The following is a 288,358-nucleotide window of genomic DNA, read 5'->3' as shown; positions in this document are numbered from 1 at the left end:
GGCTTTGGTGCGACCTCCGGACTCTTAGGAACCATGCATCATTTAAATAGCTTACCTCCAAAGAGACCCGAAGCAGCTTTATTATGGCAGTCTGTAACAGGCCGTAGTCTGCCGTTTTGGACTGCTGTCATTACATTGATGGATACAGCACCGTAAAAAAATAACACAGCCATTCTTGCTGCACAGTCTGACTCTTTTTACTCTCCTTGTGGAAAAGTCCAGCGATAGATCTTAAACAAGTGCATCCTCCAGGAGTCAAACGGAGTCGACATCTTAGCGAAAGGATTGCCCTCAGCCCCCCCAAAAAAGATAACCATGTTATCGAATCGGACTGGATGGCTTCTTCGTCGGTTGCATTTCCAACACACAAAGCGAGGGAGGGACGCACGTCTCAGTTGTCAGACGGAGAGAATTTAGGAGAATTTCCCCAAACGGTCCGCGCGTCCCAATTTTTCCTGGGAAAGAGGCAAGGGTCAAAGGTGACATAAAATGTCACTGAACCATTGTTCGCCAACGCTGAAGTCCTCACTGGACAGTTCCATTAATCAGAGGGCTATCAAGCCTACCGCTGGCTTTCTGCCTCCATTGTCCCTTTGCCGCCTATCATAGAAGAGATAAGATTATCAGCGACAAGCCAGGGCGCCCATTGAGTAGCGCGGAAGTCTAAGAATGGGATTTCGAGGGGGTTTCTTCTCTTTCTTTTTTTAAAATATATATTATTAGTGTATTTATCCTCCTGCCTCGGAGGATGAGCGGCTTCTTGTCTCGTCAAAAACCCGTCTCCTTTTCTTTCAAGGATCGGCTTTAGGAATCCAATTTGTCAAGCCGGACAATCATTTTAAGAATCCATTAAAAATATATATATATATTTTAAAAGAACCCAAGCCTCGGTATCTTTATTTTTTAAAATAGAATAAAATAAAAACCAGCGGGTTTTCAAATGGAGGCTCAGAAGGGATTTGGAAATAGGGCGAGGAGCCTACATCAATTAATCTTCAGAGAGCCGGGGCTTTGTGGAGATGAAGTGTCAAAAGGCTAGTTGCTGGGTTTTAGGAGATGGAGAATATCGATGTTTTTTTCCCCTCAATTTCTCCCTCTTTTTTTTGTTGTTCTCTCACCCTCCAATGGAGCAAAAACCGTAAAGGGATAGTCGCCTCAGCTGATGTGTCACCAAGATAAACGGAGGCTAATAATGGGCGCCCGTGACTTTGGGCGGGGATCTAACTGGCGGTGGCAAAGAGTCTGAGGTGAGTTTCTTCCCTGCGCCAGAAGAGAGAACAGAAGACAAGTAAAGAGTTATTTGGCATTGTGACCGCAATGCTGCTCTGCAGACTGTGAAGTGGGCAGGTTGTGCTTTCGGCTTTCCTCTAAGATCAACTCACAATTACGACGCTGAATTTGTGCTTCGCCTTTTCGTTAAAGCCATTGATCGGGATTAACTATCGCTTATACCGATTCATTATAGTTCTCCCGGATGCAACTCTGAGCCTGGATGCCCAGGTTTCAGCAGTGGCCAGGAGTGCGTTTGCACAGTTAGAACTAGTGCGCCAGTTTCTTGGGACGTCAGATCTGACTACGGGGATATATGCCTTAGAATCATAGAGTTGGACGATACCACAAAGGTCATCCAGTCCACCCCCATTCTGCCATGCAGGAACTCACAATCAAAGCACTCCCAATGGATGGCCTCCCAGCCTCTGCCTAAAGACCTCCAAAGGAGAAGATTCCACTGCTCTCCAAGGGAGTGTGTTCCACTGTCAGTTCTTACTGTCAAGACGCTCCTCCTAATGTTTAAGTGGAATTTCTTTTCCTGTAGTTTGAATCCACTGCTCCATTTCCTATTCCCTGGAGCAGCAGAAAAGAAGCTTGCTCCATCCTCAACATGACATTCTTTCAAATACCTAAATAGGGCTATCATATCACCTCTTAAACGTCTCTTCTCCAGGCTAAACATCCCCAGCTACCTAAGTTTCTCCTCATAAGGCATGGTTTCCAGACCCTTCACCATTTTGGTCACTCTCCTCTGGACATGCCTTGATTTGGTTTGGACTTATTCTACCTGGGCCTGCCTTCGGCCTGATACAGACAGGCCAAAATAAAGCTGCTTCAAGTCACTTTGGAGGTATGGTGTTTCAATGATGCATGCGTCCTAAGAGTTCAGAAGCTGCACCAAAGCCACGTCCCAGTCCTAAAGACCTTTTCCTCCCTTGTTTCCCTACTGCATTTCATAAGGTGCCAAAGTGCATGAATCTCAGCTGCAGAAAAATTGCACAGTGCGCTTCCATTCCACATACACACACACACCTAACTAACCCCCCCACCAACACCACCTGGCCTCCCTCTTGCCAATTGCTCATGTTGCAACCACTTAACCAGAATATCCTTGAGATATCTTGTTAGCTCAGTTACGGGAGGAAGAAAGAACCTGCCGAAGAAAAGCTCGCTTTGCAGATTCCCAGGCTACTTTATGAAACCTGACAATCCAACTATCTCTATTACATAGCTTTTTGTTTAGCCGCTGTATACACAGAATAGGCTGGAGGCACATAGGAAGAGCAGGTGGGAGAGAGACAAAAAAGATGCTTTGTCAGAATGTCAGGCCTGAGAAGAGGATGGGAACGAAGCCTTTGGCGGTGGGAAGAGCTGGCCTTTGAGCTCACCTTACAAAATGAAGACTTAGGTACATGGCATGTTTATGACTGAGTGCATTGGCAAAAGTCTTGCTGGCTCATGGGTGGTAGACAATAAATTGTTCTTGTTCTTGTTGTTTCTCACATGGTGGCCCAAAGAGGGACTTAGGATGTATTGCAGGGTTCACCAGAGGAGAGTTGCCTTTGCTTTCTTCTTTTATGATCACAACGGCCAGTTACAGACTGCCCAAATAAAGCTGCTTTGGGTCTGTTTGGAGGTATGCTGTTTAAATGATACATGCATTCTAAGAATCTGGAAGCCGCACCAAAGCTGCACTCCGGTGCTTAGGAATGGAGTGTGGCTTTGGTGCGACCTCCGGACTCTTAGGACCCATGCATCATTTAAATAGCATACCTCCAAAGAGACCCGAAGCAGCTTTGGCGCGACCTCCGGACTCTTAGGACCCATGCATCATTTAAAGAGCATACCTCCAAAGAGACCCCAAGCAGCTTTATTTTGGCAGTCTGTAACAGGCTTTAGTGACTGAACCATTTGAGTGCTAAACTACTGGGTTTGATTCCCAGTTTCAGCCATGAAACATACTGGGTGACCATTGGGCAAGTCACACATTTTCAGCCTTAGGGAAAGTCAATGGCAAACCTCCCCTGAACAAATCTTGCCAAGAAAAATCCCATGATAGGTTGCCTTGTTGTTGTTGTTCTTGTTATCCACCCTTGAGTCGATCTTGACCCATGGCGACCCTGTAGATGAGACATCTCCAAGACTCCCTATCTATCCTCTGCTATTGCACATTCATACCTGTAACCTTCTTAACTATTTCCATCCATCTAGCATTAGGCCTTCCTCTCTTTCTGCTTCCCTCTACTTTTTCTAGCATTATTGTTTTTCCAGTGACTCGTGCCTCCTCATGATGTGTCCAAAGTATGGTAGCCTCAGTCTTGTTATCTTGGCTTCTAGAGAGATTTCAAGTTTGATCTGCTCTAGGACTCTTTTGTTTGACTTCTTGGCTGTCCATGATAACCTCAGCACCACATCTAAAAGAAATTAAATTCTCTTCCTATCCTCTTTCTTAACTATCCAGCTCTCGCATCCATACATGATAATAGGGAATACAGTGACTTGTATGAGTCTAACTTTCGTGCTCAGTTGTATGTCTTTACATTTTAGGATACTGACTAAGGTCATTTACAGACAGCCAAAATAAAGCTGCTTCGAGTCACAGTGGAGATATGGTGGTTCAATGATGCAGAGTCCAGAAGCCACACCAAAGCCACACACCAGTCCTTAGAGCTGGAGCGTGGCTTTGGTGCGACTTCTGGACTCTTAGGACGCATGCATCATTGAAACACCATACCTCCACTGTGACTCGAAGCAGCTTTATTTTGGCTGTCTGTAACAGGCCATAGTTGGAAATGATTTGAAGGCACATAACAGACACACACATAATAGTTTGGCATCAATCAGAACCCTGTGCGCAGGAAAGTTTTTGCAAAATCCATTAGGCCCCTAAAGCTTTAATGTAAGAGCATGTTTTTACTAAGAGCCTACAGAGCAGCACTATTGGTGCCAATTGGGTCTCTTAGGGGAGAGTGTCCTATAACAAAGCAGAGAGGCACCAGAACTAGAGTTGCCAGTTAAGGATCACCCAAGGCCCTAAGTTTCTGGGCTGCAACCCAAGATATTTTTATTCCATTTTATTCATTTATATGCTAAAGTAAGATGAGTACAGAAGGTGAAAGTGGGAGGAGGAGAAAAAAAAAACTGACATTTTAAAAGCAGTTGAAAAAGTGGGACAGAAGAGGATCAGTCAGGACTGTAACTGACAAATGGGGGACGTGAAGTCGAAGGCTTTCATGGACGGCATCCGTCGTTTTTTTGTGGGTTTTTCAGGCTATGGGGCCATAGAATCATAGAATCATAGAATCATAGAATCGTAGAGTTGGAAGAGACCACTAGGGCCATCCAGTCCAACCCCCTGCCATGCAGGAAATCCAATTCAAAGCATCCCTGACAGATGGCCATCCAGCCTCTGTTTAAAGACCTCTAAGGAAGGAGACTCTATCACCTTCCGAGGAAGTGCATTCCACTGTCGAACAGCCCTTACTGTCAGGAAGTTCCTCCTAATGTTGAGGTGGAATCTCTTTTCCTGGAGGTTGCATCCATTGTTCCGGGTCCTGTTCTCTGGAGCAGCAGAAAACAAGCTTGCTCCCTCTTCAATATGACATCCTTTCAAATATTTAAACAGGGCTATCATATCACCTCTTAACCTTCTTTTCTCCAGGCTAAACATCCCCATGTTCTAGAAGAGTTTATTCTTGACGTTTCTCCAGCATCTGTGGCTGGCATCTTCACACCTGAAAAACCCACAAGGGATGGGTTTGGAAAGTATGAGCCTGTGATTATCTAGGTGAATTTTCCAGAAGATAAAGCCACGGTTCAAACCGGACAGCAACCGAAAAGAAAGAAAGAAAGAGGCAAGATGTAGAAAAGTCCTGATGGAATGTGACTGGCCGGGAGTCCTGGGATTGGAAAGCAGAGAAATGGGAAGCGACCGGCGATGCAACCGGACAATGAGAAAAGCGTTTGTGATTTTTTGCCATGAAAACGAGCAGTTAAAGATCATTGGAATGGACAAGGCAATCTTCCAACAGGGCAGAGCGGTGTGATTGCCTCCAATGTGATGGAAGCAAGCAGAAAAACAAGGGGGCGTCTAATAGCATCCAATTTCCAATAACTAGCTTAGACGCCAAGCTTGCTGGGGGGCAAGGATTCCTCCCTCCTTCCCTCTGGGTTTAGTCAGCTGTGCCAGAAATACAAAAGGCTTCTTGATTTAAATTGAATTAACTCGGCTCAGGACAGGCAACAGATTATTGTTCAGTGCGCCTAACAAACTTGGGGAATTCACTCCCATCAGATTCAGTGTTGGACACTGCAGTGGAAGCCCTTGGTTAAAAAGGTCATAGAATCATAGAATCATAGAATCGTAGAGTTGGAAGAGACCACTAGGGCCATCCAGTCCAACCCCATTCTGCCATGCAGGAAATCCAATTCAAAGCATCCCTGACAGATGGCCATCCAGCCTCTGTTTAAAGACCTCCAAGGAAGGAGACTCTATCACCCTCCGAGGGAGTGCATTCCACTGTCGAACAGCCCTTACTGTCAGGAAGTTCCTCCTAATGTTGAGGTGGAATCTCTTTTCCTGTAGCTTGCATCCATTGTTTGGTGTCTTTTTCTCTGGAGCAGCAGAAAACAAGCTTGCTCCCTCTTCAATATGACATCCTTTCAAATATTTAAACAGGGCTATCATATCACCTCTTAACCTTCTTTTCTCCAGGCTAAACATCCCCAGCTCCCTAAGTCGTTCCTCATAGGGCATGGTTTCCAGACCCTTCACCATTTTTGTCGCCCTCCTTTGGACACATGGCTCCAGTTTCTCAATGTCCTTTCTGAATTGTGGTGCCCAGAACTGGACACAATATTCTAGGTGGGGCCTGACCAGAGCAGAATACAGTCATGAAGGATAGGACCATCAACCATGTATTAGCATCCAGGATGACTTAGTGGAACCTCCATGGACAGGAGCAGAGTTGAGAAAGAAGGGTGGTTGTTCCTTTCTTATATGCATCCAGGCTAGAGGTATGTGGCTGGCCACCTTGAAATAGAAATAGAAGGACGAACGTCCAATCCAGCCAGGAAACTCTGCTGTTCCTAAGAATCTGTAGCAATCTCAGACCTTGAAAGACTTTCTTTTGGGGGGGCTACGATTCCCAGTGGCAATGCTGGCTGTGCATTTTGGAAGTTTTAGCCCTCCCCAGCCCCTGGTACACTTCTAGGCTGCATCTGCACTTCAGAAATTATCCAGGATGGTACCACTTCAACTGTCCTGGCTCCATCTTATGGAATCCTGGGGTTTGTAGTTTGTTGTGGCACCACAGCTCTCTGACAGAGAAGGCGAAATGATTCACAAAACCACAGTTCCTCAAATTAAGTAGCACTGGGCCATGGCAGTTAAAGTGGTGTCAAGATGGATTATTTCTGCAGGGAGGATGCAGCTCTAAGCTCTGGGCTATGTTGGCTGTAAGCCTCCACAAATGAGACTCGCAACAAAGTGTGAAGAGTAAAATCTGGAGAGAGCTCCCATACCTTGGTTGTACAACACTATAAGCTGCAAGAGGCTCAGATAGGCCGGTTCTCTCCCTCTTTCGAAGCAAACACTCAGGTACACACTTTTGTAGCTTCTGACTGAAACTCAACATTCATGGCTCCAGGAGCAGGCTCAGTCTTCTATGAGGTGTAACATTTAAAAAATATCTTTCTATTTTATCAGTGGTTCTGTTTAGCTTCCTGACAACACTCATTCGCTTGCGGTTGCAATACACAACAATGATGTTCCCCTCTGTGCAACCTGAACATACCAGGGACATACCCTTCAACATTACACAGATGAAAACCAGGGCATGTGTGGCCAAGCAAGCATATGGTCAAGATGGTAAAAGTTATTAATGAGGAAGAACACACAAGCTAGGAGAGGCTGGAGCAGTTTGCATTTGCCTGAGCCTACTGGGAAGGGCAAGAGTCTGCCTCCTCTTTTCCACTCCTCCTTCTGAGTTAATTGAATACAAACTCCTTTTGCACTTTGAAGTCCAGAGTATCCCAGCACCTCAGTCAATGATGTAAGAATTTTACCTTTGGCTACAGGTTCATAGCCAGATGCTTCTCTGGTCCATGCTCTCACCAGGAACGAATGTGCAGGGAGGGTTACAGCAACTCTACAACAGGAATCGGGGAATGTCCTACTGTGATGTATTTCTTCTTGGACCATACGGGATTGCAGCCACCGAGTGGGCATCGCTTCTTTGAGGAAGTTCCCCCATCCTATTAAAAGGACATAGAAATATTTATGAAAACATTTACCGCCTGTGATAATCAGAATCCAGCTAGACTGAAAATCTTTGTTGATCAGCAGGATGTGCCTCTGTGCACGCACAGCGCAACCTGGCTGCCTTTCTTTCCAACTGTCTTCAGATCTCTGATCAAAATCTCGCCCAGCTCCTGCCTTAAGGGCTGCTTCATATACGAAGGAAATGAACAGGTGGATGCTGCATGGGTCTACTATCTTCTTCAGAACGTAAAAACAAAATACTTGACTTTTTAGCCCCCCCCCCTTCTCTCTCTTTTCTAACATGAGAAGGTAAAGAAGAAATCTAAGAGACAATTTACGAATCTAGATGCATGATCCATGCCCTATGAGGAACGACTTAAGGAGCTGGGGATGTTTAGTCTGGAGAAGAGAAGGTTAAGAGGTGATATGATAGCCCTGTTTAAATATTTGAAAGGATGTCATATTGAGGAGGGAGCAAGCTTGTTTTCTGCTGCTCCAGAGAACAGGACCCGGAACAATGGATGCAAGCTACAGGAAAAGAGATTCCACCTGAACATTAGGAGGAACTTCCTGACAGTAAGGGCTGTTCGGCAGTGGAATGCACTCCCTCGGAGGGTGATAGAGTCCCCTTCCTTGGAGGTCTTTAAACAGAGGCTGGATGGCCATCTGTCAGGGATGCTTTGATTTGGATTTCCTGCATGGCAGAATGGGGTTGGACTGGATGGCCCTAGTGGTCTCTTCCAACTCTACGATTCTATGATTCTATGATTCTATGCAGTAAAAACAGAATTAAAAATGGTAAATACACCTCTTGCTGTATTAGAACCAGAGGATGGCATATATTACATTAGTCTGAGGATGAACAAGCCAAAGTACCATATCTACTCAGGGGAATGTCATCACGGGACATAATCACATCACCCACAATATCAGAGGTACCTTCACTTGCTTATCACTAATGTTTTATCTAGTATCTCCATGTTCTGGAATGCCTTTTCCATATCTGAGATGCTTGGTGGAGAGCCACTGCTAAAGAGAAGGGGAAATACCACATGAGATGGACAAATAGCCTACCCTGGTATTAGGAAGTGCCATAAATGGACTCCTAAAAGCTTTCCCAGCTCTCTTGTCTGGTCCTTTTGTCCTCTTCCATGCCTTTCCCTCCCAGCACCACCCTTTTAAAATCCGGATGGAACCTCCAGTGGTGAAAAGGGATGCTTTAAAAGCAAATGGGTATAAAGAAAGGAGGATGTGTTTGGCCTGTTACAGACAGCCAAAATAAAGCTGCTTCGAGTCACAGTGGAGGTATGGTGTTTCAATGATGCATGCGTCCTAAGAGTCCAGAAGTCGCACCAAAGCCACACTCCAGCTCTAAGGACTGGAGCGTGGTTTTGGTGTGGCTTCTGGACTCTTAAGGACGCATGCATCATTGAAACACACTACCTCCACTGTGACTCAAAGCAGCTTTATTTTGGCTGTCTGTAACAGGCCAAGGAGTCCCCATCTGAAGTATACTTGCAGCAAGTATATTGTGCATTTCGGCTGGCCAATAAAGGTATCACTGTTTGGTGGGTTTTTGTTTGAATCTCCATCCGATGGTTTGCAAACCGTCATCACAACCAGCAGAGAGTGAAATTCAGCAGACTTCACCAGTGACAGAGGGCTTTCAGGAATATATCCTGCCTTGTCTATCCTTCTTAAGAGTTTGTGTGTCGAATTTATACAAAGGAGTGGTTTGTGCATCATGTACATACATGTCCAGCACACTGTCAATGGCTGCTAACTAACCCTTCAAATCTCTTAAGACAGGAGATTCACTGACCTCAGTCTTGTGTCATCTGTTTCTTATTATTTATTATTTCCATCACATTAGAAATATTATAGTCAGCCAGTGTGTTAAATCTGCAAAGCAAAAGGGCACCCTTGTATCTCCCCCCAGTTAAAGTACTAGTAATCTGTGAATCCCAAACCTGAATTCTTATTTAAGAATGGGCAAAATAACATAAGTCCTGATCTGGCAAGGTATGCTTTCTGTTCTTAAGCCTAGATGGGAAAGCACCTGGAGATGTTGGTTTTTGGTGTTAAATTCCAAGAAGCCATGGGTGATTCTGACGTTGTAGCCCAACAAAGCAACTTGTCTAGCCTCTGATCCAGACCAGAGATTGACAGCAGCCATTTAGAAGCCTTTAGGAAGCCAGTCCACCAGCACTGGCCTGCAAGACATAGAATCATAGGATCTTGGAGTTGGAAGGGACCAGAAAGGCCATCTATTCCAAGTCAGGCATGCATGTATACACAACGGAAGAACTCCTTGAAAGACGCCCATCCAATCTCTGTTTAAAGATCTCCAAAAATGGAGAATCCATCACTCCCCAAGGCAATCTGTTCAACAGTACTTATAGTCACCAACCTCCAAGTTCACTATTTCACTGGGGGAAGAATTCTTCAGCAACTGGGATTCAGGCAGCAGGGTGTAAACACATAGTGTGTCAGTCACTCATTGTCTGTGTCAATCTCCTTGCCATCCCGCATCACCCTGTGCCACCAGTCAGGGCACCTCTACAAAAGAGGGTAGGAAGGAGCAATGTAAATTTCTCTACTAAGTCAGATCTCTGACACCAAGAGGAGGAGGATGTCACTGCTGCAGATCATTCCTTCACCCTACTGCCTGGCTTTTCCGGGTCTGGCTGGACAGATGGGGGTACAAGGAACTGGTAGGGCAGGGCACTCCACTGCTTCACCCAACCATTTGCCTGGGTCTTCCCAGGTGTGGCCTTGGCACAGCAGGAGATAGTGAAAGTTGGAGCAGTCCATTGCCACTGCTGCCATCCTGCACCTAGTGGCATCAACCCTAGTAGCGCCACTATCCAGGGAAGCACTGTCTCTTCTCTTGGAGGTTTCATTCTGAACAATTGTAGTTTATGGCTTTTGGAAGACTGATATGCCACCATCAGTTTAGGCCTCCTTCTGAGAAATAATCTGTGGATGGAGGTAACGCTAATGGTGGGAAGAGCCAGAATCAAAAAGGGGAAGGAGTATTTCATGGAAGTATTTAACAGAATCATAGAATTGGAAGAGATCACAAGGGCCATCCAGTCCAACCCTCTGCCATGCAGGAAATCACAATCAAAGCACCCCTGACAGAGAGCACCCCCAGCCTCTGTTTAAAGGACAACCCTTTCTTTCTTTCTCTTTCTCTCTCCCTCCTTCCCTCTAAGAAAAGCTCAGCTTGCTTTTGCCAGAAGTCTGAACTAGCTCAAGTGCCACCTAAAATTAAGGCAAGGGCCACATGCAGCCCTGGAGATGCTGTTCCCCATCTCTTCAGACAGAAGCTGCATCAGATCCAGCATCCTCCTTTCCATCCAGATGCCACTAGATGCCCTCCAGCAGCAGGCAGTGATGAGGTGGACTCCCATCACTAGTCCCAGTTTCTGCCAACCTAGCAGTTTGAAAGCATGCAAATGCAAGTAGATAAATAGGTACCACTTTGGTGGGAAGATAACAATGTTCTGTGCAGGCATGCTGGCCATATGACCTACAGAATGTCTCTGACAATGCTGGCTCTTCAGCTTAGTAACACAGATGAGCTCCATCCCCTACAGCCGGACACGGCAACAGGGAATACCTTTACCTTTCGCAGGTAAAAGCAATCGTTTGGCCTCTCCTAGAGCATGGAAAACCTGCTCCTTTTTGAATGACAACTCATCACAGTCCCACCAAAAACAATTAATCCAAACTCTGTACTCCTCCCAAACAACTTGTACTGTGGCATACTTTTGGTTTCCAAATCTCAGGGCCTAAACCCTGTTCTAAAGGCATGGGGGAATCTCAGGGCAAGAGCACTGCCTTGGAAAGTGTGTGTGTGTGTGTGTGTTTTCCTCAATTTCTACACTTGGCCTTTTCTTTGACTAGCATACTCTGTACAAGTGTAATGACTAATGCATCACGCTTCCTGACATCAACAAGGGTTGCTTCTTATAACATCCTCAGGATGTCACAAGGGTTTGTCCTTACGTCTCAGGTTCGGGCACTGAAATCTTAGGACCCATGATAATCCTGACTGGGCAACTAGCCTTTCTTACCAACCTTTCCTTGGAATTCTACCAGCCTTTCCTTGGAAGGCAATCTTAGGCCCTATACAGACAGCCAAAATAAAGCTGCCTCAAGTCACTTTGGAGGTATGGTGTTTCAATGATGCATGCGTCCTAAGAGTCTGGAAGTTGAACCAAAGCTGCACTCCAGTCCTTACGACTGGATCGTGGTTTTGGTGCAGCTTCTGGACTCTTAGGACGCATGTATCATTGAAACACCATACCTCCAAAGTGACCCGAAGCAGCTTTATTTTGGCTGTCTGTATCAGGCCATAGTTCCATGAGAGCAGAAAGGATTTTGACTTGTTTTGATCCAGTAAATATACTGTCCCTTTGGGAACCTCGTTGAGGATTCTCAAAAGCTTCGTGTGACACCATGTCGCGTTGTGCTGTGGGCAACAGTGGGTTGTGTGGCGAGGAAGTGAAGGAAAAACAAAAGGTTAGCATTCAAGTTTTGGAAGGCATGCACAAAGTAGGCCATGGAGACCAACCAACCTGATTTAAACTGCAATGTTAATATATCCAGGAGCATCATTGCCATCATTCCTGTTGTGGCCGGTGGAGGATGCGCAACAGCGGCTGTGGAGCAATAACAGGCCAAGATGAAAATCTTTTCTTAATCATCATGGAAATTTCAGGGACCCTGTCATTCCACTTCATAGCGTGTCTCGCCTCTCTTCCCATTCTTCATCCATTCTATTACCTTTATAATATTCTGTCTGGCTAGGTTGATGGATTGATAAAGGATCAGCTAGTCAAGGAAATCTGGGCTCGCCACTGTGCCCAACTTCTCTATCTTTTTAAATATTTCAGTCGCTGGGAGATCTTTATTTCCCATTTCGATTTCCTGTAGTACACTAAATTTATCTTAGTCACTCCGTCAAGTTCTCCTCCCGCTCTTCTCCTCCTCCTTTATCTCCTCTTTCCCCCCGCCTCCTGTACAACCAAAAAACACCTACATTATCTCTGCTGTCGATAAACCCAACTGGTGGTAATCCAGAGATTATTCTGATAGGAAAGCATTCAAGGCAAAGGAAAAACTTTGAAGCGGAGGACTTGTCATGGTCTCTGAGCACAGCGCCTAAGGCCTAGCAGCACCTGCTCACTTCAAAGAGGGTTGTTAAAAAATTGGCCACCAATTGACAAACATAGAATTCCATGCTGGCTGAGAGATTCGGGTGTTTGGGTCCAAATAATAATAATAACAACAATAATGATAATTAGGGCCTGTTACAGACAGCCAAAATAAAGCTGCTTCGAGTCACTTTGGAGGTATGGTATTTCAATGATGCATGAGTTCTAAGAGTCTGGAAGCTTCACCAAAGCTGCACTCCAGTTCTTAGGACTGGAGCATGGCTTTGGTGCAGCCTTTGGACTCTTAGGATGCATGTATCATTGAAATACCATACCTCCAAAGTGACTCGAAGCAGCTTTATTTTGGCTGTCTGTAACAGGCCAATATGTCCAGGCTCTGGATTTGACAGGATTTCATTTGCACTGCAGAACTGGTGCAATTTGACACTGCTTTAACCGCCATGGCTCAATGCTCAATGCTATTGAATCCTGGGATCTGTCATTTTACAGGGCATGCTTATCAAATTTGCAGATGACACCAAATTTGGAGGAGTAGCTAATGCCCCAGAAGACAGGATCAAAATTCAAAATGACCTGATTAGAAAGACTAGATTAGAAAGCTGGGCCAAAACAAACAAAATGGACTTCAACAGGGAGAAATGTAAGGTACTGCGCTTAGGGAGAAAAAACGAAATGCATAGATATAGGATGGGGGACACCTGGCTTAAAGAGACTATGTGTGAAAGGGATCTAGGAGCCCTAGTAGACCACAAGTTGAACATGAGTTAATAGTGTGCTGCGGCAGCTAAAAAGGCCATTGCTATTTTAGGTTGCATCAATAGAAGTATAGGCCTGTTACAGACTGCCAAAATAAAGCTGCTTCAGGTCTCTTTGGAGGTATGCTATTTAAATGATGCATGGGTCCGAAGAGTCCGGAGGTCGTGCCAAAGCCACACTCCATTCCTAAGCGCTGGAGTGCAGCTTTGGTGCAGCTTCTGGATTCTTAGGGTGCTCGCGCCAAAGCCACACTCCATTCCTAAGCGCTGGAGTGCAGCTTTGGTGCAGCTTCTGGATTCTTAGGATGCTCGCGCCAAAGCCACACTCCATTCCTAAGCGCTGGAGTGCAGCTTTGGTGCAGCTTCTGGATTCTTAGGACGCTCGCGCCAAAGCCACACTCCATTCCTAAGCGCTGGAGTGCAGCTTTGGTGCAGCTTCTGGATTCTTAGGATGCTTGCGCCAAAGCCACACTCCATTCCTAAGCGCTGGAGTGCAGCTTTGGTGCAGCTTCTGGATTCTTAGGATGCTCGCGCCAAAGCCACACTCCATTCCTAAGCGCTGGAGTGCAGCTTTGGTGCAGCTTCTGGATTCTTAGGATGCTCGCGCCAAAGCCACACTCCATTCCTAAGCGCTGGAGTGCAGCTTTGGTGCAGCTTCTGGATTCTTAGGATGCTCGCGCCAAAGCCACACTCCATTCCTAAGCACTGGAGTGCAGCTTTGGTGCAGCTTCTGGATTCTTAGGATGCTCGCACCAAAGCCACACTCCAATCCTAAGCGCTGGAGTGCAGCTTTGGTGCCGCTTCCGGATTCTTAGGATGCATGCATCATTTAAACAGCATACCTCCAAAGAGACCCCAAGCAGCTTTATTTTGTCAGTCTGTAACAGGCCATAGTGTCTAGATCTCAGAACATCAGCGAAGAATTTGCTACTTCCTCAGATGCATTCGGTGAGTGAAGGGTTAGTGATGGAGAGATGGATCACTCCATTTCTCCTCCAACAGCCAACTGGTTCCTGCAGCAGCTGCAGAGAAAATAAAACCTTTCCCTTCACAACCAGCGCACAACTGCATCAAGCCATCCTCCCTCGCCTCACAAAATGGCCTGGTAGAAGAACTCAACTTTTTAAATCCACCAAAGAGATAAGAAGCTTGTGTTCCCATGTTCGGGAAGAGAAGGGCCTTTTCATTGTAGCCAGCCCAGAGACAGACTAGTTCGCAGCAACAACAATCGTAGAGCTTTACTCTCTTATTTACGAGTTGTGCAAAACCCTATATTTTCTGTCTCTGTTATATTTTGCACCTTATTGTATTTTATTGCATTTAATTGTGGTTGGCCACCTGTACAGTGTCTAAACCATAGAAGGGTGAGATATGTATTTATTGTAAATACTACTCCCAGAAAACTAAATAACCCCTTCTTTGTTGTCCTTCCATCCGCAGGCAAACCCCCTTTTTATCCTGACAGGCTTTTACAACAGAAGGCTTTCAAGGGTGCTGTTTTGTTTTCATTGCTTTTTATCATGTTAGTGCATTTTAAAAAAAAATATTGGCCTGTTACAGACTGCCAAAATAAAGCTGCTTTGGGTCTCTTTGGAGGTATGCTGTTTAAATGATGCATGGGTCCTAAGAGTCCAGAGGTCGTGCCAAAGCCACACTCCATTCCTAAGCGCTGGAGTGCAGCTTTGGTGCAGCTTCTGGATTCTTAGGATGCTCGCGCCAAAGCCACACTCCATTCCTAAGCGCTGGAGTGCAGCTTTGGTGCAGCTTCCGGATTCTTAGGATGCTCGCGCCAAAGCCACACTCCATTCCTAAGCGCTGGAGTGCAGCTTTGGTGCAGCTTCTGGATTCTTAGGATGCTCGCGCCAAAGCCACACTCCATTCCTAAGCGCTGGAGTGCAGCTTTGGTGCAGCTTCCGGATTCTTAGGATGCTCGCGCCAAAGCCACACTCCATTCCTAAGCACTGGAGTGCGGCTTTGGTGCAGCTTCCGGATTCTTAGGACCCATGCATCATTTAAATAGCATACTTCCAAAGAGACCCGAAGCAGCTTTATTTTGGCAGTCTGTAACAGGCCAATGTCTTGCAAATAGCTTAATTCTGTTTCAACATTCACCTTCTGTGTGTGTTTTAGCTGTATTGCCCTCTGCAGATTTTTTCCCCACAAGTGGACTCAAGCTAGCACAAAAGTTGTGTGTGAGAGACAGTATATGCATCGCGTGTGTGTTTATGGTCAGAGAATTTGGCTGCTTTTCAGCCAAACCCCTCTATAAAACAAGCCCTCTCCTTCTGATTCCTTCCAACCCCTTTTGCCATTCAGGGGCGATGAGATACCATCCATGACACGGAAAGATAATTTCTCATTTTGCATCAAATTACCGTTTTGAGAGATGACTAATGCAATCTCTTCCCTAGGAGTTTCTGAGCCAAGCTTTGCCCTTGAACACGGTTTGAGGAACCTTTGTGTGCCGCAAAAGCTACAACCCTCTGGATCAGTTGCATCATATATTTTTTCCCTCACTGGCCTCACTGTATTTGGTGCTTTTAGGGGGAGGAATTGACAATAAAATAAGCTAGCACCTGAATTCAGAAGAAAGGGAAATACCTATTGATTTTGTATGTATGCAGAGCCAGTGTGGCATAACGGTTTGGTTGCTGGACTTTGGCCTGTTACAGACTGCCAAAATAAAGCTGCTTGGGGTCTCTTTGGAGGTATGCTATTTAAATGATGCATGGGTCCTAAGAGTCCGGAGGTCGCACCAAAGCCACACTCCATTCCTAAGCACCGGAATGCAGCTTTTGGTGCAGCTTCCAGATTCTTAGGATGCATGCATCATTTAAATAGTATACCTCCAAAGAGACCCGAAGCAGCTTTATTTTGGCAGTCTGTAACAGGCCTATGACTCTGGCGACCAGAGTTCAGTTCCCAGCTCAGCTATGAAACCCACTGGGTGACCTTGTGAAAGTCACACTCTCTCAGCCTCAGGAGAAGGCAATGGCAAATCTCTTCTGAACAAATCTTGCCAAGAAAACCCCATGATAGGGTCTCCTTAGGGTCACCATCAGTCAGAAATGGCTTGAAAGCACACAACAGCAATAAGAAAGAAAAAAGAAGTTGAAGGGGGGGGAAAAGAAAAGTGGTTGAAGGGGAGAAAGTCTATGGCATTGTATTGTGCAGAACATGGCAGAGTGAGGCTGCTAGTCTAGGAGGCAAGTGTGACATAGGACATGATCAAAATTCAAAATGACCTGAATAGACTAGAAAGCTGGGCCAAAACTAACAGAATGAAATTCAACACGGAGAAATGTAAAGTACTGCACTTAGGGCAGAAAAATGAAATGTACAGATATAGGATGGAGGACACCTGGCTGAAGGAAACTATGTGTGAAAGGGATCTAGGAGTCCAAATAGGCCTCAAGTTGAACATGAGTGAACAGTGCAATGCGGCAGCTAAAAAGGCCAATGCAATTTGAGGCTGCGTCAATAGAAGTATAGTGTCTAGATCAAGGGAAGTAATAGTACCACTCTATTCTGCTTTGGTCAGGCCCCACCTGGAATATTGTGGTTCTGGGCACCACAATTCAAAAAAGACATTGAGAAACTGGAGTGTGGCCAAAGGAGGGTGACTAAAATGGTGATGGGTCTGGAAACCATGTGCTAGGAGGAACGCCTTAGGGAGCTGGGGATGTTTAGCCAGGAAAAAAAGAAGGTTAAGAGGCAATATGATAGCCCTGTTTAAATATTTGAAGGGATGTCATATTGAGGAGGGAGCAAGCTTGTTTTCTGTAGCTCCAGAGTACAGGACCCAGAACAATGGATGCAAGCTGCAGGAAAAGAAATCCCACCTCAACATTAGGAGGAACTTCCTGACAGTAAGGGCTGTCCGATAGTGGAACACACTCCTTCCTCGGAGTGTAGTGGAGTCTCCTTCTTTGGAGGTCTTTAAGCAGAGGCTAGATGGCCATTTGTCAGGGATGCTTTGATTGAGAGTTGCTGCATGGCAGAATGGGGTTGGACTGGATGGCCATCGTGGTCTCTACAATTCTGTACCTTCTAACTGTCCCAGTATTGTGGGGACAGTCCCAAATAATCCTCTGTCATCCCACTTTTTCAACTGTTTTAAAAATGTCTCAGTTTCTTTCTCTTCCTCCCCTTTCCCCCTTTGTTCTCCGCTTATTTGAATTGCTGCAAACTGATGATGCATCTACACTACAGAAATAATGCAGTCTGACATCCCTTTACATGCTGTAAAGGATATTGCTTTAAGTGCCTCCCCTAGTGGGTTCATTTTTCACCAAGTCACTTGCCCTCTCCTGTTTCACTGTTCGGGTCTATAGTTCCCATGAAGCGCCTTGCTAGCGTGGCCAAGGAAGCTGGACAAATCCTAGGACTTATTGTTCAGAGACGTAACTTCCCCAAGTGCTGATCCCATGGGATTGTCTCTCTTTTTTCTCAAGGTCTGCCATGACATGACGCCCAATGTTCCCAGATATGGCTGACACTTACGTTTTTCTCCTTGAGTTTTTAAGCAGAGGTCAAGAACGGAGGAACGTGTTTCTCCCATCACCGGATTACAGAAATGTTGAAATAGACTTCTGCCCTGTCGGATGGAAAAGAAATCCTAGCTGTCAGTCCTAATATCATCACGATCCACAGCAGCTGGCTGGGGAGCAAAAAATTATTAATAACAATAATATTAAAAAAAAAAACCTGTGGCAGAATAAAGTTGTCTTGTTATTTCCATTTTCATATCAATGCTCCCTCCTGGGTACCAACCATATTGCTATTTCTCTCCAGATACTCTAGCTTGCAAAAAGTATGAGAAGAGTACCCTCTGCTGGTATAAATTCTACAATATCAAACATGGACAAACCAGGTGAAATTATTGGCTAACATGCTGAGCTTGGGAAAGCTGCTAGTTCAACTGCAGCTCCTCAAATCCTCCAGCTAGTAAAGCCATATATTGGCCTGTTACAGACTGCCAAAATAAAGCTGCTTCGGGTCTCTTTGGAGGCATGCTATTTAAATGATGCATGCATCCTAAGAATCCGGAAGCTGCACCAAAGCTGAACTCCAATGCTTAGGAATGGAGTGTGGCTTTGGCGCGAGCATCCTAAGAATCCAGAAGCTGCACCAAAGCTGCACTCCGGTGCTTAGGAATGGAGTGTGGCTTTGGCGCGACCTCCGGACTCTTAGGACCCATGCATCATTTAAATAGCATACCTCCAAAGAGACCCCAAGCAGCTTTATTTGGGCAGTCTGTAACAGGCCATTGTAGTGCCTCCAAAGAGCAACTTTTCCAAATGATTCTGAGAGCTGTAGACCCCAAAAGTAATTTTGCAAGCAGATGTGTCAGATGTGTTATGGGTGAGCTGACCATGCATGAAGCCAGGAGGGCTCAGGTGAGGAAGCTGTGGTCTTCCAGATGTTTGACTTCACCTCCCATCAGCCCCATGTGCAATTATCAGATGAAATGGGAGCTGCAGTCCAACAACTTCTGAAAGATCATGACTTCTCCCCTCTACTAATAGGTTTTCCCTTTTCCTTGGGGCTTGCACAAAACATTTAGCTGCCTAGGACAGAGTGGAAAACACACCCAGCTCCCAAATCAAAGGCCTGTTCCAGACTGCCAAAATAAAGCTGCTTCGGGTCTCTTTGGAGGTATGCTATTTAAATGATGCGTGGGTCCTAAGAGTCTGGAGATCGCGCCAAAGCCACACTCCATTCCTAAGCACTGGAGGGCAGCTTTGGTGCAGCTTCTGGATTCTTAGGATGCATGCAGCATTTAAATAGCATATCTCCAAAGAGACCCGAAGCAGCTTTATTTTGGCAGTCTGTAACAGGCCAAAGTACACAGCATCTAGTCCTGACACATTACTTTAGAATTTGGGGCAAAAATCCCACAACTACATACATCTCCCTGACAGTAAAAATAAGTAACAAGTCAAGTAATTGTTTGGCTTTCCTTTCACGACCACCAAAAACAGCTGCCAGTTAACTTTGGACGATATCACACGACTGAAATTGGAAGAACAATCCAGTGTCATTCTGAAAGGAATCATGCGTATTGACGTTATTGCGTGAAAGGTTACCACGCGCGATCGCTGGCAGTCCGAATGCACTCCACAATCACGCATCAATCCACACTTAAGTAAATTTGGTGAACTAGCAAAGACACAAACCCTATTCCTAGGCAACATCGCACTCAGTGCTCTATTGTTTGATGTGATGTGCATGTCTCCTTTGGTCCAATCCGGAAGGGGGGTTTCCCATGAAGCCACGCTGCAATTCCGCTTCCATTTTGCTTCCACTTGTCCTTCAGCATTGCTGAGAAGGGGCTGCTGTCTGCTAATGAAGAGGCATGGACTGGGAGCTATTGGATAACCATTATATTCATGTTTTAACGTGACAAGAGTGAATATATGCGTGTTTTAACATGAATAGAGCATGTTCTTTCAACCATTCTATTGTAAATTGTGGGGTTCCTTGGTTCCTCTCTCTCTCTCTTGCCTAAATATGCTATGCTCCAGTCATCCAGAGTCTGACTGAGCATGCGCAAGGGTGCCAATTCGCAATTAAGAACCCACCGATGTGATGGCTTACTTTGCACAGAATCTGGGTCGCGTCCGGGGAGGCCATTACAGCAAATTTAAGGTGTGATAAGTAATCATGTAATTGTGTGAATTAATAATTAATAATAATTTGTTTTATTTATATACCGCTATTCCAAAGCAGTGAACAGCAAGTAAGCTAATTAGCCCCCAACAGTCTGGGTACTCATTTTAGCTCCCTCCTCGGAAGGATGCAAGCCTGAGTCGAGCTTGGGCCCTTTTGCTGGTCTTGAACTCGCAACCTTGTGGTCTTGAGTGAATGGCTGCAGTACAGGCATTGAACCACTGCGCTTCCCTTTCGAAATTGAGAGCCTCCCGTCCAGTTTGATAAACTCCTTTGTCTAATAGTAGACCAGCCCTGGATGTATCCACACTGCAGAATTAATGCGGTTTGACACCACTGTAACTGCCGTGACTCAATGCTATGGGGTTCTGGGATTTGTAGCTTTGTGAGATATTTAGTCTTCATGGTCAGAAAGCTCTGGTGTCCCAACAAATGACAAATCCTAGGCTTCCATAGAATGGAGCCATGACACTTAAAGTGGTGCCAAACTGCATTAATTCTGCAGTACGGCAGCAGCAGTCCAGACAAGAGCTTGTTGCTGCAGAAATTTTGACAATGCTAAAGGTGTCACGAAAAAGGTAGATTCCAAAGAGGGAATTTGGACTCTGGAGACCAAGGCTCAGCCATAGAAATCCATTGGGCTATCTTGGGCAAGTTACATACTCTCAGCCCCAGAGGAAGACAATGGCAAATGCTCTCTGAACAAATCTTGCCAAGAAAACTCCATGGCATGTTCACCTTACGGTACCCATAAGTCAGGCATGACTTAAAGGCACACAACAACCAACGATGAGGCACTGTGAATTCTAAATGCTCTCCCCGAAACTGTAAATCCTGGGTTCCACAGAATGGAACCACAGCAATAAAAGTGGAAACATAGCAGTACACTGTATATACTCATGTATAAGTCTAGAAATTTGAGTCAAAAAACTGACCCCAAAAACCTAGATCGGCTTATCCATGCATCAATGTAAGTCCTGTACTTTAACTATTATACTTATTTGTACTTTAACTATGATAAAAAAGGGGAACAATCCCCTGAAAGGCAAGAGAATAATCTGTCCTGGAAGTACTGAACCCCCTTTTATTTTCTCATCATCCAGCTTTTATGTGAGCACAAACAGTGATGTCTGCTGGGATTTTGTAAGTTCTTTGGCATTGTTTTCCTTTGCTTCATCATCTAGATATTTTGTTATATGCCTCTAGGTTTTACCCTTGACTTATCCACAGGTCTATTATTAATCTATTATTCTGGCTACAAAACCTGTCCTCGACTTATACATGAGGTTGACTTAGAATCATAGAATAGAATCATAGAATCATAGAATCGTAGAGTTGGAAGAGACCACTAGGGCCATCCAGTCCAACCCCATTCTGCCATGCAGGAAATCCAATTCAAAGCATCCCTGACAGATGGCCATCCAGCCTCTGTTTAAAGACCTCCAAGGAAGGAGACTCTATCACCCTCCGAGGGAGTGCATTCCACTGTCGAACAGCCCTTACTGTCAGGAAGTTCCTCCTAATGTTCAGGTGGAATCTCTTTTCCTGTAGCTTGCATCCATTGTTCCAGGTCCTGTTCTCTGGAGCAGCAGAAAACAAGCTTGCTCCCTCTTCAATATGACATCCTTTCAAATATTTAAACAGGGCTATCATATCACCTCTTAACCTTCTTTTCTCCAGGCTAAACATCCCCAGCTCCCTAAGTCGTTCCTCATAGGGCATGGTTTCCAGACCCTTCACCATTTTTGTCGCCCTCCTTTGGACACGCTCCAGTTTCTCAATGTCCTTTCTGAATTGTGGCGCCCACTTATAGTGGGACAGTGTGAATGGGCCCCTGCTTTGGCACTGTAGCCTTTGGCAACTTACATCCGACACTCCTTTGGCACCGCAATTCATTCACCTCTACAAAGTGCTGCTTTTCATACCAGATTTTGTCATGCTTTTCATTATTACATAAATTTTGTTAAGTTTGGTTTTGGTCCACAGTACATCACGCCTCAGAGACAGTGCCAATGTATCTTCAGTCAATGTAAGGCTGTCTCTGTCACTTTATATGATGCACTGCATGGTCCTGCAAAATAATATGTGACGCTGTATAGATCAGTCACCTTGATGTGGGTCTGCTGGCTTCCTGCACAATAGAAGTGGGGAAAAAGCTGAGAATGGCCTGTTACAGACAGCCAAAATAAAGCTGCTTCGAGTCACAGTGGAGGTATGGTGTTTCAATGATGCATGCGTCCTAAGAGTCCAGAAGTCGCACCAAAGCCACGCTCCAGCCTGGACTCTTAGGACGCATGCATCATTGAAACACCATACCTCCACTGTGACTCAAAGCAGCTTTATTTTGGCTGTCTGTAACAGGCCAATAAACCCTTGGAGAATTCTGAGTCCCAAATTACAAATCCCAGGATTCCAAAGGAAAGAGCCGGGACAGATAGAGATATATAAAAGTGCTATAACTGCGCAATGTGGAATGTTGTTGTGTGCCTTCAAGTCGTTTCCAACTTATGGCAACCCTAAAGAAACCGTATCACGGGGTTTTCAAGGGCTGCGAGTGTGCGACACATACCAGTTCACCAAGTAGGTTTCCATGGCTGAGCGGGGAATCGAACCCAGGCCACCTTAAGCTGTATGGAAAATGTAGGGTATGAATAAAAGAATCCAGCAGAATGACCTGAAGAGTGACCATACACATTATCAAAGGCCCCACAAAAACCAACAGTAGCATGATATCATGGTCAGGAAAAAAAAAACCAGGCTTGGAAGATGAGTAGGAGAGTGATCACAGCTCCTTCATCTCAGCTCTTCCCCAGTTGCACAGCCTAAGAAGTGGCTGAGCTCAGAAACTATGGCCCCATACAGACAGGGCAAAATAAAGCTGCTTCAGCTTTAAAATCTTTTCTGCTGCACAACAAGTGACCTTTCGTGTCTCTAAGAAAATCAAGAGGATATTGCATGCAAATTTTAGCCTTCATTAACATTCTCATTCTGTCCAAGTCACATTAATAATTGCTCTGAAGCCAGGGGGGGAAATGATGTTGATGTTGGTTGGGATTTGTACCTTGAGTTCTCATTGTTTGGTTCAGTCTTCTGAGTTTTCCCTTAAGGAGACGCCACCGACTTACTCCAAGATTCCACTTTCTTTACACATGTGAGTGGGCTGAATTGAAAGTCGATTCATGCTTGCCTCCCTAAAAAGTAAAAATACAAAATATGTGGCTAAATTGTTAATTCAGGACCTCTAGATCTAGAACTGATAGTCTATTTCAGATGTGAAATATGGGCCTGTTACAGACTGCCAAAATAAAGCTGCTTCAAGTCTCTTTGGAGGTATGCTGTTTAAATGATGCATGAGTCCTAAGAGTCCGGAGGTCGCGCCAAAGCCACACTCCATTCCTAAGCACTGGAGTGCAGCTTTGGTGCAGCTTCCGGATTCTTAGGGTGCATGCATCATTTAAACAGCATACCTCCAAAGAGACCCCAAGCAGCTTTATTTTGGCAGTCTGTAACAGGCCATGATGTATTTATTTGGGCTGCCATTCCACAATCCCACACTCTTGGCTCAGTTGATGTTCTACCCTCCCACAGTTCACAAATGAAAATTGGGACATGTGTGGCAAACTACTTCAGAGCGGGGTCAGGATGGCAAAAGTTATTAGTAAGGGAGAACGTGAGAAGAGGCGGCAGCAGTTTGCTTTTGCCATAGACTACAACCAAGAGCAAAGTTTTGTTCCCTCTCTTCTCCCCTGATAAGTTTAACTGAGTACAAACTAGTTTTGCACTTTGAATTCAGTTTATTGCATCTCTGCTGAGGACAAAGGGGGAAAGCGGGTAGAGGAGAGAGACTCCAGGACATTTTAAAAGCAGCTGGGAAAGCAGGAGACAAGGGTTGATCAGGGTTTTCCCTGCCGAATCAGGACAGCTGGAGTGTATGCCTCAGTCTTAGCTAAACTGGGGCCTCATTCCCACTTACAAATAAAGCGGTCTGCGATCCGGATCGATGGATCGGTTCAACAGCGGATTGTCGTTCACACTACCTTTGTACTGATCGAATCTTCGCCTTACAAAATCACCCTCTTCATGTTCACATTTGTCAACGAATCTCTCCAAAATGGATTCTATTCCACGGCTGGTTTCCCCCCCCCCCCCCATCATAGACTCATAGAATCATAGAGTTGGAAAAGACCCCAAGGGCCATCCAATCCAACCCCATTCTGCCATGCAGGAACTCTTAATCAAAACATCCCCAACAGATGACCATCCAGCCTCTGCTTAAAAACCTCCAAAGAAGGAGAGTCCTCCACTTTCCGAGGGAGCGTCTTCCACTGTCAAACAGCTCTTACTTTCAGGAAGTTCCTCCTAATCTTGAGATGGAATCTCTTATCTTGTAGCTTGTATCCATTGCTCCATCTCCTATTCTCTGGAGCAGCAGAAAACAAGCTTGCTATCTCCTCAATATGACATCCCTTCAAATACTTAAACAGAGCTATCATATCACCTCTTAACTTTCTCTTCTCCAGGCTAAACATCCCCACTCCCCTAGGTCATTCCTCATAGGGCATGGTTTACCAATCCTTCACCATTTTAGTCACCCTCCTTTGGACATGCTTGTTTCTAAACATCATTTTGGAATAGTAGTGCCCAGAACTGGATACAGTATTCCAGGTGGGGCCCTGACCAAAGCAGAATCATGGCAATCTATGGACTCTACATCTATGTACTCCCATCTAGGCAATCTATGGACTCTACATCTGTGTACTCCCATCTAAGTAATCTATGGACTCTATGTACTCCCATCTAGGCAATCTATAGACTCTACATCTATGTACTCCCAACAAGGCAATCTATGGACTCTACATCTGTGTACTCCCATCTAAGTAATCTATGGACTCTATGTACTCCCATCTAAGCAATCTATAGACTCTACATCTATGTACTCCCAACAAGGCAATCTATGGACTCTACATCTGTGTACTCCCATCTAAGTAATCTATGGACTCTATGTACTCCCATCTAGGCAATCTATAGACTCTACATCTATGTACTCCCAACAAGGCAATCTATGGACTCTACATCTGTGTACTCCCATCTAAGTAATCTATGGACTCTATGTACTCCCATCTAAGCAATCTATGGACTCTACATCTATGTACTCCCATCTAGGCAATCTATGGACTCTACATCTATGTACTCCCATCTAGGCAATCTATGGACTCTACATCTATGTACTCCCATCTAAGCAATCTATGGACTCTACATCTATGTACTCCCATCAAGGCAATCTATGGACTCTACATCTATGTACTCCCATCTAGGCAATCTATGGACTCTACATCTGTGTACTCCCATCTAAGTAATCTATGGACTCTATGTACTCCCATCTAGGCAATCTATAGACTCTACATCTATGTACTCCCAACAAGGCAATCTATGGACTCTACATCTGTGTACTCCCATCTAAGTAATCTATGGACTCTATGTACTCCCATCTAAGCAATCTATAGACTCTACATCTATGTACTCCCAACAAGGCAATCTATGGACTCTACATCTGTGTACTCCCATCTAAGTAATCTATGGACTCTATGTACTCCCATCTAGGCAATCTATAGACTCTACATCTATGTACTCCCAACAAGGCAATCTATGGACTCTACATCTGTGTACTCCCATCTAAGTAATCTATGGACTCTATGTACTCCCATCTAAGCAATCTATGGACTCTACATCTATGTACTCCCATCTAGGCAATCTATGGACTCTACATCTATGTACTCCCATCTAGGCAATCTATGGACTCTACATCTATGTACTCCCATCTAAGCAATCTATGGACTCTACATCTATGTACTCCCATCAAGGCAATCTATGGATTCTACATCTATGTACTCCCATCTAGGCAATCTATGGACTCTATGTACTCCCATCTAAGCAATCTATGGACTCTACATCTATGTACTCCCATCAAGGCAATCTATGGACTCTACATCTATGTACTCCCATCTAGGCAATCTATGGACTCTACATCTATGTACTCCCATCTAAGCAATCTATGGACTCTACATCTATGTACTCCCATCTAGGCAATCTATGGACTCTACATCTATGTACTCCCATCTAGGCAATCTATGGACTCTATGTACTCCCATCTAAGCAATCTATGGACTCTACATCTATGTACTCCCATCTAGGCAATCTATGGACTCTACATCTATGTACTCCCATCTAGGCAATCTATGGACTCTACATCTATGTACTCCCATCTAGGCAATCTATGGACTCTACATCTATGTACTCCCATCTAAGCAATCTATGGACTCTACATCTATGTATTCCCATCAAGGCAATCTATGGACTCTACATCTATGTACTCCCATCTAGGCAATCTATGGACTCTATGTACTCCCATTTAGGCAATCTATGGACTCTACATCTATGTATTCCCATCAAGGCAATCTATGGACTCTACATCTATGTACTCCCATCTTGGCAATCTATGGACTCTACATCTATGTACTCCCATCTAGGCAATCTATGGACTCTACATCTATGTACTCCCATCAAGGCAATCTATGGATTCTATATCTATGTACGCCCAACAAGGCAATCTATGGACTCTATGTACTCCCATCTTGGCAATCTATGGACTCTACATCTATGTATTCCCATCAAGGCAATCTATGGACTCTACATCTATGTACTCTCATCAAGGCAATCTATGGACTCTACATCTATGTACTCCCATCTAGGCAATCTATGGACTCTATGTACTCCCATCTTGGCAATCTATGGACTCTACATCTATGTATTCCCATCAAGGCAATCTATGGACTCTACATCTATGCACTCTCAACAAGGCAATCTATGGACTCTACATCTATGTACTCCCATCTAGGCAATCTATGGACTCTACATCTATGTATTCCCATCAAGGCAATCTATGGACTCTACGTCTATGTACTTCCATTGCCGCCCACATTCAGTGACATCACAGGGAACCGATTCAGATCTGCATCTCGTTCGTGCCAGCGCTGAATCGACGTTCATGAAGACAGTCCACACCAGATGTGGGGATTTGGCCCTGCATCATGTAAATGGTGTGCACCCACACAGACAAGCCCAAATTTTCATGTATGGCAAGTGGGATTCTTATTTGCCCTCATTTCCCCCCCCCCTCCTCCAATAGCTACACTCCTGCCTCAATGGAGGGGGGAAATCCCTATCTCTGGCTTGAATAACTGGGTCCTGAATTAGTCTCCTTTCCACCGCAAGATAGGAGCTTATTTAGAAAGAAAAATATGGCACAAAGTTCTAAATTTATGAATGGTATTCAAATGGATGAGAACGACATCTCCCCCAAATGATAATAAAACTTAATGGCCTAAATCTAATTGCTAGTCTTAACTAGATTAGTCCCATTGAATCAATGGGTAAATGGGATTTACTTAGATGTTGATTTATTGTTCCACAATTTATTCCATGGGTCTCCTCTAACTGCAATTAGCAAATGGATTTAGGCTGAAATCTCCTAATGCAGCTGATTGGGATCAGGACCCCTTTCTTCCAAAATGAAATACTTTGGACAACACATATCTTAAACTTATGCATCTGAGGAAGTAGGCTTAGGTCTATGAAAGCGCATGCTGCCAACTTCTTTCAGTTAGTCTCAAAGGTGCTACAAGAGCTCTCTACATATTAATTATGACATTCCTTACTACTACAATGTGATCACTAGTCCAAGCAGGTTTTATAAAGTATAAGGCAAATTTCTGATTGATCTGTCTGCTAATGGACAGTAGTTCAGATATTATTATTTATTATTATTATAGTTTATTTACATAGCGCTGTAGATAGTTTGCAGAAAAAGGGAGAGAACATCAGAATGACATGCTTTGGACTACTACTGTTTTAATCCCAGGCAGCATGACAACCATACTCCTTCCTCCACATTCACTAGGGGTCACAGGACCCCCATGAGTGTGGAAAAACCACATATAACAAAAACATTATGTTTTTACCTAAGAGAACGCCTCTCTAGGAATCTCTAGGTCCTCCAAGTAGAACTCTGTGGTCAACATCTGCCAGACATTGGCCATCACATTGCGCTAGAGGAGCTACAAATGGCTAGTGGAGTGTTCTCTCTCTGAATCTCTAGGTCCTCCAGGGCAACTCTGTGGTCAACATCTGCCAGACACTGACCATAGAATTGTGTTGGAGGAGTTACAAATACCTAGTGGAGGGTCCTCTCTAGGAATCTCTAGGTCCTCCAGGGCAACTCTATGGTCAACGTCCGACAGACACTGACCATAGAATTGTGCCAGAGGAGCTACAAAGGCCTAGTAGAGTATTCTCTCTAGAAATCTCTAGGTCCTCCAGGGCAACTCTATGGTCAACGTCCGACAGACACTGACCATAGAATTGTGCCAGAGGAGCTACAAAGGCCTAGTAGAGTATTCTCTCTAGAAATCTCTAGGTCCTCCAGGGCAACTCTATGGTCAACGTCCGACAGACACTGACCATAGAATTGTGCCAGAGGAGCTACAAAGGCCTAGTAGAGTATTCTCTCTAGAAATCTCTAGGTCCTCCAGGGCAACTCTATGGTCAACGTCCGACAGACACTGACCATAGAATTGTGCCAGAGGAGCTACAAAGGCCTAGTAGAGTATTCTCTCTAGAAATCTCTAGGTCCTCCAGGGCAACTCTATGGTCAACGTCCGACAGACACTGACCATAGAATTGTGCCAGAGGAGCTACAAAGGCCTAGTAGAGTATTCTCTCTAGAAATCTCTAGGTCCTCCAGGGCAACTCTGTGGTCAATGTCCGACAGACACTGACCATAGAATTGTGCCAGAGGAGCTACAAAGGCCTAGTAGAGTATTCTCTCTAGAAATCTCTAGGTCCTCCAGGGCAACTCTGGTCAACGTCCGACAGACACTGACCATAGAATTGTGCCAGAGGAGCTACAAAGGCCTAGTAGAGTATTCTCTCTAGAAATCTCTAGGTCCTCCAGGGCAACTCTGTGGTCAATGTCCGACAGACACTGACCATAGAATTGTGCCAGAGGAGCTACAAAGGCCTAGTAGAGTATTCTCTCTAGAAATCTCTAGGTCCTCCAGGGCAACTCTGGTCAACGTCCGACAGACACTGACCATAGAATTGTGCCAGAGGAGCTACAAAGGACTAGTAGAGTATTCTCTCTAGAAATCTCTAGGTCCTCCAGGGCAACTCTGGTCAACGTCCAACAGACACTGACCATAGAATTGTGCCAGAGGAGCTACAAAGGACTAGTAGAGTATTCTCTCTAGAAATCTCTAGGTCCTCCAGGGCAACTCTATGGTCAACGTCCGACAGACACTGACCATAGAATTGTGCCAGAGGAGCTACAAAGGCCTAGTAGAGTATTCTCTCTAGAAATCTCTAGGTCCTCCAGGGCAACTCTATGGTCAACGTCCGACAGACACTGACCATAGAATTGTGCCAGAGGAGCTACAAAGGCCTAGTAGAGTATTCTCTCTAGAAATCTCTAGGTCCTCCAGGGCAACTCTGGTCAACGTCCGACAGACACTGACCATAGAATTGTGCCAGAGGAGCTACAAAGGCCTAGTAGAGTATTCTCTCTAGAAATCTCTAGGTCCTCCAGGGCAACTCTGTGGTCAATGTCCGACAGACACTGACCATAGAATTGTGCCAGAGGAGCTACAAAGGCCTAGTAGAGTATTCTCTCTAGAAATCTCTAGGTCCTCCAGGGCAACTCTGGTCAACGTCCGACAGACACTGACCATAGAATTGTGCCAGAGGAGCTACAAAGGACTAGTAGAGTATTCTCTCTAGAAATCTCTAGGTCCTCCAGGGCAACTCTGGTCAACGTCCAACAGACACTGACCATAGAATTGTGCCAGAGGAGCTACAAAGGACTAGTAGAGTATTCTCTCTAGAAATCTCTAGGTCCTCCAGGGCAACTCTATGGTCAACGTCCGACAGACACTGACCATAGAATTGTGCCAGAGGAGCTACAAAGGCCTAGTAGAGTATTCTCTCTAGAAATCTCTAGGTCCTCCAGGGCAACTCTATGGTCAACGTCCGACAGACACTGACCATAGAATTGTGCCAGAGGAGCTACAAAGGCCTAGTAGAGTATTCTCTCTAGAAATCTCTAGGTCCTCCAGGGCAACTCTGTGGTCAACATCTGCCAGACACTGACCATAGAATTGTGTTGGAGGAGTTACAAATACCTAGTGGAGGGTCCTCTCTAGGAATCTCTAGGTCCTCCAGTGCGACTTAAAAATTGACCATAGAGTTGCGCTGGAGGACCTAAATATTCCTAGAGACCTAAATATTCCTAGAGATAATATATTAATAAAATTTGTGAATAATCAAATCCACAAAAGTCATAGCCGCAAATACGGAGGGACGAGTGTAAGGAACAGGATGCTGGATTAGATGGCTCCTTTCGACCAATCTAGCAATGGCTGCATCTACACGGCCAGAAATGATGCAGTTTGACACTGCTTTAACTGCTGCGTCACAATGCTATGGAATTCTGGGGACTAGTAGTTTTGTGATCTATTCAGCCTTGCCTGTCAGAGAGCTCTGTTGCCAATTCGATGGATGGATCCACGACGGTTCAAGCGGTGTCAAACTGCATTAATTCTGTAGTGCGGCATCAGCCCCAGACTCCTTTTTCACTCATCTCAAGGTCCGTGGCCTGCAAAAAGAGAGCAGAAGGTATTAATGAGCGAATAAGATCATATGGGGGATTGAATTTTTAAAGTTTTAAGGGCTTTCAAGCTCATGACCAAAGCTAAGGCCTGTTACAGACTGCCAAAATAAAGCTGCTTCGGGTCTCTTTGGAGATATGCTATTTAAATGACGCATGGGTCCTAAGAGTCCGGAGGTTGCGCCAAAGCCACACTCCATTCCTAAGCACTGGAGTGCAGCTTCTGGATTCTTAGGGTGCATGCATCATTTAAACAGCATACCTCCAAAGAGACCCGAAGCAGCTTTATTTTGGCAATCTGTAACAGGCCTAACTTCCCAAATGCATGCCTTCGTTTCTTGCTACACCTCACAGCAGCTACCTTTTACATTAGAAACCCTGTTTCCTCATCCTTTTTTGCACTTTCCCTTCTTTTCTTTCTTTCTTTGCAAAACGCGCTGACCTAATTCTGCATTGCAGAACTGCATTACATTTCAGAGGTACGTTTCACCTCTGATTGTTACCCGATTCAAACCTTCCAATACAACGTGTTTCTATTCTGGCATTTCTCATCAGGACAAGCATTAAGAGGCTGCATTTCCCTGAAAGGCCTCGATGACTAGAGCTTGACTCACCCAGGGCCTGATGTGCAATGAAAAGAGCCATTGTGGAGCAATAGCCTCATTTGCAGCATCATGTCATCCCTGATAAACTTTAGCTCAGGACATCAAGAAAGCCTTATCCGAGGCTGAACATTTTGTGCCAAGAGGTTTATGAGCTCTCCTTTCCTCCAGAGGAAAGGTGGTTTTCATAGAATCATAGAATCATAGAATCGTAGAGTTGGAAGAGACCACTAGGGCCATCCAGTCCAACCCCATTCTGCCATGCAGGAAATCCAATTCAAAGCATCCCTGACAGATGGCCATCCAGCCTCTGTTTAAAGACCTCCAAGGAAGGAGACTCTATCACCTTCCGAGGAAGTGCATTCCACTGCCGAACAGCCCTTACTGTTCTCCTTTTGTTTGTTTTAAAGCGGCTTCTACGTAGGGCATTTTTCTCCTTACTTAGCAATCAATGTGGTCACTCAGATTTTCATGTCAAGTCCAGATGATATCACCGACAAACTGTTGTATTCGGCTTTCATTCGGCCGCCGTTTCATTCTGTATTCAAAAAAAAGAAAGATTCAACTATTCTCAATAGGTTGTTGAATGTTCGCAAGGATGAGTAAAGAATGGAAACGAGAGAAGAATTGGAGAAAGAAGGTTACGGATGTAATTGGTATGTATACAGACAACTCTGGGACAGATTAAAAATTAGAGGGAATGGAGACAAAAAGGCAGGGTTTGAGCCACTGTTACATTCTGATGACAATCATTTAATAGGAAAAATGGATAAGATTTTATTAAAGACAGAAATGGAAGAGGAGGCCGTGAACAAATGGGCACAGAATGTGGGACAGACTGTACAACTGGAACAAAGAGTGTGGACTAGAGGAGTAAGATTTACACTGAGTTCTGACTTGAGATACAATTTCTATAAGATGTTTCATAGATGGCACTTGACTCCAGAAAAGCTATCTAGGATGTCGAAAAGGATCCTCCAATGAATGCTGGAAATGCGCAGATAACGTGGGATCCTTTTGCCATATCTGGAGAGCTTGCAAGAAAGCTAAGAAAGCCACAACTCGTAACGTAATGCAAGAAGGTTTGAAAAGAAAACTGCAACGGAGACCAGAATTAACACCTTTTAAATATAACTGAAGAAGAAATAGAGAAAGACCAGGAAAAAACTATATTGGATATGATAACAGAGGCTGGATGGCCATCTGTCAGGGATGCTTTGAATTGGATTTCCTGCATGGCAGAATGGGGTTGGACTGGATGGCCCTAGTGGTCTCTTCCAACTCTATGATTCTATGATTCTATGATTCTATGATTCTAACAGTGGCGGATATGTGCTAGACATTGGGGAAAAACCAAAGTATACCAACACAAGAAGAATAGATATTGAAAAACGTGACTTAATGGAGATGGACAAATTAACAAGAGTAATAAAAGATAGGTACAGTGCTGTGTAAATTTACAGTGGCCTGTTACAGACTGCCAAAATAAAGCTGCTTGGGGTCTCTCTTTGGAGGTATGCTGTTTAAATGATGCATGCATCCCAAGAATCCAGAAGCTGCACCAAAGCTGCACTCCAGTGCTTAGGAATGGAGTGTGGCTTTGGCGCAACCTCTGGACTCTTAGGACCCATGCGTCATTTAAATAGCATACCTCCAAAGAGACCCGAAGCAGCTTTGGCGCGACCTCCGGACTCTTAGGACCCATGCGTCATTTAAATAGCATACCTCCAAAGACACCCGAAGCAGCTTTGGCGCGACCTCCGGACTCTTAGGACCCAGGCATCATTTAAATAGCATACCTCCAAAGAGACCCGAAGCAGCTTTGGCGCGACCTCCGGACTCTTAGGACCCATGCGTCATTTAAATAGCATACCTCCAAAGAGACCCGAAGCAGCTTTGGCGCGACCTCCGGACTCTTAGGACCCAGGCATCATTTAAATAGCATACCTCCAAAGAGACCCGAAGCAGCTTTGGCGCGACCTCCGGACTCTTAGGACCCATGCATCATTTAAATAGCATACCTCCAAAGAGACCCGAAGCAGCTTTGGCGCGACCTCCGGACTCTTAGGACCCATGCATCATTTAAATAGCATACCTCCAAAGAGACCCGAAGCAGCTTTGGCGCGACCTCCAGACTCTTAGGACCCATGCATCATTTAAATAGCATACCTCCAAAGAGACCCGAAGCAGCTTTGGCGCGACCTCCGGACTCTTAGGACCCATGCATCATTTAAATAGCATACCTCCAAAGAGACCCGAAGCAGCTTTGGCGCGACCTCCGGACTCTTAGGACCCATGCATCATTTAAATAGCATACCTCCAAAGAGACCCGAAGCCGCTTTATTTTGGCAGTCTGTAACAGGCCAGTGTTTTAAAGTTTAATAATAATAATAATAATAATCCAAAAGATTCCCAAATCCCAAACGCTTCTGGTCCCAAGCATTTTCGGATAAGGGAGACTCAACCTGCATTTTGTTTTGACTTGTATTGTAAGACCCTTTCAGTCCCATTTTTTCTTTTGGGGGGGGGGGGGGGAACCTGGGATATAAATCAAATAAATAACAAAAATAAGTCACCTTCCAAACGCAACATGGAACAGGACACTTCACAGAGTAACCCAGTCAATCTATACTGCGGTAAACTGTGTGCGAAAATAGTTTACGCACAAGCGTGTGAAAATGTTGGTTGCATTTCTGACTGATGGTGCTCACTCTGTGGCTCTATATCTTCTGGGCAGCCACTGTAGTAGTAGCACTACTGTGACTACTAAGTTGTTGTTGTTGTTGTTCTTGATGAAGATATTGAACAGAAAACTCCTCTAGGGCTGGAGGATGATGACAGCAACAGCTAAAGCATAATGAATTTTTTTTCCCAGCTCAGCAAGTATAGAATTGACCTGTCAAGGCAAATTACAGCGCATTGCAAAAACTCTTCTCTATGCTCAACCTGCCGAGTTGCCTGTCTCCTAACACTCCCTCTGCCCCCATTCCTTGGTTTGGCATGCTCACACTTGCCTATATCTCGGGTGCCAGTAATTATCTAGCATCCTTTCTTCGAAAACATATACAGAGAGAAAAAAAACAATATTAGAAAGGAGGCAGCCAGAAACAAGAAAGGTGGATTATTTTTTTAGTAGCACTGATCAAAAGAAGCAAAAGAAAGTCCAGGATGAAAACAGGATACATGCCCTCCGAAATCTCAGTGGTTCCCAAACTTTGGTCCTCCAGGTGTTTTGAATCTCATCTCCCAGAAGCCCCAGCCAGCTGAACTCCATCCAAGGGTATTAAAAGAACTGGCAAAGGTAATATCGGAGGCATTGGCAATAATCTTTGAGAACTCCTGGAGAACAGGAGAAGTCCCAGCAGACTGGAGGAGGGCAAACGTTGTCCCCATCTTCAACAAGGGGAAGAAAGAGGATCCCAACAATCATCGTCCAGTTAGTCCAGGAAAGATCCTGGAGCAGATCATTAAAAAGAGAGTCTGTGAACATCTAGAAAGCAATGCCATAATCACAAAAAGTCAACACGGGTTTCAGAGAAAGAAGTCATGCCAGACAAATCTAATCTCTTTCTTTGGCCTGTTACAGACAGGCCAAAATAAAGCTGCTTCGAGTCACTTTGGAGGTATGGTATTTCAATGATGCATGCGTCCTAAGAGTCCAAAAGCTGCACCAAAGCCACACTCCAGTTCTAAGGATTGGAGTGCAGCTTTGGTGTAGCTTCCAGACTCTTAGAACTCATGCATCATTGAAATACCATACCTCCAAAGTGACTCGAAGCAGCTTTATTTTGGCCTGTCTGTAACAGGCCTTAGATAAAATTACCAGCTTGGTCGATGAGAGGAATGCTGTGGATGTAGTGTATCTTGATTTCAGTAAGGCCTTTGACAAGGTTTCCCATGACATTATTGCAAACAAGCTTGTAAAATGTGGGATAGACAAGTTAACTGTTACATGGATTTGTAATTGGTTGACCAGCCGAACCCAAAGGTTGCTCCACAATGGCTCCTTTTCATCCTGGAGAGAAGTGACCAGTGGGTGCCACAAGGGCCTGTCCTGGGCCCAGTGCTATTCAACATCTTTGTCAATGACAAAGACTCCAGAGAACAGGACCTGGAGCAATGGATGCAAACTGCAGGAAAAGAGATTCCACCTCAACATTAGGAGGATCTTCCTGACAGTAAGGGCTGTTCGACAGTGGAACAAACTCCCTCGGAGTGTAGCGGAGTTTCCTTCTTTGGAGGTCTTTAAGCAGAGGCTGGATGGCCATCTGTCTGGTATGCTTCGATTGGGATTTCCTGCATGGCAGGGGTTGGACTGGATGGCCCTTGTGGTCTCTTCCAGCTCTTCGATTCTATGATTCTATGAGCTTGGTCAGGAATTCTGGAGGACCAAAGTTTGGGAACCACTGGCTTAGGTGCACTTTTGGTGTATTCAGTCTGGAGATCCAGGTCTTGGCAGTAGCCAGGCTGCATTTGAACAGTTAAAGCTAGTTTTTTGAGGTGCGCCCATTCCTTGAGACGTCAGATATGTGAACAGCGACATATGCTTTGGTGGGATTACTGTGACACACTCTCCATGGGCTGCTTTTGGAAGCTGTTCAGAAACTGTAGCGGGTCCAAATGTCTGCAACCAGGCTGCCAACGGTGTATGGCTATCCTGAGCTTCCATCTTTAACCTCCCATCGGCCTTGTGTTTGGAGTAGCACCAAATGGTGGAGACTAAGGCCTGTTACAGACAGCCAAAATAAAGCTGCTTCGAGTCACTTTGGAGGTATGGTATTTCAATGATGCATGAGTCCTAAGAGTCTGGAAGCTTCACCAAAGCTGCACTCTAGTCCTTAGGACTGGAGCGTGGCTTTGGTGCGGCTTTTGGACTCTTAGGATACATGCATCATTGAAATACCATACCTCCAAAGTGACTCGAAGCAGCTTTATTTTGGCTGTCTGTAACAGGCCTAAGTGCCACTTTAATTTCCCGCTATGCCCCTGACACTGCATCACCCTAGGGGTTCCTTGCAAATACCGATGATGCCACCTGGCACTACTGCTACTACAAGTTACCACTATTGCCAGGTAGGAGAAATATCATACGCAGAGCAGGTCTAGATACGGAGGAAGGAGGAGTGAAGACTGGAGGAAGGAATATCAACAAACACCATACTATTAGCAGAAAACATAAAATACTTGAAACAATGACTAAACAAAGACAGAAAAGAAAGTACTAAGGCAGGCTTGTTGAACATCAAGGAAACAAAAATAGTGACGATGGAGGAGCTACAAGAATAGATGATGAAGAAATTGAAATAGGTAAAGATTCCCCATATCTTGGATCAATCGTTGAGCAGACTGGCAATTGCAGTCAAGAAATCAGGAGACAACCAAGATTGGGAAGAGCAGCTATGGAAGACTAGGACTAGGAGGCTTATGGCATTGGTTATTAAATTGATTTACCTCTATCTATCTGGTTTAAAGCTGAATTCTGGCAGCATCATGATCTTATCACAGATGTTTTTTGCTGCCGAATCTGCCGCCCGAATACAGCCTGGGTCCATACCTGCTTCCAGAGCCACTTTGCAGGCCATTTTCTTAAGTCAGAAAACAGCAGGATCCAAAAAGAGTGGCTCTGGAAGTAGGGATGGACCCAGACTGTGCGGCAAAAATCATCTAATAAGATCAGGATGGTGCCCGAGTTCAGCTTTAAACTGGACAGAGATAAATTGATTTAATAACCAATGCGATAAGGTTCAGTCTAGATCTTAAACTGCAATTAAAACTAAAACGAATAGCAAAGTTTGGATCGTCCAAGCCATTGTCTTTCCCATCGTCATGTAGAGATGTACTGACAGTGAAGAAAGGTGATAGAAAGAAAATCAATTCATTTGAGATGCGGTGCTAGAAAAGAGCACTGAGCATACCGTGGATGGCCAAAAAGACAAACAAAGGGATCTTAGAGCAGACCAAGCCTGAACTCTCCCTGGGAGCCAAGATGAATAAATTGAGGTTGTCATATTTTGGCTACATCATGAGAAGACCCTAGAAAAGACAATCACTCCCTCGGAGGGTGATAGAGTCTCCTTCCTTGGAGGTCTTTAAACAGAGGCTGGATGGCCATCTGTCAGGGATGCTTTGATTTGGATTTCCTGCATGGCAGAATGGGGTTGGACTGGATGGCCCTAGTGGTCTCTTCCAACTCTATGATTCTATGATTCTATGAAGGAGTCATTCAGGATCTGGACAGAGCATTTTAGGACAGGAGATCTTGGAGGCGTCTCATTCACAGGGTGGCCATGTGTCAAACCCGATTCAAAGGCAGCGAACAACAACAACAACAACAACAAAGGAGAAAGGGCCTACTAAGACGCACTTTGTCCAAGTCTCCTTCATCTTCTGCCCTCATACAAGAAATATTATATATGCCTAGCTGTGAGGAAATAGCATTGTAACGTTTCTGCACCGAAACTTTCAGAAGAGTGTTTTGGAGTGATTTTAGAAGACGAAAGCATGGACGATGAAAAATGATGCCCACCACAAAGACTGTACTATGTGTGTGCTGTGCTACGATAGATTTGTCAGACTGATCTATCAGTGGCCATGTCGAAGTCTTTGCTTGTTTAAAACAACAACAACAAACAGAAGAGTAGCACCGACCTGTAAAGAGTACATAGCTCTTCCGTCCTTTTTAAAAGATGCTGATAAGAAAAAATGCATGAAAGAAGCACAGCGATCTGGGTTCTGGGAAGATTATGTATGGAGGAAGGTGCCATGTGGACTTCCTACAAAACGTGAGTACACGACCCATTAGCAGTTTAATATTAGCTGCCGCTGCCCTTCCATACTAAGAGGCTGTGGTCCCATACAGACTGCCCAAATAGAGCTGCTTCGGGTCACTTTGGAGGTATGCTGTTTCAATGATGCATGTGTCCTAAGAGTCCGGAAGCTGCATCAAAGCTACACTCCAGTCATTAGCACTGAATCGTGACATTGGTGCAGTTTCCGGACTCTTAGGACGCATGCATCATTTAAACAGCATACCTCCAAAGTGACCCGAAGCAGCTTTATTTTGGCCTGTCTGTATGGGGCCTGTGTTTTTGTACCAAATGAAGTTTTTACTTAGTAAACACTTGGAACTGACCTGCAGAAAGCATTATAGATATCCAGCCTGGATACCAAGTCTGAGAGTGAATCCTGACTAAGGGCTTGTCTACGTGTAAGTTTACGATGCGATTTGGTGCGCATTTTGCCATTCGCCTTTATGGCTGTCTTCACTTTCCTATACAAATTGGTATCCGTTTGGATCTATTCACTCTCCTTCTGCCAAAAATGTGCAACCATTTTGGAAGCAGACGGATAGCACCATGTGCAATAATGCATAGCGTATATACTCGACTATGAGTCGACCTCATGTACTGTATAAGTCGAGGGCAGGTTTTGGGGCCAGAATGAGGGATTTTGATATGACCTGTGGATAAGTCGAGGGTAAAACTTAGGGGCATGTAACAAAGGATCTAAAGGATGAAGGAAAAGAGAACAATGCCAAAGATTCTAGCATGCATAACTGTTTGTGCTCACACTTAAAGATTGGATGTATGACCGAATACAGGAGGGTCAGTGCTTCCAGGACAGATTTTACTCTTGCCTTTCACCAAGGGATGGTTCATTCTTTTATAAGAGCTAAAGTGCAGCACTTACATTGACCCATAGATAAGTCGATTCAGGTTTTCTGGGTCGATTTTTTGACTAACATTTCTAGGCTTATACTTCAACATAGTCCTGTGAAAAACGCAACGCCTTTTCCCGCTGAGTTTAAGGAGTTTTTCTGGGGGGGTAGGGGCTGCAAAAAAAGCCCAGTCTCCTGAAGATCGCATGTGGCCAGATCATCTTCTATTCAACTGGAATGAGGAGTATTTTAAATGTATTGTAACCCCTAAAAAGACAAGAATGGGCCCAAACAGACAGGTCAAAACCAAGCTGCTTCGGGTCACTTTGGAGGTACGGTGTTTAAATGTCACACATCTTAAGAGGCCAGAAGCTGCACCAAAGCTGCGCTTTAGTCCTTAGTCCATGACTTTGGCATTGCTTTTGGCCTCTTAGGACGCATGAAAACAGCATACCTCCAAAGTGACCCGAAGCAGCTTTATTTTGGCCTGTCTGTTCAGGCCCAAATTCCCTTATTTTTGTTCCAGTTCCATTTTGGAGATCCGTACACCCAGGAATATTTTCGGCCAGCTCCTAATACCATTGGATGCTTTTTTCTACAGGCTCCCTGGGTCGGTTTATTTTAACCCAGTATAAAATTGGAAAGGACAGGAACCAAAGCTGGGACTTTTCTCTGTCAGTCCGGATACGCCTTGAGGTCACCCAAACTTTCAAACAGCACATGCAAACTGGAAGAGGAGCAGGAGGTTCGGAGATTACGGCTAACAAAGGCAGCCGCTGGAGCAGCTGCTCTTTGGAAAGGAAAGAACTCCTGCATTAAAAAAGGACAAGGAAAGCGTGCCCCCCTCCGTCTCCCCACCTTAGCCCAGTGAAACAATTAAGCTTCTCTGCAGGGATGGCACTGTGCAGATTTTCCAGCAGGAGGGCTGGTGTCTGAAGGAGAGGAATGAATTATACTGATTTGGTGTCCCTGCCTTGCTTGCAATTCTGAATCACATCGCCCTGATGCGTGTCTGATGAATAAATCGTGGTCTTAGGCAATCTCCTTGGTTTAGAAAATAATCAAATTTGAAATAATGGTGTGGCGGGGGAGAGAGAGAGAGAGAGAAAGAGGTTGGAAAGCTGGGGAATGTCCCCCTCTCAACCTCCCTCCGTCTCCGGCTAGCCGCTAGTTGCTGCGACCCAAGATTTTTGTGCAGAGGAAAGGTGGGGTTTTTTTGTTTTTAATGTGGGTTTTATAGCAAAAGAGCTTTGTAACTGCATTTCCTGGAATCAGAATCCTTTATAACTCAAGGTGATTTTAAAGAAAAAGAGACGAGGTATTGAACATTTTAGGAATTAAAAACACAAGGCATGATCCAAACAGAGAGGCCTGTTACAGACTGCCAAAATAAAGCTGCTTCGGGTCTCTTTGGAGGTATGCTATTTAAATGATGCATGGGTCCGAAGAGTCCGGAGGTCGCGCCAAAGCCACACTCCATTCCTAAGCACTGGAGTGCAGCTTTGGTGCAGCTTCCAGATTCTTCGGATGCATGCATCATTTAAATAGCATACCTCCAAAGAGACCCGAAGCAGCTTTATTTTGGCAGTCTGTAACAGGCCAGAGTGTGGTGTTAGAGTAAAGCTTTAGGATCTTTGTGCAACTTTAGCCATAAAGGCAAGCAAACCTAAAGGGATATTGTGATGTCCAGCCAGGACTGCTTAAATCTCCCTCTGCATTTCCTTTCGTGTTGGTTCAGGCCATAGAATATTTTAGTGTAGGAAAATTCATTGTATTAGTTGTGGCAGGAGCTGTAGGATCCCCTGCACTTTTCCAGGTCTGGATTGCCCTTTCCCAGCAAGCTCTGTTTTAGCTAGAGGCTTTTTAGTTTGGAGCAGTCTTTGCTGTGAGCTGGCAGAGAGCTGTCTTTTGGTGGCAAATAGGCCCAGGCAGCCGGAAAGGGCATTTCTTACATGTTAGCCAAATCAGTTACCAGGTACTAGTTAGCCAATTCAGGCCTGTTACAGACTGCCAAAATAAAGCTGTTTGGGGTCTCTTTGGAAGTATGCTATTTAAATGATGCATGGGTCCGAAGAGTCCGGAGGTCGCGCCAAAGCTGCTTGGGGTCTCTTTGGAGGTATGCTATGTAAATGATGCATGGGTCCGAAGAGTCCGGAGGTTGTGCCAAAGCCACACTCCATTCCTAAGCACTGGAGTGCAGCTTTGGTGCAGCTTCCGGATTCTTAGGACGCATGCATCATTTAAACAGCATACCTCCAAAGAGACCCCAAGCAGCTTTATTTTGGCAGTCTGTAACAGGCCTCAGTTACCAAGAACAAGTTAGCCGATTTAGTTACCAAGAACAAGTTAGCCAAATTAGTTACCAGCATCAAAGAAGACAAAGAGATCAGGAGCTGAAAGACCCTGCACCAGCTCCATTGAGAGAGGAGATCAAACCAAGATCAGACCCAGAAAGATGAGACCCTGAAGATTGCTGGGGCCTGTTACAGACTGCCAAAATAAAGCTGCTTGGGGTCTCTCTTGAGGTATGCTATTTAAATGATGCATGGGTCCTAAGAGTCCGGAGGTCGCGCCAAAGCCACACTCCATTCCTAAGCACTGGAGTGCAGCTTTGGTGCAGCTTCCGGATTCTTAGGATGCATGCATCATTTAAACAGCATACCTCCAAAGAGACCCCAAGCAGCTTTATTTTGGCAGTCTGTAACAGGCCTGAAAGTCTGTAAAGTATCTTTTATCTAGAGCTGGGGAGGAGAAAACTCTTTTTGTTCTTTAAATTAAACTTCCCCCTTTTTGAACTTTACATTCAGCATCAGAGCGTTTTGGGGTAGAAGAGTATGATTTCACCAGGGTACCGGCGTTGCACGCCCAAACCTGCCACCACCTTTAGCTGAGTGTGTCTTCACAGATATGGAAAAAGCCATTTTGAAATTTCCCCCAAATTCCGCTATCTTTAGAATCGCAGCTACTTTAACAAAAAGACTCAGCATAGCGTAGTGGATTGGGTGGTGAGATAGGAATCTATGGCTTTGTTTGCATGGGCCCAACAAAATGTCCTTCCCCCTTTTCTCACAGTGAGTACACTTGTCCCTCCACATTTGCGGTTTTGACTTTTGTGGATTTGGTTATTTGAGGTTTTGATTAATATGTTCTTTCTAAGAATCGCTAGGTCCTCCAGCGCAGTTCTGCCAGAAATTGATCACAGAGTTGTGCTGGAAAATCTAGAATCTCCTAGAGAAAACACTTCTCTAGGCATTTGTAGGTCCTCCAAGATGATTCTATCATCAACTTGTGGCAGATGTTGACCCCTAGAGTTGCACTGGAGGACCTGGAGATGCCTAGCGAGGTGTTCTTTTGGGTAAAAAGAACAGTATTCTTTTATTTGTGGTTCTTCCACATTCACAGGGGTCCTTCGCCCCTAACTCCAGTAAATGTGGAGGGACCACTGGACAACGCAGGGCCTTATCCCTGGTTCTGGTGCAAACTGTCTGAATGACACCAAGCCAATTCAGCACCGATATATACCCCCCCTTTAAAACATTTTTTTAAACCCTTCCTTTTCCTGGAAGATCTGGAGCCCTCCGTTGCAATGCCAGGTGGCTGTTTACAATGCATCCCACTGTGCTGCCCAGTGCCATCACCAATGCAACAAGTCACACGCTCAAGGTGCCCATCCATATGATTGATAATGGGCACCTCATTCTGACCTCAGAGCAAGCAACTTGCTGCAGTGGCAGAGATGCCAGGTGGCACAGCGGGACCTACATGCAACCAGCCGCCCAGCGTTGCAATGGACAAGCAACAAGGCAACGTCAAGGCAACTCCTGGGCCAGAATATTTTGGCCCGTGCAGACTTGACCCCACCGCAAGACTAGGGTTTGAATCCTCACTTGGCTACACAAACCCACCTTGGACAAGTCACAGTCTCTCTGCCTCTGAGGAAGGCAAACCTCCTTTGGAGACATCTATCCCAGTGACAGGGTTGTCATAAATCGGAATCCACTGAAAAAGGAACACAACAAACAAATTTTAGTAATCTGAAGAAGCAAGCCCACAATGTAGTTGTCAAAGCTCTTGGTGTTTATCACACAGAGGTTTTTGCAGCTCAGATCTGGGGCGACTCCTGGTTCAGCTATGCGAATTCACGTTATAACGTGAATGTTTTATCACACCTGGTTGCCCTTCCGAATCGAGGGGGAATCAAATTCAAGGCAAGTCATGTGATGCGAATTCAAGCAAAACGGAGTGAGTGCAAATTTTATTACCACACCAGTGGTATTCAGTGATTTGCGCATGCTCAGTGGGGGTCTGAATGCATCGTGATCTTTTACATTTCCGGGGTGAAAAGGGGCGCAAGTTCTTGTTCCCTGTTTCGCGTAATTGCGTGAATATTTGCCTCGTGATTTCTGTGTTTTCTTCATCCCCCTTTTTTGTTTTCCCTTCCATTTCAGCAATTTCAACACACAGATAGATGGACAGATGGACGGATGGACGGATAGATAGATAGATATTCATATATGTATATTCACAGTCACGCACATACACACACATATATATATATTCCCCAAAAATGAGTTGCCCTGAAAGTGAAAGGACCACCGGAAGGAAATGGGGGGAATTGCAGCGCCGCATCATGGGAAATTTGCAACCGGGGCGTTTGCGGTGGTGTACCAGAGCAGAAGCAAAGTTGCATTCCACACCAGACCAATTCGGAGTGAAATCGAAGTGAGGTTGGAAGTGATTTCTGTGCATCCGCTTGTTACCGATTTCACCAAAACGAGGGGTCACTTTGGAATCACTGCTTCAGTGCCACAGAAGGAGCCCCCATAGAAAGGAATCGCGTGTGATAACACATCACGTTATCGCATGAATTTGCATTGTTGGACCCGCAGTGATGTTGGATCTGAGCTGCAAAAACCTCCGTGTGATAAGGCTCTTTGTTGCATTGGTTTTCAAGACTAAAGATGCATATAAATACTGGCATTTCGCCTTCAGATATTTGAGCCTGGGGTGAAAATTATTATTATTGTTATTATTATTATTGTTTCCAGCTATAGAATTTTGGAAATGAACAACAAAACAACAATGCACTTTGTATTTGATATTTTGAATATTATTATTTTCTAGGATACTTAAATGTAGAATATACATATTGTAGTAAACAAATTAGAGATCACAATGAGAGAAAGACTTGCATGCATCAGAAAATGAACTGTAGGTATGGAAGCAAATGAATGCTATATGTGAAACTGTATTAGTTCAATGTCAAGAAAAGGTTTGGTAACATTTTAAGGCATTGAAATTTACTCTAACTCAGTGCTAGAGAATCCTGGGAATTGTAGTATCTACTTCTCTCTGACAGAGAAGGCTAAATGTCTCAGAAAACTACAATTCCCAGGATTCCCTAGCACTGAGCCAGGACACTTAAAGCGGTCTCAAACTGGATTATTTCTGCAGTGTGTTTGGGACCTAAAAAGTTTCTAAGTTAAATAAGAATAAGCATCTAGATATTGGTTGGTAAATCTACAGCAAGTTTGGTATTTGATATTCTGTTGTTGTTATTCATTGGTTTTTGTTTTCTTATTTGTATGTACACATAAACAAAAATATATTTAGAATAAACAAATACAATTTTTGTATGCCCACATATATACACACTATATGTGTGTGTGTGTATATATATATATGCATGTGTGTGTATACATATACATATATGTATATACATGTGTTGATGTGTGTGTGTATAATATATATAAAATATGTACACACATAAATATATATGTATAATAATAATAATAATAATAATAAATTATTTGTATACCGCCCTTCCATCAATCAGGGCGGTGAACAGCACAATAACAATACAAAAACACCATAAAAATACAATACATTCATATTAAAAACAATGTATATGTGTATATAAATATATGTGCATGTATACATACATGTGTATATACATATATGTAGATATTCATGTGTATATAAATATATGTATAGATACATGTATAGATACATATATGTATAAATAAATAAGTATACATATGTATATGTGTTATATATGTATATATTAATGTGTATATAAATATATGTGCATGTATACATACATGTGTATATACATATATGTAGATATTCATGTGTATATAAATATATGTATAGATACATGTATAGATACATATATGTATAAATAAATAAGTATACATATGTATGTGTTATATATGTATATATTAATGTGTATATAAATACATAAAAGTATATATGTGTGTATAAATATATGTATATATTCATGTATATATACATATATGCACATATATATATACACACACACACATGTATATATTTGCATGTGTGTATATATATATACATACATGTATATACATATATGTATACATATGTATATATATATGTATACACATATATGGGTGTACTTATATACACTTATATGTGTATACATATGTACACATTTATACATAAAGATATATAAACAAACATTCATGCACCTGGCAAAGATGCAAAACAAAAATGCGGCTTTTAGGATTAGTAAAAAGACTGACTGAGGTAGAATAATGCAAAACACCTCAAAAACAGATGGCGGCAAAGATGGGGCCTGAGGCCTAAACAAGGCTAGTTTGCCCAAACACGAAAATGGAGTGAGGGAAAGAGGCCTCGCTAATCAGCCATGTAAACCGAGTGGCCGGTGTATTTTTATTTAACACTAATGGAAGCAAAGTCCACAAAAAAAGAAAACAAAAATGGCTTCATTGGAATTACTCCTCATTTGCACCGAATAAGTCTGTTCCAGCAATGGGGAATCAGAGCCCATCAAGATGGGAGGCTCTTCTGAGGCGCCAAAGCGCTCGGCTCTAATTTCCGACGGAGCCATCATTACAATCAGGGCCGAAATCCCCCTTCTTTTCTAGGGAAAAAAAACCCACAACGCAACCTCCTTTTGTCACTTCGACAACTCTTTCCACAAGGAAAAGGCCTCAAGGAAAAGGAGAAAGGGGCCAATATCCTCCTAACCCCGGCCCTCCTGCCCCCAAAAGTCTGTCAGATAAGAACCAATGTTGTAAGCTTCCTGTGGAAGCCATTTTGTTTCCCCTCAGACATTTTAATCTGTGGCAACTGCGGCAATGTTTATTTCACGCAAGCAATTTTTCGCACCATGTTTTTCAACAGGCATGAAGGGCAAATGAACCAGCCATGCTTTTAAAATGTGTAAAGTTACTTTTGAAAGCGAAGTCGAAGGCTTTCACGGCCAAATTACATGTTTTTGGTGGGTTTTCGGACTATGTGGCCATGGTTCTGGAAGTTTATTCCTGATGTTTTGTCTGCAGAAAATAAATAAATATAATATTATATTATATAATTATTATTTTTATTATTAATGTACACACACACACATATATATTAATGTTTTAAGCTGCCCCTGGGAGAAGGGCAGCATATATTATTATTATTATTATTATTATTATTATTAATAGTGTATACACACATATATATCATGTGTGTATACACACACATATGTTTTTTAATGTTGTAAGCCATCCTGAATCCCAGCTCTGGTAAAAGGGTGGGATATAAATATATAAATAAATACTGTAATATAATTAATAATAGTAATAATAATAATAATAATAGTGTATACGCACATATATGTGTGTGTGTACACACACTTATATATGTTTTTTAATATTGTAAGCTGCCTTGAGTCCCAGACATGGGAGAAGGGTGGGATATAAATAAATAAATATAATAATATAAATATAATAATATAATATTTAATAACAATAATAACAATAATAATTGTGTATACGCACATATATATGCATGTATACACACACATATATGTTTTTTAATGTTGTAAACCACCTTGATTCCCAGCCCTGGGAGAAGGCCGGGATATAAATAAATATAATAATAATGATAATAATAAATGTGTAGCTTCGATGTCACAACGAATTACAATTACCCAGGATTGCATAGCAGTGAAAGCAGTGTCAAACTGGATTATTTCTCTAGTGTGGATGCAGCCCCGGTGGATTTTCATGGTTGAGCATGGAATCAAATATAACCATAGTCCAAAGCTCCAACCACTGCACCATGTTGGCTCCCTTTACTTTCTTGTTACTCAGAACCTACTAAACTAGTTTCGTCTTGTTGCTTTAAGATCATACGCATCAAAACGCTATGAGCCATTTGCGCTGTGGTGCAAAAAACACACTTAAGTAATGAGGCCACAACAACCTAAAGTAACAAGAACAGTTTCTTCTGCACAAAGTAACAAGGGCAATTACAAAATGCACAAACAGGGGATGTATTCCTCTTTATATTAGCCATTGTAATATAGTTTGGGTATGCCTTAGTTATCACAAAAAGGGAATTTTTTCATTATTTGTGCAAAGTAACAAGAGCGGTTACAAAATGCATGAACAACGGATATATTCCTCATTATATTAGCCATTGTAATATAGTTTAGCCGTGCCTTCGTTATCACAAAAGGGGAATTAATAATTATTAAGAGCTAGTTAGGTCCAAACTCTGACAAACGAATATCAGTTCTAGTCGTGTGGTGCGCATCTCTTGTTTGTGCAGATGCTAACAAGGAAAGAAAAAGACCCATTATCATTATTATTACTGATACAGAAAGAAAGAAATTGGCAGCATGAACCAATTTTTTGATTTCCGTGAGTCTCAAAGGTGCTACAATATCTCTTTACATACTGATTCTATAGACTAACACGGCTATATCTAATAATAATAATAATAATAATAATAATATGCATCTGAGGAAGTAGACTTTAGTCTAGGAAAGCTCATGCTGCCAACTTCTTTCTTTCCGTTAGTCTCAAAGGCACTACAAGATACTGATTCTACAGACTAACATGGCTATGTCTTTGAAATCTATTATTATTATTATTATTATTATTATTATTATTATTATTATTATTGCACCATAAATTTGCATGGCATCATTACAACAACATATAACCTGCCGATGGCGTACAATCGAAAAATCATGGGTCTTTCTCTTTCCTTGTCTGCACCCGGACAATGTACTGAATTGTGGCCGGTGTGATTTTTAAATCATTGTGTAAGCTGGGTTTTTTAAAATCTCACACTCCATTTCTAAACGCCGTGCAGAAAGAGAGATTCTTGTTCGGACGCCGTTTTCTCCCCATAAGGCCATTCCTCCGTTTCGTGTTTTCAGGCAAAGATTCGTGTGATCCCTTCTGGGATCCCACCTAGAATATTGTGTCCAGTTCTGGGCGCCACAATTCAAAAAGGACATTGAGAAACTGGAGCCATGTGTCCAAAGGAGGGCGACAAAAATGGTGAAGGGTCTGGAGACCATGCCCTATGAGGAACGACTTAGGGAGCTGGGGATGTTTAGCCTGGAGAAAAGAAGGTTAAGAGGTGATATGATAGCCCTGTTTAAATCTTTGAAAGGATGTCATATTGAGGAGGGAGCAAGCTTGTTTTCTGCTGCTCCAGAGAACAGGACCTGGAACAATGGATGCAAGCTACAGGAAAAGAGATTCCACCTGAACATTAGGAGGAACTTCCTGACAGTAAGGGCTGTTCGACAGTGGAATGCACTTCCTCGGAAGGTGATAGAGTCTTCTTCCTTAGAGGTCTTTAAACAGAGGCTGGATGGCCATCTGTCAGGGATGCTTTGAATTGGATTTCCTGCATGGCAGGGGATTGGACTGGATGGCCCTAGTGGTCTCTTCCAACTCTACGATTCTATGATTCTATGATTCTATGATCCTCGTGTGCGATCCGTTTCTGGAAAGGGTCGTCTCCGCGCATGAATTCTAGAACAGAAAAACGAGACGCAAACTTGTCAGAAAACCCCCACACATATGTACTCAAACCAAAATGTCTTTCCTATCAAGAGAAAGAGGAAGGCATCTAGGGCCAAGGGGACTTGGAGAGCCCTTTTTCTTTTCCCCCCGTTCTGCCTTTGCAGCACAGACAGCAGGTGCTCACTAAGATGTGGTTATGGCAACAAAATAAATGATGGATAATTGCTTTTGTGACAACTTGCCAATTAAATTAGACTCGGCAGAATAACATAATGACAATTTGTTATGCTCCGGTGGGCCCTAACATACCAATCATAATTAAATGGTACGACTGAAATAGAAGGTAGTTCTACCCAGGAATATATAACCCCAATTCCCACCCTGAGAAACATTATAGGTTTGGGCTTGATATTTAATTTCGGGAGGATAATAGCATTAGCGCACAGCAGAATGAGCTTGCGGTATGCTCAGCGGCGGCATTGGCGGCACGGGGGGGGGGAAGGGACGGGAAGAACGGCGCATCGCACAACGGATCGCCTCCCAAATGATCCATGCGTGTTTGTTCCAACGCAGCGTGGGCACCGAGGGGCGGAGGAGAAACCTGGCAAATCCCAGTCTCTGGTTTTGAAAAGAGAGGAGGCTTTCCAGAAAACCACCCCGGTGCTTAACACATGGCACAGCGTGCGCCAAGGCAAGGGCCTGCCAGGCTCAAAAACAGCGGTGTGTTAAATGCTCACGAGGTGCCAAACTTCCATCAGGGAAGCAAACCATTTAAAATTATAAGTAAACAACTACATGCAAAAGCAAAATAAAACAGTTCACCTCACAGCTTTGAATTACGTTGCGGGTCTCCTCCTTAGGTTCCGTTCAGCGTAAGCGGTCATTTTAAACTCCAGTGTTCGCTTTACGTAAATCGGGTCCAGAAAGTCCGGCCAAAGGTTCGGATGAGATGGAGGTTGTCTTCTCTTGTTTCTGTCTTTGTTTACAAAGTCAAGGAGTAGGAACCATTTGTCTATGAAAGGTCCTGATTTTGGCTGTCCCGCGCAACTTGCCATTCGGTCAGTTTTTTGAGTACCTTTAGGTCCCATGCCTTTTTCCACCAGATGGAAGCAAACCACTCTAAAGCATTTAAACCTCTCAACGTTAGCACTGTTCTATCAAAACCTTCTCAAAGGGGTTATTCAGGCAGTGAAAATAATCCTGGATGGCAATAGCATTGATGTTTCTATACCGCTTCATAGTGAACGCAGCGCTCTCTAAGTGGTTTACAATCTGTACACCAATTGCCCCCAACAAGCTGGGGACTCATTTTGTAGACCTGCAAAAGGATGGAAGGCTGAGTCAATCCTGGAGCCATTTAGGGATCGAACTCACAACCTTGCGGATGCAGGACCGGCATTTAACCACCGCGTCACCAAGGCTCTGGATCGAATCTCGGTTGTTCACACACAATTCAAATGCACCCGAAGAAGTTGGCAGCATGAACTTTCCTAGACTTCAGTCTACCTCCTCAGATGCATTTGGTGGAGTGGAAGCCAGGCACAGACATATATATGCCCTTGGTGTGTGAAGATGTCAGTTCAAATTACAAATTCTTTATGTATGGAAATGAAGTTGCAGATTCAATATATATACTAATGGCATATATGTGTCTGTACCTGGCTTCCACTCCACCAAAGGCATCTGAGGAAGTCAACTGAAGTCTAGGAAAGTTCATGCTGCCAACTTCTTTCTTTGAAAGAAAGCCTTCCATCGTTTCGTAGGTCAGTAAAATGAAAGAAGAAAGACTAACCTTGACTTTGGCCTGTTACAGACTGCCCAAATAAAGCTGCTTCGGGTCTCTTTGGAGGCATGCTATTTAAATGATGCATATGCGTCCTAAGAGTCTGGAGGTCTCTTTCTAAGCGCTGGAGTGCAGCTTTGGTGCAGCTTCTGGATTCTTAGGATGCTCGCGCCAAAGCCACACTCCATTCCTAAGCACTGGAGTGCAGCTTTGGTGCAGCTTCTGGATTCTTAGGATGCTCGCGCCAAAGCCACACTCCATTCCTAAGCACTGGAGAGCAGCTTTGGTGCAGCTTCCGGATTCTTAGGGTGCATGTATCATTTAAGCAGCATACCTCCAAAGAGACCCAAAGCAGCTTTATTTTGGCAGTGTGTAACAGGCCTTAGTCTCAAAGTTTTAAAGACTTGAGTCAGTCTCAAAGGTGCTACAAGATCTCTCTACGTCTCTGATTCTACAGACTAACACAGCTATATCTTTGAATTCCCAGATTTGGCACATGATGCGCCATTCAAGTTTGTGTAGAAAGGGAAAAACCTGCAAGTTAGGTATAAGGTAATGCAAGATGCAAAGGAGAAGGACCGGGTTTATCGGATCTGAAATTGTAATTTGTGGCTGGTTGCTCAGTTTGGAGGAAAGAAGAGGTGATGCTGAGTTGGGTGTTACCTTAGGTATGGATGGCATGGATATCCAAGGTACAATAAGGTTAAAGTGAATGTATTTTTAAAATCTGTGAGATGTGCCATATTGAGAATAAGGAATAGATACGAACCCGCGTTGTGCCCAAAAATGCCTTTTGTGAACTCAGATACATGGTATAGTAATGTAAATACTATGGCTATTGCCTTTGTGGCTTTTCAGAGCAAGAAGGATTGTACATCAGAGAAACAACTATCTCTGAACTATCACTTACTTGGCCAACTTTAAGGCTGAGATGAAGACGACTTTGTTTAGGGAGGCATTCTGTTGTTAATCTGTCGCGATGCTTATGCATTCACTGTATACTTGTATTGTTTTAGAGCGGTTTTAATTTTGTACGAAAAACATTTGCACGATACAATCTTAGGCACACTTTCCTGACAGGTAAAAGCCCTTCCAAATTCAGTAGGGCTTACTTCCGAGGAGACAGGCGTTGCACTGCGCTCCTAACTGACTATACATGGCAACATTAATACATAAATAGAATGTACTTACATTGCTAAATGCCACCGTCTCCTAGAGGAGAAAAGTGTAAATTATTCCAATTAATATCTCTATCCCCTAATGACCTATTAGATATTTTACCCCAGACAAATATCTGATGGTGCTTAATGCTGCTGGATAAAAAACGAAACAAGGCTATAAATCTTTTAGCAATGAATCAGAAGCTAGTAGTCATCTCCTCTCTTTTTAATTAGAGCCCCGCTTCACCTAAAACGTTCCTTCTTTTTCTATAGTAACCTGTTGCTTTCTCGCAGGAACGGACTCAAGTAAGGTTTTTAAAATGCCTGATCCTACATCTTCATTTGGAGGGCAACCTCTGTAACGGGGTGAAGTACTAATACAGCGGGCCCTCCATGTTTGCTAGGGTTAGAAAACATCTGTGAAACCGCAAAAACCACAAACAAAACACACTACTGGATTTTATTTTACCTGAAAGAACAGCTGTAGGAATCTCTGGGTCCTCCAGCGTGACTCTAGGTCAACATCCACCAGAAACGCACCACAAAATTGTGTTGGGTGGACCTGCAAAAGCCTAGAGAAGTGTCCTCTCTAGGAATCTTGAGGCCATTCGGTGTGACTTCTGGACACTGACCGCAGCGCTGGACCGGAGGACCTATAGATTACTAGAGAGAATGTATTACTCAAATCCGTGAATGAGCAAACCCACAAAAGCCAAAGCTTTTTGCATAGAAAAGTTATTTGTTTTACAACCATGTGGAGGGTAGACTGTACACACCCATGCGTCTGAGGAAGTAGACTTTAGTCTACGAACGCTCATGCTGCCAACTTCTTTCTTTCAGTTACAAGCTCTCTCGACATCTCCGTACACACACATGTACACCCATACGGAAGGAACTAACAGACTGCAACACAGAGGCAACGGGGTGACTGATCTTAAACAGTTAAAGGCTCTTATAAACCCAGCGCACACATACACAGATACGGAAGAGGTTTCCCGCTACACCTCTGCTTGACTAGTTGCGCTAGCTACTACTCCTTCTCCTTGAAGGGGTGCACCAATCTCTCTCAGGTCTGACAAACTGGGACCTGCGACAAAACACTGCAGTCTAAGTGCTTTTGTTCAAGGTTCTGCCAGCTATTACTACCCTTCAGCATCCTCCATTCCGTTCCACTTGCCTGGGTTTCTAACAGTTGGGACAGTATGGCTTCTGATCATGCACAGCCCTAACTGGGCTGTTTTGGAGTTTCCTATCCTAGAGTCTCCTATTCTGCTTTGGTCAAGCCTCACCTGGAATACTGTGTCCAGTTCTGGGCACCACAATTCAAAAAGGATGTTGAGAAACTGGAGCCATGTGTCCAAAGGAGGGCAACTAAAATGGTGAAGGGTCTGGAAACCATGAAGACCTATGAGGAAAGACTTAGGGAGCTAGGGATGTTTAGCCTGGGGAAGAGAAGGTTAAGAGGTGACATGATAGCCCTGTTTAAATATTTGAAGGGATGTCATATTGAGGAGGGAGCAAGCTTGTTTTCTGCTGCTCCAGAGAACAGGACCCGGAACAATGGATGCAAGTTACAGGAAAAGAGACTGGATGGCCCTTGCGGTCTCTTCCAACTGTATGGCCTGTTACAGACAGCCCAAATAAAGCTGCTTCGAGTCACAGTGGAGGTATGGTGTTTCAATGATGCATGCGTCCTAAGAGTCCAGAAGCCGCACCAAAGCCACGCTTGGCTGGAGCGTGGCTCTGGTGCGACTTTTGGACTCTTAAGACGCATGCATCATTGAAACACCATACCTCCACTGTGACTCGAAGCAGCTTTATTTGGGCTGTCTGTAACAGGCCAATGAGTCTGTGATAATCTTGAGAGTTTCAACAGGTCTACTGTTGTACATGGATGGAATTGTCCTGGCTGCATAAAGATTCCACCTTCAACTGAATGACTTCACAATTAATATATAGGGCTGAAGTTTTATCCATGACTCACCCTACAGAGAAACAGCTGAATTAACCACCCTCAAAGTTTAGTTCAGTTCATCTTTATTACGGTCATAGACCAGCACCTCCACCCTCGAGAGACATCCTGGTGTGCCTCAAGGTGTGTCTCCAGCATAGAAATAAAGCAGACTGACACCATCTTAAAGTGCCGTGGCTCCCTCCTATGGCATTGATAGTTTAACAATGTCTTTAGCCTTCTCTACCAAAGAGTGCTGGTGCCTCTTCAAATCCCAATGGAGCTGTGGCAGTTCAAGTGGGGTCAAACTGCACTATTGCTACAGTCGAGATGAACCCTGTGTAAGATTTCATGCTCTTGCTTTGGCTGAGCTTCCGCCGAGACGCAACAGATTCTGTCGCATCTGCGATGCACTTGGTGCGTTTTAACAAGTGACCCTCTCCACCAAAAGAGACAACAGAATCACCTGCTTTTGCAGGAAAGCTGTCCATCTCATCTCAACCTTTGACTTGCCTTGCCTTCTCATTATGCCAAGAAACAGGCTTCAGACATCTAGGAAACATCTGAGAAGGATGGGCCCAAATGAGCATAATTTGGAGAGGAGGCTGTCCTGTGTTGCAGGGGTTGTGTGTGAGAGGCACATTTCAATCTCGGCGCAAAATGCTAAAGGGAGAGGATGTTATTTCAAAGCGCCAACATGCCTTGAGTCATACGGAGGAGAGAAGAAACTGACCTCTTGGCACCCGCTGTTAACTCAAACTGCCTCACAATGTCTTCTGAGGAAGCTTGCCAGAAGGTCCAGGGAGGGCTCCTGACCTGTATCCCTTTTGGTTAGCTTTCCGGAAGGGAGAGGTTAGCTATTTCGCCCACCGAGGTCAACGCAGGGCTCCCTTAATGGGGTGCGAGATTCAAGAGAGACACAAAGCCTGCCTCTGCCTCATTAGCAAGGCTCACAGTAATCCGAGACAGAAGGCTTCCTCTCTGCCCAAAGTGAAACAGACATTTTGTCTGCCCCCCAAATACCATGCGTGTTAGACTGGGAATTTAACTGAATTAAGACACACACTGTGCACACACACAAAAAACATTTCAGTTCTTTTTTGGGGAGCGCGAGATTAGATAGATCCTCTTATAACATACTAGATTAGTTCCCCTTCCCATTACAGATCCCAAGAGAGACCCTCTCTTGGTTTTACTTAAATAGCTCTTTTCCCTCCCCAATGAAGGATCTCATTATCTAAAGTAGAAGCAGACTAGAATTACAATGCGAGTCATCATAAAGGCAGCTTCTCAGATAACTAGTGTGCCTTATAGGAAGCGTGGGGAAACCCGCCACACACCTCTCCCTATACCTACTCCCTACACTTACCCACATCGTGATCTGAGTAAAATGGGATCCTGTAGATCAGGGATGGGGAATGTATTGCCTTCTGGGTTCTGACAAACTACGATTCCCATCAACCAAACTGAAAGAGGTTTTAGCCAGGCTCATGAGGGCTTGGTTGTAGTTCCTCCCCGAATGGTGATGCTACAACCAAGCCCTCATGAGCCTGGCTAAAACACCCTCCAGCTTGGCTGGTGGTGAGGTATAATGGGAACAGTAGATCATCAGAACCTAAAGGGCCATGGGTTCCCCATCCCTACATGTGACTGGCTGGGCAAGACTGGGACTGAAGGAAGGACCTGGGACCTAAAACCTGAAGGATTCCAGCATCCCATCCCCACAGAGGTCAGATAGCACTAGGGGAAGACTGCATGTTAGATGGATAGACTCAATTAAGGAGGTCACAGGTAGGAATTTACAGAGCAATGGAGGATAAGAAGACTTGGAGATGTCTCATCCACAGGGTTGCCATGAGTCAGAATCGACTCAAAAGTGGTTAAGAACAGGACCTAAGCAGAGCAGTGGAGGACAAGGAGTCTTGGAGAAGATTCATCCACAGGGTTGCCATGAGTCAGGATCAACTCAAAGGTGGTTAACATCAACAGGACCTATGCAGAGCAGTGGAGGATAGGGAGTCTTGGAGAAGACTGTTGCCATGAGTCAGGATCGACTCAAAAGTGGTTAAGAACAGGACCTAAGCAGAGCAGTGGAGGACAAGGAGTCTTGGAGAAGATTCATCCACAGGGTTGCCATGAGTCAGGATCGACTCAAAGGTGGTTAACATCAACAGGACCTATGCAGAGCAGTGGAGGATAGGGAGTCTTGGAGTAGACTGTTGCCATGAGTCAGGATCGACTCGAAAGTGGTTAAGAACAGGACCTAAGCAGAGCAGTGGAGGACAAGGAGTCTTGGAGAAGATTCATCCACAGGGTTGCCATGAGTCAGGATCGACTCAAAGGTGGTTAACATCAACAGGACCTATGCAGAGCAGTGGAGGATAGGGAGTCTTGGAGAAGACTGTTGCCATGAGTCAGGATCGACTCAAAAGTGGTTAATAACAGGACCTAAGCAGAGCAGTGGAGGACAAGGAGTCTTGGAGAAGATTCATCCACAGGGTTGCCATGAGTCAGGATCGACTCAAAGGTGGTTAACATCAACAGGACCTATGCAGAGCAGTGGAGGATAGGGAGTCTTGGAGAAGACTGTTGCCATGAGTCAGGATCGACTCAAAAGTGGTTAACAACATTAACAACAAGGGAGCACTAGTGCAACAGCGCCCTTCCACTCAGGCACCCCAGCAGCTCGTATTTTATGATTTATAAATAAGTTTGTAAATACAACCCAGCAATTGATATATGCAGGCATACCATCTCTAAAGGGAATATATATCCGTCAAGAAACTAGCTGCTGATAACCTCATCCTTCATGCATTATCCACCCCCCTTTTCAAGCTGTCCAGGTTGGCAGCCATCATTACTCTCGTGTGGCCGTGAATTCACAGTTGAATGATGCCCTTTGAGGAGAAGTCTTTCCTTTTATCTTTCTTGAGTCTCCAACCATTCGGATTCATTGGAAACAACGGGCTCCACTAATGTGAGAGGGGTCTATCAACTTTCTTCATATATCACACATGATTTTAGGACAAGTCTATCATCTCTGCTTTGGGCCCATCACCATTTTCATGCCCCTTTCTGCTAGTTTTCCAGATCTACAATACCCTTTTTTCCAAGTACGCAGTATGACAAGTGTAGTTTACGGAAGTTATCCCTGTACCAACAATATGTCTTAAAGTCATGAATAGATTTTCAGAGGGCATTCACACTATACTGTCGGTTTGCTACCTCCGAAGGCACAAAACCAACAGGGCAGCTGATGGTGGAAATCAACAGCCATCATGATAGGAGCGACCGATACCTTTAACGTCTCCGAATTTGCCAGCCTCCTTTAAAAGCCAACTGTGTTGGTGTCCATCTAAATGAAAGCGCTCCAAAGAATTACCAGTCTGGGAGATCTGAAAGACTTTGGCCTGTTACAAACAGCTAAAATAAAGCTGCTTGGGGTCTCTTTGGAGGTATGCTATTTAAATGATGCATGGGTCCTAAGAGTCGTCAAAGGTCGCGCCAAAGCCATGCTCCATTCCTAAGCACTGGAATGCAGCTTTTGGTGCAGCTTCCAGATTCTTAGGACCCATGCATCATTTAAACAGCATACCTCCAAAGAGACCCAAAGCAGCTTTATTTTGGCAGTCTGTAACAGGCCATAGCTACCCGAAACCATGTGTGCCTAAGAGAGATCAAGAAACATTATGGAAAACCCAACAGCCCCGCCAAGCGGACAAAAGCAGTATTATCGCTACTAGTTGCCAGCACTTCTGCCCTTCCTCCAGTGACATTTGCAAAACAATCAATATCTCATTATTGGCCATAATCACTAACCAGTTTTTGTTTGTTTTTCTTGCAGAGATGAACCTCTATAAGAAACACAAGACTCTTTTTTCCCCCCCAGTTCTCTCTCTCTCCATGTGCATGTTGCACAGACCGGGTGTCCTAAAAGTCCAAAATCAATAGCGGCAGGGACTGTTACGCGCATTAAAAACACACCCGCCGAAGGTTAGAGAATATTCTCCCCATCTAAGCTCAGAAAATGTTTTAGAAAGCACACGCAAAATCTGAACTCTCAAGCTGTAGCCGAAGCCGGCGACCTTTTGCTAACTGCTGGAAGGTAAAAGCATGATAAATAAGTAAATAGGTCACCCTAGGAGGGGGTTTGCCGACAACCTTTCAATTAAAATACTCCAGCGCCTGTAAGGTCAGGTTGAAATGACAGAACCCTGACTAGAAAGCTCTTGTCCAACGGAGAGGGAGGATGAAACATATGGAGCCTTCCTTCTGGGCCTTGCTTCCTTCTTAAGGCGAGAAGGACACTTGCCTATTACAGAGTAGATTCAAAAGGGGAAACATCTCCCACTAAGACACAGCCAGCTGGAAGAAACCGAGACCAAGCTTGCCTGGTGGGTGTCATTTCGCTAATGTGTTCTTTGGGACGGAGGTCAGCCAACAAGCAACTTGGATTCCAAAAAAGCTATTTCTAACCCGGGTTGCTGCCTTTGAAATTGAAGGGGGAGCAGAGGGACCGGGGGAGTCAGCCACTTCTCCTATCTCTCATCACTACAGAAAGTGCCAACAAACCTCCCTCGTCAGCAGCAAAGCCTGACCCCTGCCAGCTCATTTAGCCTGGCTGCTCACTTGCGCATTTCAAATCTTTCCAGTTAACTGGGCCACATTATCGGCCATCCCAAACACCCCCTGCCTCTCTTTCCCTCCTCTGGCGGCGGGCCCAATGGCTTCGACTGTGTCAAGCCAAGCCACAAAATGATAATAATAAAACCCCACCAGAATCCAAGAAGAGTGCTCTAATCTCAGACAAGCCTATTTCCTTGGGGCTTTTGCTCTAAGTCAGTTTTAATTTTAAAACAAGCTTTTTTTGCTCACAGCCTTCTTGGCCAAAGGAAGACACGACGGGGCGCAGGGACACCCCTTTAATGGCTCCACCTGGACATCACATCTAAACCAAGGTGACCTGTAACCTAAGTCCTCGTTTTCGGGTTGTTTGCTACAGCCGGCCAGCACTCGGAAAAGTTGTATTTGGTTTACAGCTCCTAGGATCTCCTACCTGCTATCGCCAGTCAAGATGCTAGTTGGAGGATTTGGCTAAGCAGGTTCAAAAGGAACTTTCCCCAAGCTCTAGAGCTGACTCCTTCTCCACAGGCACAGATTTTGAGACCTCAGGGAGCTGGATAGGTTCGCTGCGCTTCTGTTGACAAATTGGCAGGGAGTCCTGTTAGTCTGTTAGATAAAAACCATTCTGCCCTCTCCAAGAGGAAGCTGGCAAAACCGACTTCGATAAAGCCGATAAAAAAAAATCCAAAGCAATGAACAAGGTTTAACGTTCCACAGAATGATATGTTATGGAGATGTGCAAAAGAGAGTGGAGCAGAAGAAGCAAAAGACTGCATTAAAAAGGAGTGGAATCAGTGACACCTTCAAGCTAGGCCTGAGAAGTCAGTCCCAACATGTTATACTTAGGGAGATGCACAAAGAATTGCCACTGTAATTGAGCAAGTCCATGACTAGTACATAGGTTTTGAGCCTGTACCAAAGTTGCAGGGGCAAGGGAACATAATCCCCTGCCCTTGGAAAGCAGCAGCAGCAGTTGTTCGGTTCTGTCTGCATCTTCCCAATACAATCTATGCATTTGTCCCTGTTTTCTATGACTCTGTGCCAGAGATGGAGAACGTGCGGCTGTCCAAATGCTGTTGGGCTGCAAGCCCCTTCAACCTTTGCCAAAGGGAGTTGCACTCCAAGAGCATCACATTCCTCAGCATTTCTCTATGTACAGAATGTCTTTGAGGCAGAAAATACTCAGAATAAATACACACTGATCTGTAGCAAGAATTAAAGGGCAAACTCATCATCAGATTCAACCTACTGGCGAAGATAGAGCTGGAATTATAAGATACCATAAGGATCAGCATGAGCATAGTGGTTTGAGTGTTGGAGGATGACTCTGGAGGACCAAGGTTCGATTCCCAGCTCAGCCATGAAATCCACTGGTTATCTTGGGCAAGTCACTCTCTCAGCCTCAGAGGAAGGCAATGGCAAACCTCCCCTGAACAAACCCTGCCAAGATTAACCTCGCGATAGCTTCGTCTCAGGGTTGCCATAAGTCAGGACCAACTTGAAGGCACACAACAACAGAGATCACATAGGTGGAGATGTTATTTCATTCCAACCAAAGCTTAGCCTGAGATTATCGCTAGCCTGAAATCACCCAGTGAGCAAACAGGGAGTTAGACTGGATTTATTTGGTATGGCTTCGCCCATACAGAACCATCAGATATGTCCAGACGAGATGCACAGGTGCACTCTCTGTAAAGCAGGAAGAAAAGCAAAATCTCAGTCTGATCTTTCTCGATATCACACAGTTAATCAGGAATCCCACTTAATAATGAGACTTAATAACGTCTAGGTTTACAGCCTCAGTGACCAGACCATTCCACATGCCATTCAACTCCCCCATCGCAGAAGGATGTGTTTTATTACCGAATCCATCATTTTAAATGTGTACTTCGGTAGGTACAACTGTGTATCACCTACATTCTTCCACTCTGGAACTGAAGGCGCATCGCAAGGTTGTACAGCACACCGGTGGGGAAAAAAAGGAAGTGGGTTAAACACTTCCGGAATATCACTTGTCCAGAATGTCACACGTGTCACAGGCCAGACATTCAGTGGCACTCGACACCGTTTTAAAACCGAGGCTGAGAAATGCCTAGCCCTTAGGATGACGGGGGGCCTTCCTTGGACACCTCCTCCATGGGCTCAGGGTCCTGCTCTTGCGGGTTGTCTTGCATTTCCTGCAACATGCTTTGTAGTCTCAGTTCCAGCATAGGGTCCCTGGTCTTGGCTTCAGGGGTTACCTGTAGGTTAAAACAGAGCAGCAGCATAGTACGATAAGACCATCTTACCTTTGCAAAGGTGCTGTGCATAAAGAGCTATTAGAGCCATTTTCAATCTCTTTTCCATGCCCTGTGGGCAGTGAATATATCTGCTGCCGCCCCCCCCCCCCCCCCCCCCCCGGCAAGGTACCATGTGTGCAACTGCGCAAATGGCTTTTTGAGAAGAAAACAACAAGCAAGGGACATCTCCTAAGACATCTCACAGCTGCCATCGTGGTCTTGCTGGTCTGAACGACGGGCTTTGCACCTGGTATATGAGCTAGAAGAGAAAGTCATAGTTGTGCTTAAGGAAACACACGATAGGAAATCTCCTCCGTGCTCTTGATTCGCACCAGGACCAGAGACGGGGACAAAGTGTTAAAGCGCTCAAAGAGTCTCTGGCCTGTTACAGACAGCCAAAATAAAGCTGCTTCGAGTCACAGTGGAGGTATGGTGTTTCAATGATGCATGCGTCCTAAGAGTCCAGTCTGGAGCGTGGCTTTGGTGCGACTTCTGGACTCTTAGGACGCAGGCATGCATCATTGAAACACCATACCTCCACTGTGACTCGAAGCAGCTTTATTTTGGCTGGCTGTAACAGGCCTCTGGGTCTTGACTCAAACTGTATAGTGGGAATATTCCTCCCTGTTTACTTCTAAAAAGCCATTCACATCCTTGTACTTCTGCATGAAAGGCCCTTAGTCTACAACCCAATAAGGAAATAATGGAACATAAGCCCTCATCGTGTCCCTGAGTATCTCTGTGATATAACATAGGCCTGTTACAGACAGCCAAAATAAAGCTGCTTCGAGTCACAGTGGAGGTATGGTGTTTCAATGATGCATGCATGCGTCCTAAGAGTCCAGAAGTCGCACCAAAGCCACGCTCCAGCCCTAAGGACAGGAGTGCAGCTTTGGTGCAGCTTCCGGACTCTTAGGACGCATGCATCATTGAAACACCATACCTCCAAAGTGACTTGAAGCAGCTTTATTTTGGCTGTCTGTATAGGGCCATAGTTTTTACAGTATGGTGGATAACCAAGGGAGTTGTCCCAGTGACATTTCAATTGTCTTCATTCTGGAATCGGACAACTGTTAGCGGGAAAGAGATAAAGGAAAAATGTGTGTCTGAATACAAACGTGGCACTACCCCAACAACCATTTGAAAAGATTTGGTACAGCGTGTGGCGAAATGAAGGAGAGTCAGTTGCCCAGCCAAAGGTCATGCTGCCAGAGAGACGATGGGATGAACTAAGGCAATATCACAAGGAAGATTTGGACAGATTCGTAAGTTTCCATCTATCCTACAAAGTGATGCCTCATGATACTTAACAGTTACTAAGGCCTGCTACAGACTGCCAAAATAAAGCTGCTTGGGGTCTCTTTGGAGGTATGCTGTTTAAATGATGCATGCACCCTAAGAATCTGGAAGCTGCACCAAAGCTGCACTCCAGTGCTTAGGAATGGAGTGTGGCTTTGGCGCGACCTCCGGACTCTTAGGACCCATGCGTCATTTAAATAGCATACCTCCAAAGAGACCCGAAGCAGCTTTGGCGCGACCTCCGGACTCTTAGGACCCATGTGTCATTTAAATAGCATACCTCCAAAGAGACCCGAAGCAGCTTTGGCGCGACCTCCGGACTCTTAGGACCCATGCGTCATTTAAAGAGCATACCTCCAAAGAGACCCCAAGCAGCTTTATTTTGGCAGTCTGTAACAGGCCTAAGGTCTGTGGATTTAACCCAACCAATTTTCAAAGTAACTGCGTCAGAAACAAGCACCAGGGAGTCAAATTTGCTCCCGAAAATAAGTAGCTGCGGCCAAGCTAAAGACGGTACGCTGAATGCAAGCAGTTGGACTATGTGTGCATTAGCAGAGGAGGATTTTCTCCCTTGTGATGCGTTACTATGCTACATGCAGATGCCACATGCACAGGTTTAATCCAAGGGATTAAGGCTGAGAGGGGAGGCTAGAGAAAATTAATACATTATAGTCTCATACATGCTACAGAGCAAAGAAAATTTAAACACAACGTAATCCGGTTCAGAGTTCATGTAAAAAAAAAAGCCAGACCAATATTCCTTACTACTCAGAAGCAAATACGACTGGCTTCAAGTGTACTTACTCCCAAGCAAGTATGCACAGGGGTGCAGCTTCGTACTCTGAGAAGTCAGTTTTGTCGTTGCTATTACTGTTTACTCACAACAGGGCTCTTTAAAAGATCACGAGAAACGTTTATCCTTCAACAGATACACAATTATTGATCTACAGCCGAATAATCCTTTTGTCATATGTCCAGAAACCTCCCTTTTCTATTATTACCATCAACATCACTGCCTCCCTTTTGCAAGTCTGGGCCTGATAACATGCTTTCTTCTCCTCGGTTCTTTAAGATACCTTTGGTTTAACTGCTCTGGGATATTTGTGACACAGTGGCCTGTTACAGACTGCCAAAATAAAGCTGCTTGGGGTCTCTTTGGAGGTATGCTGTTTAAATGATGCATGCATCCTAAGAATCCGGAAGCTGCACCAAAGCCGCACTCCAGTGCTTAGGAATGGAGTGTGGCTTTGGCACGACCTCCGGACTCTTAGGACCCATGCGTCATTTAAATAGCATACCTCCAAAGAGACCCGAAGCAGCTTTATTTGGGCAGTCTGTAACAGGCCTAAGACTGCCAAAATAAAGCTGCTTCGGGTCTCTTTGGAGGTATGCTGTTTAAATGATGCATGCACCCTAAGAATCTAGAAGCTGCCCTCCAGTGCTTAGGAATGGAGTGTGGCTTTGGCGTGACCTCCGGACTCTTAGGACCCATGCATCATTTAAATAGCATACCTCCCAAGAGACCCCAAGCAGCTTTATTTTGGCAGTCTGTAACAGGCTATTAGGTTTCGACCAAACACAGTGAACTACTGTATTAAAGCCATCCCCGCTAATAATTCGCCTTTTGCTTGTGAGCTGTATTCTACGCACCGTAGAACAACTTTTTACAACACTTACATTCCCTACTCCTTTTCTTCTTAAGAGAACTCCCTCGGCCAAGAGGGCCTTCCCCGTCTCTTCAAACAGCCTTTCGCCATCCATTCCTCCTTCCTTCTGCAGTTCGTTGTACTTCTCAACAAACCTGGAATGTAAGAGGAGGCCGGTGAAGAGCAGGCGGAGGAAACCGTTTATCATTTCACCGACAGAATTAAAAACCAGAGTCTGTTCACCTACCTTTGGCAAGCGGATTTGAAGTTTAACCTGGAGAGCTCAAAGGCTCTTGGGCCGCTTCCGTAAGCTTCGTAAAATTCCCTAAAGGAATAAGAAGTTTCAACTTGGGGATTGATGCATACAAATGACTACGACCGTCCCTTAAAACAAGGCACTAGGTTCCCCCTCCATAAAGTAAGGGCTCTTTTTCTTATGGAGGTGCACTTCGGGACGCTTCTTGTTTTGTGTCTTTGGGAGAGGCGAAGGCCTCAGGGGGTCAGTTAGAATGAGAGAATCACAGAACCATAGAGTTGGAAGAGACCCCAAGAAGGGCCATCCAGTCCAACCCCATTCTGCCCAAGGGCCATGCGGTCCAACCCCATTCTGCCCAAGGGCCATCCGGTCCAACCCCATTCTGCCCAAGGGCCATCCGGTCCAACCCCATTCTGCCCAAGGGCCATGCGGTCCAACCCCATTCTGCCCAAGGGCCATCCGGTCCAACCCCATTCTGCCCATGGGCCATCCGGTCCAACCCCATTCTGCCCAAGGGCCATCCGGTCCAACCCCATTCTGCCCAAGGGCCATCCAGTCCAACCCCATTCTGCCCAAGGGCCATCCGGTCCAACCCCATTCTGCCCAAGGGCCATCCGGTCCAACCCCATTCTGCCCAAGGGCCATCCGGTCCAAGCCCATTCTGCCCAAGGGCCATCCGGTCCAACCCCATTCTGCCCAAGGGCCATCCGGTCCAACCCCATTCTGCCCAAGGGCCATCCGGTCCAAGCCCATTCTGCCCATGGGCCATCCGGTCCAACCCCATTCTGCCCAAGGGCCATCCGGTCCAACCCCATTCTGCCCAAGGGCCATCCGGTCCAAGCCCATTCTGCCCAAGGGCCATCCGGTCCAAGCCCATTCTGCCCAAGGGCCATCCGGTCCAAGCCCATTCTGCCCAAGGGCCATGCGGTCCAACCCCATTCTGCCCAAGGGCCATCCAGTCCAACCCCATTCTGCCCAAGGGCCATCCGGTCCAAGCCCATTCTGCCCAAGGGCCATGCAGTCCAACCCCATTCTGCCCAAGGGCCATCCGGTCCAAGCCCATTCTGCCCAAGGGCCATCCGGTCCAAGCCCATTCTGCCCAAGGGCCATCCGGTCAAGCCCATTCTGCCCAAGGGCCATCCGGTCCAAGCCCATTCTGCCCAAGGGCCATCCGGTCCAACCCCATTCTGCCCAAGGGCCATCCAGTCCAACCCCATTCTGCCCAAGGGCCATCCAGTCCAACCCCATTCTGCCCAAGGGCCATCCGGTCCAAGCCCATTCTGCCCAAGGGCCATCCGGTCCAAGACCATTCTGCCCAAGGGCCATCCGGTCCAACCCCATTCTGCCCAAGGGCCATGCGGTCCAACCCCATTCTGCCCAAGGGCCATCCGGTCCAACCCCATTCTGCCCAAGGGCCATCCGGTCCAAGCCCATTCTGCCCAAGGGACATCCAGTCCAACCCCATTCTGCCCAAGGGACATCCAGTCCAACCCCATTCTGCCCAAGGGCCATCCAGTCCAACCCCATTCTGCCATGCAGGAAATCCCAATCAAAGCATCCCTGACAGATGACCATCCAGCCTCTGTTTAAAGACCTCCAAGGAAGGAGACTCCACTGCACTCCAAGGAAGGAGTGCGTTTCACTGTTGAACAGCCCTTACTGTCAAGACTTTCCTCCTAATCTTGAGCTGGAATCTCTTTTCCTGTGGCTTGCATCCATTGTTCTCTGGAGCAGCAGAAAACAAGCTTGCTCCCTCCTCAATATGACACCCCTTCAAGTATTTAAACAGGGCTACTGTATCACCTCTTAACCTTCTCTTCTCCAGGCTAAACTTCCCCAGCTCCCTAAGCCTTTCCTTATAAGACCCTTCACCATTTTGGTAACATTCCTCTTACGTCAAGAGGCCGCTGAGTACTATATCAGTTTCGCTTTACGCTCCTCGGCTGCTGCTACTGCAAGAGCGAGGAAGAGAGAAATGAACCTACGCTCGGATTTTGTCCTCCGGGTAGAAGATGGGAGGGACGAGGTCTTCCTCTTTGCTGTAGCGCGGGCAAGGGTCCCGATAGACAGGTTCCCTCAGCGGAGGGAAAGCGGCGTAAACGTCGTACCAGGTGGGCTTCTTGGCCTCAGGCATCACCCCTGAGCGCAGCAGGTCCCGCGTCCTAAAGAAGGCGGAAAAGCACATAGAGACAGTGAGAGTTCCTGCATGGCAGAATGGCCCTTGGGGTCCCTTCCAAATCTAGGATTCTAGGAGAGAACAGCATCAGCCGTTAAGGCACAAGACATAATCCAAAAGTAAGGGACGTGGATCCTGCGTCGCAATGCCTTCGTTCCCACTCTATGCTTGCGGTGTTGTTTTAGGTACGCTTCGGTTTTGCAATACTGATGTTTTAGACCGGACGCCGCGTGGCAGGTTGTTATTCTTATTTCGTTTTGGTTTCTGCTGTGTCAAACCCTGTGCAAATCCTACAGCATTCTATAAATAAGCCTTAATATTGGTATACTAGATCCCTTCAAATAATTATATATATATATATATAAACACGTTAAATATACATATATTATATTCCTTCAAATATTTATATCTATATAAACACACACACACACATATTTTAGATACCTTTAAATATTTATATATATATATATATATATATATATATATATATAAACACTAAGATATATATATATACTATATCCCTTCAAATAATTATATATATATATATACACACACACACACACATTAAATATATATTATATTCCTTCTAATATTTATATACATATACACACATTAATATATAGATATAGATATATAGATATATGTATTATATCCCTTCAATATATATATATATATATATATATATATATATGCACATTAATATATATCCTTTCAAGTATTTGTGTGTGTGTATATATATATATATATATATATATAACACATTAAAATACATATATTATATCCCTTGAAATATTTATATATAAAACACATTAATATATATATATATATATATATATCCTTTCAAATATTTATATAGAAACACATTAATATATATATATATACTGTATATATATATATTATCCTTCCAATATTTATATATAAAAACACATTAATATATATATATATATTATCCTTCCAATATTTATATACAAAAACACATTAATATATATATATATATATATATATCCTTCCAATATTTATATATAAAAACACATTAATATATATATATTATCCTTCCAATATTTATATATAAAAACACATTAATATATATATATATATATTATCCTTCCAATATTTATATATAAAAACACATTAATATATATATATATATATATATATAAAATATCCTTTCAAATATTTATATAGAAACACATTAATATATATATATACTGTATATATATATATATTATCCTTCCAATATTTATATATAAAAACACATTAATATATATATATATATTATCCTTCCAATATTTATATACAAAAACACATTAATATATATATATATATATATATATATATCCTTCCAATATTTATATATAAAAACACATTAATATATATATATTATCCTTCCAATATTTATATATAAAAACACATTAATATATATATATATATATATTATCCTTCCAATATTTATATATAAAAACACATTTATATATATATATATATATAAAATATCCTTTCAAATATTTATATATAAACACATTATATATATATATATATATATGTATATACCCTTTCAAATATTTATATATATATATATATATATACACACATATGAACCCCTTCTATATTCTGCTCTCTTGGAAGAAAGCCCTCCTCACCTGCTGAAGACGGAGCCCAGCTTTTCCAAGCGGCTCCCTGCCATAACGCCTTCAGCCTGGACTAGGCCTCTCTTAGCAACCGGGCCCGGCCCTTAGCAACCGCCGCCACCCGGAAGCGGAACAATCCGAAGCCTCGCGAGATTTCTGGGTGGCGCGAACGCAGCGGAGCAGGAGACGCAGCTGCGAGCCGAAGCGAGGAAAGCGCGGATGGGCCAGTCAGGCAGAAGCAATCGATGGAGGAGCGATGGAGCCTGAAGAATAAGGCATCTCTAGAGAAAGCGAGAGACAGGGAAAGGAGGAAGGAAGGAAAAAGAGAAAGAAAGAAAGGAAAGAGGAGGGAAAGAGAGAAAGAAGGATAGAAGGAAAGAAAAAAGAGAGAAGGAAACAAAAAAGAGTGAAGGAAGGAAAGGAGGAAAGAAGAGAAAGAAAAGAGGAAAGAAAGAAGGAAACAGAGAAAGAAGGATAGAAGGAAGAAAGAGATAGGGAAGGAAAGGAGGAAGGAAGAAGGAGAAAGAAAGAGGAAGGAAAGAAGGAAACAGAGAAAGAAGGATAGAAGGAAGAAAGAGAGAGGGGGGAAGGAAAAAGAGAGGGAAGGAAAGGAGGAAGGAAGAAGGAAAAAAAGAAAGAGGAAGGAAAGAAGGAAACAGAGAAAGAAGGATAGAAGGAAGAAAGAGAGAGGGGGGAAGGAAAAAGAGAGGGAAGGAAAGGAGGAAGGAAGAAGGAAAAAAAGAAAGAGGAAGGAAAGAAGGAAACAGAGAAAGAAGGATAGAAGGAAGAAAGAGAGAGGGGGGAAGGAAAAAGAGAGGGAAGGAAAGGAGGAAGGAAGAAGGAAAAAGAAAGAAAGAGGAAGGAAAGAATGAACAATGCCCTCTGTTGTGAGAAAGTTGCTGCAAAAGTGTGCCACGAAGACGCCACAAAAGAGCACATCTATTTACATTTTTGCTGCACATAAGGGATGGTAAGGAAGCACTGAGGTTCTGCAGCCATATGGATGCAATCCTCGGCCATATGTTCAGAGCTTAAGGACTTTGATTTGCGTTACGTTGCGATACATGTATGATGGATCTCCCCCAACCAGCTGCCTCCTCACATGTGCCTTCTTCCTAATGGGAAAAGCTGGTGGCGGCTGCCGGTCTGTGGTTGCATATTCCTTCTCACTTGTGCGCTTTGGAAAGACGTAACTAAAAATGGTTGAATTCAAAGACATAGCCATATTAGTCAGTAGAATCAGTACGTAGAGAGATCTTGTAGCACCTTTGAGACTCGCTGAAAGAAAGAAGTCGTCCCCAATGAAAAATACTTCATGTTGCGCTCCTCCTTGACATTAAGCCAGAATGTGAAACTCACCACGAAAACATATCCAGGAGTATCACCATGTTGGCTTTACAACCAAGTACGATCACATCCAACATCCACAAAACAGCCATAACTTTCTTGGCCAGCCAAAATGCACACATGTCACGATGCAAACACCTTTGCCCGACGGAGAAGGCAGCGAAGCTTGTTCACCGTCTTAGGCCTGTTACAGACTGCCAAAATAAAGCTGCTTCGGGTCTCTTTGGGGGTATGCTATTTAAATGATGCATGGGTCCTAAGAGTCCGGAGGTTGCGCCAAAGCCACACTCGATTCCTAAGCACTGGAGAGCAGCTTTGGTGCAGCTTTTGGATTCTTAGGATGCATGCATCATTTAAACAGCATGCCTCCAAAGAGACCCCAAGCAGCTTTATTTTGGCAGTCTGGAACAGGCCATAGATTCTGTTCGTTTTGGTTGGACAGTAATGATATTGCTGTTATTGTTTGTTGTCGATGTTGCGCGCCTTCATTTCCGACTTAAGGCAACCCTAAAGCAACCGTATCATGGAGGTTTCTTGGCAAATTTCTTCAGAGGGGGTTTGCCATTGCCATCCTCCAAGGCTGAGAGAGTGTGACTTGCTCAGGATCATCCAGCGAGTTTCATGGCTGAACTGGGAATCAAAGCCTGGTCTATGGAGTTGTAGTCCAACACTCAAACCACTACGCCATACTGGTTTCCATTCAAAGTTGGCCAATAAAGCCTGGAATTTGGAGGTTATTAATGAGAGATTAAGGCCTGTTACAGACTGCCAAAATAAAGCTGCTTCGGGTCTCTTTGGAGGTATGCTATTTAAATGACGCATGGGTCCTAAGAGTCCGGAGGTTGCGCCAAAGCCACACTCCATTCCTAAGCACTGGAGTGCAGCTTTGGTGCAGCTTCCGGATTCTTAGGGTGCATGCATCATTTAAACAGCATGCCTCCAAAGAGACCCCAAGCAGCTCTATTTTGGCAGTCTGTAACAGGCCCAAGCTTACCATGAAGATGCACTGAGGGGTGCAGCCTCAAGTCAGAAACGACTTGAAGGCGCACGACAAGAAGTGTGTTGTGCTTTTTGTGCCTTTTCTTCAAGGTTATCTGTCCTTCCCGTATGCGCCCGCCAGATGGCACTGGGCATAAGACCTCATGGCATGGCTCTCCCCATTCCTCCACCCTCTTGTCCCCTTTGAGGAATGTGCAGAACCGCCTACACCAAGGTTACTGCAACAAGCACACGGTCTTGTCATGCTTCCTTCGTTTCCAGGAATCGGCGTCCTTAGAATACTAGTTCAGAGTCAATTCTCCTAAATTACAGAGAAGTCAACACAAACCCTTCATTCTCTGGCTAAAAAAGGGACTCCTGACTCCCACTTGGACTACCTTGAGCTCATTTGTTGTTGTGGGCCTTCAAGTCCTTTACAATTTACGGTGAACTGAAGGCCGCAAGGCGGTGTGATGGTTTGAGTGTTGGACTATGACTCTGGAGAACAGGGTTCGAATTCCCACATGGCCATGGAAGTGTGACCCTGGGTAAGTCACACACTCTCAGCCTCAGAGGACGGCAATGGTGATCCCCATCTGAAGAAACTTACCAAGAAAACCCTATGATAGGTCCGCCTTACGGTCACCATAAGTCAGAAATGACTTGAAGGCACACATCAACAACCCTATGATAGGTCCGCCTTACGGTCACCATAAGTCAGAAATGACTTGAAGGCACACATCAACAACCCTATGATAGGTTCGCCTCAGGGTCGCCCTAAGTCGGAAATGATTGGAGGCACACATAACAACAACCCTATGATAGATCCGCCTTAGGGTCGCTGTACGCCGGAAATGACTTGGAGGCGCACAACAACATAACAAGGCTATGGGTTTTTCTGGGGCTGAGAGTGTGTGATTCGCCCAGTGGGTTTAGATGGTTGAGCAGGGAATTGAACCCTGATCTCTAGTCATAGTCCAACATTCAAACCACTACACCGTGTTTACTCAAAGTGTGATCTTAAACAGTTTGTCTACATTGAGTAGTAATTGATTTCTGATTTCTATGAATGGTTGTGAAAGCCAGAGAGTGAAGAATCAAACCCTAGTCCAGTGATGGTGAACCTATGGCATGCGTGCCAGAGGTGGCACTCAGAGCCAACTCTGTGGGCACATGTGCCGTCACCCCAGCACAGAGTTTGCCAGAGTTTGTTACTAGAAAGCCAGAGGGACATGGCACTTTGCAATAAGTAAATGGGTTTTGGGTTGCGGTTTGGGCACTCGTCCTCTAAAAGGTTCACCATCACTGACCTAGAGCACTGATGGTGAACCTATGGCACGTGTGCCAGAGGTGGCACTCAGAGTCCTCTCTGTGGGCACATGTGCCATCGCCCTAGCACAGAGTTTGCCAGAGTTTGTTACTAGAAAGCCAGAGGGACATGGCACTTTGCAATAAATAAGTGGGTTTTGGGTTGCAGTTTGGGCACTCGGCCTCGAAAAGGTTCGCCATCACTGCCCTAGTCTCCAGTCGGAGTCCAACCCTCAAACCACTTTGCCATGATATATTAACAAAGAAAGCAAGTTTGCCTAGAGTTTATGAAATCTTTTTTTAAAGGGAAGAACAAATGTATTTTGACTGTTTCGCTTGATGTTCTTGTATTTCATGGTTTGTGCGCATGTGTTTTAACCTTAGTTTTGTCAACCCATCAGCTACTACATACTGTAAAAACATAGCAAATAAAGTAAATCAATAAGCAAGTTTCTCTTCTGGTAGAGACTGAGTTCAAGATCACAAAAATCTATGGCCTGTTACAGACAGCCAAAATAAAGCTGCTTCGAGTCACAGTGGAGGTATGGCGTTTCAATCATGCATGCGTCCTAAGAGTCCAGAAGTCGCACCAAAGCCACGCTCAAGACTGGATCATGGCTTTGGTGTGGCTTCTGGACTCTTAGGATGGTGCATCATTGAAACACCATACCTCCACTGTGACTCGAAGCAGCTTTATTTTGGCTGTCTGTAACAGGCCTATGCTAGCAATTTGGGTCAAAGTGACAGCTGGCATTATGATAGTCGTTGTGTATGCCTTTTTTGAAACACCGCATATATAAGCTGGTTGTGATGTAAACTGCATCTTCACCTCTTCAAGTTGATATATTTGCAATCATATTCTGGGGACCACCAAGAACGTTTTTGCTGTTGAAGGCAAAACCTCAACGTCTCCCCTGTCCTTCCTTCAAAATCAAAGTGCATTGTACGCAAGGATGGCCGAGTTATCGCTGGCACCTAAGACAGAAAAATCTTCAAATCTTCTTCCACTGGAAGTTAAAAATACAATAAAAAGTAAATTATGTCATAGCTTTCCACATTGTACAGATGCAAACTGGGACCGAGGAACATCTGAGTGTGGTCAAGATGGCAAAAGTTATTCAGATATGACACACAAACTAGGGCCTCTTACAGACTGCCAAAATAAAGCTGCTTCAGGTCTCTTTGGAGGTATGCTGTTTAAATGATGCATGCATCCTAAGAATCCAGAAGCTGCACCAAAGCTGCACTCCAGTGCTTAGGAATGGAGTGTGGCTTTGGCGCGAGCATCCTAAGAATCCAGAAGCTGCACCAAAGCTGCACTCCAGCGCTTAGGAATGGAGTGTGGCTTTGGCGCGACCTCCGGACTCTTAGGACCCATGCGTCATTTAAATAGCAGACCTCCAAAGAGACCCGAAGCAGCTTTATTTTGGCAGTCTGTAACAGGCCTAGGAAAAGCTGGAGCAATTTGCTTTGGCCTGAATCTACAGAGAAGGGCATGATCCTTTTCTCTTCTCCCCGAATTAGCCAAGTACAAACGTATTTTGCAATCTGAACTTCATTTGCAGCAATTGATGCAAACTGAGGACAAAAAAGGAAAAGCGGAAGGAGGAGAGAAACTGGGACATTATAAAAATAGTTGGAAAAGTGGGATGGCGGAGGATTAATCGAGACAGTCCTTGCCGAATCAAAACAGTCGGAGGGTATGGAACAGTAACTACTTACTTATCTTACGATAACTTTACAACGTCTTCTGCATTCAAGTCTTTTTGTATTTAGTCTGCAGTTGGTTTATCCAGTGGCTGAACAAGCATTCAAGCTGTAAATATCCACATCTGCCTTTTCCAAAATACCCGTCGGTCCACCGCCCAGCGATAAGACTCAACGCCATCGCACAACGACGGACAACAAGGGAGATCGCAAAGCACACGACCGTTAAGAGAGTACAACATGACTTTTATTATATGAATCACTATTAAACATCTTTTTAAGAAAAAAAACAATTATGTATGGAAATAAATTCTAAAATAGCCACACTCACAAACATCACAGAAGTCTCTTTTAATCTCCTTTTTTTCCCCCGTAGATAAAGAAATACAAACATGACGGAGGAGTGTACATTGTTTGACCGAAGAAACAGCCTGGGGTTGGCGGCTACCTTGACGCCTTTAAAACGGCCAGAGTCAAAATGGGAGACTGGGAAGGAACATCTTCAGCTTCCTTCCTCTAGGATTTATCCCTTGGAGCATAAACATTTTCTCATTACTACCTATCCCTGACTGCTGTCTAAATGTTGCCAGATCTCATACCCTCCAACGTTTCACTCAGAACATGCGTTATCTAATAACATCAGTGTGTGACCAAGATGGCAAAAGCGAGCGAGTAAGAAAGGACACGCAGAGACTGTGGCAGTTTGCTTTTGCCTGAACCTACTGGGAAGGTTCATTGAACCACATTGAATTCATTGGGTCCGGACTACTTTTGCACGACGAGCTCAGTTTTGCAGCAACTGGAGTAGACTCGGAGCAAAGGTGGGAGGAGAAGACAGAAACTGGGACGTTATATAAAAGCAGTCGAAAAAGCGGGATGGACAGAGGATGAATTGGGACTGTCCCTGCCAAATTGGGATATCTGGGGGAGATAAGACTTGTTAATTCTTTCTAGCTTTGTGGAGACTAATAAGCAACCATTTTTGGAATCTGTAGCAGACTGGTTTGCTAGTACAGGTTGAGCATCCTTCTATCCAAAATGCTTGGGAGCACAGGTGTTCTGTATTTTGGGGGGTCTTTTTTTGGATCTTGGAATACTTGTCCTTGCATATTCATAATAAGAAACAATGAGGCTGGAGAGAGACTGAGGAATCTATGAAATGGTGGAAAGGTGTGGGTTTGTGCCCAATTTACCCACCTTTGGCCTGTTACAGACTGTCAAAATAAAGCTGCTTCGAGTCTCTTTGGAGGTATGCTATTTAAATGACGCATGGGTCCTAAAAGTCTGGAGGTCGCACCAAAGCCACACTCCATTCCTAAGCACCGGAGTGCAGCTTTTGGTGCAGCTTCCGGATTCTTAGGATGCATGCATCATTTAAACAGCATACCTCCAAAGAGACCCGAAGCAGCTTTATTCTGGCAGTCTGTAACAGGCCTTTGTGTCTCTTCCCAGCCTTGCAAATACAATACAGGTACGTATTACCCTAATTTATTTATTTATTATGGCATTTATACCCTGCTCTTCAGCCCTAAAGGCTATCAGAGCGGCTTACAATTGTGTTCTAGCTCAAAACGTTTTGGGTTCTGGAGTACCTCGGATGTTGGAATTCCAGATAAAGGACCCTCAACCTGGACTTAAGGTGCCTCAAGTCTCTGTTTTTCATTAGCAATAGCAATGAGCAGCTTCAACAATCCATTGGTGTTGGGAGTTACTATAGGAGACCCAGATTCAAATCCACTTTCCGGCACATCGCTAAAAAAGATGTGTTATCTACATCATGCTTTTTTGGGGGGAAATATTCCCCACCCACAAAATATAAAAGATGACATCTTGGAATACAACTTTTTTGGACTATCCCAGGATTCTCTTGGCAAGATTTGTTCAGAGGAGGTTTGCCACTGCCTTCCTCTAAGGCTGAGAGAGTGTGACTTGCTCAGGGTCACCCAATGGGTTTCCATAGTCTTCCAGCATCCAACCCAACACTGAAGCTAATAGAGCACACTGGCTCTCTGCGCATGATATTACCCTATGACAAATCCCTTAAGTATCTCACATCAAGCAGGTTAGCTTATTTCCTTGTAGAGCATGGGGAAATGGTTGGTTTGGTTTGGTTTGGTACTATAGCTCCCAGAATCCTCCAGTTAGTTCGGCAAGAGCCACATTCTCACTACCTTTTAAACCGGATGGCAAATCAGTTTGAACCAGTTTAAATGAACCGGTTTAAATGATGCGACTCGGAGAGGGGGGCCATGCGCTAGACCCATTTAATCTGTGGCCTGTTACAGACAGCCAAAATAAAGCTGCTTCGAGTCACTTTGGAGGTATGCTATTTCAATGATACATGTGGCCTAAGAGTCCAAAGGCCGCACCAAAGCCATGCTCCAGTCCTAAGGACTGGAGTGCAGCTTTGGTGTAGCTTCCAGACTCTTAGGACTCATGCATCATTGAAATACCATACCATCAAAGTGACTCGAAGCAGCTTTATTTTGGCTGTCTGTAACAGGCCACCGTCTTTTTGATGCTGATTATTTCCGTATCTCTTTGGACGAATCGATTCGACGCAAACGCAGATAGGAATTGATTTAAGTTTGCCCTTCGGACGGCTGGAGCGGGTCCATTTTGAACCTATTCGTTTCGTCAACGTGAACCACAAGCGGGTTATTTTATTTTATTTGGCAAATAAGAAAACGGGATCAGGGCAAATGTAGCGTGAACAAATCTTGCCAAACCGATCCATCGATTCAGATCAAGGGAAGCGATTTATTTGTAAGTGGGAACGCGGCCTAAGTCTCATGCTGGATGTTGTAGTCCAGCTTTCCCAAGCTCTAAGGCTGCCTTGGCTCTCTTCTGAGTTGCGTGTCTGTTTTATTTCCAGCCACAAATAGTCTTAAGCCTCGTTCTTACACAAGGCGCAGAAGGCTGCCTTGCAGTTCCCCATCTTAAGTCCCTTTGCAGCTCTTATTCGTCGCCTCTCACCCCATAATGATTAATCCCTGGCTATTTCCCAAGCTTGTGGGTCCCTTTAAACCGTATCATTTCCCTCCTTCCCTTCAACCTCAAAACAGCCTGGAAACTTGGATGGCGTACAAGGCCAAGAGGCTGAACTTGTGTCCAAGTTTTGTGCTGACGTCACTTTGGTCCAGGAGAGGACACAAAAACTTCACCGCGGGTTTTGCTTAAACCACACAATGTGCTATCTCTCTCTTTCTCTGGATTAAACCCATTTGCTAGTCCCAGCTAGAGCAGATCTGAATTAAATGGGAGCAAGGCAACACTTCTGCCAATTCCACTGACTCGAAAGGGTCTATCTTAGCATACCCTCCAACATTTCACACTAGTTTATCACACAGGACGGGTCCCATGCACAAATATGATCCCGCAAAAGCAGGTTGTTTTTCACATGACGTTACGGAGAACTACTGCCCAAGAAGGGGACCCTGGACCTCTACCCCAATTTTGCATTTGCATTTAGCAGCAACCGGTGCCACCTCAACAGAATGGCAAGGATGAAAGACTTGAAATCTTTATGGCCTGTTACAGACTGCCAAAATAAAGCTGCTTCGGGTCTCTTTGGAGGTTATGCTATTTAAATGATGCATGGGTCCTAAGAGTCCGGAGGTCGCGCCAAAGCCACACTCCATTCCTAAGCACCAGAGTGCAGCTTTGGTGCAGCTTCCGGATTCTTAGGATGCTTGCGCCAAAGCCACACTCCATTCCTAAGCACCAGAGTGCAGCTTTGGTGCAGCTTCCGGATTCTTAGGGTGCATGCATCATTTAAACAGCATACCTCCAAAGAGACCCGAAGCAGCTTTATTTTGGCAGTCTGTAACAGGCCTATGTCTCTTCTAGGTACTCATTCGGAAGGATTGTGTTATAGATCTAAGATCGCTTAAATGGTTAATGCATTTATAAAAAGGCAGCAGTAAAACAGCTAGTTGGCTTTGAACCTACAACCTTCGGGTTATTAGCACTATATCTGATTCAAGAAACCTATATTTAAAATGCTTTATGCTGAACCAGGCCATTGGTCGTTCTATCCCCAAAATTGTCTGTTCTAATCAGGGGCTGCAGTTCAGGTCTACACAGCAGGACGAATGTGGTTTGACACCGCTTTAATGGCTTCATCCTATGGGATTTGTATCTCACAAAGAATTCTATAGCATTGAGCTATGGCAATTAAAGCAGTGACAAACTGCATTATTTTTGCAGTGCAGATGCTGCGTAAGATCCGAGAAGACTTTAAGGCCTGGGGACATTTCAACCCTGGACAATTCTTTTTTTTTTTACACTGAGATATTGGATTTGAACCCAGGACTCCCTGCGTCAAAGCAGTTGCTGTACCAGCGAGCGTCAACCTCCCACAGTTCAGAGTCCCTGCCTTTGTGGAATTCAAATCACAAAACAGCCACCGCCAAGAAGCTGCGATTGCTGGGGAAACCCCACAACTAATACAAACCACATGCAGGCAAATCCAATCTAAACCAAACCACCACCACCCCACCCACCCCAAATTCCCTCATGCAATTGTTCCTTTCACACACAGTTTCGTAACGCACAACTGAGGTTAATGTTTGAAATATCTGGTACCAGACGGACGAGGCCAATTGCGTGCACCCCTTCTATTCAACTGTTGCCTAGTTGCCTGGAAAACTTACTTTTTCGGGGCCGTGGATCCCAGAACCTCCCAACCAGTATGCCACTGGGAGAGTTGGCAAATGGTAGCTATTTAAAAAGTGATGCCCCAGCCCCTGAATCCCAGTTGCAGAGGAATTGTTTCTCCAACAGAATAGACTGCCTTGGTCTCTCCTTTGGAAGTCTTGAAATAGAGGTCGGGTGAGCGTTTTTTGGGGAGCCGTGTCTTCCTGCGCCTCTTCCAACTACATGATTCTATGGCCCCGTACAGACTGTCAAAATAAAGCTGCTTCGGGACACTTTGGAGGTATGCTCTTTAAATGTTGCATGTGTCCTAAGAGTCTGGAAGCTGCACCAAAGCTGTGCTCCAGTCCTTAGGACTAGATCGTGGTTTTGGTGTGACTTCTGGATTCTTAGGACGCATGCAACATTCAAACAGCATACCTCCAAAGTGTCCCGAAGCAGCTTTATTTTAGCCTGTCTGTATGGGGCCCAAGGTTTCTCTACCTTAAAGCCTTGCACCACATACCCTCCAACGTTTCACAGATGAAAACTGGGACATGTGTGGCCAAGCAACATCAGATTGTGTTCAAGATGGCCAAAGTTATTAATGCGGAATTAATAATTTCACTGGAGCTGTCGTATAAGTACCTTTCAATGCTTCGTTACGCCTTACTATTGATCTAGCCAGAAGAGGTTGCAGCAATTTGCTTTTGCTTGAGCCGACTGGAAATGGCTAGACTTTCCTCCTCTAGTGAAACGCCGAGTGCAAACTCCTTTTGCACTTTGAACTCCATTTGCAGCAACTGAAGTAGGCTGAGGACAAAGGGGGAAACATGGGAGGAAGAGAGAGAAACCAGGACGTTTTAAAAATAGCTGAAAACGTGGGAAGGTAAAGGATTACCTTTGCCGAATTGGAGGGGAAGATACCAGCCTTTCAAACATTTCCTCAACACAGTATGAAACACGGCTGAGGCTCTCATTGCAATGTTGCAAAAGAGCCCTAAACCACCCAAAAGCACAAATGGAGAATATAGTGAATATGATCCTGCTACACCAATTCTATTTTTCAACCTCATTTTTCAGCGATACAAGGAACATGATATTCAGAAGAGCAATCACACCAAAGCAATGGGGCGGGGAGAGATGGCTTCATGATGGGTGGATATTAAATCCGCTTAAAAAAAGAAACTGAGGACCAACTCACGGACGAACCCATTACGCGACGCTTTTGGTTCTCCACCTTTTTTCCGAGAGCGAAATTTATATCGTTTTGAACAGAGATGGCCGGGTATTACCTCGATTTGGGCTTCTTTTCTATCAGCAGCAACAGTCGTATAGTAATAACAAAAGTAATAATAATAAAAAGAGATCATCAACCATACAACAAAATGCGGTGGCCATCCCGTACCTTGACAAAGGGCGCATATCTGTTACTAAAAGAGAGAGGGTTTGAAACATTTGAACATCAGCATCCTTTTTCATTTATACACCTGAAGAGCAATGTGTAACAAAGAAAGGAAAGGGCCTCGACGCGTCATTTGGAGTTTAAAATTCATTCTCCAACGGCAAAAAAACGGCATAGAAAAAGACACCCAGATCAGCGGTTAATGTCATCTCTCAGACTGAGGAAGAAGAAAGGAAATAAAAACACCCTACAACCCAGAAATGTTTTCAAACCCATCGGTAAGAAAATGTTGTGTGCCTTGACATTATACAATGCGGAAGCATCCGGCAACTCCAGGGCTGGAATGCAGCTTCAGCCCGAGAACCATTCCTTTTACTCCGTCATCTTCCAATTCTCCGCTTACTTGGCTTTTCTTCTTTGCAACTGCCAGCTGAGGATCTAGAAGCAAGCGTGGGAAAGAGAAAGGGGATGTGAGCACTTGCAGAAACTGAGCACGCTTGGTTAGAAACTCAAAGCAAAAGAAACCACCCGGAGCAGAAGAAACTGCTGGTGTGTTGCTGCGATGTAGAGTCGGGTCGAGTGACTTGGACCCAAATCAGTTCAATGACTCGACTCAGACTTGATGTGGCAATACGTGATGCATTGACTTGACTTGGCTCACGGTTTGTATACTTTCAGTGACTGACTTGCTGGCCTATGCGCTTGCGATCTGCTCATAAACTCCTAAAGCTTTTGTAAAGCTTCAGAAGGATCTTTCTGCTTCAAGCCTATTGCCCAATGCATTTGCTATTCCCCTCTGAAATTTTTTAAAACCTAACTTTGTGTGCATCTTCTTGGTTTTCTAGTTATTAAAAATCCACACACACATACACACCAGTTTCATACTGTGGTTTATTAAACAGAACTGTTGCAACAAACCAGAAGTAAGATTAACCACAGTTAGGGTTTCAATGGCCTGTTACAGACTGCCAAAATAATGCTGCTTCGGGTCTCTTTGGAGGTATGCTATTTAAATGATGCATGGGTCCTAAGAGTCTGGAGGTCGCGCCAACGCCACACTCCATTTCTAAGCACTGGAGTGCAGCTTTGGTGCAGCTTCTGGATTCTTAGGATGCATGCATCATTTAAACAGCATACCTCTAAAGAGACCTGAAGCAGCTTTATTTTGGCAGTCTGTAACAGGCCAATGTAACACTAAACTGTGGTTAACTGTAAGCTTCTCATCTTCTTGGAGCTACACTGGAAGAGATGGGATTATGCAAACCTGTTAATGATAAATAATAATGTATTGCAACACCCATCTTGCCATGACTGTGTAGCTGACCTCTGCCAAGGCTATTTTAATGTCATTTTTCACTGGAGCTGTTGTATATATAGTGTATATACAATACACTATTATTTATCATTGGCCTGTTACAGACTGCCAAAATAAAGCTGCTTGGGGTCTCTTTGGAGGTATGCTGTTTAAATGATGCATGCATCCGAAGAATCCGGAAGCTGCACCAAAGCTGCCCTCCAGTGCTTAGGAATGGAGTGGGGCTTTGGCGCGACCTCCGGACTCTTAGGACCCAGGCATCATTTAAATAGCATACCTCCAAAGAGACCCCAAGCAGCTTTATTTTGGCAGTCTGTAACAGGCCATTGACAGGAATGAGCCGAGGTTTGCATAATCCCATCTCTTCCAGTATGGCTCCAAGAAGATGAGAAGCTTACTTCCAGTTTCAGTTAACCTTTCAATGCTTTGTTACGACTTACTGTTTTAACTAAAATATTATTTAATTGTATCCCATCCTTACTATTGATCTACTGTGGTTACTGTTCTAATAGAAAAGTAGACAAATCAAAGTACGGATCCATAGTCCAAGGCTTCTGGGGAAGCAGACTGGATTCCAGGAAAGCTCACGCTAAAATAAAATTGTTAGCCTTGAGTGTGTCTGAAATCTTTTCTTCCCTTCTTTTTCTACCGAAACAAACCAACATCGCTGTGTCTCGAAAACTAAAATGAAAAGTCAAACGACTTTATGAATCATAGGCCTGTTACATACTGCCAAAATAAAGCTGCTTCGGGTCTCTTTGGAGGTATGCTATTTAAATGATGCATGGGTCCTAAGAGTCCAGAGGTCACACCAAAGCCACACTCCATTCCTAAGCACTGGAGTGCAGCTTTGGTGCAGCTTCCGGATTCTTAGGGTGCATGCATCATTTAAATAGCATATCTCCAAAGAGACCCGAAGCAGCTTTATTTTGGCAGTCTGTAACAGGCCATAGTGTGGGTCAGTAAAGAAAACACACATCAGCTCAAAATACCCCTCTTATGACATGATATTCCCAACACAGAACCTAAGGCAAAAAAAGGAGCCAAATGGGAAGGTTAAAATCTTGAAGAGGAACGGTCCTAACCTTACGTTACCCATCACTGCACTTCTTTTGACGTTTCTTCTTCTACAGGTAACGGTCGCCTTCTGGTTTGGCTGTCTTCATCTGAAACACAAAGACACACACACAGGAATATTGAAGCCCATTCTGCAGCTCGGCGGAGCTGCGATTGTATGGGTGTCGTTGAATGAGTGTACAACGGTGGTGGGTGGGATAGAGTTGCCAGAGTGCGCACTGGAGAGGGCTCCTGTACCTTTAATGGCCATGTAGCAGGGGGAATTTCTGTGGTTGTCGCTCGCTGCCTGTTGTGCCACAACCCCTGAACTCAGACAGTGAGACAAAGAGTCAAGATAGTGAGGGTGCCACAACAGTAATGCAGAGGGCCCAGGCATGGCAATGTCTGAACATCACAAAGCAGAGCTAACAGCCCCAACCATAGCAGAACAAAGGAGAGAAAAGGAGAGGCTACAGAGGTTGGAGCCTTTAAGAACCAAATGCTCATGAATCAGGGAGCAGCTGCATGCTGATAACAGACTACAAATTCTAGCAAACTTGTTGCTCACAGCCGACCTATCTGGTGGGCACATGGTTCCCATTGCCCCAAAATGTCTGACCTTACTCCATTTAAAGACTATGCTTTTGAATCTTACTTTTGGACCATTGTTTGGATTTATTGCTTCACTATGTTTGACTTGGACTGGCCTGACTACGCTGCTGCGTTACTCTCGCTGGATCCATAGATATCACTAAGATGGCAGCACTGCAGATCACATCACTGTCAGAAATGCATGCCAGGTGTCTGTACAGCATGGCGCTACTGTCGGAGATACTCCCATGTTCAGTTGCCTCCTGTGCTCTCTCTTGGCAACCTGGACTCCTGTTGGCACCAAAACAGGTCATTTTCCTGTGGTATGACATGCAACACCTGCTGAAATTCCCTCTTCTGCACAACCATGAAAGGCACAGGAGCGCTCCCCAGTTTGCTATCTGGAAACCCTAGGGTAGAGACTTCTTAAGATGGGCCAGCTTCTGCTGGTGAAGATGTCTGACAAGCTTCCAGACTGCAAAGAATTTCACACCAAGGGTCCCTCCTCTTACAGAATATGTAATCATTATGTGAACACTTGCACTATTAGTAGTGCCATGCTGCACAGATACCTGGCATGCATTTCTGATGGTGATGTGATATGCAGTGCTGCCATGTTAGTGATATCTATGGACTCAGTCAAGATCGTCACGGACCTCAATCTGCAGGACCTAAGCAGAACAATAGTGGATAGGGAGTCCTGGAGATGTCTCATCCATAGGATCACCACGAGCCGGGGTTGACTCGAGGGCAGTTAACAACAAAAATCTATGTAGAGAGATCTTGTGGCACCTTTGAGACTAACTGAAATAAAGAAGTTGGCAGCATGAGCTTTCGTAGACTACTTACATATATGCATCTGAGGAAGTACACTGTACTCTGAAAGCTCATGCTGCCAACTTCTTTCTTTCAGTGAGTCTCAAAGGTGCTCCAAGATCTCTCCACATACTTAACCCTATATATGCATCTAAGGAAGTAGACTGAAGTCTAGGGAAGCTCCTGCTGCCAACTTCTTTCTTTCAGTGAGTCTCAAAGGTGCTCCAAGATCTCTCCACATACTTAACCCTATATATGCATCTAAGGAAGTAGACTTAAGTCTAGGGAAGCTCCTGCTGCCAACTTCTTTCTTTCAGTGAGTCTCAAAGGTGCTCCAAGATCTCTCCACATACTTGACCCTATATATGCATCTAAGGAAGTAGACTGAAGTCTAGGAAAGCTCCTGCTGCCAACTTCTTCCTTTCTGTGAGTCTCAAAGGTGCTCCAAGATCTCTCCACATACTTGACCCTATATATGCATCTAAGGAAGTAGACTGAAGTCTAGGAAAGCTCCTGCTGCCAACTTCTTTCTTTCAGTGAGTCTCAAAGGTGCTCCAAGATCTCTCCACATACTTGACCCTATATATGCATCTAAGGAAGTAGACTGAAGTCTAGGAAAGCTCATGCTGCCAACTTCTTTCTTTCATTTCATCTCAAAGGTGCTACAAGATCTCTCCACATACTGATTCTACAGACTAACACAGCTATATCTTTGAATTCAAACAAAAATCTATGAATCTCCCTTTGCAACTGAAATGATGGCCTCAACTATTATGGAAGGAAGGGACGCAGTGCTGATACCATACAATGCCTCCTCTTGACAAAATGAAAACACTGTCTGGTTTATCAGGGACACACTTTTAATGGACCAATAGAAGATTTTAATTCATCGCCTAAAGTTTCCAGGTAGCGAAGACAAGTCAAGAGTAGTTATTGCGTAGGACGCCGGTGATGGTCTTACCACATGAATGTCCTTCAACATCATCGAGCAGATTAGCCGTCGAAGCTGCTGTTCCCATCCTGGGTTTAAGATTAAGGAGAAGACAAGGGAACAGATGGTGTAGTGAGAATGCGTTGGCTGAGCTCTGTTTTCAAGGGCCAAGGTTCAGTCCTGGAGCATGTGAAGCAAGAAGACTAATACATGGCTTGCATAGCCAAAGGCAAGGAATGCACAGAGCCACAGTCCCACTCCTGACCTAAACTGTCTGAGACTAGGCCATTTGAAATTTCACCTGTACCACGTACATACCTCCCTGAACGTTGGCATACAGACCCGGGACCGGCTGAGCTTTTACAGTGGTAACCCTATATCATGGAATTATTTCCCAATGTTGTGGTCCCTTTGCCAGTATTATATGTTCTCACCTTTGTTAAAATGGAATTTTAAAATGCTTCCTTTCGATTGTTTTTTACTAAGCTTCTCATGCCCTCAAACTATGGCAAGACAACCATGCGAGTGACTCTCACAATCTCTGGGCTTGGATGTTCAGCGCACTCGGGAAACTTCTGTTTTACGAAAGGATACACCTGATGCTTTAACAGCTGTTTTCTTTTCGACTTCCTCATTTTGGTCTTCTCTGAGAAAGCTCTGGCAAGCTCAAACAGTTTCTTGCGTGTCGCTGAAAGAAATGAAAGGGCAGACATTTTAACAGGGACATTTTAAAGGAAAAGGAAAGTATACCCATGAGATATTTGCCAACATCTGTTATCTTGACCGCTGGGCATAAGTTCACCTTAGGATCACCATAAGTTGGGAATGACTTGAAGGCACACAACTAAAACATAATCCATTCAACCAACACACAGGCCTGTTACAGACTGCCAAAATAAAGCTGCTTGGGGTCTCTTTGGAGGTATGCTATTTAAATGACGCATGGGTCCTAAGAGTCTGTAGGTCGCGCCAAAGCCACACTCCATTCCTAAGCACTGGAGTGCAGCTTTGGCGCAGCTTCTGGATTCTTAGGATGCTCGCGCCAAAGCCACACTCCATTCCTAAGCGCTGGAGTGCAGCATTGGTGCAGCTTCTGGATTCTTAGGATGCTCGCGCCAAAGCCACACTCCATTCCTAAGCGCTGGAGTGCAGCTTTGGTGCAGCTTCTGGATTCTTAGGATGCTCGTGCCAAAGCCACACTCCATTCCTAAGCACTGGAGTGCAGCTTTGGTGCAGCTTCTGGATTCTTAGGATGCTCGCGCCAAAGCCACACTCCATTCCTAAGCACTGGAGTGCAGCTTTGGTGCAGCTTCTGGATTCTTAGGATGCTCGCGCCAAAGCCACACTCCATTCCTAAGCGCTGGAGTGCAGCTTTGGTGCAGCTTCTGGATTCTTAGGATGCTCGCGCCAAAGCCACACTCCATTCCTAAGCACTGGAGTGCAGCTTTGGTGCAGCTTCTGGATTCTTAGGATGCTCGCGCCAAAGCCACACTCCATTTCTAAGCGCTGGAGTGCAGCTTTGGTGCAGCTTCTGGATTCTTAGGATGCTCGCGCCAAAGCCACACTCCATTCCTAAGCACCGGAGTGCAGCTTTGGTGCAGCTTCCGGATTCTTAGGACGCATGCATCATTTAAACAGCATACCTCCAAAGAGACCCGAAGCAGCTTTATTTTGGCAGTCTGTAACAGGCCACAGTCAATAAAATCTCATTTAAAAGGCTTTGGTCATGAATCACATACTGCCAAGTCATACTCCTGAGCCTTGCTAAGGGCTCAAAGTAAAAGGTACCATCTTCTCAGCATCCTGAATTTGGCACTTGACAGAACAGGCACTTTCTTAAATACAGGACAAGAAGAATGGGGAACAAGTCTCTGGAAAAGGCAAAAATATCCTACTTTTTTACCCATGGCCAAAAATGGAAAGTCAGGCAAACAGATCCAAATAGTCTGCCCTAGTTGTGCAATCTATGGCCCCATACAGACAGGCCAAAATAAAGCTGCTTTGGGTCACTTTGGAGGTATGCTGTTTAAATGATGCATGCGTCCTAAGAGTCTGGAAGCCGTGCCAAACCCACGATCCAGTCCTAAGGACTGGAGTGCAACTTTGGCACAGCTTCCGGACTCATAGGACGCATGCATCATTTAAACAGCATACCTCCAAAGTGACCCAAAGCAGCTTTATTTTGGCAGTCTGTATGGGGCCATTAGTTCATGCTTCTGTGCTTGTTTCTATTTCCAGACAGTCAAAAGCCCCCTCCCCATTTAAAGCACAAAGATCAGTGTACCAAAAAAGTAGGAGGAGGACAACGGCATGCAGACATTGTTGGCACTAAAATCCATATTGCTGACACTAATGCCACCATCTAGTAAAGGGCTGTGGTGTCTGTGTCTCTGGAGCTGCATATGGGCACTGGGACTGTTTTTTAAAATCATTGAGCCCGCCAGAAATAACAATTCACCTTCTTGAAATCAGTGCTAGAAGTTCCCTACATTGCTTAATATCCAAATACTTGTTGATGTGTTTGATGGCTTTTGTTTCATGTGCATGTCTGGTAGTCCATATGGCCCCGCATATGGTAGCAGGGCCAGAGAAAATGGATCCCAGATCAACTACAGATGTGCAAACTACTATTTTCATGTTGTTGTTGTTGTTGTTGTTTGCCTTCTGGTCTTTCCTATTTATGCTGACCCTAAGTCTCCCTTATCTGAAATGCTTGAGACCAGAAGTGTCTTGGATTTGGGATTTTTTTTGGGATTTTGTAATTCCTATATTTGCATATATGTACATAATGAGACGCCTCCAATGTTCCATTTATGAAATATAAATTAATCTTGTGTTTAGATTTGGGTGTTATTTCCATGACCCAAATCTAAACGCAAAATTTATTTATGGGTCCATAGAGACAGGCCAAAATAAAGCTGCTTTGGGTCACTTTGGAGGTATGCTGTTTCAATGATGCATGCGTCCTAAGAGGCCAGAAGCTGCACCAAAGCTGCACTCTAGTCCTTAGGACTGAAGCATGGCTTTGGCATGGCTTCTGGCCTCTTAGGGCGCATGCGTCATTGAAACAGCATACCTCCAAAGTGACCCGAAGCAGCTTTATCTGTACGGGTCCTATATGTTTCATATACACCTTACACACATAGTCTATGCACTTTATGTAATGCACCGAATACATCTGAGGAAGTAGACTAAAGTCTAGGAAAGCTCATGCTCCAATTTCTTTCTTTCAGTTAGTCTCAAGGGTGCTACAAAGGTGTAGACTATCTACACACGTAGTCTAAAGGTAATTTAATAATGTTGTGCATGAAACAAAATTTGTGCACATGAACCATCAGAAAGCAAAGGTGTCACTATCTCTGCCAGCCATGAAAAAAGTTTTGGGCCTGTTACAGACTGCCAAAATTAAAGCTGCTTTGGGTCTCTTTGGAGGTATGCTATTTAAAAGATGCATGGGTCCTAAGAGTCCGGAGGTTGCGCCAAAGCCACACTCCATTCCTAAGCACTGGAGGGCAGCTTCTGGATTCTTAGGGTGCATGCATCATTTAAACAGCATACCTCCAAAGAGACCCGAAGCAGCTTTATTTTGGCAGTCTTAGGCCTGTTACAGACTGCCAAAATAAAGCTGCTTGGGGTCTCTTTGGAGGTATGCTATTTAAATGATGCATGGGTCCTAAGAGTCCGGAGGTTGCGCCAAAGCCACACTCCATTCCTAAGCACTGGAGGGCAGCTTTGGTGCAGCTTCCGGATTCTTAGGCTGCATGCATCATTTAAATAGCATACCTCCAAAGAGACCCGAAGCAGGTTTATTTTGGCAGTCTGTAACAGGCCCTGGTTTTTGGAATATTTCAGATTTCAGAATTCCAGATACTCCACTTGTAGGTTTGCTTTAGGGTCAATATACATCGGGAAAGACCAGGTCAGAGAGGTTTTTGTTCGGAGATGGTTTCCCCTCTTCCTCTGAGCCTGAGACAGTGTTCACCCAGTGGATTTCCATGGCAGGAATTCAAACCTCGGTCTGTCATAGTCCAACACACTAACCACTACATCACGCTGCTTCTCAAGTGTTTTTGTGTACACGACCGACAACTCAGACAAACTGACTGGTAACAAACCCCACCACAGCCCAAGATTAAAATCCCATCAGACACAACTCACATTTTCCCATGTGTTTTAATTTGTCTCTGAATAAGGCATCTTCGGAGACGGCACCACTGGACATGCCAGTTAAGGAACGAACGACGTCGTCTGAAAAGCAAAACGCATCTGGGATCAATGAGGTGCAGAGGAAACAGAAATACATTTTTGCTCTGAGCTTGATGCCCAGATGATGCTGCCAGACCACTAGCAGCTGTATTTATCCGCTGCAGAGAATCCAGCTCTGGCAATGCATCCGAAGGACTGTTTTAAATCACACCGCTGGGCTTTCTAATCCAAGGGTGAGCAACTTGAGGCCCTCTGGATACTGTGGGATTGCAACTCCCATTATCCCTCACCACTCCTTATTCTGACTAGGGATGAAGATGAACACACTTGCAGCCTAGCCAACATTTAGAGGGTCATAAGATGACCAGTCCTAATCTAGTCCAAAAACATGTTTCTCTCCATGTCTCATACCCCTATTATTGGTTTCTGTCACTTATCACCAAATGCCCTGGAACAGTCTTTGAAGACTACATCTTAGAGTTCCTGCATGGCAGAATGGGGTTGGACTGGATGGTCCTTGTGGTCTCTTCCAACTCTACGATTCTACGATTCTATGTAAAGAAAGAAAGAGCCCCCTTTTCCATTTTTGCTCTACTATAACATCTTCCAAGATACACTGGCCTGTTACAGACAGGCCAAAATAAAGCTGCTTCAAGTCACTTTGGAGGTATGGTATTTCAATGATACATGAGTCCTAAGAGTCTGGAAGTTGCACCAAAGCTGCACTCCAATTCTTAGGACTGGAGCATGGCTTTGGTGCAGCTTTTGGACTCTTAGGACGCATGCATCATTGAAATACCATACCTCCAAAGTGACTCGAAGCAGCTTTATTTTGGCCTGTCTGTAACAGGCCACTATCTCTGAATATGAAAGTCCCATTTAGCGCTCATGGTTAATAACCATGGATAGGCTCCATCTCCTTGGCCTGATACAGACAGGCCAAAATAATGCTGCTTCAGGTCACTTTGGAGGTATGCTGTTTAAATAATACATGCATCCTAAGAGTCCGGAAGCTGTGCCAAAGCTGTGCTCCAGTCCTTAGGAATGGATCATGACTTTGGTGCAGCTTCCAGAGTCTTAGAACACATGCAACATTTAAACAGCATTCCCCTAAAGTGACCCGAAGCAGCTTTATTTTGGCCTGTCTGTATGGGGCCCTATAGGACTTTTATTATGCACATTTTAAATCCACCTAAGGCCATAAAACAAGGATTTGGTGAAGAGAGGCTCTCAAAAAGTTGCCATCTCTCTCTGGCATCAAATGTGGTTCTGCACGAAAGCGAAAATGTGGGAACGTGTCCTCTCCAAGCCTCTTACGACAGCTGGCTAGCACCATTTTGATTGCTTTACATGCGACGCAGCATCGGCACGCAACGGTTGGCTGCCTTATAGGAAGGCTTCCCATTACAACACTGGGTCCATCCCCTTCTGACGTTTTAATAATGGGATATCAAGCGAGAGCGACTCTAATTCCCTCTTCTGAGACTGCCGCTCGGCTTGGTGGTTAAGGTTAAGCAGGATTATGGACTCATTCTGCCAGCGAGGCAATATCCCCGTGTTCAAAGGGCTAAAAGGGAAAGAGGAGTCTGCATCTGCTACGGCTGGGAATGGGAGCCGGCTGCTTGCAATTCTGATTCCATTCCCTGCATGTTTAGAGGAGATTTGGAGAAGAAAGCAGTTCCAATGTTAGCATTTAAACCAGAGGAGAACCAGTTTAATCTCTCAGAATAGGGGTGGGAAAGTATTGAGGATTAAGGGGTCGTATTGCACCCTGCATCCCCGAGCATGGTGTAGTGGTTTGAGCATAGGACTCTGAGATCAGGGTTCGATTCCCTGCTCAGCCGTGGAAACCTGAAGGATAACCTTGGGCAAGTCACACACTCTCAGCCCCAGAAAACCCCATGATAGGGTCACCATAGGGCTGTGGTATTAGGGTGCCCATAGGGTGGAGGTCCCACATCCCTGGTTGAGTTGCTACCCCACTTTTCTGTGCCAGAACAAGGTGCAAGATTCCCTCAGTTCTTTTGGTGCCAAATACTGGCACATGTTACTGCTATGGCATAAGCCTTATTGGTGACAAATGATGCTGTTAACGTTTGGCAACCATGTTAAACAAGGGCTGCGTCCACACTGCAGAAATAATCCAGTATGACACCACTTTAACCTGCCATGGCTCAATGCTATGGAATCTTGGGATTTGTTGTTGGTTGTGGCACCAGAGCTCTCTGACAGAGAAGGCTAAACGTCTCACAAAACTACCATTTCCTGAGCTATGGCAGTTAAAGTGGTGTCAAAGTGGATTACAGTGCTACCTCGGGTTACGGAATTAATTCGTTCCGCGGCTCCGTTCGTAACCCGATACATTTCGCAACCCGAAAAGGCTTTCCGTTAGCGCTGGAAAGCCGCTAGCCGCGCTTCGCATTTGAATTTCGCGCCGAAACGCGCCGAAATGAATTTCGTAACCCGAAAAATAGTTCGTAACCCGGAACAGTTTTTTCCAATCTAACTTTTTCGTACCCCAGAAATTTCGTAACGCGATCAATTCGTATCCCGGGGTACCACTGTATTTCGGCAGTGCAGATGCAGCCAAGGACTCCAAAACCCATATGCCTGGTGGCAGAGATGGGCAAGAAATAAAATGTATTACAGTTGGTCCTCTGTATCCATGGATTTTTTATGCATGGATTCAACCATCCATGGTTTGAAAATATTCAAAAAATGTATATAAATCCCCAAAGCAAACCTTGATTTTGCCAGTTTATATAAGGGACACCATTTTACAACACAACTGTATTTAATGGGACTTCAGCATCCATGGATTTTGGTATCCATCTGGGTCTTGGAACCAAACCCCAACAGATACCAAGAGCCCACTGTGTTGTTGTTGTAGTAGTTGTGGATGTTGTTGTTGTTATTACCATATTTGTATACCATTCTGTGCGCCACCTTGCACAAAAAAAAAAAGGAGGCTTAGCACAACCATTAGGAAGAAAAGCTGTAGGAATTATTAACGGCGGAGTTAGGGAAAGAGAGAAACCATCCAACATGACATACCTGATATTACAGAGGAAAAACTGACATCGCTGCTGACAGCAGCGCTGTTCGTCTTCGATTTCTTCGACTCGTACCTCAAGCGATCTTGATGGGAACAAAGAAAACGCATATGAAGACACACAGACACCTATGAGAAATTTATGAGCCATCTATCAAGGCACGCTCCCAGTGCAAAGACGTAAGGGTTGGAAGAAACCATTCAGCAATAAAAACAAAAACAGCACAGCAACGGTAGCATCCATACGATCAGACAGGATCAGAAAACAATAGACCTATGGAGAAAATGAATGGGACGCCAACCTATCTCTGTCCCTTTGAGTTCCCTGCTCTTCCCCAGGTAGATATGCAATCAAGGCTTGAGCAACGGACAAAGGAAAGATGGCGGCGGTCACGGCGGATGGGGACAGAAAGGGCAACTCCCCCAGGGACAGCCCCCATCGCGGTCCGCTCCTCCCATCCATCTAACACAATTCCACGGCTGTCGTTCCTATTTAAATACTCCGGTTCCTAACTCGAATCAATGGGAAAATGTAGGTCGGACCCTAGTGTTTTTTTAACACGCGTTAAATGAGGAAGAATCGATTTAAATTTTTATCCCGCTCTACGATTCGATTTCTAATGGGGACGATTGCGGAATGCTCTAGAACCGTTCTAGGTTTAAATCGGATCCTAATAGAAACGCCACTCCTTGGATTCGATTCAGAACGCGGGGTTTCACCTAATGGGAACATCCCCTTCCTTCCTTCCTTCCTTCCTTCCTTCCTTCCTTCCTTCCTTCCTTCCCTCTCTCAGCCTCTCTGGGTGTATCCACACTGCAGAAATAAAGCAGTTTGGCACAATTTTAACTGCCATGACTCTATCCTACAGACCCGGAATTTGTAGTTTTGGTAAGGAGCCAGACAGAATAGGCCGAATACCGCCCCAAAGTACAAATCCCAAGACTCCACCGGATGGAGCCGTGACAGTTAAAGAGGTGTCAACCTGAATTATTTCTGCAGTATGGAAGGGCTGCATCTCTCTCTTTCTTTCCGCCTCCTCTCCCAATGCTTTATTTATTTACAGCCAGCCCTCCAAATCCACAGATTCTTTATCCAACCATCTAAGGCTTGAAAATATTCCCAAAATATGTAAATCCCATAAGGTTTACCTTGATTCTGCTGTTTTATATAAAGGCCTGTTACAGACTGCCAAAATAAAGCTGCTTCGGGTCTCTTTGGAGGTATGCTATTTAAATGATGCATGGGTCCTAAGGGTCCGGAGGTCGCGCCAAAGCCACACTCCATTCCTAAGCACCGGAGCGCAGCTTTGGTGCAGCTTCCGGATTCTTAGGATGCATGCATCATTTAAATAGCATACCTCCAAAGAGACCCCAAGCAGCTTTATTTTGGCAGTCTGTAACAGGCACAGACTGCCAAAATAAAGCTGCTTCGGGTCTCTTTGGAGGTATGCTATTTAAATGATGCATGGGTCCTAAGAGTCCGGAGGTTGTGCCAAAGCCACACTCCATTCCTAAGCACTGGAGGGCAGCTTTGGTGCAGCTTCTGGATTCTTAGGATGCTCGCGCCAAAGCCACACTCCATTCCTAAGCACTGGAGTGCAGCTTTGGTGCAGCTTCTGGATTCTTAGGATGCTCGCGCCAAAGCCACACTCCATTCCTAAGCGCTGGAGTGCAGCTTTGGTGCAGCTTCTGGATTCTTAGGATGCTCGCGCCAAAGCCACACTCCATTCCTAAGCGCTGGAGTGCAGCTTTGGTGCAGCTTCTGGATTCTTAGGATGCTCGCGCCAAAGCCACACTCCATTCCTAAGCACTGGAGGGCAGCTTTGGTGCAGCTTCTGGATTCTTAGGATGCTCGCGCCAAAGCCACACTCCATTCCTAAGCGCTGGAGTGCAGCTTTGGTGCAGCTTCTGGATTCTTAGGATGCTCGCGCCAAAGCCACACTCCATTCCTAAGCACTGGAGGGCAGCTTTGGTGCAGCTTCTGGATTCTTAGGATGCTCGCGCCAAAGCCACACTCCATTCCTAAGCGCTGGAGTGCAGCTTTGGTGCAGCTTCTGGATTCTTAGGGTGCATGCATCATTTAAATAGCATACCTCCAAAGAGACCCCAAGCAGCTTTATTTTGGCAGTCTGTAACAGGCCAAAATATACCATTTTACTATGCCATTGTCTTTAACAGGACCAGAGCATCCACAGATTTTGTCAAACCCCAGCAGATACCAAGGACCCACTGTATTTCATTTATTGATTTAATATGCTGCCTTTCTCCCAAATTGGACCCAAAGCAACTCGCAAAAGATGCAGAAAAATAATGATAAAAAACCCCCAATTTTAAAAAAAACAATTACACACCACATGAATATAAAAAGTATAAAATGTAAACTCTTTAAAAATACTAAGTTAAAAATATAAAACCATTAAAAACATACCAAAGCAACACCCCATTAAAGAATTATGGCCCCATACAGACAGGCCAAAATAAAGCTGCTTCGGGTCACTTTGGAGGTATGCTGTTTAAATGATGCATGCGTCCTAAGAGTCAGGAAGCTGCGCCAAAGCCACGATCCAGTCCTAAGGACTAGAGCACAGCTTTGGCGCAGCTTCCAGACTCTTAATGCACATGCATCATTGAAACAGCATACCTCCAAAGTGACCCGAAGCAGCTTTATTTTGGTCTGTCTGTATGGGGCCTATGTATTGAAAGCCTTCCCCTGAAGATTTTAAGGTTCTGGCAGGTTCATATGGGGAGATACAGCCTTCCAAGGAGTCCAGATCCAAGCTGTATAGGGCTTCCTCAGGTCTTTTTCATTACTGGACCCACTGCCTCCTTTTCCCACACTCCTGGGGCCACCTTTCTCTCCTTTCCTCATCTTTCTCTGCCCCACAACCTCTCCAAGAAGGGCAGTCCAAATACAAAATGTCATCACTGAGATGGGAAATAGTTTGTTGTGGGTTTTTTGGGCTCGGTGGCCATGTCCTAGAAGAGTTTATTCCTGATGTTTCACCAGCATCTGTGGCTGGCGTCTTCAGAGAAGAGATGGAAAACATTGGAGTCCCTCCATATTGCTGGACTGCAACACTCTGAATCAGAGTGTCGTTGTGCATTCCTGCTGGCCCTTATGGGTCGTATCAACCCTATGTTTCTATGATCTTGCAATGCCCAGTTTCCCCCACCATTGACTAGGCATAGCTGATGGGCATTGCAGTTTGAGGACCAACATTTGTGGGATGCAGGGATCACAGCCCAGTAGAAGAAGAACTGCTTTGGATGCAGAAGGTCCTACGCTCAAACCCAAGACATAGCAATTCTGCAAGACTGATTGCTATGCCAAGTCGAAGGCTTTCATGACCGGAATCCATAGGTTTCTGTGGGGTTTTCGGGCTATGTGGCCATGTTCTGAAACAGTTTTTTCCTCATGTTTCACCAGTACCCAAAAACCTCACCAAAAACTGATAGTTATGTCTGATAGTGGTGGCCTCCTATTAGGTAGATCTAAACAGGTCTGCCAAAGAAAAGGAGACACATCACTACCAGGAAAGCATTACCTCTTTCAAGGGCCAGAAGAAAATCCCGGTTCCTCTGCAGTTCCCTCATGAACTCCTCGTTCTGGAGGAAGAGCGCAATCCGCTCATCTTCAAGATACTGCTTCCATTTCCTCTCCTGGTCCAATGAGACTTGGGTTCTCTGGCTTCCCGGGCTTTTGGTTGTTTGATGGCAGCTTTGAGAACTCTAGACAAAGCATGAAGAAAGAGCCAACTAAGTAGGCATGGCAAACAGAAGCCGTTTCACACATGATGTGAAAGCAAAGCTGGGCTCAACACCAGGAACACTGAACAAGGACTGACAAAGCCTCTCCACGATTTTGCAAACATACCACATTTTGCAAACATACCGCTTTATATCTGTGTTGACAGTTTAAAAAATTTAAAATGATTAAAAATCTAAAAATCTTATTATTTCAAAAAGGAATACGAACAGAATATCTATCTATCTATCTATCTATCTATCTATCTATCTATCTATCTACGGCCAAAATAAAGCTGCTTCGAGTCACAGTGGAGGTATGGTGTTTCAATGATGCATGCATCCTAAGAGTCCAGAAGCCACACCAAAGCCACGATCCAGTTCTTAGGGCTGGAGCATGGCTTTGGTGTGACTTCTGGACTCTTAGGACACATGCATCATTGAAACACCATACCTCCACTGTGACTTGAAGCAGCTTTATTTTGGCTGTCTGTAACAGGCCTACATCAGAAAAAGCTGCTCCTTTACAAGGCTTCTTTGCACATTTTCAGCACTTCCACACTGCAGAAATCAAAGCAGCTTGACACCGCTTTTACTGTCATGACTCCATCTTGTGGAATCCGGAGATCTGTAGTTCGGCGAGGTGTTCAGCCTTGTCCGTCAGAGAGCTCTAGTGCCTCGCCAAATTACAAATCCCAGGATTCTTTAGTCTAGAGTCATGGCAAAGCGTTGCCCAACCGTTTTATTTCTAGCGTGGAAGCGCCTTTTGTCAACATGGATAAAAATGGCAACATTAGAGTCTGCCAAAACGAAAGGCAATGCTCCCTGGGGTCTTCTTGCCAGCCTTGCTGAAAGAAGCAGGCAGAGTCCAAGGTTCACCAAGGCTTGTTCACAGCAGTGGTTTATCAATACGTTCAAATGCAACCATGGTCAAAATAAGAAAACATCTCTCTTTCCCACCTGCACTTTGTCCATCTGCTGGGGCAAGATGCGAAGGAAGTCATCAGGAAGGTTGCCTAACAACGGGGGGTTCCAGTTCCGATACCGGCGTGGCGCTGGTGGGCCACTGGGATTCTGGAGATCAATCCTGCGTGGTCAAAGGAAAAAAAGGGGAGGGGAAAGACAGTAAAATGTAGGTGACGCTTAAAAATCTGGTCGCCTTCAACGAATCCATTTGGAGCAAACGTGTCTGGAGCTTAAAAATCTGGTCGCCTTCAATGACTCCAGATGGGGCAAATGAGTCTGGAAGGTATTAGAGATTGCAGTATTTCACAGAATCCTAGGCCTGTTACAGACAGCCAAAATAAAGCTGCTTCGAGTCACTTTGGAGGTATGGTATTTCAATGATACATGCGTCCTAAGAATCCAAAGGCCGCACCAAAGCCACACTCCAGTCCTAAGGACTGGAGTGCAGCTTTGGTGAAGCTTCCAGACTCTTAGGATTCATGCATCATTGAAATACCATACCTCCAAAGTGACTCGAAGCAGCTTTATTTTGGCTGTCTGTAACAGGCCCTAGAGTTGGAAGAGAACCCAAGGGCCACCCAGTCCAATCCCATTCTGCTATGTAGGAACTCTCAGTCAAAGTATCCCCAACACATGGCCATCCAGCCTCTATTTTGAAACCTCCACCACACTCCAAGGCAGTTTATTTCACTGTCAAACAGTGCACCCAGTAACACCCAGTATGGAGACCTCCATATATGTGCATTTACCCTTTCCCCATAGACCTCTGTTGGATTGGCCAGTTTGTTAATGGTCTTATTAAAACTGTTGTATTGTTGGCGACACCCCATGTTTTGTCGTCATTTCATTTCACGGGGTGTGCGACGGGGTCAATGGTACGATGGGGCAATAAAAGAACATGTAGGCCTGTTACAGACTGCCAAAATAAAGCTGCTTCAAGTCACTTTGGAGGTATGCTGTTTAAATGATACATGCGTCCTAAGAGTCCAGAAGCCGAACCAAAGCCACGCTCCAGTCCTAAGGTCTGGAGTGCAGCTTTGGTGCAGCTTCCAGACTCTTAAGATGCATGCATCATTGAAACATCATACCTCCAAAGTGACTCGAAGCAGCTTTATTTTGGCTGTCTGTATAGGGCCGTAGGCATCTGACTAACATCTCCAATTGTTGTCCTGTTTGGTTTGTAACATCTTGCTTGATGAAGAAGCCCATGGAGCTTCGAAAGCTCACAACAAGTAAATGGTGCATTTCGGTTGGCCAATAAACGTATCACTGACGGATTTCTGTTTGCGTTTGTTAAATGGCCAACACAAGCTACCCCTGCATGTTCGTTGTGAAGTGTTAAAATAAAGGAAGCCTGGGGACAACCAGGAGGGTATCCAGATTACACAGTCACAGCACTTTGATATCACTTTCACTGCCATGGATCCAGGCTATGTAATTCTAGGAGCTGTAGTTTCGCGGGGGAACTTTACAGCTCCCAGAACGACAAGCATTAGGAAGCAGCGAATTTCAAATGCCTCGCCAAACTACAAGTGACCGGCTTCCACCGGATGGCACCTCAACAGTTAATAGTGATACCAAACCTCTACAACTCCAGGAGCGTGGAAGGACTGTGCAAACTCTGTTCAGTTCTGGGACACAAAAATTAATTGGATAGTCTTTAATTCTAAGCGGAAAATTGTTTTGCGCCAGGCTCCTATGGGGAGAAGAGAAAGCACAGCAAAGCAAGCAAAACTCGCCGGTCTGATGTCTGCCCACCCTTGAAGACACATTATTACCATCTAAAGAAAGAGGGCCAGTAAGGCCATTACAGTCGGAGTCTAAAAATACCCCAGAGCACCACAGTTTCCATAGAGAGAATAGCCATGCTTCTCTGTCCCGTAAGCCCTTAGCGCACCCAAGGAATGTTGTTTTTCCATTTTGCCTAACCTAGGCCTGTTACAGACTGCCAAAATAAAGCTGCTTGGGGTCTCTTTGGAGGTATGCTATTTAAATGATGCATGCATCCTAAGAATCTGGAAGCTGCACCAAAAGCTGCACTCTGGTGCTTAGGAATGGAGTGTGGCTTTGGTGCAACTTCCGGACTCTTAGGACCCATGCGTCATTTAAATAGCATGCCTCCAAAGAGACCCGAAGCAGCTTTATTTTGGCAGTCTGTAACAGGCCCTAGTTATGTCTGCCTAACACCTCCTCCACTCCATCTTCCGACAAAGTGCAGACTGGAGCTTTTCACCTTACCTAACTTCATCTCTCTTCTTTCATTCTCCCTCCTTCCCTCTCTTCCTCCTGCTCCCATTTGTTTCTGGTTAACTTCAAGACAAGTAGAACAACTCACCATAACCGGAAGAGAAGACCCAGTGTGGTGTAATGGGTTGAGCGTTGGACTATGACTCTGGAGACCAGGGTTCAAATCCCTGCATGGCCATGCATGGCTGGCCTTGGGCAAGTCACTCTCTCTCAGCCTCAGAGGAAGGCAAGGAAAAACCTCTGAATAAATCTTGTCAAGAAAATAATGCGATAGCCTTAGGGCTTGCATGCTTTGGAAATGACTTGAAGGTACACTGCTACAACAACAACAACAAATGCAACCTTAAAACTCACTCATTTTTCATAGCTTTTTAGTCCAACCATAAAAGTTTTATAGGCCTGTTACAGACTGCCAAAATAAAGCTGCTTGGGGTCTCTTTGGAGGTATGCTATTTAAATGATGCATGGGTCCTAAGAGTCCGGAGGTCGCACCAAAGCCACACTCCATTCCTAAGCACTGGAGTGCAGCTTTGGTGCAGCTTCCAGATTCTTAGGATGCATGCATCATTTAAACAGCATACCTCCAAAGAGACCCAAAACAGCTTTATTTTGGCAGTCTGTAACAGGCCATAGTACAGTTACTCAGATAGATACATCTATGGAGAGGGGGGAGATTCCACTGAAACATTAGAAGAGCCTATTGAAAGTAAGGAGGGAAGGTAGGAGGAGATGAGAGAGACTGGGGAATTTTAAAAGCAGCTGTAAAAATGGGATGACAAACCATGACAAATTAGGACCAATGGTGGATGTCTACTTCATATGATCAGCCCTGTAATGTCTGTTGTTCATCACAGTTTCCTTGATCTGAATGTTGGTAGATACTGGTGGCAGAAGAATCTAGCAATGTGGAGTCTATGACCAGGGACTGGGATTTGGTGGTGGATTCAGGATTCATGTTGTATGCTTTCAAGTCGTTTCCAACTTACGGTTGCCCTACGTCGAACCTATCATGCAGTTTTCTGGGGCTAAGAGTATGGCCTGTTACAGACTGCCAAAATAAAGCTGCTTGGGGTCTCTTTGGAGGTATGCTATTTAAATGATGCATGGGTCCTAAGAGTCCGGAGGTCGCGCCAAAGCCACACTCCATTCCTAAGCACCGGAGTGCAGCTTTTGGTGCAGCTTCCGGATTCTTAGGATGCATGCATCATTTAAATAGCATACCTCCAAAGAGACCCCAAGCAGCTTTATTTTGGCAGTCTGTAACAGGCCTATGTGTCTTGTGTAAGGTCACCCAGTGGGTTTACATGGCCCCAAAGGGGAATCAAAGCCTAATCTCCAGAGTCATAGTCCGACGTTCAAACCATTACACTATGGTGGCTCTTGCAACGTTCATTTAAAACGCACACACCATTTTCTAATCCTTAAGTCTGGAAAGTTAAACCCACCAAAAACCATGGATGCCAGCTGCGAAAGCCTTCAGCTTTACACTGAAAGGTTTGAAAGTAAGGGGGCTACATAGTCGATCAAATATCTGGTCAGGCATTGGTGTGTGACTTGAATAGGATCCAGTTTTAATTCCCTCCTCACTCCATGACCAGTGCAGGGCATCTTTATGCAAAACTGAATAAGATTTGCCAGTCAATTTAAGCTGCATAATATGTATATACACTGCAGAATCCAGCACTGGAAAAGTAGACATTTGGGCTGCTTTGGTTCCACAGCCTTCATAAGTCTCCCCAGAGTCCAGCTCTCAGAATGAGAATCAACACTGTGATCCTTTAAGGAAGAAGAGTCTCCATTCAGCAGGCAAAAGATACCAGTGAACTAGCAGGCAATGAGAAGGGACCACCAACATCCATGGACGGATATTTAGAGCAATTCCCTCTGCCAGGATTCTGGGAGGTGGAAGAGAGCAGCAGCCAGACATCCTTAACCAACATGTGCGAGGGAGGCCTGATGGAAGAAGGCATGGAGCCAACAGATCCAGAGGAAAGGATGAAGGAAGCACAGAGAGGGCCAAACTCGGCTGTGTTTCAGATCTTGGCATGGCTTGCAGATGCTCACATTACCCCCAAGGAGTCTAAAGCTGGGAGTTAACTTTCTCAGGTCATTCAGTGAAGCATAAAAATCCACAGAGGCAGCAAGAAACAGTAAGTCTGACCTCACAGAGATGTAGGGATGCCAACTCTCAGTGCCTGTTTTCGTGGATCATGGATCATGAGTCAATAGTGTGATGCAGCAGCTAAAAAGGACAAAATGATCCTAGGCTGCATCAATAGTAGTGTAGTGTCTAGATCAAGGGAGGTAATACTGCCATTCTATTTTGCTTTGGTCAGACTTCACCTAGAATACTGTGTCCAGTTCTGGGCACCACAAACCAAGAAGGATGTGGACAAGATGGAGCGTGTCCAAAAAGCCGACCAGAATGGTGAAAGATCTGGATACCATGCCCTCTGTGGAGTGATTTAGGGAGACGAGTATGTTCAGCCTGGAGAAGAGAAGGTTAAAGACTATACACATGATCACATATACTCATGTATAGGTCTAGAAATGTTAGTCAAAATATTGATCCAAAAATCCTAGGTCAGCTTATTCATGGGTCAGTGTAAGTACTTTATTTTAACTCTTACCAAAAAAAAAGGAACCATCTCTTTGGCCTGTTACAGACTGCCAAAATAAAGCTGCTTCGGGTCTCTTTGGAGGTATGCTGTTTAAATGATGCATGCATCCTAAGAATCCGGAAGCTGCACCAAAAGCTGCACTCCAGTGCTTAAGAATGGAGTGTGGCTTTGGCGCGACCTCCGGACTCATAGGACCCATGCATCATTTAAATAGCATACCTCCAAAGTGACCTGAAGCAGCTTTATTTTGGCTTGTCTGTATGGGGCCTTTGTCTGCATAGTGGCACCTCCTTTGTGGTATGTGTGCATTTTCTTTGCTCCATCTGTGTCTCGATGCTTCCCCCACAAATCACACAATCATGATTTACCGTAATTCCCTATCCATCCATCCAACTTTTAGGGTGGGCATAAACAGTTATGCCTGCTGGAATTTTCTAAGCTCTTTGGCATGGTTTCGTTTTGCTTCGTCCTTTACATCCTTTGTTACCTGCCCCTAGGATTTACCCTTGACCTATCCACGGGTCATAATTTTGTCCCCAAACCTGCCCTCGACTTATACATGAGGTCGAGTATATACAGTAGTTTCTTGTAGGTATTTTTATCCCACTTTGCAACCTGTATGGCAATCCGCTGTGCCGTCCCAAGAGAACAGCTCACGCAGGTCACCCAGATCGCACAAGTGCTAAGGCTTAATGTACAGAAAGACAGGTTGTGAATGAATATGAGAAGAAACTCCTTAGCAGCGGAGGGCATTGAATCCCTGGAGATCTGCAAGCAGAAGCAGGGCTACTCAATGTTGGAGATGTTCTTCCTCCAGATGTCCTGCATCAACCAGCGAGGTGCACTAGATGCTTCCAAGACCTTTTCCAAACACGAGTCTGACAAACTCCAAGTGAGGGTTGCTGCTTACCTGGGGGGTGGTGTCGGGGGCGCCTGTGGGTACTGTCGGTCAAATACATGCATGTCATAGGAAGGGGGAGAGTAAACAGGAGGTGGCTCTTCATCTGAGCTGTCAGGTTCCAGAGTCCGTTCCAAAATCTGAATTGAGTAAGAGGAAAAGATAGACACAATTAGAAATGTTTGCAACATTTATGGACAGAGGCTGAGTCGCGCACTCTCGGCCTCAGCAACCCCATGACAGGTTCACCTCAGGGTTGCCACAAGTCAGAAGCGACTTGAAGGCCCACAACAACAATTCATAATGCCACCAAGCTGAATCTGGCTGACCCACCGTATATCATAATGGACTGTCAACTGCTTAACAACACTCACCCACCCGCCCCTTTTCACCAGCCCCAAGCAGGCAATAAAATACGTTCTACAAAGACTGCTGGTGTCCGTCATCAAAAACACAAGACTGGGCAAACAACCAACAATGTGCCCTTAAGTCACCCGGGAGAGGATGTCTTCTCTAACTCCTGCTGCACACAGCCAAAGGGATCGGGCTGGCCATATTTAGATGCCAGAAGACTCTGGTGTGGGGGATTCCTGCTATCATCTTGTTTTCAAAGCCATAAATAGCAGAGGAGCATCTCAGAGCACAAAACCTTCCCGCAGTTGTCCCCTTTTCCTACAGCATGCCCTTGTCAGACCTGCTTTCAAAACTATGCAAGGCCTTCCATTATTTGCACAGTTGCTGCTCCAGGACTCCTCTTGGCTGGGCCCAAAAAGTTGCAAACTAAGGCCTGTTACAGACTGCCAAAATAAAGCTGCTTCGGGTCTCTTTGGAGGTATGCTATTTAAATGATGCATGCATCCTAAGAATCCGGAAGCTGCAGCAAAGCAAGTGCTTAGAGATGGAGTGTGGCTTTGGTGTGACCTCCGGACTCTTAGGACCCATGCATCATTTAAATAGCATACCTCCAAAGAGACCCGAAGCAGCTTTATTTTGGCAGTCTGGAACAGGCCTAAGTGATTCCAGAGGTTTCCAAGCTTTACTGTGCAGGCACAGAATAACCCACTTGTGTGATTCACAGAGATCACAAAGAAGAAGTCACATATCCTTGCATAGCCTTCAATTGTCTAGATTTGACAGCGACAGTCACAATAAGGCTTTGCACAATGTGCTAGACTTTAATTTTATTTCCTTAATTGTTTTAACTACTTTTAATTTCATGATGGCTTACGGGTGATGTCGTGCCTTCACGTTGTTTCTGACTGACGGCGACCCTATCACAGGCAAGTTTCTTCAGAGGGGGTTTGCCATTGCCGTCCTTCTGAGGCTGAGAGAATGCGACTTGCCCAAGGTTACCCAGTGGGTTTATATGGCTGAGCCGGTCTACAGAGTCATAGTCCAATGCTCAAACCCCTATGCTATGATGGCTTTGTAAAAGATGCTGCTAATTTTAACTATGCAAAGGGGTCTTGCAGCACTTTTGAGATTTACGTAACTGGAAAAGTAGTTGTAGCATAAGCTTTCACAGACTTGGGTCTGCTTCTTCAGATATATGGAGCATTTCGTTCACGGAGTGGAAGACGCTGCCTTGGAGAGTGCTGGAGTCTCCTTCTTTAGGCCTGTTACAGACTGCCAAAATAAAGCTGCTTCGGGTCTCTTTGGAGGTATGCTGTTTAAATGATGCATGCACCCTAAGAATCCGGAAGCTGCACCAAAGCTGCACTCCAGTGCTTAGGAATGGAGTGTGGCTTTGGCGCGACCTCCGGACTCTTAGGACCCAGGCATCATTTAAATAGCATACCTCCAAAGAGACCCCAAGCAGATTTATTTTGGCAGTCTGTAACAGGCCCTTGAGATTTTTAAACAGAGGCTAGATGGCTATCTGTCGAGATTGAGTCTATGTCTTCCTGCAAGGCAGAATTGGTTGGATTGGATGACCCTTAGGGTCTGTTCCAACTCTAGGATTCTAGGATTTGTGATTCTACCCCACAATCTACCTTAAAAGCAAGGGTTGTTGAAGAAAACACAAACGCACACTCTCCTGCCGGTGAGCCATAGTACAAAGAACAGCGGCAGGGAAATCAGATTCAAAGCTCCATAACTATGGCCTGTTACAGACTGCCCAAATAAAGCTGCTTGGGGTCTCTTTGGAGGTATGCTATCTAAATGATGCATGGGTCCTAAGAGTCCGGAGGCCGCGCCAAAGCCACACTCCATTCCTAAGCACTGGAGGGCAGCTTTGGTGCAGCTTCCAGATTCTTAGGAAATAGCATACCTCCAAAGAGACCCGACGCAGCTTTATTTTGGCAGTCTGTAACAGGCCCAAGTAGTGTTAAATGGCCCCAGGAAAATGCCCGTTCTTTGTTTCTAGCCATTCATTTGAGACCGAGTAACTAGGAGGCTGAAGGGCGTCTTCAGGTTTCCATCCCTTCTACATCGCTGCCTCTCAGAAACCGAGGCTTACATCCTCACTGAAGGGTCCCTTCTTTCAAGAGGGAACTGTCACGAATAAATGAGAAAGGATCAGGACACGAGAGAAAGCAACTAGGCAGCTATCGCTGGAAGGAAAACCCACATCTTGGAGCCTGGCAAATCCTTTACACTTCGTCATGTGCCCACGTCTTTAAAACCAGATCAGAACCTTAAGTAGCTTCAAAGCACGGTAATAAGCATTAATTAGTTAACCAAACCCCACTGACCTCCTTTACTAAAAAAATAAAACAGATGTAACCAAGTTACGAACACAAAACCAGGTGACATAGGCCCAATACAATGTCTAAGGTCTTTGAACTAAGACTATCTGTGAGTGTGTCTGGTCACACTTGTCTTAAAAAATAATCTCACAGTGACACCTTGACTTTCCAAAGGTTCAGTATACACAAACTTTGGCCTGTTACAGACTGCCAAAATAAAGCTGCTTCGGGTCTCTTTGGAGGTATGCTCTTTAAATGATGCATTGGTCCTAAGAGTCCGGAGGTCGCGGCAAAGCTGCTTCGGGTCTCTTTGGAGGTATGCTATTTAAATGATGCATGGGTCCTAAGAGTCCGGAGGTCGTGCCAAAGCCACACTCCATTCCTAAGCACTGGAGTGCAGCTTTGGTGCAGCTTCTGGATTCTTAGGGTGCTCGCGCCAAAGCCACACTCCATTCCTAAGCACTGGAGTGCAGCTTTGGTGCAGCTTCTGGATTCTTAGGATGCTCGCGCCAAAGCCACACTCCATTCCTAAGCGCTGGAGTGCAGCTTTGGTGCAGCTTCTGGATTCTTAGGGTGCTCGCGCCAAAGCCACACTCCATTCCTAAGCGCTGGAGTGCAGCTTTGGTGCAGCTTCTGGATTCTTAGGGTGCTCGCGCCAAAGCCACACTCCATTCCTAAGCGCCGGAGTGCAGCTTTGGTGCAGCTTCTGGATTCTTAGGATGCTCGCGCCAAAGCCACACTCCATTCCTAAGCGCTGGAGTGCAGCTTTGGTGCAGCTTCTGGATTCTTAGGATGCTCACGCCAAAGCCACACTCCATTCCTAAGCGCTGGAGTGCAGCTTTGGTGCAGCTTCTGGATTCTTAGGATGCTCGCGCCAAAGCCACACTCCATTCCTAAGCACTGGAGGGCAGCTTTGGTGCAGCTTCTGGATTCTTAGGATGCTCGCGCCAAAGCCACACTCCATTCCTAAGCACCGGAGTGCAGCTTTGGTGCAGCTTCTGGATTCTTAGGATGCTCGCGCCAAAGCCACACTCCATTCCTAAGCACCGGAGTGCAGCTTTGGTGCAGCTTCCGGATTCTTAGGACCCATGCATCATTTAAACAGCATACCTCCAAAGAGACCCCAAGCAGCTTTATTTTGGCAGTCTGTAACAGGCCTTTGTTTCATGCATAAAATCATTAAAATGTTGTGTATAAAACTACTTTTAGGCTAAGCATATAAGGTGCACATGAAACACAAAAGAATTTTGTGTTTAGACCTGGGTCCCATCAACAACATATCTCAAGATGTATAGCGTATATACGTCTACCTCATGTAGAAGTCGAAAGCAGGGTTTGGGGCCCAGATTATGGATTTTGATATGACATGTGGGTAAGTCAATGGTAAAACTTTTAAGGTATGTAAGAAAGGATGAAGCAAAGGAAAATGATGCCAAAGAACTTAGAAGATTTGGGAGGCATAAACAGTTTCTGCTCACCCTAAAGACTGGATGGATGAGAGAGTAAAGTGGGCTGTTGGTTCTTAGGTGCTCTGAGAAGGTGCTTCTTTTAGGTGCTCTCACTTTTCACCAGGGGATGGTTCCTTTTTTTAATAAGAGTTAAAATACAGTACTTACATTGACCTGTGGAAGCTGACCCAAGGTTTTTGGGTCAATATTTTGTATGTATGTACAGTATACAAGTATTCCAAAAACTGAAAAAAATCCAAAATCCAAAACACTTCTGGTACCAAGTATTTCTGGTCCCAATATGTAATAGGTGGGCTACCAAAGGATATGACACTGAGGACCTTCACAAAGCTGGGGATGGTCCTACAAAGGGATGTCATATTGAGGAGGGAGCAAGCTTGTTTTCTGCTGCTCCAGAGACTAGGACCTGGAGCAATGGATGCAAGTTACAGCAAAAGAGATTTCTTCTGAACATTAGGAAAAACGTCCTGATAGTAAGAGCTGTCCAACAGTGGAACACACTCCTTCCTCGGAGTGTAGTGGAGTCTCCTTCCTTAGAGGTCTTGAAACAGAGGCTGGATGGTCATCTGTTGGGGATGCCTTGATTTGGATTTCCTGCATGGCAGAATGGGGTTGGACTGGATGGCCCTTGCGGTCTCTTCGAACTCTATTATTCCATGAGTCTATGATTCTATGATCCAACCAATACTACCCCAAGAAGAACACTTGGTAAAGCTTACCTCTGGAGGAATACTGTCATCTGAATCAGAGCTGTCATCACATCCGCTGCCATCTAAATTCATCTGCAGCAGCTGGTCAATGGTAGCATCCACTGCACCGTTGTTAGCCCTCAAGACACATTCAATGATGTCGTAATCCATATTGGGGAACATAGTCTTGAAATCCTCCATCGCCTGGTTAAACTCCAGCCGCCGGACCTGCCTAGCAGGGCGGCTGTTGTTGAGTTCCTGGGCGGAAGAGCTGTTCCTTGAGCTACCATTGCTGCTGCTCCGTCGGAACAGACTTGTCATTTTTGATAACTGTTTTTGGAAAATGTTTAATTTTTTTCTTCTTCTTCAAATCAGCTTTTGAGGTAGAGAAAATAAGTAATAAAAAGGGAAGGAAGAAAGGGGGATAATAATCAAACTGTACAAATCCCAAACCAGGAATAAGAAAGGACCGAGGCACGACCCGTCTTCCAATTTCGTGGTCAAGAAGCTAAGTAGCCATCTTCCAGTAACACTGGTCGGTACTCCGCCACAAAATGGTGGGACATTGGAGCTGCCGAAGGAAGACGGAGATGAATAAACCTGAAGCGTTTCCAACTAGGTGAATCTGCCGCAGGAGGTTGCTTGGGTCTTCAGAAATACTACTTCAGCCTCAGAAGCATGTCAGCCTGCAAATAAGCAAACATATTTTGTATTAGAAGATCAGGCACAAATACGTAGAGGTACATGATAGTAAACCTCCCTTCATTCCCCATCCCCATGCACAAAACTTTATGAAGTTGGGTAGACTATAAGGCTGCATCTGATACAGTTTGAGACCACTTTGACTGCCATGGAATCTTGGGATTTGTAGTTTGTCTGACAGAGAAGCTAAGGCCTGTTACAGACTGCCAAAATAAAGCTGCTTGGGGTCTCTTTGGAGGTATGCTGTTTAAATGATGCATGCGTCCTAAGAATCCGGAAGCTGCACCAAAGCTGCACTCCAGTGCTTAGGAATGGAGTGTGGCTTTGGCGCGACCTCCGGACTCTTAGGACCCATGCATCATTTAAATAGCATACCTCCAAAGAGACCCCAAGTAGCTTTATTTTGGCAGTCTGTAACAGGCCTTTATAGTTGTGGTGAAGGGAAGCAGACGTAGGGTGTATCTACACTGAAGAAATAATGCGGTTTGACATCGTTTTAACTACCATGCCTCCATCCTACAGTTCCTGGGAATTGAAGTTTTGTAAGGCACCAGCACTCTTTGGCCCAGAAGACTTGTAAAACCAAAGATGGCAGGATTCCATAGGATGGAGTGACAGCACTTAAAGTGGCGCCAGATTGTATTATTTCTATAGTGTAGATGCGCCCCAAGATGCCAAATGTCTTTTAGGGGTAGAAAACCCATACCTTAAAGCTGGACATTTTGAACACACAGGACTAAACCGAGCCGTGTCACCATCTCATTCTCCAGCACTTCCACAAAAGCTGCTTGTTACCAGGATAAGCCAAGCTTTTTCCATCGACTGTCCAGACAGACGAGAAAATAACCATAGCAACCTGAAAGAAAAATGCATGTTTTAGTGCTCTGCCATTCCTTACTCTATTGAACAATTTGAGAATGAATTAGGAAAAAGCAAAAACAAAGCTGACATTTAGGTTAGGCGTTCCCATCACTTCTCGGAAATCCATGGCTCCTCCGTCATCATAAATGTTAGCAAATCTCCCCCACATTCACTAAAGGGCATTGTGGTTCATATGCGCATGACTGCAAGGGAGTAGTTACATTTTTCAGAACGCAGATTAATACTATCGTGTTAAATGTTCCGCGCACAATTATGATTCAAGGCTGGTAATATATCATCTCCATTATGTCACCGTACTTGTTCAACCTATATGCAGAAATTGGCCTGTTACAGACAGCCAAAATAAAGCTGCTTCGAGTCACAGTGGAGGTATGGTGTTTCAATGATGCAAGAGTCCAGAAGCCACACCAAAGCCATGCTCCAGTCCTTAGGGATGGAGTGTGGCTTTGGTGCGACTTCTGGACTCTTAGGACGCTTGCATCATTGAAACACCATACCTCCACTGTGACTCGAAGCAGCTTTATTTTGGCTGTCTGTAACAGGCCATTATATGTTGTTGTTGTTCCCTCAAGTTATTTCTGACTTATGGCAACCCTAAAACCATATCATGGGGTGTTTCTTTCCAATATCTGTTCAGAGAAGGTTCACCATTATCTTTCCCCGAGGCTGAGACACTTGAAACGCTACACCATACTGGCTCTCTGAAAGGACTAGACAAAATCCTTAAGTATAAAGATAAACTACTGAGCACTGAAGTCAGAGTTGTCCAGATTCAACGCTGTATTCTGATTTGGTCAAGCCCCCACCTGGAATATTGCGTCCAGTTCTGGGCACCACAATTCAAAAAGTACATTGAGAAACAGGAGCCATGTGTCCAAAGGAGGGCAACCAAAATGGTGAGGGTCTGGAAACCATGCCCTATGAGGAACGACTTAGGGAGCTGGGGATGTTTAGCCTGGAGAAAAGAAGGTTAAGAGGTGATATGATAGCCCTGTTTAAATATTTGAAAGGATGTCATATTGAGGAGGGAGCAAGCTTGTTTTCTGCTGCTCCAGAGACTAGAAGACGGAACAGTGGATGCAAGCTATAGGAAAAGAGATCCCTCCAACTTCCTGACAGTAAGGGCTGTTCCACAGTGGAACACACTTTCTTGGAGTGTAGTAGTCTCCTTCCTTGGAGGTCTTTAAACAGAGGCTGGATGGCCATCTGGCGGGGATGCTTTGATTGAGAGTTCCTGCATGGAAGGGGGTTGGACTGGATGGCCCTAGTGGTCTCTTCCAACTCTATGATTCTATGAAGTTACAGGAAAAGAGATTCCACCTCAACATTAGGAGGAACTTCCTGACAGTAAGGGCTGTTCGACAGAGGAATGCACTCCTTCCTCGGAGGGTGATAGAGTCTCCTTCCTTGGAGGTCTTTAAACAGAGGCTGGATGGACATCTGACGGGGATGCTTTGACTGAGAGTTCCTGCATGGCAGAATGGGGTTGGACTGGATGGCCCTTGGGGTCTCTTTATGATTCTATGAGGGAGGTTAGAGGTCTAAATGTGCAGGATTTCAGCAGAGAAGGTAAGAATAAGGGATCATGGGGATGTCCCATGTTGGTGGAGTCTCCTTTCTTGGAAGTCTTTAAACAGAGGCTGGATGGCCATCTGTCTGGGTGTTTTGATCGAGAGTTCCTGCATGGCAGAATGGGGTTGGACTAGATGGCCTTTTGTGTATCTTCCAACTCTATGATTCTATGATTCCCAGGTCGCCATGAGTCCAAGTCAACTCAAAGGCAGCTAACAATGAACAACAACAAAAACAGAGCATCCAACATCTCTCCATCAGTAAAAAAACGGGGAAAGTGAACAGAGCCTAGGAAACAAAAACAGAGAGATCTTGTAGCACATATATATATATATGTCTGTCCCTGGCTTCCACTCCAGCAACTGCATCTGGGGAAGTAGACTTTAGTCTAGCAAAGCTCATGCTGCCAACTTCTTTCTTTCAGTGAGTCTCAAAGGTGCTACAAGATCTCTCCACATACTTGACCCTATATATGCATCTAAGGAAGTAGACTGAAGTCTAGGAAAGCTCCTGCTGCCAACTTCTTTCTTTCAGTGAGTCTCAAAGGTGCTCCAAGATCTCTCCACATACTTGACCCTATATATGCATCTACGGAAGTAGACTGAAGTCTAGGAAAGCTCCTGCTGCCAACTTCTTTCTTTCAGTGAGTCTCAAAGGTGCTCCAAGATCTCTCCACATACTTGACCCTATATATGCATCTAAGGAAGTAGACTGAAGTCTAGGAAAGCTCCTGCTGCCAACTTCTTTCTTTCAGTGAGTCTCAAAGGTGCTCCAAGATCTCTCCACATACTTGACCCTATATATGCATCTACGGAAGTAGACTGAAGTCTAGGAAAGCTCCTGCTGCCAACTTCTTTCTTTCAGTGAGTCTCAAAGGTGCTCCAAGATCTCTCCACATACTTGACCCTATATATGCATCTAAGGATGTAGACTGAAGTCTAGGGAAGCTCCTGCTGCCAACTTCTTTCTTTCAGTGAGTCTCAAAGGTGCTCCAAGATCTCTCCACATACTTGACCCTATATATGCATCTAAGGATGTAGACTGAAGTCTAGGGAAGCTCCTGCTGCCAACTTCTTCCTTTCAGTGAGTCTCAAAGGTGCTCCAAGATCTCTCCACATACTTGACCCTATATATGCATCTAAGGAAGTAGACTGAAGTCTAGGAAAGCTCCTGCTGCCAACTTCTTTCTTTCAGTGAGTCTCAAAGGTGCTCCAAGATCTCTCCACATACTTGACCCTATATATGCATCTAAGGAAGTAGACTGAAGTCTAGGAAAGCTCCTGCTGCCAACTTCTTTCTTTCAGTGAGTCTCAAAGGTGCTCCAAGATCTCTCCACATACTTGACCCTATATATGCATCTAAGGAATTAGACTGAAGTCTAGGAAAGCTCCCGCTGCCAACTTCTTTCTTTCAGTGAGTCTCAAAGGTACTCCAAGATCTCTCCACATACTTGACCCTATATATGCATCTAAGGAAGTAGACTGAAGTCTAGGAAAGCTCCTGCTGCCAACTTCTTTCTTTCAGTGAGTCTCAAAGGTGCTACAAGATCTCTCCACATACTTGACCCTATATATGCATCTGAGGAGTTAGACTGAAGTCTAGGAAAGCTCCTGCTGCCAACTTCTTTCTTTCAGTGAGTCTCAAAGGTGCTCCAAGATCTCTCCACATACTTGACCCTATATATGCATCTAAGGAAGTAGACTGAAGTCTAGGAAAGCTCCTGCTGCCAACTTCTTTCTTTCAGTGAGTCTCAAAGGTGCTCCAAGATCTCTCCTCATACTTGACCCTATATATGCATCTAAGGAAGTAGACTTTAGTCTAGCAAAGCTCATGCTGCTAACTTCTTTCTTTCAGTGAGTCTCAAAGGTGCTACAACATCTCTCTACAGCTCTGATTCTACAGACTAACACGGCTATATCTTTGAATTCCAGAGCTTATGAAAAACAGACCACAAATCACAGAGCCCTCCAGCCACCATGACTGCCATTAGCTGGGGCATTTCAAAACTTTTCCAGGCGCTGAAAGTACTTCCCTCACTGGACTACTGTGAGATTAAGGAAAGCTCTGTATCATGCGCTGTAAGCAACTCGACATCTGGAATTAAAATGAGTCAGTGCTGTTGAGAAACTGCCAAAACCATGGAATGCAATGAAAACCAGAGGGCACCCATGATGCTTCTGCAGTCCGCAGCTCACAAAGGTTGGCCGACGCCAGTGGAACACACATTGGCATTCTTTCCCCTTCACTCACATGCTCCGCATGGAAAATGCCAGCCGGATTATGCCATTAATGAGCCCAGGAAAGAGAAGAATAAAAAACAGTCAGCACAATAGTAGCCTTGTTGCATCTCCAGGCACCGCTCAACCGGATGGGTTTCCAGGTCACTGAGATGGTCCTGGCGATAACCCATATCATGAAAGTGAGCAAAGCAGCCGCATCAGTTGTCAAATCTTCGATCCGGTTTAAAAGTGGCACGGAAAGATTTGTTCCATGGGAAACCCATCTCCAGGGATGCTTCCCCCTCTCCCCCGGTGAAGCTTGAACATGAAGCCTTGCAGGGTTAAATATTCATTCCTCCTTCCACTTTGAGCGGCTAACCAAAAAGGGGAAACTGCAAGCAGTTCCAATATTCACTACAGCAGTCAAGAATATTCTGGGCCAGACTCCAAACTGGATCCCTTTATTCTGGGATACTTGAAGGGATCTCATATTGAGGAGGGAGCAAGCTTGTTTCCTGCTGCTCCAGAGACTAGAAGACGGAACAATGGATGCAAGCTATAGGAAAAGAGATTTCGTCTGAACATTAGGATGCGAAGACGAAGGAAAGATTGGGTCGAACTGAGCTTAAAAGGAGAAGGCTGCATTGGGATACTGTGCTTAGCCAAGGTTTAGCTTGGCTGCTGCTTTGCAACTTTAGACATAAACCATCCCACAGCCAACCAAAGGAATGAGTTGTTCTCCCAATTTGTGATTCTCTCATGCCTTTTGTCAGCTCCTCTAGATATCATTCTGAATTCAGATAAAACAGCAAGCCAGAATTTGCAAGTTAATAACAAGCCATAGCCTAGAGATCCTACTGGTAGGTTCAACTACAATCTTTGCTTTGAATCAACTGTTGGTTAGTAGAACGACGCAGTGGCAGAACCATATAGGTTCCAGGTTCAGTCCTCAGTGTTTCCTGCAGGTCAATGGGAATCCACCATAATATCCTGGACGTTCACATCAATCATAGTTTACAGTTGTGGGTAAGATAAGCCACTAGTTTGCTTCAATGCCAGGGCATGAAACATTACACTTGAAAGAATGACGTCAAGCGTTACAAGTGGCCAGAAAACACCCACAAATCAACGGGTCGGTTAACTAGTTATTTCCAGACTGTGCTCAAGAGCTTAGAAAGTAACTTTCACTACTACAGTAATGTAAAGTTATTCCTCCACCCTCGCCCCCATAGTTTGTCACTGTTCAATTTATGATCGGTTGTCTTTACGTAGCTCTTTCATGCTTGTCAAGAGTAAACCATGGGGTATTCCTCCTCCACTATGGAATGATGCCACATCCCCATAACTACAGATGTAACTAAAAACTACTTTATACCAGGAAAGAAGTGAAGTTTTCCCTTGTGAAGGTACAACTGCAGTGTAACGTAGTTGTTTCCTACTACCTTGAACCCACCCAGGAGGAATATCCATGGTTCTGTGAGGTCCTGGGATGTTTCCTACTACTTTGAACACCCTCAATATTGGTCTGTTACAGACTGCCAAAATAAAGCTGCTTGGGGTCTCTTTGGAGGTATGCTATTTAAATGATGCATGGGTCCTAGGAGTCCGGAGGTTGCGCCAAAGCCACACTCCATTCCTAAGCATTGGAGAGCAGCTTTGGTGCAGCTTCTGGATTCTTAGGATGCATGCATCATTTAAACAGCATACCTCCAAAGAGACCCGAAGCAGCTTTATTTTGGCAGTCTGGAACAGGCCATTGTCTGGTTTCAGAAGCTACTCAGGTTAATACTTATCCGGGGAACCACAAGAAGTCTGCCTGTAACTATAAAGAGCTGCTACATCCAGCCAGAGTTGATAATATTGAGCTAGATCAATGGTTCCTAAGCTTTGGTCCTCCATTTTTATTTTTAAGACGTCAGATCCCAGTCAACTGTCAATAGTCAAGAATTATGGGAGCTGAAATCCAAAACATCAGGAGGACCAAAGGTTGGGAACCACTGGGCTAGATAGACCACTGCTTGACTCAACACAAGACAGTTTCCAATGCTCCTAGACCTTAAATATTGGGGAAAGGAACTGGTTACAAGGAGACAGTTATCTGGAACTAAGGCCTGTTACAGACAGGCCAAAATAAAGCTGCTTCGAGTCACTTTGGAGGTATGGTATTTCAATGATGCATGCGTCCTAAGAGTCCAAAAGCCACACCAAAGCTGCACTTCGGTCCTTAGGACTGGAGCGTTGCATTGGTGCAGCTTTTGGACTCTTAGGATGCATGCAGCATTGAAATACCATACCTCCAAAGTGACTCGAAGCAGCTTTATTTTGGCCTGTCTGTAACAGGCCTCCGTCTAGGTTGGAAGGGTATAGTGACGATCCCTGGTTGAAAACAAAACTGCCTTCGTGTTCCTTCAAAGGACACCGTCTCTACGGACCCAACGGTTCCCGACTTTGGCCTTTGTGATTTGACCAAAGAAAGAAAGAACGAGTCCGAGCAAATTGAATATTTCCCTGGAAACCTCCAGTGTTTCGCTGCTTGAACTGGGGAAGAAGCCAAGGCGCTTTAGCATCAGCCTCATTAGCTAGCAAGCAACGGGACGTTAATCCAACGGCAGATTGCATTCAATTAAGCAAACATTTCCAAGGTGCCCAGGAGACGGTTTTTACAAGCTCGCTAAGGAGCCTACCACTTCTCCTCTTCCTCTCTTTTTGCACCCCGCCACATTTGCATGAAGGTGTGGATGCCTTGCTCTGCACTGTTCACCATTCAAGGTGTAAATGTTTGGCAGCAGCTCCTCAAGGACAATGACATTTCATAGACATCTGCCTATCAAGAGAGTTTTGCCGTGGACCAATCCTCCCAGTTGGACTGGATGGCCCTTGTGGTCTCTTCCAACTCGATGATGATGATGATGATGATAAAATTTATTTATATTTCCCGCTTCTCCCTTCGGATCGAAGTGGGATTACGACAGTAGAAACATCATAAAATTCATAGATAATACAAAATACATCAATCAAAATAAAAAATCAAATAAAAAGGGGAAGAGTTGTTAGAGTGTTGCTCACAATTGTAAGAATGGAGTCATCATATTCAGATGTTCAAAATCAGATGAGAGCAGATCCATTGGATAGGCCCGCCGGAAGAGATCTGTCTTCATAGAATCATAGAATCATAGAATCGTAGAGTTGGAAGAGACCACCAGGGCCATCCAGTCCAACCCCATTCTGCCATGCAGGAAATCCAAATCAAAGCATCCCTGACAGATGGCCATCCAGCCTCTGTTTAAAGACCTCCAAGGAAGGGGACTCTATCACCCTCCGAGGAAGGAGTGCATTCCACTGTCGAACAGCCCTTACTGTCAGGAAGTTCCTCCTAATGTTCAGGTGGCATCTCTTTTCCTGTAGCTTGCATCCATTGTTCCGGGTCCTGTTCTCTGGAGCAGCAGAAAACAAGCTTGCTCCCTCCTCAATATGACATCCTTTCAAATATTTAAACAGGGCTATCATATCACCTCTTAACCTTCTCTTCTCCAGGCTAAACATCCCCAGCTCCCTAAGTCGTTCCTCATAGGGCATGGTTTCCAGACCCTTCACCAATTTTGTCGCCCTCCTTTGGACACGCTCCAGTGCCCTCTTCAATGCCCTCTTGAAGGCTTCCAAAGAAGGTATCAGACGGATCTCTTCTGGTAAGTTGTCCCAAAGTCTAGGGGCCATCACAGAAAACGTTTTACAAGAGGTGGTTTTCAACCGGGTTTGGGGTTGTTCTAATACTTTTGTGCCAGATGTCCCGAGAGTGCGGGGCGGATAGCGTAGGGAGAGGCGTTCCCTCAAGTAACTCGGGCCCAGGCCATACAGGGCTTTATAGGTAATAACCGACACTTTGTATTGCGCCCGGAAGCTAATCGGCAGCCAATGTAGAGATTTCAACGCCGGTGTAATGTGCTCTGATCTCGGTGTCTTGGTGATCATAGAATCATAGAATCATAGAGTTGGAAGAGACCACTAGGGCCATCCAGTCCAACCCCCTGCCATGCAGGAAATCCAATTCAAAGCATCCCTGCTGGCTGCAGCATTCTGAATCAGTTGGAGCTTCCGAACTTGGTACATAGGTAGCCCTATGTAGAGCGCATTACAGAAATCTAAACGAGAGGTTACCAGTGCATGTACTACTGTTTCAAGGTCCTCCTGAGCCAGGTAGGGACGCAGTTGGCGTATCAGCCGAAGCCGATACCATGCGCTCCTGGCTATCGCCTCCACCTGAGATGTCAACTGTAGAGACGAGTCCAGGAGCACTCCCAAACTGCGGACTTCATTCTTCAAGGGGAGTGTGACCCCGTCAAGGATGGGTTGGCAGATCTCCCCCGCTGGACCAGGGGCACCTATCACAAGTACCTCCATTTTCTCTGGATTCAACTTGAGTTTGTTTTCCCTCATCCAGCCCATTACAGACTCAAGGCAGGCATTCAGAGGAGAGATGCCATCCTTAGTCACTGCAGCAGTCAGAGACAGAGAGAAGTGAATTCTATGGCCTGTTACAGACTGCCAAAATAAAGCTGCTTCGGGTCTCTTTGGAGGTATGCTATTTAAATGATGCATGCATCCTAAGAATCCGGAAGCTGCACCAAAGCTGCACTCCAGTGCTTAGGAATGGAGTGTGGCTTTGGCGCGAGCATCCTAAGAATCCGGAAGCTGCACCAAAGCTGCACTCCAGCGCTTAGGAATGGAGTGTGGCTTTGGCGCGAGCATCCTAAGAATCCAGAAGCTGCACCAAAGCTGCACTCCGGCGCTTAGGAATGGAGTGTGGCTTTGGCGCGAGCGTCCTAAGAATCCAGAAGCTGCACCAAAGCTGCACTCCGGCGCTTAGGAATGGAGTGTGGCTTTGGCGCGAGCGTCCTAAGAATCCAGAAGCTGCACCAAAGCTGCACTCCAGTGCTTAGGAATGGAGTGTGGCTTTGGCGCGAGCGTCCTAAGAATCCAGAAGCTGCACCAAAGCTGCACTCCAGCGCTTAGGAATGGAGTGTGGCTTTGGCGCGACCTCCGGACTCTTAGGACCCATGCATCATTTAAATAGCATACCTCCAAAGAGACCCCAAGCAGCTTTATTTTGGCAGTCTGTAACAGGCCAATGACTGCTAAAAAAGATGAATGAATGGATCCTAGAGCAAATCAAGCCTGAACTCCCCCCTGGAAGCCAAGATGACTTTGCTGAGGGTCTGGTACTTTGGACTCCCCAAAACTTGCCTTTGCAACTCAATATATCATGTACATTCATGTATAAGTCGACCTCATGCGTAAGAAATGGAAGGTCTGAGGACCAAAATTATGGATTCGGATATGGTCCATGGATAAGTCAAGGATAAAATTTATGGGCACGTAACAAAGGACGTAAAGGCCAAAGGAAAAGAAAATGATGCCAAAGAACTTACAGCATTCTGTTTGTTTTCACCCTAAAAGCTAGATGGATGAAGAGGGAACTATAGTACAGTCGGCCTTCCTTATCCATGGATTTTTTTTATCCACTGATTCAAGCATCCAGTTTAAAAATATTTTTTAAAAGAGTATAAATTCCAGATAGCAAACCTTGATTTTTCGTGTTATATACGGGACACCATTTTGCCACGCCGTGGATAACAAAATCCGTGGATGCTCAAGTCCCATGCATAGCAAAACGATGTCCTTTATATAAAATGGAAAATCAAGGTTTGCTATTTGGAATATATACAGTGGGCCTTTGTAATCTGCTGGGGTTTGGTTCCAGGATTCCCAGTGGAGAACAAAATCCGTGGATGCTCAAGTCCCATAAGATAGAATGGCAGAGCAAAATGGCGTTCTTTATATAAGATGAAAAATCAAGGGCCCTATACAGACAGGCCCAAATAAAGCTGCTTCGAGTCACTTTGGAGGTATGGTGTTTCAATGATGCATGCGTCCTAAGAGTCTGGAAGCTGCACCAAAGCTGCACTCTGGTCCTTAGGACTGGAGCATGGCTTTGGTGCAGCTTCTGGACTCTTAGGATGCATGAATCAATTAAACACCATACCTTCAAAGTGACTCGAAGCAGCTTTATTTTGGCTGTCTGTATCAGGCCAAGGTTTGCTATTTGGAATGTATACTTTTTGTGAACATTTTCAAACCGTGGATGCTTGAATCCGTGGATAAGGAGGGCCGACTGTAATGTGAAACATGGGGAATGTGGCTAATAGGAAAGAAGCATACGGGGGGAAGAGTTGCGTGCATAAAGGGGATGATGGGAAACCACCACCACAGCCACATCGCACCTCAAGGGAGAGAAAAGTGTGTCTGACAAGAAATGGGTTGCTACAACCCACCACAAACCAAGATGAAGAATTTCCGGACAGTAAGAGCTGTTTGACGGTGGAATACGTTGCCTCATAACGTGGTGGAGTCTTCTTCTTTGGACGTTTTTCAACAAAGGCTGGATGGCCATCTGTCGGAAGTGCTTTGATTGAGTCTCCCTGCATGGCAGAATGGGTTTGGAGCGGATGGGCCTTGGGGTCTCTTCCAACTCTATGATTCTGTAATGCTTTCTATGCGGCTCCCATCTCTCCTGATGGCGCAGATCACTTCTCTGGGTTGTTGGTTGTCTTCATTGTTCTGCAGATGGCGTGACCAACCTGCCATGCCTGTCGCTATTCTCTTCCCATCTCCCAACAGATCCAAAACATATTGTCTCCCTTCTGTAATTAGTCCGCGAATGGCTCTTACCAGGCCCTCGAACACATGCTTTTCCTACACAGACACGGAACTGTTCATTCACAGCTTCTGGGCTTGAGGAAGTTTTGCCAATAAGGCCTCCCACGTGTTCCATTCAAAGAGGCCCTTCTCGGTCCAAGCAAATCTTGGTTAGGAAATCTCATGCGCAGGGGAGCATGAATGTGCTTGGCGGCAGCAGCGGCCTCTTGAAGGTGGTGTGTTCCCATCGCAGTACAGGGACAAGACTGAGATGGGGAGGGGGGAAGAGGCATGTCTTTGCATTCAGAAGCAGCAAAACATCCTGGGTGCCAACTCAAAAACGTTGGGTGCAATTTACCATGCCATGGCATTGATGCTGGAGTGAGGAGTAGAATTACTCAGACATCCCAATGAGTCACACTGTCTCATGATGTCTCCAAAGTACAAGACCCTCAGCAAAGTCATGTTGGCTTCCAGGGGGAGTTCACGCTTGATTTGCTCTAGGATCCTTTCATTCATCTTGTTTAGCATCACAGAGTTGGAAGAGACCACAAGGGCCATCCAGTCCAACTGGGAGGATTGGTCCATGGCAAAACTCTCTTCCAGCACGGCTAAACAGGGAATCGAACTGAGGTCTCCCAAAACTCAAGCCTCTACAGCACACTGGATCTCTGCAAATAATACAGCACATTATTAAAAGCCATTCGCATGGACGACTGGAAATTGTTGCCGTCCCTCAACAGCTACTTGCAGAGTCTCATGGCGGTGAAAGCTATAAGTACTGTAGTTAATTCCCCCTAATGTCATAACAAACTGAGTCTTCACCTGCCAACAGAAGAACAACAAGGAGGGAGGTGAAACTGGCCTCCTTAGGAAAGGTATCTGTTCCAAAGCCTGGGAGCAGCCACCAAGGAGGCCCTCTCTCTAAACACAAAAACAAAATCTCATATGGGACAATATCGTCCTGTTATTCAAAAGGGTAACTTCCTAAAGTATTTGCAAATCATCATTTCCAATCTGCTGGTACTTCAGCAGTTGCAATCTATCAAAAGAAGCCATGCATTACTGCACATGCCTTTAACCTCCATGAAAGGAAAAAAGGATGCCAACAACCCACACTTTTCCAAGAAGACTGTCCCCCAGAAAGGCAAAACTGGGTCACACGTCCTTTGCACATCCTTGGCTCCCAATCTTTTGTGCCATTATGCAACAGAGTTAGGCAACGTTCGTGAGCGGTATGGATTCCTGGCAGCTGACTTTGGGACGTGGGAGTCCAAAGCATATAATACCATGTTGGCTCAGTCGCTGAACACCTGTCTTCAGTTTGCAGAGCAGACAACCTCAGAAACCTCCCTTTGGTTTCTGATCAAGGCGGGGAACATAACTGCACACATGGTGAGCATACGGCAACAAAAACAAATCTCCAGGGCCTGCGGCATCGGCATTAAATATTGTGATGCATGACCAGGAAAGGTATAATTGTGTGGTGTTGTTTGAACAATCTGCTAAGCTAGTGTGACACTATCCTCCAAAAACTTGGAGCTGCTAGGTCTTCCTTGTAAACAAGCCCAAGGAAATTGCTCGCTTGCCCCACCCCAAAAAGTGGAGTTGAAAAGGATGGTCCTTCAGTTTTGGACTGCAACTCCCATCATGCGTCACCATGGCATTGACCATGATGGCTAAATATGATGGAGATCAAAGATATAGCCTTGTTAGTCTGTGGAGTCAGTATGTAGAGAGATCTTGTAGCACCTTTGAGACTCACTGAAAGAAAGACGTTGACAGCATGAGCTTTCCTTAACTTAAGTCTATGAAGATCTAGAGAGCCACAGTTTGGCCACCCCTGCAACATTAGCGCCAAAAACACGGAAGCCACCAGAGAAAGCTACACACAACCAAGGCTGACCCAAGAAATTCTGCTGCTTAAGGCCAAGAAGCAAGTGCTGTTTCCAAGACCAATTAAGTGTTTTTGAAAATGAAAACAGCTAGTGAACTGATACGTCAATATGGATCAATACTGCTGCCTCCATTTGTGGTCTCCCTCTGAGGTTATGGCTATGGGGTTTATCTTGATGGGCCTCCAAAGGTACAGCTATACCACTGGTCAGAATAGTTACCAAGGCCATCCAGAGTTAACATGTCTGGCCTCAAAGCTGCATATCCACCCTTGGCCAGGGTCTCCCATTTAGAATCACAGAGTTGAAAGAGACCACAAAGGTCATCCAGTCCAACCCCATTCTGCCATGCAGGAACTCTCAATCAAAGCATCCCTGACAGATGGCCATCCAGCCTCTGTTGAAAGACCTCCAAAGGAGGAGACTCCACCACTCTCAGAGGGAGTATCTTCCACTTCAAACTGCTCTTACTGTCAGGAAGTTCTCCCTAATGTTGAGCTGGAATCGCTTTTCCTCCAGTTTGAATCCATCGCTCTGTGTCCTATTCTCTGGAGCAGCAGAAAACAAGCTTGCTCCAACCTCAAATGAAACATTTACACAGGGCTATCATGCCATCCTTTAATCTCCGCATCGCTAAGCAAAATACACGCCTCATAGGACATGGTTTTCAGACCTTTCACCATTTTGGTCACCCTCTTCTGGACACGCTCCAGCTTCTCAACATTCCTCTTGAACTGTGATGCCCAGAACTGGACACAGTATTCCAGATGAGGCCTGACCAAAGCAGAACAGAGTGGCATTATGACTTCCCTTCTATCAATGCAGCCTAGGATCATATTGATCCTCGCTGTACCTCTTTTAAAACTCATGTCGACCTGGGAACATTTTGTACAATGCTCCTGACACAGCGATAGGATATTGTTGGACATTAAATTGTATGATTGCAGGAAATTAAAATGGAGACGTCCAGCTGCTCAGTATCAAATAAAGCAGTTGTGTTGCTGCCCTGCCCTTCCTGGCAGGTTCATGGGCATCCATTAAAAAAGAGGGCCAACAGAAGGCCAAATACCCCCACATACCCTGCCCTTCCTGGCAGGTTCATGGGCATCCATTAAAGAAGAGGGCCAACAGAAGGCCAAATACCCCCACATACCCTGCCCTTCCTGGCAGGTTCATGGGCATCCATTAAAAAAGAGGGCCAACAGAAGGCCAAATACCCCCACATACCCTGCCCTTCCTGGCAGGTTCATGGGCATCCATTAAAGAAGAGGGCCAACAGAAGGCCAAATACCCCCACATACCCTGCCCTTCCTGGCAGGTTCATGGGCATCCATTAAAGAAGAGGGCCAACAGAAGGCCAAATACCCCCACATACCCTGCCCTTCCTGGCAGGTTCATGGGCATCCATTAAAGAAGAGGGCCAACAGAAGGCCAAATACCCCCACATACCCTGCCCTTCCTGGCAGGTTCATGGGCATCCATTAAAGAAGAGGGCCAACAGAAGGCCAAATACCCCCACATACCCTGCCCTTCCTGGCAGGTTCATGGGCATCCATTAAAGAAGAGGGCCAACAGAAGGCCAAATACCCCCACATACCCTGCCCTTCCTGGCAGGTTCATGGGCATCCATTAAAGAAGAGGGCCAACAGAAGGCCAAATACCCCCACATACCCTGCCCTTCCTGGCAGGTTCATGGGCATCCATTAAAGAAGAGGGCCAACAGAAGGCCAAATACCCCCACATACCCTGCCCTTCCTGGCAGGTTCATGGGCATCCATTAAAGAAGAGGGCCAACAGAAGGCCAAATACCCCCACATACCCTGCCCTTCCTGGCAGGTTCATGGGCATCCATTAAAGAAGAGGGCCAACAGAAGGCCAAATACCCCCACATACCCTGCCCTTCCTGGCAGGTTCATGGGCATCCATTAAAGAAGAGGGCCAACAGAAGGCCAAATACCCCCACATACTTGAGTGGGCTCTGGTTTTTCCTGTTCTCTTGAACAGCCTCCTTCCACACAAAGAATTTGATGTCCTGGTAGTGCAAGAAATAAAGAATGATAGCTAATTCCCAGGGCAGCTGCTTCAGATCCTGTGATTCTGAACAAGAGACATAACTGGAGCCATGTTCAAAAGGACCTTTCCCCTGCGCCCTTTTCGTAGGCCTGTTACAGACAGCCAAAATAAAGCTGCTTCGAGTCACAGTGGAGGTATGGTGTTTCAATGATGCATGCGTCCTAAGAGTCCAGACGTCGCACCAAAGCCACACTCCAGCCCTAAGGACTGGAGCGTGGCTTTGCTGTGGCTTCTGGACTCTTAAGGACGCATGCATCATTGAAACACCATACCTCCACTGTGACTCGAAGCAGCTTTATTTTGGCTGTCTGTAACAGGCTTTATATTCCCTGTTCCAAAAATCACTCCTTCCCCACTAGAGCCCAGGACAGGAGAGCTCTTTCCATTGTCTGCCCTTATCTCCACCCTTTTCCTTTCCCCATTTTTCACATACGTTCCAAACAAAGGGGCATTCTTCGCAGCCCAAAGTGCGCCAACGTCACTGTGTACACACCGCCAAGCATCGGATGATACAATAAACCAGCAGCGGGCAAAGCGTGACCCCGCACACACACACACACCCTCAACAAGCTATTTTGGGAGTTCTTTAAACCTCTAGATTCCCAAGATAAGATAACTGAAGATCTGGGAAAAAAGTAAGGTGAAATGAAAGGATGAGAGACCATGACCATCAAGAGTCATCCAAAAAACTTCTCTTATTTCTATTCCTTCCTAGTCCAACATACTTATTATTTTGTTGTTGTTGTTGTGTGTTAATATAGCCCATTACGGCGGCTATAAGGTGGTGGTTGTTGTTGTGTGCCTTCAAGTCATTTCTGGCTTATGACTTATGTCCAATGCTTAAACCACTGCACCATGCTTGCTCTCAGTACCTTTAAGACTAACATATTGGCTTTAGGGTGTCTGATGTCCTACCAACAACACCATGGCCTGTTACAGACTGCCAAAATAAAGCTGCTTGGGGTCTCTTTGGAGGTATGCTGTTTAAATGATGCATGGGTCCTAAGAGTCCAGAGGTTGCGCCAAAGCCACACTCCATTCCTAAGCACTGGAGTGCAGCTTTTGGTGCAGTTTCCGGATTCTTAGGATGCTCGCGCCAAAGCCACACTCCATTCCTAAGCGCTGGAGTGCAGCTTTGGTGCAGCTTCTGGATTCTTCGGATGCTCGCGCCAAAGCCACACTCCATTCCTAAGCGCTGGAGTGCAGCTTTGGTGCAGCTTCTAGATTCTTAGGATGCTCGCGCCAAAGCCACACTCCATTCCTAAGCGCTGGAGTGCAGCTTTGGTGCAGCTTCTGGATTCTTAGGATGCTCACGCCAAAGCCACACTCCATTCCTAAGCGCTGAAGTGCAGCTTTGGTGCAGCTTCTGGATTCTTAGGGTGCTCGCGCCAAAGCCACACTCCATTCCTAAGCGCTGGAGTGCAGCTTTGGTGCAGCTTCTGGATTCTTAGGATGCTCGCGCCAAAGCCACACTCCATTCCTAAGCGCTGGAGTGCAGCTTTGGTGCAGCTTCTGGATTCTTAGGATGCTCACGCCAAAGCCACACTCCATTCCTAAGCACTGGAGTGCAGCTTTTGGTGCAGCTTCCGGATTCTTAGGATGCACGCATCATTTAAACAGCATACCTCCAAAGAGACCCGAAGCAGCTTTATTTTGGCAGTCTGTAACAGGCCCATCTTTCTTTTTCCTGTGTCTCCCGGATGTTGGAATTTAAGTCCTCTACCTTTCTAAATTAAACCTCTATTAATAGAGGAAAAAGTGAAGGCAAGTTAATTGAAAAGCACCGAGGCTTGCAGCCCGGCTCTCTATCCGCCGCATGGGAAAGGAATCTGATCTCACTAGGACAACATTCTTCAAATAGTTGGGGGAATTCAAACATGAAATAAGGTTTCGAGGAAGAGAGGGCAGTAAGAATGTGAAGAGTGAGACAAGAGAGCTTATATACCTTGGAAACATTATGGGGAGCAGGGTTCTTTTTCAAAGTTGAAGTGTCCTACAATTTTTAGCACATGAAAATACAAAAAAAAAAAAGAGAGGTTGGCAGTATGAATGGATTCAGTCCAGTTGTTTCCATCGGCAAGTTTAAAAACAAACCTCTATGAAAAGTCATGTTATTTTAGTATTCACTCCGCCACCAAAATATGCGTTTTCATACATTTAGTCTAAAGTATGCAGTTTTGGATGCCACTTGATGGCCTGTTACAGACATCCAAAATAAAGCTGCTTCGAGTCACAGTGGAGGTATGGTGTTTCAATGATGCATGCATCCTAAGAGTCCAGACGTTGCACCAAAGCCACGCTCAAGACTGGATCATGGCTTTGGTGTGGCTTCTGGACTCTTAGGATGGTGCATCATTGAAACAACATACCTCCACTGTGACTCGAAGCAGCTTTATTTTGGCTGTCTGTAACAGGCCGATATGTGCTTTGACTCAAGAACCGTGTCACAAAATGGTGAGACTAATACCTGCTTTATTTTTGCAGGAGGTCTTGTGGAATTTAATCCACTTCTTCAAATGAATTGATGGGAGTTGGAAGTACAGTTATCGCTGTGCTTGAGTTACAAGGTGTTAATTTTGCTTTCTGATTTTCGTATCGATTCGGCAATTGAGAATCAAGTTTGCTTTAAAAAAAACCCAATGGTCCAAAATCCTGGCACATCTCAACTCTTGTTGCTCTGTGCCTTCAAGTCAACAAAACTCTTCTAGGGTTTTCTTGCTAAGATTTAAGGAGAGCGGGGTTTGCCACTGCCTTCTTCTGAAACTGAAAGAGTGTGGCTGGCCCAGAGCCATCCCAAAGGCTTCCATTTGAGTGGAGCTTCACACCCTGATCTCCCAAAGTGCATCTGCACTGTAAAAATAATGCAGTTAGATACCACTCTAATTGCTATGGCTTCGTTCGACAGAATCCCAGGATTCGTAGATTTGTGAGGCACCAGCCCTCTTTGTCAGAGAAGCCTAAAGACCTTATGAAGCTACACCACGGGACGGAGCTACAGCACTTATTCTGGTGTCAAACTCCATTAGTTCTCCAGTGTAGATGCTCCCCAAGAATTGTCGGTATGCCCTTCTACAAAGGAAACCAGACCTTGCAGCATTGCTCCTGAAAGGTCTCACAGCTGTAGCTATTCCTATCATGCCACAAACAGGAGGATGGAGCTGGCGCATTGGTGCATGCTTGCTTTCTCTCATGTGAATAGGTTCCTTCACGAATCCTAAACCTTTCCCTCATTATCTTGAGCCACCTGTTCAGTCAGGAAGGATAAAGGTAAGCAGCGGTGAAATACATTTCAAGGCACAATTCAGGCAGTTGTTCCTTTATTCCTCCCAACGGCTTGCAGCCACAGCTACAGGGCAAGCTCAGAGTTATGCCACAGTGTGCAAAAGGAGATGGTGTCTTTGGACAGGCCTTGTTCTCTTTCCCTTCTGAGGCCTCCTTGCAACACGATGGGGGGAAAGAAAAGAAGAGGAGGAAGAGGAATAAATGGCTATTGATTTGCCTAAGGCAAGGGAAAAGGCGAAAGACTTTGCGCGTTTCCATGGAAACCAAAGGAGCGCCGTTTGAATGGAGGGCGGCTTTGCGCACTCATGGGCCCTGTAAATTATTTAAGCAGAAAAGGCCTCTGTCCATTAAGGCCTGCAAGAAAGATTTAAAGCTAATCATTACCCAGAGAGCTGCTGCGACAGCTTAATTCAGGCCACCGGCCAACTGGGACCGAAAGACGGGGAGATGCAAACAGCTGTGGGAGCCAACGTGGGACACAGAAAGCAGGGTGTGGGTTTTTCTTTGGGGCTTACTTGACTGGCCTTTCTAAAGCACACACATATACAGATACACAATGGCCTTTACTCTGAGTTGCTGCCAGTTGGACTTGGGTGCCCCCAGGCTTCGCCCAAAAACCAGCGCAAGAGGGAAAAAAGAGCTGGATGTAATGGGAGAAACGGTCCAAGCCATTTTGGTGCCTGAAGCAAGATAGATTAGATGGATGGATGGATGGATGGACAGAAAGATAAGAAAGACAGACAGACAGACAGACAGACAGATAACAGATAGATAGATAACAGATAGGTAGATAGACAGACACTTGTTAACTCACCTTGACTCATGGTGACCCTATGGATAACTCATCTCCAAGATGTCCTATCTTCTACTGGTCTGCTAAGATTTTGCGGGTTCACAGACAGATGGATGGATGGATAGACGGATTGATGGATGGATAGATAGACAGACAGACAGACAGACAGACAAATAGATGTTAACTCCCCTCGAGTTGACTTCAACTCATGGTGACCCTGTTGATAAGGCATCTCCAAGACTCCCTGTCTTCTACTGCTTTGCTTAAGTTTTAGAGGCTCACAGACAGAGGAATGGATAGATAGAAGACAGACAGACAGATAGACAGACAGATGATAGATAGATAGATAGATAGATAGATAGATAGATAGATAGATAGATAGACAAATAGATGTTAACTCCCCTCAAGTTGACTTCAACTCATGGTGACCCTGTTGATAAGGCATCTCCAAGACTCCCTGTCTTCTACTGCTTTGCTTAAGTTTTAGAGGCTCACAGACAGAGGAATGGATAGATAGAAGACAGACAGATAGACAGACAGATGATAGATAGATAGATAGATAGATAGATAGATAGATAGACAGACAGACAGACAAATAGATGTTAACTCCCCTCGAGTTGACTTCAACTCATGGTGACCCTGTTGATAAGGCATCTCCAAGACTCCCTGTCTTCTACTGCTTTGCTTAAGTTTTAGAGGCTCACAGACAGAGGAATGGATAGATAGAAGACAGACAGATAGACAGACAGATGATAGATAGATAGATAGATAGATAGATAGATAGATAGATAGACAGACAGACAAATAGATGTTAACTCCCCTCGAGTTGACTTCAACTCATGGTGACCCTGTTGATAAGGCATCTCCAAGACTCCCTGTCTTCTACTGCTTTGCTTAAGTTTTAGAGGCTCACAGACAGAGGAATGGATAGATAGAAGACAGACAGATAGACAGACAGATGATAGATAGATAGATAGATAGATAGATAGATAGATAGACAGACAGACAGACAAATAGATGTTAACTCCCCTCGAGTTGACTTCAACTCATGGTGACCCTGTTGATAAGGCATCTCCAAGACTCCCTGTCTTCTACTGCTTTGCTTAAGTTTTAGAGGCTCACAGACAGAGGAATGGATAGATAGAAGACAGACAGATAGACAGACAGATGATAGATAGATAGATAGATAGATAGATAGATAGATAGATAGATAGACAGACAGACAGACAAATAGATGTTAACTCCCCTCGAGTTGACTTCAACTCATGGTGACCCTGTTGATAAGGCATCTCCAAGACTCCCTGTCTTCTACTGCTTTGCTTAAGTTTTAGAGGCTCACAGACAGAGGAATGGATAGATAGAAGACAGACAGATAGACAGACAGATGATAGATAGATAGATAGATAGATAGATAGATAGATAGATAGATAGACAGACAGACAAATAGATGTTAACTCCCCTCGAGTTGACTTCAACTCATGGTGACCCTGTTGATAAGGCATCTCCAAGACTCCCTGTCTTCTACTGCTTTGCTTAAGTTTTAGAGGCTCACAGACAGAGGAATGGATAGACAGACAGACAGACAGACGATGATAGATAGATAGATAGATAGATAGATAGATAGATAGATAGATAGACAGACAGACAGACAGACAAGACAGGCAGGCAGGCAGGCAGGCAGGCAGACAGACAGACAGACAGAGTGGGCCCTTGGTATCCCCTGAAGTTTGATTCCAGTACCCCTCATGGATACTAAAATCCATGGATGCTCAAGTCCCATTAAATACAATGGCAGAGTGAAATGGTGGTCCGTTGTTTGTTGACGTTGTTGTGTGCCTTCAAGTCCTTTCCAACTTATGGCGACTCTGAGTTTTCTTGGCAAGCTTTATTCAGAGGGGTTTGCCACCGCCATCCTATGCGGCCGGAAGCCTGTGGCTTATCCAGAGTTACCCAGTGGCATAAAATGGTAAAATAAAGGTTTGCCTTTTGGAATTTGTATTTTTAAAGCCATGGATGGTTGGATCCATATACGAAGAGTGCATGGATAAGGAGGGCTCACTGGAGATGATGGATGGATGGATGGATGGATGGATGGATGGATGGATGGATGGACAGATAGATTCCAGAGTGACATCCTCCATGGTGTTAAAGATATAACAACAAATTAAATAAGTGACTTTTAAGAAGAGTCTTCAAATGGTGTCTGAGGTCACTTTGACACAGCACTGTTTTGAAGGAGCTTTGGAGGAAAATGTCTGCTCCACTCAGCAGAATGAGCAAGGAAACTGCTAAAGGTAGTAAGACCTGGATTCATATATATATATAGAAGAAAGTGAAATAGGCAGAATGTAAATTTGGAGCTACTGGCAGCTCTCTGGGTGATCTGCAACAGCTCAGCAATGATTTAAAGTTCCCAGTCGTTTAACCTTAAGCAGCAACAACGCTGCTCCAAATTACAGCGCTGAAATAAAGAAAAGGCAAGGGAAATTGGGGTGAAAGGAGTGCAAGGGACCACCATTCGGTTCTGATAGCCACAACAAATTCACTTAGGGCGGAAAAATAAAATGCACAGATATAGGATGGGTGACACCTGGCTGAATGAAACTACGTGTGAAAGGGATCTAGGAGTCCAAGTAGACCACAAGTTGAACATGAGTGAACAGTGTGATGCGGCAGCTAAAAAGGCCAATGCTATTTTAGGCTGCATCAATAGAAGTATAGTGTCTAGATCAAGAGAAGTAATAGTGCCACTGTATTCTGCTCTGGTCAGGCCCCACCTAGAATATTGTGTCCAGTTCTGGGCGCCACAATTCAAAAAGGACATTGAGAAACTGGAGCCATGTGTCCAAAGGAGGGCGACCAAAATGGTGAAGGGTCTGGAAACCATGCCCTATGAGGAACGACTTAGGGAGCTGGGGATGTTTAGCCTGGAGAAAAGAAGGTTAAGAGGTGATATGATAGCCCTGTTTAAATATTTGAAAGGATGTCATATTGAGGAGGGAGCAAGCTTGTTTTCTGCTGCTCCAGAGAACAGGACCTGGAACAATGGATGCAAGCTACAGGAAAAGAGATTCCACCTGAACATTAGGAGGAACTTCCTGACAGTAAGGGCTGTTTGACAGTGGAACACACTCCTTCCTCGGAGGGTGATGGAGTCTCCTTCCTTGGAGGTCTTTAAACAGAGGCTGGATGGCCATCTGTCAGGGATGCTTTGATTTGGATTTCCTGCATGGCAGGGGGTTGGACTGGATGGCCCTAGTGGTCTCTTCCAACTCTACGATTCTATGATTCTATGATTCTATGAATTCACATTTCTTGAGTTCTAAAGGTATGCGGTTTTGCACCCAAGCGCCGGTGGGCAGATCCTAAGGCTCTAACAAAACAACAAAACAGATCCTGCAAACATGAAACTGGGGCAGAATTCGAAGATACAGCCCTGTGAAGTCAGCAGGATCGGTATGTAGCACCTTTGAGATGTAGCAGCACCTGGCCAACAACTCCATCGGATGCAGAAAAGGCTGTTGAAGAGAGATGGAGGGTCTTTTAAAAATGATCCAGTGTCAAATATATAAGGTCCACCGCTGGCCTGAAGTCTGCCCATCCCTGAATCGAAAGCATACTACCATCTAAAGACAGCCATGGAAGGGGTACATGAAAGCATCTAGTCTAAAATTACCTCACCGTAATGCTGCATGTGTAGCTAATGATCCGCCCGCTGTCTCATAAGCAGAAATGGCTCCGCGGAAAGCCGCCCTTAATGGAAAGCAATTTTTAAAACATTAATTGTGCTACACTGATCTTCTTCCGGAGACGAGCAAAATATAAAGCCTTTGCTACAGTGATGCTCTATGTTCAAGTAGAAAGGGGGAGCAGGGAACCACAGGGAGGTGTAATTGTAAAGATGTTGCTTTCTTTCTTCTTCTTCTTCTTTCATTTCAACCTTTCGCTCAGCAGAACATTCATTTTCTCGGGCAAAGCCAAATGGTACAATTCAGGGGCTATTCCATTCAAGCCACACATTCGGGTAAACTCCAACCTTTTCATGTCTATGACAAAGCAACCATCAAAGCTGGGAGCATCCACCTTCAATTAATTTCTAAGGAAAGGAATAACGGGAAAAGGAATGATGGAACTGAAAGTTACGAGATGGAAGGGACCACGAAGGTCAACAAGTCCAGCCCACTGCCATGCAGGAATGCCCAAATCATCTTGGTTGCCATTTTCTGGACACATTCCAGTTTGTCCATATCCATCAAAAATCGACATAGTATTCCATCCAGGTGAGGTCTGACCAAAGCACTATTATGTCCCTCAAACTCTGTTCCTATTAATACAGCCTAGGATCACATTGGCCTGTTCCAGACTGCCAAAATAAAGCTGCTTGGGGTTCTCTTTGGAGGTATGCTATTTAAATGATGCATGGGTCCTAAGAGTCCAGAGGTTGCACCAAAGCCACACTCCATTCCTAAGCACCGGAGCGCAGCTTTTGGTGCAGCTTCCGGATTCTTAGGATGCATGCATCATTAAAATACCATACCTCCAAAGAGACCCGAAGCAGCTTTATTTTGGCAGTCTGGAACAGGCCACTGGCTTTTTTAGCTGCTGCATCACACTACTGACCCATGTTTAGCTTGTGGTCTACTAAGACTCCTAGTACTTTTTTTTTCCCCAAGCCAGGGGTCACCCATCCCATATTTCTGCATTTCATTTTCCCTGCAACTGGACCAAGGAACTGAGAAAACTGACTTATCTTGAGCCAGGCCATTGCTCCTTTTGTCTCAGTATTGTCTCTCCTAAGTGGAAGTACCTCCACAATTGAGCTATGCTTGTAGCATTATCTAGATATGCAGGTGTCAAGTCTGAGCGAAAGCCAAGGAGCCAGAATCATGCCCTATATAGCAATGGAAGGCAGACTCCCAAGGATTTCATAGGCCTGTTACAGACTGCCAAAATAAAGCTGCTTGGGGTCTCTTTGGAGGTATGCTGTTTAAATGATGCATGGGTCCTAAGAATCCGGAAGCTGCACCAAAGCTGCACTCCAGTGCTTAGGAATGGAGTGTGGCTTTGGCGCAACCTCCGGACTCTTAGGACCCATGAATCATTTAAATAGCATACCTCCAAAGAGACCCAAAGCAGCTTTATTTTGGCAGTCTGTAACAGGCCATAGTTCAGGCAGTTGTCAACTTTGGGCCTCCAAAACCCATCTGCCTGGTGCCAGGGACCCAACTCACAACTGGGTTTCAGATTGAACTCCAAATGGTGCTGAATCCCACTTTTCCAAACAGGTGCCACAGCATGGCATAGCGGTTTGAGTGTTAGGCCTTGTTCCCACTGGGGAACCTTGGGCAAGTCACACTCTCTCAGCCTCAGAACCACCTTATGAATAAAGCATGCCAAGAAAACCCCATGACAGGGTTTCCATAAGTCGAAAATGAGTGGAAGGGACACACCACACCTCAGACAGCTCCTTTATACTAAACACCACTACTACAAACTCATTTTTTCTATTGGGGATACCAGGGGATAGATTGATGACCTTCTCTGCATACAAAGCACACATTCTGCCAGAGAGCTAGAGTCCCTCATGTATTTTAAGAAGCGACATTTACATAACCGGTACAATATTATCAGTAAGTATCCTTAAATGTTGTGATCTTCAGGCTCACAGCCTTGGCATTATTAGGGCCATAGTTTTCTCCTTCTTACAGCAGGGCCAGCCCTACCGTGGGGCAGATGCAGATGCCATACGGAGGTGATGGCATCTGCATCATCTGATGATGATGATGACAGGTCTTTGACTTATAATTGGTGGTCCAGAGGATGGACCGAACTTTTTTCTGTTGCTCCAGAGAATACAACATGAACCAGGGGTTTAAAATTTCAAGATAAGAGATTCCACTTAAATACTTCGAATAACGTTTTGACTGTAAGAACTGTCAGTTGAACCGACTGCCTTGGAAAGTAGCGAATTTGCCATTTTCTGACGTCTTTAAACAGAGGTTGGATGCGCCTCTTTTGGGATGCCTTAGGCCTGTTACAGACTGCCAAAATAAAGCTGCTTCGGGTCTCTTTGGAGATATGCTATTTAAATGATACATGGGTCCTAAGAATCCGGAAGCTGCACCAAAGCTGCACTCCAGCGCTTAGGAATGGAGTGTGGCTTTGGCGCGAGCATCCTAAGAATCCAGAAGCTGCACCAAAGCTGCCCTCCAGCGCTTAGGAATGGAGTGTAGCTTTGGCGCGAGCATCCTAAGAATCCAGAAGCTGCACCAAAGCTGCCCTCCAGCGCTTAGGAATGGAGTGTAGCTTTGGCGCGAGCATCCTAAGAATCCAGAAGCTGCACCAAAGCTGCCCTCCAGTGCTTAGGAATGGAGTGTGGCTTTGGCGCGAGCATCCTAAGAATCCAGAAGCTGCACCAAAGCTGCACTCCAGCGCTTAGGAATGGAGTGTAGCTTTGGCGCGAGCATCCTAAGAATCCAGAAGCTGCACCAAAGCTGCACTCCAGCGCTTAGGAATGGAGTGTAGCTTTGGCGCGAGCATCCTAAGAATCCAGAAGCTGCACCAAAGCTGCCCTCCAGTGCTTAGGAATGGAGTGTGGCTTTGGCGCGAGCATCCTAAGAATCCAGAAGCTGCACCAAAGCTGCACTCCAGCGCTTAGGAATGGAGTGTAGCTTTGGCGCGAGCATCCTAAGAATCCAGAAGCTGCACCAAAGCTGCACTCCAGCGCTTAGGAATGGAGTGTGGCTTTGGCGCGAGCATCCTAAGAATCCAGAAGCTGCACCAAAGCTGCACTCCAGCGCTTAGGAATGGAGTGTGGCTTTGGCGCGAGCATCCTAAGAATCCAGAAGCTGCACCAAAGCTGCCCTCCAGTGCTTAGGAATGGAGTGTGGCTTTGGCGCGAGCATCCTAAGAATCCAGAAGCTGCACCAAAGCTGCACTCCAGCGCTTAGGAATGGAGTGTAGCTTTGGCGCGAGCATCCTAAGAATCCAGAAGCTGCACCAAAGCTGCACTCCAGCGCTTAGGAATGGATTGTGGCTTTGGCGCGAGCATCCTAAGAATCCAGAAGCTGCACCAAAGCTGCCCTCCAGTGCTTAGGAATGGAGTGTGGCTTTGGCGCGAGCATCCTAAGAATCCAGAAGCTGCACCAAAGCTGCCCTCCAGTGCTTAGGAATGGAGTGTGGCTTTGGCGCGAGCATCCTAAGAATCCAGAAGCTGCACCAAAGCTGCACTCCAGCGCTTAGGAATGGAGTGTAGCTTTGGCGCGAGCATCCTAAGAATCCAGAAGCTGCACCAAAGCTGCACTCCAGCGCTTAGGAATGGAGTGTAGCTTTGGCGCGAGCATCCTAAGAATCCAGAAGCTGCACCAAAGCTGCCCTCCAGTGCTTAGGAATGGAGTGTGGCTTTGGCGCGACCTCCGGACTCTTAGGACCCATGCATCATTTAAAGAGCATACCTCCAAAGAGACCCGAAGCAGCTTTATTTTGGCAGTCTTTAACAGGCCTTAGTTGTGTGTCCTGCATTGGTTAGGCTAGATGTCTTGCAGTGTCTTCCAACTCTGTGATGCTATGATTCTAAGACCTGGGCATTTGAGGTACACATTTTCAAGATTTCGATACAACAGCTACAGATGACATTGTTTTGTTGCTACTGTCATAGTGTTATTTCAATTATCTGGAAACAAAATAGAGATTATAAATATTGATGAGGCAATTACCTTCAAGTTTGCACTGGTTAGCAGGAACGCCTTAGGAATCGCCTTGGCAAGATGCCCACTTTCCACTTGTGGGTTGCGTTGTGTTCAATCTGGAGCGTGAAAGCCCATCCTCTGGAGAGAAGCTCACTAAGAGAGGAGGAAAAGAAGACACATTTCAGACCGCAGGGCGCTCACAAAGGATCAAGCAAAGGCCTGAGCAATCCAATGGGAATTTCATCTGGGTAAAACTGCTTCTGGCTGTATAGCCCCTGTTATCGTTCAAAGATTTATGTCATATTACTAGAACCTGTGGTCAGCCAGAGAACGGTGGCTTATTAAAAATAAATGAAGTATTGCCAATGCTATTATTACTGTTGTCGTCACTGCTGTCATCATGCCATCGACAAAAATGGCACAGTATATGGGTGACTGAGATAGCGACACCTTTGCTTTCCGACAGTTCAGTGTACAAATCTACCTTGGGAGCATTTCAGGAGGAAAAGTATTAAATCTAGCCTTGGTAAAAAGGCCTGGAAAGGCCCTTGTCTGGAAAATATTGTGTATAAAATAACTTTCAGGCTCTATGTACAAGATGTGTATGAAACATAGGCCTGTTACAGACTGCCAAAATAAAGCTGCTTCGGGTCTCTTTGGAGGTATGCTGTTTAAATGATGCATGCGTCCTAAGAATCCAGAAGCTGCACCAAAGCTGCACTCCAGTGCTTAGGAATGGAGTGTGGCTTTGGCACGACCTCCGGACTCTTAGGACCCATGCATCATTTAAATAGCATACCTCCAAAGAGACCCCAAGCAGCTTTATTTTGGCAGTCTGTAACAGGCCATAAATGAATTTTGTGTTTAGACTTGGGCCCCATCTCCAAAACATCTCCTTATGTACATGCATGCAAACGCAGGCGTTCCAAATTCCAGAAAAACTCAAAACCCAAAATGCTTTGGGTCCCAAGCATTTCGGATAAGAGAGACGCAACTTGTATGTGCAAAATCATATCTGCACAATGATTTTTAAACGGAAGTGCACCTTACTAAAAGTTGGATCGGAGTGTCCAAACAGAGCTACTGAAATCGGCTATAGCCGAGAGAATAAAATGTCATCAAGATATTTTACCATTCGACCGGAGTCATCTTTCTCACACGTGAGTTGTCTCTTTCACCTCATAGAGGTAATAGGAAAAGTAAGCTGCTGCAAGATGTCAAAAAGGATGTGCAAGCTTTGATGCTCCAGAAGAGTTCTGTGTAGCTCCAAAGCCTACGCATTCTCCTCTCTTGGGCCTGTTACAGACAGCCAAAATAAAGCTGCTTCAAGTCACTTTGGAGGTATGGTATTTCAATGATGCATGAGTCCTAACAGTCTGGAAGCTTCACCAAAGCTGCACTCCAGTCCTTAGGACTGGAGCGTGGCTTTGGTGCGGCCTTTGGATTCTTAGGACGCATGTATCATTGAAATACCATACCTCCAAAGTGACTCGAAGCAGCTTTATTTTGGCCTGTCTGTAACAGGCCTTACTGAACAACATCAAGTCACTAAAAAGAGAGAACTGTATCTGAAGTGCAATGCTGGAACCCCTGCATTCTGCATTTCTCCAAGGAAGAAGAGGTCATTGACTAAGCCATATGCAAATAGGAGGCAGAGGGGATTAAAAAGGGATGGAATTACACCAGCTGTCTGGAAAGGAACCATTAATTAAAGGGGCAGTTGCCGTTGCGTGTCTGAATTAACGCTCGGAAGACAACAGAAGGGCTACGCCTAAGACACGGTCCCCCTTCCGCATGTTTGCATTTCTCAAAAGGGACTTCGGCCAAATTTTTCGGCTGCTGCACAGATCCGGATAAGAGAGGAGGAATACTAACACTGATATGTCTTTATTTTCTAACACTCATATCAAGTGGCAATTGTTTTCAACCCGGACGGCAGGGATGCTAACCTTTCCTGGCACCGGAAGGGAAACGAGACATGAAGCCCACAGCCCATAACAGGTTTGCCAATCCAGACGCGGTCCAATAAAAGCCATCAAAATGACTATATCTGCACAGCCGATACAACCATACGCCACTTATCTAACCTGCCAGGAGAAAGGCCAGAGGCAAACAACCTGCAGCAATGGTAACAGTTCTTATTCCTAATAGCAACAATAGCAGTGATCAAGGCCATCCCATGAAAGTATGCTACCTGAGTCAAAGCATAAGGTGGTATCCCTCCCATGTCATGTGCAAAAGCCAAAACCATATGGATCTGCCACCAACATAAGCTGTGGGACAGAAGCTCTCACTGTTTCTGAAAGCAGTAAACTGGCACAGCATGTTGAAGCCAAGCCATGTATTGAACTTAGGTTATATACCATCTATAATTTCAGATGCAAACTAGGATGCATGTGCAAAACCTCATTATGTCACATCTGTTGTTGTGTGCCTTCAAGTCGTTTCCAACTTATGGCAATGCTGAGGTTAACCTATCATGGGGTTTTCTTGGCAAGATTTGTTCAGAAAGGGTTTGCTATTGCCTTCCTCTAGGGCTGAGAGTATGTGACTTATCCAATGAGTGTCCATGGTCAAATGAGTGTCCAATGACTATGGCCTGTTACAGACTGCCAAAATAAAGCTGCTTCGGGTCTCTTTGGAGGTATGCTGTTTAAATGATGCATGCACCCTAAGAATCCGGAAGCTGCACCAAAGCTGCACTCAAGTGCTTAGGAATGGAGTGTGGCTTTGGCGCAAGCATCCTAAGAATCCAGAAGCTGCACCAAAGCTGCACTCCAGCGCTTAGGAATGGAGTGTGGCTTTGGCACGAGCGTCCTAAGAATCCAGAAGCTGCACCAAAGCTGCACTCCAGTGCTTAGGAATGGAGTGTGGCTTTGGCGCGAGCATCCTAAGAATCCAGAAGCTGCACCAAAGCTGCACTCCAGTGCTTAGGAATGGAGTGTGGCTTTGGCGCGACCTCCGGAGTCTTAGGACCCATGCATCATTTAAATAGCATACCTCCAAAGAGACCCCAAGCAGCTTTATTTTGGCAGTCTGGAACAGGCCTATGAGTGTCCATGGTCAAATGAGTGTCCAATGAGTATCCAATGACAAATGAGAATTTGAACCCTGGTCTCCAAAGTCCAAGTCAATGCTCAAACCATTATACCATTCTGGCTCTCTACTCAAATACAGAACACTTCTAGTCCAAGGGTTTTGGAGAAGTGAGACTCCACCTGTATAAACAATGTGCCCTGTTTTTTAAATGCTATAGGCTTTATTTTGTGAGCTGCCTTGGATCTCTTCTTTGGAAGAAAGGCAGCATAAAAATGAAATAAATGATTAATAATAATAATAATAATAATAATAATAATAATAATAATAGGCTGCCTTGGAGCCTGCATAGGCCAGAGGCTGGGAGATCCTAGGTCTTGGGCTCTAAAAAGCAACTTTTCCAAACTCTGACAACATGCCAATTGCAAAGGAGTGGTAGAGCAAGAGGTATGGAGCTCCAAAGGTTCCTCACCCCAACACAGACCATGCTGTTTCCAAACTTTGGTCCTCCAGATGTTTTGGACTTCAGCTCCCAGAATTCCTGGCTGTTGGTCAAACTGGTTGGGGTTTCTGGGAGTTGCAATCCAAAACATCTGGGAGACCAAAGCTTGAGAATCACTAGATTAGACTGTTTTGGTTTTTTAACTCACCAGGCAATGCCAAGTGCAGAAGGAACAAGTCTTGTGTGCGGCTGAGTACAGACCTACCTTCTCTGATCACACCTGGCTGAACACAACACACATAACAAGGGCGACAACCACCTCTTCTCCAGTGTGTACCAGGGAAGCGAAACAAGGCAGCTGCTAGGAGACCATTGTGAGGAAAGAGAATTGTGCCAGGTCACCTTGATCCGTTCAGCCACTGACAGCCAAAGCCAAAGAAAGGTTCGGTCACTAATATCTCCTTCTTCTTTTTAGCCAAGTTCTATTTTAGATATGTTTCCTTGCTTGTTATTATTTATTATTAATAACAAACAGGGGTGTATTTACTGTGGACACGGTATCCCCCGAGGTTTGGTTCCAGGACCCTCCGCAGATACCAAAATCCGTGGATGCTTAAACTGCATCAGCGTCGGCACTTAACCAAAGCTGATCAAGAATATTGAATTTGTGAAAGAACTTGATGTGGGACGATATTTTTATGGTGCTTTTTGAATATAGCACCCGAAACCACACTAAAAACAGCTGGGTAAAGGTTTTCCTTTGGCATGAAATGTTTAGTCGTAACCAATAGTGTAAAAAAGTTTGTTTTAGGTTGCATGTGTACAGCTGAAATAATGGAGTTTGAGATTGATTTAACCGCCATGACTCAATGCTATGGGATTCTGGGATCTGTAGTTTCGCGAGCTATTATAGGCCTGTTACAGACAGGCCAAAATAAAGCTGCTTCGAGTCACTTTGGAGGTATGGTATTTCAATGATGCATGCATCCTAAGAGGCCAAAAGGCACACCAAAGCCATGCGCCAGTTCTAAGGACTGGAGTGCAGCTTTGGTGCGGCTTTTGGACTCTTAGGACGCATGCATCATTGAAATACCATATCTCCAAAGTGACTCGAAGCAGCTTTATTTTGGCCTGTCTGTAACAGGCCATATATAGCCTTCTATGTCAGAGAGCTCTGGTGCCACAAGTGACAAATCCCATAGGATGGAGCCATGGCAAAGTAGTGTCAAACTGGATTACTTCTGCACTGCAGACACACCCTCAATTGCAAACCTGTGGCCTGTTACAGACTGCCAAAATAAAGCTGCTTCGGGTCTCTTTGGAGGTATGTTGTTTAAATGATGCATGCATCCTAAGAATCCGGAAGATGCACCAAAGCTGCACTCTAGTCCTTAGGGCTGGAGCATGGCTTTGGTGCGACCTCCAGACTCTTAGGACCCATGCATCATTTAAACAGCATACCTCCAAAGAGACCCGAAGCAGCTTTATTTTGGCAGTCTGTAACAGGCCTGTGTTATTAAAGAAGCCAGGGTTGCACAGGGAGACAAATTCACCATTGACCAAGAGCATGCCAGGCCTTGTCAGATGCAGAGTGAAGTGGAAGCAATCTGCAATGAGATTTCAATTCCCTTCGATGCTCAGCCACTCACATCTTTGCGCCGAGCCTCCTACCAGGCAGGACGGCAGGGCATCCAGCACCGAAGAAAGCCACAAGCTGTCAGGCGACCAAGCAATACCGACACATCCCCATCGTCCTGAAGGGTTGCAGGCTGACAAGGTTACCGTGGAACGGAATTGCTCAGGCGGCAGTCTCTATTTCCCCAGGATTAAAAACACAAAATCCATCATGCCAGCTGCTGACATGAATTATCTACTCATCCGCCCCAACAGCTGGTCCTGCCGAAGAAGGGCAGGCAGCTCAGGAGCAGAGCGTCTGAACCGGAAGGAGAGTCAAGGAGCGGATGTCCCTTATGCTCAGGGCTGTGCATGGCTGTGCCAGGAGAGTTATGTACTTATATGATTTATACCCCACCTTTCTCTCGAACAAGCCTCAATTGGCAGTATAAATCAAAACTGAATAGCAACGGCATTTATATTTCTATACAGTGGTACCCCGGGATACGAATTGATCGCGTTACGAAATTTCCGGGGTACGAAAAAGTTAGATTGGAAAAAACTGTTCCGGGTAACGAAAGATTTTTCGGGTTACGAAAATCATTTCGGCGTGAAATTCAAATCCGAAGCGCGGCTAGCGGCTTTCCAGCGCTAACGGAAAGCCTTTTCGGGTTGCAAAATGTATCGGGTTACGAACGGCGCCGCGGAACGAATTAATTTCGTAACCCGAGGTAGCACTGTACTGCTTCTAAGTGAACTCGGCAGTCTCTAAGCCAGTGGTTCTCAACCTTCCTAACACCACGACCCATTAATACAGTTCCTCATGTTGTGCTGACCCCCAACCAACGATCTCCTTTCCTAAGACCATTGACAACCTACGAAAGGATGGATGGCTGAGTCAACCTGGATCCCTTTCAGGGCTCGAACTCACAACCTTGCGGCTCCAGTATCGGCATTTAAACACTGCGCCATCAGGGCTCCTTATAGAACATGTAAAACTAGGCTTCCCAATCTTTGGTCCTGCAGATGTTTTGGACTTCAGCTCCCAGAATTCCTGTTGGCCAAACTAGCTGGGACTGGTCGGAGTTGAAGTTCAAAACACCTGGAGGACCAAACTGGCCTTCGACTGAAACAGGATTGTTTGGCATGGTCCTTCCAAAATGGGACACTTGGAGCATGTGTGTGTGGTGTGTGCCTTCAAGTCATTTCCAACTTATGGACCCTAAGGTGAACCTACCATGGGGTTTTCTTGGCAAGATTTGTCCAGAGGAGGTTTGCCATTGCCTTCCCCTGAGGATGAGAGAACGTGACTTGCCCAAAGTCACCCAATGGGTTTCATGGCCAAGCTGGAAATCGAACCCTGGTCTCCAGAGTCCTAGTCCAACATGCTGGCTCAGTTGGGGGATATGACACAACAAACATTTGGAAAACAGAACACAGTCTAACTGAATACAAATATATAGTTAGTCTGTAGAATCCATATGTAGAGAGATCTTGTAGCACCTCTGAGACTCAATGAAAGAAAGAAGTTGGCCACATAAGCTTTCATAGACAGTCTAACTTAGGAACAGTCCTAACATTTGGGACTACAGGAGGTTGGATGAAGGAAACATACATACATACATACATACATACTCATCCCTCCATATTTGCAGCTTTGATATTTGCAATTTTGATTAATATGTTCTCTCTAGGAATATCTAGGGCCTCCACTGCAACTCTAGGGTCAACTTTAACTAAAGGTTGCACTGAAAGACCTAGAGATTCCTAGAGAGAATACTCTACTAGGCCTTTGTAGCTCCTCCAGCGCAGTTCTATGGTCAGTGTCTATCCGACGTTGAGTATAGAGTTGCGCTGGAGGACATAGAGATTCCTAGAGAGAATACTCTACTAGGCCTTTGTAGCTCCTCCAGCGCAGTTCGATGGTCAGTGTCTGTCCGACGTTGAGTATAGAGTTGCGCTGGAGGACATAGAGATTCCTAGAGAGAATACTCTACTAGGCCTTTGTAGCTCCTCCAGCGCAGTTCGATGGTCAGTGTCTGACGGACGTTGACGACAGAGTTGCGCTGGAGGACCTAGAGCTTCCTAGAGAGAATACTCTACTAGGCCTTTGTAGCTCCTCCAGCGCAGTTCGATGGTCAGTGTCTTGACGGACGTTGACGACAGAGTTGCGCTGGAGGACCTAGAGATTCCTAGAGAGAATACTCTACTAGGCCTTTGTAGCTCCTCCAGCACAGTTCTATGGTCAGTGTCTGTCCGACCTTGACTACAGAGCTGCGCTGGGGGACATAGAGATTTCCTGAAAGGTGTCCACTCAGGTAAAAATGTGGTGTTTTTGTTATCTGCGTTTTTCCCATATTCACGGGGCAGGGGTCTTGTGCCCCTAACCCTAGCCAACATGGAGGGACAAGTGTATATATGACTTCTAGCCAATGTGAAACCTAAGGCTTTGGCCAACCAGAGTCTGAGAAAACTTTGCAAACACTCTCTACAGAGAGCAAGAACAGTTTCACATGAGGAGTGCCAAACATTTGCATCTGAATAAGCAAACCCTCTGCAATGCAAGATGCCTTCAGGTTTGCCCTCAGCTCAAGCACCTTGAGTGTGTTGTTAGGCGGCATGCAAGAACTTGTAGCTGCATAAATGAGGCCGCTCCTGTTCCACATGAAGTACAGAAGAATCCCACAAAGTGGCAGAGAGCAAGCCAACAGCGCAAACTCCTTCCACAGGATCTGACAGTAAACGCACGGAAAGAGTCCCTTCAATATATCTTTTGCATCATTTTGTGGCCCACGTTTTAAACATGTTGCCAGGAGAGCCAGCAATTAAGAGTTTATAAAATGCATACAAATACAAAATTGGACATAATAATAAAAACAAATACAGCCCGCCCTTGGCTTATGCAGGGTATCCGCTCCGGACCCTCCCACGTAAGCCAAATAGTGTGCATGCTCAAGCTCCATTCAAGTGAAATGACATCGACAAGGGTGTCGGGTAAGACCTCTTGGGGAAAACATTAAATAGTTGGGATAACGCCACTGACATGTGAAAGGGATCTAGGAGTCCAAGTAGACTACAAGTTGAACATGAGTCAACAGTGCGATGCAGCAGCTAAACAGGCCAATGCGATTTTAGGCTGCATCAATAGAAGTATAGTGTCTAGATCAAGGGGAGTAATAGTGCTACTCTATTCTGCTCTGGTCAGGCCCCACCCGGAATATTGTGTCCAGTTCTGGGCACCACAATTCAAAAAGGATGTTGAGAAACTTGAGCGTGTCCAAAGGAGGGCGATCAAAATGGTGAAGGGTCTGGAAACCATGTCCTATGAAGAACAACTTAGGGAGCTGGGGATGTTTAGCCTGGAGAAGAGAAGAGGTGATATGATAGCCCTGTTTAAATACTTGAAGGGATGTCATATTGAGGAGGGAGCAAGCTTGTTTTCTGCTGCTCCAGAGACTAGGACCCGGAGCAATGGACGCAAGCTCCAGGAAAAGAGATTCCAGCTCAACATTAGGAGGAACTTCCTGACAGTAAGGGCTGTTCGACAGTGGAACAAACTCCCTCGGAGTGTAGTGGAGTCTCCCTCCTTAGAGGTCTTTAAACAGAGGCTGGATGGACATCTGTAGAGGATGTTTTGATGGAGAGTTCCTGCATGGCAGAATGGGGTTGGGCTGGATGGCCCTTGGGTTCTCTTCCAACTCTATGATTCTATGAAAGGTCTCCAGTCACCCTCTCTCCTGCCACTGCATGCCAAGACATCACCATTTTCTCCTTCTTCTTCTTCTTCTATTACAGTCAGCCCGCCCCATACATGGGCTTCCCATATGTGGGCTTGAGGTGCTAGAAGATCTCTTTACCTATCTATCTATCTATCTATCTATCTATCTATCTATCTATCTATCTATCTATCATCATCACCACCTTCCCTCCTGTTACCCTCTGTACCCATACCAGCTCACAAAACCATGCAGGGGGCCCCCAAGGATACAATAAAGAGTAAACATACAACATTACCAAAGAATAAAATGTCATTTAACAGCATTGTGGCAATCCAGCAAACCCGTAACATACCCATAGGTAAAAATGACTCACATATCTACTGGCAGAGAAGAAATGTTAGCTCCTGTGGGCCATCGTCCGCTTCCTCGCTTCTTTCCCAGGAGGCTGGTAAATTCTGTAGCAAAGATTTGGTCTGTGAGCTATCTATGCCAGCCTTACACAAAGTTATATAAGGAACTGTCCTGCCCTTCTTTGACAACAACTGCCATCCTACCATGTGAAAATACTTCTGCTCCTTCTTTAACTAAAGAGACTCTTCCCTTTTGTGCACCTATGTGATGAAGACCATTGTTTTGACAGTCTTAGAAACTCGCCAACAAAGGTCTTGCTGTTCCCCAAGACGTTTCTGCCACCTAAAGATAGCGTCGTTCTATACCCAGAAGCCAACCAGATTGTGGCAAGTTGAATCTTTCTTATTGCCCACCAGCATCTGACACTATTGGTGGGGAAAGGGCCTGGGAGAGTTACTTTATTGGACTACAAGTCCCACAATCCCTTGGCCAGCATGGCCAGTGGCTCAAACCATACCATCCAAAGACATCCGATGCCAGGATGGTACTACATAAACATATTTAGTATGTAGACTTGGATTCCATGCGTGTGTAACACGTATATGAAACACAAACATAGGCCTGTTACAGACTGCCAAAATAAAGCTGCTTGGGGTCTCTTTGGAGGTATGCTGTTTAAATGATGCATGCATCCTAAGAATCCAGAAGCTGCACCAAAGCTGCACTCCGGTGCTTAGGAATGGAGTGTGGCTTTGGCGCGAGCATCCTAAGAATCCAGAAGCTGCACCAAAGCTGCACTCCAGCGCTTAGGAATGGAGTGTGGCTTTGGCGCGAGCATCCTAAGAATCCAGAAGCTGCACCAAAGCTGCACTCCAGCGCTTAGGAATGGAGTGTGGCTTTGGCGCGAGCATCCTAAGAATCCAGAAGCTGCACCAAAGCTGCACTCCAGCGCTTAGGAATGGAGTGTGGCTTTGGCGCGAGCGTCCTAAGAATCCAGAAGCTGCACCAAAGCTGCACTCCAGCGCTTAGGAATGGAGTGTGGCTTTGGCGCGAGCATCCTAAGAATCCAGAAGCTGCACCAAAGCTGCACTCCAGCGCTTAGGAATGGAGTGTGGCTTTGGCGCGAGCATCCTAAGAATCCAGAAGCTGCACCAAAGCTGCACTCCAGCGCTTAGGAATGGAGTGTGGCTTTGGCGCAAGCGTCCTAAGAATCCAGAAGCTGCACCAAAGCTGCACTCCAGCGCTTAGGAATGGAGTGTGGCTTTGGCGCGAGCATCCTAAGAATCCAGAAGCTGCACCAAAGCTGCACTCCAGCGCTTAGGAATGGAGTGTGGCTTTGGCGCGAGCATCCTAAGAATCCAGAAGCTGCACCAAAGCTGCACTCCAGCGCTTAGGAATGGAGTGTGGCTTTGGCGCAAGCGTCCTAAGAATCCGGAAGCTGCACCAAAGCTGCTCTCCAGTGCTTAGGAATGGAGTGTGGCTTTGGCGCGACCTCCGGACTCTTAGGACCCATGCATCATTTAAATAGCATACCTCCAAAGAGACCCCAAGCAGCTTTATTTTGGCAGTCTGTAACAGGCCATAGTCTGTAGACCTGGGTCCCATGTGTGTATAAAACATATATGAAACATAACCATTTTTAGTGTGTAGACCTGGGTCCCATGAGTGTATAAAATGTGTATGAAACATAACCATATTAATGTGCAGATGTGGGTCCCATATGTGTATAAAATGTATATGAAACAGAAACATATTTAGTGTGTAGACCTGAGTCCCATCTACAGGCATTCCAAAATCTATACCTATATTCAAAATCCAAAACTCCTCTGGTCCCAGGCATTTCAGACCTGGGCTTTTATTGCCTGTCATTTAACCAGCCTTTGGATTGTCCAAACAAGCCCTCTGTAACATCACCCCAATCTCCTTCTCAGCCCCCCCCCCAAAAAAAAACAGCCTATCCCCCAAATCCTTCAGTCGCCACAAACCATAAAACCCTCGCTCCCATTTCTTATGATAACCTAACTGAACTCAACATTAAGATCTTGGAAAACATTTGCGCGGGAGGGAAGAGAGAGTTAATAATTCCCTCCCCAAGCTAAGCCAGGAAACTCATGATCGGTATTTGCTTTAGAGGCGGAGGAAGAAGCCCTGTTGTGGTGATGACAACCTGGTAACTGAAGGAACACCTTTTAATTTATTTGGGATTTAGGGTATTACCTCTCAGGCCTGTGCGACAAGGATCAGACCAGAAGAGCCATGCGGCGGAAACGTTGCACATACCCAAGAGCAGCAGTTACCAAAACATTCAAATGTAGCCTTGGAGAAAGGACGGCCTGTGCGTTTGCTCAGATTCACAAGGGGATATAAAATGTCCCAATTTCCCATGCAATCCACATCGCTCCCTAAATTGGTTTCTTTTCTGAATCTTGTCGGCTCTGTCTTTTGTCTCCCGCAGTATTTTCGCACCCGATTTGAATGGTTTGCCTCTACCTCTCCACCCATACGCTTAACTGAGAAACCATTTATCAGTTCCATTTATAATCTTCCCTCCAGAGACTTCAAAGCTTGTTTTCTGCTGCTCCAGAGAACAGGACCCAAAACAATGGATGCAAGCTACAGGAAAGGAGATTCCACCTGAACATTAGGAGGAACTTCCTTAGAGTAAGGGCTGTTCGACAGTGGAATGCATTCCCTCGGAGGGTGATGGAGTCTCCTTCCTTGGAGGTCTTTAAACGGAGGCTGGATGGCCATCTGTCAGGGATGCTTTGATTTGGATTTCCTGCATGGCAGAATGGGGTTGGACTGGATGGCCCTTGGGGTCTCTTCCAACTCTACGATTCTATGATTCTATGATTCAAGGCATAGCTCTCCTCCGCCCCATTTCATCCTCACGACAGTCTTGTGAAGCAGGTTGGGGTCCCAAAGAACATGCAGCTCAATGAGCTAGAACTAGGGGTTAGCAGTGCCCTCCGATAAGAACGCAATCCTAAAGTGCAAAAATAACAGCAAACTAATAGCACTTCTCCCATATTCCTGGACCCCAAAAGGATGCACACATATATATGCATGGTGCAGTGGCTTGAACACTCGACTATGACTCCGGAGACCAGCGTTCGAATTCCCGCTCAGCTATGGAAGCCCACAGGTGACCTCAGGCATGTCACACTCTCTCAGCCTCAGAGGAAGGTAAAGGCAACCACTCACTGAACAAATCTTGCCAAAGAAAACCCTGCAATAGGTTTGCCTTAGGGTCACCATAAGTCTGAAATGACTTAAAGGCACAAAACAACAATGTGAGGGCTTCTACTTGACCCACCTTTGCCAGCGACGTGAGGAATTTTATGACGGCATCAAATGTGGGGTTTTCTTGGCAGGTTTAGTTCAGAGGAGATTGGCATTTACCTTCCCCTGAAGCTGAGAGACTGTGACTTGCTCCTAGGTCACCCAATAGGTTTCATGGATGAGCTGGGAATCGAACCCTGGTCTCCGGTCATAGTCCAACACTCATACCAGCATCCCAAGCTGGCTCCAGCATCATACTGTTTAGCTATACTGAGGCCTGTTACAGACTGCCAAAATAAAGCTGCTTGGGGTCTCTTTGGAGGTATGCTATTTAGATGATGCATGGGTCCTAAGAGTCCGGAGGTCGCGCCAAAGCCACACTCCATTCCTAAGCACTGGAGTGCAGCTTTGGTGCAGCTTCCGGATTCTTAGGATGCATGCATCATTTAAACAGCATGCCTCCAAAGAGACCCAAAGCAGCTTTATTTTGGCAGTCTGTAACAGGCCTGAGAAAGTATTAAAAGGGCCGCTGTACCTACCAAACGCCACGAATCCCATTATTTTAAAATCAAAAAAGCGTGTTCAGCCTGCGCTGATCATATGAGGATAGTTGCTGTGGGTATTTCAATAAAACAAAACAGAGAGACAAACACATGCTCTAAGCATTGGCTACTTTCTGGGAATTTAATTTGGCAACCGAGTGCCAAGTTCATCTCAGGACAGGGCTTTAAACCTTGGGGGAAATCCCTTCCCATCTTACCCGCCCCGCAACATTTGAAATGTTGATCAAATGTCTAGTTTCAAAAGATAAGGGGTGGAGTGGGGAGGAGAGCCAGATCTCCCTTAAGTCCCATGCTATTGCTCCCCATTAAGTCCCATGCTATTGCTCCCCATTAAGTCCCATGCTATTGCTCCCCATTAAGTCCCATGCTATTGCTCCCCATTAAGTCCCATGCTATTGCTCCCCATTAAGTCCCATGCTATTGCTCCCCATTAAGTCCCATGCTATTGCTCCCCATTAAGTCCCATGCTATTGCTTAAAATGCTATATCCCTGTGGTTTCTTCTGTTGATAAGCAAAGACCTATTCAGGCAGGCATTTACCAGTTGCTGAAAGTGTGAGCTTTCCTTTCAATGGGCATGTGCTTTTCAACTGCTCTGTTTTAATACTGTAACTTTAAATAATAATAATAATAATAATAATTGTATTATTATTATATCACAGCACAACATAGGGCCTGAACAGACAGGCCAAAATAAAGCTGCTTCGGGTCACTTTGGAGGTATACTGTTTAAATGCTGCATGCGTCCTAAGAGGCCAGAAGCCACGCCAAAACCACGCTCCAGTCCTAAAGACTACAGCATAGCTTTGGCGCAGCTTCTGGCCTCTTAGGACACATGCATCATTTAAACAGCAAACCTCCAAAGTGACCCGAAGCAGCTTTATTTTGGCCTGTCTGTATGAGCCCTATATGACACACGCATCTTAAAAAGCCAGAAGCTATGCCAAAGCTGCGCTCCAGTTCTCAGGATCGGAGCATGGCTTTGGTGCAGCTTCCAGCCTCTTAGGAAGCATGCAGCATTTAAACAGCATACCTCCAAAGTGACCCGAAGCAGCTTTATTTTGTCCTGTCTGTTCGGGCCCATAGTTAAAACACAGTCGTTACATAAAATACACATATTCAGCTGCATCTCTATGCAATATTTATGTTACAATACATAGGGCGGCAATTAAATATAAAATTCATGTTTAAAACTCACAATTTTGGCTTCCTTGCATTCTGGATTTGGGGAGACAATGGAACGTCATCACTAAATATATACATTTTTAAACCCCAAAGATCTTGAGGAGAATGCCTTGATCTCAGCAACGGTTTAGATTTTGTTTTATGGCCTCTGGGGAAGTCTTCCAGTCTCGCCTCCTCCATAAATGGATGTAAGTGACCTTAAAGCAAGATGCTGGCTAGGTTAACATGTCACAATAACCCAATTTTTATTTTCATAGAGAGATCTTGCAGCACCTTTGAAATGGACTGAAAGAAAGGAATGGGCAGCGTGAGCTTTCCTAGACTTAAAAGTCTACTTCCTCAGAGCTGTATGCTTGGTGCTGGTCAGATATGTTTACAGTTATATGGTTTACTTAATGGGATATCCAAGCCTAGGAATCTGTTTCTCCCCTGGCAAGACAGAAAAATAATCCAGGGTTTGTGTCCCATTTATGGCCTGTTACAGACTGCCAAAATAAAGCTGCTTGGGGTCTCTTTAGAGGTATGCTGTTTAAATGATGCATGCACCCTAAGAATCCAGAAGCTGCACCAAAGCTGCACTCCAGCGCTTAGGAATGGAGTGTGGCTTTGGCGCGAGCGTCCTAAGAATCCAGAAGCTGCACCAAAGCTGCACTCCAGTGCTTAGGAATGGAGTGTGGCTTTGGCGCGAGCATCCTAAGAATCCAGAAGCTGCACCAAAGCTGCACTCCAGCGCTTAGGAATGGAGTGTGGCTTTGGCGCGAGCGTCCTAAGAATCCAGAAGCTGCACCAAAGCTGCACTCCAGCGCTTAGGAATGGAGTGTGGCTTTGGCGCGAGCGTCCTAAGAATCCAGAAGCTGCACCAAAGCTGCACTCCAGCGCTTAGGAATGGAGTGTGGCTTTGGCGCGAGCATCCTAAGAATCCAGAAGCTGCACCAAAGCTGCACTCCAGCGCTTAGGAATGGAGTGTGGCTTTGGCGCGAGCATCCTAAGAATCCAGAAGCTGCACCAAAGCTGCCCTCCGGTGCTTAGGAATGGAGTGTGGCTTTGGCGCGAGCATCCTAAGAATCCAGAAGCTGCACCAAAGCTGCACTCCAGTGCTTAGGAATGGAGTGTGGCTTTGGCGCGACCTACAGACTCTTAGGACCCATGCGTCATTTAAATAGCATACCTCCAAAGAGACCCGAAGCAGCTTTATTTTGGCAGTCTGTAACAGGCCTATGTCTGGTTTGTTGGGTTAGGTAAACCACGATGCTACACTCAAACAAAGTATAGAGAGGAAGCATGCTTCTTTCTCAAGAACTCAAGCCCACCATGACAACCACTATTTCTTGCCTTCGGTTTCCCCATGAGGAGGAGAATAATAATAATAATAATAATAATATAGCAAGAAGTAGTAGTAGTTGTTGTCCCAGTTCTGGGAAAAGAGCAGGCTGCAACTAAATATAATGATAATATAATAATAGACATAGCTTCTCCAGTTTTTGTAAGGATTACCAAACTGCGCAGCTTTCCCATCCCTTAAAAAGTGCTCTGCAAAGGTTTATTACCGTGCATTCGAAGAAAAAGAAGCAACGGAAACAAATTAGCAACCATTGGAAAGACAATCCGCCGGAGCGAAGGGAATTGGGGAAACTGGACCGGGAGAAGAAATAAGAACAAATGTAACCGCAGAGGTGGAAGTCGGACCTTAGACCAACAAATGCAATTCAAATATAAGACGCAAAAACTTAAAATCGGAAAGCACTCAAACCACAAAAACATTGGCCTGTTACAGACAGCCAAAATAAAGCTGCTTCGAGTCACAGTGGAGGTATGGTGTTTCAATGATGCATGCGTCCAGAAGTCGCACCAAAGCCACGCTCCAGCCCTAAGGACTGGAGCATGGCTTTTGTGTGGCTTCTGGACTCTTAGGACGCATGCATCATTGAAACACCATACCTTCACTGTGACTCGAAGCAGCTTTATTTTGGCTGTCTGTAACAGGCCATTGAATCTTTGGTCCCAAACGCACTGCAGAAATCATCCAATTTGAGACCGCTTTAACTGCCCTGGCTCAATCCTAGGGAATCCTGGAATGTGTGGCCCCAGAGCTCTCTGACAGTCTCACAAAACTACAGCTCCCAGAATTCCACAGCATTGAGCCAAGGAAGTTAAAGCGGTCTCAAAGTGGACTACTTCTGCAGTGTATTTTGGACCTTATAGGTAGTTCTAACGACAACGACGACAAGAAGAATTGGAGTAGAGGATGGCTAAGACACTGAGATTCCAGATGTTGTTTAGGGATGGTTCATCCCTCCACTGAAGTGCATTTCATCCATTTTGGGAGAAAGCGTTCTTAACAGTTGTCACTACAAACCAACATGACTTTGTTGGCCAGCACATCTTCATCAATTTAGGGCTAGTCTACACATAAGCATATTATGCTGCAAATTTCCCACATTGGCATCAATGCTTAACTGTCTTCGGTTTCCTGCGCAAATCCGCATCTATTCGCCTTCCCTCTGCCGAAAATACGCAGCCACGCAAATGCATTCAAAGCAGACAGACAGTGACGCTTTCCATAAGGTGTTAAAAAAACCCAGGTGTCTTTTTCTGGGCAGTTTGAGAAGTTTTCCACTCACCGTCCGCGTGCAAAAAGTCCGAATTCCTCCAAATGACATGTGGCCGGATGTCTATTCAGACAGAATTAAGAGTTCGATCAGCCCCCCATATCCACTGGGTTTTTTTATCCGTGGATTAAAGCATCCACGGTTTGAAAATGCATTTCAAATATACAAACTACAATAAGCAAACCTTGATTTTGTCATGTTATATAAGGGACACCGTTTTACTACGCCGTTGTATTTACTGGGACTCGAGGATCCATGGATTTTGGTATCCATGGGGGTCTGAGAACCAAACCCCAGCAGATACCAAGGGCCAACTGTATTTGAATTGTGTAGACAAACCTTCAGGTTGATAAACCAACTGCTATCTCACCTGGAGACAAAAGACCTTACATTATTAAAGGTCTTTTGGGGTGAGTCCAAATGATCATATTGGCCTGTTACAGACTGCCAAAATAAAGCTGCTTGGGGTCTCTTTGGAGGTATGCTGTTTAAATGATGCATGCACCCTAAGAATCCAGAAGCTGCACCAAAGCTGCACTCCAGCGCTTAGGAATGGAGTGTGGCTTTGGCGCAAGCATCCTAAGAATCCGGAAGCTGCACCAAAGCTGCACTCCAGCGCTTAGGAATGGAGTGTGGCTTTGGCGCGAGCATCCTAAGAATCCAGAAGCTGCACCAAAGCTGCACTCCAGCGCTTAGGAATGGAGTGTGGCTTTGGCGCGAGCATCCTAAGAATCCAGAAGCTGCACCAAAGCTGCACTCCAGTGCTTAGGAATGGAGTGTGGCTTTGGCGCGACCTCCAGACTCTTAGGACCCATGCATCATTTAAATAGCATACCTCCAAAGAGACCCGAAGCAGCTTTATTTTGGCAGTCTGTAACAGGCCTATGTCTGGTTTGTTGGGTTAGGTAAACCACGATGCTACACTCAAACAAAGTATAGAGAGGAAGCATGCTTCTTTCTCAAGAACTCAAGCCCACCATGACAAGCACTATTTCTTGCCTTCGGTTTCCCCATGAGGAGGAGAATAATAATAATAATAATAATAATAATATAGCAAGAAGTAGTAGTAGTTGTTGTCCCAGTTCTGGGAAAAGAGCAGGCTGCAACTAAATATAATGATAATATAATAATAGACATAGCTTCTCCAGTTTTTGTAAGGATTACCAAATTGCGCAGCTTTCCGATCCCTTAAAAAGTGCTCTGCAAAGGTTTATTACCGTGCATTTGAAGAAAAAGAAGCAACGGAAACAAATTAGCAACCATTGGAAAGACAATCCGCCGGAGCGAAGGGAATTGGGGAAACTGGACTGGGAGAAGAAATAAGAACAAATGTAACCGCAGAGGTGGAAGTCGGACCTTAGACCAACAAATGCAATTCAAACATAAGACGCCAAAACTTAAAATCGGAAAGCACTCAAACCACAAAAACATTGGCCTGTTACAGACAGCCAAAATAAAGCTGCTTCGAGTCACAGTGGAGGTATGGTGTTTCAATGATGCATGCATCCAGAAGTCGCACCAAAGCCATGCTCCAGCCCTAAGGACTGGAGCGTGGCTTTGGTGCGACTTCTGGACTCTTAGGACGCATGCATCATTGAAACACCATACCTTCACTGTGACTCGAAGCAGCTTTATTTTGGCTGTCTGTAACAGGCCATTGAATCTTTGGTCCCAAACGCACTGCCAGAAATCATCCAGTTTGAGACCGCTTTAACTGCCCTGGCTCAATCCTAGGGAATCCTGGAATGTGTGGCCCCAGAGCTCTCTGACAGTCTCACAAAACTACAGTTCCCAGAATCCCACAGCATTGAGCCAAGGAAGTTAAAGCGGTCTCAAAGTGGACTACTTCTGCAGTGTATTTTGGACCTTATAGGTAGTTCTAACGACAACGACAACAAGAAGAATTGGAGTAGAGGATGGCTAAGACACTGAGATTCCAGATGTTGTTTAGGGACGGTTCATCCCTCCACTGAAGTGCATTTCATCCATTTTGGGAGAAAGCGTTCTTAACAGTTGTCACTACAAACCAACATGACTTTGTTGGCCAGCACATCTTCATCAATTTAGGACTAGTCTACACATAAGCATATTATGCTGCAAATTTCCCACATTGGCATCAATGCTTAACTGTCTTCGGTTTCCTGCGCAAATCCGCATCTATTCGCCTTCCCTCTGCTGAAAATACGCAGCCACGCAAATGCATTCAAAGCAGACAGAGAGTGACGCTTTCCATAAGGTGTTAAAAAACCCAGGTGTCTTTTTCTGGGCAGTTTGAGAAGTTTTCCACTCACCGTACGCATGCAAAAAGTCCAAATTCCTCCAAATCACATGTGGCCGGATGTCTATTCAGACAGAATTAAGAGTTCGATCAGCCCCCCATATCCACTGGGTTTTTTTTATCCGTGGATTAAAGCATCCACGGTTTGAAAATGCATTTCAAATATACAAACTACAATAAGCAAACCTTGATTTTGCCATGTTATATAAGGGACACCGTTTTACTACGCCGTTGTATTTACTGGGACTCGAGGATCCATGGATTTTGGTATCCATGGGGGTCTGAGAACCAAACCCCAGCAGATACCAAGGGCCAACTGTATTTAAATTGTGTAGACAAACCTTCAGGTTGATAAACCAACTGCTATCTCACCTGGAGACAAAAGACCTTACATTATTAAAGGTCTTTTGGGGTGAGTCCAAATGATCATATTGGCCTGTTACAGACTGCCAAAATAAAGCTGCTTTGGGTCTCTTTGGAGGGATGCTGTTTAAATGATGCATGCACCCTAAGAATCCGGAAGCTGCACCAAAGCTGCACTCCAGTGCTTAGGAATGGAGTGTGGCTTTGGTGCGACCTCCGGACTCTTAGGACCCATGCATCATTTAAATAGCAGACCTCCAAAGAGACCCCAAGCAGCTTTGGTGCAGCATCCGGACTCTTAGGACCCATGCATCATTTAAACAGCATACCTCCAAAGAGACCCGAAGCAACTTTATTTTGGCAGTCTGTAACAGGCCATTGTTTTAGGCCTTAGCTGGGGCTGTTGGGAACTGCGGTTCCCAAAAACAGGAGCGTTGTGCAATTCTCACCACTGCTCTAAAATCTTTTGGCACCTGGAGAAGCATCTCCGCTTCTCTCCTTTTCACTTCCCTGGGTGCTTTATGCAAGGATGGGAATTCTGCAGCCCAGTGGATTGTGTTGGACTGCAACTTCCATTGTGAGAGAAGAATGCGGACAGTTGCAGTCTGTCAGCATTGGAAAGACTGCACCATCCCCAATGCATGCTGTAGGTCCCCACTTCTTTCAGGTGCCAAAATCAGACAAGGAAGTAGGCTACAAGAGAGAGGGCCTTTTCGGTGGTGGCACTCCATCTGCAGAAGGCTTCTCCCCTTGAAGACTTTACAGTCTTTTTGGGATTCAACTGCGCCCTTTAGAGCCTCCCAAGCATTTTAAGAAGGCCCTCTCTCTTATAGCCTCCTCCCAGATGCTGGCGAAACGTCAGGAATAAACTCCTCTAGAACATGGACGCAAAAACTATGGATGCCATGAAAGCCTTCCATTTCACATTTTAAGCAAACCAACGGAGGCTGCATCCACACTGCAGAAATAATCCAGGTTGACACCATTTTAACTGCCATGGCTCAATGCTATGATATTCTGGGGATTGCAGTTTTGTGACACGTTTACCTTTCTCCGTCAGACAGAGCTCTGGTGCCACGATTCCCAGGATTCGACAGCCTTGAGCTGTGACAGTTAAAGCGGTGTCAATTTGGATCGTTTCCGCAGCGTGGATGTAGCCTGAATTTACGGGATTCACCTATGTTTTGTCCCACCATTTTGGATCTGGGCACTCTTTCTCCTTACATCTGGTTTCCCTTCATAAGCTGCAATGGTTTTGAAAGGAATTATTTTGCTGCTGGTTTCCTCTCGGTTTAATTGCGGCGTCTCTCTAAGGCATTATTTCACTGTCTCACTGGCCTGTTACAGACAGCCAAAATAAAGCTGCTTCGAGTCACAGTGGAGGTATGGTGTTTCAATGATGCATGCGTCCTAAGAGTCCAGAAGTCGTACCAAAGCCACGCTCCAGCCCTAAGGACTGGAGTGCAGCTTTGGTGCAGCTTCCGGACTCTTAGGACGCATGCATCATTGAAACACCATACCTCCAAAGTGACTCGAAGCAGCTTTATTTTGGCTGTCTGTAACAGGCCACTGTCTCCATATTGCGTTTTTAATAGACTGAATGCACATCCTCCAGAAAACTCTGGGTTAATAGACAGTCCACAGGAGAAACTATTATTATTATTATTACTATTACAGTAGGCCCTCGCCTTGCGCGGGGATCCATTCCGGATCCCTCCGCGTAAGGCGAATTCCGCCTATGCTCAAGCCCCATTGTAAACAATGGGGCTTGTGCACGGCAGCACGGCGGTGTGCAGGGCGCAAGCGCCCGTGCAATTGAATGGGACGCGCCGCCCCTTCCGCTCCGCGTCTGCTCAAGCCACGTAAAGCGCGCCCGCGTATGGTGCCGACGCGCTGTATTATTACAAAAGATAATCAAGTAATAATTAAGCTATCACCAATAAAGCTATCACTGCTCTGTGGATTTTGGATGCTATTATAAAATAATCAACTACCAGAATCGTAGAGTTGGAAGAGCCCACAAGGGCCATCCAGTCCAACCCCATTCTGCCATGCAGGAACTCTCAATCAAAGCATCATTGACAGATGGCCATCCAGCCTTTGTTTAAAAACCTCCAAAGAAGGAGACCCAACCACACTCCGAGGAAGGAGTGTGTTCCACTGCCGAACAGCCCTTACTGTCAGGACGTTCCTCCTAATGCTGAGCTGGAATCTCTTTTCCTGTAGCTTGCATCCATTGTTCCGGGTCCTGTTCTCTGGAGCAGCAGAAAACAAGCTTGCTACCTCCTCAATGTGACACCCCTTCAAATATTTAAACAAGGCTATCGTATCACCTCTTAACCTTCTTTTCTTCTAAATATCTGGGCTGGGGGGTGGTGGTAGTATTTCTGAGTCTTTACATCTGAGGAAGCGGATTGCCACCTATGAAAGTTCAGGCTACATTAAACATTAAATGTCTTCAAGGTGCTGACAAAATTTCTTCCTCTTCCCCCCATAGAATCACAGAATTGGAAAAGGGCCATCCAGGGCCCTCCTTTCCTTTCCACTAAGGAGAAGCAACACATTTTGGGGAAAGTGAGAGGGTCAAAACTAATTTCCTCCTCCTCCTTCCAACAAGGATGACTTTTCAGGCCAATGCTATTTTAGGCTGCATCAATAGAAGTATAGTGTCTAGATCAAGAGAAGTAACAGTGCCACTGTATTCCGCTTTGGTCAGGCCCCACCTAGAATATTGTGTCCAGTTCTGGGCGCCACAGTTCAAAAAGGACATTGAGAAACTGGAGCGTGTCCAAAGGAGGGCGACAAAAATGGTGAAGGGTCTGGAGACCATGCCCTATGAGGAACGACTTAGGGAGCTGGGGATGTTTAGCCTGGAGAAAAGAAGGTTAAGAGGTGATATGATAGCCCTGTTTAAATATTTGAAAGGATGTCATATTGAGGAGGGAGCAAGCTTGTTTTCTGCTGCTCCAGAGAACAGGATCCGGAACAATGGATGCAAGCTACAGGAAAAGAGATTCCACCTGAACATTAGGAGGAACTTCCTGACAGTAAGGGCTGTTCGACAGTGGAATGCACTCCTTCCTCGGAGGGTGATAGAGTCTCCTTCCTTGGAGGTCTTTAAACAAAGGCTGGATGGACATCTGTCAGGGATGCTTTGAATTGGATTTCCTGCATGGCAGAATGGGGTTGGACTGGATGTCCCTAGTGGTCTCTTCCAACTCTACGATTCTATGATTCTGGCTGCCTAAAGCAACCCTATGAAGCAGTGATTTCCCAAACTCAGGTCCTCCAGATGGTTTTGGACTTCAGCCCCCAGTAGCCAAAGCCATCTTGGACAAAGGTCTGGGATTCTGGGAGCTGAAGTCCAACATCCCTGGAAGGTCAGAGTTTGGGAATGACTGCTGTAAAGCAACCCCACACACACCCCCTTTTCCTTTTGCAATTGCACCAAAAGAGGTGTAGGGCCTTCCAAAACAACAACAACAACAACAACACCCCACTGCTTTCCAGATCACATTGGGAGCCTGGAGAATAGGGATCCTTTCCCCACCACTGAATCTGCCATGCTAGGGAAAAACAGAAGGGCCTGCACAGGAAAAGAGGGAGGCCTTTTGGAGGGGGAGGGAGAAACACAGCAAAGGGGGGGGGCTGCTGTTGGAGATCTAGGGCTACACAACCTCTGGGACCCATCGCTAGGGTTGTGGGGAGTGTTGGGGGGACCCCAAAACGAAATGGTGATCAGTGGGGTGGGGAGGAGTGCTATAGGAATGGCAAGCAGGGCTTTGCACAAACTGGGAAGGGGGGGGGTTCCAAAACGCTCCACAGAACATTGGGAGCCCCCCCCCACCCGTTTTTCCCCAAAGGAGATCTCCATGCCCTCCCTTTGCATGCTCCCCTTCCCTCTTTGCACCAGCATCTGCCTACCTGAGCTCCTCTGCAAGGCAATCCTTTGGTCCTGATAAGGAGTGGATCATTAAAATGGCAGTTGGCTGCTCCAGCAGAGAGACAATCCAAACCCTCAACAGGAGAAGGGCTCAGGCCAGGAAAGCTGGGCTCTGTGTGTGTGTGTTTTTCCCCTTCCCTTCCTTCCTAGTGGCCGGTTGTTTGAAATGCAGCTGGAAACACACCCCTCCCTGCAATGGGCCACAAGTGGCATGGGTTTTAAGGGAAAGGGAACCCCTGAAACAGGGGGAACTGGTTGCCAAATGCTTGTTACCTCCCTGGCTGGACTGGGTCTTCTGGTCCTAGTTCCAGATCTGGGCAAATGCCCAGGGGATGAAACCATAGGCCTGTTACAGACTGCCAAAATAAAGCTGCTTCGGATCTCTTTGGAGGTATGCTGTTTAAATGATGCATGCACCCTAAGAATCCGGAAGCTGCACCAAAGCTGCGCTCCGGTGCTTAGGAATGGAGTGTGGCTTTGGCGCGAGCGTCCTAAGAATCCGGAAGCTGCACCAAAGCTGCACTCCAATGCTTAGGAATGGAGTGTGGCTTTGGTGCGAGCATCCTAAGAATCCAGAAGCTGCACCAAAGCTGCACTCCGGTGCTTAGGAATGGCGTGTGGCTTTGGCGCGACCTCCGGACTCTTAGGACCCATGCATCATTTAAATAGCATACCTCCAAAGAGACCCCAAGCAGCTTTATTTGGGCAGTCTGTAACAGGCCATAGAATCATATAGTTGGAAAAGACCCCGAGGGCCACCCAGTCCAGCCCCATTCTGCCATGCAGGAAATCTCAACCAAAGCACCCCTGACTGATGACCGTCCAGCCTCCAAAGACCTCCAACGAAGGAGACGCCACCACCCTCCCAGGGAGCATCTTCCACTGTCAAACAGCTCCGACTGTCAGGCATGAATCTGATGAAATCTACCCAAGCTTATAATAATAATAATAATTTGTTTTATGTATATACCGCTATTCCAAAGATCATAGCGGTGAACAGCAAGTAAGCTAATTAGCAAGTAAGCTAATTAGCAAGTAAGCTAATTAGCAAGTAAGCTAATTAGCCCCCAACAGTCTGGGTACTCATTTTAGCTCCCTCCTCGGAAGGATGCAAGCCTGAGTCGAGCTTGGGCCCTTTTGCTGGTCTTGAACTCGCAACCTTGTGGTTTCGAGTGAATGGCTGCAGTACAGGCATTGAACCACTTCTTTTGCACACTTCCAAGTCTTAAAGATACTGCAAGATCCACTTGCTTACTGGTATTCTGGACTAACATCGCTGTACATCTGAAGTGTATTTCAAGGCATAAAACTGAGCTTTTAAGAGTAGACTCACCGAAACCAACAAGGCTTACCCTGAGTCTGCTGTAAATATGAACATGTGGAACCAAACCAAGGGCTGGAGAGAACATCCTTGGAGAAGGAAGTGAAGAGACTTGGTCAATGTTGACATTTTGTAGCCGCTCTGAAGATTTTGGAAAAATGATGATGCATGGGTCCTAAGAGTCCGGAGGTTGCGCCAAAGCCACACTCCATTCCTAAGCACTGGAGTGCAGCTTTGGTGCAGCTTCCGGACTCTTAGGATGCATGCATCGTTTAAACAGCATACCTCCAAAGAGACCCCAAGCAGCTTTATTTTGGCAGTCTGTAACAGGCCCTAATGAAAAAAAAGTGGGGCCAGAATGCATTCAGCGAATTTACGTGAATTCGAATTGCATTCGAACTGACATCCCATTGCCTGAAAATAGCTTGCCATGGCCCGAAATTGCGTGTGATCCCCTCTCACACAATAATGTGAAACTCCATGATTGCGTTTGGACTGACTTCCCATTGCCCAAAATTGCGTGGGGTAGTCTATCACGCAATAATGTTAAACCCCATCATTGCGTTCAGATTGCCATTGGATTATACAGTGGCACCTCCGCATACGTGGTCTTTTTATTGGCAGCTTTGAGCATAGGCGCTCAAAGCCGCCGGCGCGCGGGGCGGAAGGGGCGGCGCGTCCCATTCAATTGAATGGGCGCGCGCACCCGTTGCGGATCCCCCGCGTATAATAAGGTTCCACTGTACTTCCAATTTCCCTTGTCTGATAGCGTCCAGTGGAAGAAGTAGGAAACAGAGGGAGCTGTAGCTAGACTTAGGCCTGTTACAGACAGCCAAAATAAAGCTGCTTCGAGTCACTTTGGAGGTATGGTATTTCAATGATACATGCGTCCTAAGAATCCAAAGGCCGCACCAAAGCCACACTCCAGTCTTAAGGACTGGAGTGCAGCTTTGGTGAAGCTTCCAGACTGTTAGGACTCATGCATCATTGAAATACCATACCTCCAAAGTGACTTGAAGCAGCTTTATTTTGGCTGTCTGTAACAGGCCTTACACTTGGTATTTTAAGAAAACACGAGGCATAAGGTTGCCAAGTGACACGAGGGACAGGGCTCCTTTCCCATTAATGGTTGTGTAGAACAGGGAAGTTGAACAGGTGTAGCTGGCAAAATAATGGTTCTGTAAAAGAGGGAACAGGTGCACCTGGCAACATGGTTGTGTAAAAGAGGGAAGTTGAACAGTTGACGCTGGCAACATAATGGTTGTGTAAAAGAGGGAAGTTGAACAGGTGCACCTGGCAAAATAATGGTTGTGTAGAAGAGGGAAGCGCAGCAGGTGTTGTTCTCCGAAGGGACAAGAACCTCTGGACTTTCCTCTCAAAGCAAAGCTAAAAGCCAGTTTCTAGTCCTCATGGCTCTAAATGAAAGGTTAACACAAATAGGTCCATCTAATTCAGTACTGTCTAACCTGCCTGGTATGAGCTGCCCACCATTTCGGAGACAGGAATCTTTGAAGTCTTCTCTGGAGAAGTCAGGAGCTGAACCTGGGACCTTCTACCAGGTCTATAGTGGCCGGCTGAAATAGAGACTGAGGCTCAGAATGGTCTTTTTTTAAAGGTTGCACTTTCCATTTTATAAATTAACCCCATGTGTTTGTCCAATAAATACTTATCTGGCTTTTTTAAGGGGTTGAGAGGGGAGGACAGCCCCTAAAGAAGGCACTGGCCTGTTACAGACTGCCAAAATAAAGCTGCTTGGGGTCTCTTTGGAGGTATGCTGTTTAAATGATGCATGCATCCTAAGAATCCAGAAGCTGCACCAAAGCTGCACTCCAGTGCTTAGGAATGGAGTGTGGCTTTGGCGCGACCTCCGGACTCTTAGGACCCATGGATCATTTAAATAGCATGCCTCCAAAGAGACCCCAAGCAGCTTTATTTTGGCAGTCTATAACAGGCCAAACCTGGCTTTTATACTTCCTGAGACTCTGGATTAGATTCCATGAACGTGTCCAGGGTTTCCCCCTACTTTTCTACACTGACAGGTCTCTGGATTTCTCAATGGGAGTCTTTTCCTACCTGGAGTGGAGAAGCTAGGTTTGAACCCAGAGCCTTTGGCATGCAAAGCGTGTGTGCTTTGTAACTGAGCTTGCGGGATCTTTGCCAGCGTTCAATCCCTGGCGACATGTCCAGAAATAATCCATCTTGACACCTCTTTTAACTGCCATGGCTCAATGTTGTGAACTTCTGGGAGCTGTGGTTGGTTGTGACACCGGAGCGCTCCGATGGAGAAGGCTAAATGTCTCACAAAACTACAAATCCCAGAATCCCATAGCATTGAGCCATAGCAGTTAAAAGCATATATATGTTTTCAAACACCCCATGTTTTGGGGCCATGAATGGAAAGCCATCTCTTCTGGTTATGGTTAACAAATGTATCCTCTCCCCTTCCGCCAGTGCACTTTGCAAGAGCTTTGTAATCCGAACTGTTTCGCAGAGGGTACGTATGTCATATTTGCCTCCTTAAATTTGCATGGACAAGATCATATAACTCAGTTTGAAATCTAGAGTAAATAAAAACCCACCAACATTTGTCAATTCGGCTTATTCCTGGGTAAATGTGTACATTGCGTGGCGGTAGAAAGAGGTCACCAAGCAAACCACATTTGAGTAGGTGGCCACTGCAGATACACTCTAACTCCAATTTAATGTAGGAAGATAGTTGGCCCTCCACATTTGCGGCTTCGACTTTTGCGGTTTTGATTAAAATGTCCTCTCTAGGAATCTCTAGGTCCAAGATTCTGCTAGGAACCGATCATCGAGTTGCGCTGGAAGAGCTAGAGATTACTAGCCAAAACATTTCTCTTATGCGTTTGTAGGTCCTGCAGCATGATTCTATGGTCAACCTTTCACAGATGTTGACCACAGAGTTGCAGTGGAGGACCTAGAGGTGTATCTCGGATTTAAAAAGTAGTGGTTTTTTATTTGTGGGTCCCCCCCCCTTTCACGGGAGCACTATGCCCCTAACCCCAGAGAATGCGGAGGACCCATTGCATTTGTGTGGTTGGCAGTCCAATCCCCAGCCCTCACATCCCACACACACAAATTCCAGTTCTTACCACACTAAATCCCTTTGAAGAGTGAATCTTACTTCTTAATCATAGAATCATAGAATCGTAGAGTTGGAAGAGACCCCAAGGGCCATCCAGTCCAACCCCCTGCCATGCAGGAAATCCAATTCAAAGCATCCCTGACAGATGGCCATCCAGCCTCTGTTTAAAGACCTCCAAGGAAGGAGACTCTATCACCCTCCGAGGAAGTGCATTCCACTGTCGAACAGCCCTTACTGTCAGGAAGTTCCTCCTAATGTTCAGGTGGAATAGAATGATAGAGTTGGAAGAGACCCCAAGGGCTATCCAACCCAACCCTAGTCTGGCATGCAGGAATGCACCATCAAAGCACTCCTCACAGATGGCCATAAACCCTGTTTAAAAACCTCCAACGGAGACCCCACTAAGTTAGAAACGACTTAAAGGCACACAACGTGCATATATATATAAATGTGTGTATCTCTGTGTGTTTGTGTTATGTGTATTGATTATACGTAGTTATAACACCGTCAGTATTGACAAAAAGCATTTGGGGTTCAAAATGGAACAGTGTCATATTCTGTGTCTGGAACCAAAACAGGGAAGTATTACTCATTACTTAAGACATGACTCTACTACACAAATCCCTTCTAAGAGGTGTTCCCTTCGGTTGATGGTCTTTTTAAACAGCGCCACACATATGAGTCATGCTTAGATTCTGACCTATTTCAATTACACCTAAATTATACTGATCCACTAACCTAGCACTATCCCTTTTAGACTTGCATCATTTTCCCTCTGATACATGGGATATTTTAGAATCGCAGAAGAGCTCGCCTTCGGTTTTGTCTGGCTCTGAACGCATTTTCTACTAAAGGGAAGGCTAGTCTCGAGATTTGGTTACGTTTAGGTGGGATGAGAGGAGTAACTGTGCTGTTGTTTGTTTAGTGCCAATGGTTCCTCTTTTTCACTTTGCCTTGGCACAGCTGGAGGAAATGCATGTCGAAATCCCAGTTTGGCCACTCTTTGCAGGTTTGAAAGCATGACTGAGAAAGAAGGCAGGAAAACTGCTGTGAAGTAGTAAAGTTACGCTGACAACACAACACAAAATATAAAATTTAGGCCTGTTGCAGACTGCCAAAATAAAGCTGCTTCGGGTCTCTTTGGAGGCATGCTATTTAAATGATGCATGGGTCCTAAGAGTCCAGAGGTCGTGCCAAAGCCACACTCCATTCCTAAGCACTGGAGGGCAGCTTTGGTGCAGCTTCCGGATTCTTAGGATGCTCGCGCCAAAGCCACACTCCATTCCTAAGCGCTGGAGTGCAGCTTTGGTGCAGCTTCTGGATTCTTAGGACGCTCGCGCCAAAGCCACACTCCATTCCTAAGCGCTGGAGTGCAGCTTTGGTGCAGCTTCTGGATTCTTAGGACGCTTGCGCCAAAGCCACACTCCATTCCTAAGCACTGGAGGGCAGCTTTGGTGCAGCTTCCGGATTCTTTGGATGCATGCATCGTTTAAACAGCATACCTCCAAAGAGACCCCAAGCAGCTTTATTTGGGCAGTCTGTAACAGGCCATAGACTGAAAAAGCCTATTAAGCAAGTAGCGGTCATCATACAACTGCCACCATCCCAATGCCAACACAACTAATAGTGAGATTGAGAAACACAAGTCTTCACCTGTGCAGTTTTTAAACTGGAGAAGGCTGGCATAGAGAATATTGAGCTACAACGGACAAAGGTAGATTCGTAAGAAATGAGCTCGAATCAAGCGTCGAAGAGCTACTTTTTGGACTACAGCTTCCAGAATTCTCCAGCCAAGGCCTGGAGACCTACATGTTACCTCTAAAATCAGAGTCGGAAAGGACCACAAGTGGCATCCATGCCAACCCTGTGCCAAGCAGGAACACACAATTACAGCACTCCTGAAAGATGCCCATTTAACCTGTTTGAAGGGGAGTCCATCACCTTCCAAGCTCTTACCGTCAGGAAGTTTCTTCCTAATGTTTAGGAGGAATCGCTTCTTGTATTTTGAATCCATTGGTTCATGTTCTAGTCTCCAGAGCAGCAGAAAATAATCTTGCTCCATCTTCTACCTTAAAAAAAGCTGGCATATTGTCTTTTCCTCTCCAAGCTAAACCTATCGCACTCATTCCTCGTTTAGCCTGGTTTCAAGCAGGCCAAAAATCACTCTCCTTCTAGGCCCTTCCTTTCTGAAATGTAAAAATTGTATTTTGTAAAAATAGGCACACAATGTTTCATAGCTGCAATCCCAATTTTGTTGATCTGCGTGCCTCAAGATTCACCCTGAGGATTCGGGCATCTCTCTGGATGCCCACGTTCCTTTTGGAAGAGGGTCACCTACCTTTGGCTGTCGGATGAAATGGTCGTCTCCCATGTAGCATGCTGCACCTAGTTCCTCACAAAAACAAAATCTTTCCTTTGGGCTTTTTTAAGCATCATAGTCCATATATCTGCCTTGAGTCCTGGTTTGGGGGGAAAGGCAGGGCATTAATGATAAATCAACAGGTACCAGAGAAGACTATAGGTTCCAAGTCTTCTTAGGCAAATTCTAAGTTCTTAGTGAATCCTGATAAATCCTAAGTGGTTTCAGCGCAATATAACCAAGAGGCTCCATCTATATATTACACCACAAGAATGACCAAGGCCTGTTACAGACTGCCAAAATAAAGCTGCTTGGGGTCTCTTTGGAGGTATGCTGTTTAAATGATGCATGGGTCCTAAGAGTCCGGAGGTCGCGCCAAAGCCACACTCCATTCCTAAGCGCTGGAGTGCAGCTTTGGTGCAGCTTCTGGATTCTTAGGACGCTCGCGCCAAAGCCACACTCCATTCCTAAGCGCTGGAGTGCAGCTTTGGTGCAGCTTCTGGATTCTTAGGATGCTCGCGCCAAAGCCACACTCCATTCCTAAGCGCTGGAGTGCAGCTTTGGTGCAGCTTCTGGATTCTTAGGACGCTTGCGCCAAAGCCACACTCCATTCCTAAGCACTGGAGTGCAGCTTTGGTGCAGCTTCTGGATTCTTAGGACGCTCGCGCCAAAGCCACACTCCATTCCTAAGCACTGGAGGGCAGCTTTGGTGCAGCTTCTGGATTCTTAGGACGCTCGCGCCAAAGCCACACTCCATTCCTAAGCGCTGGAGGGCAGCTTTGGTGCAGCTTCTGGATTCTTAGGACGCTCGCGCCAAAGCCACACTCCATTCCTAAGCGCTGGAGTGCAGCTTTGGTGCAGCTTCTGGATTCTTAGGATGCTCACGCCAAAGCCACACTCCATTCCTAAGCACTGGAGTGCAGCTTTGGTGCAGCTTCTGGATTCTTAGGGTGCTCGCGCCAAAGCCACACTCCATTCCTAAGCGCTGGAGTGCAGCTTTGGTGCAGCTTCTGGATTCTTAGGATGCTCACGCCAAAGCCACACTCCATTCCTAAGCGCTGGAGTGCAGCTTTGGTGCAGCTTCTGGATTCTTAGGATGCTCACGCCAAAGCCACACTCCATTCCTAAGCACTGGAGTGCAGCTTTTGGTGCAGCTTCCGGATTCTTAGGATGCATGCATCATTTAAATAGCATACCTCCAAAGAGACCCGAAGCAGCTTTATTTTGGCAGTCTGTAACAGTGAATTTGAGAGAGAACTACACAGAAAGAAGGGCTCCTCTCTAAAACACTCTCAAAAATCAAGAGATTTTATTTCAGATTCACTAAGAGCAGCGGTACTCAACCTGTGGGTCGCGACCCGTTTGGGGGTCCAACAACCCTTTCACAGGGGTTGTCTAAGACCATCGGAAAACACATTACTTCCAATGGTCTTAGGAACCGAGACACCACAATTTTAAGGTTGGGGGTCACCACAACATGAGGAACTGTATTAAAGGGCCGTGGCATTAGGAAGGTTGAGAACCACTAAGAGTATATTGTTTCAGCTAGTGTTGCATACCACTTTATACAAACAGATCAAGGAATTAGCTTTATGCCCTAACTAGTTTTCCGTAAAGACTACGACCAAAGAGCACTGCAGTTTTACTTGGACCAGGAGTCTACATTAGTCTAAAGCTGGGTTATACACTGTCTGTGGCACTAGAGCACTTCCTAGCATTTATGAACCCATCTGCATTTTGGGTAAGAGATGCACATTCACATTGCCCTACAGCAGCTGTGAAAAGTACTATTGGCCTGTTACAGACTGCCAAAATAAAGCTGCTTGGGGTCTCTTTGGAGATACGCTATTTAAATGATGCAAGGGTCCTAAGAGTCCGGAGGTCGCACCAAAGCCACACTCCATTCCTAAGCACTGTAGTGAAGCTTTGGTGCAGCTTCTGGATTCTTCGGATGCATGCATCATTTAAACAGCATACCTTCAAAGAGACCCGAAGCAGCTTTATTTTGGCAGTCTGTAACAGGCCATAGAGGAATTTGCTTCTAGCCCATCCCTTCCTTGAAACAAAGGAGGTTGTGGAAAAACATCCCAGCCCTATCCAGCTTACAGGTCCACATTGTAACCAAGGATCAATAACTGAGGTTCTGGAGGGGTCATATCTGCCAATTTCTGGAAATAAAAGGAATTATTAAATAAACTGGTCAACTACCACTGGAGAAATCTTAAGGTCCTCAAGCTGTCCATAAGAGTAAGGGAGTACTACAGTTCTTTTCCTTCAAATGCCACAGACTACAACCTCCACTGGTTAATGGGGATACAGTAGGCCCTTGGTATCTGCTGGGGTTTGGCTCCAGGACCCTCTATGGATACCTAAATCCGTGGATGCTAAAGTCCCATTAAACACAACGGCACAGTTAAATGGTGTCCCTTATGCAAAAGGACAAAATCAATATTAGCTTTGGGGAATTTATGGCATGTTACAGACTGCCAAAATAAAGCAGCTTCGGGTCTCTTTGGAGGTATGCTGTTTAAATGATGCATGCATCCTAAAGATCCGGAAGTTGCACCAAAGCTGCACTCCAGTGCTTAGGAATGGAGTGTGGCTTTGGCGCGAGCATCCTAAGAATCCAGAAGCTGCACCAAAGCTGCACTCCAGCGCTTAGGAATGGAGTGTGGCTTTGGCGCGACCTCCGGACTCTTAGGACCCATGCATCATTTAAATAGCATACCTCCAAAGAGACCCCAAGCAGCTTTATTTTGGCAGTCTGTAACAGGCCTATATATATATATATTAAATATTTTCATGTCGTGGATGGTTAAGTCCTTGGATACAGAGGGCCAACTGTACGCCGATAGGAATTGGAGGTCAAATTCTCAGGGAGTGCAAAGCCTTCCCAGTCCTGTTTGGGAGGCTAGTAGTCTCTTAACTACGAAATACCTTTCTTGACCTCCACCAGTGGAACCAAGGGGGGGGCAAAGCATTAATAATACGTTTTGGCAGGTGCACCTTTCAAGTTGTCAGCATCAAGACAATGGACTAGATCCAAGAAAAACCATGAGGCAGAAAACGCACTTGGTGCTGTTCCATCAATTCCTGTTCAATTAGCAAAAGAATCAGAACAAGAAAGTTAGGCCTGTTACAGACTGCCAAAATAAAGCTGCTTCGGGTCTCTTTGGAGGTATGCTGTTTAAATGATGCATGCACCCTAAGAATCCGGAAGCTGCACCAAAGCTGCACTCCGGTGCTTAGGAATGGAGTGTGGCTTTGGCGCAACCTCCGGACTCTTAGGACCCATGCGTCATTTAAATAGCATACCTCCAAAGAGACCCCAAGCAGCTTTATTTTGGCAGTCTGTAACAGGCCTTAGACATCAAAGTAGGGTCAGAACGGTTTTGCGGGATTGTCGGTCAATCCGGATCAAGCCAAAACGATATAATTTAACGCCTAAAGGGCAATGCACAGAACTACAAGGTCTCTACATTTCTGTTTATTGAGACAAACTAATTAAAAGGCACAAACATGGGGCATATGTTTACATGACATTATAACAAACATATACATTAAAAGTGTAGGAATGTGTTCTTTTTTTTGCTACACAGGAAGTTCCTAAGCTTTATATATACAAAAGTTGTACAATTTGATGTCCTAAGGTACAAAAGATCATTTATAAAATTATTTTACACTAAGTTCTATTATTTTTCCCCATTTTATTTTACTTTTTTACTATGCAGTCCAAGCCCCTAGAACCGTTTTCACGTAATCCGGACATCCGTCTCCTGACCCCAAGACGTCCGCCTCCAAAAGTACGAAATATGCTGCTTTTTTTACACTGACACAAGGGGTATAAAAACACAAAAACGGTGGACTTTTCAAACCCTCTCAAAGCTTGCCAGCGTCTTTGTTTTAAGAGCCCAAAATATCGACCGCGACGGCGCCGTCGCCTCCGTTCCGATCCGAGAACGGAGTTCCGACCCCACTTTTTTTCCTTTCCAATTATTTGGGTACGGATTTAAAAGCAAAGATTTTAAAAGCGACCGTGACATGATAGGCTGAAAAGGAAAATAAAAAATTAATCCCTTCGCTAGATTTTGTTTTCCATACTACTTTATGTACAGATATAAGAGAAATAAAGGATGCGTGGTTCGATGACGGTTTCTTTAAAAACGCGACCGTTCGCGGGGGGAAGAAAAAAGGTGGGGATTTCCGCTTCACCGGACGGGTCAGACGGCGACTGGGAAACCCCACAAGCCAATAACTATGGCCTGTTACAGACTGCCAAAATAAAGCTGCTTTGGGTCACTTTGGAGGTATGCTGTTTTAATAATGCATGTGTCCTAAGAGTCTAGAAGCTGCACCAAAGCTTGCGCTCCAGTCCTTAGGACTGTATTGTAGCTTTGGTGCGGCTTCCAGACTCTTGCATCATTTAAGCAGCATACCTCCAAAGTAACCCGAAACAGCTTTATTTTGGCCTGTCTGTATTGGGCCTATGTGTTAACACAATAAACTAAAGAAAAAAGGTACAAATGATGAGAGGGAGAGGGTTGTTTTTTCCCCCCTGCAAGTATTTACAAAACCGAAGAGAGCGCACACAAACACTCGATTGAGAAGGAAAGGTAAACGAAACGGAAACACAAAATTAAGATGCGCTCTTGGGCTTGTCCTGAAAGGGGCATCCTAGCTAGTTAGTGGTTAGAATAAAAACTGTATACCGCTTTATATTATAAGACAAAGAAAGAAAAACTTCTAAGGAACGCCGCCTGCTCTCGCCGTCGCAACGTCGGCAGGTTCGGATTGAGAGGACGGGGGTAGACGCACATCTTACCCCAGCACCTCTACAGTCTTCCAGCTTAAAGCATATGTTTTTCCATTTCCCAAAGCCTACCGCTCGCTCTTCAAAAAGAGTCCCGGCTGGGTTTTGACCCAAGACCACTCTTCGGCAGGTTCCAAATCCTCTTCCGCCAGCTATGGCTGTTCGTTTCCAAACGTTACCACAGTCCTTTCTTTTTTCTTTTCAAATACGTCGACTTTATGATGTTCTATTACTCCCTTAGGGTAATATGTCACGAAGTATTTACATCTCCAAATATCAGGTCACAATCCCTATATCGTCATTTCGAAGTCAGAACGATCAAGAGTCACCGTATGCTTTGCATATCAGAGCTGGTATCACTTTTCCCATAGGGAATTCAGCCTGAAAAATCATCATATTCCCAAAAGGTAAAAATGCATAATTACTCCCAAAAAAAAATATGCATTTAAAAAAAAATTAAAATTAAAATTAAAATAGGACCGTGAAATGTATTTACTTAAAAAACAAACGCTACGACTCTACTTTCTTAATCGGAGGGATACAGAGCTGGCAAATTAAAAAGTGATCCATCGCCGCCATGCAGTTATGGAGGACCTCACTTGCAGACTTTTTATTAGTGTTAAGATTAAAACCATTTTCTTCGTTCATGATTTCTAGGATTATTCATAATGCCGATTTATTTGTTTATTTAAAAAAAAGAAGATACGCATAAACTGGATTCACCTCTCGCTAGTTCTTCTCTTTCAACGCCGCTGCCAAGTTAAAGGAAACCAAGGAATCCAGGGACAGATCAACAGCCAGCCAACTAAATAGGGACGCGCTAAATCGAGTGTCTTTTTAAACGCAAACAAAACTGGCGCACGATTTTTTGCCCCAGCGGAATTAAAGTCTGGTTTCGCAACCGCTGTTAACTAAAAAAACAAAACAGAAAGATAATTGCTGGTATGGACTTGCTTTTCATTCTTCTTTTAATACTGCTGAGAGGTTTTGCTTTGCTTTGTTTCTACCAGGGGGGAGAGGTGGGCAATGCCTGGGGAAGGAAAGGCATGCTCTCCACGGGTCTCATGGCTATATTTAACGGGCCAGCTAATGTCATTGGCGTCGGGAGGTTCATGGGCGAGGTTATGGTGACTGGATGTGCGATGTTCACCGGAGCAGTTACCGAAGTTGGTAAGTTGACAGGTGTGGTGAGCGTCAGCGGAGAGGTCATAGACAACGGACTGGTTATAGTGACCGGGTGGCCTAAGCTCATCGGGCTGGAGATGTTAACTGCGCTCGAGACATTGACGGGGCTTCTCATATTCATGGCGGCAGCCACGGTGACTGGATTGGTGATCGTTCCCGATGCCACCGAGGAGGTGATATTGAAAGCGGTAGAAAGGGTCACAGGCGTAGTGGCCGCAGTGGAGGTTTGGCACAGGTTAGCAGCTTCTAGAAAACACACACAAGATATAGAGAGACAGCAGAGTTGGTTTTTAAAGAGAAACACAAAAGGAGATCTCGAACCACGGGGAAGGCAGCCCTTATCATAATCTTTCAATGCACAAACGCGTGGCCTCTCACTTTATCCTTGCAAATCCAGCCCTCCTTGCTCTATGTATCCTTTCCCACTGCGACACATGGCCCCTTCCATCTTTAGGCCTTTTACTGCCAGGTTACGTTTGGGCAGCAAGAGTGTTCTGATCACAATCGCAGCAGTTCAGCTAAGGGCTGCTGAGGCCTTGGAGAAATTATATGTTAACCATCTGCCTTTGCCCATCTTCGGTTTCCTGGTCAAGTTCTTTAATAGCTTACACTTGTAAACCGCTTAGAGACTGCTTAGGTGGTATGAAGCAGTATACTGCTATTACTTTAGCTGCTATTCCTATTTTAAGAACAGAAATCTATATATTCATTGCTTTGACATCTCATTCCTCTCTACAACAACCTGCACTCTTAAACAGCATCTACTTAAAATACAAAAACTAAAGACTATCATTCTACAGGCTATGGTCATTGGAATCATGCAATTTTCAATATGAATTCAAGACATTTCCTGGAATTTATTTATTTTTTAGTATAAATGGGGGATTTGTTCATAAAAACAGCACAGTTATTAGCAGAAAATCCTCTCATGAGGAACATTATAAGTAGAGGAGAGTGTACATACCGAATGGTACGTACTCTATAGCCTTCTCAAAGTTGTACTGACATTCTGTGAAGGTTTTAAAAAGTCATTATTAGGGACCGATACACAAAGCTGGTTTTACTATTTACCTGCTTATTTCCATTCTTACGTTTAACCATAACTAGTGGACTATTTTAGTAAGTGTGGCTTATTGAGCACTAACAACACCCCAGTTAACAAGATGTGGGTATCAAACCCCATTGGTTGGCACAGTTTTCGTCTTGGGTAGAAACGGCACACCAATGTTTCTTCTGGAATTGGAAAGGTGGATAGATTTACACCATGCACCAAGAGGACCTGGGACTAGCTGCAGGGAAGGAGTACAGAAAAGATATATAGGCCTGTTACAGACAGCCAAAATAAAGCTGCTTCGAGTCACAGTGGAGGTATGGTGTTTCAATGATGCATGCGTCCTAAGAGTCCAGTCTGGAGCGTGGCTTTGGTGAGACTTCTGGACTCTTAGGATGCATGCATCATTGAAACATCATACCTCCACTGTGACTCGAAGCAGCTTTATTTTGGCTGTCTGTAACAGGCCATATATATATATATATGACAGAGGTATGTGCCTCTGATATATCAGCACCACCTGCTGGCTAGCAATTGAATGCATCCCATGCTCATGTGGAGATGGGGGAAAAGGAAAAGGAGAACACTGTTCAGGCTACCAGTGCTATGAAAAAGAACCAGGAGCTCTTAAGAAACCTCAACCTAAGCAACATTCAGGCATGAAGCCAAGCCAAAACGTCATTCACATACACCTTCCAGCGCATCTGACCATACAGCCAGAACCCAAATGCCTTTCACACCAAGCTTCGGTTTTACAGTGCCATTACCATAGCACTCAATGGGCAATGCCCACACATATACACAGCGCAACTGAGGATCGGGACATTAAAAAGGAGACTGTACAATGCAGTAGGGGCAAATAGGCAGGTGGCACTACATACAGCACGAGAACACCCCCCCACCACCCCGGGTGTGTGTTTTTCATGCCAAGCAACAAGTGCTATTTTTACTCTGGCGACCGCCACCTTTGCACCCCTGTGGGAACCGCATGACATTTCAAGGAGGAGGTTAAGAGAGCCAAGAGTCCAACCTTACGATATAAACGTATCTGACCCTACCTTGCTTGACTGTAGTTGGCCTCAGAGTCTGTTGACTTTCTGCAATCAAAATTGGGAGGTGGAGGAAAGGTATTGCAATTAAGCCATTCAGTGACACATTTCTCTACTTCTTCCCTATTATTTTGTAAAAGAGCAAAAAAGCTGCATCTCTGCATGAGGGTAAAACTAACAAGCCTAGCGTCCAATGTTTCAAAACAAAGTCAAATCCCAAAGTATTCCCAAAGTTTAACGTGTGTCTCAAACCGTGGAGCGATTCAGAACATATGATAGGAAGGCCAGATGCCCCAGTTGGCTCCATACTTCCTATCCTTCCTTCCTTCCAACTCTGCAATGTTTCGCGGCAAAGGTTTTTCTCTGTAAACCAATATGTTTTTAAAAACTCAAGACCAAGAAGTGGAGCTATCGCCTTCTGCTTGTACCCCATGAGATTTTACATTATCCTATAGACCAAGGTGCCTCTTCTGTCAATCAGTTTCCTTAGGATGCTGCGCAGATACAACATGGCTGTGGGATAACTACTGAAAAATGGTTTCCGGCAGTTAAATGTACATTGTCTTGATTTGCCCTCACATGAGAAAAGAAAAGGGGCTTGACTCTGGCCTGTTACAGACAACCAAAATAAAGCTGCTTCGAGTCACAGTGGAGGAATGGTGTTTGAATGATGCATGCGTCCTAAGAGTCCAGAAGCCACACCAAAGCTGCACTCCAGTCCTTACGGCTGGAGCGTGGCTTTGGTGCGACTTCTGGACTCTTAGGACGCATGCATCATTGAAACACCATACCTCCACTGTGACTCGAAGCAGCTTTATTTTGGCTGTCTGTAACAGGCCACAGTGTAGACTGCTGGTCCTGACCATTGAGGGCAAAAGAAGAGTGCAAATCCAAGAGGTTCAACCAAGCTTCCTGGTATCCTGGAACCAACATCCCAAGAAACCAGGCCTGGACATCATATAATGTACATCTCTCATTCTTAGCTTGTTTTGTACCGTGGCTGGCATTTCAGCAATGAGATCAGTGGCTGACACTTCTTAACCTCCTTTCCACCTTCTCCACCTGTTCTTCTGCTACTCTTGTCAGCCTCCCCGACTTTAGTATTTCAGTTGCCTTTTTGTGACATCCTTTTGTTTTTTGTTTGAAGAAGGTGCATAAATACTTGCTCTGAATCATATGGGAGACCTCCATCTTCAACAGAGACCTTCCACACCATAGTGGATTTAGACTTGCCTTGAGAACAGCCAGTCTTTGGGTTCTTGCCTCAAAAAGTGATACCAGCCCCTGCTCCTGCTGAGGAATCATAGAATCATAGAATCGTAGAGTTGGAAGAGACCACTAGGGCCATCCAGTCCAACCCCCTGCCATGCAGGAAATCCAAATCAAAGCATCCCTGACAGATGGCCATCCAGCCTCTGTTTAAAGACCTCCAAGGAAGGAGACTCTATCACCTTCCGAGGAAGGAGTGCATTCCTCTGTCGAACAGCCCTTACTGTCAAGAAGTTCCTCCTAATGTTGAGGTGGAATCTCTTTTCCTGTAGCTTGCATCCATTGTTCCGGGTCCTGTTCTCTGGAGCAGCAGAAAACAAGCTTGCTCCCTCCTCAATATGACATCCTTTCAAATATTTAAACAGGGCTATCATATCCCCTCTTAACCTTCTTTTCTCCAGGCTAAACATCCCCAGCTCCCTAAGTCGTTCCTCATAGGGCATGGTTTCCTTTAACTCTTCCCAAACTAAGGAAAGAGGTTGCTTTCAGTCGGGGACAGGCTTTTTTTCCTGCACAACTCCCAATGCCATTACTTTTCGCGCTAGAATGCCACACATCTGCGAAATCCCAAAACAAAAGCTCAAAGGGCTTTTTCCGCCATATAGAAAATGATGGTTTAAGTCATTTCCTTTCAGGAAAAGAGACTCATCTATGCCTAAAACAGTTGTGTACTGAGGGCTGGGGGTGACCAAAAGCGTTTCAAAAACGACTAACATCCCAGAAGCGGGAGGGGAGGACACTTTTTCGACACCCAGAACCCTCAGAGGAGTCATATCTGCCCTTCCTCATGAAACAGGAGGTGATGAAAAATGCTTTGAATTTTTTAAAGACGAGAGAGGGTTACCTATGAAAATAAAGCGTGGAGTACACTATGGCCCTATACAGACAGGCCAAAATAAAGCTGCTTCAAATCACTTTGGAGGTATGGTGTTTCAATGATGCATGCATCCTAAGACTCTGGAAGCTGCACCAAAGCTGCATTTCAGTCCTTAGGATTGAAGCGTGGCTTTGGTGCAGCTTCTGGACTCTTATGCATCATTGAAACACCATACCTCCAAAGTGACTCGAAGCAGCTTTATTTTGGCCTGTCTGTATCAAGCCTATGTTTCACAGGAGTACACTATGTTTAATAATGGCACTTCTTGAGGTGCAATGTTCTCAAAATATCTTTGGCTTGGCTCCATGGGCTGCGCAACAAAGCTCAGGGGAGCTGCGTGATTCCCACTCCTGCTCTAGACAAGTGTTACCTACAGACTCTTGTGAAGGATCACCTCTGCTACTCCCCCTCTACACTTTCTTTTAAAACCAAGGCTGTGTGCACATGTTTTCACACCAGAGGCTACAACGCTAGCATCTGGGGAAGCACCAGAGACAGGTAAAAGGTGCAAATGGCAACAGTGAAAGATAATGCAGCAGAGGCTTGGTAGGCTCATGTAAGTCACCAAGGAAGCCCCCATACATCTTGTGGAGAAAGATAAACTTAGTAACTGGAGGACTCTGCATCAGAGCATGCTAGTATCATGTGCTTCTGCATACTGGTGTGGACTGGCAAGCCTAACGTTTACATCCCCATTCAGCTGTAGAACACTTTTGCATTTAATTGGTAACTATGATGCTCTTGGAGGAAGGACAGGATTAAAGATCTGCAGTTGCATTACATACTGCCACAGATCTCAAAGATTCAGGCCTGTTACAGACTGCCCAAATAAAGCTGCTTGGGGTCTCTTTGGAGGTATGCTATTTAAATGATGCATGGGTCCTAAGAGTCCGGAGGTTGCGCCAAAGCCACACTCCATTCCTAAGCACTGGAGTGCAGCTTTGGTGCAGCTTCCGGATTCTTAGGATGCATGCATCATTTAAACAGCATCCCTCCAAAGAGACCCCAAGCAGCTTTATTTTGGCAGTCTGGAACAGGCCTCAGTATTTGATGCAGGATTTAACATCTCCAGAAGTCTCAGCTTTCACAAAGAAGCCGAGAGGAAGGTGCGAGAGAAAGATGAGAATGTCTTTAGGGCTTCTATGGGTCAGAAACCATGTCATCCTCATTGTATCTCCCCCAAATTCTGAAAAAATTCTCAAAAGGCAGAGTTGTGCAAAAGGGAACCTCTGGATAGTTTATTCAAACTGCAAAATCTGGATTTCTGGCCATGCAATCCACTTAAATATGCTTGTTGTAAAGAACTAGACACCACCAAATCGTTGTCTGCAGGACCTCTACTTTGATATTTTTAAATGAAGTAGACCTTAATTTTTAACGCAAAGAGAAAAATTATTTTGCACTGTAATTTTGCATCACTAAATGAGATGCCACTGGAAAGGCAGCTGCAATAAGAAACCTGGACAACTGCAAAGCAAAGGGGCAGGGATAATGGGTCTGTCTATCTCTGGCCTGTTCCAGACTGCCAAAATAAAGCAGCTTTGGGTCTGCACTTCAGTGCTTAGGAATGGAGTGTGGCTTTGGTGCGACCTCCGGACTCTTAGGACCCATGCATCATTTAAATAGCATACTTCCAAAGAGACCCAAAGCAGCTTTATTTTGGCAGTCTGTAACAGGCCTCTGTTTCATGTTACTTAGGAACAACTGTTTGGTGCAACCAACTTTGTACAAGTGCAAGACATGTAAAATGAACAATAGGGAAGTGTGATAAAAGCAGTAAGATAAGGAATTTCATGGGTGACATGCCTTCTAGCCAAACTGATCAACCTGGGAGCAAAATCTCCCAACTTTATACTAGTTTAGCTGCCATGGATTTTCCAAAGATGCTCAGATTTTCTATCAGTCATTCTCTCCACCTCAGGAACCACAGATATTAATCCTATGGGGTGCTATTGATGCAATTTATATCCTGCTTTTCTTCCATTATAGGACTGCATTTAAATGAGCCTTAAATTCACAATAGATTAAAGGCCAAAGCTTGAGGAAGACAATCTCAAACCCAAGTTAGTCTCAAACCCAAGTTCATCTGTGCATTCCTCAGCTCAACATTGGATCTTAAGCAAAAGGCCATGAATAGGTAAGTTGCTAACCCATAATAGGACTAAAAAATTCCCATAATAAATTATCTGTTTAAGGTGCTTAAGAGGTAAGGATCTATGGGAAGTCTGATTGATCATGGCAGACAATGCCAGATTATCATCAAGAGGCAGCTGGCGCTGTATATGTAAGTAATGTGAACTTGTTCCTTCCTTCTTGCACAGTATATGCATCACCTTCACATCAACAGTATTTACTGCAACGCTACAACACCAAAGATTTTTACCTTTCTTCCTTGCTTTGACAGCTTCTTCCCATAATCTCAGGGTCTCTACCTGTTTTCCAGGCCAGTTGGAGACATGTTGTTGTGTCTGCTGCTGTTGCTGTTGTTGCTGCTGCTGTTGTTGCTGCTGCTGCTGTTGCTGCTGCTTCTGGCTGTTGCTCTCTTCATTCATGCATGCTGTTAAAAAAAAACATGGAGGGGACACACATACATACAGATGCAAATTAGAAAGCTTTCCCTATCAAGGAGATTCCTCAGCTAAACATTTTATCTGGAGAGACATGAAGAAACACAAGTTTTAAGTCAAAAGCTGTATTCAAATTATTCCTTCGCGGTGCTTCATGGCAGAAAAACATTTCATATGAGGAACATACAAGATACATGTAACATCCAGCCCTCAGAGTTTTATTGGTGCTTATGACATGCTTCCCCAACCTGATGCCCAGTGAACACACTGTGGCCTGTTACAGACTGCCAAAATAAAGCTGCTTCGGGTCTCTTTGGAGGTATGCTATTTGAATGATGCATGCATCCTAAGAATCCAGAAGCTGCACCAAAGCTGCACTCCAGTGCTTAGGAATGGAGTGTGGCTTTGGCACGACCTCCGGACTCTTAGGACCCATGCGTCATTTAAATAGCATACCTCCAAAGAGACCCCAAGCAGCTTTATTTTGGCACTCTGTGCCTGTTACAGACTGCCAAAATAAAGCTGCTTGGGGTCTCTTTGGAGGTATGCTGTTTAAATGATGCATGCATCCTAAGAATCCGGAAGCTGCACCAAAGCTGCACTCCAGTACTTAGGAATGGAGTGTGGCTTTGGCACGACCTCCGGACTCTTAGGGCCCATGCATCATTTAAACAACATACCTCCAAAGAGACCTGAAGCAGCTTTATTTTGGCAGTCTGTAACAGGCCTGTGATTCTTGAGAGTGATCTTTCATACTGGAAGTCAGTTACTTAGGGACTCCCCACTCCCACACCAACCAGAATTTGGTAGCAACTAACAAGAAAAATGGCTGTTCTGTTCATGAGGCCAGTGCCAAGGGTGGCACAGGTGGGCTCTTCTCCCAGGCATAAGAGTAAGGGCAACAGGGGTAAGCACTTGCTACAGTGATATGTAATATCCCTTCGCTCCAGTTTACACACAACAGGATGCCTATTCTTACTCCACCACAATCTTTGGACACAAACCTTCATGCTGCACTGTGCAGAGGCAGGATGGGCAAGTGCGGCACTCTTTCGCCTCAGTCCTACCTAGTATAGCCAACAGTGAAAGACAACAGGAGCTGTGCAAGAACATCAGAAGACCCACACTTGCCCTTCCCTGATACAAAGCAAGTTAGGAAAGGGGTCCCTGCATTTTAACAGTCTGAGAAACACAGATATACTGACGGTCCTTCATATCCACAGAGTCAACCATTCATGGTTTTAAAAATATATATGTTCCAAAAATCAAGTCTTGATTTTGCCATTTTATATAAGGGGCACCATGTATTTAATGGGACTTAAGCATCCACTTATTTCGGTATCCACGGGACTAGGTCCTAGATCCAAACCCAGTGGACAGCAAAGGCCTACTGTAGATCTAGATTTAATAGTGCTTAGTATAGAGTTATTAAAATTAATTCGAATTTAATCAGTTATTGCCAGTCTAAGTCCAAATTATTTCAAACACTAAGGCCTGTTACAGACTGCCAAAATAAAGCTGCTTGGGGTCTCTTTGGAGGTATGCTATTTGAATGATGCATGCATCCTAAGAATCCAGAAGCTGCACCAAAGCTGCACTCCAGTACTTAGGAATGGAGTGTGGCTTTGGCACGACCTCCGGACTCTTAGGACCCATCCATCATTTAAACAACATACCTTCAAAGAGACCTGAAGCAGCTTTATTTTGGCAGTCTGTAACAGGCCTGTGATTCTTGAGAGTGATCTTTCATACTGGAAGTCAGTTACTTAGGGACTCCCCACTCCCACACCAACCAGAATTTGGTAGCAACTAACAAGAAAAATGGCTGTTCTGTTCATGAGGCCAGTGCCAAGGGTGGCACAGGTGGGCTCTTCTCCCAGGCATAAGCGTAAGGGCAACAGGGGTAAGCACTTGCTACAGTGATATGTAATACCCCTTTGCTCCAGTTTACACACAACAGGATGCCTATTCTTACTCCACCACAATCTTTGGACACAAACCTTCATGCTGCACTGTGCAGAGGCAGGATGGGCAAGTGCGGCACTCTTTCACCTCAGTCCTACCTAGTATAGCCAACAGTGAAAGACAACAGGAGCTGTGCAAGAACATCAGAAGACCCACACTTGCCCTTCCCTGATACAATGGCCTGTTACAGACTGCCAAAATAAAGCTGCTTCGGGTCTCTTTGAAGGTATGCTGTTTAAATGATGCATGCATCCTAAGAATCCGGAAGCTGCACCAAAGCTGCATTCCAGTGCTTAGGAATGGAGTGTGGCTTTGGCGCGACCTCCGGACTCTTAGGACCCATGCATCATTTAAATAGCATACCTCCAAAGAGACCTGAAGCAGCTTTATTTTGGCAGTCTGTAACAGGCCAAAGCAAGTTAGGAAAGGGGTCCCTGCATTTTAACAGTCTGAGAAACACAGATATACTGACGGTCCTTCATATCCACGGAGTCAACCATTCATGGTTTTAAAAATATATATGTTCCAAAAATCAAGTCTTGATTTTGCCATTTTATATAAGGGGCACCATGTATTTAATGGGACTTAAGCATCCACTTCTTTCGGTATCCACAGGACTAGGTCCTAGATCCAAACCCAGTGGACAGCAAAGGCCTACTGTAGATCTAGATTTAATAGTGCTTAGTATAGAGTTATTAAAATTAATTCGAATTTAATCAGTTATTGCCAGTCTAAGTCCAAATTATTTCAAACACTAAGGCCTGTTACAGACTGCCAAAATAAAGCTGCTTCGGGTCTCTTTGGAGGTGTGCTATTTAAATGATGCATGCATCCTAAGAATCCGGAAGCTGCACCAAAGCTGCATTCCAGTGCTTAGGAATGGAGTGTGGCTTTGGCGCGACCTCCGGACTCTTAGGACCCATGCATCATTTAAATAGCATACCTCCAAAGAGACCCCAAGCAGCTTTATTTGGGCAGTCTGTAACAGGCCTAAGCCTAAGTAAGCCTGGAGCCAACCAACTTTGTTGTTGTTGTTATCCACCCTCACGTCCATCTCAGCCCATGGCGACTCTGTACATGAGACACCTCCAAGACTCCCTATGCTCCACTGCTCTGCTCAGGTCCTGCAAATTCACACCCATGACCTCCTTAACAGAGTCCATCCATCTAATATTAAAGAATCACTGCATGGTCTTGTGAATGTCTAAGGACAAGGTGACATTACTTTAGTCCTTACATTCTTTCTATGGTTACTTTAGAAATGCATGAGGTTTATCAAGCAAGGGTATAGACCTTCAGGGTGTTTTAAGCAGTTAAAGCATAACCATTACAAATAAAAATCATGCAATCTTGGGCATGCAAGAACAGTGGCCTTGCTGTACAAAAGTATGGTTCGTGTAATCCAGCATTCTTTGCAGAAGTCTGAAAAGCCAGTAGGAGATAGGGGCTTATCAGAAACTGGCTGGTAGATTATGGTTCATCTTCTTGCCCAGCCCTGTCCAAGGATGGACAGGTTGCTTACCTGTAACAGTATTTCTTCGAGTGGTCATCTGCCAGCCTCTATAGGAGTCTTACATCCATTTTCATGACCATACAATCCCTCACCCATCAAAATTACCTGGGAATTAAATTAACGCCTTCCATGCAGTTTCCCCCTCTAAAAGATTCATTTTTGGGTCAACTGGGAGAAATCTCAAAATCCAGCCATTTAAGAGCAAACGTTCTCAAAATGATTGAAAAAGACCACTACCAAATCTGTTGCTGAAGTGTTGTGAGACAAATGTAGCCTGCCACCCCTACTCATTAATAACTATGGCCTGTTACAGACTGCCAAAATAAAGCTGCTTGGGGTCTCTTTGGAGGTATGCTATTTAAATGATCCATGGGTCCTAAGAGTCCGGAGGTCGCGCCAAAGCCACACTCCATTCCTAACCACTGGGGTGCAGCTTTGGCGCAGCTTCTGGATTCTTAGGATGCTCGCGCCAAAGCCACACTCCATTCCTAAGCGCTGGAGTGCAGCTTTGGTGCAGCTTCTGGATTCTTAGGATGCTCGCACCAAAGCCACACTCCATTCCTAAGCGCTGGAGTGCAGCTTTGGTGCAGCTTCTGGATTCTTAGGATGCTCGCGCCTAAGCCACACTCCATTCCTAAGCGCTGGAGTGCAGCTTTGGTGCAGCTTCTGGATTCTTAGGATGCTCGCGCCAAAGCCACACTCCATTCCTAAGCGCTGGAGTGCAGCTTTGGTGCAGCTTCTGGATTCTTAGGATGCTCGCGCCTAAGCCACACTCCATTCCTAAGCGCTGGAGTGCAGCTTTGGTGCAGCTTCTGGATTCTTAGGATGCTCGCGCCAAAGCCACACTCCATTCCTAAGCGCTGGAGTGCAGCTTTGGTGCAGCTTCTGGATTCTTAGGATGCTCGCGCCTAAGCCACACTCCATTCCTAAGCGCTGGAGTGCAGCTTTGGTGCAGCTTCTGGATTCTTAGGATGCTCGCGCCAAAGCCACACTCCATTCCTAAGCGCTGGAGTGCAGCTTTGGTGCAGCTTCTGGATTCTTAGGGTGCTCGCGCCAAAGCCACACTCCATTCCTAAGCGCTGGAGTGCAGCTTTGGTGCAGCTTCTGGATTCTTAGGATGCTCGCGCCAAAGCCACACTCCATTCCTAAGCACTGGAGGGCAGCTTTGGTGCAGCTTCTGGATTCTTAGGATGCTCGCACCAAAGCCACACTCCATTCCTAAGCACTGGAGGGCAGCTTTGGTGCAGCTTCTGGATTCTTAGGATGCTCGCGCCAAAGCCACACTCCATTCCTAAGCGCTGGAGTGCAGCTTTGGTGCAGCTTCTGGATTCTTAGGGTGCATGCATCATTTAAACAGCATACTTCCAAAGAGACCCGAAGCAGCTTTATTTTGGCAGTCTGTAACAGGCCTAAAGCATGTATTTTATTTTAGATCAGTAATACAGAAACATGTCTTATTAAGGGCCCAGTTTGTTCTGCTTAGACCAAGAGTACTTTAAAGGGTCATGGATCTAATTTTCCTCCATGAAGAATGTCTGCTACCGGTCCTTAAGACTTGTGACTGAGAGGAAAAAACAGAACAAAACAGAACTTTCCTATTGGAAAGCCATATAGCTGCTGTCCAGCCATATAGCCGCCGCAGATACTACTATCTCATCCGACAAAGAATTCTATTAATATAGACTTGTCAAAATGGGTCACACCTTTACGGCAGACCAAAATGTGCACAAAGGACGCCAGGAGTTCAAAGTTGTTTCTTCCACAGTGATCACAACTGTGGCTGAAGCAAGTAAATGGAAGGGACCCGGGTGGGCTGCCAGATGGCAGGGTAAATGGATTAGCAAATGGGTGGATAGAGATTCCATGAATGATTTACCAAAGAAGAGCGACTGGAACCTCTATCGTCATGGTCTGCACAAGTATACCATTTCACTCAATGGGAAACCGAGAACTCCTTCCTTGGGTTTTTTAAGAGAAAACACTGGCCTGTTACAGACTGCCAAAATAAAGCTGCTTGGGGTCTCTTTGGAGGTATGCTGTTTAAATGATGCATGGGTCCTAAGAATCCGGAAGCTGCACCAAAGCTGCACTCCAGTGCTTAGGAATGGAGTGTGGCTTTGGCACGACCTCCGGACTCTTAGGACCCATGCATCATTTAAATAGCATACCTCCAAAGCGACCCGAAGCAGCTTTATTTTGGCAGTCTGTAACAGGCCACTGATTACCAGTTCTCACCCCAAACCCTTCTAGTTTACAACACTAAAAGAAACCAGTCTAACTAAACAACTGATACTCACAAGCAGGCAGGTGTAGATTTTCTTGCTTGAAAAATCCAAATTCTGCAATCAAGAGAAAGGTAGATGAAGAAATCCTACATAATTTACTCAGTATACAATTAATCTCTATTCTAGGAGACTTCTTTTAGACAAGTAATGCGGGGAGAGAAAGCGCAACAGACAAGGAATATATGAATGGTGATAGACCGAAGTGTTCTTATGTGGGGCATACAGCCTGCATGACAGATACAGGGTTAGGGTTTAGACAAGAGAAAATTTGGTCTAAATAACTATTTCGATTTAAGACACCCTCTGAGTTGTTGTGTGGGTAAAGCAAATAAGTATATGTGGAACTAATCCCTATGAAGCCCACATGGCAAGGCAGATATTATGAAGAGGAGTTATTCTAAAAGGCTTCTTCCCATCCTCTGGTACCATGGTCTTTTCCCCGATATTTGACCATACAAGGGAGCATCACAATGGCCTGTTACAGACTGCCAAAATAAAGCTGCTTGGGGTCTCTTTGGAGGTATGCTATTTAAATGATGCATGGGTCCTAAGAGTCCGGAGGTCGCACCAAAGCCACACTCCATTCCTAAGCACTGGAGTGCAGCTTTGGTGCCGCTTCCGGATTCTTAGGATGCTCGCGCCAAAGCCACACTCCATTCCTAAGCACTGGAGTGCAGCTTTGGTGCAGCTTCTGGATTCTTAGGATGCTTGCGCCAAAGCCACACTCCATTCCTAAGCGCTGGAGTGCAGCTTTGGTGCAGCTTCCGGATTCTTAGGATGCTCGCGCCAAAGCCACACTCCATTCCTAAGCACTGGAGTGCAGCTTTGGTGCAGCTTCTGGATTCTTAGGATGCTCGCGCCAAAGCCACACTCCATTCCTAAGCACTGGAGTGCAGCTTTGGTGCAGCTTCTGGATTCTTAGGATGCTCGCGCCAAAGCCACACTCCATTCCTAAGCGCTGGAGTGCAGCTTTGGTGCAGCTTCCAGATTCTTCGGATGCATGCATCATTTAAACAGCATACCTCCAAAGAGACGCGAAGCAGCTTTATTTTGGCAGTCTGTAACAGGCCAGAATTCAGTTTTTTCTCTTGCCTGTAACTCATTTTATGGCAGCTGTGCAAATAAGCCTGCAGAAAAGCTTTCACCAGCCCACATCTGCTTAGTCATGTCTAATCTATACATAAAGTAGAGTGAGGCCATAGACTAGACTTATTCCACTTTCAATTTCTGGCTGGAACGAAATTTTGAGTGCTCCTCCATGTAAGAATCATAGAATCATAGAATCATAGAATCGTAGAGTTGGAAGAGACCACTAGGGCCATCCAGTCCAACCCCCTGCCATGCAGGAAATCCAGATCAAAGCATCTCTCCAAGTAAGAAAAACCCCATACACATCTACTGCAGCCATCTTCTTAGTGTGCTAGATATCTGTTTCCCTAGCTGCTGTTTTCAAACATGAATGTAGGCATTTAAAAAGGGTAAGCCCCATCTGCAGCCTGGGTCAAACTGCTTTCCCCCCCGATTCAGACACTCCTTTCCCTCCTGCAGACCAAGTATACTCCAAACAATTGCTCTGGAGGGCTGGGAAAACCTCTAGGTCATATTTTTGGCGTAAGAGTGGGCTGCATAGGGAAGGGAGAAGGGAAGAAAGTTCCAGTTCTGCTGGTGTTAAGACACCAAAGTATTCCACTAAATCTTGGCCACAGCCTAATCTGCTATCTCATATCTCTCCCACCTTTTTCTACTCCACAAAGACTAAGGCCTGTTACAGACTGCCAAAATAAAACTGCTTCAGGTCTCTCTGGAGGTATGCGATTTAAATGATGCATGGGTCCTAAGAGTCCGGATGCTGCACCAAAGCTGCTTCGGGTCTCTTTGGAGGTATGCTATTTAAATGACGCATGGGTCCTAAGAGTCCGGAGGTCGCGCCAAAGCCACACTCCATTCCTAAGCACTGGAGTGCAGCTTTTGGTGCAGCTTCCAGATTCTTAGGATGCATGCATCCTTTAAATAGCATACCTCCAAAGAGACCCAAAGCAGCTTTATTTTGGCAGTCTGTAACAGGCCCAAGTCTCCTGTACAGATCCAGCCTATAGAGCTGAGATTCATACATCTGTTTATAGTCACCTAGCGTAATCCTTACTACAGCCAATCTACAAACCCAGGCAAATACTGGCAATTCAATTCAAATCCACTTGTGATGAACCCACGATAAATAAGGACATTCTCACGGTTCTACTTTGTAAGATCTTAAGCATGCCACAGTTGCTACATCCCACTGATGGTAAAGATGACACTGAAAACATTTTTGAAAGTATCCACCTACTTTTATTGATTCCTTGTTTACAGGTATTACAGTTGATACTTTGGCTCTGCCCATGAGTCTTTAGGTGGCTGGTAATATATGCTGCACTCAGAAGTTTACCACAGATGTTACATGATACTTTTCCTTCATGGCGCACCATGTGCGTTCGCAGCCTGTCTTTGGTGGCAAAGGCAGCTGTGCAGGTCTATATGAGAAGAAACAGAAGGCTTAAGGCAAGCAGTCTTGCATTACTGAATATGCACAATATGTTTTAATATTAAGATATGCTAGATGTACTTCATACTAAAAATATTAAGCTGTCAATGCAAGTCCATGAAGTACAAGAAAACAGATCCAAAGAGGAATACAATGGGATCCATCTCAAGCCATTTCCACTTTATGTCTAACTAAAAGACATCAGTCTTCCTAATGTCCCACACAATGAAATAAGACTCTCTTTCTACAACCAGCATGACTGTTTCTCCTGCAGTACTCACACCCCAATAAGAATGATGTCTTGACCATCTTACTTTAGGAGGGAGTGGGAAGAGAGAAAGGAATTGTGGCATAATGCTCCTCCAAACAAGCCAGAAGTGGCATGGGAGCAGTTTTATCACCTCTAATGAGTCTAAGCATCATTTCTAATCCTCTTTCATTGCCTTCAGTACACAAATATTTTTAAAGGATGCAGAGATCTTGAGGAACCTTTGAGACCAACTGAGAGAAAGAAAGAAAGACCTGTTATAGACAGCCAAAATAAAGCTGCTTCGAGTCACAGTGGAGGTATGGTGTTTCAATGATGCATGTGTCCTAAGAGTCCAGAAGTCGCACCAAAGCCACACTCCAGCCCTAAGGACTGGTGCGTGGCTTTGGTGTGGCTTCTGGACTCTTAGGATGGTGCATCATTGAAACATCATACCTCCACTGTGACTCAAAGCAGCTTTATTTTGGCTGTCTGTAACAGGCCAAAGTTAGTAGTATAAGCTTTTGTAGACCTAAGTGTACCTCAGTCTCTGCATCAGAGGATAAACGGACCTAAATCAGACATTAGAAATGGGGATACACAAAAACCAGTAGCAGAATACTTTAATCTTCCTTCTTGGACTTCAGAACAGCAGACTGTGAACAAAACAAAACAAAAAAAAACAACCTACAAAGGAAGATTGGAAAGAGATACAGCAGAACTGGAATATATCCACAAACTCCAGTCGATTGACGGTGGGTTGAACAGAGACATGGTTTCCTAGGACACTACACACATTGTAAGACTAGCAAACATCCCAGACTCTTGAGGGCTTACTTGACCAGTTCACCATATCTCCTTTCTGGTTCCCAGCCAGTATTACACCATATTCCTTAACTCCCTTCAACGTTCATATGCTTATATGCTCACCTTGGCTTTAGGTGACATCCTTCCTCCTGCCTTTGTCCTCCAATTATTAAACTCTCATTAAAAAATGAATTTGTCACTTCATCACCAGACCCACAAGTTTTGCATTTCTATTGTTATTCACACAGCCAGCTTATAAAAGGCTCTTCCTAGGCACTTCGTTCCAAGTGACTGAAGAAGCATATCTAAGTATCTATACAGACTGCCAAAATAAAGCTGCTTCAGGTCTCTTTGGAGGTATGCTGTTTAAACGATGCATGCATCCTAAGAATCTGAAAGCTGCACCAAAGCTGCACTCCAGTGCTTAGGAATGGAGTGTGGCTTTGGCGCGACTCTTAGGACCCATGCATCATTTAAATAGCATACCTCCGAAGAGACCCGAAGCAGCTTTATTTTGGCAGTCTGTAACAGGCCAATGTCTACAGAAAGCTTACCGTATGTTACCAACTTCTTTCTTTCTCAGTCTCAAAGGTACTACATACTACAAGATCCTTTTGCATACTGATCCAGACTAACATGGCTTCGTCCTTGAATATTTCTTTTATCTACAACTTGAATCGACCAAGATGATGCAGCAGACAAGCTTATATGCTTTGTGTACATTACAGACTTCTTCATATTTATGTATCTGTAATCCAAAGGCTATATAGCTATATATCTATATAGCTCTGTCTATATTATGGTGTTTAAACTCCAAAACATCTGGCAGGACTTGTACTATGTGTGTACTATGTAATGGTAGACATAGGGCACATACAGACAGGCCAAAATAAAGCTGCTTCAGGTCACTTTGGAGGTATGTTATTTAAATGATGCATGCGTCCTAAAAGGCCGGAAGCTGCACCAAAGCCATGCCCCAGTCCTTAGAACTGGAGCATGGCTTTGGTGCGGCTTCCGGACTCTTGGGACGCATGCATCCATTTAAACAGTATACCTCTAAAGGGATCCGAAGCAGCTTTATTTTGGCCTGTCTGTATGGGGCCATCATCTTCTCTTTGCCCTCTCTCTTTTTGTCCTCTTCAATACTACATTCTGTTTCTTCTTCCTTTAAAGTTCGGTCCTTTCTTCCTTCTTTCCTTTAAAATTCTCATTTTCTCCTCACCCCAATTTTAATTTTTTTAAAAAGAAATACTGTGATAAGCAAATCAAGTTGAGATGAAGGGGAAAACTGTGTACGGTTCAATCGGTGGGATAAAGAATTTAGCACATGAGTGACCTGAAGTTGGGATGAAGGAACCACAGAAATGGAGGCTTTCTGTTAGGACATCAACTATACAATTGGAACGGAAGGATTCTTTATCGTAAACAAAAGAAACCTTAAAAACAACTCAACAAGAAGTAACTAAGGCCTGTTACAGACTGCCAAAATAAAGCTGTTTCGGGTCTCTTTGGAGGTATGCTATTTAAATGATGCATGGGTCCTAAGAGTCCGGAGGTCGCGCCAAAGCCACACTCCATTCCTAAGCACTGGAGTGCAGCTTTGGTGCAGCTTCCGGATTCTTAGGACGCTTGCGCCAAAGCCACACTCCATTCCTAAGCACTGGAGTGCAGCTTTGGTGCAGCTTCCGGATTCTTAGGACGCTTGCGCCAAAGCCACACTCCATTCCTAAGCGCTGGAGTGCAGCTTTGGTGCAGCTTCTGGATTCTTAGGATGCTCGCTCCAAAGCCACACTCCATTCCTAAGCACTGGAGGGCAGCTTTGGTGCAGCTTCCGGATTCTTAGGATGCATGCATCATTTAAACAGCATAACTCCAAAGAGACCCCAAGCAGCTTTATTTTGGCAGTCTGTAACAGGCCCAAATATCGTACTCTAGAGCTGAAAATACTCCAAGGACACAAGTGGAGCTGTTTTGTTATGAAAGTCAAGACAAGCTCACATACCAAGTTGACATGAGGTTTATAAATGCTAAGAACACACACAGGTGGTGTACTGTACATAGATTTCCTGATAACGCTCCCCATTTTTTCCATTACTCGGTTACATTTAGTTCAATTAAAAAACAGACAAAAACTGAACACAAAGCATGAATTGGAATCCCTTCTGATACAAAGCACTTGCTGGCCGTAGTGAGTCCCTGAGAACAGGTTCAGACATGCACAAAGAGGGCGAAAGGAAGAGGCACAACCGTTTGAGCCGCACAAGTTATTCTGCTTGCCTTTAAGCTCGTCCTTGTAAATAAATTGACATGTTATTTGCTCCCTGTTCAGCTATCTAAAACTGATTCTTACATGCAGCCATAGGTTAATAAGTCTGTTTTTAGTGCTAGGTTAATTCTCCATTAAAACTGTTTTGGCTTTTTTTTCCCCTTGGTTTGCTTGGTGCCAAGGGCTGCTGGTAATTTCTTATAACGTTTACAACCGAGTAAGTAAAATAAGACCGGAGAATGGTCTTGCAATGAAGGGAAAGTGTGAACCTAGCCGCTTTATGTCAAATAATACGTACGCGTGATCTTGCTCATGCATTCATCTTGTCATCCCTAATGTCTGCAGCATGTCTCAGACCAAGGTAGCTGCACACTGCTAGCTCACTGAGTGCACGCCTTCAACTTCTGTCAACGCTGCAGTATCAGGGACCCACGAATGCAAGCTTCACAAGTTAAAACAGTTTCCTTCCTGTGGCAAGTTTAACTAACTTTTGCCCCCCTCCAGAGCAAAGGGAAGGAGAGAATCCTTGTTGATCTTGCACTGCACTTTGAATGGCACAGCAAATGCTTCCAAAGCATCTCATGGCACCTCAGATAAGACCCTGCCACTCAAAATTGTTTTTGACTCACCGCCAAGGCCAGCCAAAGACTTTAAGTACCTGTTTTAATGGAACTACTACTGCAACCAGGTGATTCCCTGGCCTGTTACAGACTGCCAAAATAAAGCTGCTTCGGGTCTCTTTGGAGGTATGCTATTTAAAGGATGCATGCATCCTAAGAATCCGGAAGCTGCACCAAAAGCTGCACTCCAGCGCTTAGGAATGGATGTGGCTTTGGTGCGACCTCCGGACTCTTAGGACCCATGCATCATTTAAATAGCATACCTCCAAACAGACCCAAAGCAGCTTTATTTTGGCAGTCTGTAACAGGCCCCTTTTCACTTAGCCCATAAATCCTTCTGGCCTATGCAACCCATGGAGACAAGACAGGCTCTGAGCGAGGTGGAAGTTGTGTTGCCTGTAGGGAAGTTTCCAAGGAGCTGCATTTCCTCTAATTCAAGGGACCCCTATGGATTCTGAATCCGAACTCTGGTGTGAAGCAGCTCAGCAAAGAACCCATCCAGTTAAGCTCATACAGAGCACCAAAACACTTACTTGGCATTTGAAGGGCCTCTCTGTGGAGTGCACGTGTTTGACATGACAGCTCAAGTGATCAGGCCTGTGAAAGAAAGAGAAGTAGGGACACCAGAAGACACATTTGTTACACATAAACACAATACTGATTGCCCACACAGCCCAACATGCTTCACGAGGGTTTTAAGAAACCACTCCCAAATGGCATACTTCCACATCTCCTGATCTACCAGTAACCTGATATTCGTAACGTCCTTGTCATATCCCGCAAAGCTGCCATGCAAGTAAGCTGCCAGTGGCTATTTGTAGGCCTATCTTGAACACTTCTAACTAGAAGAAATGCTCTTCTAAAGAAACCATGAGATCTACCAGCCATTTACTCAGAACTGGAGATCGTTCAAACAGAGCCGAGGCTCTGTATTTCCAGTGCCTCTTCCTGCTCTACAACTTACGTTGGGAGCGTACGCTTTCTGGACACAGCCTGTTTATGCTCTTTGACCACAACAAGTCCAATATTAGCCAACAGTATAGTAATCCCTGGGTAAATTCGCAGGCAGTTAACCTCCGTTGCTAGTAATAATAATTTTTAAAAGGCTTTAGATTCAGATTTAAAGATGTATCACAAATGCCACTTTCCTCAGCCCACCCGCAACCCTGAACTCTCCCAAGCGCTGACTTTCCTCACAACGCCCTCCCAACCCACCCACCCCTCGCGATCGCAGAATGAAAATCCAATACTTGAGCTCGCCTGGGATTTTCTACATGGTACCTCGAAAAGCCTTTTCCACAAACACCACAGGTGTAGGGTTTGGTGATGCCACCCTCATGAGACCTCACGTGATAGGTCATGCGATCCTTCCTTTTGAAACGCTGGTTGCAAATTGGGCACTCGAAGGGCTTCTCATCCGAGTGGGACAGCTTGTGCCTGTTGAGGTGGTAGACATCGCGGAAGGCCTTGCCGCACATCTCGCAGGCATGGTTCTTTTTGACCGGCTTGCTGGGCTTCTTCACCGTCTGCGTCACCGGCATGGCCGTGGCACCAGCGCTGCTGCTCGGATTGGTGGCAGAGGAAGACGTAGTGACCGTTGACAAGATGCCCGCAATGGTCGAAACCAGCGATGTCCGGCTGTTGTCACCCGCGATGGTCGAGATTAGGGGTACCATTGTGGCAGGAGCTTTCTTTGGCCGTGACACTAACTTGATCCCTGTGTGGCAGGACTCGTGGCGCCTCAGATGGTAACTGTCCCTGAAGGCCTTGCTGCAGTATGTACACACAAAGGAGGTTTTCGGTTTCTCCTTTTTAATCCCGACAATGGCATCTTTTAGTGTTTCTGGAGGTGGCTGAGGTTTCTGTGTTATCGGCAAGGGTAAAATCGGTTTCTGGTCAGGGGGCTCAACTGCAGAGCTCAGGAGGGGCAGCAAACTGTTCTGCGCCGCTTGCTGTTGGTGGTGTGACGCTTCGTGAGCCTAAAACCAAGACATTCACACTTCAGAACTTACAGAAGTAATATTCAGGTTTTGGTAAGAGGACAAAACTTGATTTAGTGGAGCCTGGAGATAAGAACCGGCAACCTCTGTGGAGTCAAGGATAACCAGCAAACTCCTCCATCAAATACACAAAAGGCTGTGTTGTGCTGCCACCAATTTTACTGCAAAACTTCTGCCGCATGAAAAGCCATGCCTTTTATTTAAAAGGGATGTTTTGCCTTTAAACTAGGTATATATTCCCCAAGCAGCCTGCTTACAAATAGATTTGCTCTTCCGCAAAGCATATTACACCACATATACGCACAATTCATGTTGTATATAAAATATATACACAATTTATTTCATCATACTTTAAATTTCTGCTTATAACGCACATAAGTTTTTAATTTTGTCTCACACACACATTACAAAGGTAGCTATTAGTGGAGGTATAGAGACCAAGGCCCTATACAGACAGCCAAAATAAAGCTGCTTCGAGCCACTTTGGAGGTATGGTGTTTCAATGATGCATGCATCCTAAGAATCCGGAAGCTGCACCAAAGCTGCACTCCAGCGCTTAGGAATGGAGTGTGGCTTTGGCGCAAGCATCCTAAGAATCCGGAAGCTGCACCAAAGCTGCACCAAAGCTGCTTAGGAATGGAGTGTGGCTTTGGTGCGACTTCCAGACTCTTAGGACCCATGCATCATTTAAACAGCATGCCTCCAAAGAGACCTGAAGCAGCTTTATTTTGGCAGTCTGGAACAGGCCTTTGCTACCAACTAACGGATGATAAACTGCAGTTTAATTATTGTCTTATTTTGATACACTTCTACCAAAATCCTATCTTATGGCTCAGCTGAAGAAGAAGCATCCTCACTGTAGATCACTTCTGAAATTAGAAACATTCATCCTCACTTGCCTATCAGAATAGGAGAAGTAAGTAATGTTCGTTCCTTTTCATCTGATGCTAATTTTGGCTGCCCTGCATATAAAAGCCAGCTTCTTGGGTTGACTAGGAATGTGTTTTAACTACAAGCCACTTTAGGAGCCCAGCTTGGCTGAGAAGTGGTATATAAATAAGCTGAAGTGGCACTGAAGGCACAGTCTTCTTCAAAAGAAAAACAGCACTAACCCTTTTAGCCTTACTAGCTATTTCCTACTTGCAGAACTGGTTTTTACTCACAGAACTAGAAATGAGTTATCAATCCACGTCACTCTCTGGCTGTCAGAATACGCCAACTCTTGCAAGAGATTGCAGGGGCTTGTTACATATAGAATCATAGAATCATAGAATCGTAGAGTTGGAAGAGACCGCAAGGGCCATCCAGTCCAACCCCATTCTGCCATGCAGGAAATCCAAATCAAAGCATCCCTGACAGATGGCCATCCAGCCTCTGTTTAAAGACCTCCAAGGAAGGAGACTCTATCACCTTCCGAGGAAGTGCATTCCACTGTCGAAGCGCACTGTACATAAGACTGAACGTTTTAGCTTTCTACCTTCAAAAGACTCTTTTTCTGCATGGACATGACTACTGAGAAACGCCTATGGGCTAGAACCGATTCCAGTCCATGCTTTCAAGTGCAGTGCCTATCGATCCACAGACAGGAAACTGGCCACAGCTCAAGTGATAAGAGCTTATGATTTTGCATGTAGAAAGTCCCCAATTTAACCTCCATTATCCCTACCTAGAATCTCTGGCAGCAGGTGATGGGAAAAGGCCTCTGCTTGCTGCAGACACTGGAAGTCAGCTAAAGGTAAAGGTAAAGGTAAAGGTAAAGGTAAAGGTAGTCCCTTGACATGAATGTCTAGTCATAACCAACTGTAGGGGCGGTGCTCATCTCCGTTTCTTAGCTGAAGCACCAGCGTCATCCAATGTGGCCGGCATGACTGCACCGAACGCTGTCACCTTCCCACCAAAGCGGTACCTATTTTTCAACTTGTATTTGAATGCTTTTGAACTGCTAGGCTGGCAGAATCTGGGACTAGTGATGCGCGCTCATCCCATCATGCGGCACTTGGACCTCGAACTGCCAACTTTCCAACGGTCGGAACCGACCTCTTAACCACTAAGCCACCGCAAGCCCTGGAAGTCCGCTTCCAGACAGACTAGTAATGGTACTGGATTAGATCTGCTACGATACAGGCATACACATAGCAGTCTGCGGTTCAGCTTTTTAAGTTAGCAGGGGCCCCATACAGACAGGCCAAAATAAAGCTGCTTCGGGTCATTTTGGAGGTAGTCTGTTTAAATGTTGCATGCATCCTAAGAGTCCGGAAGCTACGCCAATGCCACGATCCAGTCCTAAGCATTGGAGCGCAGCTTTGGCACAGCTTCTGGACTCTTAGGATGCCTACATAATTTAAAAAGCATACCTCCAAAGTGACCCGAAGCAGCTTTATTTTGGCAGTCTGTATGGGGCCAGGGTCTCGTTCAGAACAAGACGGCAGCGGTTTTGGCATGTTCCTCTCTGCTATGAACAGAAGAGCGAATCCTCAACATAATTGAAGTGATAGGCCATCCGAGTTATATAATCTCACCCTCCTCAGCCATTTCCATGAAAGAGAAGTCACTTGCTTTTTAAACACAGAGACGCATCACAGACGTAGCAAGGCGCATGTTACAGCAAACTGTTTTTTTCAGTTCCCCAAGGGGAGCAATTTTTGCAGCTAATGACTGGGTGTATGCCATGATACGCAATATACTGGATGATCTCTATCTTAATGGCCTGTTACAGACTGCCAAAATAAAGCTGCTTCAGGTCTCTTTGGAGGTATGCTATTTAAATGATGCATGGGTCCTAAGAATCCAGAAGCTGCACCAAAGCTGCACTCCGGCGCTTAGGAATGGAGTGTGGCTTTGGCGCGAGCATCCTAAGAATCCAGAAGCTGCACCAAAGCTGCACTCCAGCGCTTAGGAATGGAGTGTGGCTTTGGCGCGAGCATCCTAAGAATCCAGAAGCTGCACCAAAGCTGCACTCCAGCGCTTAGGAATGGAGTGTGGCTTTGGCGCGAGCATCCTAAGAATCCAGAAGCTGCACCAAAGCTGCCCTCCAGTGCTTAGGAATGGAGTGTGGCTTTGGCACGACCTCCGGACTCTTAGGACCCATGCATCATTTAATAGCATACCTCCAAAGAGACCCGAAGCAGCTTTATTTTGGCAGTCTGTAACAGGCCAATGACATCCTAGTTGGTTACAAATACAACTGCGAATACCCAGCCGAGTCTGTTAGAGAACGGACACACTGGAAGGCAAAAAGACAACTGTCAGCACTGGGTCTTCCACAGGAAGATGATTTTGGAAAACCACCCATAAACTAGCTTGCAGCCACAGCCAACCAAAGAAGCCAACTGACTGAAAGGGATACTTGCAGTCGCTTGGCTTCTGCAACCAAATGTCAGAAGCATTTATTGGGATCTCATGCTTTCTGGAACGCATATATGCATGTGCATTCACATACAGGAACATAGGCACTCCGGGAAGCTAAAGACAGGTGAAAATACCATATATACTCAGGGTCAATTTTTGGATTAACATTTCTAGACTTATACATGAGCATATACAGTAAGAGAGTCCGTCGGTATCTCCTGGGGGGGAAAGTTTATCATCGGCAAATATGGAGCACTGTCGATCTTTAAAGTACATAATCCAAAGGACTGCTTCTAAAACCATAATAATCCTATGCTCTAGAAACCACATGCGCTTCATGCAACCGAGCAGACAAGCAAACAAGATGGGTTCAAAGGCACAGGGAATAATAATGTTGTTCAGTCAAATTTGCACTTACTGAAATATTTATATCCTTCCCTGCGTCGTAAGATCCCAGGGCAGCATAGAATAAAATCCATCTGATCCAGTTTAAAGCAAGTAACTTCCTTTGGCTGAGGCTGCTGCCATGTACCTGTCTATGGCCTGTTACAGATTGCCAAAATAAAGCTGCTTGGGGTCTCTTTGGAGGCATGCTGTTTAAATGATGCATGCATCCTAAGAATCCGGAAGCTGCACCAAAGCTGAACTCCAGCGCTTAGGAATTGAGTGTGGCTTTGGCACGACCTCCGGACTCTTAGGACCCATGCATCATTTAAACAGCATACCTCCAAAGAGACCCCAAGCAGCTTTATTTTGGCAGTCTGTAACAGGCCCAAGTGATTCAAAAAGAATGGTGCAAAGGTAAAGCTGTTCTTACTTGGTTTCAGACTACTCCTGTATGTACTCTCTCTCTATATATATATATAAAGAGAGAGAGAGAACCTGGAAAAGGTGAGCTTGATGGAGGTCTACTGTGTCATTACAGGAATAATAATAATAATAATAATATTTATTTATACCCTGCTCTTCAGCCAAGGTGCCAACTTTCATATATATATATATATATAGATAGATATAGATATAGATATAACATGTATTTACATGGCTGTGAATAGGTTTCTCAAAGCAGAGCAGCACTTAATAATGTCGGAGAGGTGGAGACAGGTGGCAGCTGCTCCCACTTGCTGAAATTTACTTGCTCATCTTTACAGCAAAAGGCATCCCGCACGCTGTACAACTGGTTCTAGAGATGCTTAATGGCGTTCCTTAAGAATCTGTAGGTATTGGTCTGTCATTCCCAAACCCAATTCAGAGGAACTAGGGAAGATTTGGCAACCTTAACAAGCCAAGCAATCATAAGCTTTACACATAAATGGACCAGGCCTTATTGGACAGGAGAGGGAATTCAAATGCAAATTCTGCAAAGATATATTCAGATATGTCAAGATTATCTTGAGGACTGCAGAGAAATACACCTATACTTACCCTGTACATAATTTAATAATAGTAATAATTTGTTTTATTTATATACCGCTATTCCAAAGATCATAGCGGTGAACAGCAAGTAAGCTAATTTGCAAGTAAGCTAATTTGCCCCAACAGTCTGGGTACTCATTTTAGCGACCTCCTCGGAAGGATGCAAGCCTGAGTCGAGCTTGGGCCCTTTTGCTGGTCTTGAACTCGCAACCTTGTGGTCTTGAGTGAATGGCTGCAGTACAGGCATTGAACCACTGCGCCACCAGGGCTCCTTCCCACTTCGCCACCAGGGCTCCTTCCCACTGCGCCACCAGGGCTCCTTCCCACTGCGCCACCAGGGCTCCTTCCCACTGCGCCACCAGGGCTCCTTCCCACTTCGCCACCAGGGCTCCTTCCCACTGCGCCACCAGGGCTCCTTCCCACTGCGCCACCAGGGCTCCTTCCCACTGCGCCACCAGGGCTCCTTCCCACTGCGCCACCAGGGCTCCTTCCCACTGCGCCACCAGGGCTCCTTCCCACTTGGCCACCAGGGCTCCTTCCCACTGCGCCACCAGGGCTCCTTCCCACTGCGCCACCAGGGCTCCTTCCCACTTGGCCACCAGGGCTCCTTCCCACTGCGCCACCAGGGCTCCTTCCCACTTCGCCACCAGGGCTCCTTCCCACTTGGCCACCAGGGCTCCTTCCCACTGCGCCACCAGGGCTCCTTCCCACTGCGCCACCAGGGCTCCTTCCCACTGCGCCACCAGGGCTCCTTCATGCAGCAATGTTCAGTTTGTCCCTCATACAGCCCTTCCTACCTTCCTATGTTTATATCAGTGTAGGTTCCTTAAACAAGCCAAACTCATTTTCACCAATACAGCTGAAGTAGGTTTGGGCTGTACATATAACCCCTGAAGTGTCTGGCTCTCCTATACTACAGATTAAGAGAATAAGACCAAAAGCAATCCGCCACACGACCAAGTGTTACTCGGTGGAATACTTTAATCTGAAGACGTCCAAACAGGTCATCATGAAAACCTGTTTATTGTTCTTATTTTTAAAGCTATGTTTTGGAAGAAGCAATGGCCTGTTACAGACAGCCAAAATAAAGCTGCTTCGAGTCACTTTGGAGGTATGGTATTTCAATGATGCATGAGTCCTAAGAGTCTGGAAGCTTCACCAAAGCTGCACTCCAGTCCTTAGGACTGGAGCATGGCTTTGGTGCAGCCTTTGGACTCTTAGGCCGCATGTATCATTGAAATACCATACCTCCAAAGTGACTCGAAGCAGCTTTATTTTGGCTGTCTGTAACAGGCCAATGTCTCTGATGACATATGACACGTTCTCCTCTACAGTCCATCTAAAAGGGGGTGATCGCTGTGTCCCTGTGAAAACTACTCAGTCCTCCAGAGGCTGCTGAACAGCAAATCCCACAATTCTTCATACATGATTGTGCCGCCTAGGGATGCTGGGAGTTGCAGTCCAACCACACCTGAAAGTTGGCCAAATTCCCACCCTCAGAAGAACTGGAGGATAAAACCTAAGGGAAGGCTGCAAACTATACTGAAATTCCAGCTATTTAGGGTCATGCAAAAGCCAGTAAAATGGTGTTTTCTGAAAAGCCAGCCATTGTGCAATTCCACAAGCCAAGGCTAAGGCCTGCTACAGACTGCCAAAATAAAGCTGCTTGGGGTCTCTTTGGAGGTATGCTATTTAAATTATGCATGCGTCCTAAGAGTCCGGGGGTTGCGCCAAAGCCACACTCCATTCCTAAGCACTGGAGTGCAGCTTCTGGATTCTTAGGGTGCATGCATCATTTAAACAGCATACCTCCAAAGAGACCTGAAGCAGCTTTATTTTGGCAGTCTGTAACAGGCCTAAGTGACAGAATTTATTACTCCAAATCCTAGCCCAGATACACATTATACAATCCCCTCGCAAGGTGTAAAGTGTCAATGGGGTTTTTAACTCAAGCCATCTAGCCCATTACTTAGGCCTGACACAGACAGGCCAAAATAAAGCTGCTTCGAGTCTCTTTGCAAGTACTATGGCCTGTTACAGACTGCCAAAATAAAGCTGCTTTGGGTCTCTTTGGAGGTATGCTGTTTAAATGATGCAAGCATCCTAAGAATCCGGAAGCTGCACCAAAGCTGCACTCTGGTGCTTAGGAATGGAGTGTGGCTTTGGCGCGAGCATCCTAAGAATCCAGAAGCTGCACCAAAGCTGCACTCCAGTGCTTAGGAATGGAGTGTGGCTTTGGCGCGACCTCCGAACTCTTAGGACCCATGCATCATTTAAATAGCATACCTCCAAAGAGACCTGAAGCAGTTTTATTTTGGCAGTCTGTAACAGGCCTATGCTGTTTAAATGACACATGCGTCCTAAGAGTCCAAAAGCCACACCAAAGCCGCGCTCCAGCCCTAAGGACTGGAGTGCAGCTTCCGGACTCTTAGGATGCATGCGTCATTGAAACACCATACCTCCAAAGTAACCTGAAGCAGCTTTATTTTGGCCTGTCTGTATAGGCCAGATGCAACATAGTTTTACTCCGCTGCCATAGTCTATTATCTACTAGTGTGGCACCAGAAAATTGGAGTTGCACATTTTTCTGTAATACTCTACCCTACTCAGGCATGAGAACAAGAAGATCTGGAAGGTAGGTAGAGCCTGGAAAAGGTGAGCTTGAGGGAGGTCTACTGTGTCATTACAGGAATAATGATAATAATAATATTTATTTATACCCTGCTCTTCAGCCAAGGTGCCAACTTTCTTTTGTAATACTAGGGGTCCATCATGACCAAAAGCAGTTAACAAGTAAATTCCAGTACCACTGTCACTTATAACAATTCTGAGGTCACTGGAGACTGAAGAGAGGGAGAATGAGGTTGTTCTGTCCTTTAGTAGACATGGGAGATGACTTTCCTGAATAGGTACCCAGCGGAACAAGCAAAGCACAAACCCGACTCCGTTTTCCATCGCAATTTCACCTAAAGCAAAGCAATTACACCTTAACTGATAGCACTTTATAGGCAATACAACCAACACAGATTAAACGTGACACTAGAAAACAAGGGACCCATACAGACAGGCCAAAATAAAGCTGCTTCGGGTCACTTTGGAGGTATACTGCCTGACCCTGCCTAGCTTCCAAGATGAGCCAAGATCTGGTGTCTTTAAGGTATTTAGGCGTAACCATTCTATTCTGCATGATTGTCATATACCGTATATACTCAACTATAAACTGACCTCATGTATAACTCGAGGGCAGGTTTTTGGGCCCAAATTATGGATTCTGACATGACCTATGGATAAGTCGAGGGTTAAACTGAGGGGCATGTAACAAAGGCCTGTTACAGACTGCCTAAATAAAGCTGCTTCGGGTCTCTTTGGAGGTATGCTATTTAAATGATGCATGGGTCCTAAGAGTCCGGAGGTCGCGCCAAAGCCACCCTCCATTCCTAAGCGCTGGAGTGCAGCTTTTGGTGCAGCTTCCGGACTCTTAGGACCCATGCATCATTTAAACAGCATACCTCCAAAGAGACCCGAAGCAGCTTTTTTTTGGCAGTCTGTAACAGGCCAATGAATCCAAAGGATGAAGCAAAGGAAAACAATGCCAAGGAACTGACTAAATTCCATCAGGCATAACTGTTTGTACTCCAACTAAAGGCTGGATGGATGAGAGAATAGAGGAAGGTCAGTGCCTCCAAGACAGATTATACTCTTGCCTTTCATTATGGGTTGGTTCCTAGTATGGTACTTACATCGACCTGTAGATAAGTCGACGCAGGTTTTTTCTAGACATATACATGAGTGTGTACAGTACTTTGGTCATAAGCAAGACAGCCAATAGCAAGGAGAAGTCTACATCCATAGTGTTCAACTATAAATACAGTATATAGGTGGTGACCCAGATAGCTCACCTTGTTGGTTTGCTAAAACTGGCAAATCGGCATCACTTTCTCCAAGAGGCAACATCTAGCGATCCCTATAGAGTCCCTGCATTAAGGCCTTCTGAAAGGGGACCAAGAACTAAATTGTCAGTGAGGATACGAGGAACAAAATGAGCCTCTCTTATGAGGCCATTTTTATCCACTTGGAGGGCTTGCTTTATTTGGCCCGATACACAGATCAACAGACCTGCGTTTCCTCTCTATCATTCCTATGACAAAACACTGTTTCATCACCCCGGGTGGAAGATTTCAGCCTTCTGAACTTAACATTGCCAGAGGCAAAGGTATTTTTCCCCCCCTGCACTGAAGCCTTGATGTCAGAGCCGCCAATTAGCATCCGTGAGTCATACCTTGATGGTGCTATGAGATGATTATCTTCCTCATTAACATGCAACCTGTACTTTGAAGACAAAAAAGTTACTCAGGTATAAAGCCTGCATCCGACTTCGGCGCAATACACTTCGACGCATTAATGCAATTCAATGCCCTTTCAAAGACAGAAGAAATTCATCAGGCGCTGATTTTTTTTTTACCTACAGGCTGAAACCTTGTACAACAGAAGCCTTTTTAGGGAACTATGGCCTGTTACAGACTGCCAAAATAAAGCTGCTTGGGGTCTCTTTGGAGGCATGCTATTTAAATGATGCATGGGTCCTAAGAGTCCGGAGGTCGCGCCAAAGCCACACTCCATTCCTAAGCGCTGGAGTGCAGCTTTGGTGCAGCTTCTGGATTCTTAGGATGCTCGCGCCAAAGCCACACTCCATTCCTAAGCGCTGGAGTGCAGCTTTTGGTGCAGCTTCTGGATTCTTAGGATGCTCGCGCCAAAGCCACACTCCATTCCTAAGCGCTGGAGTGCAGCTTTTGGTGCAGCTTCTGGATTCTTAGGATGCTCGCGCCAAAGCCACACTCCATTCCTAAGCGCTGGAGAGCAGCTTTTGGTGCAGCTTCTGGATTCTTAGGATGCTCGCGCCAAAGCCACACTCCATTCCTAAGCACTGGAGTGCAGCTTTGGTGCAGCTTCTGGATTCTTAGGATGCTCGCGCCAAAGCCACACTCCATTCCTAAGCGCTGGAGGGCAGCTTTGGTGCAGCTTCCGGATTCTTAGGATGCTCGCGCCAAAGCCACACTCCATTCCTAAGCACTGGAGAGCAGCTTTTGGTGCAGCTTCTGGATTCTTAGGATGCTCGCGCCAAAGCCACACTCCATTCCTAAGCACTGGAGAGCAGCTTTGGTGCAGCTTCCGGATTCTTAGGATGCTCGCGCCAAAGCCACACTCCATTCCTAAGCACTGGAGAGCAGCTTTTGGTGCAGCTTCTGGATTCTTAGGATGCTCGCGCCAAAGCCACACTCCATTCCTAAGCACTGGAGAGCAGCTTTGGTGCAGCTTCTGGATTCTTAGGATGCTTGCACCAAAGCCACACTCCATTCCTAAGCGCTGGAGAGCAGCTTTTGGTGCAGCTTCTGGATTCTTAGGATGCTCGCGCCAAAGCCACACTCCATTCCTAAGCACTGGAGAGCAGCTTTTGGTGCAGCTTCTGGATTCTTAGGATGCTCGCGCCAAAGCCACACTCCATTCCTAAGCACTGGAGAGCAGCTTTGGTGCAGCTTCCGGATCCTTAGGATGCTCACGCCAAAGCCACACTCCATTCCTAAGCGCTGGAGAGCAGCTTTTGGTGCAGCTTCTGGATTCTTAGGATGCTCGCGCCAAAGCCACACTCCATCCCTAAGCACTGGAGTGCAGCTTTGGTGCAGCTTCTGGATTCTTAGGATGCTCGCGCCAAAGCCACACTCCATTCCTAAGCACTGGAGAGCAGCTTTGGTGCAGCTTCCGGATTCTTAGGATGCTCGCGCCAAAGCCACACTCCATTCCTAAGCACTGGAGAGCAGCTTTTGGTGCAGCTTCTGGATTCTTAGGATGCTCGCGCCAAAGCCACACTCCATTCCTAAGCACTGGAGAGCAGCTTTGGTGCAGCTTCCGGATTCTTAGGATGCTCGCGCCAAAGCCACACTCCATTCCTAAGCACTGGAGAGCAGCTTTTGGTGCAGCTTCTGGATTCTTAGGATGCTCGCGCCAAAGCCACACTCCATTCCTAAGCACTGGAGAGCAGCTTTGGTGCAGCTTCTGGATTCTTAGGATGCTTGCACCAAAGCCACACTCCATTCCTAAGCGCTGGAGAGCAGCTTTTGGTGCAGCTTCTGGATTCTTAGGATGCTCGCGCCAAAGCCACACTCCATTCCTAAGCACTGGAGAGCAGCTTTTGGTGCAGCTTCTGGATTCTTAGGATGCTCACGCCAAAGCCACACTCCATTCCTAAGCACTGGAGAGCAGCTTTGGTGCAGCTTCCGGATCCTTAGGATGCTCACGCCAAAGCCACACTCCATTCCTAAGCGCTGGAGAGCAGCTTTTGGTGCAGCTTCTGGATTCTTAGGATGCTCGCGCCAAAGCCACACTCCATCCCTAAGCACTGGAGAACAGCTTTTGGTGCAGCTTCTGGATTCTTAGGGTGCATGCATCATTTAAACAGCATACCTCCAAAGAGACCCCAAGCAGCTTTATTTTGGCAGTCTGTAACAGGCCTATAAAGAGGCAAAATATTCCATCAATATACGTTTACGGTTTTAAATGGAGGACATGAAGACGTCTTGTATGTTGGTATTTTTAAAAATGATTTACCTGCAGCTGGGAGATACGAAGGGAAAAAAATATTAAATGTTCGTTGATGTTTGTTCTAGATTAACTCTACAAAGCAAGGATCAAGGGTATGTCTCAAACACATGCGCTAATGTTAGTCTTCTCTCACACAGATGCTTTGGATCACAATTCCCATCAGCCCCAACCAGCATAGCCGTGACAGGGTTGTAGTTTATAACATCCGGAGGGACCCAGGTTAGGAGAGGCTGCAACGGAGGCTATCTTCAATGGATGCAAGCTACAGGAAAAGAGATTCCACCTGAACATTAGGAGGAACCTCCTGTCAGTAAGGGCTGTTCGACAGTGGAATGCACTCCTTCCTCGGAAGGTGATAGAGTCTCCTTCCTTGGAGGTCTTTAAACAGAGGCTGGATGGCCATCTGTCAGGGATGCTTTGATTTGGATTTCCTGCATGGCAGGGGGTTGGACTGGATGGCCCTAGTGGTCTCTTCCAACTCTACGATTCTATGATTCAGTATCACACTGCAAAGATAATCCAGTTTGAGACCGCTTTAATTTTCCTGGCTCGCTGCTAGGGAATCCTGGGGAGTGCAGTTTGTTGTGGCACCAGAGTTATCTCTGACAAGAGAAGGCTAAATGTCTCACAAAACTACACTTCCCAGGATTCCCTAGCAGTGAGCCAGGGCAGTTAAAGCAGTCTCAAACTGGATTACTTCTGCAGTGTGTTTTGGAGCTATATTCGCTTTGTGATGGGGGCTGAAGGACTGCTGATGTTTGATAAAAGAACAGTTACGTTTTAAAGGTCACAATAATGAATCACCGATGTTCAGGCAATTCAACCTGTTGGAGCTTTTAAAGCAGGGGTGGGACTTCCAGATATTTCTTGCTGTCGTGCGGGTTCGAATCATTTCTAACCTAAGGCTGGGTTCGAATCATTTCTAACCTAAGGCAACCCTATCACCTTACGGACCCTAAGATGAACCTATCATGGGGTTTTCTTGGCAAGATTGGTTCAGAGGAGGTTTGCTACTGCGATCCTCCGAGGCTGAGAGCATATGACTTGCCTAAGGGTTTCCATGGCCGAGTGGGGATTCAGATTCTGGTCTCCAGAGACACAGTCCAAGGCTCAAAACATTTAGATCACACCGGACTGCAATTTCCATCATGCCTAGCCAGCCTAACCCATTCATTAGTCTAGGGCCTGTTACAGACTGCCCAAATAAAGCTGCTTGGGGTCTCTTTGGAGGTCTGCTATTTAAATGATGCATGAGTCCTAAGAGTCCGGAGGTTGCGCCAAAGCCACACTCCATTCCTAAGCACTGGAGTGCAGCTTTGGTGCAGCTTCTGGATTCTTAGGATGCTTGCGCCAAAGCCACACTCCATTCCTAAGCGCTGGAGTGCAGCTTTGGTGCAGCTTCTGGATTCTTAGGATGCTCGCGCCAAAGCCACACTCCATTCCTAAGCGCTGGAGTGCAGCTTTGGTGCAGCTTCCGGATTCTTAGGATGCATGCATCATTTAAACAGCATACCCCCAAAGAGACCCCAAGCAGCTTTATTTTGGCAGTGTGTAACAGGCCTAAGATATAGGCTGTAGGATCAGTACATAGAGAGATCGTGTAGCACCTTTGAGACTTCCTTTCTTTCAGTGAGTCTACAAGATGTCTCTACATACCAATCTATTAGCGTCGGAGTTGCTTATGGGGGGCATCGCAGTTCCCACTCCAGCCTTAAAGGCCAAGACTGAACCAAGCTGTTTTTACTCTAGCTCTAAAGAGGACCCACTCAGCCACAAATTGACAATGGAGTGCTGTATACACTCATGTGTAAAGTCTAGAAACGTTAGTCAAAAAACTGACCCCAAAAACCTAGGTCGACTTATCCACGGGTCAATGTAAATACTATACTTTAACTCTTGGGCCTGTTACAGACAGCCAAAATAAAGCTGCTTCGAGTCACAATGGAGGTATGGTGTTTCAATGATGCATGCGTCCTAAGAGTCCAGAAGCCACACCAAAGCCACACTGAAGGGCTAGAGCATGGCTTTGGCCGACTTCTGGACTCTTAGGACGCATGCATCATTGAAACACCATTACCTCCACTGTGACTCGAAGCAGCTTTATTTTGGCTGTCTGGAACAGGCCTTAGTAAAAAGGGAACCCTGGTGAAAGGCAAGAGTACAATCTGTCCTGGAAGCACTGCCCTTCCCTCTGCTCTCTCTTCCATCCAGACTTTAGTGTTACGCCTGCCATAATATTGTAGGTTCTTTGGCACTGTTTTCCTTTGCTTCATCGTTTCCATCCTTTGTTGCACGTCCCGACTTATCCAAGGGTCATATCAGTATCCATAACGCTGCCCCCAAAACCTGCCCTCGACTTATATAGTCGAGTATATATATATGGTAAAACCGCCGGCCAAATACTTCAGACTTGGCATACCGGCGCACAAAGACCAACCGCACCAAAAACTTTTAACGCTAGTTACCCACACTTTTGTTTTCGAGAGCGTGTCCTAAGTCGGCTTCCAAAAACCGGGCACTTAAGCAAGTGACTCATCTTTGTACTTGGAAGAGAGCGAGGTTTTCTTCCCCCTCTTTTAGAAGAGAAAACGCTGCAGTATGTTTGCCTCAGCTTTATGTTTTCAAAATTAGAATCATGCCTCCTCGTATTTTAAAAAACAGAAAACCCAAACAAGCAAATGACGCAGGCTTTTAATTTGCGGAAAGGGATCGTTTTACCTTCGGGAAAGAGAAGCATTGCAATCCGAATGCTTGTTCAAGCTAAACTAAGCTAAAATAAAGGAGGGAGGAGGAAGCCGCCTGGCATGCTGCATTCCTCCTGGAGATGAATGCTTCCAAGTGACTCAAGTTGCAAGCTATGTGGCAGCATTTTAACTACATTATACCCCCCCTAACCTCTTTAATAGGGACAGCTTTGACTTAGCAAATGGGTGAGGAAGTGAATAGGTTCCTAATCACCCAAATTATTTGTCTCGACGTTTTCTTAAGTCAACCAGTTCCAGCTAGTAACTCCATTAACACGCTCTTTGGCCTGCTACAGACTGCCAAAATAAAGCTGCTTCGGGACTCTTTGGAGGTATGCTATTTAAATGATGCATGGGTCCTAAGGGTCCGGAGGTTGTGCCAAAGCCACACTCCATTCCTAAGCACTGGAGTGTAGCTTTTGGTGCAGCTTCCGGATTCTTAGGATGCATGCATCATTTAAATAGCATACCTCCAAAGAGACCCCAAGCAGCATTATTTTGGCCATCTGTAACAGGCCTTTCTCTCCTTCAAAGCAACTTACTGTTTGATCCCTTATCCAGGTAAAGAGATTCCTGACCTATATGGCAATAAAAGGCCCTAGCCTGAAAATTAATACATTGTATGTCCTTAAGGCTTGTTCAAGCCAATTTAACTTCCAAGGAAGGAGTCGACGGATATATATATATGTGTGTGTGTGTGTGTTTTTCCAATGCAGTGAGTGGTGCGGTTTTTCTTCCCCGATGGGAGAATGACAAACATAAGGGGGTTATGTGACAGAATAGCAGAAAGAAAACCGCTCACAGGGAGAGATGGTCATAGTATTTCTTTTTATGGAAGGAAGCAGAACAAAAGAAAACCGGGTAAAGAAAATGATTTTTTTTTTGGGAATATGAGAGCAGAGCATCAGATGGCGCATGGAAACACATCTTTGGAAATGAAAAGAGGGAAAGACAAAGTGAATGAAACGGCAAGGACAGGGAAAATAAGATGCTGTGGCAACTGATAATAGACTACATGACTGCTAGTATGAGATCTGGCAAGGGGGAAAAAACACAGTCGAGTGCATTAAAATGATGGCAGAGGGAACAGAGGACCATAATGTAGGGATGGAAGGGAACAAAGCAGGACCCTGCATGCAAATAGGGCAATGAAAGAGCAGTATTTGCCCAAAGGAAAAGGCCACCTTGAGTCCCTATGTTGGGAGAAAGGCGGGATGTAAGAAAATTAAATAATTATAATTATAATATAAATAATTAATAATTAATAAAAATAATTAATAATAAATAATTTGCTAATAATAAATAATAAATAATTATAATTATAATTACAATACATGAAAGAATACATGAGTAAAGCAGACAGGTCAAAATGCTGCTACAGAAGGGGACAACCCTCGGCGGGAACATGCCGCCAGGCAGAGAAAAGAGCACCAAAGAATCCCCAAATCATTGTGTTGATCTGTTACAGAAAACCCCAGACAAGGTCCTGTTACCCTATTAAGACTAAGGGATAGTCCCAACAACAGGGATGTGTGGAAAGGAACGGCTGCGATTTAAAAAAACAAGGACCGTAAAAGAAACGGGGTGAAAAGAGGCACTTCCTACTCTATGATTCTACGCTCTCTACGACCAATTTGTTAACGAAAGGTAGCAAAATTAAGAAACCGGAGCATTGATCAATCGAGACAAAACGGTCCTAGAGATGGAGGGGAGGAAGCACGCAGAGAGGCGTCCCAAAGAAGCGAGGGAGGAAAGGAAAAACACAGCAGCGAATGAACTGCAGGGGGAGAGAAATCAGCACACAAGATGGAGAAGAGGCTGAAATGAGTGAAAGGCAGGGACAGCCTCGCTCTGCAGTGAAAGAGAGAGAGAGAGACGCAAATAACGTTGAATCCCCACCACAAACGTGGAGAGGGAAGAAAATGCAAAAGGTTGAGGGGGAAGAAAAGAGGAAAGGCTTCTTGGGAATGGACTGAACGTCTTAAACTGGAGGAGGAAGGATGAAACACGGTAGAAAACACTGGTGCTAGTGCCTCATCATCATCATCATCATCAAAGGTGCTATTGGGAAAGAGAAGAAAGCCCAGAAAAGGCCGGGCCTCTGGCAAATAAGTAAAACGATCCTAAAAACTGTGGTGAAGGAGAGAGAGAAACAACTGAAGAAGGCAGAATCAGACAAAGGAGGGGAATAGTGGGGAGGGCAGAAGGTGTATAAAGAGCAGGGTTTTATATCTTTTAAAAACACTTAAAGGGGGGGTTAGTTACAAATCCTAAAAACCGAGGGACGCTTGTTGAAGTCGGCGAGCGAAAATCCTAAAAGGCTGAGAGCAGTCAGTCGAAGCCCTAAAAAGCCTAAAGGAGTGAGTTAAAAGTCCTAAAAACTTTAGTTAAGCTTCCAAAAACCCACAAATCTTGGAGAAATCCTGAAAACCTAGAAGAGGGACGTCAAATCCTACAAAACGAAACCCAAACAGGGCCTATTGTTAAGAACGAAAGAGTGCTTACATACACACAGACACATATATATGTGTATATATACATATATGTACATACATAAACCGCTTAGGGAGTGCTCAAGTGCACTGATAAGTGGTATAGAAATGTACTATATACATACAGTGCTACCTCGGGTTACGAAATTAATTCGTTCCGTGGCGCCGTTCGTAACCCGATACATTTCGCAACCCGAAAAGGCGCTGGAAAGCTGCTGGAAAGCCGCTAGCCGCGCTTCTTATTTGAATTTCGCGCCGAAATTAATTTCGTAACCCGAAAAATCTTTCGTTACCCGGAACAGTTTTTTTAAATCTAACTTTTTCGTACCCCGGAAATTTCGTAACGCGGTCAATTCGTATCCCGGGGTACCACTGTACAAAATCACCCTTTCCCTGTGTCAACCAGATTAATCCTCCTAGTTCCCCCCCCCCCCAAAAAAAAAGGGGGAACTAAGAGAGACCTAAGCAATAAATCCCAAATTAGAAGTAGAAATCAAATGAATCCTCCCAGGATCATGTTCCAAAGGAGAGGCGGAGGGTGACCTAACGAAGAAAAGCAAAAAGGAAAAAGATTAGTGTATTAGTAAGAGTTACGGATCAAAGCGAATCCTCCCCGTTTTCCAAAGGGGAAGAGGGAGAGAAGACCCCAGCAAATAAGCAAGGAAGGAAAAGCATTAGGACTAACCATTGCTACAAGTCAGAGGAATCCTCCCCATTTTGTTTTCCAAAGGAGGGGAGAGAAAAGAGGCCTCACTGAGCTCCCCCCAAAATCTGAAAGGATTCATACTAATCAGAAGTAGAAACCAGATGAGGCTGAGATGGGAAGGGACTGAGGGAGGGATGGATAGAGAAGCCTAACACAATGAGAAAAGTATTAGGGTGAATTGCCAAGTCCGAGCCAGACGAACCCTCCTCCTTTTCCAAAGGAGCTGGGTGAAAAATGGAGGGAAGAGAAGAGGAGGGAAGAGAAGAGGGATCTATCCAACCCACCAAATCTCCAAAGTATTCATATTTGTTAGAGGTACAAATGGGATGAATCCTCCCCTGGTTTGGTTTTTCCAAAGGAGCTGGACGGAAAGGTGGGGAGGGCAGAGAGAGAGAAAGAAAGAAAGAAAGAAAGAAAGAAAGAAAGAAAGAAAGGAGAGAGACACCTAACATATAAGAAAATGAAGAGAAGTATTAACATGATTAGTTTCTTGTGTCTGTGTATCTGAGGTGCTCCTCCTATTTACATGGAAAGGAGAGGGAAGGAAGAAGAGAAAATAGAAAGAGAGAAAGAAAGAAAGAAAGGAAGGAAGGAAGGAGAGAGAGACACCTAACATATAAGAAAAGGAAAATGAAGAGAAGTATTAACATGATTAGTTTCTTGTGTCTGTGTATCTGAGGTGCTCCTCCTATTTACATGGAAAGGAGAGGGAAGGAAGAAGAGAAAATAGAAAGAGAAAGAAAGAAAGAAAGAAAGAAAGAAAGAAAGGAGAGAGACACCTAACATATAAGAAAAGGAAAATGAAGAGAAGTATTAACATGATTAGTTTCTTGTGTCTGTGTATCTGAGGTGCTCCTGCTATTTACATGGAAAGGAGAGGGAAGGAAGAAGAGAAAATAGAAAGAGAGAAAGAAAGAAAGAAAGAAAGAAAGAAAGGAGAGAGACACCTAACATATAAGGAAAATGAAGAGAAGTATTAACATGATTAGTTTCTTGTGTCTGTGTATCTGAGGTGCTCCTCCTATTTACGTGGAAAGGAGAGGGAAGGAAGAAGAGAAAATAGAAAGAGAGAGAGAAAGAAAGAAAGAAAGAAAGAAAGAAAGAAAGAAAGGAGAGAGACACCTAACATATAAGGAAAATGAAGAGAAGTATTAACATGATTAGTTTCTTGTGTCTGTGTATCTGAGGTGCTCCTCCTATTTACGTGGAAAGGAGAGGGAAGGAAGAAGAGAAAATAGAAAGAGAGAAAGAAAGAAAGAAAGAAAGAAAGAAAGTGCTCTATAGACGGCCTCCCACAGTGATGGAGGGAAGAAAGATGGAGAGGGAAGGAAAGAAAGAAAGAAAGGAGAGAGAGAGAGAGAGAAAAGAGAGGGGTTGGCCAGTTACTTTCTCCTCCTCTTCCTCCGTTATTCTCAATAGTAATGATGGGGGGGGGGGGGGTTTAAGAGAAAGAGAAGGGGGAAAAGGCAGCTTCATTCTTAATATTGAGAGATAGAGAGGCCTAGTTGGGTTGAAGGGAAAGCAGGCAGGACCTCCAGAAGAGGACTACAACACCCAGAATCCCCCAACCCCATTAGTCTGCCTTCCCCCTCAATAGTAATGATGGGGGGGGTTAAGAGAAAGAGAAGGGGGAAAAGGCAGCTTCATTCTTAATATTGAGAGATAGAGAGTTGAAGGGAAAGCAGGCAGGTCCTCCAGAAGAGGACTACAACACCCAGAATCCCCCAACCCCATTAGTCTGCCTTCCCCCTCAATAGTAATGATGGGGGGGGGGGTTAAGAGAAAGAGAAGGGGGAAAAGGCAGCTTCATTCTTAATATTGAGAGATAGAGGGTTGAAGGGAAAGCAGGCAGGTCCTCCAGAAGAGGACTACAACACCCAGAATCCCCCAACCCCATTAGTCTGCCTTCCCCCTCAATAGTAATGATGGGGGGGTTAGAAAGAGAAAGAGAAGAAAAAGCAGCTTAATTCTTAACGTTGAGAGATAGGGAGGCCTAGTTGAGTTGGGGGAAATAGCCAGGCAGGGGGCCCTGCAACCCCAAGGAGGACTACAACACCCAGAATCCCCTCCATTCCCATTATTCTATCTGCCCCCACAGTAATGATTGGGAGGCTAGAAAGCAAAAAGGAGCTTAGTTCTGAATATTGAGAGAGTCATGATGCGAAGGAGGGAAAGTGGCTTAATTCTTGATATCGAGAGATAAGGTTGGATCTGCAGGAGCCTCCACCCCAAAAGAAGAGGACTACAACACCCATAATCCCCACCCACTCCCATTATAGTAATGATGGGGGGGGGGGGTAGAAACAGAAAATAAAAAGGAGCTTAAGTGTTAATATTAGGAAATGGGGGAGACCTAGTTAAGTTGGGGAGGCTTTGAGGCAGGACTACAACACCCAGAATCCCCTCCACTCCCATTATCCCCCCCCTTTCTCTATAGTAATGATGGGGCGGTTAGGAAGAAAAGGGCTTAATTCTTAATATTGAGAGATGGGGATGAGGCCTAGTTAAGTTTGGGGGGGGGGGGGGCTTTGAGGCAGGACTACAACACCCAGAATCCTTTGCTCCAGTTATTCTCCTCTCCCCCCCCCCCCCAGTAATAATGATTTGGGATTCAGAAAGAAAAGGGTTAAGAAAAAAGGAGCTTAATCCTTAATATTGAGAGAGGAGGCCCAGTTGGATGGCAGGCAGCTAGGGTCCCGAAACCCACCCCAGAAGAGGACTACAACACCCAGCATCCCCTTCCACTCCTGTTATTCTTTTCCCTCCCCCAAAAATCAATGATGGGGAGGTTAGGGGAAAAAAAAAAGGAAGGGGAGAAAGGAGCTTAACTGGGAAAGAAAAAGGGATTCTTGATATTAGGAAGGAAGGCCTACTTTGTGGTTTGGGGGGCAAAGGGGATTCTGGGCGTTGCAGTCCTCTTCTGGGGGGAGCCCTGCCATCCAATCTAGGCCCCAAATCTCTCATTATTGAGAATTAACCTCCTTTTTCCTCTTTCCCCTTTTCTTTCTCAACCCCTCCTCCCAGAGAGGAATAACTGGAGTAGAGGATTCTGGGTGTTGTAGTCCTCTTCTGGGGGGAGTTGTTGCCATCCAATCTAGGCCCCAAATCTCTCAATATTAAGAATTAACCTCCTTTTTCCTCTTTCCCCTTTTCTTTCTCAACCCCCCTCCCAGAGAGGAATAACTGGAGTAGAGGATTCTGGGTGTTGTAGTTCCTTTTCTTGGGGGGGGTAGTCCTGCCATCCAACTAGGCCCCAAATCTCTCAATATTAAGAATTAACCTCTTTTATGTTTCCCTTCCTTTCTTCTCTGTGAGATGGAGAGGCCTAGTTAGCGAAGGGGATTCTGGGTGTTGTAGTCCTCCCCTTCCAACGCGATCCAATCTAGGCCTTTTTATCTGCAAATATGCAAACCATTAAACTTTTTCTTTGCCTTTTCAATCTTTACAATGAGGGGGGAAGAATGGGAGTGGAGGGGGATTATGGGTGTTGTAGTCCTCTCCTGCCATCCAACTAATCCTTCTCTCTCAACATTAAGAACCAAGCTCCTTTTTAACCCCTTTCTCCTCTGTATTAAGAAAGGCCTAGTTAGCGAAGGGGATTATGGGTGTTGTAGTCCTCTCCTGCCACCCAACTAGTCCTCCTCTCTCAACATTAAGAACCAAGCTCCTTTTAAACCCCTTTCTCCTCTGTATTAAGAAAGGCCTAGTTAGCGAAGGGGATTATGGGAGTTGTAGTCCTCTCCTGCCATCCAACTAATCCTTCTCTCTCAACATTAAGAACCAAGCTCCTTTTTAACCCCTTTCTCCTCTGTATTAAGAAAGGCCTAGTTAGCGAAGGGGATTATGGGTGTTGTAGTCCTCTCCTGCCACCCAACTAGTCCTCCTCTCTCAACATTAAGAACCAAGCTCCTTTTCAACCCCTTTCTCCTCTGTATTAAGAAAGGCCTAGTTAGCGAAGGGGATTATGGGAGTTGTAGTCCTCTCCTGCCATCCAACTAGTCCTCCTCTCTCAACATTAAGAACCAAGCTCCTTTTTTAACCCCTTTCTCCTCTGTATTAAGAAAGGCCTAGTTAGCGAAGGGGATTATGGGAGTTGTAGTCCTCTCCTGCCATCCAACTAGTCCTCCTCTCTCAACATTAAGAACCAAGCTCCTTTTTTAACCCCTTTCTCCTCTGTATTAAGAAAGGCCCAGTTAGCGAAGGGGATTATGGGAGTTGTAGTCCTCTCCTGCCATCCAACTAGTCCTCCTCTCCCAACATTAAGAACCAAGCTCCTTTTTTAACCCCTTTCTCCTCTGTATTAAGAAAGGCCTAGTTAGCGAAGGGGATTATGGGAGTTGTAGTCCTCTTCTTCTTCTAGGGAGGCCGCTTTCCTCCAAACAGGCCTCCCATTATTTCTCAATTTTAACCTCCTTTTTTCCTTTCTTCTCCTGCAGATTAGGAGGCCTAGTTAGTGGTGGATTCTGGGTATTGTAGTCCTCGGACCCTATAAATATAAACATAAACGTTATTTGTTCCAAACAACAACAACAAAAAAGCGCGGTTATCCATTTCATTTTATAATCCTTTTCCTCACCTGAAAGAGGAACGCGGTCCAATTGGCTTCCATTGCGGCGAATAAAGACAAAAAGGAGGAAATAAAGCCCCTTTTATGAGAAATATAATTATATATATAATATATATATATATAAATTGTGAAGATTAAAAAGATAAAAGATCAAAACCAGGCCTAGATGATTAAACCTCCTTCTCCTTCTCCTCCTCCTCGAAGGCCTGGATTTTGGAGGCTGTTTTTCTTCCCCTCCTTTCCCCGCTTATTCCCCCCGTTCTTCCTCGGCCTCCCCTTCCTCCTCCTCCGCCGGGGCCTGGCCGCTACATGGAGCCGACAACAAAGCCCCGAAAGGCGGCTGCTTTCTGGGCTCCTTCTATCGCGGAGGAGGAGGAGGAGGCTCAAACATGGCAGCGGAGGAGCTTCCGCTAAACCTCCCCGGCGCCCTCCATTTTCTAAACATAGGGCTGTTTGAACTAAGGCCACAAACACAAAACACGCAAAAGACGAAACGAATCCACACAAAACACGCGTTTCGGGGCTTGTTTCTTTATTAGGCGCCATTTCGTGAGGGAAAGCGAGAAGGGATGTGGTTCTTAAGGGAGGAAATGTGGGTCGGATGTAAAAGGGACATCCCCGCCGAGGTCTAAAATGGAACCGTCCCAAAAAAAGAGCTCAGGCTGGGGGAAAAAAAAATGAAGGGGGTTAAATACTGGAGACTTTATTTAAAATATATGTGTGTGTGTGTGTGTGTTTGTGTGTGTTGTTTGAAGGGTGAGAAGATGGAGGAGAGGCTGAAGGGCAGGGTTTATAGGGTCCTCCTTGACTAGGAGGTTAAAAATAGTAATGGAGTGAAAAGGAGAGGAGGGTTCCCTTCAGGGAAAAAGAAGAAATAAGGCCTCAGAAAAAAGGAGTAATCCTTCAATAATGCTCCAATAATTAGGATTTTTGTGTGTCACTTTGAATCCACATTCAGTTACAGAAAGCTAAAACCATAAGACTTGGGGAAGTCACACTCTCTCAGCCTCATTTTGGAAAGGAAATCCCCTCTTTGCTCTCCTCAGGAAAAAAAAGGAGTAATCCTTCAATAATGCTCCAATAATTAGGATTTTTTTTGTGTCACTTTGAATCCACATTCAGTTACAGAAAGCTAAAACCATAAGACTTGGGGAAGTCACACTCTCTCAGCCTCATTTTGGAAAGGAAATCTCCTCTTTGCTCTCCTCAGGAAAAAAAAAAGGAGTAAGCCTACAATAAGGAATCATCTATCAAAAATATGCTCCAATCATTAGGATTTTTGCTCTCCTCAGGGAAAAAAAAGGAGTAATCCTTCAATAATGCTCCAATAATTAGGATTTTTTTGTGTCACTTTGAATCCACATTCAGTTACAGAAAGCTAAAACCATAAGACTTGGGGAAGTCACACTCTCTCAGCCTCATTTCGGAAAGGAAATCCCCTCTTTGCTCTCCTCAGGGGAAAAAAAAAGGAGTAATCCTACAATAAGGAATCATCTATCAAAAATATGCTCCAATAATTAGGATTTTTGCTCTCCTCAGGAAAAAAAAGGAGTAATCCTTCAATAATGCTCCAATAATTAGGATTTTTTTGTGTCGCTTTGAATCCACATTCAGTTACAGAAAGCTAAAACCATAGACTTGGGGAAGTCACACTCTCTCAGCCTCATTTTGGAAAGGAAATCCCCTCTTTGCTCTCCTCGGGGGAAAAAAAGGAGTAATCGTACAATAAGGAATCATCTTTCAAAAATATGCTCCAATAATTAGGATTTTTTTGTGTCGCTTTGAATCCACATTCAGTTACAGAAAGCTAAAACCATAGACTTGGGGAAGTCACACTCTCTCAGCCTCATTTTGGAAAGGAAATCTCTTTGCTCTCCTCAGGGGAAAAAAAAAGGAGTAAGCCTACAATAAGGAATCATCTTTCAAAAATATGCTCCAATAATTAGGATTTTTTGTGTCACTTTGAATCTACATTCAGTCATGGAAAGCTAAAATAATAGATGGGCAAGTCACACTCTCTCAGCCTCATTTGTGAGATGAAAGAGTCTGGCGTGAAGGAAGAATTCCTCTCAGAAAAAGACCTGGAAGAAGGAATTTCCTTTCTTCTCCCTCAGAAAAGGATTAACCCTTCAATAAATATGCTCCAAAAATAAGTTTTGTGTCACTTTGAATCCACATTCAGCTATTGAAAGCTAAAACCAATAGACTTGGGGAAGCCACACTCTCTCAGTCTCATTTGAGAAAGGAAATCCCTTCTTCTCCCTCAGAAAAAGGAGTAATCCTTCAATAAAATAGGATTTTTTTGTGTCCCTTTGGATCCACATTCAGCCATGGAAAACTGAAGCCATAGCCTTGGGCAAATCACTCTCTCTCAGCCTCATTTGAAGGATAAAAGAGTTTGGAATGAAGGAGGAGTTCCTCTCAGAAAAGGGCCTGGAGGAAATAATTCCCTTTCTCTCTTTTTTAGTCCCTCAAGAAAAGGTGTAATCCTTCAATAAAATATGCTCCAAAAATTAGGATTTTTTTGTGTCACTTTGAATGTACATTCAGCCACGGATTTAGGGAAGTCACACTCTCTCAGCCTCATTCCCATTCTCCCCTTCTTAAGGAATAATCTTTGAAAAACAGGCTCAAAAATAGGATTTTTGGTGTCCCTTTGAATCCACACTCAGCCATGGAAAGCTAAACTAATAACCAATTAGGGAAAGTCTGTAGTGAATGAAGGAGGTATTCCTCTCAGAAAATGGAGCTGGATAAAGGAATTCACTATTTTCCCATTCACTCCCTTAGAAAAGGAGCAATCCTCCCAAAATATGCACTCTCTCTCTCTCTCTCTCTCTCTAGATAGATAGATAGATAATGAGGGTAGTATGTGTTTGTCATGTAACCTTGGGCAAGTCACACTCTCTCAGCCTCATTTGAGGGATAAAAGGGTCTGGAGTGAAGAAGGAATTCCTCTCAGAAAAAGGACCCGGAGGAAGGAATTTCCTTTCTTCTCCCTCAGAAAAGGAGTAATTCTTCAATAAATATGCTCAGAAATAAGATTTTTTTGGGTGTCCCTTTGGATCCACACTCAGACATGGAAAGTTAGATTCAGAGCCAATTGGGCAAGTCACACTCTCTCAGCCTCATTTGGGAAAAGAAATCCCTTCTTCTCCCTCTTTACTCCCTCAGAAAAGGAGTAATCCTTCAATAAATATGCTCAAAAATAGGATTTTTGTTTGTGTGTGTGTCCCTTTGAATGCATATTCAGCCATGGAAAGCTAAATCCATAGCCTTAGGCTCTCAGCCTCATTTGAGGGAGAAGAGCATGAAGTGAAGGAGGAATTCCTCTCAGAAAAAGACCTGGAAGAAGGAATTTCCTTTCTTCTCCCTCAGAAAAGGAGTAACCCTTAATAAATATGCTCCAAATTAGGATTTTTTGTGTGTCCCTTTGGATCCACACTCAGACATGGAAAGCTAAAGCCATAGCCTTGGACAAATCACTCTCTCTCAGCCTCATTTGAGGGATAAAAGAGTCTGGAGTAAAGGAGGAGTTCCTCTCAGGAAAGATCCTGGAGGAAAGAATTCCCTTTCTCCCTTTTTACTCCCTCAGAAAAAAGAGTAATCCTTCAACAAATATGCTCAAAAATAGGGTGGGTTTTTTTTTTTTTGTGTGTATGTGTGTCCCTTTGAATCCACACTTGAAATCTAAATAACCAATTAGGCAATTCACACTCTCTCAGCCTGGTTTGAGAGAGAAAAGGGTCTGAAGTGAAGGAAGAATTCCTCTCAGAAAAAGGACCTGGAGAAAGGAATTTCCTTTCTTCTCCCTCTTTATTCCCTCAGAAAAGGAGTAATCCTCCAAAATATGTTGAAAACTAGGATTGTTGTGTTCTTTTGAATCAACACTTAGTCATGGAAAGCTAAATCCATACCCTTGGGCAAGTCACACTCTCTCAGTGAAAGTCTTCCACTGTTGAACAGCTCTTACTGTCAGGAAGTTCTCTTTCCCTGTAGCTTGCATCCATTGCTCTAGATCCTAGTCTCTGGAGCAGCAGAAAACAAGCTTGCTCCCTCCTCAATATGACATCCCTTCAAGTATTTAAACAGGGCTATCATATCACCTCTTAACCTTCTCTTCTCCAGGCTAAACATCCCCAACTCCCTGAGTCGTTCCTCCATAGGGCATGGTTTCCAGACCCTTGACCATTTTAGTCGCCCTCCTTTCGACACCCTCTAGTTTCTCAATGTCCTTTTTTAATTGTGGTGCCCAGAACTGGACACAGTATTCCAGGTGGGGCCTTACTAAGGCAGAATAGAATGGCACTATTACTTCCCTTGATCTAGACACTATACTTCTATTGATGCAGCCTAAAATCACATTGGCCTTTTTAGCTGCCGCATAACACTGTTGTTTCGTGTTCAAGTTGTCGTCTACTTGGACTCCTAGATCCCTTTCACATGAATAAGTCTCCTTAAACCAGGTGTCCCACATCCTATATCTATGCATTTCGTTTTTTCTACCCAAGTGCAGTACCTTACATTTCTCCCTGTTGAATTTCATTTTGTTAGCTTTGGCCCAGCTTTCTAGTCTATTCAGGTCATTTTGAATTTTGATCCTGTCCTCTGGGGTATTAGCTACTACTCCTAATTTTGTGTCCTCTTCTAATATGATAAGTATGCCCCCAATTCTGTCATCCAAGTCAAGATGTTGAATAGCACTGGGCCCAGGACAGGCCTTTGTGGCACCCACTGGTCACTTCTCTCCAGGATGAAAAGGAGCCATTGCTGAGCACCTTTTGGGTTCGGCCGGTCAACCAATTACAAATCCATGTAACAGTTACTTTGTCTAGCCCACATTCTACAAGCTTGTTTGCAAGAATGTCATGGGGAACCTTGTCAAAGGCCGTTATGGCAACCCTCAAGTGAGCCTATCTCAGGGTTTTCCTGGCAAGATTTCTCCCCTGGTTTTGCCAGTGAGGCTGAGAGAGTGTGACTAGCTTAAGGCCTCCCAATACGATTCCACAGCGGAGTGGGGATTCGAACCCTTGTCTCCAGTCCAGTGCTCAAACCACTACACCACCCTCCAAGGAGAAGTTTTAAATAATGTTTTAAAAGTCTTCTTATGAAACCGCACAAGTCTAGGCATCTTTAAGTAAACACTGGAGCATAAGTTCAAGATGCTGATGCTTGTGCAGTTTCATAATAAGCCTTTTCGAAAAGCGAACTCGGTTTCGCCAAACAAATAGATTCCATCTCGACTCGTACTATTTAACATTTTGGATTTTAAGCACCATCATCCCCCTTTACAATATTTAACATTTTGGATTTTAAGCACCATCATCCCCCTTTACAATACCTTTGCAATACCCCTTTAAAAGCCTTTTCAGCAGCCTGCCTAAGGTGACAGAGGAAAGGCTTGTCATCCAATACTAAATGAACCTGGGAGTAAATCCAATTAACATGAATGAGACTTACTACTGAGTAAACATGGTAGGGTCGCTCGGCGGTGAGAACATCGCTCAAGATATCTGGTGCGCAGCTATTAATAAGCGCCTGCATTATTGGGCAATTATTTTGGCAACATTGGGACCTTTTAAATCTTATTCACAGAGTCAAAACTAGAGAGCCAGTCTGGTGCAGTGGTTTGAGTGTTGGACTGCGGCTCTGGAGACCAGGGTTCGAATCCCAGCTCACTGGGTGACTTTGGGCAAGTCACACTCTCTCAGCTGTAGGAGATGGCCATGACAAACCACCTCTGAACAAACCTTGCCAAGAAAACCCCATTATAACTTCATCTTAGGGTTGCCATAAGTCAGAAACTACTTGAAAGCACACATCAACAACAACTGCAGAAATGATCCATTTTGAGACCGCTCAATGCTAGGGAATCCTGGGAATTGTAGTTTAGTGTGGCACCAGAGCTCTCTGACAGAGAAGGCTCAATGTCTTCACAAACATTACAATTCCCAGAATTTCCTAGCGTTGAGCCAGGGCAGTTAAAGCGGTCTCAAACTGGATTATTTCTGCAGTGTGTTTTGGACCACAGTTACCATCATGCTTTATACATACTAGTAAAGCTCAATGCCTGGCGTATTCCGGAACAAGGAGTACAGCCGGCCATTTGCACCCTCCAATTCGGTATCCACGGATTTAAACCTCCACGGCCTGAAAAATATGGATCCACTGTCCATGGTGGCTCTAAAATATACCCACATGATGTTTCCAAAATAATGTATTAGGTCCTCGAAATGATGATTTTGGTCAATCAAAACCACACATTGCCTTAGGAAGGAAGTTGTCCATGACCACACAATCCAAGCCAAGATTACCGCCACTTTTTAACAGCCTAGAAATACAGGAAACCTGCCTGGGAAGACTGCATGTAACTATGCGGTTATTTGGTTTTATTTTTTAAACGTCTTTGTAATGCCTTTCTGGAAAAACTCAAGAGCGGTGGGCCCTGGGTATCCACTGGGGTTCTCTTTCACTATCTAGAGCTAACACTTTTGTATGATTCAAATCAAATAGTGCCACTCTGTTCCGCTTTGGTTAGGCCCCACCTGGAATACTGCACCCAGTTATCATCAAAAAGGATGTTGAGAAGCTAGAGCATGTCCAGAGGAGGGTGACCAAAATGATGAAGGAACTGGAAACCATGAGGAGAGACTTAGGGAGCTGGGTATGTTTAGCCTGGAGAACAGTCGGTTAAGGGATGTCATACTGAGGAGGGAGCAAGCTTGTTTTCTGCTGCTCCAGAGAACAGGACCCAGAACAATGGATGCAAGCTTCAGGAAGAGAGATTCCACCTCAACATTGAGAAGCTAGAGCATGTCCAGAGGAGGGTGACCAAAATGATGAAGGAACTGGAAACCATGAGGAGAGACTTAGGGAGCTGGGTATGTTTAGCCTGGAGAACAGTCGGTTAAGGGATGTCATACTGAGGAGGGAGCAAGCTTGTTTTCTGCTGCTCCAGAGAACAGGACCCAGAACAATGGATGCAAGCTTCAGGAAGAGAGATTCCACCTCAACATTGAGAAGCTAGAGCATGTCCAGAGGAGGGTGACCAAAATGATGAAGGAACTGGAAACCATGAGGAGAGACTTAGGGAGCTGGGTATGTTTAGCCTGGAGAACAGTCGGTTAAGGGATGTCATACTGAGGAGGGAGCAAGCTTGTTTTCTGCTGCTCCAGAGAACAGGACCCAGAACAATGGATGCAAGCTTCAGGAAGAGAGATTCCACCTCAACATTGAGAAGCTAGAGCATGTCCAGAGGAGGGTGACCAAAATGATGAAGGAACTGGAAACCATGAGGAGAGACTTAGGGAGCTGGGTATGTTTAGCCTGGAGAACAGTCGGTTAAGGGATGTCATATTGAGGAGGGAGCAAGCTTGTTTTCTGCTGCTCCAGAGAACAGGACCCAGAACAATGGATGCAAGCTTCAGGAAGAGAGATTCCACCTCAACATTGAGAAGCTAGAGCATGTCCAGAGGAGGGTGACCAAAATGATGAAGGAACTGGAAACCATGAGGAGAGACTTAGGGAGCTGGGTATGTTTAGCCTGGAGAACAGTCGGTTAAGGGATGTCATACTGAGGAGGGAGCAAGCTTGTTTTCTGCTGCTCCAGAGAACAGGACCCAGAACAATGGATGCAAGCTTCAGGAAGAGAGATTCCACCTCAACATTGAGAAGCTAGAGCATGTCCAGAGGAGGGTGACCAAAATGATGAAGGAACTGGAAACCATGAGGAGAGACTTAGGGAGCTGGGTATGTTTAGCCTGGAGAACAGTCGGTTAAGGGATGTCATACTGAGGAGGGAGCAAGCTTGTTTTCTGCTGCTCCAGAGAACAGGACCCAGAACAATGGATGCAAGCTTCAGGAAGAGAGATTCCACCTCAACATTGAGAAGCTAGAGCATGTCCAGAGGAGGGTGACCAAAATGATGAAGGAACTGGAAACCATGAGGAGAGACTTAGGGAGCTGGGTATGTTTAGCCTGGAGAACAGTCGGTTAAGGGATGTCATACTGAGGAGGGAGCAAGCTTGTTTTCTGCTGCTCCAGAGAACAGGACCCAGAACAATGGATGCAAGCTTCAGGAAGAGAGATTCCACCTCAACATTGAGAAGCTAGAGCATGTCCAGAGGAGGGTGACCAAAATGATGAAGGAACTGGAAACCATGAGGAGAGACTTAGGGAGCTGGGTATATTTAGCCAGGAGAACAGTCGGTTAAGGGATGTCATATTGAGGAGGGAGCAAGCTTGTTTTCTGCTGCTCCAGAGACTAGGACCCAGAACAATGGATGCAAGCTTCAGGAAGAGAGATTCCACCTCAACATTGAGAAGCTAGAGCATGTCCAGAGGAGGGTGACCAAAATGATGAAGGAACTGGAAACCATGAGGAGAGACTTAGGGAGCTGGGTATGTTTAGCCTGGAGAACAGTCGGTTAAGGGATGTCATACTGAGGAGGGAGCAAGCTTGTTTTCTGCTGCTCCAGAGAACAGGACCCAGAACAATGGATGCAAGCTTCAGGAAGAGAGATTCCACCTCAACATTAGGAAGAATTTACTTACAGTAAGAGATGTTCGACAGTGGAAGACACTCCCTCGGGGAGTGGTGGTCTCCTTCTTTGGAGGCTTGTAAACAGAGGCTGGATGGCCATGTGTTGGAGATGCATTGATTGTGAGTTCCTGCATGGCAGAGGTTGCACTGGATGGCCCTTTTTGAGGTATCTACCAACTCTATGATTCAGTGAAATATACTCAGGTTTTCTTAATGCCATACATGAGCTTGCTTTCTGACTTCTTATTTACAACTGCAAAGGGAAAAAGACATTTGCCCCAACTCCACTGAAGAGCACAAAAATACCTTCCAACTGTCTTGTGTTGGCAGGGAGAGTCCCAATTAATCCATTGCCATCCCACTTTTTCAGCTGCTTTAAAAACGTCCCAGTTTCTTGCTCCACTTCCCCCTTTGCACTCAGCTAAGAATCGCTGAAATGTCAAAACCAAGATTTGCCTTTATTGGAATATATATATATATATATATTTTCAAGCCATGGATGGTTGAATCCGTGGATGAAGAGTCTGTGGAGACAGGGGTCGAATGTATTTCCAAAATGCCCCCGTCCGTTTCTGAACTGAGGGAGACTGAGTGGAAGTTCCACTTAGACTTTCCTGGAAGCGTTCTCTAGGATCTACAGGAATCCATGTGGGTTTATTTCTGTGAAACACCTGTAGCTCAGGATCCTTAGAAGTACACAGATCTGCAGGCTGCCTTCCGTGACGGTTGGTTAATTCGCCGCGGCGTTTTTCTAGCCGGATCAATACGCCCTTAATATGCAGCTGCTAGCTTTTGAGTGGTAGCTGTCACTTTAATTGCGGTATGATCAGCTCTAATTGGTAGTTGATGAGTTGCACGCTGTGAAGTGGTTCCTTCTCCAATTTCTCCATATATCAGCTCCCGGTTACAGGCACAGGAACAGCTGAGACTACCCTTTGCTGGTCAGTTGGCAACCCCATTTTGTGGCCCACCGGCTGACCACATGTTTAGCAGGTGTGACTCCTTCCCCAAATTGTGATATTTCTATCCGTCCAGAAACTTTTAAAGGCAGAAGAATAAGGACAGGAACCTGAGTCCAGATGTGAGGGTTGTGCCAGATGTTGAACAGAAGCTCGCAACATTCCTTGCCATCACCTCTGCTGGGATACGAAGTTTGATGGCATCTGGATTCGAAACCTGCAGCTAGTACAAAATGCAGCAGCATGAATATATATGATGGAATATCATATACACAGCCTTATAGCACCTTTGAGACTCACTGAAAGAAAGAAGTTGGCAGCAGGAGCTTTCCTAGACTTCAGTCTACTTCCTTAGATGCATATATAGGGTCAGGTATGTGGAGAGATCTTGGAGCACCTTTGAGACTCACTGAAAGAAAGAAGTTGGCAGCAGGAGCTTTCCTAGACTTCAGTCTACTTCCTTAGATGCATATATAGGGTCAAGTATGTGGAGAGATCTTGGAGCACCTTTGAGACTCACTGAAAGAAAGAAGTTGGCAGCAGGAGCTTCCCTAGACTTCAGTCTACTTCCTTAGATGCATATATAGGGTCAAGTATATGGAGAGATCTTGTAGCACCTTTGAGACTCACTGAAAGAAAGAAGTTGGCAGCATGAGCTTCCCTAGACTTCAGTCTACTTCCTCAGATGCTTTTTTAGGAAGTAAACTGAAGCCTAGGAAAGCTCCTGCTGCCAACTTCTTTCTTTCAGTGAGTCTCTAAGGTGCTACAAAATCTCTCTACATACTGTTTCTACAGACTAGCATGGCTATCTTTGAATATAGACAGCATGTCATACCAGTCTGAAAAGAATGGCACTGGCTGCAAGATTTTTCTAGTGTCAAATCTGAGGTGCTTTTGGCGACGTTCAGAGCCCTCTTCTGTATCCCAAATGGTGATTTCTATACATTGTAAATTTATTTCCGAAGGGAGAGGGGCTTCTCAGTGGTGGCACCCGAATTGTGGAATGCCTTCCCATTGAAGGCACCAATTGGCACCAACACCGATTTCATTTATGCGCCTACTGAAAATGTGGCCGTCCATCAGGACCTTTGGTCTCCATCAATTTTATTTGTCAAACCACTCGGAGATCTTTTTGATTAAGACAGGGCACCGATGTTTTTGGCCTTTGTGGTCTCTTCCAGTTCTACGACAGCATGAAACCTGGAGGGCTGCACCATTCTGCTCCAAACCAGCATTTTAGAGTCCAGAGTGGATTCAGATCCCCACCCCCCCCCCAGTAAGACCTACTGAAAATAAAAGAGACCCTCCAGCAAGGCTGGTCCCAACATTTGGCAGAGGGAGACAGCTGCCTTTGTGAACAGGGATTGTCATAAAAAGGCATCCAAAACTGGGATTCAAAGCAACTTGTCCTGACTTGGTTACTGCATTTGTACTGCCACAGATGTAGGTTTGCAGCCTCTAGTGCCCAAACTACTTGGCTGGCTTTGGGTATGTCGCACTTTGATATCTGGGGCCTGTTACAGACAGCCAAAATAAAGCTGCTTGGGGTCTCTTTGGAGGTATGCTATTTAAATGACGCATGGGTCCTAAGAGTCCAGAGGTCGCGCCAAAGCTACACTCCATTCCTAAGCACCGGAGTGCAGCTTTGGCGCAGCTTCTGGATTCTTAGGATGCATGCAGCATTTAAACAGCACACCTCCAAAGAGACCCGAAGCAGCTTTATTTTGGCAGTCTGTAACAGGCCCCTGGGTGAATGACATTATTTGTGGGTCTGTCAAAGGTCAAGATGGCAAAACATTATTAGTGAGGAAGAATACACAAGCTAGGAGAGGCTGGAGCCATTAGCTTTTGCTTTGGGTAACTTTGCTTTTGACCATTGGCAAGTTCCACTTTCTCAGCCTCAGGGAAAAGCAATGGCAAACCTCCTTTGAACAAATCTTGCCAAGGAAACTCTGTAATAGGCTTGTCTTAGGGTCACCATCATAGGTGTGGAAAGGTTTTACCCTCTCTTTCCCCCTCCCTGCTGAGTACAAACCCATTTAGAGTACGAACTCAGTTTGCAGCCACTGAAGTAAGTTGAGGATGTGGGGGGAAGAGAGAGAAACTGGGACATTGGCCTGTTACAGACTGCCAAAATAAAGCTGCTTCAGGTCTCTTTGGAGGTATGCTGTTTAAATGATGCATGCATCCTAAGAATCTGGAAGCTGCACCAAAAGCTGCCCTCCAGTGCTTAGGAATGGAGTGTGGCTTTGGCGCGACCTCCGGACTCTTAGGACCCATGCATCATTTAAACAGCATACCTCCAAAGAGACCTGAAGCAGCTTTATTTTGGCAGTCTGTAACAGGCCACTGTAAGACCATCCGAAAAATCGGTTAGGACTATCCATGCCAAAACAGGCCAGTTGGAGGGCGTGCAACACTTGCCACAAGGATTTTCATCAAGCCAAATCTGAATTTTCCCATAGCATCCTTCATACAGCGCAATGTAGCAGTTTGAGCATTGGAATGTGATTCTGGAGGCCAAGGTTCAAATCCTGTTCAGCCACTGGGTGACCATGGGCAAGTCACATACTCTCAGCCTCAGGGGAAGGCAATGGCAAACCTCTGAAGCAACCTGGCCAAGGAAACCCCATGATAGGGTCACCTTAGGATCAGCATAAATCAGAAAAGGCTTGAAGTCACACAAAACACACACCTTTCATATGGCTGCAGTGGACCAGCCTCACCTTGTCTGAAAAAGAGGAGCGAGTCCTTTTTCATGCCAGTGTCTGTATAGAAAAGATCCTAAAATGTATAGATGTACAACTGAGCATGCAAGTTAAACCCGTACAAGCCACTGTATTCCCTATTACTATGTATGGATGCAAGAGCTGGACAGTTAAGAAAGCAGATAGGAAGAAAATCAATTCGTTTGAGATGTGGTGCTGGAGAAGAGTGCTGAAGGATCCCATGGACAGCCAAAAGGACAAATAAATGGGTCCTAAAGCAGATCATACCAGAGATCTCCCTGGAAGCCAAGATGACGAAAATGAGGCTTTGGCCACATCATGAGAAGTTATGACTCATTAGAAAAGACAACAATGGCCTGTTACAGACTGCCAAAATAAAGCTGCTTGGGGTCTCTTTGGAGGTATGCTGTTTAAATGATGCATGCACCCTAAGAATCCGGAAGCTGCACCAAAGCTGCACTCCGGTGCTTAGGAATGGAGTGTGGCTTTGGCACGACCTCCGGACTCTTAGGACCCATGCGTCATTTAAACAGCATACCTCCAAAGAGACCCCAAGCAGCTTTATTTTGGCAGTCTGTAACAGGCCAATGTTAGGAAAGGTAGAGAGAAGTAGAAAGAGAGGATGACCACACGCGAGATGGATGGAAATAGTTAAGGAGGCCGTGGGTACGAATATGCAATAGTGGAGGATAGGGAGTCTTGGAGATGTCTCATCCATAGGGTCGCCGTGAGTTGAGATCGACTTGAGGGTGGTTAACAGCACACACACACTAATATATATATATATATATAATATTATATTATATTATATGTAAATATATATTGCGATGCTGCAGAGCCAAAACATAAGGAATGATAGAACCATAGAGTTAGAAGAGCCCACAAGGGCCATCCAGTCCAACCCCATTCTGCCATGCAGGAACTCACAATCAAAGCATCTCTGACAGATGGCCATCCAGCCTCTGCTTAAAGACCTCCAGAGAAGGAGACTCCACTATACTCCAAGGAAGGAGTGTGTTCCACTGTCAGACAACCCTTACTGTCAGGAAGTTCCTCCTAATGTTGAGGTGGAATCTCTTTTCCTGTAGCTTGCATCCATTGCACCAGGTCTTAATTCTCTGGAGCAGCAGAAAACAAGCTTGCTCCATCCTTGATATGACACCCCTTCAAATACTTATATAGGGCTGTCATGAGCATGTGTGCGCCTTTTTCTTGCCTCTTCTCCGTCTGCCTGGCTGACTGAAAGGTGTTGCGCTTCCCTCTCACGACCACAACTTGCACAAGCACCCAGAGGCGGATTCCTTTATCTCCAGCAAAAGGAGGCAAAGATGGTTAGAAAGATGCTGATGTTGCAGCTGCTTTGACAAGGAGATGCCCCATTAAGTCCTCTTCCCTGCCTGCAATCCACCAGGGATGTGCTATTTCCATTGAAAAGAGGGCTATGATAAGCAGGCATCCCAGGATATTATGCACAGTGCTGCTCAGAGAAGGCCAAAGGACAGGGATACCTCTATTGATCCCTTCCAAAGGCTTTATTTTCCTCTCTGCTTCATCCCTCATTTCATCACCGATTTCACCTTGTCTGGCCTACATATGGTGTGCGTTTTGGGGACGGTGTGCAGGTCGGACATTTCCCCTCCCTCTCTCAGCCAGACTTTTCCGCACTTGCTTTTTGCTTTTGTAATTAGAAACAAACCTCCAGGAAACGCAGGCGAGAAAAGAAGCCAGTCGCAAAATAAAGATGAGAAAGAGAGGCAATGACACTATCTCTTTACGCTCGCAATATAAATCCTCTTAATTTCACATACTTCTTACCCTGTCTTCCTATATAACTCTCCCTAATAAGATCTTTCTAAACAACAGTGCCTATTTATTTTCCCTAGCAGACATGCTGCGGCAGTTTGCTTTTGCCCGAGCCAACTGGGAAGGGTAAGGTTCCTCTACCTGTGCTCCTCTCCCTTCTGCTAAGTTAACCAAGTGCAAATGACCGTTGCATTTTTGAGCTCAGTCTGCAGCCACTGAAGAAAGCTGAGGACTAAAAGGGGAACCGGGAAGAGGAAGGAGAAACCGGGACATTTGAAAAGCGGTTGGGAAAGTGGGATGGGATTGTCTGTTCGAGGCAGCGATTCCCAAACTTTGGTCCTCCGGGTGCTTCGGACTTCAACTCCCAGAATTCCTGACTGTTAGCCAAGCTGGTTGGGGCTTCTGGGAGTTGAAGTCCGAAGCACCCGGAGGACCAAAGCATGGGGATTCACTGGTTCGAGGGTATGGAAGATAGTGTGCAAGGTATCCACTGGAAGGGAACTACTTTGGGCAGTTATGTATCTGGTCTCCCAAGCATGTTTTCTCAGCAACCCACGAAAAGGGCACAGTTGGCGCTTTGAAGTGATGGATTCTACATCCACCATGGCTTGAAAATATTTTTAATGGGGGGAAAAAACCCTCTCCTTGATTTTGGCATTTTATATACGGGAATCCATTTTACTATGCCATTATATATCATGAGTATCCATAGATTTTGGTATCCATAAGAGTTCCTGGAACCAAACCCCTGGCGGATACCAAGGGCCCACTGTACAAACTGTTGATTATCATATTCTACTGTGATTTAGAAACCTAAAACTGCAATGCTGTGTGACTGCAACTTCTTTTTGACTTACAGCAACCCTAAAGTGAACCTATCAAATAGGATTACCTTAGTTCCTCAGATGCATATGGTCTATGGGTATCCGAGGAAGGAGACTGAAGCCTACGAAAGCTCATGCTGCCAACTCCTTTCAGTTAAAGGTGCTACAAGATCTCAGCTCTACCAGCTTTGAACCCAGGACCCTCAAGATGCAATCGGGGGCTTTTAAATTCGCTGCAGAGCTTGACTTGAACTTTTCATTGGCCTGTTCCAGACTGCCAAAATAAAGCTGCTTCGGGACTCTTTGGAGGTATGCTGTTTAAATGATGCATGCACCCTAAGAATCCGGAAGCTGCACCAAAGCTGCCCTCCAGTGCTTAGGAACGGAGTGTGGCTTTGGCGCGACCTGCGGACTCTTAGGACCCATGCATCATTTAAATAGCATACCTCCAAAGAGACCCCAAGCAGCTTTATTTTGGCAGTCTGTAACAGGCCATAGAGTTCACAAAAGGCTCGCCTGATCTAGGGAATTCTATCTGGGTTTCCCTCGCCTATTTAAAGAGCGACGCACTCTCGGAGCTAAATTGAATGCAACCTTTTCCCTGCGCGACGGTTCTGGCAATGCTTTCCTCCAAAAAGATCCAAGTCCCAGGGGTGGCAGAGAGGGAATGGAAAGCTGAATAAACTGGCTGGAGGTGCAAGACTGTTTATGAGTAGAGGGAAAGAAGGCAAGGTGTTCCACCAATTTATGACTCAGTGCCCAGGGCTTCCCAGGCATGTGTCCCTAAGCTCCCTGCGAAGATGATTCAGCCAAAAACTCACTTCCACAAGCCAAGTTCCTTGCATTTGAAGGTGAAAGGCATCATGCTTAGTGATCAGACAAGTTCTGGCTTATTTTAGTTCCACTTTCCTGCCATTTTCCCACATCAAAACTATAAACTAAAGGCCACATGAGTTGAAACCTTCTTCAAGCAATTAGTATTTGGATGTCGATTTGCTCTTAGGTTCCTTCAGGGCCATTTCAACTTGTGGCGACCCTATCTAAGGTGTGGGTTTTGGTTGTGCCTTTGAGCTTTTGTATATTTTTATGCGGGTTTATATGGTCTTCCAGGTGTTTTGGACTTCAGCTCCCAGAATCCCCTGCCAGCTTGGTCAAGAGTCGGGGATTCTGGGAGCTGAAGTCCGAAACCCCTGGAGGACCACAGTTTGGGAAGCACGGTTTTAGACCATTTAAAACGTTAAAGAACGTTTAAATTAATAAAGAAAGCAGAGTTTCAAAATCGCAATAGATTATGGTAATCGAAAATTCATACACTGGGCCCTTGGTATCCGCTGAGATTTGGGTTGCGGACCTCCTATGGATATCAAAATCCATGGATGCTCAAGTGCCGTTAAATATAAATTGCATTGTAAAATAGAGCCCTTATAGAGCATGGTTTGCTTTGTCTTGCTGGGGTTTTTATGGCCACGTTTGTCGAGTGAGAGTTTGCCTTTCTCTGAGGTTAAGAGTATGGCCTGTTACAGACTGCCAAAATAAAGCTGCTTCGGGTCTCTTTGGAGGTATGCTATTTAAATGATACATGCATCCTAAGAATCCAAAAGCTGCACCAAAGCTGCACTCCAGTGCTTAGGAATGGAGTGTGGCTTTGGCGCGACCTCCGGACTCTTAGTACCCATGCATCATTTAAATAGCATACCTCCAAAGAGACCCGAAGCAGCTTTATTTGGGCAGTCTGTAACAGGCCTATATGACTTGTATAAGATCTTCCAATAGGTTTCCATGGCTGAGCCAGGTTCCCTAGGTGTGTGTGTGTGTTTGTATAAAGATACTGGTAGAATTCAAAGATATAGCCTTGTTAGTCCATAGAATCAGTGCGTAGAGAGATCTTGTAGCACCTTTGAGCCTCACTGAAAGAAATTGGCCGCACAAGCTTTCATTGGCCTGTTACAGACTGCCAAAATAAAGCTGCTTCGAGTCACTTTGGAGGTATGGTATTTCAATGATACATGCGTCCTAAGCGTCCAAAAGCCGCACCAAAGCCACGCTCCAGTGCTTAGGACTGGAGTGCGGCTTTGGTGAAGCTTCCAGACTCTTAGGACTCATGCATCATTGAAATACCATACCTCCAAAGTGACTCGAAGCAGCTTTATTTTGGCTGTCTGTAACAGGCCATAGACTTCAGTCTACTTCCTCAGATGCATTTGGTGGAGTATAAAGGTACTGTTATAGATGAGAGGGAGAGAACCAGCATGGCATAGTGGTTTTGAGTGTTGGACTCTGTCTCTGGAGGCCAGGTTTGATTCCCAGCTCTGAAAAAGCTGATTCTCAGCTTTGTCGCTCTGGGTTAGAAGACCCAGAGTGCGGTCCTGGTGAGATACAAGGAGATAAAATCCTTTTACATCCCCCTGTGCCAGGGTCCCAGTCCAAAGTGTGCCAAAGAAGTAGTATAAAGAGGGAACAGGTTTGGGCGTTCAGACCTACTGGTAATCTCCCCTGCTCCCGTCCAAAATTTGGCAGTCCTCTTCCTCCCGCTGCCCTCTTTTTGCATTCCAGATTCTTACCCTGGAGACGAAAGTAATGACTTGAGCAAAGACACACAAGGCCCGGGTCCTTCCAGCTGGGAAAAGAAAACTGGCCTGGGGGGAAAAAAAATGTGGACGGCAGCAGCTGTTAACAACTGTGAAGACCTGAGAGAATAAACTCCTAGCATCTGTAAAGAGTTCAAGGTACTTTCTTGCACAGTTCTCATCTTCAAATGGCAGTTTAGGCTCGTCTATCCTACCCAGCTGCGGCTTTGCGCAGTGCTCCAAAACATCCGGTGAGATCCAGGTTCGGGAAAGCTGACCCAAGGTGATCTGGGCACATATTCTGGCTAGAATGAATGTACTGTAAGGAAGTTTCGCTAGCCAACTAGGGAGCCTCTTCATGAGAGGTAAGAATCTCAGCCTCTGGGTCCAAATCGGGGCTTCTGGGTTTCTCTGGCCTGTTACAGACTGCCAAAATAAAGCTGCTTCGGGTCTCTTTGGAGGTATGCTATTTAAATGATGCATGCATCCTAAGAATCCGGAAGCTGCACCAAAAGCTGCACTCCAGTGCTTAGGAATGGAGTGTGGCTTTGGTGCGAGCATCCTAAGAATCCAGAAGCTGCACCAAAGCTGCACTCCAGTGCTTAGGAATGGAGTGTGGCTTTGGCGCGAGCGTCCTAAGAATCCAGAAGCTGCACCAAAGCTGCCCTCCAGTGCTTAGGAATGGAGTGTGGCTTTGGCGCGAGCATCCTAAGAATCCAGAAGCTGCACCAAAAGCTGCACTCCGGTGCTTAGGAATGGAGTGTGGCTTTGGCGCGACCTCCGGACTCTTAGGACCCATGCGTCATTTAAATAGCATACCTCCAAAGAGACCCCAAGCAGCTTTATTTTGGCAGTCTGGAACAGGCCTCTAAATAGTCACCCTTCCCCTGATACCATAGGTTCCTTCAGCTGAAAGATTTCTGGTCTCAGTGGCTCCTCCTGATAAATGGTTTGCAAGGTTTTCAAAGCAATACTACTCTCCTCCTGAAAGAGGCCCATCCAGCCTCTTTTGAAAGACCTCCAAAGATGGATGGCCCACCACCCTCTGAGGAAGTCTATTTCACTATTGGACAGCTCTTACAGTAAATAAGTCATTCCTAATACGATTCTATGATTCTGTGAATCAATTAGTTCATCTTCTGGCTCTGGGACCATCAGGAAACAAACTCCCTCCATCGTCTACATGACGTCCCTTCAGGCATACTGTCGGCCCTCCGTATCCATGGGTTCAACCCTCCATGCATTGAAAATATATGTATAATTACAGCGCTATAGAAATAAAGTTTAATAATAATAATAATATTTTATGTAAGAGACACCATTTTACTTAGGATTTTACTTATTTAGTAAGATTTGAACATCCACAGATTTTGGTATCCATGGGGAGTCTTGGAACCAAACCGCAACAGACACCAAGGGCCCACTGTATAAATAACACTCTTTTATCACTTCTCAACCTTCCTTTTCCCAAATTCAACATGCCCATCTCCCTAAGACATTCTTCATAGAGTTAGGTTTCCAGACCTTTTACTCTCTTGGGCTGCATCCGCACTGCAGAAATAATCCAGTTTGACGCCACTTAAACTGCCACGGCTCCATCCTATGGATTCTAGGGATTTGTAATTTGTCGTGGCACAAGCACACTTGACAGCAAAGGCTAAGTATCTCACACAACTACACATCCCAGGATTCCACAGCATTGAGCCATGGCACTTAAAGCGGTGTCAAACTGGATTATGCAAACAATGCAGATGCCGCCTCAGTTACTCACCCAAAAACGAGGGGCAAGACTCAAGAAATCAGAATTGTAAAGTGAGATGGCAATGGGGGCTAAAGTTCTTGTCGGATGTCTTCTGGAAGGGAAAGAGGAAAAAAGTAGGGAGGATTTGAAGTCCTCTCTGAAACAAAGCAGGGTTGTATGTTGTGAGTTTAGGATATTGTGGTTGTATGTTTAGGTTAGGATATCATGGACAGCCAAGAAAACAAATGGGTCCTTGAACAGATCAGGCCAGAGCTCTCTTTGGAAGCTAGGATGATCAAGTTGAGAGACTATGATACTTTGGGCACATCATGAGAAGGCATGGGACACTAGGAAAAACAATAATGCTAGGAAAGATAGAAGGCAGAAGAAAGAAAGGAAGACGACAGACCAGATGGATAGACTCGATCAGGAGGGTTATGGGCAAGAGCTGGCAGGATCTGCGCAAGGAAATGGAAGATAGGGATTCTTGGAGATGTCTCATCCACAGGGTCGACTTGAGTCGGAACCGACTCGAGGGCAGCTAACAACAACAAATGTTTTGAGTTTGCGAGGATGCTGATGTCTCTTTGATAACCAAAAGAAAACGATCCAAATTGAAGTTGCCCTATGGGTTCCCCGGCGAAAGGAAAATTCACGTTCGTGTTTTGCCTTCTGCTCCGGAGATGTATTTCCGATGAACGCTGAACTTAAGGATGCTGGTCATCTGGACCGTTTTGTCTCATGGCGGTACGGCTGCTCCCGTCTCTTGCGCGCAGACACTGTGTGCATGTGTGCGTCTGGGTGGAACAAACACGAAGAGAGCAGCGCAAACGTTCCAGCCCAGTTTTGAGCGATTTCCTGCCAAAGTAAAGGCCAGGCGGGAAGGCGAAGAAATATTTCTGGTGAGAAGGAGGCCCCTGGAGCTGCAGAGGACAAAGGCGGAGATTCACAGACACATCAAAGGCCGGCTGAAGATTAGTGCGGATGGCTCGAATTCCACTGGAAACAAGAAACCCTTCTTGCAGCTGCCTCTGCTACTGGTCGGATGCAAGGAGCAGCAGCTGCCACACAATAGGAGTGGCTGGCCCTGCCGTTGCAGGCCGCCCCAGACCATGAAACCAAACGGTGGAGCATGAAAGCCTCCTGGGACAGTCTATAAAACAGCCTTTTCTGCCTCCTGTCTCTCTCATTAGACACAGCCAGACCCGGCCCCATTGGCAACGAAATGCTGCCGAAGGCCAAAATGCAGGACTCTTTCCTTCTGAAACATTGGCACAACAATCTCTCGCCAACACACCACCCCTCCGTATTCCACCTGGTCCGGGTCGCGCAAAACCTGAAGCAGTTGCCTCTTTTGAAAGGGCATCTGTGAAACCGGACATGTGCCACTTGTTCATTTTTATACATTGCGTCTCTTATCCAGAATTCCAAAATCCAACATTTCCAAAATCCTTTTGCCATGCCAGGCGTTTAGTTACTTTTATGGTTGAGCGTATGGCCACACTCAATGGTGACGCATGAGTATCCCGTGGTTAAATGGCTGTGCGTTGTGGCACAGCATTAGTAAATAGTTTAGTAAAAATTTCAGTTAGATTTGAGAAACAGGGAAAACACCCCCCAGAAGTAATTAAGAGTGATAGTGGTAGTTACTCCAGAGCTACAACTATTACCAGTCACTTTAAGTATGTAGAGAGACCTTGTAGCACCTTTGAGACTAACTAAAGAAAGAAGTTGGCAGCATGAGCTTTCCTAGACTTAAGTCTACTTCCTCAGATGCTTTTTAGGAAGTAGACTTTAGTCTAGGAAAGCTCCTGCTGCCAACTTCTTTCTTTCAGTGAGTCTCAAAGGTGCTCCAAGATCTCTCCACATACTTGACCCTATATATGCATCTAAGGAAGTAGACTGAAGTCTAGGAAAGCTCCTGCTGCCAACTTCTTTCTTTCAGTGAGTCTCAAAGGTGCTCCAAGATCTCTCCACATACTTGACCCTATATATGCATCTAAGGAAATAGACTGAAGTCTAGGAAAGCTCCTGCTGCCAACTTCTTTCTTTCAGTGAGTCTCAAAGGTGCTCCAAGATCCCTCCACATACTTGACCCTATATATGCATCTAAGGAAGTAGACTGAAGTCTAGGAAAGCTCCTGCTGCCAACTTCTTTCTTTCAGTGAGTCTCAAAGGTGCTCCAAGATCTCTCCACATACTTGACCCTATATATGCATCTAAGGAAGTAGACTGAAGTCTAGGAAAGCTCCTGCTGCCAACTTCTTTCTTTCAGTGAGTCTCCAAGGTGCTACAAGATCTCTCTACATACTGATTCTACAGACTAACACAGGCCTGTTACAGACTGCCAAAATAAAGCTGCTTGGGGTCTCTTTGGAGGTATGCTGTTTAAATGATGCATGCATCCTAAGAATCCGGAAGCGGCACCAAAGCTGCACTCGAGTGCTTAGGAACGGAGTGTGGCTCGACCTCCGGACTCTTAGGACGCATGCATCATTTAAAGAGCATACCTCCAAAGAGACCTGAAGCAGTTTTATTTTGGCAGTCTGTAACAGGCCGCAGCTATATCTTTGAATTCGACAGTTATCTTAAAACAGCTTTCTAAACTCTGGTTCCTTTTAGTTCTTATTTTCATTTGCAGTCGCTCATTGATGCCTCTGAAAGCATAGTTCTTCTCCTACGAACATATATAGCTGGGCCCTCCTTATCCATGGATTCAAGCATCCACACCTTGAAAATCTTTTTAAAAAGTATAAATTCCAAATAACAGACCATGGTTTTCCATTTCATATAAGGGACACCATTTTGCTATGCCATTATATTTAATGGGACTCGAGTATAAATGGATTTTGTTATCCATAGGGGATCTGGAACAAACCCCAGCGGACAACAAGGATGCACTGTACATCTATCTCTGGCCTGTCTGCCAAAATAAAGCTGCTTTGGGTCTCTTTGGAGGTATGCTGTTTAAATGACGCATGGGTCCTAAGAGTCCGGAGGTTGCGCCAAAGCCACACTCCATTCCTAAGCACCGGAGTGCAGCTTTGGTGCAGCTTCTGGATTCTTAGGACCCATGCATCATTTAAATAGCATACCTCCAAAGAGACCCCAAGCAGCTTTATTTTGGCAGTCTGTAACAGGCCTAAGTAGTTTTGTGCATGAAATGAAGTTTGTGTACACTGAACCATCAGAACGCAAAGGTGTCACTACATGAGCCAAAAAGTATTGGAGTATGTTTTATTCTGGGATTCCTGATGAGGGAGACTCAAACCGTAAAAGAATTATCACTGAACATAATGTAATGTTAGACTCTCTTCTACAAATTAAACAAAAGGAAAAGTATTTGAGATTCACTATCTAAAATCTCCTTCAATTTAAAACTGCGTTTGTTTCAACAAATAGCGATGTTTTGGTTGTACTGAACCAACTTAGAAATAAATTGTCTATCGCACCTTCATGATGGCAAGGCAATAGAAATAACATTTTCCTGTATCATATAGTGTGGGTGTTTAGTAGTGTCCAACTTCTTCAGTGGAAATGTTACAACATTCCAGTTTTAGTGTTGGAAGAATCGTTGTTACTTGTAGATACACACATTCTTTTAAACTGCGAGATGGAATTTAAACTAACGGCCAATGTGTTTGGATCCTATGTGCTCTTACTGTTGCTAAAAAGACTTGTATGCAAGGTTGGAAAGACAAACATCCACATCTATTGTTCAACGGTCGGAAAAACCTCACTTCAGTAGCTATCAAAGGCCTGTTAGAGACTGCCAAAATAAAGCTGCTTCGGGTCTCTTTGGAGGTATGCTATTTAAATGATGCATGGGTCCTAAGAGTCCGGAGGTTGCACCAAAGCCACACTCCATTCCTAAGCACTCGAGTGCGGCTTTGGTGCAGCTTTCGGATTCTTAGGATGCTCGCGCCAAAGCCACACACCATTCCTAAGCACTGGAGTGCAGCTTTGGTGCAGCTTCTGGATTCTTAGGGTGCTCGCGCCAAAGCCACACTCCATTCCTAAGCGCTGGAGTGCAGCTTTGGTGCAGCTTCTGGATTCTTAGGATGCTCGCGCCAAAGCCACACTCCATTCCTAAGCACTGGAGTGCAGCTTTGGTGCAGCTTCCGGATTCTTAGGATGCTCGCGCCAAAGCCACACTCCATTCCTAAGCACTGGAGTGCAGCTTTGGTGCAGCTTCCGGATTCTTAGGATGCATGCATCATTTAAACAGCATACCTCCAAAGAGACCCGAAGCAGCTTTATTTTGGTAGTCTGTAACAGGCCAAAAAATGTGCATTTTATAGAAATCAACGTCATGAAAATGTGGGTTTTTGTTTTGTTTTTGAAATATGGGGTGCACCTGCACTGTAGAAATAATGCAGTCTGATACTACTTTAAGTGCTGTAGCCCCATCCTATGGAATTCTGGGATGGCGAGTTTCACAAGATCTTTAGTAGTCAAAGAGGTGCCTCACAAAACTATGGCCCCATACAGACTGCCAAAATAATGCTGCTTCGGGTTGCTTTGGAGGTATGCTGTTTAAATGATGCAAACGTCCTAAGAGTCTGGAAGCCATGCCAAAGCCACATTCCGTTCCTTAGGACTGGACTGTGGCTTTGGTGCGGCTTCGAGACTCTTAGGACGCATGCGACATTTAAACAGCATACCTCCAAAGTGACCTGAAGCAGCATTATTTTGGCCTGTCTGTATGGGGCCTATAAATCCCAGGGTTCTGTAGGATAGAGCCATGACAGGTAAAGTGGTATCAAACTGCATTAGTTCTACAGTGTGGATGCACCCATAGTTAACTTATTTTAATGAGCCCGCATTCATATCCTATGTACAGTCCTCCCTCCCTTCTTGCAGTCTTCAGACTCACATCCTTTGCTTATGCGCGAGGGATGGGGAAAGAATGGGACATGTGTCCATGGCGCACACCCACACCTATATTCAAGCCAATGGGGCTTGAATATAAGCGAAACTCCGCTTATAGCAGAGGCGACTATACTCTTTTCTTTATAATCATGCTTTCATGGCATGAATACAAAGTAATAATATGTCAAGCAAAACCTTAATTTGAGGATGGTTAACATGCGGCCCACTTGGCTCTGGCTTAGTAATGGTTTGAACATTGGATCAGGACACTGGGAGACCAGGGTTCAAATCCCAGCTCAGCCATGTAAACTAAGTAAATGAACTGAAGCTGCTATGTAAACCCACTGGGTGTTTGGTTTTGGGCCGGTCACACTCTCTCAGCCCCAGATGGCGGCAATGGCAAAGCCCCTCTGAAGAAACTTGCCAAGAAAACCCCACGATAGGTTCACTTTGGGGTTGCCATAAGTCGGAAACGACTTGAAGGCGCACAACAATAGCAAAGTATGTGACCTATTTTATTCTGTGCTGGACTGCAGCGCCCATCTATCTGCACTACTATATCTAAGGGCTACTGGACGCTGGAGTCTCGAACCACACCTGGAGGACCACATGTTGACTATGAGACCCGCCATTTGGTCCCGATTGCATTTCGCTTTTCCCCACTAGATGGCACTATTTGATCATGGTTGCCTTGAAAGCATCTTGAGATGTGCACAGAATGATACATGATGCTTTCTTCCAGACCTTTGATATGTATCCCTCCGGATGTGGTTGCACTGAAACTCTCTCCTCATCCATCATCATTGCCTATGGCTATGCTGGCAGGAGTTGCAATCCGGTTGCACGCTTGACACCCTTAGTTTAAACCCGCGCCTCCTGATACTCTCAGTCAGAAACCACCATCTTGTCCTCCTGAATGAGAAAAAGTAGCAGGAGAGGGTTACAAATCAAAAGACACCATCTGGACTTCCCAGTAATACTATGAGAAGGATTGCATAATAAATACTTCCCTTGGAAGTACTACACTTAAGTAAGTGCTTAGGAATGGAGTGTGGCTTTGGCGCGACCTCCGGACTCTTAGGACCCATGCATCATTTAAATAGCATACCTCCAAAGATGATTCAAAGCAGCTTTATTTTGGCAGTCTGTAACAGGCTTATATATACCACACTCTCTTCCATGCCAGCATTCTCTGAAAATGCCAGCCACAGATGCTGGCGAAACGTCAGAAACAAACTCCGGAACATGGCCACATAACCAGAAAAACCCACAAAAAACTACAGTTGCCGGCCAAAAAAGAAAAGCCTTCGATCACATTAATGTGTTTATGTACGTTGTGCGCCTTCAGTGACTTGAAGGCACGCAACATACATAAAGACGTTAAATGTGTCTGCCCGCCTTGTGACAATCCTAAGGCCAATAGATCACAGGGGTTTCTTGCCACGTCTCTTCAGAGATGCCATTGTCATCCTCTGAGGCTGAGAGACTGTGACTATGCGTGCAATAAAAACCAGAAGGGTGATTTAAAGAGAAAAAGGAATAGTCGTCTCCATCTTATTTCACGGAGCCTGGCATCCAGCCCGAGCTATGGAGACTTGGGAAAGTTACTTTTTCAGTTCCTCACCCAAAACAGCTACGCTAACTAGAGGATTCTGGGCCCTGTAGTCCAGAAATCTAGTCCAAGTGAGCAACTGGTTGGGAAACAAAGGTGAGGCCAGAGAGAGTGGCTGCCAGCCAGAGCCGATAGGTAATCTTGACAGAGATGACACAGAGCATCTAACTTGGAAGGAAACATAGTGGTGAGGAGGGGAGGGAATCAGGTCCAGTATTCTTCTCTCCCTCTGAGGCCTGGACCAAGGCAGATGGACCGGAGGGAGGGCTCTTCTTCTTCAGGCTAGGAGGTTGCCAACCCCTGCTCCCGACAAGATGGATACCTTATTTTACTTGACTGAAGCATTCTTGATGGCAGGAGTGGGTAGGGATATGTTAATAACTGGCGGCGACAGCAGAAGAGAAAGGTCGATCCAGATTTTTACAACAGGAATGGGGGGGGAAAGCCATAAAGAGCAAGGGAATAGGAGCAAAAGCAATGTGTGTGAGCCCTACTTCCCGTACAAAATGAAATCGTTTGGTAGTGATAAGACACAATTCGGTTGGGGATACTGTTTTGCTGCGCATAAATGCACACACAGCCAGCCCGGCCCCAAGCCTACCTTCTTGATGTGACTTTTTGATGATGGCCGCAATACTCCAAAAGGGCATTTATTCCTCCACGTAACACACAATGTACTACTACTGTAGGGCCTTTCAACGGTACATTTCTATACTGCCCCATAGTATAGTGAACTCAGCACTCTCTAAGTGGTTTACAATCTCTAAGCCAGGGGTAGGCAACCTTTTTGAGCCGGGGGCCGGGTTGCTGTCCCTCAGGGGACTGGAGGGCCGAAGCCGGGGCCACACGCCAGGGACGGAGCTTCCACCCTCCGGGGGTGAGGCCTCCCCATCTTTGCTGGCCCCTGACAGGGCCCCAGGCCCTGTCAGAGGCCGGCAAAAAAGCCCCAGGCCCTGTCAGAGGCCGGCAAAAAAGCGGGTGGGGGCCGCCAGTGCTGGAGGCCTCCCCCTCTTTGCTGGTCTTTTTTCCATCGCTGGGGCCCTCCAAGAGGGCTCCGGTGGCGGCAGCAGGCCTCTGGGAGGCCCTTTTGCCGTTGCCGGGGCCCTCTTGGAGGGCCCCTGCGAAGGCAATCGGCCTCCCGGAGGCCCCCTGCCGCTGCCGGAGCCCTCTTGGAGAGCGCCAGCGACGGCAACAGGCCTCTTGGAGGCCCGCTGCCGCCGCCGGAACGCTCCTGGAGGACCCCAGCAACGGCTGCCACCGTCAGAGCCCTATTTGAGGGCTCCGGCGGCCGCAGTGGGCCTCCTGGAGGCCGATGTCTCGCGCAACCTTTTCTGTGATCGCGCGAGTCTTCGCCTCTGGGCGCCACCATTTTTTCGCCCAAAATGGCGAGGAAGGTCGCGCGAGACTTCACCTCCATTTTGAGCAAAAAAAATGGCAGCGCCCAGAGCGGCGAAAAGCCGTGACTGGCGGCAACAGCAGCCAGGGGCCGGTGGAAAGGCCTCTGCGGGCCACATCCGGCCCGCGGGCCGGAGGTTGCCGACCCCTGCTCTAAGCCAACTGCCCCCGACAAGATGGATACCTTATTTTACCTACAAAAGGATGGAAGGCCGGTGGAGTCAACCTTGGAGCCCTGCCTGGGATCAAAGTCACAACCCTGTGGCTGCAGTATAGGCATTTAATCTCTGCAGAACCAATTAGACATTGTCAGCCAAGCTTGGAAACATTGTTTTGGATTGCAAATCCCAACCCTCGCCCCTAGCTGGCACGGGGATTCTGGGAAACCAAAGGGAAAAACAACACATTTTCAGATTGGTTCCAGCTGGGACTTCAAGAACTGTCCGGCTGCACCGCATTTGCACACATCAAGACAATAAATTAGTGGTATAGTCCACTCCAAGCCTTTACCTTCTGGCTCATGGATGCTCACAATTCCCGTCTATAGTAGGAGCAGCAGTTGACACCCATCTGAAGTTTTCTAGTTCCCACCAACCAGATCCAGTCCAGATTTTTTTCTTCCAGGGGAAACATGCCAATCCTGTGTTCCCTAATCTAGAACAGCCCTGCAAATATACAGCTAGTAAATCAGGGAGTTCTAGCAGAGGCTACTCCGTTGTGCAAGCTTTCCGTTGGCACGGTGCTTTTAAAGAACAGGGCAGCGTTCATAAACGCGATTCTATGGGAGTACCGCTCCTTCACTTCATTCAATACAGGGCATGGATGCGCAAGGACAATTCAATCTACTCCCTTTCAGTGTGGATCAACTCTATCTGCCCCTCCATAGTGAATCTATCAACAGCATTTTAACCGTGTGTTTTGATACAGAACTTGGAAGTTATTTTTTGGACCACTGCCCCCCAAATTCCAACCATGGTCGGGGGATTCACTGCTGCAGTTCAAAAACCCTTCTTAAACGTTTTAGAAATGCAGAGGAAACCCACATTCAAAAGTAGAGAAAAGCAAGATGGAGCAGCACAACTGCAAAAGGTACAGGATGGTCAGCTATGGATCTGTTTGCCCATAAACGAAACGGACCAGGACTTTATATAACTAAGAGCCAGCTGCAGGGAATCAAAAGAACTCCTTTCGCTCACCTTGGGCTTGGTTCGTTGCACCAGAGACAGACTAAAGGCTTCCCAGAAAACGAAGTTTTTGAGGTGGCATTTAGAACAAGACCAAAGTCATACTAAATGTCATGCCCAGCCTGGAAGATGGCTTGGAGGACTCAGAGGATGAGCTAGAGCCTCTGGGATCTGAACCTATAACGGAGGAGCCAGAGCCCCAGGGGCTTGAACCTGTAATGGAGGAGCCAGAGGCTGGCCCTAGTTCTGCTGGAGCAGAGTCTGTGGCCCCTCCAGAGGTTCAGCAGTCAAGCTTGCCTGGTGCCGAGGCTGTGGACATGGAGGAGGATCTGGGCAGTGTGCCTACCTTCAATGAGCGTCGAGCAGAAAGAGAGGGCCTTCGAAGATCTCGGAGGCTTTATCAGAAGCGTCTTCGCAATCAGGCACAGCTGAAGGCCAGCTCCTTGCCTTTATAAACACCTGGAGCATGTGTGGTTCTTTGCCAGTGGATATCTGACTCTTTTAGAGGAAAGACTCTGTCTCTGGCTCCTTGGCTTCTTGTCTTGAATACCCGGAAACCTTGATCTTGGACTGCTTCATCGACCTGCCTATCTGTTGCCCTGAACCTCGGACCGTCTGACAATTCTCTTGGTAATCCCTTTTGGTAAAGCTACTGCATCTCTCTAGGACTGACTTTGCTGTGCTGGGAGAGGGTTGTTTGTTTGGGAACTAGCTGCCTTATCAGCCTTTGGCTGCTTTCCCGGACAGTAAATGGGTACCATTTTCTGCATTTCACCTGGCAGGCCACAGCTTTCACAAAGGCCATGGCTTTGGGAATGGATTGTGCTTTGGAAAGCAAGGTTGTGAACTCCACATCAAAACAGTGTACAAATCAAAAAGGTGGCAGGTGCAGGGATATTGACCTTTACAGTTGCTTTTTTAGGGTTTGGAGTTCCTAAGCACTGATGGCTGTTTGATCATTTAAAAATAACCTTTTGCGAGAATAACACTAACACAGGCCAATATGTATTTCAGTGCGTCATGCTATAATATGCAAGTGGTCAAGAGATCTAGAGCTATGTGTCGTTATTACATCTGACTTCCAGGTGTAGTGTGTTACCAGTTTGCAAGAATAACACTAACACAGGCCTGCCTGTATTTCAGTGAGTCATGCGATAATATTCAAGTGGTCAAGAGATCTAGAGCTATATGTAGTTATTACTTCTGACTTCTAGGTCACTGCCAGACTACATAAAGCGACCTATGCCTCAATAAAAACGTTAAGGCTCACCGCATTTGGGATGCGACTATTGCACAGCAGAACACTGACAGCCATCTTGTGTCCAGAAGACCGCCACTCCTGTGACAGCAAATACCTGCAGTTCCTAAATGACACCTCCCACTCCTCTGGTGGATTTGGACTCTTGAAAAAGTAGATAGCAGTGACAGTGAAATACTATTACTAAAGGTTCCCAGACCACAATCCAGCAAAGATAAACTGCTTTCCTCCTCTCCTTCGTATTGGCGAACTGTTCTGCAACGTCGTGCGAACACTGAAGGGGAAGAAGGGGTGTCTTTTTTGCATAGGCAAGGCTCAAGGGGTCCTCTCCTGGCTTCAAGAGCAAATCATCCACTAGCAAGACTCCAAGTCTCCATGCCTCAGTCATCTCTGCAACAGAAATGATACGCAAACTAACTGCAGTCAGAGAGTTCAGCTTTTCATTTCCTGGTATTCCTGATTTATTTCCAAACTTTTCTGAACAGTAACACAGGGGGAAAGAAACGGCAAGTTAAACACATGAACAGAAGCAACACACTGAAAGAACGCAGTCCATGAAATTTACTTTGAAGTCTAAAACTGACATCCAGAGACAATGGCCTGTTACAGACTGCCAAAATAAAGCTGCTTCGGGTCTCTTTGGAGGTATGCTATTTAAATGATGCATGGGTCCTAAGAGTCCGGAGGTCGCGCCAAAGCCACACTCCATTCCTAAGCACTGGAGAGCAGCTTTGGTGCAGCTTCTGGATTCTTAGGATGCTCGCGCCAAAGCCACACTCCATTCCTAAGCGCTGGAGTGCAGCTTTGGTGCAGCTTCTGGATTCTTAGGATGCTCGCGCCAAAGCCACACTCCATTCCTAAGCACTGGAGTGCAGCTTTGGTGCAGCTTCTGGATTCTTAGGATGCTCGCGCCAAAGCCACACTCCATTCCTAAGCGCTGGAGTGCAGCTTTGGTGCAGCTTCTGGATTCTTAGGATGCTCGCGCCAAAGCCACACTCCATTCCTAAGCACTGGAGTGCAGCTTTGGTGCAGCTTCTGGATTCTTAGGACGCTCGCGCCAAAGCCACACTCCATTCCTAAGCGCTGGAGTGCAGCTTTGGTGCAGCTTCTGGATTCTTAGGATGCTCGCGCCAAAGCCACACTCCATTCCTAAGCGCTGGAGTGCAGCTTTGGTGCAGCTTCTGGATTCTTAGGACGCTCGCGCCAAAGCCACACTCCATTCCTAAGCGCTGGAGTGCAGCTTTGGTGCAGCTTCTGGATTCTTAGGATGCTCGCGCCAAAGCCACACTCCATTCCTAAGCACTGGAGTGCAGCTTTGGTGCAGCTTCTGGATTCTTAGGATGCTTGCGCCAAAGCCACACTCCATTCCTAAGCGCTGGAGTGCAGCTTTGGTGCAGCTTCCGGATTCTTAGGATGCTCGCGCCAAAGCCACACTCCATTCCTAAGCACTGGAGAGCAGCTTTGGTGCAGCTTCCGGATTCTTAGGATGCTCGCGCCAAAGCCACACTCCATTCCTAAGCGCTGGAGTGCAGCTTTGGTGCAGCTTCTGGATTCTTAGGATGCTCGCGCCTAAGCCACACTCCATTCCTAAGCGCTGGAGTGCAGCTTTGGTGTAGCTTCTGGATTCTTAGGATGCTCGCGCCAAAGCCACACTCCATTCCTAAGCACTGGAGAGCAGCTTTGGTGCAGCTTCCGGATCCTTAGGACGCATGCATCATTTAAACAGCATACCTCCAAAGAGACCCAAAGCAGCTTTATTTTGGCAGTCTGTAACAGGCCAAGGTATGGTTTTCTTTAAAATATTATTAACTATACTCTATCGTGATATTGCAACACCTTCTCCAATGTGCATTAACTGATTCATCCTGACCCCAACCCTAAATCATCTTCTGCTACTAAAGCTAAACCTTTGTCAGATGTCAGACACATTGCACATTTTTTAAAATGTAAGAGACTGCATTGACCTGTTTAGCTTCGTAGACCTTAAGGTAAAGGATCCAATTGCCTATGACCTGGAATCCAAAGAATCATGAGATATGCTATCATTTGTGAGAGTATTTTGTTTAACTTTTTAGTATGGCTAAAGAAAAGCCAAGAATTCCACCGAATGAAAAATATATTTAAACTCCAGCTATTTCCAATGCCTACTTTGGACAATTCACGACTAACTTGTGCAACTCTTCCACAATCCCAAAAGCTGGCAATTGTGGGACACAAGACAGAATTGTAGCACACACTAGTGGGGAAAAAAACAACAAACAGACAGAGATAAGCCTGGAGATTTTGAGGATGGCAACTGAATGTTAATGAAGGAAGAACAGAACTTGATAGGATTGGACTTCAACTTCCATCGATCCTAGCAAAAGCAGTCAGTAGTGAGGGATGCTTGAAGTTGCAGTCCAACAACTCCAAGACATATATGAGCTGCCATGTCCACATAAACTATAACTATTAAATGGAAAGATGATTGTTAAGGGGAGGGAGGTTGTTTTGGCACACGGTAATAGTCATCGCTCAATATCTCCACAATGGATTTTCTCAGTTTAGACTTCTCAGTGCTGTTCTCTCCTACCTAGTCACTTCCTATTTTGAACTGCATGTTCCTTGGGAACAGGGGCTCCTCTGTACTGCTTGTGTAATTCTGAAAAGAGGTGTGTATTCAGATGGTGGAGTATTGATATGGTCTCATGGGCCTGTTACAGACTGCCAAAATAAAGCTGCTTCGGGTCTCTTTGGAGGTATGCTATTTAAATGACGCATGGGTCCTAAGAGTCCGGAGGTCGCGCCAAAGCCACACTCCATTCCTAAGCACTGGAGTGCAGCTTTGGTGCAGCTTCTGGATTCTTAGGATGCTCGCGCCAAAGCCACACTCCATTCCTAAGCGCTGGAGTGCAGCTTTGGTGCAGCTTCTGGATTCTTAGGATGCTCGCGCCAAAGCCACACTCCATTCCTAAGCGCTGGAGTGCAGCTTTGGTGCAGCTTCTGGATTCTTAGGATGCTTGCGCCAAAGCCACACTCCATTCCTAAGCACTGGAGTGCAGCTTTGGTGCAGCTTCTGGATTCTTAGGATGCTCGCGCCAAAGCCACACTCCATTCCTAAGCGCTGGAGTGCAGCTTTGGTGCAGCTTCTGGATTCTTACGATGCTCGCGCCAAAGCCACACTCCATTCCTAAGCGCTGGAGTGCAGCTTTCGTGCAGCTTCTGGATTCTTAGGACGCTCACGCCAAAGCCACACTCCATTCCTAAGCACTGGAGTGCAGCTTTGGTGCAGCTTCTGGATTCTTAGGGTGCTCGTGCCAAAGCCACACTCCATTCCTAAGCGCTGGAGGGCAGCTTTGGTGCAGCTTCTGGATTCTTAGGACGCTCGCGCCAAAGCCACACTCCATTCCTAAGCGCTGGAGTGCAGCTTTGGTGCAGCTTCTGGATTCTTAGGGTGCTCGCGCCAAAGCCACACTCCATTCCTAAGCGCTGGAGGGCAGCTTTGGTGCAGCTTCTGGATTCTTAGGACACTAGCGCCAAAGCCACACTCCATTCCTAAGCGCTGGAGTGCAGCTTTGGTGCAGCTTCTGGATTCTTAGGATGCTCACGCCAAAGCCACACTCCATTCCTAAGCGCTGGAGTGCAGCTTTGGTGCAGCTTCTGGATTCTTAGGACGCTCGCGCCAAAGCCACACTCCATTCCTAAGCGCTGGAGTGCAGCTTTGGTGCAGCTTCTGGATTCTTAGGATGCTTGCGCCAAAGCCACACTCCATTCCTAAGCGCTGGAGTGCAGCTTTCGTGCAGCTTCTGGATTCTTAGGACGCTCACGCCAAAGCCACACTCCATTCCTAAGCACTGGAGTGCAGCTTTGGTGCAGCTTCTGGATTCTTAGGGTGCTCGCGCCAAAGCCACACTCCATTCCTAAGCGCTGGAGTGCAGCTTTGGTGCAGCTTCTGGATTCTTAGGACGCTCGCGCCAAAGCCACACTCCATTCCTAAGCGCTGGAGTGCAGCTTTGGTGCAGCTTCTGGATTCTTAGGGTGCTCGTGCCAAAGCCACACTCCATTCCTAAGCGCTGGAGGGCAGCTTTGGTGCAGCTTCTGGATTCTTAGGACACTAGCGCCAAAGCCACACTCCATTCCTAAGCGCTGGAGGGCAGCTTTGGTGCAGCTTCTGGATTCTTAGGACGCTCGCGCCAAAGCCACACTCCATTCCTAAGCGCTGGAGTGCAGCTTTGGTGCAGCTTCTGGATTCTTAGGGTGCTCGTGCCAAAGCCACACTCCATTCCTAAGCGCTGGAGGGCAGCTTTGGTGCAGCTTCTGGATTCTTAGGACACTAGCGCCAAAGCCACACTCCATTCCTAAGCGCTGGAGTGCAGCTTTGGTGCAGCTTCCGGATTCTTAGGATGCTCACGCCAAAGCCACACTCCATTCCTAAGCGCTGGAGTGCAGCTTTGGTGCAGCTTCTGGATTCTTAGGATGCTCGCGCCAAAGCCACACTCCATTCCTAAGCACTGGGGTGCAGCTTTGGTGCAGCTTCTGGATTCTTAGGATGCATGCATCATTTAAACAGCATGCCTCCAAAGAGACCCCAAGCAGTTTTATTTTGGCAGTCTGTAACAGGCCACGGATACTTCAACAGAAGAAGTATTTATCCTAAGGTCATCTGCTGCCCTGGTTGTAAGAAGGACCTTTCAAGTCCTGGCTCACAGCTTTCTTTAGTGCTTCCACTGTATCAGCAAACAGCAAAGGGGAATAAAATATCACTTCATCCGAAAGAGCGCAAGGAGGTGTTCAAGGAAAATATTAGCGGAGACAAAGATATGCAAAATTCCAAGCAAAAAGATGGGTGCTTATTTGCAAGACCAAATACAAGCCACATCTTCTAATTTTTTCATAAGTCAGAGAAAGGAATTACAGAACATATGTTTTACATGATTCTATGGTTTTAATGCTTTTAAACTTTGGCCCCTTACAGACAGGCCAAAATAAAGCTGCTTCGGATCACTTTGGAGGTATGCTGTTTAAATGATGCATGCGTACTAAGAGTCCGGAAGCCACGCCAAAGCCACGATCCAATCCTAACAACTGGAGCACAACTTTGGCACAGCTTCCAGATTCTTAAGACGCATGCATCATTTAAATAACATACCTCCAAAGTGACCTGAAGCAGCTTTATTTTGGCCTGTCTGTATGGGGCCTTTGTCTATTCAGGGGAAATTGCTATCTTTAAATACAACTCTCGCTGTGGAGATCCAAGAATGGAGCTTGGGTTGGAACAGTGCCGAGCACTTTTGCCTCTTGCCAAGGCAAGGCTTTAAGAGCTGGACCTGTTTACCTTGCATGAACGTCAAAGGTAGTCAACATTACCATTGGTACAGAGTGGTGGCTGGTCTCTGGTGTAGAGTATAGACACTCCTTTGCTCTTTTTGCAGTTTCAACAAATGCAAGTGATGTTTTACTCCTGCACATTATGTGCATCTGTTTCTTGCCTTTTCACTAACACGCTTGAATTCCTGTTGATCTGTTTGCATCCTTTTCAGACTAATGGATCCGTACCACCAGCTGCGTTGTAAGGCACCTGCTCTCTGCAATACATTCCAGATTGCCTTGACTGAGCAAGAAAAGGAGATGGGCGCACAAGGTATTTGTTAGTAAGACTGGCTTTTAAAACTCTATCTTGGCCTGTTACAGCCAGCCAAAATAAAGCTGCTTCGAGTCACAGTGGATGTATGGTGTTTCAATGATGCATACATCCTAAGAGTCCAGAAGTCGCACCAAAGTCACGCTCCAGACCTAAGGACTGGAGTGTGGCTTTGGTGTGGCTTCTGGACTCTTAGGACGCATGCATCATTGAAACACCCTACCTCCACTGTGACCTGAAGCAGCTTTTTTTGGCTGTCTGTAACAGGCCCTAGATTTAATTGCTTGACCAGAGAATACTGTTCTTGAAAGGATTTCGTTCCCAGAAACACAACTGGGGAGACTGAAACTGGAAATAAGAGGGGTGTGCTCCAAACTTGAGAGGGTTAAAATTATTTTGAATCAGATTTGAACGACGTTGCTTTTTATACAGTTAAACTTAAATCTGAATATAAAATGTGTTAATATCACAAAATTTCTTCACATACTTGAGATTTATACATATATTTATGTATATATTTTATATATAATGGTGGACTTGAGGCTGGGGGCACCTCAGATACCGCAGTCTAATTCCTGGCTTTATGAGAGGCAATCTTTTACACCACTGAAAGCACTGTGCTTACTCTCACAATCTTGTATTCTTTGTTTAAAATGCTCTTAAATACACAAGCCACAGAATCTCTTACCTAAATAAAAACCCAAATACTCTAGCCAGCAACCGCCAATTATCATTATTGATGTGAGACCTATTTTGTCTTTAGCATTAGCTACTTTGCGTCTGGAAACAGGGAGAGGCTCATGTAAAACCCACCCCGTCTAGCTCACCCTATTTGTCCTTGGTCTTTTCCATACCTGAACCTTTTTGGGGGGCAAAGGCCTGTTACAGACTGCCCAAATAAAGCTGCTTCGGGTCTCTTTGGAGGTATGCTGTTTAAATGATGCATGCACCCTAAGAATCCGGAAGCTGCACCAAAAGCTGCACTCCGGTGCTTAGGAATGGAGTGTGGCTTTGGCGCAAGCATCCTAAGAATCCAGAAGCTGCACCAAACCTGCACTCCAGCGCTTAGGAATGGAGTGTGGCTTTGGCGCGACCTCCGGACTCTTAGGACCCATGCATCATTTAAAATAGCATACCTCCAAAGAGACCCCAAGCAGCTTTGGCGCGACCTCCGGACTCTTAGGACCCATGCATCATTTAAACAGCATACCTCCAAAGAGACCCCAAGCAGCTTTATTTTGGCAGTCTGTAACAGGCCAAAGTTTAGGAGCGAGACTCAGGATGCTTTGGGCCCGTACACAGGCCAAAATGAAGCTGCTTCGGGTCACCTTGGAGGTATGCTGTTTAAATGACACATGCATCTTAAGAGGCCAGAAGCAGTGCCAAAGCTTCGCTCCGGTCCTTAGGACCGGAGCATGGCTTTGGTGTGGCTTCTGGCCTCTTCGGATGCATGCATCACTTAAACATACCTCCAAAGTGACCCAACGCAGCTTTATTTTGGCCTGTCTGTACAGGCCCTTAGTGTCCATAGCAAAACGCTCCAAGCTATAACACGCTCCCAGCTATAAAATACAGGAGCAGAAGAAAGCAGTTCCAGAAAATATGCCTTCCTAGATAGCAAAGGTGCTCTACTTAGGTATACATTTGTGCTTTCCAGTTGGCTGGAATAACCGTTATGAACCACAGCTTCGGTAAACGATCCCCATTTGGAGGAAGGATGAACCGACACCTCTTGCTTCTGGGTTTGCATATTCTGGTAGAGGACCCACTTGGCCTTAAAACTCCAGCTCTACAATATATATTTAGGAACAGAAATCTTATGCAAAGGTAATTCTAACCATGCTTAAGCAACTGATACTCGAGCATCAGCAAAACCATCAAGCTAGCAGCATCATTTTGTTTTCCAGTAAGCAACTCGCCACAGGCAAATTTAATGAATGCTGCAATTGTCATTATTGTGCAGTACCTTATGCTCTAGAGAATCCGATCCGGCAGCGGAAACCTTAAGAGGCTGACGACTTTTTAGCCTCAAGGTGGACCCAGGTGTTTTACTAAAGAAAACCACATCATAATTATAGGCCTGACACTGTTCCTCTGATATTAAGCCATTATCTTTGAATATATTTTAGATTTACATTTGTGATAAAGTTCCACGTTTTGGGACTGCTCAAACTCTTAAAGGGGCCTTAAAAAGAAATACCTTATGGCTTCGTTGACTTAAGGCAGCTTTGGCGATTTAACACAAGGGTTAACATGTCCCACCTTGCAATTGTACCTTAAATCTTGGGAATAAGACTGAGAAATATTAAGGCCTGTTACAGACTGCCAAAATAAAACTGCTTCGGGTCTCTTTGGAGGCATGCTGTTTAAATGATGCATGCATCCTAAGAATCCAGAAGCTGCACCAAAGCTGCCCTCCAGCGCTTAGGAATGGAGTGTAGCTTTGGCGCGAGCATCCTAAGAATCCAGAAGCTGCACCAAAGCTGCACCCCAGTGCTTAGGAATGGAGTGTGGCTTTGGCGCGAGCATCCTAAGAGTCCGGAAGCTGCACCAAAGCTGCACTCCAGTGCTTAGGAATGGAGTGTGGCTTTGGCGCGAGCATCCTAAGAGTCCGGAAGCTGCACCAAAGCTGCACTCCAGTGCTTAGGAATGGAGTGTGGCTTTGGCGCGACCTCCGGACTCTTAGGACCCATGCATCATTTAAACAGCATACCTCCAAAGAGACCCCAAGCAGCTTCATTTTGGCAGTCTGTAACAGGCCACTAAAAGACCCAATGCAAGACTGTCGAGGTTCATGGCTGAAAAAGGACCCAAATCTAGTAAAGCACAACAGAATCTCAGTACAATGTGAAAGACCAATGAACCATATGAGAATTTGGCGATCTTGTAAGATTTTGAGAGTTGCCTGTTGGGAGAAGACTGACCCCCCAACATTGTCTGTACCTTAAAACACATTCTAGACCAGTAGTGCTGGATTTAGCTACCAGCAGTTGCCACCATTGTCATGCCAAGTTAATGGGAGTTTCAAGCAGGCCTACATCTGAAGGGCCACGTCCTTTACCCCTGATCTAGACACTGCTGGCTGCGTGTTGGTAAAGTTCACATTTGGCCCTATTATGTTGTGGATTATAACTCCCATTCACCCTTGAATAGTTTCAATCAAAACATCTGCAAGGCCAAATGTTTCCCAAGCCTGCTTAAACACCCCAAGGTCTTTTTAATCACAAAGCAGCCTTTGGGATTGGGATTCTGTAGTAGGACTGTTTCTAGTTCAAGACAGCATTTTCAATACTACAGCAAGTCGCTGAGCTTCATGGCAGCCAACCAAGAAAATCCAGACTGGGCTAACCATAAGGGCTCTGATCAATGGATGCAAGCTACAGGAAAAGAGATTCCACCTGAACATTAGGAGGAACTTCCTGAGAGTAAGGGCTGTTCGACAGAGGAATGCACTCCTTCCTCGGAGGGTGATAGAGTCTCCTTCCTTGGAGGTCTTTAAACAGAGGCTGGATGGCCATCTGTCAGGGATGCTTTGAATTGGATTTCCTCCATGGCAGAATGGGGTTGGACTGGATGGCCCTTGGGCAGAATGGGGTTGGACTGGATGGCCCTAGTGGTCTCTTCCAACTCTATGATCAATTCTTGACTTCCAGAACCTCGAGGACACACTGATGTTTATCATCCACTGCATGTGTTATCTCCCTTCCCTTCTTCTCTCCACTCCACACATCTCAAACTCTTATAAGTTTCATCATTTCAGACTTACTGTGTTGCAATATTACAGGAGTACATACCTATGGGACTGCAATCTTCTCACCTAGGAGAAGATGCTTACCAGGGAAGGTGGGTAGGGCAGCCTACTTTGCGATTTGGTGCTAGACTGTCTCAATATCCAGTTTGAAACAGAAAAGTATGGCAGTACTGCCGAGCTGCATTAAGACAACAGCAAGATGAATTCCCTTGTGGACATGTAATCACTAGCATGAATTGTACTGGACCTAAGAGATTATCAAACTTTCTTCTCACTGGACTGAATTTTTAAAGCATCGGAAAACTAACAGGGATAATCCACACGCAAACCGTACTCTGACAGTTACATCCAATCTTACTCTCAACTAAAGAAGTCAGTGGGACCTAATGATGACCACTAAAATCTCAACTCACTTCAAAAGGACTTTTGAAGTGAGCTGAACTCCCTTCTCCTTTTTGTGTCACGTCTTTTTAGGTTGTAAGCCCGAGGGCAGGGAACCGTCTAATGAAAAAGATTGTACACTGGTGCCTCGGGATACGAAATGATCGGGTTACGAAATTTCCGGGATACGAAAAAGTTGGATTGGCAAAAACTGTTTCGGGTTACGAAATATTTTTCGGGTTACGAAATTCATTTCGGCGCGAAATTCAAATGCTGCAAAGTGCAGCTATAGGCTTTCCAGTGCTAATGGAAAGCCTTCTCTTAGCGTTTCGGGTTACGAAAGGAATGGCGGAACGAATTAATTTCGTAACCCGAGGCACCAGTGTATGTACAGCGCTGTGTAAATTTACAGCGCTTCGTAAATAAAGGTTAATAATAATAATAATAATAATTTAGTTGGGATTGTAATTGCATTTGGCACTATTTATGGGAAAGTACAGCAGTGGCTTCAACAATTAGTCCAGCTCCACCACATAAATCTGAAATGCTTACCTTGCTGTTCAAAACCTGCACTCACCAATGGTTGTGTGAGCCCTTGAACAATGCTTTATTGCCATACTAGAGCGGCAGAGTATTTCGCTGTGACCATGTAGGATCCGGGACGTTCGGCTTCGAGAGCGGCTACCCTCCAGCCCTCCTCATGGTTCACCAGAACTGCTCCCACAGGCCTACTGCCAATGATCCAATGCAAGTGAATGGGCCACGGAGAACCCGTTTTAAGCCCGGTCTTAATCCAGTTGCCAGACCAAGGACCGGAGGAGCTTAAGAGCTGAATTCATCATGGCACAAGACAATGCAAGAAGGCGTTACTTAATACAAGAGAACCACCATGCGCTTTCTTTTTTTAATAAAATTTTATTTGTCAAAAGAAAAAGAAAGGCAATAGCCAATTGAAAACCTACTTATGACTCCAATATCTTTTCGTCTTTAAATTTAGACTTATCGTTTTAACGTTTTTTAAACAACCCCCCCTTTTCCCCTTTAACATTTACCATCTACTGGTGCTGAATCCTTCCAAGGAGAATGCTCCAGCGTACCTCTCCAGGTCCTTGCTTTGCTCCTTTTACCAAAAAATGAAACTCCATGGTGCATCTTAAGGGTTCCAATCGTCAAAAATAGGAGAGGAAAAAAATAGCTTTGGAATAGCCAATTGAGCTGAATAAAAATCCACACGAGTGCGGTTTGGTTGGGGCAGGAATCCACTCCTATGTTCCTGGTAATCTGATCCCGCTCCATGAATCCTGGTAATTGATCCTCCCTATCCTATCCACATTATGATTTGAATGATCCAATGATCCAGCTCCAAGGATTGGGATCCAGTGAGCCCTCTCCAATCCAAACCTTTATAACCAGCAAAACCAAAAAAGAGGAGGCAAAAAGTTAGAGACCGTAATGGAAAATAGGATCCTGGGGGAATGATCAGTTATGTCTGCCACTGAGTAATAAAAAGATGTGCATCGATAACTATCAGTTCCCCAAGACAAGCTTTTTGAATTGCAAAGCAATGTTAATCATCTGGAGGAAACATTCTTAATATTTACACAGGGGAAATTCATAATGCCGATATAATCAATTCCTATATGGCGCGGGTTTTGTGGTTGCAAAAACATTTTATCTAAGTTGCAAAAACTTGCTGCTAAAGCTATCTAAACTAAAAGCTCATTGTACTTAAGTCTGGAAGGTTAACAAAGTTATAACTGAAGTATCAGCAAGTCAACTCTGACATATCCTGAAGGGGAAGAGGGTGGACTTAAGAACCGATCCCCAAAGGGCATCCCCACCACCCCCTCCTTAAAATTGCTCTCATTCTGTTACTTTTAAGAAGGTGAAACAGCAATGCTATATCAGTCACACAGAGGACATGCAGATTTTAGCAGTATTGAGATTATACTCGTAGGTGTAGAACACCCTGCGTTTTACAAGTGTATTAACAGGTTAATATCTGCGATCTACTGATACACTGCAGTCCCTCAGCATACCCCAATCCCCAGGACTGGATGTCGCATGGGTACATCTAGCCACAACTGCTATCATGGTGATTCAAAGACTAAAGCTAAACAGAAACATGCCTGGAACAGGAGTGTGTATTCAGCTAGTCTCTCACAGTATAAGGTCAATACTGCCAATTTAATCTGTGACAATAGCACTTGGAGTCATACCATTGCCTCCATTATTGATCTGATCCTCCTCAATCCTCCTTTTGACAATCCTAAAATGATTGAAATGTGCTCCACAATCCTTTAATCCAAAGCATTCTTAATCCATCTCTTCAGATATGTCTACAGAAAGACACACGAAAAGGCAAGATAAAACATAAGCTCCCCCAGAAAAGACAAGTTAAACCCCCCAAACATTCCCAGCATCCCCCAATTGTAGAAACCCATGGACCGAACAAGGACATTTTACACAGCAATATCACAGTTGGAAGAGAGTGCTGGCAGCAAACTAACTAGTGACAACCCTGCCTGGGACATGTTAAAATACAATTTATGAAAGACGTTGAGGGGAATGTTGATGTTAAAGAGTAAATGTTCACTAGGTATATCATACAAGAATGCAATTCAAACACTTTAGCCAATTTTGAGTAAAACAGCTTGAGTTATTGGTTTTTAAAAAAAGAAAAGACTGCACTGAGTAAAAGGAAAACTGCATACAACATGGTGGGGTTCTACAAAAAGGAGCACCGTTAAAGATTAGTTTATGTGCGAGAGCGTGATCTGCTGTGGCGGGGAGAGTAGCGTGGAGATCCTCTGCTTCTTCTCGGGGAATAACTGCGACTCCTGCTGTTGCTTCGGCTACGGCTTCTGCTACGACTACGGCTGCGAGAACGAGATCTTCCATAACTTGGACTTCTCGGGCCGTCAACTTTAACACGGATGTAGGCAGTTTCTCCCTATCAAATAGACACAACTTTCGATTGAAAGGTCTACGTTTTTGAACTGTCTTCGCAGGCATGCTGACAAGACTGAAGATCTTTTTTTTTTATAAGAACCAAGAGGGGTCTAACAAAACATCTTAGTATATAATATATTACACATGGGACGACCCGGCTAGCTGTCTATAGTTATCAACGCTGCAAACAAATAGGCTGCACCTCCTTACCTTCCATCCTACTGTATCCAATTGCAACCCTGTGCATCCAATTCTGGTCAAAACATTAAGTGGAAAACCTACCTCGTGAGATCTAAACTTAGTGTTATCCAGTTTTCGCACTGCGTAGGTCATATCTTCTTTCCGTACAAACTCCACGACACCAGTTCCATCTCGGAAAACATCAGCATAACATACATCACCTGCTTCGCGCATGTGATCCTTTAAATCCTGCCAGCTTCCACTGGGAGGCAGTCCTGAACAAGAGACAGGTTGAAAGTTATTTACAGCCGTGAACAAGAGACAGGTTGAAAGTTATTTACAGCCGTGAACAAGAGACAGGTTGAAAGTTATTTACAGCCGTGAACAAGAGACAGGTTGAAAGTTATTTACAGCCGTGAACAAGAGACAGGTTGAAAGTTATTTACAGCCGTGAACAAGAGACAGGTTGAAAGTTATTTACAGCCGTGAACAAAAGACAGGTTGAAAGTTATTTACAGCCGTGAACAAGAGACAGGTTGAAAGTTATTTACAGCCGTATTCTATCAAAGTGGGATGGACACCTTTCAGGTTTTACACAGTGCGTCGTGCATGCTTAAAAATATGTCTGCAAGCATTTATGTACATGCTGCCTGTGGAAAATTTAGGGTTTTTGGATGCAGAGAAACAGGAGAATGTATCACAGCCCCACCAAACCCCTGCAAACATGCTTACAGCTTCTTCCAAAAAGACCAAACAACTTCTGTTTGCAAGACACCAAGCTCAGCGCAATTCACAAGATCCAAACACCAGCCCATAGCAGCATGCGTGCGTACGCTTCAGACCACTTACATGGAGACGTGTCCCATCAACAGTTCCTCATTCCTGTTGCGTGGACCAAATAATAAGTTTCCACACTGAGATTGCTTTGTTCCAAGCATGTCGGCAACTTACCTGATACTATCACTCTGTATTCTGAGCGTCTAGATGGGGGCCCATATCTGCCCCTTGGAGCTCCACCACCTCCACCTCCACCGCCACCCCTGCCTGTGCCCCGGCCACTTCGAGGAAACTCCACTCGCAGACGGTATCCATCGTAATCGTATCCATCCCGTCCGTACACGGCGTCCTCGGCGTCCCTGGGAGAAGAGAGATGGAGAACCGCGCTAAAGCCAGATCCAAAGCTCCAAGGTGTTAGCTGTATCACAGCTCCTGCAAGAAAGACGTCCTGCTTTTGATTCCAGGCCTACAGAGGTAGGACCGACAGGATTTGGTGTCAACGGCACTGGAACCGCACACCCATGAAGGCTCCTCTGTAGTGAAACAAGGGAAAGACAGACACTCCAAGACGTTTGTATGCCGTAAGTACTAGTATGCAATCTGTATTTTGACAGATGCAAAAAAGAAAAGGGGGGGGGGGAGAGAAGCAAAGAAATGTTAGCAAATGTATATCACGTGTTTATATTTTGCTGTTTGTACGAGTGCGTTTGCTCTCAATGAGGCAGGGCAGATAGTACAAAAAGCACAACATAAACTGTTATCATATTAGATTATAAGCTACGGGTGCAAAGTACATTGGAACCCACCTGCAGTACAAAGTACATTGGAACCCACAGCGAGGTGCAGTTTGCTGGTTTAGAGTACTGAAATAAGTCTTATATGAGGTGTTTTAAAAACGGTATCTTTGGCCTGATACAGACTGCCAAAATAAAGCTGCTTGGGGTCTCTTTGGAGGTATGCTATTTAAATGAGGCATGGGTCCTAAGAGTCCGGAGGTCGCGCCAAAGCCACACTCCATTCCTAAGCACTGGAGTGCAGCTTTTGGTGCAGCTTCTGGATTCTTAGGACGCTCGCGCCAAAGCCACACTCCATTCCTAAGCACCGGAGGGCAGCTTTGGTGCAGCTTCTGGATTCTTAGGATGCTTGCGCCAAAGCCACACTCCATTCCTAAGCACCGGAGGGCAGCTTTGGTGCAGCTTCTGGATTCTTAGGATGCTTGCGCCAAAGCCACACTCCATTCCTAAGCACCGGAGGGCAGCTTTGGTGCAGCTTCTGGATTCTTAGGGTGCATGCATCATTTAAACAGCATGCCTCCAAAGAGACCCCAAGCAGTTTTATTTTGGCAGTCTGTAACAGGCCATGGATACTTCACGCCACGCTCGAGTCATAAGGACTGGAGTGCAGCTTCCAGACTCTTAGGATGCATGCATCATTGAAACACCATACCTCCAAAGTGACCTGAACCAGCTTTATTTTGGCCTGTCTGTATATGGGAACCTGAAGTGCACATTCCAGGACTTGTCCGTCGTGTGTGCCCATCTCCTCTCGCTAGAGCTTTTTGCTATCACTGTGAGCAAACCAACTGCGTTTAAACCTTTCATGTGGTATGTTGGAATACCTGTCATTCTGGCTTCCCTGTAGAAGAGAGTCAGCGTCATGTATGCCTTAGGAACCAGAAGTGGGATTTACGGGGGCCTGCCTCACACTTCTGTAGTGTTCCAGACTCTTCTTTAGATTCCCATACACCGAAAAAAGGGTACAGCCAGCCCTTTGCTTCTAGATAAGCAATAAAGACACGACGGATTTAATAGGCTGTCATCTCACAGAGCCCTAAGTGATGCACGACCAACAAACTCCAGGCATTTCAAGATGTTTGAAAGATCTCTGGAAGCACAACAATAGTTGTTGGTGGAGGAAAGAACAAGAGGGTGTCCGGAAGCGTAGCAGGAGAGGCCTCCAACTCCTGAAGCAGCGCTGAGAGCGGAAACTTCCATGAACCTTTTCTCAGCCAACATCCCTCAAACAGTGGAGCAACCCTGCTCTCTTTCGAAACACACACAGAGGGAGGCAGAGCTGGTTAAAATAGAAAGGTTTGGGTTTTTAGTCTTTCAAGATAGTCATGGTATAGGCTTTTAAGGGGGGGGGGGGTTTATCAATAGTTTGAGCACGTTTGTTTTTGCACCAGTCTTAAATCCTATTAACCAATTACCTTTTAATCACGCTTGGCATTCAAGGGCCCCAGGGCAAAGGGACAGTGTTGACAGAGGAGAGGGGCGAGGGTGCATCTCCGCTGTAGAAACAATGCGGTTTGACACCGCTTTAACAGCCAGGATTGGTAGTTTTGTGAGGCGCCAGCACTCTTTGGTCTGAGGAGGCTAAAGACTTTGTGGAGCTCCACAGGATGGAGCTAAAGTCCTTAAAAGCGGTGTCTAACTGCGTTATTTCCAGCGTCAATGCGCCCTAAGGCTCTCTGTACATCCACGCCAGATGCTGCTAACTACAGCTCCCATCAGCCCCAATGGAGAAGACTGGTACACGGCCCTATATGGACCCTTCTGTATCTCAAGGGCTCTTGTAGCACCCCTGAGACAAAGCGAAAGGAAGACGTTGGCGGCATGAGCTTTCCTTGACTTGAGCCTACAAAGACGGAGCGACATAAGCTGGCTGTGTGTGAGAAAGTCGAAGCCTTGTGGGTATGGACATGAAGCGGCAAGTTTGGCTTTAATCGTTGGGAGGGCAAAGGCAGGAGGATGGATGTAGCCTAAAGCCACAGAGAGGACACAACCGCATGGAAGAGTATTGGAAGACAGTGTGGAATCTGCTCCTTGCATCTGAGGAAGTAGTAGGCTCTTTTAGTCAGTCTCAAAGGTACGACAATCATCCCTTGGCAACTCTATGGTCAACTTGAACCAAAAGTTGCACCGGACGACCTAGAGGTTCCTAGAGAGACCACTTTGCTAGGCACTTGTAGCTCCTCCAAAACAGTTCTATGCTCAATGCCTGGCTGCAGAGTTGCCCTGGAGGACCTAGAGATTCCTAGAGAGGACACTCCACTAGGCCTTGGCGGCTCCTCCGGCTCAACTCTATGGCCAGTGTTTGGCCATAGAGCTGCCCTGGAGGACCTAGAGATTCCTAGAGAGGACACTCCACTAGGCCTTGGCGGCTCCTCCAGCGCAACTCTATGGCCAGTGTTTGACCATAGAGCTGCCCTGGAGGACCTAGAGATTCCTAGAGAGGACACTCTACTAGGCCTTGGCGGCTCCTCCAGCGCAACTCTATGGCCAGTGTTTGGCCATAGAGCTGCCCTGGAGGACCTAGAGATTCCTAGAGAGGACACTCCACTAGGCCTTGGCGGCTCCTCCAGCGCAACTCTATGGCCAGTGTTTGACCATAGAGCTGCCCTGGAGGACCTAGAGATTCCTAGAGAGGACACTCCACTAGGCCTTGGCGGCTCCTCCAGCGCAACTCTATGGCCAGTGTTTGGCCATAGAGCTGCCCTGGAGGACCTAGAGATTCCTAGAGAGGACACTCCACTAGGCCTTGGCGGCTCCTCCAGCGCAACTCTATGGCCAGTGTTTGACCATAGAGCTGCCCTGGAGGACCTAGAGATTCCTAGAGAGGACACTCCACTAGGCCTTGGCGGCTCCTCCGGCGCAACTCTATGGCCAGTGTTTGACCATAGAGGTGCCCTGGAGGACCTAGAGATTCCTAGAGAGGACACTCCACTAGGCCTTGGCGGCTCCTCCAGCGCAACTCTATGGCCAGTGTTTGACCACAGAGCTGCCCTGGAGGACCTAGAGATTCCTAGAGAGGACACTCCACTAGGACTTTGTGGCTCCTCCAGCGCAACTCTATGGCCAGTGTTTGACCACAGAGCTGCCCTGGAGGACCTAGAGATTCCTAGAGAGGACACTCCACTAGGCCTTGGCAGCTCCTCCAGTGCAACTCTATGGCCAGTGTTTGACCATAGAGCTGCCCTGGAGGACCTAGAGATTCCTAGAGAGGACACTCCACTAGGCCTTGGCGGCTCCTCCAGCGCAACTCTATGGCCAGTGTTTGACCACAGAGCTGCCCTGGAGGACCTAGAGATTCCTAGAGAGGACACTCCACTAGGCCTTGGCAGCTCCTCCAGTGCAACTCTATGGCCAGTGTTTGACCACAGAGCTGCCCTGGAGGACCTAGAGATTCCTAGAGAGGACACTCCACTAGGCCTTGGCAGCTCCTCCAGTGCAACTCTATGGCCAGTGTTTGACCATAGAGCTGCCCTGGAGGACCTAGAGATTCCTAGAGAGGACACTCCACTAGGCCTTGGCGGCTCCTCCAGCGCAACTCTATGGCCAGTGTTTGACCATAGAGCTGCCCTGGAGGACCTAGAGATTCCTAGAGAGGACACTCCACTAGGCCTTGGCGGCTCCTCCAGTGCAACTCTATGGCCAGTGTTTGACCATAGAGCTGCCCTGGAGGACCTAGAGATTCCTAGAGAGGACACTCCACTAGGCCTTGGCGGCTCCTCCAGCGCAACTCTATGGCCAGTGTTTGACAATAGAGCTGCCCTGGAGGACCTAGAGATTCCTAGAGAGGACACTCCACTAGGCCTTGGCGGCTCCTCCAGCGCAACTCTATGGCCAGTGTTTGACAATAGAGCTGCCCTGGAGGACCTAGAGGTTCCTAGAGAGGACACTCCACTAGGCCTTGGCGGCTCCTCCAGCGCAACTCTATGGCCAGTGTTTGACAATAGAGCTGCCCTGGAGGACCTAGAGGTTCCTAGAGAGGACACTCCACTAGGCCTTGGCGGCTCCTCCAGCGCAACTCTATGGCCAGTGTTTGACCATAGAGCTGCCCTGGAGGACCTAGAGATTCCTAGAGAGGACACTCCACTAGGCCTTGGCGGCTCCTCCAGCGCAACTCTATGGCCAGTGTTTGACCATAGAGCTGCCCTGGAGGACCTAGAGGTTCCTAGAGAGGACACTCCACTAGGCCTTGGCAGCTCCTCCAGCGCAACTCTATGGCCAGTGTTTGACCACAGAGCTGCCCTGGAGGACCTAGAGATTCCTAGAGAGGACACTCCACTAGGCCTTGGCACCTCCACCAGCGCAACTCTATGGCCAGTGTTTGACCACAGAGCTGCCCTGGAGGACCTAGAGATTCCTAGAGAGGACACTCCACTAGGCCTTGGCAGCTCCTCCAGTGCAACTCTATGGCCAGTGTTTGACCATAGAGCAGCCCTGGAGGACCTAGAGATTCCTAGAGAGGACACTCCACTAGGCCTTGGCGGCTCCTCCAGCGCAACTCTATGGCCAGTGTTTGACCATAGAGCAGCCCTGGAGGACCTAGAGATTCCTAGAGAGGACACTCCACTAGGCCTTGGCGGCTCCTCCAGCACAACTCTATGGCCAGTGTTTGACCATAGAGCTGCCCTGGAGGACCTAGAGATTCCTAGAGAGGACACTCCACTAGGCCTTGGCGGCTCCTCCAGGGCAAATCTATGGCCAGTGTTTGACCATAGAGCAGCCCTGGAGGACCTAGAGATTCCTAGAGAGGACACTCCACTAGGCCTTGGCGGCTCCTCCAGCACAACTCTATGGCCAGTGTTTGACCATAGAGCTGCCCTGGAGGACCTAGAGATTCCTAGAGAGGACACTCCACTAGGCCTTGGCGGCTCCTCCAGCGCAACTCTATGGCCAGTGTTTGGCGGATGTTGACCATAGAGCTGCTCTGGAGGGCCTAGAGATTCCTAGAGAGGACACTCCACTAGGCCTTGGCGGCTCCTCCAGCGCAACTCTATGGCCAGTGTTTGGCCATAGAGCTGCCCTGGAGGACCTAGAGATTCCTAAAGAGGACACTCCGCTAGGCCATGCTCTCCATTGAGGGGTGAAGGGGTGCGCCCTCGCCGAGCTCCAGCTGCCAGAGTCCCACAGCCTTCCAGGCCTCCTCCTCCTCTCCTGGCTCACCTGGGGTCCTCGAACTCGACGAAGGCGAAGGGCGGCCCCCCTCTCCGGTTCTTGAGGTCGATGTCCCTGATGGCGCCGTACTTGTAGAAGACGTCCTCGATGTCCTTGGTGCGGATGTCCGGAGGCAGGTTCCCGACGTAGATGCGGCAGTCGTTGTTCCCGGCCGGGCCGCGGATCACGCCGCCGCCAGACATGGCCAGGTCAGCAATGGCTGCGGTTGGCGGGGGTCGGCTCCAAGCGGGGAAATGAAGAACAGCGGCAGGGAGGGAGGGAAGGAAGGAGGGAAGGGAAGAGGAACCTCGGAGGAAGGAAGGAAAGGAGGGAGGAGAGAGAAAGGGGTTACAGTGGTGAAAGGAGGGCCTGGAAAGCGGCGGCGAGGAGAGGCTTCCTTCAGAGAGGACACAAAATGGCGCCCGACCTGCCCCGCGGAAGGATACTCTCGCGCCCTCAGCGACGTCACGCACCGAAAGCGCCTCCCCTGACGTGTTTTCTTCTTCTTCCTCCGCCTACTCCAAGGCGCATGCGCGGAAGGTGAGGACGAAAAGTAGTCCCTTCTTTCCCCCAACGTTTTTTTCTCTTTTTAAGGGAAGTAGGCCCAAGTCTAGGAGAAGCTGATGCCGGTCCTTTCTTTTAGTTCGTCTCAAAGGTGCTACAAGGCGTCTCTACACACACTGACAGGGAAACGGTATGCGCATGCGCGGAGGATGTCCTCCAGAGCCTTGGGGGAGAGCAGCGCGCGCACGCGCAGACGAGTCCTCATGAGCCGGGGAGAGATTTCCGTTGTTCGGCTTCACATACATGACAGGGGGGAACAGTATGCGCATGCGCAGGTGAGTCCCCGCCTGAACCTACAGGGAAACAGAGTGCGCATGAGCAGACGACTACTCGTGAGCCTTGAGGCAGGGAAACACCGCGCGCATGCGCAGACGTCTTTTCATGAGCCTTGGCAGTGATTTATGTTATTCAGCTCCCCATACAGGGGAACAGCGCGCGCATGCGCACAGGAGTCCTCCTGGGTGATTTCCGTTATTCAGCTTCCAGGGCCAGGGAACCGTTAAGTCTCTCAGAAGAAGATCCGGCCAAACAGCAAGAGATAAAGAAGCAGTCCCTCTTTTCCGCCCCATAATGCAACGCGCGCCAATGTCGCTGCTTGGCGCCAAAGAAAAGTGTTCCCACAATGCATTGCGAAAGGGGCTTTTTTTTTTTGCTTTTTAGAGTTATGGCGGGTTTCCAGAAGGCTTTTTTCCTGAGGCAAAGTCTCCTCAGAAGTGGTTTTAACCAGCTCCTTCCCCTGAAACAGAGCCCCTGTCGGTCTCCCATCCAAAGTCTGACCAGGGCTGGCCCTGCTTAGCTTCCAAGATCAGACAGGATTTGGTGCCTTCAGGACATTTGAGGCATACACTGTGCCTCAGGTGAAATTAAAAACAAACAATTACCCTTATGACCCAGTGAAAAATAAACAAACACATCACGCAGTTAATAAGCAGACAATCCTATACAAATCATTGCAAGTGTTTTGTGCCGTCGAGTTATTCCTAGTTTAGGGCGGCCCTAGTCGCCAGAGTGGTGTCGTGACTCTAGGGACCAGGGTTCGAATCCCGGTTCAGCCATGCAAACCTATTGGGTGGACCTGGGGCCCGGTCATAGTCTCAGAGGTCACACACAGTCGCACTTTCTCAACCTCTGGCAAACCTCCTCTGAAGAAACTGGCCAAGGAAACCCCATGATAGGGTTTGCCTTAGGGTCATTCGCACCATAAGCCAGAAACGACTTACACAACAGTAACAACAAGGCAACCCTATCACTGTTCTTGGCAAGATTTGTTCAGAGGTGGTCTGCCTTTGCCTTTCTCTTAAGCTAAGAGATTTAGACACAACCGCATGGAAGAGTATTGGAAGACAGTGTGGAATCTGCTCCTTGCATCTGAGGAAGTAGTAGGCTCATGCCACTACCATCGCTCTTTTAGTCAGTCTCAAAGGTACGACAATTATCCCTTGGCAACTCTATGGTCAACTTGAACCAAAAGTTGCACCGGACGACCTAGAGGTTCCTAGAGAGACCACTTTGCTAGGCACTTGTAGCTCCTCCAAAACAGTTCTATGGTCAATGCCTGGCTGCAGAGTTGCCCTGGAGGACCTAGAGATTCCTAGAGGACACTCCACTAGGCCTTGGCGGCTCCTCCAGGGCAACTCTATGGCCAGTGTTTGGCCATAGAGCTGCCCTGGAGGACCGAGAGATTCCTAGAGAGGACACTCCACTAGGCCTTGGCGGCTCCTCCAGCACAACTCTATGGCCAGTGTTTGACAATAGAGCTGCCCTGGAGGACCTAGAGATTCCTAGAGAGGACACTCCACTAGGCCTTGGCGGCTCCTCCAGCGCAACTCTATGGCCAGTGTTGGACAATAGAGCTGCCCTGGAGGACCTAGAGGTTCCTAGAGAGGACACTCCACTAGGCCTTGGCGGCTCCTCCAGCGCGACTCTATGGCCAGTGTTTGGCCATAGAGCTGCCCTGGAGGACCTAGAGATTCCTAGAGAGGACACTCCACTAGGCCTTGGCGGCTCCTCCAGCACAACTCTATGGCCAGTGTTTGACCATAGAGCTGCCCTGGAGGACCTAGAGATTCCTAGAGAGGACACTCCACTAGGCCTTGGCGGCTCCTCCAGCGCAACTCTATGGCCAGTGTTTGACCATAGAGCTGCCCTGGAGGACCTAGAGATTCCTAGAGAGGACACTCCACTAGGCCTTGGCGTGGACCTGGGGCCGGTCATAGTCTCAGAGGTCACACACAGTCGCACTTTCTCAACCTCTGGCAAACCTCCTCTGAAGAAACTGGCCAAGGAAACCCCATGATAGGTTTGCCTTAGGGTCACTCGCACTATAAGCCAGAAACGACTTACACAACAGTAACAACAAGGCAACCCTATCACTGTTCTTGGCCAGATTTGTTCAGAGGTGGTCTGCCTTTGCCTTTCTCTTAAGCTAAGAGATTTAGGTCCAAAACACACTGCAGAAATAATCCAGTTTGAGACTGGGTCAATGCTAGGGAATCCTGGAAACTAGTTTTGTGAGACGTTTCGCCTTCTCTGTCAGAGAGCACTGGTGCCACAATAAAATACAATTCCCTAGCATTGAACCAGGAGAATTAAAGCAGTCTCAAACTGGGTTATTTCTGCAGTGGGATTTGGACCTTAGTGGTTTTCCATGGGTGAGCGAGGATTTGAACCTTGCTCTTCAGAGTCATAGTCCGAAGGGCTTCTAATAGTGGGCTCAGATATTTTTATTCCGGTGGCCTTTTGGCAACTATCCCTTTGTCTTTTAATAGATAGGCATTCCATTTTTTATTGTTCTACTCTTAAATCATTATAATCCTGTTTATTAATATGATAATATGTTTAACTGAGTTCAATGTTGTTAATTCTTTTTTTATTTGTGCATTTTTAGTTAATCTCCCGGTGAAACGCCTCGTGTTCCAGTCTTGGAAGAAAAGTGGGATGTCAGGTAAATTAGGAACGAAGGTAATTCCCTAAAAGCCTCACATTTTTCCTCCTGTTTGCCGCCTTTTAAACAGTTGCATAACAAAGAAAGGCTTTGCTGTGCTAAATTATCCAGCTAAACAGGGATCATAAAACCAACCGTGATGATATCATGGACCACAGTCTATTTCACCAGATGCCAGAAGTGGTCTGGAGCCCATGAAAGCCTACACTAGAAATGTCTTAATGGCCTGTTACAGACTGCCAAAATAAAGCTGCTTGGGGTCTCTTTGGAGGTATGCTGTTTAAATGATGCATGCATCCTAAGAATCCGGAAGCTGCACCAAAAGCTGCACTCTGGTGCTTAGGAATGGAGTGTGGCTTTGGCGCGACCTCCGGACTCTTAGGACCCATGCATCATTTAAATAGCATGCCTCCAAAGAGACCCAAAGCAGCTTTATTTTGGCAGTCTGTAACAGGCCTTTCTCAGTTCCAAGGATTCTTTAATACCTTTTGATGCTGAAGCAGGCTAAGGACTTTATCACATGAGGCAGTACTGTGGCTTTGACTTTTGGGGATTTGACTGTTCATGGATTTCAATAATGTGTTCTCTCTAGGAATCTCTGCGTCCTCCAACACAACTCTGTGGTCAACATCAGTGAGAAATCATGCTGGACAACCTAGACGTGATGGCGAACCTATGGCACGTGTGCCAGAGGTGGCACTCAGAGCCCTCTCTGTGGGCACATGTGCCGTCACCCCAGCACAGAGTTTGCCAGAGATTGTTACTAGAAAGCCAGAGGGACATGGCACTTTGCAATAAATAAGTGGGTTTTGGGTTGCAGTTTGGGCACTCGGCCTCTAAAAGGTTCACCATCACTGACCTAGAGCACTGATGGTGAACCTATGGTACGTGTGCCAGAGGTGGCACTCAGAGCCCTCTCTGTGGGCACATGTGCCGTCACCCCAGCACAGAGTTTGCCAGAGATTGTTACTAGAAAGCCAGAGGGACATGGCACTTTGCAATAAATAAGTGGGTTTTGGGTTGTAGTTTGGGCACTCGGCCTCTAAAAGGTTCACCATCACTGACCTAGAGCACTGATGGTGAACCTATGGCACGTGTGCCAGAGGTGGCACTCAGAGCCCTCTCTGTGGGCACATGTGCCGTCACCCCAGCACAGAGTTTGCCAGAGATTGTTACTAGAAAGCCAGAGGGACATGGCACTTTGCAATAAATAAGTGGGTTTTGGGTTGTAGTTTGGGCACTCGGCCTCTAAAAGGTTCACCATCACTGACCTAGAGCACTGATGGTGAACCTATGGCACGTGTGCCAGAGGTGGCACTCAGAGCCCTCTCTGTGGGCACATGTGCCGTCACCCCAGCACAGAGTTTGCCAGAGATTGTTACTAGAAAGCCAGAGGGACATGGCACTTTGCAATAAATAAGTGGGTTTTGGGTTGTAGTTTGGGCACTCGGCCTCTAAAAGGTTCACCATCACTGACCTAGAGCACTGATGGTGAACCTATGGCACGTGTGCCAGAGGTGGCACTCAGAGCCCTCTCTGTGGGCACATGTGCCGTTGCCCCAGCACAGAGTTTGCCAGAGATTGTTACTGGAAAGCCAGAGGGACATGGCACTTTGCATGTCCCTCTGCAATAAATTGCAGTAAATAAGTGGGTTTTGGGTTACAATTTGGGCACCTCTAAAAGGTTCACCATCACTGACCTAGAGCAAGTATTTAGCACATGATGACATGTCTGTTCAGTTGCTGCTTTGTTTCTATAGCGCACCTTTTCATTGAAGAGGAAAACCCGTCAATAGGCTCCTAATATTACTCCTATTCCAGTGATGGCGAACCTTTTAGAGACTGAGTGACCAAACTACAACCCAGAACTCACTAATTTATAGCAAAGTGCCATGTTCCTCGGGCTTTCTAGTAATGAACTCTGGCGAATGCAATGGCACACGTGCCTGCAGGTAGGGCTCTGAGTGCCCTCTCTGGCATGCGTGCCATAGGTTCGCCACCACTGTACTATTCCATTAGTCCAACTGGTGTGGTAGGTCTCTTCCATGACAGTAACAAATGCCAGCAGTCATGTGGCATGAGGGGGCATGACTTTCCTCTTCTCCTCCTTCCCTTCGCTATTCCCAAGCAAAACTAAAAATAAAAGACTCAAAAGGAGTGGAGTAAAAACGACTTCGGCAAGGCATGCATGCGCCGAAAGACATGGAAAGCCAAGTTATGGAACTGGTACAGAAAAAGGGACCATGGGTTGCCAAAGCAGCGTGCGCATGCAATTGAAGAGTAGTGTCATACTGAACGTTTTCAACGTTTGCTTCACTAACGCGATGGTTATGAGGAGAAAAAAGCTGGTGTGATAAAGTCCTTTAGTTCCAAGGATTCTTTAGTAACTTTTGATGCTGAAGCAGAGTAAGATAACTGTGTCTTTGAATGGTGACATCATGGTGTCATATAGCTTATCATGGATGTGTATTTTATAGCTTCAAGAAACTATGGCCTGTTACAGACTGCCAAAATAAAGCTGCTTCGGGTCTCTTTGGAGGTATGCTATTTAAATGATGCATGGGTCCTAAGAGTCCGGAGGTTGTGCCAAAGCCACACTCCATTCCTAAGCATTGGAGTGCAGCTTTGGTGCAGCTTCCGGATTCTTAGGGTGCATGCATCATTTAAACAGCATACCTCCAAAGAGACCCGAAGCAGCTTTATTTTGGCAGTCTGGAACAGGCCTATGTTTTCTGAAAGATGGTCAGCTTATATTAATGTACATGCCTAACCCATATTCACATTGTATGTTCTTCTTCCCTTCCCACTTTTCTTATTATTTTATTTGGCATTTTCCTTTATTTGTACAGTTGGCCCTCTGCATTTGTGGCTTTGACTTTTGCGGCTTTGATTATTTGTGGCTATGATTAACATGTTCTCTCTAGGAACCTCTAAGTCCTCCAGTGCAATTCTGCCAGAGGTTAACCATAGAGTTGCGCTGGAGGACCTAGGAGTTCCTAGAGAAAACCCTTCTCTAGGCATTTGTAGGTCCTCCACCATCTTCTATGATCAACTTCTGGCAGATGTTGACCACAGAGTTGACCCAGACAAATAGACAGATGTGGACATAATGGAGTCAAAACAGAGTGAAAGCCAAATAGCTTTGGCTCTCATTTGGGAGGCTGAACACTTTCCCCACTTCTTGTATGTTCCCAAACCAGAGGTGGGGACTCTTTGGCAGGGAGGGAGTCGCGTTTCTCTGCTGGAACATAGAGCTCTGTGTGCTGTGTGTTCCTCACTGCGGACACTGCTTGTCGCTGCTTTCAGATACAGTGAAGATGCTGTTCTGTTGCCAGCATTGAACAACATCCATTCGGCATTTGTATGTAGCATGGTATTGGTGGTGCCATTTTGTCCTTGCGCTTCCAGTAACCAATTGTTTTGGGCTGATTCTTCACTGCATTCAAGAACAACCAAGAGTCTTGTGGTGCCTTGAAGACCCACAGGGTCTCCAAGAGTCCAACAGAGTCAATGTGGAGTAGTAGTTTGAATGTTAGACTATGACTCGGGGTTCAGTTCCCCGCTCAACCATGGAAACCCACTCGCCCCAGAAAAGAGGTGGCATGGCTATCATGTCACCTCTTAACCTTCTCTTCTCTAAGCTAAACACACCCAACTCCCTAGTAGGGCATGGTTTCCAGACCTTTTACCATTTTGGTTATCTTCCTCTGGACACCATATAAATGCAACACAAAGACTGAAATCGTGCCAGTATTTTACACAAGTGTAAGTTTCCTTATGGGAGTGGTGGGTTCAATTCCCCGCTCAACCATGGAAACCAGGTTTGTCTTAGGGGCACCATGAGCTGGAAGTGACTTGAAGGCACACTAAGGCCTGTTACAGACAGCCAAAATAAAGCTGCTTCGAGTCACAGTGGAGGTATGGTGTTTCAATGATGCAAGAGTCCAGAAGCCACACCAAAGCCATGCTCCAGTCCTTAGGGCTGGAGCGTGGCTTTGGTGCGATTTCTGGACTCTTAGGACGCATGCATCATTGAAACACCATACCTCCACTGTGACTCGAAGCAGCTTTATTTTGGCTGTCTGTAACAGGCCTATAACAACTCCAACATCCCAGTCCATTTCATGCACTGGAGGATGCTCATGCGCTATAAGATCCCTTTGCATGCAACCATCACCATGTAAGTCTAGCAGAGCACACCTAGAGATGCACACCCTCCAACATTTCACCAGGACAGACGTGGCTCAGCAAGATCAAAATACTGTCAGGATGGGGAAAATTATTAAAGAGGAAGAACCCACAAGCTAGGAGAGGCAGCAGGATTTTGTTGAGTCTACAAGGCAAGACCCCTCCATTCTCTCATCCCCCCTCTGTTCTGAATTGAGTGCAAATTACTTTTGCATTTTGTACTCCAAGTGCAAAAACTGAAGTAAACTGAAGGCAAAGGGGGAAAAGAGAAACTGGGACATTTTAAAAGCAGCTGAAGAAGTGGGATAAAGGAGTGGGAATCTGCTTCCTCGAAGGATTAATTGGGACTGCCCTTCCAGAACTGGGACAGTTGGAGGATCTCCCCATCACCATTGAATCTAACTGCTGGTGCTTGTTGTTCCTGTGTTTTTATTAAGTTGTGGAGAGATGCTTGGTTTTTTTTTCTGTCTTAGATGCTATAATAATTTGACTGGTTTTGGGTACTACGCATCTTGACTTGACTTGCTCTGATTTAGGCAGCAAAGCATCTTGCCTGGAATCTTGGCTTGGAATCCTTCCAAGCCCTTTGGTTATGGATCCCATGCAACCCTATATGTAAGTACTCCTTCTTGTTACTGCTGAGCAGCACATAAATTTCACTCTAGAGGGCAGCAAAAGATGCTAATATTTACCCACTGAGTACTCTATCCTTCATCTAGTAGTAGACAGGTTTCAAACCTCCTGCTTATAATATTGCAACCACAGATTTCAAGTGTAATATTTGGAGGGGCAATGCCCTTTCCCTTCCCCAGGGAAAGGGCCAGAGAGTGTCTTAGGAAGAATTTGCAGGCAGTTCAAAGATAGAAACACCAAGGACTAGAGCACTCGATTTCCGAGAGTTGTGTGATCAATTGAGAGCCAATCCTGTCTCAGTACCTCCTATTTAACTTAGGCCTGTTACAGACAGCCAAAATAAAGCTGCTTCGAGTCACAGTGGAGGTATGGTGTTTCAATGATGCATGCGTCCTAAGAGTCCAGAAGCCGCACCAAAGCCACGCTCCAGACTGGACTCTTAGGACGCATGCATCATTGAAACACCATACCTCCACTGTGACTCGAAGCAGCTTTATTTTGGCTGTCTGTAACAGGCCTTAGTATAGGGGTTTGAGTATTGGACTATGACTGTGGAGGCCAGGGTTCGAACTCTCTCAGCCTCAGAGAAAGGCAAAGGCAAAACCCCACTGAACAAATCTGGCCAAGAAAACCCTGTGGTAGTGTTGCCGTAAAGCCATCATAAATCAGAAAGGACTTGAAGCCACACTAACAGCACCTACTGGAGTTCATCATTCTGAGCAGCGATGAAGAGAGTAAAAACCTTGGTGCTTCCTGACTTGTCTTTAGGAGGTTACTTTATACCAGCATATTAGTCCCATCTATCCATGTATTGTCGATGAAAAGATGAGGGTTTTTTTTATGCCAGTGTTGTTTCTTGCTCCAGTGAGCTTAATGGAAAGCAATCACTGAAGCAGGCTGCAGCAAAAATAAAAACAATTAAACATTATTAAAGTAATAGACAAGCATTCAGTGATTGTAAAAGCTATTACTATTATATGTTGCAATAATACTAGTAAAGGATGACTATTGAAGCAATTACCATGTTGCAGGCATAAAGCATAATAATTAAAGCAGCCATAATGTGACTAGTATAAAAGGCTATGGTGACACAGTAAATGAAACCGTAATCAGGGTTTAATAAATGGCAAATAGTATGTAACAAAATTTAAGAGAAATATTGAAATGTTCATAGAATCATAGAGTTGGAAGAGACCGCAAGGGCCATCCAGTCCAACCCCATTCTGCCATGCAGGAAATCCAGATTAAAGCATCCCCGACAAATGGCCATCCAGCCTCCGTTTGAAGACCTCCAAGGAGGGAGACTCCACTACACTCCTAGGAATTGTGTTCCACTGTCGAACAGCCCTTACTGTCAGGAAGTTCCTCCTAATGTTGAGGTGGAATCTCTTTTCTTGTAGCTTGCATCCATTGCTCCAGGTCCTAGTCTCTGGAGCAGCAGAAAACAAGCTTGCTCCCTCTTCAACATGACATCCCTTCAAGTATTTAAACAGGGCTATCATATCACCTCTTAACCTTCTCTTCTCCAGGCTAAACATACCCAGCTCCCTAAGTCGTTCCTCATAGGGCAAGGTTTCCAGACCTTTCACCATTTTAGTCGCCCTCCTTTGGACACGCTCCAGTTTCTCAAAACCCCAGCTTGGTCTAATTCTAAGATATAGCCGTGTTAGTTTGTAGAATCAGTATGTAGCGAGATCTTGCAGCACATTTGAGACTAACTGAAAGAAAGAAGTTGGCAGCATGAGCTTTCATAGACTTCAGTCTACTTCCTCAGATGCATTCTCAGGCAAAGGCAAGCTTCTGCAGCCTCTTCTAGTTTGTGTGTTCTTCTACATTAATAATGTTGTTATCTTGACTCTGATGCTGCTTGGCTGTAGCCCCGTATTTGCTTACCGTTGCCTTGTGTCAAGGCCCAGCTTGCTCTTTTTTTTGCCCTGATTTCGATGGCATTATTTACAAAGTGAATGCTCTGGGTAATGCGATGCATCAGCACCCGGACAATAGCAGCAGCATATGGCATTCAGTCAGAGCATCGGCTGAATAGCGCCTCTGTGTTTGTGTGGGAAGAAGCACGAGGATCCCAGCCAGCTTTCAATAAATAAATCAGTTTTGCTGAGATGAGTGGATGAGGTGCTGGGAAAAAAAACACAACAACGACCATATTGTGATGTCTGCAGGAAGAAGGGATCAAGCCAAGCCTAGAAGGAGAAGCTCGCTTGCTGAAATGGCTTTCGGGCGCGTCGGCTTTTCGTTGCCAGAGCTTGTTTTCAACAAATGGCACATGTATGAGTAGTTGCGAACAGATCCATCTATACAAGTTGTGTCACCCAATATGGCAGGAACGAAACCTCACACGCAGATCGTCCGTTAAAGCCCTGAAAATGGGAAACAAGTGCAACAAAGAGATGAGTTTGCAAGCTAAACTAACTCTGGGAGGGGGCCTACTAGAGAAGCTCCTTGCCTGAGTTTGTAATACCTTTGTTCTATGAGTGCATCTGTGTTGTAGAAATGATGTAGTTCGATACCACTGTAAGTGCTGTAGCTCCGTCCTATGGACTCCTGGGAATTGTAGCTTTACAAGGTCTTCAACCATCTCTGGTGCCTCACAAAACTACAAATCCCAGGAATGTGCAGGATGGAGCCATGGCAGTTAAAGTGGTTTCAAATTGCATTATTCCTACAACGTAGAGAGCCAGCGTAACATAGTGGCTTGAGCCTTGGGCGATGACTCTAGAGACCAGAGGTCGAATCCTGGCTCGGCTGTGTAAACCCACCAGGTGACACTGGGCAAGCCACACTCTCTCAGCCTCAGAGGATGGCAATGGCAAACTGACTCTGAAGAAAATAGCCAAGAAAACCCCTTGAACCTTAGGATCGCCGTACATCAGAAACATCTCGAAGGTACACAACGGCAAAGATGTACCCTGTGTTGGCTAGGGATTATTCAGTTTGCCATCCAGTACATATTTCTAGGGGATGCGGGTCTATTTTAACCTTTCCTTAAAGCTATTTGGACTTTAGTGGCAGGTGGTATTGCCCCATCTTGTCGCTAGATGTATAACTGTAAATTTAGAAGTATATATGTATAGCTACATATTTAAAAATGTTTTTTTATCTTAAATAGAAATACAGTATATCTTTCCATGGTGGGAAAAACTGTGACCAGGTGTCCCATGTGTTTACTAAGCAATCTGTTTAGCAATCCAGGTTTAACTGAATTAGACATAGACCATCTTCATATCCCTTCTTAGTCCCACACCAATATACAGTTGGCCCTGAACATTTGCGGTTTTGGTTATTTGCGGTTTTGATTAATACGTTCTCTCTAGGAATCTCTCGGTCCTCCAGCGCAACTCTGCCATAAGTTGACCATAGAGTTGTGGTGGAGATGTACCCAGAGAAAACACTTCTCTAGGCATTTTTAGGTCCTCCAGCATGATTCTAGGGTCAACTTGAGACAGACATTGACCACAGAGTTGCACTGGAGGGCCTGGAGTTTCTTAGATGTTCTCTCAGGTAAAAAGGATAGTGGTTTTTTATTTGTGGTTTTCCCACATTCATAGGGCTCCTTGATCCCTAACCCCAGCGAATGTGGAGGGACCACTGTACCTTTAAACCAAACAACGGCCTGTTACAGACTGCCCAAATAAAGCTGCTTGGGGTCTCTTTGGAGGTCTGCTATTTAAATGATCCATGGGTCCTAAGAGTCCGGAGGTCGCGCCAAAGCCACACTCCATTCCTAAGCACTGGAGTGCAGCTTTTGGTGAAGCTTCTGGATTCTTAGGATGCTTGCGCCAAAGCCACACTCCATTCCTAAGCACTGGAGTGCAGCTTTTGGTGCAGCTTCCGGATTCTTAGGATGCATGCATCATTTAAACAGCATACCTCCAAAGAGACCCCAAGCAGCTTTATTTTGGCAGTCTGTAACAGGCCAACATTTTAAATAGAGGATGACTTCTCATAGAGGAGAGTACTCTGTAAAGACAAATCAGCAAATCAAGATCAGCTAACCATGCATTGTGTTCAGAAGGACTTCTGTCTATTCTGAATTTAGGGTTAATCCAGCCGCCAAGTAGTAGAATTTCGTACTGGAATGGAGAATGCTGAGCATCCGCTGCGTCCCCCGTCTGAATATCTAGCATCCTTATTTATACAGGTCTTGTTTCTTTGTGTCTTCATCTTTTCCATGTTCAGACTGGCTGCATGCCTAGACGTGCACAGTACCTAAGGCCTTTCTGCTAATTATTTTGCTTAGGTGGGTTGCGTCTGATGCTACGGCCGCTGTCATTTTGGGCATCCTGACATTCCAGATAAAAGAGGCTGCTCCGTCGTCCCATACCCTCGTTTTCCTTCTCAGAGCGATTCCCATGTCCTCAGTTGCCCACAGAAATGTGGCCCGGCCGCTTGTTCCAGACAATAGTTTAAAACACCAGCAGATCCCGGATTCCCATTTGGCAGACGAGACAGTTCTGTGTATTGCTGAACAGGGCTGCTTCCAGATGGAAAGCTTTATGGAGTGTCGGGCAAGCTGATTCAGCAACAGCCATGAGCCACATGGGAGCCGCAGCAATTTTGGCAGAAGCTAAAAGAACGATAGTTACACAAAACCCTTGTGCTACGCGACACCTTTTTCTTGTGGTGTCTTCCCCTTTTGCTTGTTATAGCAGTAAAACAGCTGGAGGCTGCTAAGGGAACAAACCTTTCAGCAGGTGTATGGGTGCAAGCATGTGTAAAGGATGTGCAAAATATGTGTGTGCATATATATCCTAGACTCATAGAGTTGGAAAGAGACCATAAGGGCCATCCAGTCCAACCCCCCACCATGCAGGAACTCACAATCAAAGCATCCCTGACAGATGGCCATCCAGCCTCTGTTTATGTTACCAATGTCTTGTATAAGGTTGCCAGATCTCAGGGTCTGGCCCTGAGTCTTCCGTTGCCATGGGTCATTTCTTGCGGGGTGCAGTTCCTGCAATTTGGGGGCAGAGAGGGGCTCAGCTCTGGACAAGAGGAAAGAGCTGTGCGGTTCTTCCAGCTTGGCTAGAAGAACAGCAACTTCCTACAGATGATTTCTTGGTGCAACTTGCAAAGACTATCCAGGACGTCGATGCATTTATTTAATCGGCTTCCTCCTAGTTATGGCATCTACGCTGCTCTGCATCTACCTTTTGATCAGAAGAAAGTCAACTATATGAAATGTTGCTTATCCCTGCTCCCTAATAGATCCAGCGTGGTGTAGTAGTTTGAGTGTTGGAGTACAACTCCGGAGAATACGGTTTGAATCCTTGCTCCACCATCGAAACCCATAGGGCAAGTTACACTCTCTCAGCCTCTGAGAGGGGCAATGGCAAAGCCTCTCTAAACTATTTCTGCCATGAAACCTTGATGATAGGTTTGCCTTAGGGTCACCATAAGTTAGAAATGATTTGAAGGCACACAATGGCCTGTTACAGACAGCCAAAATAAAGCTGCTTCGAGTCACTTTGGAGGTATAGTATTTCAATGATGCATGAGTCTGGAAGCTTCACCAAAGGTGCACTCCAGTCTTTAGGACTGGAGTGTGGCTTTGGTGCGGCCTTTGGACTCTTAGGACGCATGTATCATTGAAATACCATACCTCCAAAGTGACTCGAAGCAGCTTTATTTTGGCTGTCTGTAACAGGCCAATAGCAAGAGCAACAGCAACCATCCCCTTTCTCTAAGTAAATGAGAAGGAATAACTCCCTCAGTTCACCTTGATCTGGGAACAGTTATTGTTGTCTTGTGTCTCCAAGCCATTTTTGACTTATGGTGACCCTATCATGGGATTTGAACCCTGATCTCCAGAGTCATCGCCCAACTCTCAAAAAGCTACCCCATGCTGGCCCTCAACCCTTTAACCATGGCCTGTTACAGACTGCCAAAATAAAGCTGCTTGGGGTCTCTTTGGAGGTATGCTATTTAAATGACGCATGGGTCCTAAGAGTCCGGAGGTTGCGCCAAAGCCACACTCCATTCCTAAGCACTGGAGTGCAGCTTTGGTGCAGCTTCCGGATTCTTAGGGTGCATGCATCATTTAAACAGCATACCTCCAAAGAAACCCAAAGCAGCTTTATTTCGGCAGTCTGTAACAGGCCCAAGATTTCGCTTTTAATTTCCAAACAGGAAAGTATGCTCTCTATTTCTCTGTATGTGTCTCTGTGTTTGAATGGCATATGCTGTGCAAGTGTGGGTGGTACTTAATGCACAACTCTCAATGATATCACCAGGGACCGTCTCTAGGTCTCAGTTTTCGGCCTGGAAACCACCTCAAGCGCTGGGACTATCCTGGCAATGTTTGCCTCTGATTGTATATTGGGTATACTCTATGCATGGTTCAGGCCCATCTTTGCTTCTCAAGCAATGATTCCCACAAAGACTGTAATTTCTACTGCTTTATAGTGATCCAGGCAAAAGCGATCTCTTTCCAAAGCTGCTGCCACGTTGCAGAATTAATGCCGTTTGACACCGCTTTAACCATCATGGCTCCATCGTGTGTAATCCTGGGATTTATAGATTGTTGTGGCACCAGACTGCTCTGACAGAGAAAGGTAAATCTCTCATAATCCCATAGCATTGGGCCACAGCAGTTAAAGTGGTTCAAACTGCATAAATTCTACAGTGCAGATGCAACCTTAGTTAACACTACAACCTGACAGTCATCTGCTTGAGATGCCAGGGACTGATCCTAGGATCTTTGGCCTGTTACAGACTGCCAAAATAAAGCTGTTTCGGGTCTCTTTGGAGGTATGCTATTTAAATGATGCATGCATCCTAGGAATCCGGAAGCTGCACCAAAAGCTGCACTCCAGCGCTTAGGAATGGAGTGTGGCTTTGGTGCAACCTCCGGACTCTTAGGACCCATGCATCATTTAAATAGCATACCTCCAAAGAGGCCCAAAGCAGCTTTATTTGGGCAGTCTGTAACAGGCCTTTGTCATGTAAGGCATGCGCTTTATTTCCGAGCCACTTAGCTGAAATAAATAATCTGCCATTTGCAAAACATTAGCCCCCGTATTAGTCAGGGCTGTCAAGAATCTGTTCTAGCTAGCTTGGTTATATGACATTTTGCCATTTGGGCGGGAGGGAAAGTGCTGGGGCTGATGGAAGAGGGCTTTGTGGGCATATTTGTGTGTGCATCCCTTGGCTGTCACCAAATGAGGCCACAAAGGCTGAAAAGGTTGTTCACAGCATCTTTTGCACGGCGTACTTTACGCTGCAAAGTTTTACTTGACCCCATTTGTAATTTTATACATCTCTCTCACAGGCCACTGACCCCATCGCCCCGCTGGCCACCTTCATGCATGTAAGGGCAAGGCCTATCTTCCAAGACTGTCTGTGTGCTCAGAATTATATTCATCCCTTATGTGAAGTGTCACAAACTCTTGGTTTGTTCTGCCATAACCCTTCTCCCTAAAGAAATGTTTGCTCAGTGACAAATGAGAATTCTCTTTATCTATTCATGAGACTGTGTATTGATTATAATGCAGCTCTTTCCTCACAGCCTTCTCAGGGAGCGGCCCAGCTGGCATGGCATGGCGTGGCATGGCACCGAAACCCCAACTTTTCTGTCTCTTGTTCCGACTGTTGTTTCTTCTGGAGATGTGTTTTGCCTCCAGTTCTGTGTGCCTCTCCCACCCGCTATGCTTGTTTTTCCAGCTCTCATTCCGACTAGGGAAGCCTGGACTTGCTTTGTGAAGATGTGTCCTAAACTCTCTGCCTGCTCGCCTCTGGCATTCTGGAAATGGAGCAGGAGAGATATAACTGCATTCCTCTAAGGATGTTGTTGTTGAGTTTTCAAAGAAAGAACAAAAATGAGAATTTTCCTTCTTTTAAGGCTAGTACAGTTTTCACTTTTGTGGGGTATTTAGCCTTCTATGTTAGAGAGCTCTGGTGTGTGCGTTTAGGCTGTGCGTGTGATATCGCAATGCAAAGGCTTAATTTTAATTTTGGGAGTTGTTTATGTCCCAACTCTTTCCATGACGTTCAACGATAAGACGGGAATTACGGCCCCATACAGACAACCAAAATAAAGCTGCTTGGGGTCACTTTGGAGGTATGCTGTTTCAATGATGCATGCATCCTAAGAGTCCAGAAGCTGCACCAAAGCTGCACTCCAGTCCTTAGGACCGGATCGTGGCTTTGACACGGCTTCTGGACTCTTAGGACGCATGCATCACTTAAACAGCATACCTCCAAAGTGACTCGAAGCAGCCTTATTTTGGCCTGTCTGTATGGGGCCTAAGATTTATGAGGAAGATTAGTACAAAAACATTACTACAGTGTGGTCTGGGAGGAGGGCAGTGGGGGGGAGTAACACCAATAGCAATATAGCAAGTACATTTCTTTACCGCTTACCAGTGAACTCAGCACTCCCTAAGTGGTTTACAATCTGTAAGCCAATTGCCCCCAACAAAGCCGGGGGCTCCATTTTACTGACCTACAATAGGATGGAAGGCTGAGCGGACCTTGGAGCTTTGCCTGGGATCGAACTCGCAACCTTTTGGGTGTAGTACTGACATTTAACCACTGCGCCACTGTGACTTACCACGCCAGGTGATGCCAACCCTAGGGATGTTGTTGCTACAATATCGTGTCGGGAAGCTCTTTGTAAAACTCTCTTTCCATCTGACCACAGAAATTCTGGTGTCCTCAGCAAGTTCACGTCCAGCTTATCACAGGAAGGCGATGCCCTGCCTGCAACAAACGGAATCACAAACGCACTGCAACTTGCTCATCTTAATCCCTGTTAGTGGTAAGGAGATCTGTGTATATTATCCATGATCTAAGCCACAACTTTGCTGTTGGAAAGGGTTGCTTCCCTATTTGGGTGGAAGCAATGCCGTCTTTCTCAAATGGCCCCATATTTTTATTGTGAAGGACTGAGTCTTCGCAAATCGCCATCCAAGTTCTGCAGAAGTCCTGCAGAGTTAATAAAGCTTGCTTGTAATTGCTGTGTTGGAATCGGTCCATCCTATAATTCTTTCGTCTGTCGCGTCTGCCCTGTCCCTCTCCCGCTGCACCAATATTTCAATCAAAGTGCAATCTTTTGGGCTGCTGCCACACTGCAGAATTAATGCGGTTTGACACCGCTTTAACTGCCGTGGCTCCATCCTACAGACTTCTGGGATTTGTAGTCTGTCGCGGCACCAGAGTTGTCTTACTCCACAAAAGTACAGATTCTAGGGCCTGTTACAGACTGCCAAAATAAAGCTGCTTGGGGTCTCTTTGGAGGTATGCTATTTAAATGATGCATGCATCCTAAGAATCCGGAAGCTGCACCAAAGCCGCACTCCAGTGCTTAGGAATGGAGTGTGGCTTTGGCGCGACCTCCGGACTCTTAGGACCCACGCATCATTTAAATAGCATACCTCCAAAGAGACCCAAAGCAGCTTTATTTTGGCAGTCTGTAACAGGCCAAGAATTCCATTGTGCTGAGCCATGGCAGTCCTGGACGGGGTCACGCTTCCCCTAAAGGACAAAGTCCGCAGTTTGGGAGTACTCTTGGACTCACCTCTACAGTTATCATCTCAAGGAGATGCAATGGCCAAGAGTGCTTGGTACCAGCTTCGGCTGATACGCCAACTGCGACCCTGCCTTGACCGAAAGGACCTTGAAACAGTAGTACGCGCACTGGTGACCTCTCGATTAGATTTCTGCAATGTGCTCTACATGGGGCTACCTTTGTACCAGGTTCGGAAGCTTCAGTTAGTTCAAAATGCTGCAGCCCGATCGGTCGCCGGAACTTCTAGATCAGATCAGATCACTCCGGTATTAAGATCTCTCCACTGACTGCCTATCAGCTTCCGGGCTCAATACAAAGTGTTGGTTAGAATCATAGAATCATAGAATCATAGAATCATAGAATCGTAGAGTTGGAAGAGACCACTAGGGCCATCCAGTCCAACCCCCTGCCATGCAGGAAATCCAAATCAAAGCATCCCTGACAGATGGCCATCCAGCCTCTGTTTAAAGACCTCCAAGGAAGGAGACTCCACTACACTCCGAGGAAGTGCATTCCACTGTCGAACAGCCCTTACTGTCAGGAAGTTCCTCCTAATGTTCAGGTGGAATCTCTTTTCCTGTAGCTTGCATCCATTGTTCCGGGTCCTGTTCTCTGGAGCAGCAGAAAACAAGCTTGCTCCCTCCTCAATATGACATCCTTTCAAATATTTAAACAGGGCTATCATATCACCTCTTAACCTTCTTTTCTCCAGGCTAAACATTCCCAGCTCCCTAAGTCGTTCCTCATAGGGCATGGTTTCCAGACCCTTCACCATTTTGGTCGCCCTCCTTTGGACACGCTCCAGTTTCTCAATGTCCTTTATAGGTTATTAACCTATAAAGCCCTACATGGCTTGGGCCCGTGTTACTTGAGGGAACGCCTCTCCCCATACAATCCGCCCCACACAAATGCTTACTTGAATGTCCTAAGACGAGACTGGCATCAACTCGCCAAAAAGCATTTTCATCTGTAGCTCCCACACACTGGAACAACCTCCCGGAGGAGATATAAGGCTTAGTTCCTCTTTAGATGCCTTTAAGAAAGCCTTAAAGACTCATCTTTTCCAGTCAGCATATCCTTCTGATTCCCATTAGAAATTATTGCCTGCTGAAAGATGCTTTTTATGACTGACAGATGTTATTAATGTTCCTACATGTGATTTTAAGGACGTTTTTTAATTACGTGTATTTATGGTTTTTACATATTTTGCACTTGATGTATTGCATAGTTGTATTTGATGGTATTGTGATCTGCTTTGATCACTGTGGAAAGGCGGTATATAAATAAAGTTTTTATTTTTATTATTTATTATTTTATTTATTAAAGTGGTATCAAACTGCGTTAATTTTACGGCGTAGATCCAACCTTGGACTATAGGAACTGGCAGCACAAGTATATAATCTCTTGATAATCTCAGTGGGGCTTAGTCCTACTTAAGTTTTTACAGGATTGCAAAAGGAGGACCCCTCGGAATAGTATATCGGGGCAGAATTTGAAGCTTTGCCGGCGTGCGTGGCTTTCTTTCAGCATGCCATCTCATTCCTCTCACTAGGACAGACAATTTGCTGCCTCCTGATCGGCAAATATACTCCAAAGGGCCCAAAGCCAGCCGAGTTATTTTTGCATGCAAAATGTCCAACCCCTATCCAGATAAATAAATAAAACATGGGCCTGTTACAGACTGCCCAAATAAAGCTGCTTGGGGTCTCTTTGGAGGTATGCTGTTTAAATGACGCATGGGTCCTAAGAGTCCGGAGGTTGCGCCAAAGCCACACTCCATTCCTAAGCACTGGAGTGCAGCTTTGGTGCAGCTTCCGGATTCTTAGGGTGCATGCATCATTTAAACAGCATACCTCCAAAGAGACCCGAAGCAGCTTTATTTTGGCAGTCTGTAACAGGCCATCATTCCTTTTCACCACACCCAACATCTGCTGCTTGTGGTGGCTGCCTCACTTTACCCAAGGGTAGGAATGGCCCGGCGTGTGTGTGCCTTCAAGCCGCCTATTAATTGACGATGACCCCATGAATTCCATAGGGTTTTCTTAGGCAAGGAATACTCGGAGCTGTTTTTGCCAGTCGTTGTTTGTTGTTGTGTGCCTTTCAAGTTGTTTCCGGTTTACGGAGACACTAAGACAAACCTATCATGGGCTTTTCTTGGCAGGTTTCTTCAGAGGGGGTTTGCCATTGCCATCCTCTGAGGCTGAGAGACAGTCACCAAAGGTCACTCAGTAGCTTTGCATGGCTGCAAGGTCATGGTCCAAGGCTCATAACCACTACACCACACTGGCGCTCACCTTCCTCCGGGATGAAGCCTACAGCATCTGTTCTTCATTGGCAGTCTCCCATCCAAGTACTAACCAGGGCTGACCCTGCTTGGCCTCCAAGATCAGGTAGGATCTGGTGCCTTTAACCCTGTCTCTCATGCCAAAACAGCCAAATAGGAAGGGATTCCCAGGTGGGTGATTATTACCCTGTGTTGCCCAATGCCCAGAGCTGGCCCTGGTGTCCTCTAAAATCATCTCTTTGGGATGCAACCCACCCACCTGCCTTTGCTGCTGATGTTGCAACATGCCAGTTACTCCTTCCTTCCTTCCTCCTCCTGGATCCGAGCCTATCCACCCTCACCCTCAGCTGCCGCGTCAGAGACGGATGCTTTTTATTTATGGCTCTTGCATAAGGGAGCATAAGGGAGCACACAGCACCAGTCGCTTATGCGCTGTTGTTTTTTTAAATCCCCAAAAAAACCCCCCACAAAATCACACAAAGCATATGACCTGGATACATATTAATAAGGCCCAAGAGTAATTTAATATTGGAGGATTATTTATTTATTTGACTATTTGGTATGCTGAAGGGGTTTGGGGGGGGTGTGTGTGAGAGAAAAAGTTGCAGGGGAACTACATCAAATCTAGGAAGGAAGCCTGGTAAAACAGATCCTGCTGCCTGACCCAACTACTCATTTCTTTTCTGTCTTACACACAAAATAACCATCCTGTTGAAGGAAGCAACGCGGAAGCTGGTGTATATGCAGCTTGATACTAGAATCATAGGCCTGTTACAGACTGCCAAAATAAAGCTGCTTCGGGTCTCTTTGGAGGTATGCTGTTTAAATGATGCATGGGTCCTAAGAGTCCGGAGGTTGCACCAAAGCTGCACTCCAGTGCTTAGAAATGGAGTGTGGCTTTGGCGCGACCTCCAGACTCTTAGGACCCGTGCATCATTTAAATAGCATACCTCCAAAGAGACCCGAAGCAGCTTTATTTTGGCAGTCTGTAACAGGCCATAGAATCATAGAGTTGGAAGAGACCCCAAGGGTCATCCAGTCCAACCCCATTCTGCCATGCAGGAAATCCAAATCAAAGCATCCCCGACAGATGGCCATCCAGCCTCTGCTTAAAGACCTCCAAGAAAGGAGACTCCACTACACTCCGAGGAAGGAGTGTGTTCCACTGTCAAACAGCCCTTACTGTCAGGAAGTTCCTCCTAATGTTGAGGTGGAATCTCTTTTCCTGTAGCTTGCATCCATTGTTCTGGGTCCTAGTCTCTGGAACAGCAGAAAACAAGCTTGCTCCCTCCTCAATATGACATCCCTTCAACTATTTAAACAGGGCTATCATATCACCTCTTAACCTTCTCTTCTCCAGGCTAAACATCCCCAGCTCCTTAAGTCATTCCTCATAGGGCAAGGTTTCCAGACCTTTCACCATTTTAGCCGCCCTCCTCTGGACACGCTCCAGTTTCTCAATGTCCTTTTTGAATTGTAGCGCCCAGAACTGGACACAGTATTCCAGGTGGGACCTGACCAGAGCAGAATAGAGTGGCACTATTACTTCTCTTGATCTAGACACTATACTTTTATTGATGCAGCCTAGAATTGCATTGGCCTTTTTAGCTGCTGCATCACACTGTTGACTCATGTTCAACTTATGGTCTAGGCTTGTTGGGATTATCTGTGGAATCCTGTGTGTATCTATTTCATAACTAGATTATGTTCAATATGCTCAGCAATCTTTTAGGGTTTGCTTTCTTTGTTGTTTGTTTTGTTTTGTTATTACAGTGGACCCTTGTTATACGCTGGGGTTTAAATAATAATAATAATAATAATAATAATAATAATAATAATAAATTTATTTATAGCCCACCCAATCACTAGGAATCCGGGCGTCTTAGAACAGTAAAAATACATTACAATGGCCTGTTACAGACTGCCAAAATAAAGCTGCTTTGGGTCTCTTTGGAGGTATGCTGCTTAAATGATGCACGCATCCTAAGAGTCCGGAAGCTGCACCAAAGCTGCACTCCGGTGCTTAGGAATGGAGTGTGGCTTTGGCGCGACCTCCGGACTCTTAGGACCCATGCATCATTTAAATAGCATGCCTCCAAAGAGACCCCAAGCAGCTTTATTTTGGCAGTCTGTAACAGGCCAATAAAATACTAAATGGCCCCTTCCCAACCCCCTCCCCAATCTTTAAACTCCAAGATAACAAAATCCATGGATGCTCAAGTTCCATTAAATATAATGACAAAATGCAAAATGGTGTCCCTTACAAAAAATGGAAAATCAAGCTTTGATATTTGAAAGCTATACTTTTTTTGGGAACATTTTTCAAACCGTGGATGCTTGAATCCATGTATAAAAAAATCAGTGCATAAGAAGGGCCGGCTGTATTATTACAGTTCTAACATCCGAAACCAGTGATAAAGCAGAACGATATGTTATAAATAAACGTATAAAACAAAATTATATACTGCAGCTGAAGAGTGCGCCGAATGAGATCTTCCTTACGACAATATATCTTGTTGTATGCACAAAGTCTTTAGTCTTACCATATACAGTGCTACCTCGGGTTACGAAATTAATTCGTTCCGCGGCGCCGTTCGTAACCCGATACATTTCGCAACCCGAAAAGGCTTTCCGTTAGCGCTGGAAAGCCGCTAGCCGCGCTTCGCATTTAAATTTCGCGCCGAAATGAATTTCGTAACCCGAAAAATCTTTCGTTACCCGGAACAGTTTTTTCCAATCTAACTTTTTCGTACCCCGGAAATTTCATAACGCGATCAATTCGTATCTCGGGGTACCACTGTATTCATTTTTCATTTTCCTGAATTACCAAACCTGTCTCAACCCTTCACATGTGCTGTACTCCTCTTCTCTTCTTCCTCATCCCTCTCTTCATTTCCTTTCTTTCTGTACGCTACTTACTTCCCTTATTATCTTTTTCCTTTTTCTACTACACAGGTGAATTGTGTTCTCCTTACTCAACGCCCTTCTCTTCCCGATGTGTTTCTTCCCACATCTTTTCTCTTCCTTCTGTACTTCCTCATCCTTCTATTTACTCCTTATGGCTTCCTTTGCTCTTTCCTCTTGTCTGCCATTCCTTTTCTCCCTTACAGTGACCACTAAGCTACTTACTCTTCATCTTCTTTCTCACTGTCTCTTACCTTGTAAAGATACCTGATAAAGGCATCACTGATGGGTTTTTGTTTGCATTTCTTAAATGGGCAACACATGTGTGTTTTCTTACCTGGGGTTTGTTTATGTCTTGAAGGGAAGCTGGAGGGATGGGGATCAGGGCCTTGGAAGTTTAACTCTTCCCTTCCTTCTTTCCCACCCAAAATGACAACTGGCCATATCCTTTCTGCAGCAAAGAGCAGCTGTTTCCCCTCTCCAGCAAAGAGCAACCTCAGGGGGCAAATTTACTTGGGAAATGCTTAAACTCAGTGGAATAGCGGACCTATGGCTTGTGCAGTTGAAGCACTAAAACTTGATAAGGAGCAGGGATGACAACATCAATCTGCCATAACTGTCTAAGGCCTGTTACAGACTGCCAAAATAAAGTTGCTTCGGGTCTCTTTGGAGGTATGCTATTTAAATGATGCATGGGTCCTAAGAATCCGGAAGCTGCACCAAAGCTGCATTCCAGTGCTTAGGAATGGAGTGTGGCTTTGGTGCGACCTCTGGACTCTTAGGACCCATGCATCATTTAAATAGCATACCTCCAAGGAGACCCGAAGCAACTTTATTTTGGCAGTCTGTAACAGGCCTCAGCTTTCTTTGAGCTCAACTGCAGTCCTTACAGTTAGCTAAGTGTAAAGACAATGGATTGCCTCAGCAATTAATCCTATGTTGTTGTAATACGACAACAGTAATACAAAGCATTTGGGGATGGCTGGCTCTTGATAGATAACTAAGAGCCATAAACGTCACAACAGACTTCCCTCTGGTGAAAATGAAAACTGCTAGAATGCTTACTGATAGGGAGGCACACCATTCCCTAAATTTTTGGACTCTCCTTGGGAGCTTGGATATGAGACCTTTCACGATGAGTACTTACGCTTTTTCATTCGCCTCACTAATACTGGTTAATGGTCTTTCTACTTTGTAGTATGGAAATGATGCTAATCTTCTCCTGTCAATGGTTGCCATTTTTAAAGCACCAGAATAAAACAAAAAAGAGGCACAATGGTTCCAGCCAATCCGCTCGATATGGCATAAATACCCACACATGGAGATACACTACACAACCCTTACACAGTCATTGACAACAAGTCAATGACTAAGGCCTGTTACAGACTGCCAAAATAAAGCTGCTTCGGGTCTCTGGAGGTATGCTGTTTAATTGATGCATGGGTCCTAAGAGTCCAGAGGTTGCGCCAAAGCCACAATCCATTCCTAAGCACTGGAGTGCAGCTTTGGTGCAGCTTCCGGATTCTTAGGGTGCATGCATCATTTAAACAGCATACCTCCAAAGAGACCCCAAGCAGCTTTATTTTGGCAGTCTGTAACAGGCCAAAGTTTCATTGTGCAATGCAAGATGCACAACATGCTATGCAGAATCATAACGCACAATATAGGCTGCACAACTGCAGTGCATAAATGCAACACACAATGCGGAAAGCAACACTCAATATGCAGTCGCAGCATGAAAAAATGAGGCACAGAGGAACTTGCCGTTGTGCAATGGCATATATTTATTTTAGCTCTACATGTGTAACGTGATTTACACATAGGTCTGTCCCTAACTAGATGCCAGCATAAGTGTGATAGCTTATTCAACGAAATGTGCAGTTTGGATTTTCTGTAGGACACTTTTCACATTAGCTCCCTCATAGTGTGTTGCTCTTTTGCAGTGTCTACACTACTGCTACTTCAGCAGGGAGTAAGTTACTATGGTTCCTCTTTGCTTTGTCTCCAGTCTAAGAAATGAAATTGCATGGCAAGGAGATGCAAGCCTAGTTGTAAGAGAGGACTTTGGCCTGTTACAGACTGCCCAAATAAAGCTGCTTGGGGTCTCTTTGGAGGTATGCTATTTAAATGGCGCATGGGTCCTAAGAGTCCGGAGGTCGCGCCAAAGCCACACTCCATTCCTAAGCACTGGAGTGCAACTTTGGTGCAGCTTCCGGATTCTTAGGACCCATGCATCATTTAAACAGCACACCTCCAAAGAGACCCGAAGCAGCTTTATTTTGGCAGTCTGTAACAGGCCTTTGTTGTTCTTATGTGCCTTCAAGTTGACTTATGGCCACCCTATCCTAGAGAGGGTTTTTCCCCCTTTATTTGTCAAGATTTGTTCAGAGTGGGTTTGCCATTGCCTTCCTCAGAGGTTGAGAGTGTGTGACATGTACAAGGTTACCTAGTGTATTTCCAAGGCTGAAGGGGGATTTGAACCCTGCTCTCTTGGAGCCCGAGCCCAACATTACCCTATGCTGACCCTTTAAGAGGGGGCTAACATCAGACTGGTATCTATTTAGTACATGCATACTTTTTCTTCCCTCCTCATCTTCATTTTCGAAAAAGATGCAGGATATTGGCACTCACAAACTGAGAATAGTTTGTGCTTGGGCAGTGAGGAAAATAGCAAATAACAAGTCTTGTTTTCATGCCCTCTTGGCTACTGTCTCTCATAGGTATAGGCTGCATACCATATGAACCGGGGATCGTATCCCTTATAGGTCAGGATAATCACCAAAGATCTGTTCTTGACTTGCAGGGCCTACTTTGTTTGGGAGAAACAAGCCAGGATTCCAGGTTTAGAAAGCACACTAAGCCAAGGATAGACCATGGGCTACTTGTGGCTCTCTATCCATTTGTGCCTCATCACTCCACAGCTTCTGTAAGGGGGAAATTGCCCCGGAAATGGAGAATCA

General features: G+C 45.6%; 4 protein-coding genes and 2 long non-coding RNA genes across 15 annotated transcripts in view; 1 reads left to right on the top strand and 5 right to left on the bottom strand.

Moving 5' to 3' along the window:
* The window catches only part of LOC149286422 (uncharacterized), a 54,307-nt gene extending 11,191 nt beyond the window's left edge, over positions 1-43,116 (bottom strand). Inside the window, exons 1-5 of one of the 2 annotated variants that reach the window (XR_016277612.1) lie at positions 43,029-43,116; positions 30,725-30,852; positions 23,209-23,338; positions 17,979-18,072; positions 7,339-7,527 (exon numbers count right to left, since the gene is read on the bottom strand). This is a non-coding gene — a long non-coding RNA (uncharacterized LOC149286422). Of the gene's footprint in view, positions 1-7,338; positions 7,528-17,978; positions 18,073-23,208; positions 23,339-30,724; positions 30,853-31,907; positions 31,988-43,028 lie in introns of those variants that run through there. The other variant, XR_016277611.1, reaches the window with a different exon arrangement.
* A 16,932-nt stretch (positions 43,117-60,048) lies between these two features.
* On the bottom strand, positions 60,049-67,880 carry MRPS23 (mitochondrial ribosomal protein S23). Its single transcript, XM_089494095.1, has 5 exons — positions 67,740-67,880; positions 65,909-66,085; positions 63,915-63,992; positions 63,699-63,822; positions 60,049-60,683 (listed from the first exon to the last, which is right to left on the bottom strand). The coding sequence occupies exons 1-5, from the start codon at positions 67,781-67,783 to the stop codon at positions 60,543-60,545; spliced, it is 564 nt and encodes a 187-aa protein (XP_089350221.1). The 5' UTR covers positions 67,784-67,880; the 3' UTR covers positions 60,049-60,542.
* Positions 67,881-78,129: 10,249 nt separating this feature from the next.
* Positions 78,130-157,699, bottom strand: CUEDC1 (CUE domain containing 1). Of its 5 annotated transcripts, none has more exons than XM_089494056.1 (14): positions 157,563-157,699; positions 143,382-143,463; positions 134,225-134,350; positions 107,807-107,956; positions 106,429-107,084; positions 101,563-101,690; positions 95,779-95,905; positions 94,620-94,803; positions 91,077-91,160; positions 87,975-88,064; positions 84,411-84,504; positions 83,847-83,905; positions 81,508-81,588; positions 78,130-79,545 (listed from the first exon to the last, which is right to left on the bottom strand). In XM_089494056.1, exons 5-13 carry the CDS (start codon positions 106,717-106,719, stop codon positions 81,521-81,523), a joined length of 1,125 nt encoding a protein of 374 aa, XP_089350182.1. In that variant the 5' UTR covers positions 106,720-107,084; positions 107,807-107,956; positions 134,225-134,350; positions 143,382-143,463; positions 157,563-157,699; the 3' UTR covers positions 78,130-79,545; positions 81,508-81,520. The 5 variants fall into 5 exon arrangements, with proteins under 5 accessions (XP_089350182.1, XP_089350184.1, XP_089350186.1 ...); XM_089494058.1 differs by having other exon boundaries at positions 107,896-107,956; XM_089494060.1 differs by lacking the exon at positions 107,807-107,956.
* Positions 157,700-167,853: 10,154 nt separating this feature from the next.
* On the bottom strand, positions 167,854-213,682 carry VEZF1 (vascular endothelial zinc finger 1). Of its 3 annotated transcripts, XM_089494046.1 has the most exons (9): positions 213,279-213,679; positions 190,681-191,378; positions 189,933-189,996; positions 185,265-185,448; positions 182,951-182,992; positions 176,992-177,165; positions 172,472-172,510; positions 171,327-171,371; positions 167,854-170,608 (listed from the first exon to the last, which is right to left on the bottom strand). In XM_089494046.1, the coding sequence occupies exons 1-9, from the start codon at positions 213,309-213,311 to the stop codon at positions 170,181-170,183; spliced, it is 1,707 nt and encodes a 568-aa protein (XP_089350172.1). In that variant the 5' UTR covers positions 213,312-213,679; the 3' UTR covers positions 167,854-170,180. The 3 variants fall into 3 exon arrangements, with proteins under 3 accessions (XP_089350172.1, XP_089350174.1, XP_089350175.1); XM_089494048.1 differs by lacking the exon at positions 171,327-171,371 and having other exon boundaries at positions 213,279-213,681; XM_089494049.1 differs by lacking the exons at positions 171,327-171,371; positions 172,472-172,510 and having other exon boundaries at positions 213,279-213,682.
* A 39,720-nt stretch (positions 213,683-253,402) lies between these two features.
* On the bottom strand, positions 253,403-262,810 carry SRSF1 (serine and arginine rich splicing factor 1). 2 transcript variants are annotated; one of them, XR_016277599.1, is made up of 5 exons: positions 262,368-262,810; positions 256,591-256,775; positions 255,742-255,914; positions 254,727-254,846; positions 253,403-253,908 (listed from the first exon to the last, which is right to left on the bottom strand). XR_016277599.1 is itself a non-coding variant. In XM_089494053.1 (4 exons), exons 1-4 carry the CDS (start codon positions 262,559-262,561, stop codon positions 255,266-255,268), a joined length of 747 nt encoding a protein of 248 aa, XP_089350179.1. In that variant the 5' UTR covers positions 262,562-262,809; the 3' UTR covers positions 255,170-255,265. The 2 variants fall into 2 exon arrangements, 1 of the variants encoding a protein (XP_089350179.1); XM_089494053.1 differs by lacking the exons at positions 253,403-253,908; positions 254,727-254,846 and adding an exon at positions 255,170-255,460 and having other exon boundaries at positions 262,368-262,809.
* A 2,465-nt stretch (positions 262,811-265,275) lies between these two features.
* Positions 265,276-282,594, top strand: LOC149286417 (uncharacterized). 2 transcript variants are annotated; one of them, XR_016277615.1, is made up of 3 exons: positions 265,276-265,866; positions 279,344-279,460; positions 282,372-282,594. It is a non-coding gene; the product is annotated as an uncharacterized LOC149286417 (long non-coding RNA). The 2 variants fall into 2 exon arrangements; XR_016277616.1 differs by having other exon boundaries at positions 265,276-265,883.
* The last annotated feature ends 5,764 nt before the right edge of the window (positions 282,595-288,358 follow it).

Source organism: Sceloporus occidentalis, unplaced genomic scaffold (assembly GCF_023333645.1).
Source record: "Sceloporus occidentalis isolate IW3139 unplaced genomic scaffold, rSceOcc1.0.p SCAF_69, whole genome shotgun sequence".
NCBI classification, from domain to species: domain Eukaryota; kingdom Metazoa; phylum Chordata; class Lepidosauria; order Squamata; family Phrynosomatidae; genus Sceloporus; species Sceloporus occidentalis.
The sequence above is the reverse complement of the archived record's forward strand: the minus strand, read 5'-3'. Positions and strand labels throughout refer to the sequence as shown.

Excerpts from the sequence above, each read along its gene's own strand:
- VEZF1 (XM_089494046.1), bottom strand. The coding sequence starts at position 213,311 with ATGGAAGCCAATTGGACCGCGTTCCTCTTTCAG. Across the intron at positions 185,449-189,932 it reads AGAGGCCCTTCAAATGCCAA|ACCTGCACAGCTGCCTTTGC; the intron begins GTAAGTGTTTTG and ends CTTCTCATATAG. Across the intron at positions 172,511-176,991 it reads TGTCAAAGCAAGGAAGAAAG|AAAGTCAACAGACTCTGAGG; the intron begins GTAAAAATCTTT and ends TTTTGATTGCAG.
- MRPS23 (XM_089494095.1), bottom strand. The coding sequence starts at position 67,783 with ATGGCAGGGAGCCGCTTGGAAAAGCTGGGCTCCGTCTTCAGCAG. Across the intron at positions 63,993-65,908 it reads CCGGAGGACAAAATCCGAGC|GGAATTTTACGAAGCTTACG; the intron begins GTAGGTTCATTT and ends TTATTCCTTTAG. Across the intron at positions 63,823-63,914 it reads TTCAAATCCGCTTGCCAAAG|GTTTGTTGAGAAGTACAACG; the intron begins GTAGGTGAACAG and ends CTTACATTCCAG.
- CUEDC1 (XM_089494056.1), bottom strand. The coding sequence starts at position 106,719 with ATGACAAGTCTGTTCCGACGGAGCAGCAGCAATGGTAGCTCAAGGAAC. Across the intron at positions 94,804-95,778 it reads AGCAGATGGACAAAGTGCAG|AGTTCTCAAAGCTGCCATCA; the intron begins GTGGGAAAGAGA and ends TGCTTTGTCTAG. Across the intron at positions 83,906-84,410 it reads CAGCTGTTAAAGCATCAGGT|GATGGGAACAGCAGCTTCGA; the intron begins GTATCCTTTCGT and ends TCTTAAACCCAG.
- SRSF1 (XM_089494053.1), bottom strand. The coding sequence starts at position 262,561 with ATGTCTGGCGGCGGCGTGATCCGCGGCCCGGCCGGGAACAACGACTGC. Across the intron at positions 255,915-256,590 it reads ATACAGAGTGATAGTATCAG|GACTGCCTCCCAGTGGAAGC; the intron begins GTAAGTTGCCGA and ends TCTCTTGTTCAG. Across the intron at positions 255,461-255,741 it reads CTAAGTTTAGATCTCACGAG|GGAGAAACTGCCTACATCCG; the intron begins GTAGGTTTTCCA and ends TCTATTTGATAG.